A 243793-nucleotide genomic window follows, 5' to 3' on the forward strand; every position below is an offset into this window, starting at 1 on the left:
ACACAGGTTTGTATTGCACAGTGATGACCAGGTCCCAAATTTTACCCTGCCTGCTCTGAAATGAGTATGCATTCAGAGGATGGAATAGTGACTTTCAGTTTAGGAAATAGTAGATCATTAACAGTCTTTCTGGCAGCAAAAACTCATTTGCACTGTTAACCTGCTCTGAGTCTTGTGCTCCTCTGCTTAATAATGTATCATTTTCACAAAGGTTATGAGACATTGGAAAACATAGCTGGTAGGCTATGAGATGTATTAATTAAATTATAGCATTAAAATTAATTATTATGGCCTTTTATACCACCTCTGAGGCATAATATTTAAATGCTTAGTTTAGCATAATAAAAATTCCAGGTTTGTAACAAGGCATACTAAGCTGCATTCTGGTTTTTAATGCTTGTGGTCCTCATTGACCCCTACTGGACTTGCTGCCTATGGAATGAAACTCTAAATGAGCAGCACATGGGAAGGTCAAAGAATGAGTTTATAAAAATCCTTGTTCAAATATGCCAAGAAGCAGGGAGAAGTTGCTGTAGCACTAGCAAAGGAATTTGTAAGAGGTAAGGAAGACTGGCTGTAGCCATATTAGGGCTGTAGAAAAGGCATGATTTTGCTTCTTTCTTATATTTTGTATCTTGATTCTATGTTTTATCTTCCGCAGATACCTATTTACACTGAAAAAGGGGTTTTGTTCCTACCTTAGCTCTGTCTATCCTGCACAATAGCAGCTGCTGAATAAAAACATAGATTTCTTGCTGCTCTGCTCTGTAATTGTTGATGGAATCTTATTCTCATTAAAATGAAAAATCATGGGGCCATGGCAAATTTCCCGTGCTTTAATAGAGCCTTGCTGAGACAGTTGTGTTTGGTTTGTTGTGTTGCGTGGGGGCTTGTTACTCAATACTCTCAGTTTAAGTGAAAGCTCCTTTTGTCCGGGAACAAGAGCTGGAATGCCAACACAGGCACTGTCGTGTCCCACAGGAATAGGTGCTGGGCTGCTCAGCCCCCAGCTTCCCTCTGCTTTAAATCAGGACTTGATGAAATAAACACGCCTCTCTGACATGCTTCATCTCTCTGCGATTTCTGAACAAAACCATTATCAACCTGTCACTTTGCCTTTTGAAAATGCTGTGTCTCTTTCCAAAAATGGAAGAATGGCTTTGTACAGCATCCCAGGACCATAGTCCACCTTATCTTTGATGACAATGTTTCAAGTTTCATCTGCAAAGTGCTCCCAAAAATAAACAAGTACAAATCTGAAATTATTTATTGCACATCCTGCCACTGGACATCCACAGATGCAAAGTTTATGGAGTATTAGAAATAACTTTTGCTTCCACTCGGTGTTGTGATGTCAATTATCTTCCTTTCATAAAAATACTTACGTAGTTTCATTTTCATCAAATTAGTCATTATGAAAAGTGTGCTTTTGCACTTAAAAGTATTCACCCAAATTTTTCTCAGTTCTGGAAATGTCAGTCCATATTTTGATTGTCATTCTTTTACAGCCAAGAAAATGGAGAGCAGGAGAAAAAACTACTACTTTGTCTTCTAAATATCTTTTGTGGTTTTCTACCTTGCCCATGAAGAGAGAAAAATGAATTAGACATACTAGTCTCCTACTTCCTGGATTGCATTTCATCTTTCCCTAGATCTGAGCTATGCTTGTACAGGTTTGTTTACACCAATGGTTTGGTATTTAGTTGATTATCATAATTTTTTTTATTTGATTGTTAAGCTTTTAAAGCAGTATGGATCAAAATGACAGTGAAGCTAAATAAATCAATCAAATGCTAAAACACTATTATTTGGGGTTTAAAGGGATATTTTAGATAGTCTGCATTTTGCAAGATCCCTGCACATGATCATTAATAACAGGGCTTTTTAAGAACACTCTCTGCTTCTTATAAAACCAATGAAATAAGACATGGGAATCTTAAGCATAGTAATGTTATGGTTATAAACAGTTAAAAATATTCCTCCCAATTTTGGTTATTGAGATTTGAGACATTGAACATCTCGTTTTGCTCCATACTTGCAGTTGTACCTAAAATCCACCAATGAGTATAAGAAATTCTCTCTTGATTTCATTGCAATATGGAGGAGATCCTTTAGTATTAAATTATTCTGCAGTTTTGGAGAGAATTAAAATGAAACTACAAACAACTTCTTTAAAAGCTCTCTGCAGTTTTCTTGTTTCCAACAGATTGCTCAGTTACTGCAAGACCTGAGAGTTGTTTATCTTTACCTGAGCATATTGTGTCAGAGATGACTTATATTTTTAAAAGATAAAAAAAAAAATTCTGACCTCTTCATATGCTAACATCAGTGAAGAAGAGTTTCAGCACAAAAAAGCAAGAGATGTGAAGGGTTTTTTTTTTATTTCTGCATAGTTTTACATTTCTGCATTCAAAGGACAGGAGTGGAAATGAAGTGTTTTAACTACTTGGGAAAATAATACTTGAGAATTAACTATTAAACAACTTTAGAGATCATGATGGGGACAGCCTGAGCTATTTCTGAAGTTTTGGAGTTCCCTATTTTCTGTAAAGAGAAAGAGGCTATTGATACTCAAAATAAGCAGATTTCATCGGCCTCAAAGGGTAATAGGTAAAGTCAGAGGGAAACAAAGAAGCTGGCAGACCAGAGGATGGGAGTGCAAGCTACTGCTGTGGAAGGCTCTGTTACCCACCTGGGTTCAGAAGGAGAACACTAAAAACCCCAGCACGGCTGCAACAGCAAGAGAGAAAAACACTGTTAGGAAGGGAGCAGCAGAAAGGCTGTGTCTGTAAGGAGTAACAGGAAATCCTTCTGTAATTGCACTAATGGTAAGAGGAAGGCTGAGAAAGCTTTGGTCTGCTGTGTTGAAGGGAGGAAAGATCTAAACAAATGATGCTGAAAAGGGTAAAGTGTTTAATGCCATTTTGCTGGAGAACCCTCTGCAGAGGACATCTGCTACTAGATGCCTGGCACAAATCACCCAAGTAACAGAAGACTAGGGTAAAGAAAACACAAGCACTTAAGAAAGTTTAAGATTCCCAAATCAGCTAATGAGAATGTCTACCAATAAATTTCATCCTGAACCTTTAGACACAGTAAGTCTAGATCTGTTATGGGGAATTGCCTCATTTAAATGTAGCCAACCAAAAGTTTGGCACCCATTGCAATCCATTTATTTATTTTAGGGGTCCCTGACCCCTTCCCAGGGCTCACCCTGTGCTGCCCACAAGTCAGGATGCCATTTCAAGCCCCTGGGACTACCAGTTCCTGCTCCAGTGACATTGCAGCCGGTCTCCAGCTCCTCAGCCCTTCCTGCAGGAATACTTAAGATTAAAAATGTATTACCATGTGGTCTCACTCTCTTTTCAGTAAATATGTGTAAATAAGGAAGGGAAATATCCACTGACCCCCGTAACAATGCAGATTAAATCTCTTTTCTTGCATGCTCCTTTCCAAAATATCTGTATCTGCCACCTGTTCCCTCTACATCCTGACTTCCATGCAAAATTACTTTGTTTTTCTAGCATGTCATTTCAATAAAGGTATTTGCTCTGCACATATCTGCAATGCTTGTTCTGCTCTTAGGAACTGCAAGTATTCTGCACCTGACAGGTTGCATAATGTGGCTTGGTGAAATATGGTCAGTAAGTGCTTAACATAACCCTTTCATCTCCTTACCAGCAACTTGTCTCTCAGCAGTTTCTTTTTACAGGGTGATTTGGAAGTCCTTTTTGAGTAGCTTACATTTTATCTCTGGACATGAAATAACTCCACACACTGTACTGGAGGGAACACGATGTTCTAATATCACAGGCACAGCTGCTTGGGCAGAGGAGGCTATTAACAATGAGGCATCCTGATAAACTAAGTAGATACCTGCAAAAAAACGTTGCTACCTCATTAGAGATATCTATCTTACAGCACAGTTCTGTTTGAGAACTCATTTGGCTAGTGAAATATGCAATGAAAGGACAAACACACAGATGATCCTTTTTAATCAGTTTAATTAAAAAGGAAGGTTAGTACTTACTTTTACTTCCTTTCCTTTTAATCAAGCAAAAAGTATAATGTAATTTGTCTACCACAGGCAGCCAAAATAGTAGGAAAAGCCTTGCTGCACAGTTTTATCAGCTTAATCTTTTTTCTTCTGAATGTCATTTGGCATTTGCGCTCAGAACTCATATGGACAAAAATCCTTAGAAAAATATCCACTGCCAGATCGGCTGGCTGTGTCCTAGTTAAATTCTCTTTCCACTTTTAGCTTTGTATTGCCAATGAAAGATATCCAAACAAGATTATTCATTGGTGGAAAGCTTGATTACAGGAGTGCCAATTGCTGTGACAATAAGGAGGGAACTGTGATTTGTTTGGGTTTTTTAATGGAAAAGTACCAATCCCTCATCAAATGCTGTTCTTGTTTAGCAAAGGTGACTGCAGTGGTGACTGTAGAAGAACCACTGCAATCTCAGTTTTCTGCTACCCCCAAGGCAGGGAAGAAGCCACTAGTACCAGTTCAGCTGCTTCCCAAGTTCCCTGAGTCTGCAGCTGAGTAAGAAGCCCAAGCTGAAAGGATCGAGGATATTTATATTTCTTCAGCTGCTCTGAAAGGACTTATCTTGCTTCTTTACCATGCTCTTTTCATACGATTTTTGACTAGCAGTCTTTCCCGATCCAGATTGTGGCTGCTCAAAATGTGTCTTTTCTAGATCCTCCTGCCCTCAAAAGAACTCAAAACAATTAGCATTTTACTAACTTCTTTAAGTGTTTTTAAAAGTTGTTTAATACAGGCAGACCTTCTCATTTGAATCCCAAATTAAAGTTAATGTCAGAATCTATTTGCCTTTGAAACCATCCCCAGCATGATGAATAGGCAGCTCTGAGAGAGGGGGAGAGAATAAGTGAGAAAATGTGGCTACCTCACATCTTTGTTTACTAAGAGAAAAAAGAGAAACTTGGAAATTACTAAGAGGAGAAATATGCTAGTCATGAGAAAACAAAATGGAACTGGAACCAGCCCCCATGTGCAGCTATGGTACTGGTGTAGTTGCCCTACCAGGGCTTGTGGAGGGACAGGCCAGTAGAGATGAGGTCCTTCCAGGCAAAAAATGTGAGAATCAAAGGATGGAGCTGCACTGAGGAAACATCTCAGTGCAGCAAATAGTGGATGGCAGCCTTGTAGGGATAAGAGCTGCAAAAATCAAGGCTAAACTGATGAGATGAGATTAAATTGCCTTAATTTTTAAGCAATTAATTATATATTGGGGAGCCTTTTTTGTGGGTCCAGAAATTGTATATGCTCCTATGAACTAAAAATTGCACATATTTAATGAAGTCTCAGTGTGGCTTGCATAGCACCTTAAAATAACAAAGCCTGTGTAGAAAAGAACACTCAGAGAGCCAAGGTGTAAAGCCCATGCGGAAAAAGGAGCTTTGCCTGCTATATTACTTAAATACTGAATCATTTCCAGTATCATGTGCCAGGTAATCATTCCAGTGCATGTAAGTTGTACCAGTATGATCTGATATATCAAGAGGCAAGCAGTTTACATCACTTCTCTTGATCTTATCAGAACACAAAACCCATGTCTTTTTTTTTTTGTGTTCAGTGCATCATTTCCCAATGTACTTTTCTTGTGTTTCCTTCCCACATGAATTTTTCTATTCATTGCCTACTAAATCCTCGATGCAATCTGCATGTCCCAGCATAATTCATTTAGTTGGCTATCTGCTGCCTGAGCATAATTCTCATATGAGAATTTGTTTAGCTCTTGTTCTAGTAGCCTGAAGGCTATTTCAGTCACAGAGAGAGCATTTTAGTTGCCTAACTTGGGAGCCTGATGCTATTTGAGAAGCTCTGGAGTATCTAAGCCACCCATTAGAGCTGATAACACAAAATCCATGGAAGACCTACACTGTATTCAAGTGGCAGGTAGAGAGATGCAGAACTTTTAGTTAATGTCAAGTGATGTTTGGGTAACTGGGTAGATCCTCATAGCTGATCATAAATATATTATTGTGCTGTGGAAGGTTCAGCTTGAATATAAACCAATATTCTCATGCCTTTTAACTTTCCCTGGTGCTGTACATCTCTTCTTGCAGTCTGTTCTGTGAAAAGCAATTAACAAGTAATTATGTTCTCATCTCAAGCTCTTGTAAAGGAAACTCAAATACAGGAAGCTAGAATAATGTTCAGAATTACACTCTTACACGGATATTTAGACTTTAGTTCATTTGCCAAGTTAGACATATGCATCATTCAGTTTCTAAGCTTGGTTTTTAGTAGCCATAGAAACTGGAGAAGAGGGAAAATGGCATGACTTATTTCTTCTTCAGTTTACTGATCTTGAAAAGAATTCCTGAATTTGCAGTGCTGTATTATATTTAATCACAATTTTGTCCAATCTAATTTTATGTCAAGAACTGTATCTAATTTAAGAACATTACCAAGTATCTCATATTTTAGCATCTGGTATTAAAACTGCAGGAAAGGTTCAGTGTGGTACAGTTATTTTGTTTTATTACACTAAAACCCAAAAATTGCTTCCCTCAGTGACAGTCCACCCTATAAGTAGATGTTTTCCTATACTGTGTTCCTACTTTAGAGTTCTGCCATTTCTTACTGCTTGCTACAAACCCTGCTTGGCTTCTGCTGAGAATGATGTGTGCAGGAGGAAACAGATGGTGAAGTACTGATGCTAGAAAAATACTTCGCTCATCTAAGCTGTTCCTGTGGCCACTGGGGCTTATGGAAGTACTGGAATATATATAAAGCCTTACATAGTCTTCAAGCATGACATTTTTGCAAATGATGATCATTATAAAAATACCTTATAAATCACAGAATAAGCTGACTTGGAAGAGACCCACAAGGATCATTAAGTCCGACTCCTGGCTCTGCACAGGACCATCCCCAAGAGTCACACCATGTGTCTGGGAGTATTGTCCAAACCCTTCTTGAGCTCAGTCAGGCTGTGACACTTCTCTGGAGAGTCTGTTCCAGTGCCCAGCCACTCTCTGGGTGAAGAACTTTTCCCCCCCTGACACAACTTCAGGGTCCTGTCACTGATGCCTTTTTTTTTTTTTAATTCTGTTAAGCTTCCTAGATGTACATAAAAATGTGGTCAGTATTTTTAGGAACAGTCTTCTTCTGAAATCACAACTAAGTCGTTACTCAGTTATGGCTTTGGGATGCCAATTGCCATATTCCATTACCCCTGGATTTACAAATTTATATAATATTTAAAAAATGAGATATGAATCATACATATTAAAGTGTATTATCTTAAATAAATTATTTAATTTTTTTAATTAAATTTGGATGCAAGTACCTAGGATTAAAAACCTCCTTTTTAAAAGTAGATTCATATTAGATTTATAAATATATAAATCTAGTTTTAAAAAGAACCTTTTATGTATTTGATGGTGTGAAATGCCTCCACTTTTTGAAAGCCACTGAAATACACTACAAAAGTCCTGTTGTGGCCCAGGGTGATGTGAAACTCGAGGTTTGTCATCGCACCAGGTACAGATGTGCCCTGAGTTCCCCGCTCTGCCCAGGCTGGTCTGGAGCGCTGCCCTGCCCCATGCCAGGGGTGCAGCCTGCTCCCGCTGCTGCATCCGACCCCTGCAGAGGGACAAGGCGGTGCCAGCAGGCCAGCAGCAGCTCTGCTTGACACAGGACAATCCTCCTCCCCTGACACTCCTCCCTGCACACACAGCATGTGAACAGCCGGAAAAATCCCCATGTGACAAACTGGATGAGCCAAGCTAAGGGTGAGCGGCAGCTGGAACCTCGTCAGCAGCACCTGCAGTGCCACCCGTGCGCACCCAGCGCTCCTGGACATGACCCCTGGAGCCTGCACACTTCCAGCCTGCAAGTCCAAGCCTGATTTAACTTGTATGTGTGCAAGAGAATGATAATATGGCCTCATGATCCGGCGTACCATGATCCATCCTGACCCCACTGTCTCACTGTGGCAGCCATCCCAGTGGCATGCTCAAAGAGAGGTCCTTGTCTCAATTTTCCTCATTAATCCATCTCAGAAGTGTGTTTTCCTCTATGCTTTTGTGAGATTCGCAGTTTTCCAGCAAATTTAGCTTTTCTGTGCCCAAGCCTTTAAAATTTCTGCAAATTGAAAAAAAAACATTTTCTTATGCTTCAACTGAGCCCTATCCCAAGTTGTTTCCAGCTCAAGAGCTGACTAATTTAACATCTAAATTCTTCTTCTTGGGAAAGACAGAATTTGAAAAATGTTCCTCAAACTGAAATTTTGAACCTTCAACAACTCATATTTTAGAAAAAGTCTCTTGCATCCAGTAGTCTTTTGGATTTCCTCTTTTTGTGACTTTCTGAAAACTCAGTATAAATCCAGCAACACGTTTATATGAATATTCAATTTCTTTAGTATAAATGGTACTAAATCTGTTTCCTTTTATCCATGTAGCAAACAGAGAGAACTCTGTGTCAGGTGAATGAATTTATTTAAGAAATGGTGAATACCAACATCATGCATTAGCTTAAAACACAGTGATAAGGCAGTGTAGTGCCTTGCCAAGTGAAGGTATTCTGAGTCAGAAACAGGGTCCATCCAGGTCCAAACACAGTGCATCTCCTTTATTCAGTTTTCCAGACAGATATTTCCTTTCATTTTCTTTTTAAACCTTCATCAGTTTGAGTCTCTTCTTTCTCTGAATCCATATAACGTTGTCCCATGTTCTGTCTGTCTTGTTTTGTTTCGTTTTGTTTTACATAGAGATGTGAGGGTGGATGCCTCACATTTTATCTCAAGTTTTCTCTCAATAACTTTAGCCACAGCATTAAGAAAAGGGAAAGCATACCTTCATTGGAGGTTTTACTGTAAAGTGTTAGTCCACTGGAGAGTCTTCATTCTTAAACAACTGATACTTTATTTGAACCATTCATTGAAGTATCCAGCTGCATGAGCACACTGCTCACGTTGTCTTGTGAGTTTCTGGCTGCAATAATGTTATCAGTGTTATTGTTGAAGAGACTTCTTTTACACTGGTTTTCCCATTTTTTCCTCCCAAATATCCCAGAATGCTAATTAACAGGAATAGAAGTAGCAAGAAAATATGATGAAAAGATGTAAAAGCAAAATATGTCAAGCAACAAAAACATTTGCTCTGGTTGGTTTTGTTTGGGACGTGCAAATAAAGAAGAGCACACTTTACCGTGAGACATGTACACAGCTTGGCAGAGGTTTTGTAGCTGAAATTACACTATTCTCTGGCTGTGAAGAAGAGTCCTAAACAAATCTCTTAAAAGTTCTTTTTGTGCCTTTTTGTATCAACATCATTTTCCAGGACTGCATCTAAGAAAGCTATTGTATTAACATTTTTGCCAGTACTTACTGTGATAATTAATTAATTCTACCATACAGTCTGTTTTCCAACATATATAGTGTTTTCCAACTTTTCTTTTTGTAACTATTATTATTTTCTGAGAATATAATTATTCTGGCCTCCAAAAAAGGATTCTGCAATTTTCTCTGTTTAACAGGAATGACGAAATGTTGGAAGTATTTGAAGCTCAAGAAGCTCCTGAAAAGATTTATAGAAGTTAATGCTATAACTGTCCAGCCCTGGAGAGTTGCCACTTGGAAGGGCCCTGCTTAGACTTTGAATTTAATTTGTCAGCATCATGTCTTTAAAAAGGAATCTTCAGCCCTTCAGTTGTCTCCCCAAAACTCTAACACCACTGCACGGGTAAACCAGGGCAGACCTGTGTGAGTCCAGGATGCCAGAGGAGTTTGTCAAAAAGATATTCCCAAAGAACAGGGAGAATCTCCTATGCTATAAGCATCTTCTGTCACTCCCTTGCTGTGTGTTACTGGCACAAGACAGTCAGTGAGCAAGGGCTTTGTGGTTCCTTTATGCCCCAGTAATCCTGGCTTCTAAAATAGCCCTTTTGAGACTCCTGGCACCTACACTAGCCTCTAAACTCTGCTCTACACCAGCCCCAACAGCGTTCCACCACCAGGAGAAAATAAAGTTGGCCTAAAGCCAATTTTGCACAGCCTGGGTGCCCACACTTGGCACCACTTCACCACTCAGATGGTCTGAGCTTGCTTTGGTGCTGAAAAGTTTATGTGGAAATAGCAAGAATGTATTTTCACATAGTGATCTCGTATTATTTTCTTTTTGCCCCAGTTGAAAGCCTAGTGGCAAGGGACATAGCATCTATGAAATACTGTGAATTATTACATAGTACACATAGCCTATAGTATTTTTGGTGTAAGCTGCAGGTTGCTGGGTGAATTAAGGGGTTACTAATCTTCTTCCCTTCAAGAGACAGCTGAATTTCTTCAGCTGAAAAGCACTACTGGTCAGCTGTCACTGAAGCAGCACTCTGCTTTTTAAGAAATCCTTGGCTAATGTATTCATCTGTTTTGTGAGGCAAAACGTCTGCATCCACAAAACCTTATGCACAATGACATGTAACTTGATGTATAACTTTCCAGTACACTTAGAAGGGCTTCTAAGACAACCAGCCTTTGACTTTGGCAGCTTAAGCCATCTACTCTAGACTGATGTATGGTCTAAAATAAATCAGATCTGTGTCATAAGCTAAATATATGGAGTCTGTTTCTCTCTTAGTAAAAGCAAAATCTATTCTAGATGTGAATTGCTGAATTTTTAGAAGCAAGTAAAAGCTGTAACCAGTCTTAATTTAACTGCCTCTGGGTATTGACCAAATAATTTTACATAAAGATAGAAATGAATGCCTTATGTACTTGTAAGCTGAGATTTCTCTCATTTGAATTTTTAACACAGCATTTCAGATCTTACCTAAAAAATACTCATGGAGTAAAATCCTGGTCCCAATTAATGTAATGACAAACCTCCTACTGACATTTGGGGAGCAGAGATTTAACTCATAGCCTGAAAGCTGACAGTGACTTTAACTCACTGGGCTGAAACCTGAGATCCAGAAGGAAGGGCATACATTAAATAGATAATTAGTTTATTTCTAGCCTGTATGCCAACAAGCAAGTAATAATGCATGTTTGTATCATTTCCAATGACACAAGGAAAGCAACTATTCCCTACAAGTAATACAAGATGCAGCAAATATTTTTCCTGCTCAATTTTTTCTATCTTCAGAAAGATAACCAATATTCTAAAATATTTAATTGATTTCCTGAACCAAGATCATAGTCACTGCTTTTAAGAAAAAGAATTCCTTAGATTATACTGTAGATAATGCTCTTCATATGTAATGTGCAGAATTTTAAACCACACAAAATTAAGTAGGAGTTTTGGTTTTATTATATATGTACACACACACACACTACTTTAAAAGATTTGCCTGCATTTGTGAATACTTACAGATTACTCTTTGAGTGCAAAGTTTAGAATAATTGATCTGTTACCAGCTAATAATTAAATGAAAGACAAACCAAGATATTTCTGAACAGATTTAAAATCGACTGTAGATATATTGGGAGCCATTCCATAATATTTTTGAATATTACATGTGTCTTTCTGATGGTATGGTCTGTCAAAGCAGCAAGAAAAATAATTTCAAGAGTCTTCCTAGATTCCCCGAGTGCAATAAGCAGCAAAAAAAGTAGATAGCCAGGCATCTACGAGCACTTAGAGATGAAATTACCTGCAGTGAACTTCAAGGGGAGAGCCTGTGTTGCAGGAAGGCAGAGCTTGGACGCAGCACAGCCAGGCAAGTCGTGTGCATCTGATTTGCCAGCTCAGTGTCCTGGTAAATGAGGTTGTTAAGAAAGAGAGTTCAGTTTTAGAAGCAGGGACTCCTCTTGTGCTGATGGGCAGCATGCAGTACATGAAGCAGGGCGGTCACAGGAATGTTTCCAGTGTCCATTAGTTTCTTCACCAGACGAACTTGGCAAAAGGAGCTCACAAACACACAAAGCAGAGGCATTGCCTTGTTATAAAGATCTCTGCTCTGAAGCTAAGAAAACTGAAGTCCTCCAGAGGTATTTCCATCCAGAAAAGGGAGTCCAAGGAAGTGTTAGGCCTGTAGATCTTTCAGGTGAGACATCAGCTCATCTCACATTAACATTTTTCTCCCCAAGTGCTCTGTCCCTATGTATAAGTCATATTTTACTTGGGAGAAGCCTTTCTCAGTCACTGCTCTTACCTCCGGGGCCCGGCTGCTGAACAGTCTCTGGCAGACATCAGATCCAGTCAGACCTGCTGCAGAATGGTGGCTGAGTTCCAGAGGAGCCAGGGCCAGGGGTGGGAGAATGCCGTGTCTCCACCAGGAGAGGGAAAGAAGGAGGGGTGGAAGGTAATGGGTGTGGGACAGGCTGGCAAGGCAGCATGGGTGGTCTATCTCTGACAGGTACAGAAATAGCTGATTTTGTGTACTGTGCTCCTCTCAAGCCAGGATAGCAGGCAGTGGTCATCCTGAAAGAAAAAAGGTCCAGATTGGTGAGCTGCACCAGACAAACTAACAAATCTCTAATAAATATACACCAGTCTTCAGCTGATAACCATAGTAAACAAGATAGTGAGTGTTTAGATAACCCTGGTCTCTTTCTTACATTATGCTATAAATGAGGTTTTCATGGAAAGGACGTTTTCAAGTAGAACAACACTTCCTTGTTTAATCTTAATATTAAAATTAGCCATAGGATTTTGAGTTATGTCAAAACTTACTCCAACCTTGAATGAAAATGGAAAATTAAGTTTTACCACTATTAAAACATCACAAACAAAATGGCAATCAAAGATGTTCAAAGATCTGTGGTCAAAGATGCTTAAAAAGCAAGTCCCAGTAGATGCTTTAATTATTGTGCATGTCTTGAGCCATGGAAGGTAATAGTAAGATTGTCATTTGCTTGAGTGAAAGAGAAATTCCTCAATTTGCCATGCAATTTCCTGGTCTAGGCATGGAACAAGATCTGTGGGCTAGAGCTATTCAATCTGGCTGCCTTAGCAGATTTGCATTCAATAGGTCTTGTCATGTTGCAGAAGTAAAGATTTACTGGAAGAAGTCACTTTAGGAAACTTCTGAATCTCCTACACCATCTCTCCTTACCTGCCCTACTCACACCTTTCACCTCTTCACAGCTTCACAGCACATACTCCCATGCCTGTTCCTGAGAAGACCCTTTTGAATAAATCTGGCATATATTCAGCCTTGAATGCAAAGGCAGGGCATTGGTTATTGTTTCTCACTGGACAAAATATTTTATCTGAAATTAGGAAGAAAAACAACAAAACTTCCCCCGTAGATACAAGAAACAGTCTCTGCATTTGCTTGTCTTTTCTACGTCTGGAAGCTGATAAACTATCTGCTTTCAGAATCTCCCACAACATGTCTATGTGCTTTTCTGTTCACTTCCAAATGATCTCACCATTTTCTCTCCACCTTATAATTAACCACCAACTTCTAATCATTGTCTTTCTCTGAGAACACAAACATAGTCAATCAGTGATTTAATGTCACAATGGAGCCTCCTGAAAGGACTGCTAGAAAACATCTTCTACTGTGTTGCTTTTTACTTTAACTTTCCAATAACTTCCTCTTAAGGAAGATCTTATGTTCCTTTGCTATTCAGACACAAGCACACATAATGATGTATTTCTATCTTTAGACTATTATGGCTCAGCTACATGTTGCTTTAATACCGCACACATAATTGCTCTCAGTTGGGATCACCAGCCACTGAACTCTCAGGGCTACTGCAAAGTCATTTGTTACACACTTGAAACTGGAGAAGTGAAGTGCACACTCTGGGTATCAGGGATGGTGAGAATATAGGTGTAGTCTTTGGGGCCGAGCAGGAGAGCACCCAGTGGGATTCTGTTTGGGCAACACACATAGAGTGCATTGATTTTCTAACATAGCGCTGGAAAACAGTCCCAGCAGAGCTTGAGATTGTGAACTAAGCTGTAAAAGAAAGAAAAAGCTTTTTGTATATCCTTTACAATATTTAATTGACTCAAACAAATCAGTTAAATGGCATCATAGAGGGGAAAATATCACCTTCATATTTAAGGTGAGTTTCTTCAGCTTGCATTACAATAACGTTTGTGATTTCAAATGAATAGCTGGAGTCATAGGAAAAAAATGTGTCAGACAGAATTTATAGAATGTAAAGCAGATAAGACCTTTATGTTAGCTTTTAAGTAGAAACATGTGATTCCAGCAGTACAGCGGCTGTTAACAGAGTCAAGGTTATGAACAAAGACAGAATGAGTAAAATAGGTTTACGGTGTGAATCACACCATTGAGTTCACATTAAAAGGAAGTAGAGATGATATATTTATCATCATAATGTGCACTTCCTGACTCACCCAAACTCAAAAAAATAAAGTATGTGAATGATTAGGCAATGAAGATAGGTGTTAAGGAAGGAGGGACAATGGAAAATATTATTAAGCTTATAAAAACAACTTGACCTATTCATTAATTTGAAGATAATATGTTGCTCTTCCAATTATCCTAAAAATAAACATAGGGGTAGGTTTTTTCTGTGTGAGGGACAATTCCAGCAATTTGGATGACAGTCAAATATGTTTGAATGACAGGCTGCATAAAATGATTTAAGGCTTTATTTGGCACATACTTTTCATGTGAATCAGTACGCTTATTTTTATTATGATTCCTCACCTTCATGCTTGTAAGGCCATAAATCCCATCTTTATAGTTCAGAAACTGGATGAAGAGTGGCAGCTGTAACATCTAAAGCATCGAGCCTAACTCATAGTGTAAAAGGTTTTTCTACTAGATCATTCTGGGCATTATAGTTTTTGTTGATATATATGTTTTTTTAAACTTTATTTTATGTATAACTTACAAATTTCCATCTTAAAAAGGTCAAATGCTTGAAAACCATGCAACAGTACATAGTTTATTGGTACTTCCAGCTCTAAGTATTTCTTGGTTTTTTTCTGTTTAGAGCTCGAATTGTGGTTTTCACCATCTTCCTATTTCAAATTCCCATTTTCTGACACCGGTCTACATGGGGCAGGACTACTAAAGATCTTTGTGGCCAAATCTAAGTATCCCAAACAGGACTCTCAGTTGTTGAGCTGGTTATCTGGGTTTCCCTTCTAGTCAGAGGAGAGAAAGAAGGTCTTACAAGTAGTTTCATCCAGAGGTAGGCATTTAAAAAGCCTGAGATAAATCATGACTCCAGGCACCTGTTTCTTTCTTCTGTAAGGAAGAAGCATGGGAAGCTGGCTCAGGGTTTCCTGTCTGAAGCCAGGAGAGATGAGTTCCACGCAGAAAGTTTGATCTGACACTGAGTAAGTGGGCAAAAGGAACAGAGGGAGGGCACAGTAAACACACCTCATGGTTACAGGGCAAGGCTATGGATTTGACAGGTCAAATTCACTTGCCTGTTTCTTCCAACATTTAAAAAGTCAGGATAAAGACACTATGAGAGAGACTGTCGGGAAGAAGGAAGTGATACAAACCCACATATGGAAATGCAGACGAGGAGATATATGAAAAGTAGACTGGGAAAAAAGCTGATGGGAGACAGAAAATGTAAGGGAAGATGTTATTTAGTTGTTATATAGGGGCTGATAGTTTCATGGGGTCTTGTCATCCCAGTCACTTAAGGAGGAGTGCAGAGACATAGCTGAAGGAATCACATTGCTAAGTATGAGAAATCAAGGTTGACTGAATCTGTGTAGATAGGATCAGAGTTTCTCTGAACCAAGATTACACCTCTGGCTGTCAGTGTTTCTCACTGGCACATTTCTACTTACTCAGGGGCCCTGAAGGTCCCAAGACTAGTACTGTAGGAAATCTTTTTGATTTCTTCATAACCAAGAGAAATCAGAAATCACTCCTAAATACAGAAACACAGTTTTGGGAGATTTCTGAACCAGTAACACCAAGATAGATGTCTTGGAAATATTTTTATCACTAGCTTGGAGATTGTTTACCATAAGGTTTCCAAATGGCTTTTCAGGACACTTCTCTTTCTTGCACTTAGCTTTGACAATAGGCAGATAGCCATGTCATTAGAACACTTTGCTACATTTTTGAGGATCAGTATTTGCAAGAGTAATCACAGGAGAATAGGGATAAGAATAAATGTAATTTTTAATAAGCAACGATCCGGAATCTTTTTATCTAAAAACCTTACTTGGACAGTATGAAAAAGTCACTATCTTGACATATTAGTCATAAAAAGATTCAAACTGAATTTCTTCTATGAACACTAAACTCTTCTTTGTGTTTCAGTTTCTAAAAGAATTAATTGAAAACAGAAATGGCAACACTTTAGGTCATGAGAGGAAAGGAATCTATTATACATAAAGTTTCACCTAGAGATCTAATTAGCATAAACTACTGCTGAACTCAGCTGAAACCCTTTTATAAACTGCTGGGTTCTCCATTTAATATCACAGTAATTATCTAATTAATAATTAATATCTTTGTATCATGGACTGACTTCTGTTCACTAAAGTAAAAATAATTAATTTGTTGAAAAAATGTTAATGAGCCAGATGAAGAAACAGTAGAGAACAGGGATGAGCTAGACAAAATTACTTTCTATGCTTCTTCTAGGAAAATAATAATACTACTCAGCAGCACTAGCAGGAATGACAATCAGTGTGCTGATTCTCTGGCTTGAGAGCTAAGGGACTGGTTTTAGTCCTGGGCTAAGTGTGCCAGACATCACATGTAATCTGCAAATCTTTGCAAAAGTAGCCTTTTATTCTAATTCCTTGATTTCTGAATAGTTGGCCTGAACTTCAGACCTGCCAGGTGCATACAGATCCTGTTGACTGTAATCAAAGTGCATAGCAGTCTTAAAAATGAGTTTTCAAGGCACGTCAATTTGGTTAATCAGAAGTTAAACAACTCAAAGAAAATGATTGCTTGGAAATGTGGGTTCAGTGATGCTGCCTCCATTTCTTCTTTTGCAAGTTCGTCATAACATTTTTCATTAATTTCTTAGTAAGAAGCTTGTCATAAAATTAATTCTTCCTATATATTTTAATATGGAAATATCAACTAAAAGCATGGCAGGGGAGTGATTTACAAACATCTTAGATAGGCAATTGCACATGGACTGCTGCATATGGAAACTTATTCCTTCCAGATTTTGGTAATAAAAACAAAGTATGTGTGAAAAATTACTGTAGGGCTCTGCTAAATCATTTATCCGCAGTGTTTGAATACCGTTTCCCATAAAGGAACAGCAACATTGTCAGTCTTGTGACTACAGTACTGAGGGAGGTGAAAGATAGCATCTTTGGAATGAAATTGGAGAAATATGACTCATCCTTTTTTGTCGCTAGCCAAGCTTACCTTGACATTTATTTCTTTGCTGGAGTGCAGAACTTGTTTACAGAAGTTTCCCACACGCAAATGCATCTGGATTTCCTCTGAACTGTCATCATCCTGCAGGGATATTCAGTCTACCGCCCCATGGAATTTTCTTTTCTCCTGACTGTAAGTTAAATGGTACTGTGGACCTGAATGTTGCCAGCATTCATGTCAGCCTCATATTTTGAAAACTTCATATCCCATTGGGAACTCTGCTACCTCACCTTGACTTTAGAGGATGAAATCAAACCTTAGATGTGAGCTGGTTCAGGCACGTCTGGGTGTCAGCTTTGCATCTCAGGACGTTCTAAAATGATGAAACACTGCTGAATTGCTGAAAAAACTGTGTTTGTTTAATGTGGTTTATAGGGGTTTATAATTTAAGTCATGTCAGTATGAGAAGGGCTGAAGCCATGTATTCCTGATCCATTTCAATTCAAAGCAAAGTGCATTTATTTAAGCAAATCACTACTGATTTTCTCTGTACAAGAAATACATACGCAGTTAGGGATCACTGCTTTGGAGAAGTAGATGTAATTTTCTTAATTTCTCTTTTACTGCAGTTCATGTGATGGTACAACCAAACCAAGATTTGGTTCAGATTAATGTGGTAATATACTGATACAAGCATAACCAGCTTTAGCATTGTTTATACCTTCTGAACACATGTTCACGAGGGGTTTATATTTCTAACCAGCCAAGCATCTTAAATGTAGGTAGATTTGTGCAGATTTTACAGTCTAGGCAAACTGTCCTGGTGCCATACAAATCAAGGCAATTCTGCTGACCTTCACAGGCACTGTTGTGCAGACACAAAGCAGTCACTATCACAATACTAAGGAAGCGTGTCCATAGTCTAAAGGATATGGATCTCTAAAATGCATTCCATTTAGATATATACCTGTATTCACAGGTATGTTTTTACTTCTTCACCAAGTACTGTTTTCTTGTGATCACACTGACAAACCAAACGCTTTTATATTATTCACATTATCAAATAAATAAAATAAATATTTCTCCCATTAAAACAGGTCACAATTCTCATGACAGAAGCATCTAGTCGTTAAGCAAAATAGTTCACATAATAACCTTTACTTCATAATATGTTATAATGACATCAGAAAAGTAACCCAATTTTTTCCACAGCCTCTTCTTTACTTAGCAAACTATTTACTCCTACCTATTTCACATTTATAAAATGAAAGAGGCAAAAAAGTAAGAACTGTATTATTGCAAGAGTCATCTTCAGTGACAGTATCATCAGAGGCACAGTATGTTTGTAACTAGTTTAAGAAGATCTGAAGCTGCCATAAGATATAATTTAACTGATACAATTGTAGCCTGGATTGTATCTCCGGTTATTTGTTGTGTTTGGCAAAGATGACTATGTATTTTTAATTTCTTTATTTTGTATACATCTGTTTGATTTTAATGTTGTCTGTAATTGACTACATAAGTTACTCTTTATTTAGTACTTTTGCTGTATGGCTGTAAGCCAAACTACACAAATAAGTAAACAAATGAGCCCAGAGGGTTGTGTGAATATATGTTATCTGACAGTCCTCAGGGACCCGTGCTCCAAAAATGAATATGGGGTTTTTTTCATTTTGTTTTGTCTTTGTGAATAGTGATACCAAGTTTCTTCATTTTGAACAGAACCACCCTCTTTGAAGAAAATTATATGCATAATATGGGTTAATTTTTTAATGTTTATCCAATGTTTAACTTTGAGAAAGTTAATGGGGAGTGATAAGGAGCTAGTTTAAGGTGTATTACTTCCTTAGAGTGGAACCCAATAGTTTTTAGGTAAGGTTTTCTCCTCTCTCTTTCTATGCTAAGCCTCTCCCAGAACCTATGGACTATTTCTGATTTTTGTGTGAGAGCCTACTCTCACTTACAGCCACATGATCAGAAAAACCTTTCTGCTATGGATCCAAAGAGATTAAGGACTAATTCTCATTTGCATTTCCTTGCAGCCATGATTAGGTCTCCATCATTGTGGGGCCTTTTCCTTTAAATAAAATGTTCAATGCCAGAAACATGAAACATGTCCAAGTTCTGGCAAGACTCTTTCTACATTACATCATTAAAATTTTCTATTCTGATTAAGCTTTTGGGGTGAAATATTTCACTGTGTGTACTGATGTACCTTAATTTTTGGATATGGGATAAAACCACCACTGTTCCACAAGTCCCTGGGTTTGGTTTGTACTCACTTAGGAAAACAGGAAAAAGCAAAAGGAGCTGGTGCATGCTGTGAGGGGAGACTCTCACATGTGTGTGCCGTGCAGTGCAGTGCTCCCTCCGGGAGTGCCAGCTGCTGGATCCACGGACAGACCTGTCTGTGAGGAATGGTCAGCACCCAGACAAGACAAAGCAATAACAACAACCAAAATATCATTCATGCACATTTGTGCACGCTGTGTTTCTCCTATGCATTAGGTACACGTACCCTTACGGCAAAGAAAAGCTACTGTTTAAAATTATTCCTGTGTACCATGGGAGAGTGAACCAAATCAGATAATGAGGAAAGTTCTTTTCCAGAGAGCATGGCCATGATCTTCTCTGTTGCAAGAGCACTAGACCAGGGTATATATTACATCACACAAGAGATTCCCTAACTTTGACTCAGCCAGTTCTAACAGAAATAAGTCAGAGTACTGTGCAGTAATAATTGCTAGCTGAGGCACTAATTGGAACAAACTATCCTTAGGGGGGGAATTAAAAACAAAGGGACAAGCTTCCCATGATCTTTGCACTGCTGTATCCATTTACTGCAGCAAGTTCTCTGTCACAGTGGGCAGGAGCAGTGGTGGGCTCTGAATCAGCTAAGAAATCTAAAGGGTTGCAGCAGGAGCCATGAGGCCACTCTTCAAGAGGGAGAGAATGAAACTGGCTTAAAGACTTGTGTTGTTCTAGGATTAAATGACAGAAAAAAAAATATTGGAAACCTTGAGGTTTCTCATTCAATACAGAGATGATAAACAGCATGCCATAATAAAAGGACCTTTCTTGTGCAAGGAACGTACTCTAGTAAAGCAAGGAACATTGTTTGGTTTCTTATGTTCCCCGGAGCATCTTGTAAAAAGTATTTTTGCATCTTCTACTCGTATAATTTCCCGCTGCTAAAATACTTAACTGAGACCAAGAAATTGCATCGTCTTCTGACAGGGTCCTAAAACGCAGAAGTACACAGAATATGACTTGTGGGGCTAAAATATACTCTGGGAACTTTAGGCACATTGCCATTATAGCCTGCTACATTTCCATTTTGCTCTTTTTCAAAATCTATTTGAATAATGTCACTGGGTGATTCTAACTCCACTGGATTTCCCGTGGACAATGCATTTTATTTTTTTGGGAACAAGATAATTTTTTGTCTTATTTTCTGGGTTCTTTCTTGAATCCATGCAAGTTTGTAATGACACTACATAGATAATTTAGCCTGTGCTGAGTTCCTGTATGTATGCAGTGATAGTTCCCACCCTTGTTTGTTTACTCTATCCTGAACAGCGAAGAGTCAGTGTGATAACATCTGAGAGTTCAATTTTGAGGTGTTTTTTTTTCCATTCTGAAACCTGTTATCCCAGAGGTGCTACCACTGTTGCTGGTGGGCTCAGCCTTGGCCAGCAGTGGGTCTATCTTAGAGCTGTCTGGAATTGGCTCTGTGGGATATGGGGGAAGCTTCTGGCAGCTTCTCACAGAATCTATCCATTAGCCCCCCCTTCCAAAATCTTGCCATGCAAACCCAATACAAGGCCATACTGATACATGCCTATCACTATGCATTTGCTCTGGCTTTACATTCTTACATAAACAACTGCAGAGACAGGACACTGGGCTGAGTGGACTCTTTGGTCTGACCCAAAATCATTATTCGTCTTCTCCTATATTCTTCTGATGACTAGATTTTCTGCTTCATTGACTCAATCTCTAGTCTGCAGGGTCCATTACATTCTTACAAAGGAAATTAAATAGAAAAAATATTTTTGACAATTCCTCAAGTGCTGCTACTCCTTACTCCTTGCTTTGCTATCCTCTCAGAATGCATAGAGACCGGATGGGATATATCTTATCTACATTTGCTTTTGTCAAATCCTCATTTTTTCCTATGACAAAAGCCAGTAGACTTTTCTTTGCAGTAATTCTTATTGCAATATTTGCAATTATTCTTATATTTATTTTAGATGAAAAGTGCGAGATTATTGCTTGAATAGTTGCTAAATTCAGTAAAGACAGATCTGAGGCCTCAGCATTTAGTGACCTGTTTGGGCTGTTTATCTGAAAATGATGGTGTATGAGTTACACTGGAATGCCTAAATTTTTCCAGTGGAAATGTGAGCAGTGTCTTTGATCATGTTGTATCAGAGCAGACTGTGACATTTGCTTCAAAAGAGAAAGTTACTAATGTTGCTACCATCTTCTAGCCCGTCCTCTGACCTCCGTTTCACAGTTAGTTGCAGCACGCTAAAAAATACTGCTTTCAGCCACTTTCCTAAGTGTTGTGGAAGAGGCAAATCAGGAATCATAAGACATACACAGTACAACAATCATGGACTTAGTTCTGATTGAAGGGTCAGAACATTTCGTTCTGACTGTATGGAGGTGCCAAATCCCACACTGCAAGCACCAGTGGTACAACAAACTACTCCATTCATTGGTTACTGCTGACATGGCCTTCTTGCAACTTTCACAGCTCAAATATATTCCTCATTCCAAGACAATATAAGGTCTTCAAAGTCCTCCTATTGACTGTTGTTTAGATAAATACAAGATTTTTAGACATCTCTTGCTGCTGTTTTAAATAAGCCATCAGTAACATTTTTTATTGGCTGTGTATAACTTGCTACTTTTGTTTCTCTTAATATGGTAATTATGTAGCTTTTAAGAACACCTTTAGAGAAAAGGAATTTCAAATAAGTCATAGTCAATGGGAGCTTATTTTAAATTTTTAAATAGTTCTTAATTCTCTGAAACTCTAGCTAGATCTGTGCAGCTTTCTTACATATTTTCACCAGATCTGTAAGTGGATGAGTATATGACTTGACAAAATACAGGTGAAATGAATGAAATCATGGTGAAAATATGATTTTATTCTAGATCATTAAATTCTTTAAGTGTAATGTATTCCTAAGACTAGGCCCATGAGAGAAATCTCAGGGTGCTTCTGCCAAGAATCACAAATTGAGGTGATTAACATCCCTTGCCACTTTTTTCTTTCGTTATCATTTTTTCCTGTTCTTATCTTGCAAAGTTAAATGCAGAACTTGTCTATATCAACATTGTTACTAACAGCTTGATGGTGCCCTGCAGTGTATTATCATGACATAAATTGTTATACAAATAACAAGAAAACCATGTAATTCTTCAGAATATCCCAGATTCTGAATTGATAATTTTTCATTGTGTAGCTTTAATAAAATTCAAAGTTTAAGTTCTTTTAAATCAAAAGCAAAAATTGGCTGAAGGGGCAAATAATAAATGTTTGTTCTCTAAATTAATGATTAAGTTTGAAACATTGAATTATAAAGTTATATATCTTTAGCATAACTTAATGAATCTCAGATGCTTTTTAAATTAAAAAAAAACAAAACAAAAAACAAAAAAGTAAAAAGCATAAAACACACACGCACACACACACAAAAAAAAAGAGAACCAAACCAAAAAACCAACAAATCAAGAAAAGAAACCAACTTCTGGATTGACCCGGAGTCCCAGTGCCAACTCATTGTTGGGAGGTTGATTAACCAGTTCATTTTAACTTGTTCGTTGCTTTAGTTTTATTCAGTTTACCTGAAACTAGAAGTATACAATATGAAAAGCAGAACTGTCACTCTGTTTCTCTTTTGTTTGCATCTGTTTTCTTTGTTGCTAGACAATGTTATTTTTTAGTTGATTTCCCATAATTAAAAAAATACCACTACAGCAGATAATATGAGAGAGAGTAAAACAACACACTGTCTCTTTTGTCCTAATAATGGGAAGGTATTTGTCTGGATAAGGTCACAGTTGCTTCTAAGTATAAATTACTTAATTGTTTTCAGTAGGGCTGTTGTGTGAGCTCCAGGACGAGGCAGTCTAATCTAAAGCAGAACTCTCTGTCTTCGAAAGAATGTTTCTGGGGATGATCTTCGCAGGACAGACCACTAGGTCACCAGGGACTGGGCAGATTGGGTTTTATTAGTACTTTTTTTTTGTCTTAGAAGAGAATGTGGATAATAAAGAAACACCACTTTACAGACATTCTTTTCTATGACCATATATTTTAAATTAATTGTATTTTTAGGCAGAAAAAAGGCCAATGCCAAAAAAAAGGTAGTCTTCACAACAGCTGAATAGCAGTTGCAGGCATAGCTAGTGAGATTTTTAATAACAGCCTGGGTTTTTTTAGCCATAAAAAACAGATTTTATGCTATTAGTGTAATCCATGAGGTTGTAAATACCAGTAAATTTTTAGGTGTACATTCCAGTGGTGCCTTTTCAATGTAAAAGGGAGAGAGTAGCACCCCATTAGTACCATCTAATGCAGCTGGAATCATGTTGTTGTGTACTCACAGGGCAGCTCCATCCTCCCGGATAAAAATAAATTTCATTCCATCTAAGTTTGTATATGGATGGACAAGCCTGTGCACACAGCTTTGCAGAGAGCTCTCCCTCTGCATAAACACTCTCTCAAAGCCAAAGCTGGAGGCCAGCTCAGTCAAGATACGTACTGGTTTAACAACAAATTGTACTTAAGATATTGTTTTAATTGACATATCTGTGGACAGTCAAACCCCTACTTTAATCTGGCTTGTATCAACCAATAAACACACAGCTTTTGTGGGAAAACAAGCCCTGGCCCTACCCAAATCTTGTTCCTCTGCATGGAGTTTATAGAAAACTATGCAGCAGGCTGCATTAGTTACAGTGCAATCAAGGATTCACTAGGAGGGAAGAAAAGGATTTGGCCTCATGTGAACTCTGCATAAGATGCCTGTAATTCCTTGTGGGGGTTTTCAAGGTGACACAGAGGTTATGTTGGAGATGGAGGCAGAATTATAACATAAATTTATGTAAGTTTTAGGAGCACATTTAAAATTCTTAATTAATTGATTTTTAAAACATCCCTATTAGCCAAATGCTTGCAACAGTCCGAAGATGAGAAAACACCAGTACAGCAAGAGTAAATATAGCATCCACCACTATGCTAAAAAAAGTTATCCAAAACATAAGGACAAGGAAGGGTGATTTTAGGGTTGTTTTGTTGTTAGGGGTGGTTTTTTCAGATTTTGTTCTGGAAAGACAGAATGATCCTCCTGGGGAAAAGAGAAGTCTCACTTAGAAGATTTTTCCAAGCCATACACATGTACAAACCTACACATACAGACACAGAGAGCTATATACCCTGCATTGCCTCAGAGCCATTATGTCTGGCTCCAGTAGAACACGGCCTGTCCAAGGGGTCTTTCACTTAGCATGTAGGGAAAGCAGGAACAGAAATAAATATTTGAATAAACATTCAAAGCCACACTGCTTAACACTGATTTTCAAGTAGCTTACTTCCAAATGCTTGTTGCATGTTTGCGTTACGATGTTTTGCTTTCTTTTCTTGTCTCTGTATTGAATCTTTCTGTCTGTTCTCTTTCCCATTTGCCTCCATTTATTTGGTTCTTACACCCCTCCAGCTTTTTTCTGTAAACACCATAGTAAATTTTAGTGTGGGAGCACCTATGACTTCATTTGATTAAGCTTTTGGTGCCCAGCAATACTACTATAAACATTTCTGGTTTTACATTTTTATCTCAATTGTTTAATCTGCTGTCTGTTTAAACTAGACACCAGCAGGGTTGCAGTCCTTAGCAGGCAATCCCATTTCTCCAGTGAGGATGCCTATTTTGTATGAAGCATGTGATGCTAAAAAGGTTTGTTAGTGTATACAACAGTGGGACAGCTAGGATGCCATCTATGGTTTTTGTTGCAGCCTATTATCTTACAAAGTAGCTACAACCTGATAAGTATCATTTAAATGCCTCAAAGTTCTTCTTTAGTGTGGTGCGAGATATTTTTATATATGCAACTCCTGTTATTATCAGAAGGATGTACATCTGCTCTGTGGCCTACTCCTGGCATGATACATTAACTAGGAATTTAAAGCTGCACTCTAAAAAGCACTGTTGAATACATACTGGGATATCTTCTTTTTACCATGTTCCAGGGAAGAAAAGTTTTGCAAGTTTGAATACCCTGATGTACAGCTTCAAGAGAAATAATGGAATAATGTATAGCTGAAATGCCTCACCATCACTGAAAGGCTCTGAAAAGCTGCTGCAGCACATAAATAAAGAGCAACACACCACTCTGTGCCAACTACGACTTAACTGGGAAACTATGCAATGATTAAACAATGAAATTAAACACATAGGACCTGGTACATTTAAATATTTAAATGCCACTTTTCATAACAAATCATACTAATGCATAACTGTGAGTCTGACCTTGCTTTAGTATGGCTTATGACACTGTAAGCAAGACAGATAATTTGGTGCATTCCTCTGCATCTTCAGTTATGGTCTATGTTCTCCCATAGAGAGTACATAGACCATACCTACCTACATGAGATCTTGATTATGTAATTTCTTTGTTTTTATATATTTGTCAGGGGTATGAAAGTCATTTTTAAGTAAAAGGAATCTGCTTTTATACAAGTATAAATCTCAAGTAAATCCACTGACCTCAGTAATGCTACAGGAAAATCCAAGTCTGGCATCTTGAGGATGCTACTTAAAAGTTTCTTCTTAATATTTTAACTGCTACTCACATTACTTTATTGGACAACTCCATGGCTTTTCTCAGTGGAATTATCTCCTGACTTTATCGGCTATCCAGGTAAACTTTACAGTGGAAAGTTCATTCAGATGTCCTTCAGGAAAGTGGGTTTGCAGGCAGGAGAAAATGTTTGAGCCAGCTGTGTAACAAAGAAAAATGTTGCTATGTGTTTCCAGCAGAAGTTTATACTTCAAAATGGGAAGGAGCATGAGTCGGAGTCTATTCAGGAGCATACAGAGCTGGAGTCCTCAGTCTTTTACTGATTGTTTTTGTGTCAGCAAAGAGCTGGTTATAAGATGTGGACCCTTGTTTCCATGTCAAAACTGTATTAAAAGACGCATGTAAATATATTAAGTGCTTTCCTAAAATTAATTTCCCTTGAAAGCTGTTGCATGACTGCAACAGTATTGTGCAGTCAGTGAGTAACTTGCCACCATCTGTTTATGACACATCTACAGGGGAATTGGTAGCAGCTAAGCTCACTTAAACAAGAGGTTAAAACTCCAAGAAAAACAAGGTAACTTGGGGTCTAACTCTGGATAATAGCTTGAGTTCAGATCAGCATTTGCCACAGATCTCAACTCCAGGTGCCAAGCAGAGCTAAGCCAGACTTGCACTGTCACTGTCTTAGCCAAGGTTTTGTGTAGCAGGAGGGGGTGGGAAAAAGCTCAGGCTGGGACTATGCTGCTCTAAAGGTCACTCTGCCTTGCAAAGGGAGCCTGCAGCAATGTGAATTCCTGAGTCAAGATTGTCAGGAAATGTTTTTAGCTGAAACTACCTTTGAAACTATGTTTAAAAAAAAAAAAATCAGTGAAAATGGATCATTCTCACAGAAGTCCTTTATCGCAGGAGCGTTTTCTCTCAGAGCAAATTTATCTTGATGCAAGTTTTTTAACCAGATTTAAACCGAAAACATGGAATTTGTGAAACAGACATGCAATAGCCCCTGAGGATTATTATTGTAGCCCCACCCTGACACCTGGACATCTTCTGTTGGTTCAGATATTGCCCCAGGGAAAACATTTGCCCCAGCATGCAAGCCCAAGAATTTATAAGGATTTTCTTTCACGTGATATGTCATAGCATGTATGTTCTGTCTCACAATTCCAACTTTTTTTTAAATCTACATAAGTGTAAGCTATGTGTGTGCTAAGGTCTACTGACAATTCCAACATCATTTTCATCCTTCATTCTTTTTCAGTTATTCTTATTGGGTGCTTTTATGTGTGTGTGCAGGCGTATGTGTATCTAGCCTGCCCTCCCTCCCTCCCTCCCTCTCACTGGAACTGCTGGGCAGCAAGGGCAGTGGGGACATGTGTCAGTGTGGCTCAGGCTGTGGCCCTCTCACTCCTAGGCTGAGAGGTCGTGTCCAAATCTCATTTCCTGATGCTGTGGACAGAAGCCTAAACAGTTAGTGGCTTCATTTCTCGAACAAGATATTGACCTGAGGCTTCTGGATGTCAAAGATTTAAGGGAATATTTTGGAAAGAAAGGGGAATAACCCCAATGCCTTGGCCAAAGTCCCAGTTTTCAGCAGAACTAGCATCAAAACAGAGTGTGATTAATGCTAAGTACATAATGTCTGCCACATTTGCCTTTGCAAGCAGAAGGTCTCTTGCAAACAGGCTTTTTATTCTTTCTTTCTGATTCCAGTTAAAAATCAAAAATTTTCTTGAACTGAAGGACAAGCGTAAAATATGTTGGTGCTCTAGTGTTTTACAAAGATTATCTTGACTTATTTATATGTTTTCACTGCCAATTTTAAATTGGAGTAATTTAAATACTTTCAGATTTCCATTCCTCTTAAGTAAGACATCAGCCTGTGGCCTGAACTTACTTTCTTCAAACTCAACACCACTATTCTGATAATCTCTGTAAAGACAGAATGGTACTTACTGTTCAAATGTGGCATTTTGAGTGCAGTAATAAGCTTTTCTCATTCCTATTGCTCTTGAAATTTGATATAGCTAATGCTGGAGAAGCTTAAGTGGCCAAGTTTAGTTGTATTTTCAGAATTATACTCTCTCCCAAACTAAGTGTTTAGAAATTCACTATATTTTTGCTAGCAAGCACATAGGAACTCAGACTGAGGCTCAGACAGTTCTCCTACTGATCACACATGCTTCAGACTTACAACAGAGAGAAACTCCATTAGAAGCAAATGTTACCATAAATGTGTGTCTTAAGCCACACAAAAAATTCACTTTTGCAGGTGGTGACATTGGACTGTGGTAGCCATCTGGGGCAGGCAGCAGCAGCTGACAGCTCCTGAATGGAGAAAGGAATGCTTTCTGAGATCAGAGAATGTCCTGTATTGGAAGGGACCCACAAGGATCATCAAGTCAAACTCCTGGCCCTGAATAGGACTACTCCAAAGGGTCACACCCTGTGCCTGAGAGACTTTTCCAAGTGCTTCTCAGATTTTGGCAGGTTTGAAATCTGTGCCTGCCCCTCTGCTTGCCCCCATACCAAGGCTGTACAATACCCACTAGCTTTGTCCTTGCAGGAGTTGAGTCTAAAGAGTGGGAAATGAATAATTAAAATGGCAGAAACTTGCTCTCCAAAATTGTAGGAAGCAGAGGTGAAATATATGCACTTCTGCGATGCAGCCTTAGTTCTGCCCAGAGGCCAGCGTGGCCAGCTCTGCATCCACCAGCAAGCTGCAGCTCCATCTTGGAGAGAAACTGTATGGGCATTGCAGTAAAATACTTGCTGTAACACCCTCCCTTTGCTGTGGCAGAGCTCAGTTTCTCAGACACAGTGAGCAGGACACACTTGTAGCTGGCTAATCTTCAAGTACTCAGGGTGCTGGCATGAGGTCATTTACCCACTGTGGCTTCTTCTGTCATTGCAGCTTGGCTAGACCAGGTGAACAGGCAGTGCTTTCCCAGGATGACAGGTCCAGCATTCTGCACCATAATGCCTGCACCAGGGGGCTGTCAGTCCAAAATACCTTCTTTAGGTTTGTGATGGGACTCATGGGGAAAATTCTTACATACCTGCTTACACTTTCTATAAACCTCTACCTTGCATTTTCTCTATAAAGTACATAATGCTTCTGATGTCACAGTTCATTCTCTTCATTTATTTTTATAGAAATATAGGTGATATGCAGGTCAACAGATGTTTTGGTATCAGAGATATATAACATCAGGGAGATGTGTTGTTTTGGGCTTTCTTATTATCTGCATCATTTCAACAGGAAAATTTTTGCATTTTCCGCCACGTGACCAGGAGTTGGACTGGATGATGCTGATGGGTCCCTTCCAACTCAGTATATTCTGTGATTCCATGAAAGCATAGAGAATAACTGCAGTGGACAAAAAACTAGTTTCTGAATGTTACTAGCATTTAAGTAACACCTACACTTGGCAAGGCTTCAGCTTGACATCCACTGAATGATGAGAGCTTTGATGAAGATAAAAGAGATGATGCTGATGAAGGCTGTTACCTGGCTTTTCAGTAACTACATAGAAGCTGGAAGACCTAAGGCATTTCTTCTAAGACTGCAAAGCTACCAAGTCTCCACATTGTGACCATGGGGCAATACAGGGTAAGCAACAGAGGAACACAATGAATTTGCTTCCCTTTGCCTCCCTGTGATTTAGAAGGAAATAACATCACAACTTTTCCAGCCACAGCCTCCTCCCTATTTTACCAGTAGTAAAGAAAGAGCTAATTTTCCAGCGTTGGGAAAATGTTATTGAAACAATGGGGACACATCATTACTGTGAACACAGCTGGTTGGGAAGATCCATGATAAGTCTCCAGAACAAAACTTTTTAAAAAACCTTTTTTTAAAAAAAAACTATCCTTTTAAGTTTTTTAAAAGTTTTAGAGGGAACATTTTCCTAGATTAGCCCATACACATTGGTGTTGCTGCCAGACTAACAAATATTTGAGGAACCACCTATTTTTCCTGCTCTTTGTGGAGCCACTGGGATGCAAAGACAGAGGTGAGCATAGCTTGAAGATTTTGCACTGCTTTGCAAAGTGACTGTTTAATGTGTATTTGTAGACTGATGCTGGAAATACTTCATAATTAGTCTGTGTCTAAGTAAGCCAAAATATTTTTGTTGTGATATTTGAATGTTATATTTTACAGATGATTTGTAAAACAAAAAGGAAATGTTACCAAGAAAGAGGGTAGGGACAAAAATATCCCTGCTGATTTTGAACTGCCAGACATAAAGGCAATTACCAGAACAGACTGTGGAGATGTGCACCCAAAGGAGGCCTTAAGGGCATGCTTTGATATTATGTCAGAATCAGAGGAATGTCTGCTTTGTGCTAATTTGTGTCAGTGTGGTTGGCTTGAATATAGACTTTAAATGAACTGCTGATTTTAAATAAACATGCCAGTTTTGAAAGCCTAAGTAAATCATCATCTACATAAGAAATAACAGCAAACACAGACATTTCTATGAAGATTTTATCCATGAAAAAGGGGATTAAAGGTGCTGACCATTCTTACATGGATCACAGATTAGAGAGTATCATTACCTTTAGGGTACAGTGTGGTCAGTATGCTGGGAGTACAAAGTGTACACACAAGTGAGAAGAGCTAGTTTGGCCATAAGATTTTATCATGTGGCAGAAGGCAGCTGTAACCTAGATCATAAAAACATCCACACAGTACCGTAGAGCCTGGCAAGTAAGTTTTAGGTTCTTCTGTGTTTTTACACTTTATTATACAGTCTTTTGGTATTTGAAGGCTGCAAACGTCTTGTATGCTCCCTGAATCAGCTTCTAGTCCTTCTGCCCTCTTTTGAAAAGTCACTGCTTTTACTTCTTAGCTTCTGCACAGTCTTAACCAAGTTCGAGATTGTCCTCCTTTTTTCCTATTTCTGCTTTCTTCCAGCTAAGTTTCTATACTTGTTTTTCAAGCATAGCACAGGAAGGCCACTGAGAAATATCTGACGAGCAAGAAGAAAACCATAAATGAGAAAACTCTTTAAAGTTTTTCCATAAGGATATAATTAGAAGTATTTCATTTGCTTTAGATGTCTCGCTCAGGACAGTTCAGCAAATCCCAGTATTATGAACACATGAAGGACATGACCAAAGGACTGATGGATGTCAACAGTGATGAGATAACTGCCTATACTTGTGATTCTGACAGATACTTGGCTTGTTAGGATGCCAAAGGATCAGTGGAATAAATTGAAATGGATCAAGGACCTGTGCTGTGGGACATTTCAGAGTGATAATAATGACAGAGTTTCATCCTTATTCCTGGGGTTGTTTTGCAGCCAAGCTTACTGATGATTCTTTTCCACATGGACTGAAGAAGTTCAGAACTACTTTCCTGAGAAGGTCAAGGAGATAGACTTCCAATGGGTTTTTGGGAACAAAGCATTTTTAAAACACTGGGAATTCTAATGAAAGGAAAGTAGGGCTTTGAGATGTAATTGCTGTGACTTTGGGCCATAGATTTCAAGTCAATAACATGAACAGTCCTAGTTACAGGAACATAGGCATAGTGTGAGAAGGACGAATCACTGATAATTAATGCAACATCCCAACATGCACTAAAGGAAAAGGATTAAAAGGTAATTCATGTCAGCTAATTTTATTAAATCAGCAAAAATTTGAGATTTTACCAACCAGACTTCCAATTGCAACATGGATGCATAGGATTAGAAGCATATTGAATGAAATACAAGGTTTTTAGATTATTATGATTCAATCTTCACAGTAACTTCTGTCATGTCTTATTTGCTTCCAAAAAAATTAAAGCAAGCTTCTACTTCAGTTCTTTAAAAGTGAATTCCTCCTGAATGTAAGACTTAGGATAGCTGTATATGCTGTACACACTATACACACATGAATGTCACACAGCAAAGTAAAGGGAAAGACTACATTCTCTAACTGCTTTCCATCATTCTAAATGCCAGTTTAAGCAGTGCTGAGACAGTGATATAGTTCATGGCCCAGGTATGCAGAAATATTACATGCACATTAATTAAAGGCAGTGATCCTCATCCTGCTGATGTACAGTGGAGCAGCAACAGCCTCAGTAGGAAATCTTCAGTGTCTAGAAGCTGCATCTCCAGCTGGGTTTTTATTCAGAAAAGTAAAGAAGTTTTAAAGTCCATGCTGTGATCATCCTCACTCACTCTGCATTGGTTTGGTTTGCAGGGTGGATTTGGTGCATACACAAGATACTTTTCTGAGGGAAATGGAACTTTAACTTTCACTCCAAAAGTATACCAGCTGCACTGCCACCATAATTAGAGCAGAAGGATTCTGAACCACATGTATGGGAGGCACCACCCACAATATAAACCTAGAAATAGTTCAAGCATCACAGTAAATCTGATGTAAGGTAACATGCACATATGTGTATCCCAGGGAAGTGATTGAGTCACTATGGAAGTGACAGTTAAGGACATGGTTTACTGGTGGAATTGGCTATGCTGGATTAACGTTCAGACTAAATGATTTTAGAAGTCTTTTCCAGCCTAGATTATTCTATGATTCTATGGTTCTTTAAATGGAGGGATCAGTACCAGCTATTTCCAGCTGCTGATCTACTCCTATTGCATTGAACTGTTGATGCAGATGTGACCAACATACAGTAGCATGCAGCCCACTATGGAATATTGAACCGGGAGTCAGATTCTCTAATGACACACATTTCCAAAACAGATCTATAAAGCATGTGATTGACAGTGAAAGCTGTGGAAATACAAGGGCTGTAACTGAAGCTGCGAATAATAATTTCTTTCAAGTGCTTCTCTGCAAGGTGAGTTTCTGGACTTTGCTTCCTTTACTCATATCAGCTGCAGGCTGACATATAATTGGAAAAGCTTGATTCACTGTCCAGCCATGTACAGGTGTGCATGGGAAATGTAATAGGAATGTTTCAAATAATCCCAGCAGAAGTCAAGACCTTTAATTCCACTTTGGACTTGTATTTTGTTGATCTAAATAAGTGTGAAGTAATGCTGCCTGACTTCAGGCACCCGTCTTAGGGGAGCAGTCTCCTTGGACTGTGTGGTCACTGGAAATAGAAAGACCTTTCTGGATGGCTACTGATTATCTGCCTTTGCTGGCTGAACTCAGATGGCATTAACACTCTCACACAGAGCAACAGCGAATGAAGCCTACTGTCCGTAGAATTAGGATGTCTAGGATGCAAAAAGTGCATTAAAAGAGAGAATTAATGCATTTTAATGCATTAAAAAATACAGAAAAACAATTATTTTTGTAGAGCATGAGATTGCAAATAAACGTGGCTATTTCACAAGAAACTATGTGATTCTTAAATCTGATGCAATAGGTTTTTAGGTTGTAGAACCAGAGGAAAATAATCTTATAACCTTATGATTATTTCCTTTCTAAACTACTTGATAAAAAGCAAACAGGAGAGTCCTTGCTTTAAAAAGAAAATACCTGGCAAAGTGTCCAGCTAGAGTAAGGATAAGACATTATTACAATCTGTTTACTGGAACATGATAAAGTCATCTGAAAAAACAAAAAAGCACTGGAAACCTCGCATTTGCTTTGGATACGTATCCTAAACACGCTGAAAGATATGATATTACCTTTTTCATTTCCCTATTTAATGTGGAAAAAAAACCCAAACAAAAATAATTTGAAATTATTGTTCTTTCTTTTTTTTTTTTAATTTGAGGTAAACAAAAATCACTGTCAATAAATTCAGAAGATGTTACTGTGAGTGCATTTTACCATCTAATGTATGTTAATAAAAGAAAAAAAAAATTGTCTGAAGAAAGTATCTGACAGAAACAAGCAAATGGAGATAATTCAGCATGCAGGCTAGTTCCTTTTACTTGGGCTTTCCCATGTACATTTACAATTATCTAAGAACAATCCATTCTGAAAAACCCATCTCACTGCTGAAAATAACTAGTCTTACTAATACTTTATAAATCCAAAGAAGAGCTGGGGATGAACTGGTCACTGCCTAAATGGCAAAGGCCAAAAGCTTTTTGGTTTTGAAAAGCCAAAAGCTGGCATAGGGTCAAATGGCACTTTGGCAGAAGCCCAGCTTCTGTCATTCATACATATATACATACATACATACATACATATATATATATATATTTGTATATAAAGCTTTGCAGCTTTCCAGCCAGAAGCAGATGTGCCAAGGGAAAAAGCCTTGCATCCAGTTCTGTTACACTTCACAAGAACAATGGATGCTACAGACAGAATTGTAGTTATATGCACTTGGTTGGATTAATACAAATATCATAATTAATCTCCCAGCAGTCGCTTCACAGGCAGTGTGCAGATATGTGCACAACTGCAGCAACAGGTTTTATTATAATGACTAATATACATGCCAGAGAACTAAACCATCTTCTCTCACCACCTTCACCCCTACAGGTACTGGTATGCCCAATTCCAGTTTATTACATCTTTTCATCCCCTTAAAAAGAAAGGTTCCTGCTTATATTGAAGTAGAGGCCTTAATAAGTATATGCTTATTTAATCAGTGTACATGTAAACATATGCATACCTACAAGGCCTTAGAGGTTTCAACGGGACCATTACATGATTGCACCTCATTATAGTGATTTATATTCTGTGAAAACAAATCTTTCACAGATTTCTTTACAGTCCTCTCCTAACTTCACTGAGGTGAATTAATGCATTCCCTTCTAGGTATGACTATGCAATGACTCGCCAAGGAAGATGACTTTTGCCTCATACAGCCAGCCATTAGGTGCTGTGCCCTTGGGAAGTGGACCCAGCTCCCAAAACAGGTGTTACAGCCAGCAGACAGAGGTCATTAGTTGTTGGCAGATAGGGTGTATACAAAAGATGTCCTGAGAACAAGTACAGCGCCTTGAACTCTGCTCTCTGCCTTGCCTCGGGATCTCTGTTGTTTGGCTTCACTGCTCAGGATCCTGCTGGCATTCACCACCTGTTCATTTGTAGTTCTGCCCCAAGCCATCTGTCCTTGCTGTTGCTCTGTCTGCTTCTTCTCCTGGACTCACCTTATCAATTACCCTCCCTGGTGTTGTGGCTCCATCTGAAGCTCAGCTATGCTCTTGTCAAATTGTATACAAGCTTCCTGGTGCCAAACCCTGCATCCAAACATACCCTACCTTACTCTTTTAGGCTAATGAGCATTGTATGTCTCTGGTTCTTGATTTCAGATTGCCTTAATTATATCACCTGGCTCCTGCCTCCACCCAGACTCAAACCCCAGGGCTTCACTGTGAGTCTTGTAACTCCCATGTCCCGTCATAACAGTCTTCATAGACAGGTGCAGACAGACAGTAGCTTGTTTTGCTGGTGCTCCAAGATGGGCAGAAATGAGCCAGCTTTGGTCTTGAAGCTGTACTTGTACGTTACCTGAAAGGGAGAGCTCTTTTATAACCAGACAAGATATGCAGCAACTTGGATCACAAACAGCTGTATCCATCTCTGTCTATACTTGTTCACTTAGACACGCTGCGTAAACCTCTACCAACTTTTAGGGTACAGATTAAATTTAGATACAATGTAGAGACACACTGTTCACATGTCTCAAATGTTCACCCAGATGTTGACCAGCATCCTCTGTGGCACATAGCTAGACAGAAATTTAATTGTCTTGGAGAGGACCAAGGCAGAAAGATGTCTACTAAACTTCCTAAAAACTGGTTATAGTTTATCTGTGAATGTTATCTATGTTGTCCATGCCATTCAGGTGAAGCATAACAATTGCATTTCATTAATTTGGGTATCAAGCACATTCTAGTCTGAAGCACACATTTTGAATGTGGTGGGTTGACCTTGGCTGGATACCAAGCTTGTCTATCACTGTCCCTTCTCTGCTGGACAGGGGAGAGAAAATAAGATGGAAAATGACTCATGGGTTGAGATAAGGCAATTTACTAAAGCAAAAGCGAAAGTTGGTGTGTGTGCAAACAAGAAGAAAAAAATAATTTTATTCTCTACTTCCCACTGGCAAGTGATGTACCAGGGTTTCGGCATGCATAGTGGTTGCTCCAAAAGGCAAATGTTGTAAATAATGAATGGTCTCCTCTTCCTCCTTCTTGTTTCCTTAGCTTTTACATCTGAGCTGACATCATGTGGTATGGAAGATCCTTTTGATCTCTTTAGATCAGCTGGCCTAGTTGTGTCCCAGGCTCTTGCCCACCCCAGCCTGCTGGCGGAGGGCACTGTTGGAGAAACCAGCACTGATGCTGTGCCAGCGCTGCTCAGCAGTAGCCAGAGCAGCGGGGCGTTATCAAGACCTTTCTGACAGCCAATGCAAAGCACAGCTCTGTGAGGGGTGCTATGCGAAAACAAACTCCATCTCAGCCAGACCCAATACTGTGAATTAGGTCTCTCTTTGTTTCATAGACTTAGTCCAGACTTCCTCAAAATGTGTATTTCTACAAGTGGAACACAAATCTTACTTCCAAAGTACTAGAATTTGAAGTTTAGGCCTTTATCCAGGGTAGTTACAGTAAATTTACACCAGCTGATGATTTTATCCCATGTAACTTCCACACCAGCAGATGAAACATCAACAGATATAGAAGATGCCAGAAAGATATGCTTGAGCTACCTTGAAGCTAACTAGTTTGGCTACTGGTAGTAATATAAGCAGAGTTCAAGTGTAAATTAAATTAGGCTAGATTTAATTTAGACTACCGAAATTTTGTGGCTTAAGCTGAGCTCTGTGCTTGCATAACTTGTACCCAACCCAGGCAACACAAACCTAACAAAGCCACTGTACACTAGAATCATTACAGCAAATATTGAATCTAAAGGCTGCCTATTTTATGGCAGCTTTAAAAGCAGATGAAACATTTATCAACTTCATAATTGTTTTTAATACCTGAGTACCTCAATGGGTCTACTCATAAATACTGTACAATGTGAGCAAGGGCACAGTGGCAGGATCTGGCCATAAATGCTTTCAGGCATGTGACAGAGACAGATATTTTTGTACTTTTGTTTCTAGGTAACTGCCTGGATTTTTTAACTATGTTTTGGTTATGGTATGGACTTCATCAAACACTGTATGGGCAAATGGCATGCTTTATATTATATTTAGCTTTATCTCTCTAGTTATGAGGACCGCGTGGGGTAATTGCTTCTTTGAGGGCTGATCCTCATCTCTATTAAAGCTAAAGTGTGAATCTGTGGGAACATTATATAACAGGGGAATGAGATTCCAGCTCTGCTATAATATGTTTAACCTGAATAAATAGGCTGGAAATTGTCTGTGTGTTGTATAACCCCTTCATAAGTCAACACATAATTAAATTACAGATTTTGGAACTTATACTGGAAATTATTTACTTGCATAAGAAGCTCCAGTAGGATTCAGTGGAATATTATTGAGGGCTAATACAAAGTCACTAAAACAAGTAGAAATTTCTTAACTGAGCCTTGACTGATTTAAGTGAGAACAAATTAATACATCTAGACATTCTCTTGACAGAGCAAGTGTCTAATGTGTCATGCATGTATTGCCTATACAGTTACTGTACTTCTAGAGGAAATAGTCATTAAAACTGCTGCACATATTTGGAGTACAGAACAATGCAAAATATATTTTCCTTTGTTCTTGCTGCTGCTGCAGAGATGTGTGAGTGTTATACAATGGTTACGGTACACAGGACACAGTTGCAGGATATTTCTATTGTTTGTGGGGAACTGGATGGCATCTCTTTGAAAATAAGAAACTTTGTAACAAATTTTGAATTTTAATTATGGATTAGCTTTTTTACAAAAAGAAAGTATAAGAATTGTACTTTAGGGCATTATTTTTTTACACTGCTTGTTTTTCTGTAGTAGTTAGACCGCATTTATAATCTTATCTAAATGCAAGTGTTGAGGGGTAGGACCAGATTCTTCTCCTTTTGAAGTAATTGTTTGCCATTTACTTTTATTGGGAGTATCACAGTGATTTTAAAAAGATAGCAAGATTTAATATTATGTACAAATCCAAAATTATTCAAACTCTACCTTTTTAAAATAGGGGAGCCCACAGAATTGTAACACAGATATTTACCACAGGAATCACTTTTGTGTTAGTGCAGGAATGTTTGGGTTTTTTTTCAGAGCACTCTTAGCTCAATCAAAATTTGCACTGCAAAAGAAGATGCAGCAATGGTTGCTGTATCTCTAGTAGACTATTATATCTTTATTAAGGCTTTAAGACTTAATTTTATTAAAGCTTAATTTTATTAAGCCTTTATTAATTTTATTAAGGCTTTATTATAACTTTAGTAAGGTCTAAATATTTTAGGCCTTAAATGTGAATAGTGGGAGTGTAAAGAGTCTAATTAATGTGATCAAAATTCTTCATTCAGCTCCTGAGGTTCAAATACAAATTTAGGTCAGAAATGTAAAATTAAGAATTTTAAGTTATTTATCCTATGCAAAATCAAGATTCAGGTGCACAGCCAGGAATGTTACAAGTTCCTATTTCTTATTCTACTTATCGGCCCACAGTCCTAAATTAGTAATCAAAATGTTAATAACAAAAATAATTAAAACAATTAAATTTTAAAATTTTATCTTCAATCTATAATTGTATACACGAGTAATTAATTTTACTGTTATTAATCTAGTTGAAATGAGGTAATTTCTCATCTATCTATCCACCCATCTGTCATAAAATGAGTATAATGTAGAACTTTTCTAGGACCAGCCTTTACTTTATTGAGCCAGTTCCAATAGAGGGAGAAAGCAATGAAATACATATAACCAGAAATCAAGGAATGCTTAATAAAACCAAGCCAAGTGTCTGATCTCAGGAAAATCAGTGTTTTAGGTCTCAGTGCTTGAAGTAAAAGCATACCAAAACTGTTTCAGTCAAAAGGAAGTATACAGTATATACACTCTACCAGTGTCATGTATACACTGTAGCAGTACTGTAACAGGGAAGTGACCATGGCCCAAACACACCCGGGAGGAAGAGGCAGGTGGGCACAGGAGATGAAGAGCAGCACTGCCTGGCTGGAGGTGAGTTTCTGCTGGAGTCCTGGCTCACTCCCTGCCTCTACTGCTGTACGCTCAGGACTGAGTGTGTGCTAAGTGTGTCCCTTCAAGATTGTCAGGTTTTAAAATTAAGACTGCCAAAAATGAGAAAGTTGTTTTCACTATTTAACATGAAAATTATCTAGACCTCCACTCACTGCCATGTTTGCACAGAATCCTATTTGCTGGCTGCCACATGGAAGCAAAGAGAAAGTCACATGAAGACAGATATGTTACCTCCACAGAGAAGACAATGACAATGCTTGTTTGCCTCGCTCAGGTTAGCTGATTCATTTTCCACATGCCAGAATCCAGGTCCAAAGGACAAAAAATCATTAAAGAAACCTTTTCAGACATGAAAAAAAAAAAAAAATTATATTAATGGTCACAGCTAAGACTACAGGTGAGATTACTTTTGGTGGTTGAGCCTACATAACGTATTCCTGCTTCTGAGAAGAGCGACTCTCTCCTTTCTCAGGCCTGGTTACCTATTCCCAACTCTTTTGTATCCTCCTGTCACCCCTTGATACATCTGGGTTTTTTTGCTAGACCAGCAGAAAACTAGCTGAGCCAAGAAGTAAATAGTCTGCTAGTGTAGCCAACTCATTCAGGTGTCAAATGAACACCGAGGCCTGAGAAAAGATTGGGAAGGGCATCTGTGCATCCAGAGGTAGGGAATGAGCAGTACAATAAAAGGAGGACTTTCCTTTTACAATATTTATTTTACAATAAAAAAAGGACTTTCCTATGTCAGTAACCTGACTGAATGTTTTCATTATCTTGTGAAACCTTAGCCTAGGTCTCCAAGAAAATGCTGGAAGTCATGTCTTTCTCTCAGGCAAAGAGAAAGCTGAGTCATATATCCAAATTATTCAAGGAAATAAAAAAAAATTGGCTAAAATCTAGAGGTTACAGCCTTTTCATCATCTTATACTAAGTAGCTAAATAATATTTTGGTGAAAAGAAGATGGTTTTGAGTTACATGAGCATCTACTAAAAAGGAAATTAATTTTACAGGTCCCTTCTCAAGTGTTCTGAGTTACTGTGATGAATGGGGGAGCTGCAGGCCAGCACACCAATATTGGAATGGTTAGGAAATGTAATTTCAGCAGATGGGGGTTGAAAGTTGCAAGCCTATCAAACCAGAAGTGATTTAAGAAGATTCTAAAGCATACATCTCTGCATTTATGATATAGATGTTCTAGTTTCTGGAGTACCTTAGTGTTACATTAGTGACTGCTGTAATTTTGCCCCAGATTATTGTCTCAGTTAAGTAACTCTTCTCCTGAACTGACAAGATGAAGAAATTCAATTTCTTCATGGCCTTGTGCTAGGGAAGAATAGGAAGCCACCAAAGAAGAAGCCACTTGATGGTTTGGGATGAATTCTGATCAGATGAGCTGTAGTGTGAGAAGTTCCCTACAAAAGTAGCTTTCCATAGCAAACAAAGGGCTTGTAACAAATGGGGGGGAGAGAAAAACAGTAGAAGTGTTTATTAGGACAATGAACTACTAGAAGAAGGTATTTCTGAGCAAGAAAACTGCCTTCAGTTGCTTGTTTCTATTGTATTCAGAGACACAGGTCTTTATGAATATTCTTATAAATAAGCATTGCTGTACACTAACAGCCAGTCCTCTTTCTTACAAAACTCTTCATTTTAGTGGCTGTGTGAACAGACTAAAGGATGACATTATTTTTGCAGTGATGTAGGTGTGTCACTGGTGTTACTACATTGCTAAGACTAATCATGATGTGAGTGTGCAGTTATGTCATATGCTCACAAAAATAGAGCCTGTAGGCACCATGAGCAGCAAGGCATACTCCTAGATGCCCAAAATCCAAGCCAAGCCAATTGTTCAGTCACATACAGATTTTAGTGTTTTTAATTTAGAGAAATAACACATTCATATATCAAAACAAATATTTAAAAGGAAACTCATATACCTTCTGGTAGCAGAAAGACAGAAATATGTCACAGATGTCAATAACCCTTGAGTGTATTTACATTTGCGTTGTGAGTGAGAAGCTAGAATAGGATGTCTTTCATTTCTATTTGTCCAAAATATTCTCCTACAGCCCTGAAAGTATGTTTCCCAGCTGTGATATGTTCAGAATGCAGTTCACAGGGAACAATTTGGATGCATTTCAGAGGAACAGGTCATTCCATTCCCCCTCAGTATTTAAATTGTATTCAATTGTAGTGTACTGTTTCAGCAGTATGCTCCTCGACTTAAGCCACACATGAGTGGGGAAGAAACACTTTACCTACAGAAAGCTGAACAGAGGTTCATAAAAGCTACTGTAAGGTTATGTGGCCTTTAAGACAGTAAAATAAATCAAAGATACTTGTTCTCAATATCAAGAGGACAAATTGGACAACTGTCACAGCAGTGTCTAACACTGTGTCTGCATCCATACATATGCAGTATTCCCAGGACTGCAAATGTTGGATAGAAACAGAGTACCTATATTTCTGTTACACAACATATGGCTCAGTTCTTTTTTTTTTTTCATTACATGACTAGACAAAACTTAAATTTAATTTAAAGTAAGAATGATTTCATAAAGTCAAATTTATAAATAAGTATATTTTCCTATTTCTAAAGAACAAAGTGTTACTTTTTACTAGCAAAGACAACTATTTTTAGCTTAATCCATGTACTGTTGGAATTGTCCATAGAAGAAATGGTAGTTTAACAGATGGGTACACATAAAAATATGTGAGAGCATCTCTGTGTGAATCAAGTTTAAATGTTGGTTTGCATTGCCGTTCAGGAATACAGAGACACAAATCTGTATAAAGCTAATGGAAGATGCTGGGAGAAAAGACCATTGCAAATGAAATGGTTTGGATATGAAACTATGCAGAACTGTACAGTTTATAAATCTGTGCTCTGGTTGCTATGGTAGTTTTAGTTTTGGTGACTCAGGATTATGCAGCATCAAAAAGTAACCCACCTTGAAATGTGGGGTTCCTGTATAAGAATCTTACTGACAACTGACTAAAAAGCAAGAAGTCTGCTTATAATGTAGTTTACTTGAAAATTTTGATAGCAATTTGTGCATAGTCCTCTTACCTCTTTTTTTCTGGATAAGGATTGTACCAGAGATTTCACTGTTACATGTGTGGGTGTGTCACACAATCAGGGTAGAGAGTATACCAGATTTCAAGATAGAAATGAATATGACTATCAAGTAAAACAATGAAAGAAATGCCTTATTCTTGTGATAAATATCTCTGTCATGGTGTTTTGATGTGAAAAGACACTTTTATATTTTGTTATGTTTGCTCCCATTTTACCAACCACAACTCTTTGTAAGAATCTGTTACATTTATTAGAAAGTTTTGTGTCAATATATATATGCAATATTTGTCACTATCCTTCAAATTACCCTTTTTTCTCAGAGCTGGAATTGATGACATTAACTTTGTTATATATATTAGTTTTCCTTCAAAATGCTAAGACAAAATTTTTGGAAGCCACACTGTGTGTAATGCTGTTCAAAATGAGAGACAAGGCAGCAATTTTCCAGTTGGAGGTCAGAAGAAAATTCTGCATCCCAAAAGATGATGATTTTGAGTAGTGCAAAAGCTTCATCTGAGAACTTCTGCTGTCTAGAAGCTTGTGTGAAATAGCTTTGAACAATGCTTGTAATACTTTTAAGATAATGATTTTCAGACAACATGCAAAACCAGAAAGCACACTGATATCAATCTCATTGCTAAATCATTGTATTGACCACTTGAAGTCTGTCGTGAAATTCATGGAAAATATGTATAGACACAGATGCTATCGCTGTAAAATGGTTACCTCTACAGAAAAGCATGGTTAGATGGTTGCATCATTAGCTCTACAGAAAACCACTCCTACCAAATCTCCTACTGAATTCAGTGCTAATATTTGTATGTGGAAAATGACATACTTAATCACCTTTAGCATTGTGTATATACATGCAAGCAAAGGATATAACAGCATACCTACTATGTTGGCTAGTCTGGTAGCAATGCACCAAAAACCTGATAAAACTAGGTCTGACTTAGTGTGTCCTTAAGTTGCACTCATAATATAGCTCAGATGGTTAAGTGTCTCTTGTTAGCATACTGTGATTATTGTAAACACACATGCATACTTATGCAGTTATCTAATTCACTCTTGTGATACTCTCTTGCAGTAGTGACTCTTTTAGAATTAATTTTAGTATGGTCCTCAGAAATAGCCTTAATATATGTTTGCTCTGACCCTCTGCATGAATGAGTTTAACACTCCATGCTTAGACAGATAATGGGAAAAGAATTTCATATTTCTACAGAAATTATTATTGGTATTTACATTTGTTTATGTCAATTAGTATGGAATTAGAAGCTGTAGACAGTCTCATCTTCTCTCAGCTGCACTGATTTTACAATGAAATGGAATGACATTAGACATGGGGTAGAATGGCATTATGGTAGGGTAAAAAATATGGCCCAATATGCCTTTGATACTGAAATTGCAAACATTTATGGGAGATATGAGGTAGGAAAAAATTAGAAATAAAAAATATTATTATTTGTATTATTATTCCCTTCTCGAAGTTGAACACTTGCAGAGATAACTAATTTACATGAATGACAACTCTACTTTTTGCTTAAGGAAGACCATATGCTTTGCTAGATTTAAGAACTACATATAATTTCCAGTAGAGCATACAGCTATCTCTGAAAGATATTTATATTCAATATGTATGGAATATTTGAGTTTCAGCTGACTGTACAAATGAATTATATCTTGCCTGTACTGTCTGCAAAACCCCTCAAATATAGCGTAACTCCCAACCATGAGGTACAATCAAAAAAAATTAAAAAGTCAAGGAAAATAATGTCAAGAATGTGGAACATACAAATAGCTGTAGTGTATGGAAAAATATTTGCTGAAGTTCTCTGAAAAGCTGGAGCTGAATCAGTGAAAAATCTTTCCTGGAAAGAAGAATAAAAGGAAAGTATGAGATCTGGTTTTTAAAACCAAGCTAACTGAATGATACTTAAGAACAAAATTGAGCAATAGACCCTCTGAATTTCACTAACAAGCCAAGAAGAGCAAGTTGGAGTTAAAAGAGGATCCATGACCAGAAAGAAAGAGCTGAGATGGAAAACTGAAGTCAAGGAGAGGGGACTAGAGCTCTGATGAAAACTTAGAAACATGCTCCATGACACTGAACTTCCTGAGAGAGTGCATTTTGAACATGTGCCTATTGATTTGCCTAAACTTACTTTGTTGCTAATAAAGCACTCTATTTAAATATTTTTTGTTGAAATCAAACATTCTTCAGATATGAGATTTCTTGAAGAGTCAAATTTTCAGACAGCCAACTGAGAGAGAAACAGCACAATGGGGAGGTGCCTTGTAAAATATCTGAGACATATGGGACAGGAGAATGCAGCTTATATCTTGCACTACCTTTTTCTGGGTTATAGTTTCCAAGTCCTTAGGAAACGGCACTGGGTTGAGAGTCTGTCCCCAAGGGAGGAGTTTGCCCACAAGGACAAGACCACAGCAGGAGACTGGAGCCTGCGCAAATTCCCTCCTTAGTCATGAGTCGGGTGATGCATCCAAGCTCCCAGCTGGTAACTGTCCATGCCATGCTGATGATAACAGTGCCATGCCAAAGCACAAGTTAGAACACTCGTGTGAGTAATAAACACTGCAAAGACTGGGTTTGAATGGTACTCTGCAGTCAGCCTTATTTTCAAACCCAGGAATCTAAAACGTACCCCTGGCTAGTCACACAGGCTGCCAATGGGAAGGTATAAATTAGGTGCCAGATAATCTTTCATCCACCTACTTAGACTGCAAATCTTTCTGTGGCAAATCTTTCATCTTGACTACCAGATGTTGTCTTTTGTTCTCAATCACATTACGCCTTCAAACTGTCAGTGCATGTATCTCATGCACTGCTGTATGAGTAAGTCTGATGAATATTATGTAAATATCTCCAGATGAAAATCTGCTCTGAAAGACATTAAGAAAAGCACGTTGCTTCAGGTACTTGCAACTATGACTTCTTGTGAAATGTCACTGACATCTTTATCAATAAAGATGGAAATAAGAGCCTGAGCTGGCTGCAAGACTGCCCACCATAAGAAGGAGACGTTCTAATTAGAAAAGCACAAGTCATGTAAAATTTGAAGTGTATGAGGTTTGGTGATCCTCTCAAACTATACTTTGTTTCCTATAATTATTTGAAAATAAAACTTATTTTCCAGTAAATTCAAAACCACATTTTATCCCCAGAGATTATTCCATTTAAAGCAAAATACATACTGCTTTTAGCTAAAGAAAACATGCTGTGCATAGAAAAAACTTTATTATCTGTAATAGCTTGGTTCCTAAAAGTTGCAACTCTGAACAAAAACATTTTAGTCTTCATATCTTCAAATGCTGCGTGGTTTGTAACTACTTGTTTTCTCCCAAGAGAGATGGCTGTGCTGCCCCAGGTTTTGAAGTGAACTGTAAGTGAAATGTAAGTGAATAAGGGCTTTGTCCACTGACATGTAGAATGATAGAATCATAGAATATTATGGGGTTGGAATGGATCTTAAAAATCATCTAATCCCAATCCTGTGCTATGGGCAGTGGCACCTCCCACTAGACCTGGTCAACGATTTATCCAAACTGGCTTTGATCACTGCCAGGACTGGGGCACCCACAACCTCCCTGGGCAATCTGCTCCAGTGTCTCACCACGCTCACAATTAAGAATCTTTTACAAAAATATCTAGTCTAATTTGTACCCATTACTCCTGGTTCTATCGCTACAGTTCTTGACGGGGAGTCCCTCTCCAGCTTCCCTGGAGGTCCCCTAAAAATGTAGAGACAAACGGGACTTGGTGCTTTTGTACATCAAGGTGGTCTGAGATGGTCATGTCTAACCTCCCAAAACAAAGGACCCTCAAGCAAGTTGCTCCATTTATTTATTTGCTTTTTTCCCGTCAAGTGGCTGCAGGCGCCCCGTTTGCCAATGCAGGCAGAAACACCGATGTCACCGCAGGTGACGGAGATCGCGGGCGGGCATGGGCAGCGCCTTTAGCGAAGCTCCCCGACAGAATTGGGGCTGCACTCCCAGTCCCACTCTCCACTTCCAGTCCCACTCTCCACTTCCAGTCCCACTCTCCACTCCCAATCCCAGTCCCACTCTCCACTCCCAGTCCCAGTCCCATTCCCCCTCACACGCACACTCCCACTCCCCCTCCCACTCCCACTCCCCACTGGGCCCCGCCCCGCCCCGCCCCGCTCGCGCACCGCCTCCCTCCCCGCTGCTCGCCCCCGGAAGTCTCGCGGGATTATGCTAACGAGGCCGCCCCGCCTCTCCGCTCCCCGCCCGCCCCGCGCCCTCCCTGGGCGGGTGAGCGCGCGCGGCCGCGGTGCGCTGTGGGATAGTGGCGGTATAAAGTCTACGCTCGGCGCGGCCGGGGCTGAGGGGGCCGGCGCGAGCAGGGCATGAAGATGGCGGACGCCAAGCAGAAGCGGAACGAGCAGCTGAAGCGCTGGATCGGCTCCGAGACCGACCTGGAGCCGCCCGTGGTCAAGCGCAAGAAGACCAAGGTGAAGTTCGACGACGGCGCCGTCTTCTTGGCCGCCTGTTCCAGCGGAGACACCGAGGAGGTGCTGCGACTGCTGGAGCGGGGCGCCGACATCAACTACGCCAATGTGGACGGGCTCACCGCTCTCCACCAGGTCGATGCTGGGCCGATCGAGGGACCCCCAGCCGGACTGGGGCGGGGGCGGGGGTGGGGGTGGGGGGGCGAGGCCGGCCGAGTGGCCCCTCCGAAGGAGGAGGTGGAGGAGGAAGGGGCCGAAGGCGGCTGCGCTCCCTCCGCTGGGGGGTGTCGGGGCGGGGAGGTGGCGGCAGGGTCAGCCTGGGACCGGCCGGGGGCCGCGGGCCGAGCGGCGGGCCGGCGGGGCTGCAGGGGCGGGAGGATGCACCCCCTCCCCGCGGGCAGGGCGTCGGAAGGGGCGGATGGGCCTCTCCTCCGGCGGGAAGGAGGTGCCGCTGACCCTCTTTCGTTTTCCCCTCTTGGCAGCGCCTCCCTCAGAGGGCCGGGGGGAGCGGGCCCTGCCCCGTGTGGGCTGAGGGTGCCCGTTCAGGTGCCCCCCGGCGTGGGAGGGTGACTGCAGGTGAGAGAAGCGGGCTGGCCTCGGGGGCCGCTTCCGCCGCTGCCCCTTGCCCGGGATCCCGGTAGTAGTTCCCTGCTTCCCTCGTCTCCTCGGTTCCGCAGTACTTGAGCCGATTAAAGACCGCTCGTGTGTGCGGGCGGCCGTGTTGAGAGACGGATCATCTATTTCTCTCCGGTTTCTAGGGGAAACCAGTGTTTTGTTCATTATATAGGAACGCGTATCAATAAGGGGCTGTTTGTTTTCATTACCGATGACTCCCATCGCAGTGTGAAAGCTGAACTTCAAGGGGACCAAGGGTCTTAAATTTTTCTTCCGTGCGTTGGAAAGTAGTAAAGCCCAATCCATATCGCTTTGTTCTGGTGTGGGTATGTGGGAGGGGGGTTGGTGCCGAGGGAGATAACTTTCACTTGGGCTGGGGGGGAATGGACGGGAAACTGGCTGTGAAGTTTCCTCAAAATGGATGCTTTGTGCATGTTGAACTTCATAGCAGTCTGATTGGAATCTCAAAACGTTAGCCAAATAAGGAAAGGCTGTGGCAATCGGAGATAATGCGGGTTTGCCTGAATAGATTTTTTTCTCTAGAAGGCCAAAAGCTTTCGCACAATATTAGGTTCACTGAATATCTGGAAAGCAAAAAATGTCTTTGACAGGTTAGCTTCTCGTTCTTAAGTTTAGAAGTTGTTCAGTAGTTTAAGAGAAAAATCTTAATGGTTATGTGTTGTAGGTTGATCAAGTAAAAATCTTCCCAAAATGGTTAGGTAAGGTTGCTACTTACATTAAAAGAAATTAGCTGGTGAATTTTTCTCCATCCTGTATAGGTGTTTCAAGGATGTGAGGCTCTAGAAATAAATAAACCGCCTTGCAGAACTGGATAGAATCCCCTCTTGAACATGGGATATAAAATTCTATGACTCTTTGCTGTGTCTGAGTTGTCACTTGCTCCCCTGTAAAGGGTGTTGGTTCACTTTCAGTTATGAACTGAACTGGAAGAATGAGTGTGTACTGTGGTTAAGCCTGTCAGCATGTTACTGCGGCATGGTTACCTGACTGCAGGCTAGCCTGTCACTTCATTGCAAGGTTTTTTGTATTTATCCTCCTCTAATCAAGTTATGGTAGCTTTATGCTTCTAAGGAGCTCTGTATGGGAAGCCATACCTTAACTGGTTAGATCCTTGGGTCTGCAAGTTGCTGTTCTCCAGCCATTGGTAGGGAAGAATGACGTTTAGTTTCGCTCTATTGTTAGAGATGGTGCTCTATCTTTTTGATGCCCAGATGGCATTTTCAAAATGTTTTTGATACTATATACAAAAAAGCTTTCATCAGGATAATTCTGAGCATATTCTCCCCCCTTTTTTTTTTTTATGTTGTAGTCAGCTTGCAGCTTGGAAGAGCAAAGCCCAAGGTAACAACGGTAAACATTTACATCACTGCCAAAATTCTTGCTTGTGCTCCTCCTTCCCCCTCCCCTCCTTTAGTGATACCAAAGGACCTGTTCTGATTTTATGATATTGAAAGCAAATAAGATCAGTTGTGAAGTTATAATCCTCTTGAGGCAGTACAGTAAGTGAAGGTTACCTGTTGCTATAAAAGAGGCATATAACAAATCCCTGCGACTGACTCTGAATGGTTTCTCTTCATTATTAACACAAGACCTTATTTTCCTCTAATATGCGATATAAAAGGTGCAAATCTCACATGATGCAGTCTGTAACATGAATTAATTTAATCAATTTTGGCTGCAGCATGACTAAAGCTGTATCTGTTCTCAAAGGAAACTCTTCAGAAACTTGTCATTCTTCCAGGCATTTTTGACTGACAGATGGTAATTGTGTTCATGTTGTGTTTAAGACTGCCATGGCATGCTGTTGCTTTGTGGTTAATTGGTTGGTTGGGGTTCTGGTTTTGGGGTTTTTTTTTTTTTGGTTTTTTTGGGGTTTTTTTGCATTGTCTGTCAGGTCCCGTGTAGACATTGCTCCTTCAGAGGAATTAATTTATCTCAGTGAAGATAAAATTACTGTACTTTTTTGGGTTGTGTCTTTCTTGTCTTCCATCAATTTATTTTTTTTTCGGTTATTGAGAGCAAATGCATATGTCTGAAATAGTGATATAATTAAATAGTTAATATTTAGCCTTTGATTTTCCTGCTGCATATGGCAGTTAGAGGAAGAGACTTAAGCTTTGTTTTATTTTTCACAGGTAGTTGGAATTGCTGAGGGGAAAGTACCATTAATCCTGAAATTCTGGTGAACTTCAGGTCTGGTCTTTAATGGAGCACCAAGCTTTGTTGCTGAAGCCATTAGCTAAGCTTTTCCTGAGTGGGATAGAATGCCATCATCATCAGAAAGCTGCATGTAGAATTGTTTCTCTTCATGCATATGGGAAAGAAAACAGTTACTTGACTTGGTAGCTGAGAGGAGGAAAGGGGGGGAGTGTATATATATATATATATATATATATATATATATATATATGGATGTATGTATATAGCTACTTCAGCTCTTGACAGTGACAGTGAGCAGATTTTGTTTTATATCTGCATGTGCACAAATGAAGGGACTTGAGTGCATCATATCTGAGGACAGACAAATTAAATTCTTTGGTATCTTGCAGAAGAGGAAAAATTGTCATTAAGTGGTCGTTATTCCTCTATGTAATTTTGAGTTCAAAGCTTGCTTTAAGAACTTGTTCTGCACAAGTCCTCAGCTTATACCTTCAGTACAGAGGACAAAAGTGTAGTGTGCTATTTTCCTGTCTGAGATATATATACAATGTAGGATATTGCAGCAGGATAATGTGTATTGTGCTGCATAATCTGCATTATATACATATTGTGTGTATGTAAGACCAGAAAACTTTGAAATGAGAACTTAAATTTACCATCAGATGTCAGTGCCATTATTGTAGTGGAGGTGGAAGTTTTGAATGTTATACTCCCAGACGGCTGCTATGCAGGATGAGATCTAATTTAAAGTGCAGCTTTTCTAATCTGCCTTAACAATGGAATGTAAGGGGAACTTGAGAAAAGAAAGAAGCCCAAAGGTGAGGTGTGACCTTGCAGATTATCAGTGTCTCCAGAATGGGGGATGGAAGAGGCATATTCTGAAATAATCTTAAGAAGAGGTTATATAATATTTTCAGTAAAACTTGATCTCTTCTTAGGCAGACATACTTCTTCAGAGTGGAATTCAGTTCTGTCGTACTGAAAGCTTAACACCTATCATTCCTTAGAGTTTGGACTCTCTTCTGTTTTCCTTGGCTTTCATGAAAGAGGATTTAGTTCACTAGCTCTGACTGGAATTTATTGCTTAAATGGCTGAAAGTAGTTTGTCTAGAAGTTACATAGAGCTTTGTACAGGAAAGTGGAGCCCACCCTTTCTGGACAGCACCATGGAAAGGCTGCATGCAGTGGGGAGGGACCACGATGTGGCCAGTTTCCTGGAAGGCTGGATTTCCTGTGCACGTTGCTCCCCTGGGAATATCCAATCTGTAGTATGGAGTACCTGCACACACCTCAGCACTGGCTGAGATTAGGCTGTGGTTAGGTGTCACAATCTATGCAGCCTGCTTTTTGACTGCCCTTTTTCTTCGAGACTACTCAGACTTAGGAGATGGTAACCTTGTTTTTGGCCTCATTTTCTCTGGGTGAGGAAGGTGAGTGCTGTAGCCTGATTCCACCACACAGCATGTTAAGAACATGTCCTATTGTGCTGATCTTGCCTGTTCTGGGGAGGGTACTGCTTTTGAGGTAAGATTAGGGATACTGTCTTGGCTGTTTGTGCATGGGGCATCATTGGGCACCTGCAGTGTGTGTTGGTGAAGGTCCCTACTCCTTGGTGAAGGATTCATGTTACCTTTTTTGTCTGTGACAACTACAGTTTAATTAAGCAAAATTCCTCAAAGGCTGTCTCTCTGTATCAAATAGTGTTTTTCTGCAACTTTTTAGGTGCTCAATTGAATGTGAAGGTGAGACTGTTCTAGCAATATTATAATTATATACTAGTTTGCAGATAGAGCAGTATGCAGTGTTAAATAGAAATTTTGATTTGCTGCCACTGTTGTAGGACTCTGCTGTGTTTATCCCTGAATACTAATTAAGATTGTGTGTTTCACAGAATGCTTGCTTACCCTTTCTGAGTAAGGACAGTTATTGCTGTCTTAGTATTTCCTTTGGATTCTATGAAATCTATTTCTTAGATAAGAAGTACCTTCCTTTGCAGGAGTTTTTGCAACTGCTTATGTGAAAACTTCTGTCAGGGCTTCTGGTGGCATATTCTTAGTACCTGATGTGGTAACGGGTATAGATACCTTTGGCACCAGCTGTTTCCTTGTTACGACACCCTTTTAAACTGCAACCAGTGATGCAAAAGGGACACAGAATCTACCAGCACTGGATCCCTTTGCCTTAGAATTCAGTAGAGGGCATTATGGCTGCACTGTCCGGGCTCCTGATGAATGATAACACAGGTCAAGTACTTGAGCTGGGGCTGCAGCACGTGCAGCACATCAAGCTGTAAGAGCAAAAAGCAGGTTGCCAGAGTCTTGCATCTCTACAGTGTTTGCATCATAGCAGCAGCACCCAACAACCAGGGTAAGGAAGGTATGGAAATAGCTCAAAGCTAACCTAGTAACCTCCTAGCTAAGACTTCTACCATGACTCTCTTGGAGAATGAGAATACTCATTGCATATGATATACTTGTTAACTTTTCAAAACTGTCAAGTAGGAGGACTTCATTTTGTACAGAAAGGTTTGTACTAACAAAACTGATGTTGAAGTCTCACTGTTTGGAGGGGAACCAACCTACTAATCACCAAACCTCCTAATGCTCTCATTGTGGATCTTCTACCACTGAGAATTTTTGAGTAATTTGCTCAACTTGTTTTATTATTCTTCTATCATGGCTTTTCTTTTTCACATATTTTTTATCTGTGCAACAGAGCAGAGAGAAAATAAGCCCAGAAATAAATGTAATGCTGACGTCACTCAGTGATCAGACTACAGAGGCATATTTGTTGAAATTGCCTTTTGTAATTGGTTCTTGTGTGGCCCACAGATCTTTCTCTCTGTAGTTACAGTAGCTAGGTTCAGGTGGTACAGTTAGTACTCGTTAACTTCCTACTGATCTTGTCATCTAAGTTTCTTTTCTTTTACTCTTTGAAATGGAGGCGAGAGGAAAAAGGCGTGATTTTTCATAATATACTGTGAGTATAATAGTGGAAGTTTAAATACTATATTCAAAAATTTGTGTTCTCTTTGGTGTTTTATGAAAGAAACAAGTAACAATCTCTTCAGCTTGTTAGATTTATTATTTCTAAGTGGTCTGTCAAGTCTGAACCTGGGATTTCTGTGTATTTTCATTGCTGTGGATATTTCTTGTGCACAAACAGAATAACCCAAGTGAATTCTAGGATATAGAAATGACTTTAAGTATTTAAAGCCAGTTTTCATGTTAGTGTAACTGACAGCTTTCTTTAACTTCCTAGTCATAGAGGTAGAGTTCTGCATTCCAGTGTAAGGATGAATTCAGCTGGTAGGGCTTTAGTATTTACTGAAGCTATAAGGGACAATATCTGCTGGTCTCTTGATATAAATTTCACTGTAGCATTAATGCAGCTTTTACAGTACAGCTTTGTCTGTAGTTTTCTATGTGTTCTCTATTTTTGGTATTGTTAGAACACGTTCTCAGGAAAGGTCATCAAAAAGCACTTTGTAAGAGTAGATGAGATGTGCTTTTGTATGTATGAATAAAATTGATAAAATTGATATTAAGGCCTTTCTGATTTTGACATTGTAGTAGCAAGAATGCTGTTTTACCAAACTACTGAATTTCAGTTGTTAGCTAAATCTGAGGCTAGGAGACAGAAGCAGTCAGTGTAAATCACTAGCAGATATACCACTCTGTAGGCTGAACAAAATATGCTACGTTTTAGTTGGAACAGATGGTTTGACAGGCTCTTGTCCAGTTCTTTACTTGTTTATCCCTTTGCTCATGCTCTCAGTTGCTCCCTTTCTCAAAGTTATTACCTCGGTTAGTAAGACACTTAGTGCAATCCTCTCAAAAACTGAGAACCCAGCAAATTGGTAGTCTCTGTCAGTGTAATTGTGTTGCCTGAGGCTGGGCTCACACCATGTGAAGTTGAGGAACGTGCATGTGTTCTAGGAAATACTAGAATTTTATCCAAGGATATGTTCAGATGGGTTAGACTTACACAAACTAATCTGCTCTGAAAGCAATGTAGAGGTAGTTTTGATCAAGTGTAGCATGAGTACACCTTTATCATACCAAGTAAGACATGCAGCATATGAGGACATTTGCCTAACAAATGTTTTGTCAGTGCCCAACAATATATTTTTCTTCATTGATCTTGACAGCTGTATAATGCAAACTGGAATGCAGCTGTAAGGCAGTGGAGCCATCCCTAAGCTGGTCAGCCTCTGATGCTGCTGGATGGGTGGAGACATTCCAAGCTATATGCATTCCTGAAATGACAGTCAATGGAAAGCATGGCATAAGAGTAGCAGCATTCCTCAGCTGTTTCCTTTCTAGTAATTTAAAGTCTGTAAGATAGAATACAAGAAGCCAAAAGATGATCACGGTACTTGGTGGAGGGGAGCATTGTTGAATTATTAAATTATTGTTTTTATGCATTGTTTTGACAAGACTTGGTACCCAACTCTTTCAGTTATTGACCACACTGAATCAGGCACTGTGCTTATCCTGGAAACACTAAATCTTTGCCGGCTCATTGACAAAACCAAAATTAGAGCAATATGATGAAGTCTTTGAACAAGATTGTTTCCCCATTTATGTCTGAGTGGTGTTAGCACTTACCCCATTAAAAATAAATTTGTTACACTAATGGTGTTAAACAGAGTGACGTGTGGAGTTGGCTTTAAGAAGAGGGTGAAGCCCCTGAGAATTAAATGTAGCCTCATTTTGGGCTTGCATACAGAAGTAGGTTTATCTTCAAGATGGCAAATAATACAGTATAGTTCCTATACTACTGTAGTTTCTGAATGCTTCAGTTTGGTTTATAACTAGCACATGACCATTGACTCTGATACTGAATTATCTGTAAGCTATGGTTGTTAGAAATGGTTCTAGCCCTAAAACATTCAAAAGGGCCAAGTCTCACTGACATTTTTTTAGAATTATTTTTAGTTCAGTCTGAAATTTGCTTTGATTGATTTTCCTATGTTATGATTGTAGTTCAGGGTTTTGAGTTGGAACTATGACAGCTTGCTTTGATATGATCAGTTAGCAAGCCAGTGGTGATTATTATACAAATTTTAGTTCTGGGATGATTATTTAGTTTTGGAGTTTGTTTTACCACCCTGACCGTGAAGCTAGAAGAGTAACCGGAATCTTATATATCTATATATATAGAGAGAGATATACCTATATTTATCTATATACTTCTTGAATATTTGAGGTTTAGTGTACATCAGGGAATTACTTTCAAGTGTTACCTTTGTATTGTGGATCTAATATCTATCTGTCTATCTCTTGTTTTTTCAGTTTCCTAGGTTTTTGGGGGTTTTTTTTGTTTTGTTTTTTTTGTTCCTTCACAGAAGGAAGATGAATGTTAACATGAAACCAGTTTGTTAGTAATTCTAACAAATGTCCAAACTTAAAGGATTTATAGGATGAACTTACCTTACTAGTTTTCTTAAAATTTCACAGCTGAAGCGAGTATTTTTCTAGGGCAAAATAACACTATCTTCATCTGGTAACCAAGGTGAACACATCTGACAAGCATGTACACTGTATGTGTGTGGTCAGTGCTGCTTTCTAAAACAATTAACTTAGATGAAGCTTTCACTGAGGAGCTGCATTCCTCTGTCAAAGCCGGGATCCTTGTGGGCCCCTTTAGAAACTGGAATACCATCTCAGACTTACGGCTTTGTAACTTTCAGCTTACAGATATCTTGAAAATTGCTTTAGTGTTCTTGACTGAAAACCTACACTTGCTGAAGTGGACAAGTTGTTATTTTGAGGCTGCAAAGCATGTTGTCTCAAGTTTTAACAAAAGCGTTGTTGCTTGCAGGGGGTTTGCAAATAGATGCAACTATACTGGAATAAGTAGTCTTAATTAAATGAATAATTTTATAAAAATAAATCAGTTTTCCAAAAGTATCCCTTCATATCCCAGAGATGAAACAATCTTAAACTACTTGTATTATTTCCTCAGTCAGTGTGAATTATGACTGCTAGTTCTGTATTTTAGAAAGTGTAGGTAATCCTGCTTATTGTTGCAGCATTATTTTTTTAGGGGGTGAGTTGTGCTAGCACTGGGACTGTCAGTGGGTTTTTGTTTATGAACTTCTCTGGACATGACTTTCTGGTCACTCAGTGCCTACTTCCTTGCACACAGCCTAGCCAAATGCTTGGCACTGTAGCTGTGTTTGTATGTGTTTAATAGTGGTAGTGAATGCTAATGCTTGTATGTCACAGTGCTTATCAGGTGTTTGTACACTTAAGAAGAGAAACAGCTTTCCTACATCTCTGCAGAGAAGTGACTTAACAGGTCTGTTATTGTCTCTTGTACTTAACATTTCTAATAGACTTACTAAATGTTGAAGGTGGGCTTTGGCTGGATCTATCAATCATGACTCCTAAGAAAGCTCATGAAGTTACTGTAGAAACAATTTTTATCTATAGCTCCAGGTAAATACAGCAGTGGTGATTTAAAAACTACAGTTTTTAAGGAAAATAGGGAACAACTTGGTGCAAATGACAAAAGATACGTTATATATTTTGTAAAGTGTTTTATCACTTACCCACTGGGATCTGGGGATGGGAGAGCTCTTTCTCAGTTGTTTTCTCAGCAATTGAAAAGGTTGGTGTACTCTGTAATAATAAAAAATGTAAATTGTAATTATAGCAAATAGCATTTGCAAGCTCAAGTGTCTGTTAAGATGTGATTGCTGGAGATAAGTACTATTAGATTTTTTTTGCTGCAAGAAGCCTAACCTTGTGAGAATCACTGTACCTGTGAACAAAGTGTCATAGCTTTCTGGAGCCTAATCGTTAGTAAGTTCTATGGCACGAGGAACATGGAAACAGTAGGTTTTCTGGATGTGTATGGAGCAGTTCCCAAGGGCAGATCAGTAGCTTCAGTTTGGCTTACAAAAACTTTACAAAAGCCAGGAAAGCCTACTAAAACAAAATGTGTGATTATTAAGATGGTGGATTTCAAAAGCTGTTGCTGCAATCATGGTTTGGCATCCTTTTTTTTTTTTAGAATAAGACATCTGCCATGTCAAGTGCATATACTGGATTAAAGCATAAAACCAAGAAAGCGCTGGCAAAGAAAAGCTTGCATGATAGTAGTCCTATTAAAGAAAATACTTTTTATTTGAAGTCGGTTTTTAGGATTTTTGTGTTGGTTTTCTTCTGCGTTTGGTGGGGTTTTTTTTGCTTCCAAAGCACAGCATATAAATAAAAGCATCACTGGTAGTTGAAAGCAGGCAAACAGTGGGGATTCAAATAGAAGACCAAACAGCACTTAAAAGTAACTTTCTATGAAGAAACCTTGGCATCAAAACAATATCTTCTTCAGTGACATCATTTATCATGACACAGAGATATGATTGAAGTGCTCTAAGAGCTGATGTGTAATTTCCCCCTTTTGGGAGATCCTCCAAGGGCTTTATCTTGATAGCTGCTTACCTGCACATATTGTAACAAGTTATTTGTCTTTTCAAGACAAACTCTCATGACAGCATTTGGAAGACTTTGTTCTTTAATTTCTTGTAGGATTTGGAGCTCTTTTAATTTCTTCTCTGTAATTATCTAATTTTATTTTATATTACCAAGTTAAGTGACTTAAATAAGGGAGTATTTTCTTGGTGCTTTTTTCCCCTGTTCATTTTGCTTTGTCGTGTTTCACTGCTGATAATGTATTTGATAAGATGCTTTGAATTCTTTTAATACTTGGAGGGTGCTTATGTAGAATTTAAACAATTAACAGCCTGCATCTACTGATTTGGACTGCTTCATTGCAGCTTAAACTGCAAATATTACTTGGGTTTTAAACTTCAAGTCATAACCTTCACTTTTTAAAACAAAAGTGGTTTAAAATGTGGCTTCAGCTGTTCTGCAGTTGAGTTCATGATAGGCTGTAAAGCTGAGGAGCGTCACTTAACTAGCACTGACATCACTAACTTTTTATCAATACACTTCTCTACTTATCTTTTGGTAGCTGTGATTCACGAGACTCATTTTACACCATAGAGTTGCATAAGTTTCTCTTTTTAACAAGTTCTGTGACCTAGATGAAGGTGGGCATTGGGAAACCCAGGGTAAAAAAAGTAATCTTCTGATCCTAGGAACAGTGACAGAGAAAGCAATTTTTTTAAATCCAGATAAATTGCTCCCCTTTCTCTTCTTCTGTCCTCCTGTCTCCTTGCTCTACTCATGTTACAGAAACTGGATTTTTGACAGTCAAATCCATCTCCCCTGAAGCTCTTAATAAATAAGCAGCACTGGTTGGTTATTGGTGCTTTTAGAGTTATAAAAGCAGTCTCCATATTCAAGTCTTTATCTGTAGAGACCTTAACAAAGTGCTGGTGTTTATAGAAACTCGGCATGTGCCCCACTTTGATTTCTTTCTCCAAGAAAGGTCTGATGAGGGCTGGTTTCTTTAGTACTATCAGCAACCATTGAGACACATGATGTTTACATGTCTACTTTTCTTTCTCCCTGTTAGGATACCTAAAATGACTCTCTCCATGCCCCCAAACCCATGAGTACACTATAAATTTCTCTCTGGAATGTTTTAGCTTTGCTTAATGCAAGGAATTGCAGAATACAAGGAATTACTCCTGTAAAGCCAAATATGTAGACTAAAGATTTCCATATACTTTAGTTTTTGTCAGCCTCAGAATATAGATTGTGAAATACTTCTGGCTCTTGATTCACTGAAAATATTATGACTCTTAAGATACTTGTCTCCCTAATCCCAGTTATTTTTCATATAATCGTAGAATGTTAATAGTTGGAAGGGACCTTAAAGATCATCTAATCCCAACCAAACCCCTGCCATGAGCACTGACACCTGCCAGATCAGGATGGTCAAAGCATTATCATGACTGGCTTTGAACACTGTCGGGGCTGGGTCATTCACAACCTCTCTGGGCAGCCTGTTGCAGTGTCCCACCACACTCACAGTAAAAAATTTCTTTTAATATCTAGTCTAAATTTCCCCTCTTTCTATTTGTACTCATTACTCCTGGTTCTATCACTACAGTTCCTGACAACAAGTCCTTCTCCAGCTTCCTGGTAGGTCCCCTTCAGGTACTGGAAGATTGCTATGAGGTCTCCATGAAGCCTTTTCTTCTCTGGTCTGATTCTCTCAGCCTGGCTCTGCAGAGGATGTGTTCCAGTCCCCTTATCAACTTTGTGGCCCTCTTCTGGGCTTGCTCCAACAATTTACTGCCCTTATATTGGGAACATCAGAACTGTACACACCACTCCAGGTGGGGTCTCACAAGAGCAAAGGAGAGGGGAGAAATCTGCTCTCTGGACATGCTGGTCACACTCCTTTTGTTGCTGCCCAGGGTATGGCTTGCCTTCTGGGCTGTGGTTGCATGCTGACAACCCAATGTTGAGTTTTTCATCAAACATCACCCCCAGTTCCTTTTCCACAGAGCTGTTCTCAGTTATTTCTCTGCCCAACCTGTAGATGAAGTCCCGTTCTAATAATGCTCTGGCTGCATATAAGAATCTTTCTTAAAATCTTAGGTTGAGATGCAGATAGTACATCCAGTATGGTTGTGTGCTGGGGGGTTCTTCAATCTTCTGGCTTTCTTTGAAGTTCTAGGCACTGCAGTGGCTTGAATTTTAACAGTTGGTGGAACCTGACTCTATGATAACAAATGTTTGGAAAGAAGTTATTAACCACTCAAATACTAGTCAGTATTGCAGAAAGTTGTCCATTTCTTAGAGGATGATTCCCTTCTTGCCTGAAACACTATATTCATACAACAGCAATACTGTTGCCAGTTTAGCAGAGAATGAGGAGTGGAGGGAAGTTCTTCCTAATACACCACCACAGAATCAATTATGTTGGAAAAGACCTTCGAGGTCCAGTCCAACCTATGACCTTAAACCCTCTTGTCAGCTAGACTGTGGTACTAAGTGCCACATCCAGCCTTTCCTTAAACACTTCCAGGGACAGTGACTCCACCACCTCTGTGGGCAGCCCATTCCAATGCCCAGTGACCCTTTCTGTGAGGAGTTTGTTCCTAACAGCCAACCTAAACCTTCAGTGGTGCAGCTGAAGTCTGTGTGCTCTTGTCCTATGGCTGGTTGTCTGGGAGAAGAGACCGACCCCCACCTGGCCACAGCCCGCTTTGAGGGAGGTGTAGAGAGTGATGGGGTCTGCCCTGAGCCTTTTCTCCAGACTAAACATCCCCAGCTCCTTCAGCCGCTCCTCACTGGACTGGTGTTCCACACCCTTCACCAGCCTTGTTGCCCTTCTCTGGACATGCTCCAGCATCTCAACATCTTTCCTAAAGTGAGGAGCTCAGCCCTGGACACAGCACTCAATGTGCAGGCTCACCAGTGCTGAGTACCAGGGAACAATCACTGCCCTGCTCCTGCTGGCCACGCTATTTCAGATGCAGGCCAGGATGTTGTTGGCCGCCTGGGCACAGCTGCTGGTTCATGTTCAGCTGCTGTTAACCAATACCCCCAGGTCCCTTTCTGCCTGGCTGGTGTCCAGCCACTCTGTCCTCATTCTCTGGTGCTGCATGGGGTTGTTGTGGCCAAAGTGGGGGACCCGGCACCTTGTCTTGTTGAGCCTCATGTCATTAAATTCAGCCCATGGATCCAGCCTGTCCTTCAGCAGAGCCCTCCTACCCTCCAGCAGATCAGCACGCACATCACACCACAGCTTGGTGTCATCTGCGAATTTCCTAATGGCAGACTCAATCCCTTCAATCCCAATCATCAGTATTAAATTTAAAGATCTTAAACAGGGCTGGGCCCGAAGCTGATCCGTGGGAGACGCCACCAGGGACCATCCACCAACTGGATTCAGCACCGTTCACCACCACTCACTGGGCCCAGCCACCCAGGCAGTTCTTAACCCAGTGAAGGGTGCACTTGTCCAAGGCATGGGCTGCCAGCTTTTCCAGGAGTATGGTGTGGGAGATGGTGTCAAAGGCTGGTGAGTGGCAGAGTGATGGGGTCTTCTGGAATAATTAGGGAAAGGTAATGTGTCTGCCCCATTCTCTGGAGGGGGGATGGAGAGTAGCCTTAAATTTGAAAATTGCACTGGGCACAGTGTCCAAACTGAAAAATACAGCAGGGCTCTAATATACTGGCTAAATGGACTGGTCTGTCATAAGAGAATGTTCCCTTTAGGCAGCAAGGGGTGAGTTTCTGCAGTTGAGTCAGTGGCATGGCTACTTCGCTGTCTTGGATTTGAATGTGTACTCTGAGGCTTGTTTAATGTGAGATTTTTGACTTGACATCAAGTGCCATCTTTGCCACAGATAATGTCCAGAAAAACAGGAATCAAAGGGAAGTGCTGCGTTTCATCAAAATAATGCAAAAAGTCTGATTGAACTGGTAAAAGCTGTAGGACTTGCAATATTGGGGAAAGTTTACTGGAAACCTCTTGGTGAAGATGCTATAGTGACAAGCAGCTGTGGTCAAGAAAAGTTGCAGCTTTTCAACAGGAATAGGTATCTTTTATATGCAAATCTTGGAAGGTTATAGATTAGAGCAAACTCATAACAGTTTTGTTTGTTTACTTAGCTTTAGAAGTATTTGGAGATGTGTGCCTTTCTGATCTATTTCACTTAAGCAACTTTTCATTTCTACCCCAAAGAGCGGTAGCCTGTTTCTAAAACAGGCTGCTATGATAGCTGTGGTCTAAACGGGTATACTTTTTTCCCTCCCACTTCAACTGTAAGTTACATTGTATGGTTAATAATTCTTAACATTGAGTGGATTTTCTTTGCAGCTATTAAGAGCTATTTTAATGTCATACAGTTTTTTATTGACTCTTGCGATGTCCCCTGTGTTCAGGGTTGAATAGGCAGGTGTGCTCTAGAACTTTAAGATGTATAGTAGTGATGTAGTTAATCTATAATATCACCATATCTTCATACTGTTTTTACTAGTTTACAGTTACTACAGTTACTGTATGGGTAGAAGAGGTGCTTGGCTGATTGACAGTGCTGTTCAGCCATAAAACAACAAGCTAAAATATTGGTTTTAAGTCTCTGAATCCTTGAAGCAATAAACTTTTGCGGCTTTGTTTTTGAGCATGGCAGTTGAAGCCACTGTCAGTAGTTTTTTTTTTATTATTTTTTTTTTTTTGGACGAATGTTCAAACTGACAAGCTTTAACTTTCAAGTCTCTAGTGTTCGTGTTGAGTTTGACCTGTGGTTTCAACATACATGTCACACACAATTAAATAATTCTGAATTTTCTGTATTGCCATAATTCTTTCCTGTATTTTGCCAGTAGTTGTAACAATTTGATTTGTACTTCCACCAAGTGGCATAAATCACAAATCCTTTTTTTCCCTGAGTTCTTGCAAAGGACTGTGGGTAAGGAGAAGAGTGGATGTTCTGCATTTGCTTATTGGTAAATATATGAATTGTATGTGCCACTGAATTTGGAGGTAGGGAACTCTTTAAATGCATGAAGCCAAAATCCTGGCTCTCCATCACTGTGATATAGGATAATTTAAATTGTAATTTTATCCATCATTTGAGCTAAAACTGCTAGAAGTAGATATTAACTTCTCCAGTAGCAGCTGAATCTCAGGAGTAAAGTTCAATGCAACTTTTGCCTCAGTTGATGAAGTCCTAGTAAACTTGCTTTGATGAACTTAGATTTTTATTTTGTGCATGTACTGGCACAGGCAGCTCCTTCAGCTTGTAACCAGCTATGATGTGTAATCAAGTATAGCCAGATTGCTCTGACCTCCTGCAAGCTGGTCTCCTAAAATGGAAATTATTCATTTTGCAGATGGAAGTTGGAGCCAAGCAGCTGTGAATTCCAGGAGACAAATACTGAAGCAAACTCATAACTTTGTTCTTCTGTTCAAAAATCAAGTGACAGTTGAGTGTTGCATTTGCCACTTGCTTTCAGTCTGTGATTTTTTTCCAAAAAGTCAGCAAGTATTTGTTTGAAGGCACTGCTTACTCCCAAAAATTTGTTTCTTTTTTCAAATAAGTATTTTCTTCATAATTCTTACTTTCCCTGTCTTCCTCTCCTAAAGTAACAAACTCATGCTATTCTCCAGCTTTTACTTCTGTGGCTGTTGTTTTAGGGAGTTAGTGTTAATTTGCTCTGAATCAGCTTTTACTGATTGAATGTCAGGAAACCAGGATAGGTTGATAAATACGTACATTTTCATGCAGCAGTGATACTGATCACCTGCAGTTGTAGAGGTTGGTGTGGAATTGCTCAGCTAAAAAGTCAATTGAATGTAGAAGTGACAAATTATATGCTTAAAAGGACACTTCCATGAATCTGTGGCTCAGAATTAAATGTACTGCCTAGATGAAAGATTTAATGCTTTGTCCTTAGTTTAGCTTTGGAGATTGAAGGCAAAAACTGTGTGAAATTGTATTAGTTGCGAGTGTTCTGTGCTTTTCCCAGGGGACTACTTGTTTAAACTTATAAAATCATCATTTAACTGTTGTAGGAATCTTTGGTCTGTGTGAAAGCTTGTTTCATATTTTAGGTTTTCATGGAGGCTTGGAACTAGCACTAATTCAGGTTTAGTTTTTGACAAAAATCTGTCTTGTAGGCAGAAGTAAAGCTGGAAATATATGAAGGCAAACCACCAAACAGTTCTGCTAACATGTTCCCAAGGGTCCTACATAAACTGGAAGAAAAATTATGCAGCCTCCTTAATCTGTGTTCCTGGTAGCCATACTGAAACTTTGTCTTTAAAGAGAAAAAGCTTTTGTGGTTGTACCCTAAGGCTGCAAAAAAAATCCCAGCTAATGCAGTGAAAGGTGCAAAATTGTAATGATCTTTCCCAATATCCAGATCACACAAAGAATTATTTCTAGTGGAAAGTGCTTTTTGGGTGACTATTAAGAAGGTGAAAGACAAAATAGAGCTCTGATTTGCTAAAAATTATGTAAAAGAGAAAAAAAAAAATCCCAAAACACAACCAAAATTGTCTTCTGGTCCTTGAAGAGAAAAAAAACAACTGCTGTTGCACTGGTTTTGCAACCTTTCTGATTTAGCTCTTAAGTGGTGGACACTGTGAGCATGGTACTACTTTCTGTTATGAGGTGAGCTGTATTTGCTGGCTGTTGAGTGGCTGGTGGAAGGCGATACTACTTCTGCCACTGAACTATCTGGAGGATATTTGCTTAGCCTTTGTCTGCTTTTAGGTGAAATGAAAATGAGGGTGTTTTCTTCTACTTTAAAGACTTTTTTTTTTTAATCTGGATTATGAGGCTTTTGATTTTTAGGGTCTGAGAATTCTGACTTCCTTAAATCTCTTTGGCCATGGAAGGCAACTACGTAACTAGAGGTGGGATGCTTACTGCAGTTGTCTACCAGTTTTCTTTTTCTTGCTGTATTCTCATGCCTTATTTTTTTTCCTTCCCCAGGTGACCAGAAGGGATACAATGATTTTTTCTTTGCACATCTTTTTACTATGTGCATTTAGCCAGCAGTTTTAGAATGCTGTTTGATATTATATTGACCTTGATAGGATGTAGTGTGGCCTTTCCTGTTTGGACTTGGTCAGTCCGAGCAAGGAGTTTCTCTCCATTCTAAATGCAAGCATACTGGCTTCAGTCTGCTGAACAGGGATGTCTTTGCTCAATCTATTCCTGGATCTCAGAGCTTACTTTTTTTGGCAGGTAGGTAGGCATGTGTTGTAATCTTTCCACCTACTGCAAAGTTGGTCTGGACAGATGTTGTGTGGTCTTAATTCCTGAAAAGCATGACATAGGAAGCAGAGAAATGAGTGGAGAGGAGGAATTGTTGTATCATACCAAGCAGAAAAGGTTTGTTATAAAAAGAGAGTATCAAGTTTTATTACAGCAAAGCATTCTTTGTTCCATAAAGCAGAAATGTAAAATGTGGTTGTTAACTTTAGTGCTGTGTAAGTAAGCAAATGTTTATTTAATACAGGGGTTATCTTGCTTTACTTTCCTAGAGTATGGAGCAATCTTGCCTTACACTGTCTTTTGACTTTTTTTTTTTTTTAAATATTATATGAACAGGTGACTGAGAGGTGCCAGGGAGCACTGGCTTGAGAAATGAGTTTCAACAGAAGGTATTTTTGGGTGTGGCTTTTTTTTTTTTAATGAAAGTATGGTTTAGATTGTCTGCTTTGACTAATGATTCTTTGAATTGGATACAGAAACATAGATGCCCAATATAGTTCTTCAGGAGTGTATTATTTGGGGAGATCAGGACTTTTGCTGATGTGCTAACTAATGCTTGTCTGTCTGGTTTTCTTGTTTTGTTTTTAGCTGTTTTTTCCTTTTTTGGAGATGCTGCTGGTTTTTTTTTCTACATTCCGGTAGCTTTTTGGCTACTGAAGCAGAAATTTTCTCCAGAAAATCTGATCTGCTCCACAGATGTGGATATAGATCTTTCCCGAGATTCTGCTCCGGTGTTTAGAGCTCTTAAGTTGTTACAGTAATATGGGAACTCACACAGTAAATGCTGTATTCAATGGCCTTTCTCTCATGATGGGCCTGGCATACAACACTGCAGAAATTCCTAATGAAGCAGTGGCTTCACTTGTGGCTAGGCTTTGCGTAGACCTCTGGAGACATCGTTCCTGCTCTACAGTGCATCATAGTGGAAGATGTGTATGAAGTTTGGGGAGGAAGAACACAAGAAATACATGAAATATGCCTGCTTGCGTTTTAATGTTTGATTCTTTTGAAGAAATAATTTTTTTTAAATTATTATACCAATGTGTCAAACATAGATTATACTGCATTTGTATTTGTAACTGGTGAATGGAGGAGCACTGTTGTAGTACTGGGGGGCTGGAATTTTTCACAGTTCCCGGGCTGTTTGGTGTTTGCTTTGTGGTGTTTTGCTTGTTTTTTATGTTAACTGATTAATTTAAATAGTTGGGTAGACACAATTATTCAGCTTCTTTGGGGTAACTTTAACCTGTAAACATTTTGGCATTTTTCTGGAAACAGGAATGCTGTCATGTGAAATTATCTTATCTTGCAAAATGTAATTATATTTTTTTGTAATAGTGTCTTCACACATTTAATGTAATAGCTATTAAAGAAACAAAATGCAATCCTGCTGTTCAAGGACTTTATTTCTAATGTGACAAAAAAGATCTTTCAATAGTGTCTGATTTTTACTAAGTTTTCATTTATATAAAGCCACGGTTCCTAAAGTAATAAATTAAAGCTACACAGTTGGTTAACTTCTTGCATATGAGATGGTATAAAGTCCCTGGTGGTAAAAAGATCTAAAAATAGGGTCTCTAAAATCCATCTAAGAATTGATAAAACTGTTGCCAGGTGTTTCTTGAGTGCAAAGAAGGAATGGGTTAAATTTTGTATATTGATATTAAAGTATTCTAAAGTTGTTTTTTTTTTAAGTAGATGGGCTGTAAATCTTGCTTTAAGCTCATTTTAATTGTTAATTTCAGCAAATTTTATCTTGCTTTAACTATAGTTCTGTAGTTGTGATGTTCTGAACATGCTTAGACTTAAAGCATCCAATAAAAACAAAGTAGCCTGCTTGCAGTAATGGAAAAAATGACTCAGTCCAAGTTGAGAACAAAAATTAGCTAAAAGGCAAACAGTAATTCTTAAAACAGAAGCTAAGTTTAAGCACTTCATAAACGAGGTTGAAGATCATTCTGTACTTCTGATTTTCCAGTTATGAGTGCTTCAGTCATAGTGTTCATGTCGTTTTTAGTAGAATTTCCCAGTTTTGCCAAATAAGTTTCATACTTTGGTGTTCTAGGATTGGTCTACTATTACCTCTAGTTCGAGAACCATAAGCCAACACAATAGTGTCATCTGAGATTAAGGTGCAGTTTAACTGAGGAAACTCATGCTGCACGCTTACAAATGACACCTGAAGCATAAGTGTGGTTCCGGTTTTCTTGTCTTCTGCCAGTAGCTGTGTGCTTCTTTGAAGTCACAAGGAGGTTTCCAGTAACAAGGGCCATCAACTGTTCAGCTTCTCTGGTACTAGTCTGCCTGCCAGAGTTCTGAGATGTAGGTCAATTCTCAGATGAAAGAAACAAGCAATTTCCTTATGAACAAGACAAATCATGTATTGCAGTTCTACATTTAACCTTCATTTAGACCTCATATCTTCAGTTCAAGACCTTAAGTACAGGGTAATTTTGAATATTAAGCATTAATAGGGAAGATTGCTGTAATTAGGGACTCATTACTTCATAGCTGAATGAGGCTAGCTCATAGATGTCTCATACAAAGAATGATATTAATCAAATCAACAATAAGGTGCTTCTTTCCTTGAATTCTTGTTTAATTCAAGCTATTCTAACTATACCTTTGGCCAAGCTAAAACTAGTAAATAGAATGTTCTTTCTAAACTACATAGTCATATTCTGCAGTGTTATATTCTTGCTGGGCCTGTTGCTAGACATGTAGAGGGTACCTACCAAACCAATACTTGGAGCTTGTGTTGTAACGCACATTGCAACTGGGTAGACATTTATTTTATAGATGCTGCTTTTGTAACCTCAGTGCTCTCTAAATGTGCTTATAAATAACATGGCAGGAATTAACTTCTGATTTTATGACATCCAAATGAACTCCAAATTATGGAAAACTGGCTTTGTCATCAGGTTTCTCAAGAGGAAGTGAAAATTAAAAACTTTTTTTTCACGTGATGATTCTCAGTTTTTACACTTTTTACCTTCTCATATCCAATCGTTGCTGTTGGCTCCTGCATGAATGCTGTCTCCATTACGCAGATGGCTTAAGGCACAAGCATGCGTCAACTTCTTCCCTAGATAGTGTTAGCTTCCCAAATATGAACGGGGAAGTTCTGGAGCAAAGGCTTTGGTATACCTTTATAGGCACTGGCCACATTTCAGCCCAACACTTCTCTAATCTCATTGTTAGACTCCCCAGGCACCTGAATACAGCAGTTTAAAGCTTGGGGAAAATTAACACAGTGAGCCCTTTTTTTGTTATTTATGATAACATCAAATATTGCAGTTGATAACTTCTTTACCAGCTGTTGTTGGTCACTTTTAAGAACATTATTAATCAATGCCTGACACCTTCATCTGAAAAACCTCAGTTTTCAATGCTTGTGTAAGAAACAATAATTAATTTCTTTATAAGTCTTAATAGGGCTCTACCATAGATGGTAGTGAGCAACAGACTCAAGAACTGGCTCTTGCTTCTACTCCTGGAAACACACTTCTGTAAATACCAGGACTTCAGTAGAATTATCTGTGAGGCTTGCAGATTTGTAGCCATACTCTACAGCCCTTGGTATACTTGGAGCAACTTTTTTCAGTCCTCAAGTTTAAAATTATATCTTCTAGGTTCTCTAGAACTATAGCTATAACTTTAACACATCTTTCTAGGTTTTCCCTTCTCTGTAACAATAAACAACTCATATCCAAGCACAGTGTTTGCATCTGTTTTAGCTAAATGAGTTGCTTAGTAAAAGGAGGAACTATCTATGGTAATACCCAAACCTGTTTTACTGCAGTACTTATCAAAGTACTTTTTCTGGTCTGTTAGATAATTACATGCTCTGCTTTTGGAATAGTGTGGTTAAGTGCAAACCCTAGAGCAGCAAGATGGTGTAAGTGCATTTTGTGTCACCATTGTTTTTGCTTGCCATCTTTGTGCGGAGCAGCTCAGCTCAGTTTTATTCAGCTTAGTTAATGACCTTATCCATTCATAAATGTGTGGGTGTCCTGTTGCTTTTCGTTAAGGCTGTGGGAATTGAATCTCATAACCATCTTAAACCTTTTTCTTCTGAAACTGAACATGTATATTGATTTTACTGCAAGTATAAACATATTCTATTGAGGAATATATCAGTAAAATGTTGTATAAAGATACAAAGAACAGCTGCAAAGTTACTGGATCTTACTAGGCTTAAAATTTCAAAATCACATATCTTAACTTCTGATTTTCCCCGACCTGAATTTCCATTCTTTTCCTTAATGATCATAAAGACTGGTAGGCTGAATTTTGTTGATAATCAGTTGCTGTCTCTTCTCACTATTCCTGGGCAGCAGGAGTGGAATGAGGAAAGGGGAAGATATGAACTGATTCTAAATTTTTTAGCTAATGACTGCTGGTGACTGGATCAGAAGGCCTAGTGTGACTGTGCAGCATCAACTCCTGAAGTATGTATGTTTTAGCAACCTGTTCTGTCTCAGACATTAATGATTTCCATGGGAAGAAAGTAAACTATAGCCCAGACTAACTTGGAAAGGCAAAAACTCACCTGCCATCTCATTTCCTTCTTCCTCTTGCTCAGTAGCGTATTACAGAGGAGTGCTTGTGATATTCATATGTCTGCAGCATGCTACAGTTGCGTCATCTTTTGCCTAACCTAATTCGGTCTAATGAGTAAGTCCTCAGTAAAGCAGTAGCAGGTATTTTCTGTGCCATTCCTAAAGCCCGGAGTGTTATTGCTATATTTATTGCTTCAGTTGTAGTCTGTGCTTTATGTTTAGTGCTGGACTGATAGGTAGTGACTTTGAATCTAGAAGTGTATCAATATTCCTTTCAAACAAAAGTTCAGTATCCCAGCTGAGGCATCCCACAGAGGCAATCTCTTCCCTTAAAGTTTTCTTCTAAGGAGAGCCCATATATGTGGCTTTTTGAGTCGAAGACCTTGTAAAATATGCTTTTAGCAAGTTGATACCCTGCAGAGCAAAAATATAGTTGCAGCTACTCTAAAGTTACCTGAAGTAGCTTGGTATAATGGTACATTTTTCTGAACTAAGAATGCATTTACTTTAGGTGGGGGTATATACTGTGAACTGTGGTGCTGTTGTTATTATAGACTAGATGCCTACTTAAGCACAAGTAGCTCCTGTGCATTCCCATGCCCTGTTGACAGCTCTGGTACATTTCCATGCCCATTCACCTTTGTGTAGGGAAGTTTAACTTGTTCACTTGGCAAGTCATGTGGTAGATGAGCTTGCAGTTGGAGTTCAGTAACTTCTAAAATACTGTTATAAGAACTAATTGAACAGTCCATTAAATTACAACTTAGGTCCATCCAGTGACATGATGTTGAGAACTAGTCTTAGCTCTCCTCTGTGGATAAAATTACATGAATTTACAGCTTCTTAAGGAATGCTTTTAATTTGGATGAATGTTAGCCAAATGAATGTTCGCCAGACTTAAATAGAGATGGCTCCTGATTCACACTCTGACATATAGGTTTCAAATGTGTTTAGCCTCAGGGTCAAATTTAAGATCAGACTAAAGTTCCACCTTTTACACAAAGGTAGCTGTAATTTTTTTGTGTTTTTACCGTGGTCACATATGTACTCAGTTTTTATTAAAAAACTAGTTCTGGGTTCTGTTTGGCTACACTGCTTTGTTTTTCTACATTGTTTTTTGTTAGTGTCTTTGTTAGATGTAGTTTATTTGCTGAGGTGCAAAACGGCAGCTAGGTCTGGCAGCAGCTGACATTTATTGGAAGAAATAGTTCTGTTCAGATTGTGTTAATCTACAAACACTTCTTTTTGTTCTTAGGAGTCAATAGACTATGTGTTGATTGAAGAATTACATTCTAGCCCTGCCTAAAGTAGGTGCAAAATGTCCTGTTTGATTCAACAGATCTGGTAGTCTGGTATACAGAATACTGGGAGGTTTGGATATCTGTTTGAAGAGGAAAGCCAGTATGGACTAAACTATGCATTGTATTGGCAAAATTGACATTTTGTAAAGGTCAGTTTTGAAATTCTTATCTAAAAAGATTAATGCAGATATTAAGAGGAGGTTCCATATGAAAGGTATAGCAGAGTTCTCTAGGAATTTTGATGCTGTGTTAGAAATGTTGCTTCCCAGTGTTTAAGTGCTTGATTCCTCCTGATAAATGAACCCTAGAGCTAAGCAGATACTGTTGTCATGCTGGCACATAGCTCTGACTGCAGCTTTTTGTATTCCTGTGTTTATCTGTCTAATCCTGAAGTTCATACTCGTTTCTTTCTTGCCCCTTCTTCTAGACTGATGTTTTCTTCCATTGTCTTGAAAGCTCCCTTGCCCTTCTAAAGTGGAAGCCGTGCAGTCCTCTGTATTTTACACCCCCATCTGTTCAAGAATGTTGCTTTCTTCAGTTCTCCCTGTCCTTTCCCTGTGGACTGTGTATTACCATCTCCTTATAAGCACTTGCTTGTTAGAGTTATTCTTGCTGGAATCTAGGCTACAAATAATCTTTCCGTGCAGCAAGTTGCTGCCTCTGATAAATGCAGGCTGCAGCCAGTGGCTGGCAGGGAGATTCATTTGCTGTCAGACCTCTCAATTAGGGTTTTCTGATACATTTCAGTTGCACCAAAATCAAGGATGTTGTATTTATGAATGCTGCCTGAAGTTTTGAAAGTGATCTGGTCATAATATTTTGTAAAGAAATGCATTCAGTTGAATTTTAAGCTGTAGATTCTTCTGGAAGGCTACTTACATGAGCTTAGTTAAGGCAAAAGTAATGCTGAATCTGTGTAAGATTTAATTTTAAAGTGTCTTAAAAATGTACTGTAAATGTTCGTCTTAACTGTTGTATATAAACTAAATAGACTACATGGATAGATTTGTGTAAGCATTTTCCATGGGAATCCCAGTGCCTTATATGGTCAACTTGCTTTGTAGTGTTCCAGTGAAACGAAGGCAGCCATCCAACAACAGGGGAAAAAAACCAGCCCAGCTGTCTTTGGCTTTGTCTGTAATACCCTCCTTCTTGGCCTGCTTCAGTAGCACAGTAGCTAATTATTAAAACTGAAAATGTGGCAAGAGCCTGTGTAGCTAGTAGAAGAAATTTCTTTTGTGGCAATGACTTTATACTAAGGATTTAATTAATTTATTGGAGGCTAATAGCATATTGATAATACTGGCTTATTGCATAATGCTCTTTTGCTGTCATGTAAGCTGATGTGCCTCTACCCGAGCTTGTTGTAAACTGGTCATAATTCCAGTAGCTGTTACAGCCAGAGCAGGGTAGAGGGGGAGAATCCCCTCCTTTGGCCTGCTGGCCATGCTCCTTTTGGTGCATCCCAGGATTGGCTTTCTGAGCTGTGAACTGATGGCTCATGTAGAGTTTTCATCAACCATCACCCCAAATCTTTCTCTACACGGCTGCTCTCAATCACTTTTTTGCCCATCCCTGTGGGTGTGCCTGGGATTGCCATGACCCAGGTGTAGGACCTAGCACTTTGCTATGTTGAGCTTCACGAGGCTTGCATTGGCCCGTTTCTCAAATGTGTCCAGGTCCCCTGGATGGAATCGCTTCACGCAGCATGGTGTCATCAGCGAATGTGCTGAGGGTGCGCTTGGTCCCACAGTCAGTGCTGCTGATGAAGATGTTGAGCAGTACCTGCCCCAACTCCTGAGGGGTTCCGTTTGTTCCTGGTCTCCACATGGACAATGAGACATTGTCTGCTACTCTTACATGCAGCCATTCAGTTATTTCTTTATCCTCCAAGTGATCCGTTCATCAAATCCGTGTCTTTCCAGTTTATAGGGAAGGACGTCATGTGGAACAGTGTCAAAATTTGCGTAAGTCCAGGTAGATCGTGTCAGTTGCTCTGCCCCATCAACCAGTGTTGTAGCCTCATCATATGCTAAGAGTTTAAATAAGCGCCTTTTGAGGCTTGCATATTAAGGGGTTGCTTCAGAGGGATCTGGTTCATCTGGGTATAGTAGCACCAGTGAGGTAAACTACCCTGTACTTACTCTCAAGTAGTAGGATCCACAGAAGCTTTACTGTAATTCTCCATGTGGTAATTTATATACCTATACTTTAAAAACCCTCCTGAATGAGAGAGTAGATTGTTAAACTTAGTCTCTTTATTCAGATACACAGAATCTTGTCAAATGCAAGAAAGTCATTACCTTTACTTGCAGTCCTAATAAAAAAACCACAACATATTGCAGAAAAGAAAAAAAACAAAGCACTTCATCACTTACCTACTGTGATGAGAGAAGTATCAGTAAAAAGGCTATAGTATTATTTTAAATTGTAATTAAGAGGGTTTTTGCTCTATATAGGTGTCTGATACCTTTAGTATTCATTCAGTTAATCATAGAGCTTCAGTGCCTGATTTGTGTGAAGAGGCCAGTCTACTGAGACCAGTGATAAGTCATCTTTGCTTCTGCTGATACAGAGCATTCCAAACAGTTCTCAGAAAAGCAGCTTTTATTTTTTTTAAGTCTTGGTTGCAGCTTCTGCTATCTTTGTGTAATGACTTGAACTCATTGTTTTAGCAGAAATGGTGAACAGATTTCTCTTACTAATGATTTTTAGTCTTGTCTTACGTGGTTGTCAGTGTCATTTTGTTCTAGGCTGAAGAGTTCTGTCTGTTGAGTTCTTTTTCTGGGAGATAGTCTTTGAATAAGACTGGATCTCTACAAAGTCTGTTTTCTTACTGTTTTCAGCTATGAAGCTGTAAAGGAGGATGGAAATTTTTTAATACTGAATCAGATTGGCAGAAGCAAAATCTCCTTGGATGGATCTATGTTTTAATATTCTAGCATTTTGCAGCACGATAGGATTTCTCAGAAGAAAACCTTTTTTCAAATATTTTCAGATTTACCAGAAGAATGCTTCAGGGAAAAGCTGATATCCAACAGAGTATACCAAGACCTAAAACACCCTACAGTACCATACAGTAATATACTTATGTTAATTTTGAGTATGATAATTCAGAATACAGAGGTTGTACAGATGTCAGGGTGCTGTGAATTTGTAAAATTCATTTAGACTTAGGCTGTACTATCTGTGCTGTGACCTCTTTGCCTCTACTAGCACAGAGGAGGAAGCTGTAAGATGCAAAAATAGAGTAGGGACGTAGGAGTGAGTCAGAAGAGTGGAGGCAAAAGCAAGCTGTCAGATGTGGGTTGGCTGTCAGGGTGAAACAGAGTTAAGAAAATTAAGTGATAGTGTGGAAAAGAAAGACTGATATTGGGAATACTGAAGCAATGGAACTCGGTTGTTGGTATATTAGATATGAGGTAATTATCCTATACTTGGACATAACATGTATTAATCTTAATACTCTATTATGTCATCATACCTAGATTATAGGGCCTCATAGAGGATTTGCACTTGGGATAGTTCAGGACATCTGAAAAAAGATGCTCTTGCTCATTGAACTTTTGCTTTATCAGTGAGGGGGAAAAGAAGATAATGGTGTATGGGGTAGGAGACAGCATGCTTGTGCTTGTAAATGTAATGAAGGGGGAAGGAAGCTTTCCTTTAGCGATATGAAGTAGTGGATAGTCTAAAACCTCAGTTCCATGGTATTTCAAATTTATTTTAAGTCGGAGGATATGGCTTATGATGACCTTTTTGTTTGTTTAATGATCTGTAAAGCAATAACTTCTGGGGTGGAGGCTTTACAAATCCTGCTTAGGTACCTAAATAGTTGTCAAGTGGCAAGTAAGAGCACATAAGAGAGCGAGTTCTACTTGGAACAAGGTATAAGTAGTGCAGGCTGAACACTGAACTGTAAAGAAAAATCCATCATTTTGAATAGCCACACATTATGGAAGTACTGATCATCTCACAGATTGAATAAAACAAGTTCCTTTAGCCATAGGGAGGTAGAGATCATGTAGGACTGTACATGGGTCATAGGTTTGTGAAGCCAATCACGTTAGCTTAGGCAGTGTTAATCAATGCATTTCCTAGGCCTGGAATATTTGGCTGTTCAGCCTTATTGCTTATATATACGTGCATAAATGAATATTTAATGTCAAAGTAGAGTCTTAGAAAAGCATAAAGCTCTAGCACATTTTGCCTAATTTAATAGTGAAAATTAGGCTGGCAGAACAGTTTTCCCCTACAGAAGTTTTTTTTTGTAGAGGTGCGCACTGTAGAGGAGAAAAAGCAAGCTCAAGGCATCTTTTGGAATGTCAGGAAGTTGGTTTCTCTTTTCTGTACAACATGGAGTCAGTTTCTCAGCATGCACTCTGAGGTATTGGGAGTGTAGCCCGCAGCCTGATGGATAGAACTTTCATGCAAATAAATTGAGAACCAGTTTACAAAACAGTTTGCATTGCAGGAGCTTTCATTTTGCAGCATGAGCAGTGGATGATTGAATAGTAGAGGGTCATGTGGCCCTTTGTCCATTTGTCTTGAATGTGAAATCTTGGAAGTGTTCCCTGTCAAACCCTATCCCTTGCTACTGCTCCTCCCCTTCCAGGGATGGTGAGTGGTTACCCACCAAAACTCTGCAGCGCTTAGACTTTCTCCATGCTCAGGCAGTGTGTGTACTTTCTCCATGAAGTCAAAGCTATTTCATTTTTTGTAGCTTTTTTTTTGTTGGTTTTTTTTTTTTTTTTCACTTGTTCAGCATTTGTTCGTAGGTATTTTGGGGGGAATGCAGTCAGTAAAGCCAGTGTGCATTCGTATGACTGACCTTGGAGCCAGGTGTGCTTCTCAGCCAGGTTTTCATTTTTGTGCTGTTTAATAATAATAATCATCTTTAACTGGAAGTCTGATGTACAAGAAGCAAACTTTAGAACATTTGTGATTGATTTTGTGATGACATGCATACTGCTAAGGTCAGGTAAACAGCAGACTTCTGGGCTTTTCTTATTTCTTTCAAGCTGACACAATCCTGATAAAGAGAAGGTCAGAGTGTTTTCTGTCCTGATGCAATTAGAAGATGTCAGCAGTCTCTCAGAAGTCAACACAGATGAGTTACTGCATAATTAGCAATTTAAGCTTTTGTCCTTTTCTCTAGAATCCTTTTTAAACTGAAACTCTGAAGTGGCTGCAGCTCCAGGTACAACTGAGGCAACTCTACTTTGCTGCCTTGAAAGGGTGTGCTCTTCCTCCCACCATGCTGTTTTCTTTCCCTCCTCCTGTTTTGTTTGTTTCAGTGGGTGGGGAGGAAGAAAAGATTGTTTCTGCCGTTCTGGTTAGTGAATTGGCTAATGGAGATTCTGACAAATGCTTTTGGGAGTGTGCAGTTGAGAATGAGGAGGGAGACTGGGACCTCCCTGTTTGTCAACAGTGAGCTCGTGTAGAATCATGCCCTGAATGATTATGATTAGTGTATGTTAGTTCAAAGGAATTAGGGTTTTCTGGTTTTATAACACTACCTCCTGCAGGGAACAGATTATTGCTTAAAACTGATCTTGAAACATAGGCAAATTATCGGATAGGGATGGTATTTGTAAGTTCTTTGAAACATTGTCATCATCTGAATGTCATAAAAAAAGCAAAATATTCAGATGAGAGTAATTGCTATCAACTGGGATATGGTTTTTGTATAACTGCCTAAAATCAAGTGTAGCAGGGAAAGATGGTCATAAAAGCTCACTTTAAATGCTTTCCTAAAGTCTGTTTTTATCAGCATTCAACTACAAGAACTTTTATCAAAGGTATATCCTCCTAATCTCTTGAAAGTGGTATTGTGTGCAGCTAAAGACAGTGAAAAAAATACATAAGTGGCAAGTTTCTTCAGTGCTTTTTTTTCTTGGAACTCATTTCTGAGCTTCCAAAATTTGACATGCAGGACTGAGAAGCTAGAGAGAGCTGCTGCAGCATATGTATGAATGTCTGAATTCCTTGTTCTCTGGCAAAAGTGCAGAGGGCACCATGATTTTGTCAGGCTGATTTTGGCATGTATGCTGTGGGTGACGGTTGCTCATCTAGTTACAGTATTTTTCTCTTGCTTGTTTTCTTGGATAAAATTGCTCTTAAGTAGGTTAGCAAGAACTAGAAAATTCAGAGTTTACTAGCTTATGGGTTTGCCTTTACACACAGAGATAACTTGATTTGTGAGGATTAAAGGCTCTGTAGAAGATGGGGAAAATACAGCTGTATGTTTGCCCTATCTGTAAGCTTTGCCCTAGAACTTGTAGAGACTTAGAGGATAGCGGGCATGACCTCTTGAGGTGCCGCAAGTTGTGCCACACAGAATACGCGTGAGCACAGCTGTGACTTGGAGGGTTGTAAACTCTTGCCACGTGAAATGCTTCAGATCTACTGTCTTAGGAGTTTGGTGGCAGTGGTGAAGGTGGTACAGCATGACTCAGAGCATACAAATAAATAAATCCAGCAGAATAAGGCTTGAGATGGTGTTAGTACTGGAGCACACACAGCAGTTTTAAAAAGAAGCTGCTTTTGTAATATACCGATGAAGAGTATAACATTTTTAGTATACTGATGCTTCTAATATGGTGATGAAAAGTTAGCATATATCATTCTTGACCTCTGTATCAGAGTGAATATCTGAGACTCCGTGTCAGAGTCTGGTTTGCTTTTTAATGCCATGAGAACAACAGTAACACTGGTTGCAGATGGAGTCTAGAGAACTGCTTCTCAAAAATACTCAGTTTGTGCTGGGTTTTCATGCATTGTGTGCCAAAACAGCAGAGTTTGATAATTGATGTGGTCAGAGTATACTGTGAACAAAAAAAAAATCTGTTTTAACTCAGGTTTGGGGAGACATACTTTAAGGTGTCCTCTCCTGAGAAAGCCTATTCAGGTTCTGCACCAAAGGTGTCTCTGCTAGTAAGCTTTCATGAACATTTATGGAGAGTTGTTCTGAGCGGAGTAAGCTTTCATCTGGCAAGGCTGCAAGCTTAAAAAGCCTTGTTAGACCTATGTTGTTTCAAAACTGTTTGCTAGTGCCCCAGATTGTAGGAGTGAGTGTCAGCTGCATTCCATGTTCATCAGATCTGCCTCCATGGTGCAAAAAAAAACAGTGGTGCTGTTGGTGATGCTCAGTAAAGATTTTGGGGCAGTATAACTGTGTTGACATGCTGATAAGCCTAATGAACCTCAGTTATCTTAGAATCTTTTACATGGATTATTTTTTGTTTGTTTGTTTGTTTGTCAGTTTTTTATTTATTTTATCCAGGATGGCTGACAAGGTAACAATTCCAGGCATTTCTGTTGCTGCTTTGCAGTGCTGGTATCAGTCGTTTGCTGTTTTTCAGGTATTTCACAATCTGTTTAGAAGACAAGCATTGGCAAACTTGAAGCTGCATTAGTTCTTGAGTAGTGGCTAGAGAGCTGCCCAAGCACACCTGTGATTTGTATTACCAAGATCTACTAAGTTAAAACAGTGATCAATGGGGTTTTAATGTTCTTCCTTACTACTAGTAGGCTAGAAGGTATATCAGCCTCATTATGCAAGGCAAAACTGTCTGATTCTTTCAAAACACACAATAGAAGTATTTGTTGATCAATTTTATTTATTTATTTATTTATTTATTTTTATATGCCCTATATATTGTTTCTGGTGTTTTTTCCATTAACATATCTTAAAAAATGCTTCATTATTCCTGCCTGTGACAGCTGTGTTTTTTCATTGATGTTTGTAACTTTCCTTTCCAAATTTCTACTCTGATACTCTAAGTTTATACTAATTATACCCATTTTAACTTTGGGTTTTATCTTGATTGTCTCCGTTTTATTTGTTAAAAGATTATTTTTAATTGCTGCCATACTTTTGCTTTATTTCTTTACTACTGTAACTTCCTGATAAAATTGTGTTTAAGAGTAATGGCTTCTGGTCCATGTGATACCCGTTAAGAGGATTTTAAAAACTTGAAAATTCCCTCTTTTAAAAATGTATTGTGTATATATAGTGATACTTTTTGTTGTGGATGGGTCTAAATAAACTTAGATTATTTTACTTGTTGGCTGTTGTCTTCCTGACCATTTTTCAATGTAATTTGGGTGTAAGTGCTTTCTTAGGAACTTGTGATTACTTGCAGTTTCTTTGTTAATCTGTCATAATGAGTTTCTAATGGGACAACAGTACCAAAGAATTTCCTGTTTATATAGACCAGAGGGAATCCGATGTCCAAGCTGGTACTTCTGTCGTGCTCTTTTGGGAGAGGGTTCCAAAGTGGATGTTGTTAATTTTGTGGCTCAAGAGAAATCCTAGATGTCTGTCCCTGTTAGGAAGTACTCACGGCTCTTTTCTTGTGCTAGTGAAAAATTTGGATACAGTCAAAAGATAGTTATTGGAGATGGGACTGGAGTTGCTGCTGGGACAAAGGAAGCACCTACGTGGGAACACAGGTTTCATCTTCCCTCGGACCAGTGAGGGTGTGCGCAGCAAGTTCACAATGTAGCAAGCCTATTGAAGAGGGTGTTAAGTTTCACTGTGGCAAAAACGCCTTTTTTAGAAGTTGCAAACTCTGTCTGTGCAGATGAACAGCTGCATAGCTGGCCTTTGATAGAGAGGGAGTTTGGTCTTGAATACTTCTTTTTATTCTTTATACTTGACAGAGGTTTGTGGTGTGTTTGATTATTATCTTTTTATTTGTTTGAACAAACAGTTTTGTTAACTATTCTGAAGCGTGCATGTAAATTATTTTAGAAGATTTTTTAACAAAGGGACATCATGAATACACTCTTTTTAACTTCCAAAGCTTTCTTTAAGTGACTTGGCTGCCTTGAATTTTGGCTTTAGGTATATCCTGATACCATCTTTCACTTGCAGATAATTTGAGTCATGGTGATCTTCGTCTTTTGCAAGAACCTTACATTTTGGAGTCCACGGGGACATTTTTTGTGCAGATTAAATGAGAAAAAAGGCTTTGGACAGATTGTTCCAAGTGATGCTCTGTGTGTTCCTACAATGTGGAATATGAAAATGTGTATGGAAACTACCTGATACAGAGTTTTTTAGCATTGTCTATGCCTTATGCCACTCCCCTGAGTAATTCCTTCAAACTTACAACAGAAGAGAAAGCAAATCAGGTCCCAGTTTCTTCTGGTTTTGTTCTGAATGTATTTCTGAAAGCAGAAATTAATTGAGTGATTGTAAAATGAAGTTATGAATATGTGTGTTCCACAGCCACTGGGGAAAAATTGGAGAGCTGCTTCCTGGTTTTGTTTTTTTTTTTTTTTGTTAAAAGTTAAGGTAAAATTCATAGACATCACTGTTATGTGTAAAAGACGCTGCACTGTGATGATTATTCTGAAGGTTTCTCAACAGTTCTGTGTTGCCCTGCCTTCAGAGCAAGGCCAGTCCTGAGGAGTATTGAGGTGTTACTGCTGATACACCTGGCAAAGGTGTTGTCTGACACCTGCAGAGTTGCAGGGACTGGAAGCTGGAGGTTTCTCACCTTACTACAATCTGGATAGACAAAATCTATATTAAAAATACCATTTTGAAAAAAACCAGGTGTTTGATTTTTACTGTAACAAGTTTGGCTGATTTGCTTTTTGATAATTTCACTTGAAATCTGTTCAAGTGTCGTTTTTTAGAAAAGCCTTGGTTTTCTGCTAAAATATTAGTGATCCTGTCAAAATAATTTCATCCTGAACCTTCTGATTCATAACCTAAGTCAGCTTCAAGACTTCATAGCATTTTTGAAAAGCTGGAAATTATTTCCAATTTATCTAGTCAATTCAATGAATTATAAGTTTGATCACAAATTGAATTTCTGGCATTTACATTAGAGAAGAATAGCTTTTGTTTTTCCAGTCTAGGAACAGAAAGTAGCAGAGGCAAGATATCTTTCCTTAAAAATGGAAAACTGAGAAACAATTTGTTTCCTTGTTTACATGTAGTCCTACCTTTGTTTAAGTGGCTTTGTGCACAGAATGTACTTTTGATAAATGAATATATTTATCATATTTAAGATTATCTGATTAATGCTTAAGCAATTTGAAATGTCAGTGTTACTTCTTATTTTATTATTGATTCCATCCATGTATGAGGTTTTTCATTCAATGTGATTATACTTACTTTCTATGTGTAAAATGCGTATAAATCTAACTGATGTATTATTCATACTTCACGTGTACTTTTTAATCCTATGTTAAATTGAGCTATACAAATTAGTCATTTATTTGCATAGATTCCTCTGCTTAGGGAGTAAAAGAATTCTGACTGATACCAGGCTTATCAGCTTACTATATCTGCTTTTACTACAATATGCTGTATAATGCTAAGGATAAAACCACACATGGCAAGTGCTAATTGAATTAGTGTCTTACTGCCTTTTTGTACCTGTCATCTTGGTTTCCTCTGTTAAAGGTGCTTTTTATTGTCAGCAGTAAGGTGTAGTAGGAAAGTGAGCACACAGAAAGTCTGTCTTGATTACTCTAGGATGCTCTATCAGCATGTAAATTTTTTCCCCTTGATGGGGTGAAGCTTTATCATTGAAGTTATCATTGCTCTTCTTAAATTCAATGTTATTGCTTTTATTCTACTCAGTTCTGCCACTTCACTTCCTAAAATTAGAAAGCAGTGAAACTTCCTGTAGATCCTGCTAATGCAGAAGATTAAACGTCAGCTGATGACTAGAATACAAACATAGCCTGTGAGTTCACAGAGAAGGGCTGATAGATATGGTCAGGTTTACTTTCTTCCAAGGCGCTGCAGTCTTTCACTATGAAGAACTCAGAACACTGTATAGAGATGATAGTCAGAAGCAGAGTTAAAAAAGAAAACTTGGCACACATGGTTTAAATTCAATAGAATATAGAAATTAATAAACCTACTTGTTTATGTAAACAGGTTCCCTTACAAAGTTTTATTTATGCCTTTTTGTTTTGCTAGATTATTTTGGCTAAGAAAGTGCATTAGGGGCTATCAGGAGGTTAAGTATTTTAAATTGAAAAGCTGCTTTGGCTCAAGAACTTGATTAGTCACCCATATGCTAAAAGCAGGTTATGTTTTCTCACACAAAAAAAACCAAACTATTTGAAATGCAGTTGGCTACTGTTTAATTTGACTGGGACAAAAATATGTGTCCTATATGACATTGCTTTCTCCTCCTCAAATATATTATCTATACATTGTATAACCCTGCAAACTAATCACTGTCTGCTGAAGTTGTAGCAATAAATGCCGAATGAAAGCATAACTGTATAATGGCACTATATTTTTACAGTATGCCAATTTTGTTTACTCCTGAATCTTGTTTCTTTTCCATACTTGTCGCAAGGTAGATGTGGAGGGTTGTATGGCTCTGTCCCACTGAGTATGGTGCATCAGCCACAGGGCCTGTTCAGCCTTGAGAAAAGGCGACTTAGGGGGGACCTCGTCACTTATATATGAGTATCTGAAGGGAGCATGTCAGAGGATGTTTCCAGGCTCTTCTTCATGGTGCTAAGCAATAGGACTAGAGACAGTGGGCAGAAACTGATACACAGGAAGTTCTACCAGAGTATGAGGAGGAACTTATTTACCATGCCCTGGAACAGATTGTCCAGAGAGGCTGTGGAGTCTCTGGAGATACTCAAGATTGTCTGGACACAGTCCTGTGCCATGTGCTTTTAGGATGACCCTGCTTGAGCAGGGGGGTTAGGCTGGATGACCACTGTAGTCTCTTACCACCTGACCCATTCTGTGATTCTCTGATCTGCTGAAATTGCCTCAGAAAGCAAGCTGTGAAGGCAGAGGCCAGAAAACAGAGAAAGCCACTTGTGAAACAAATGAGCCTGAAATTCAGTTCTGGATGCAAGTCCCAAATTCACTGATTTTTGATACGTTTCAACAACATGTAGCTAAAATGAGAATCCATCATATATAATTTACACATACTTACCTGCCTAAAGCCTTCAGGGTTCAAGACAGCTTGTGAATTTGCACATCGTACCAGCTGTAATACCATGGTGTCTGTCAGATCTTCATTTCTCCATTTTGCCTGCTAAACTCATGTTCTTTCACTTGGCATGTGGTTAAAAAGCTGCCTAAGAAACCTGAAAATATGTTTATAAGCAAGTTCCACAAAAAGTACTAGTGTTCTTTTTAAATTTAAAGAAATCAGAAGGAAAAGCAGAAGTTGTTTCTCAGGCACTGAATACCACAAGTTTAAGAAAGGGCCTCATTTGTGTGAACTTAAGACAGAGATTGCTTCATAGAGTCCAGTCTCTTCACCAACTTTGTCAATATGAGCCAGGAGAAAAAAGGCCATTCAGGTAAATAGATATACACCAGCATCAATAACTTGATGACCAAATGGTTTGATCTCTTCCAAAATAATTTCTTTTGGTGACATCTCATTTTCCAAGGGTTATTTGAAGAGATTAAGCAAATGTTTTTGGTAGATTGTCTTGAGATTTTTCTTTGAGTTGCAGTAGATGAATACCATTAAATTTTAATACTACACATTTAGTGTGGTGGTTTTAATTAAGAGATAACTTCTGGTATGGGAATTTCAAGTGTTCCTAAAAATAGATTTTCACAGAGCTAAAAATGAAAACAAATATCATTTTGGGAGCACATTTGCATGTAGGTAGCCTGGAATAGAATAGCTGGGATTATTTCAGCAAGAACAGGAAAGCAGACATTAGATTGGGTTGTTATGTCCCTGTAATGTCTGTCAGAATGAGTCTTGATCCATGACTGGGATTGGTAACACTGAGAGTCACATCTCTGGTTAGAGTAAATAATGTTGCAGCAGCCAACTCTCCTCCTCATTTACCTTGGCAGGAGGTTTGAGGGCAAGAATAATTCTATCTTGAAACACTCTGAAACTACTCAAATACATGTATCCTATTGCAGTCCTGATCAAGATCTATGAATAAGCATTCATTAAGATTTAAATTGTGGGAAATCCCTATAAGATTGATTTTTTAATAAATAGATTATATCAGTCTCAACAGCAATAGATTTTAGTACTTTTCATGAATTGTGTCCACAGGTAAATTTGCAGATTCAACTTTAAGTTACAAACTAGCAAAGTTTAAGGGCATGTAGTTAATTTCGTAATTCAGCGTAGCAAAGAAAACAAGATTGAATGGTAGGATAGAAATTACATTGTGCTCTTACTGCATATTTGAGCTAAACATCTATTGATTTCATATAGCTCCTGGTTGTGTCGAAGCTGAAAGAAAACATTAAGTGAACTTTTGTTGAGATATACTTATGTATAACTCAGAAAACTTAGACAAGTTGTTTACATGAAGTGGAAATAATAACTAGAGAAGTTTGAGTTCTGGAATGATTTGTCTATTTTTGTCAATGTTTGACAGTTCTGCAGGATTTGAATTAAGTAACGATGGTTAATGGATGCTCAGTTTCAATAACCTCTGCATGCCTTCCCCATGAGACTTGAATGGACATGAAAGGTTGCATCATCCTCAAGTAGTGTTTTTTCCTTAGGAGAAAGTGCCTTTCTCACCTGCTTTTGCAGGTGTCTAAAATGATTCTCATTTTCTGTGCTTAAAAGTGAAGTGTTTCCAAGAAATTTCTCTAGAGAAGAGTTTGCTGTAACTTGCAGAAGCCATGAGGTACTCTTGAAATGCTTTGGTAGTTTGAATTATTTGATATGGTGATAATAATTTTAACTATTTTTTATGGGCCAATTCTCCAGGATTTAAAATAGTAGGCCATTCTTACCAAAAAATAACACACAAGTGTATCATACACATAGATAGTATTTACAGGCAAGTTAAACAAAGTAACACTAGTCTAGCAAAAGGCTAATATTACTAGTTTAGCAAGGATATTTGCATTGTAAACCATACCATTTTAACTAGAAAGCATGCTTTAATAAAGTAAAATATTCAAACTTAAAACTGTATTTTGTCAGTAGGCAAGGTATCCTGTATTACCCCAGCTCAGTGAAAAATAGAAGCTGTGACTTTTGGGTTGGCTAAAGGAACGCTTAATTTCATAACTGAGCAACATTTGTCATCCGTAACACTAGTTTGATGCCTAAAGTTCTTTTACGACACCAAAAGTCTTCTGTTTCTTAATGTAAACATGAACATCAACAGCAGCCTCTCCACCCCATATGTACTGTATTAAACGGAGTACTTGGCACATGTAAAATACCTACTTTCATAGTGATTGCTTGAATAGTAAGTAAGTGTAGTAATCACTAGTATTTCATAACCTCATTTGTTGGTCATTCTTATTACCCTTTGTCCTGAAAGTGTTCCAGAATATTCAGTGATTCTTAGGACATAGTCATTATGAATATTAGAACCTTATAACATGCTATACTTTGTATGAAAACATTGAATTAATGACCAAGTAACAAATTTGATGGGGAAAAAAAAAATTCCTCCTTTGTTCTGGTGGCTGTAACTCCCAGATTACTTTGACTCTGTAGCTTGAAAGTTAGATAAGGCTCATGTTCCATTTCATACTTCTTACTGCCATTTCACTTGTTGGTGCTTCATTATTAATTATGGGGCAGCATAAATATGTAAGTTGTTGAAAGTGGAAAGTGTTGCTCAAATTTAGTTTCGTTCTTTTGACCAAATTTCTTTTTAGACCTTCTCAGTTAGTGGTTTATTGAAAGAAAAAAATCCTCTAAGAGTTGCAATATGTAAACTTACTTTTTTTTTCCCAGTGTTGGTGAAGATGAACAAAAGATGTGATTAGTGAACTAATGTGCTCCCTCCTAAGAAAGCCTTTCCTCATGAAGGCAAAAATCATTGCAGAATGAGACCAGTGTTCAAACTGTGGGGATTATCTCGTGGTGCTCACTTGGAGGTCAGCACAAGGATTTGGATAGGAACAGTAATTGTTGAGTTCACATTGTGAACTGCTCTGTGGGGCCATTATTTCAGAGGACTCATGGTAGACCACCTTTTCATGCCAACTGATGAATTTAATTCTCTTCAGCCTCTGTTTCTGTCTCAGTTTCAGTTGAAACTTCTCGGCAAAGAAGGGAGGACAGTGAAGTAGACAGAGTGAGTAATGTGATTTCCGTAGGAAGGCTGTGCAAGACCAGGTTGGATGGGGCTCTTAGCAACCTGATGTTCCTGCCCATGACAGGGATTTGGGATTAGATGAGTCCCTTCCAACCCAAAATATTTTATGATTCTGTGAAATCTTACAAACAAGAAACAAGGCTTAAATGTGTTGTGAATTTTAAAGTGAGAGTGGTAGAAGTGGTTGCTAATTTAAAGATACATCTTTAAAAAAGTGTCAGTTTGAAACAAGAAGCTTTAACACAGGCTTTGTAATGGGTGAAAAATCAGAGTGAAACTAAATTCTGTTTCTCTGATAGTGGAACTAGGACATGAAGATTAATTTCAGAACAATGCTACTTCTCTGAACACAAAACCCATTTTAATATAACCAAAGCAAATAATTCTGCTTTAATCTGATAAATATATTTTTCTATCTTAATTTTTTTAATTTTAAATTAGAATTTCCTTTCTGATCCAGTTTAGATTCAATTTAGCACAATGTGTCAGCATAGCTGTAAGGGAGGGAGTGTGGGTATGTGATGGCAGAGAGACTAGGCAACCCAAGGCGAAGAGAATGGGAACCACTTTAAACCAGCTCTACTGCTTTAATTTGATTCTCAGGTACATTAGCAAAGATGTTCATGTTCTGCTAAGTCCTGTTGAATCCACTGGAAGTACTTCACTCGAAAAATCAAAAAGGGGGATAAACTATTCTAGACCCACTGTGTGAGGTCTTCCTCCTGTTTCTGGTATTCACATGGCAATTCAGAATGACTGTTTGACTTGTTTTATCCCTTTAATATATTCTTCTGTGTTCATATTTTTGACTCTCTTCTGTACCAAGAGTAAAAAGGAAAGAGAGTTAAAAAGGAGAAAATGAAATGTGATGGCAGAGGTGAAATACATGTTTGTTTTCCTAATAAATGCAAAATAATTTATGGAATAGATCAGAATACTAATCTAATCAGTAAAAGGGTAGGTTTTAATCTTATTGTGGAGAATGGAGATGAATTTTGCCAAAACTTATTTTAAAAAATGTAATTTCTAAACAGTACATGGTTAGTAGTACATAGTTACTTCATTAGATATTAATGAAAATCGGTAAAATTTGTAGCCCCATGTAAGGTGCATGGTGTATGGCTCTGCTTCATGTGTATGGGACAGTGGTCTTACAGATTCATTGCTTCTTTCCCTACAAGATTTCTGACTTTTAAAAAATAATTACAATAATTAATTGTTTTTCCTGTCTTTTGGGGAAGAGTGCTGTCTGCTGAATTCTTTGGGTGGTTACTCACTAATGAACCAAGCACTTCTGATGCTTCTTTTAAAACTATCTCTTTTAAGGCTACTGACTAACTTAGTTCCCCGTCACCTGTGTTCTTAACATGTGGTAGTATCAAGAGCCAGCTTTATCACCTGCTACTTGCACTGGAATACAAAGTCATGGCAAATACAGTTAAAAGTCTCCCATGTTCAGCATGGTATCTGGTTATCCCCTTTTGAGTATTTATGGGAAAAGGTTAAAATACTGTTTCCGGCACAAACTAGACCTACCTAGGACGGGTCTGTGTGGGAGCCAGGTGCTGTTGATTTTTGCTGGCCTTCGCAGTCTAAGTTTCAAGTTGTTGTACAAATGGAAAGTGGTCCTCTTTACTGGACTTGTGTGTACTTCCTTTTTCTTATCAGAAAAGGTAACCAGACTTTGTATTCTCAACTTTGCTTTGACTTTATGACTAATTAGCCTGGTTTCTAAATTGGTCCTCAAAGGAAACAAGGTTTATATGATTGCACTGGTAGCTGTTGTTCTGTTTGAGGCCCACTGGCTAACTTAGATCAAATTTGGCAGGATAATGAGTGCTTCATGCGGAAATGCCTTTCTACCCGTTGGTGAGGCTGGGGTTGAAAAAGAGAGAAACCAGTTCATGGGATGAAGGGAATCTTGTGTGTGAGTCCCCATGTTCTTCTTGCCCTAGGAGCTGGCTAGTGTGTGTGCTCTACAGATGTGTTTTGCAAGCGCTTGGGAAGGGCTTTAGGATGACCTGTGCTTTCACTAAGTGGTAACTGATGCTTCGGGTGGGAACTGTGGGTCATGATGGGAGAGACTGGGGCTAGGGGCATATGAGTGTGAAGAACTGAAATGAATCTTGAAAGGGCTGTAAGAGAGGTGGAAAAGGAGGACCTGCAGCTGTGTCCTCTGTTCAGATTCTGGGACAGAATTAATTGTGAGAATTTATCTTTCTGAGTTACTGCAGCATCAGTGGAACTCTGGTTATTTACATCTTCATGTACGTTGCCTTTTCCTTTGTAATAACTTGCAGGCTGGGATCTAGAAGGGCAGTCTGTTCAGAAGCTATTGCTTTAAGTTTATCATGCTGCTCCAACAAGCTTTCCTTTTGTGGTTGAGATGTCAGTCTTTAACAATGGAGGCACTTCTGACACTTGATAAATACTGCATTTAGAAGTGAGCAGTGCAGTAGAAATGAAAAAACATGTAGATAAAATTTCTTTTATAACATTTGTTCCTTGGCTTTCTGTCTTAAGGTACCTGATGACAGTGACAAGTGCCTTTCCTGTGGAAAGTGCTGAGAGTGTTAGGATCTATCCAACACCTGCCTATACTTCTGTTAAGAAGAAAAAAAGGACATGGAGACATAGGATGCAGTAGATTCGTGTTTTTCAGCAGTAGAATCAATTGCAATTTGTTTTATTAGACTTAAGATAGGTATTACCTTTTTGAGGACCGCAGTGAGTTTTAATAAAATATTTTTGGTTGTTATGAATATGCAATCTCTGATTAATACCTGATAAGTGTATTGAAGCTCTCCTGATTCTTGCCATGTATGGCACAATGAACTGCCCAAATTTGGTCAAATATTTTTAGGCACTTAGTCATATGTCTTTTAATGTGCTGCATATGTAAGCTTTTGGTTCACTTAGCAACAGCATTTTCTTGAGTATGTCTTGCCAGGTTTTCTCATGTGTACTTGAAAAATAAGCAAGGATTGTTCTATGTTGGGTTGTGTCACAACCAGATGGTTGGGGTTTTGTTTTTTGGTGTTGGTTTATGGGGTTTTTTTTTGTTAATAGTGCTAATCAATTTGAAGATAGCCTTTTTTTCCACAAATGATGAATTTTAGGGAACTTTAAGATAAGCATGCAGCATATTAATATTTAATATTAAAATACCTACATTTGAAAAATATTTCTGATATAAATTTATTTTCCTTATAATTAGGTGGTGAATAATATTACAGACATAAAATATCAGTAGTTTGACAAATTGAATATCCAGAAAAACTGGATGTATGACTGTATATAGTTGATGTTTCTGTTATATGTAAACATCTGAGTTTCTTGAATTTGTTTTCCTCCTAAACTGATTAACCATGTCTTGCACTTGATTACTTCCTTAAGTTATAAAATGTCTTACAAAAAGAAGTGATTCTCTTCTTTCAGAGCTTATTATGAGTGTATAATCATTGTACACTGTTGATAAGTGGGAGAGACTGAAGACAAATATGCTTGACAAACTTTTAGTGTTTATTGCTGGAGTATGTTAAGAAACTAATTTATTAAAAGGACTGCTGATTTTAGGGATGAATATGACTATAAAGTTTTCAAGTTAGTTTTCAAGAATTCAAGAATGGGGTTTTGTTTTTAACTGTAAACCAAATAATGTAAGCACTGTATTGCAGTCTAGTTGCAGTCTAGCTGTACCTAACTAAAGCAAATGGACTCAGAGAAGGATAATTTGTGGCTGGTTTTGTTTGGCTGATTACACTGGGCAGCAACATTCTCCTCATGGTGTAGCTGTTGCCTCAGCATTGCTGAGTGGAGGAAAGCTTCAGGATTCATCTTGGAACGTGCAATTGCTTAACCAGGGATATCCAAGTTGTTTTCTTTCCATAGTAAAACATGGTGTAATTTGGGGTTTTTTTTCAGAAGTATTCTGCAAAGTAAAATTTATACCTTAATTGCATTTCATTAGAGGCATAATTCCCTAGTAGGATTTAGGAGCCCAGGAGCAGAGGTTCTCATTTCAGCCTTGTGGCTAAGTAGTATTGTTGATTTATTAAGCTAAAAAATTAATACCAGTCTTGTGGGGTCTAGCTGCTTGGAGTTCTTGCTGCCCTGAAATGCAGAGGGACTTTTCTCTCAGTTGCTCTGCCCTTTTAAGGGTAGCAGGATAGAAGTTGGCAAAGAAAACTTACCGAACACCCTGTGAGAAAAATACTTGAACACGGAGAAGAAAGGCAAAGTAGGAGTCAGTCAATATGGAGGTCTGGAGAATGGCAGTAGTTCTGAATCTAAGCAATGCTGTTTAAGAGATGCGGGCAGATGATAATATTTTTGCAATTGCCAAAATGATACTCAAGTAAGTTTATAAACAAAATTGATTAATAGACTGTTAAAAGATTTATGGTGGTGTAGAAGATACTGCAGTAGAAAACAGTAGGGGGATCTTGAAATACTATGTAGCACCCCTTTATACTCTGTAGTCTCATCTACATTACAGGAAAAACAACATTATGGTATTGTTTTCAAAGTGCTTCCCTAGCTCTTAGTCACATTTCTACTTCATGGTGTAGCTGTTTATTCAATTTTAATATCCACTCAAGTGTCTGAGCTGGGCCTGGGATAAAGTGAGGACCTGAGGAACCACTTTGTACTGGAGAATAAGGTTTCAGTGAGGGTTGTAAAGGGCTTCTCAGAAAACCAGAATGCATTTACCTGAGAAAATAATATTTTTTTGCTTTTTTAAACTGTTTAAATTTTAAAAGTTTATAAATGTGAAACACTTGTTGTTTATCTCTCAGATTCTTTCTGTCTGGCTGTCAGACCACAACAAAGAAAGTCCACCTCCTCATCAGAACTGAAAATACTTACCTTTTCTCCTGAGGGTTTTGCTTAAAGATGCACAGGATTGTAGAACAGCTTTGATATTAACTTCTTAACTCTTTCTTTCTTTCTTTCTTTCTTTGTAGGCTTGTATAGATGATAACGTAGATATGGTGAAATTTCTGGTGGAAAATGGAGCAAATATTAATCAACCAGATAATGAAGGCTGGATACCTCTACATGCAGCTGCTTCCTGTGGATATCTTGATATAGCAGAGTAAGACTTTTTCCTCTATTTTTAAAATCTATGTATTTTGCTAATACATTGCTAAAGAGACAGTAGAAGCAGATGGTATTCATAAATTGTGTTTTTAGTTACCTCTGGGATGTGTAGTGAGGATGAATGCTTTTATGTTGTCTATTGATTGTGAAGTGTGTTGCATTTTCTCTTCCTAGTTTTTTTACATTGCATATTAGGTAGATACAAACATAAGACTGCCTATGACTGTCAGATTATTTCTTTATATTATTATTTTCTGTAGAAAGGTTTTTATAGGGGAAGGCACAGGGACAATGTTCCAAATTACATTGATTACTAGTCTGAAACATTATCTTGGGATGTCTATGTGTAGGAGGTAAGTTTTACAGTTGTATTTGTAGTCTTGAACCATTTGTTTTTCAGCTATGGTGTAGGACAGTTGACTAGTTATTTTGGCTGTGGAGCAAAAGCCTACAGTAGAAGCTAGATGTCTGTTTCAGTATTAGTTAAAACTTACTCACTGAGTTCCAGAAGTGGTTTTGTTATTTTTGGTCTGTTGAAGGCCACTGAAGGTGTGCTAAAATCAAATTTTTTGAGAGGTTGTTTGAGCCTGAAATTATTCTTCTGAGAAAATGTGCTGCATATGTTGTTCAGCACACTGTTGTTGCAGTTAAGCAGGTAATAAAGTATTTTTTAAAACCCTTTGAGTAAACACAAAATTAATTAATTTCACCAAACTCATTGTGACATCTGATCCAGTATAAGATTTGGATAAAATAGAAAGTAGTATTTTATCGTGTAATTATGTACTAATTGCAGCAGTGAAGAATGAAAATTGTGAGTGTTTTGTGAGTTTGAGTTTTTCTTGCTGCAGTCTAAAGGGAAGTGAAAAATTCTGGGTACTCTAGTATACCATTTTCCCTGGGATTTTTTTTTTTTTTTTTGAGGCGTTCACCGGGTGATGTGCTTCATATATCCTTGGTATACCCGGGGCACTGTGTGTCCACTAACTTTGCAATCTACCTATGCAGGTGTTTGATGCTGTAATCCCCCTTTCATGAGTATTGGAAGTGTTTATACTTCTTGACTGTACTATAACAAGAATTTCCCTGCAAAATGAGATAATATAAGCCTTTCTTCAGTTTAGTGGAGGCAAAACACCTGTATTTATTCAACAATAGGAAAAAGTTTAGTTAAGTGATCTTGATGTGTCGTTGCAGCCAAACATAGGCACTTGTTCAGGAAAGAGACAGCAATGTCCCTTGTCCTCTGAACAGTTTTTCACTATTGACTTAGATATCTGTTATCTAGCTGGTTCCTATTCTCTCAGATTGGAGCAGAACCTCTCTATGTATTTTCTATGGGTAGCTTTTAGAGAAATGGGATTATTGAACTGTAGTCCTTTGGGATGTGAGACATCTAAGATGTTGGAAGAACAGTGTTTCTAAGGTGCATGGAGTTTTGAAGATCAACTGTTGAAACAAACTTCCATATACAGCTGAGACTTGAGTGTAGCAATATTTATATCTGATGAGGCACATGGAGCTTAGATCTTTAGACTGCTTCTTCAGGATCTCAGCTTCAAATAATTTACAAAAATGAATTCTATAAACCACAATTTGCAGCTGAAGCAAAACTGGGGGAAGGTGAAAGGAAGATACAACAAACTACAAGAGATTAGAAATTTCATTTTTATTTGGTCCATAGTATGTGCTGGATCCGTCATCTGCTTTAGTGAGGATGCATTCCTGGGAAGTGTGAGAATATGTGTTTGTGCACATCTGTGACTGAATCCCATATATTTTACTTATAGCACCTATTTTTGTGCAAGAGAGAACACAGAGAATGAGTTCCGTTGTTTTCTAAGTTTGTTAATAAAAGGCTGGGGGGAGAGTCTCACCTGTGCTTCCCTTTCTCACTCTCCTGTGGAACTGCTTGTTGCACAGCTTTGTAGTGCTTCTCAAACTGGGGACTTGGTAATCTTGTTTCTGCTTCTTCTGTTTCCATCTTAAGTTTTCTTAGGGCTTCCTTCCTTCCTTCCAACTACTTAGTTGGAATTTACTTACTAAATAGCACAACTCTTTTAAATCGTCCAAATTTGTAATCTGACATTTTGTATTTTTAAATTCGTAAGAAAAATATTACATGATAGCATGCTTTGATTAGTTCAGGCTTGCATGTCTCAAAAATCTGAAGTTATGTTTAAGAAAGGAACTGAACTAGGAGAATGTAATTCTAATCTTAAAATTGTAGAGTATTTGAGTTGGCAGGGACCTTTCATAGGACATCTAGTCCAACCCCTCCGCAATGAGTAGGGGCATCTATGACTAGATTGGGTTATTCAGAGCTATGTTCAACTTGGCCTCGAATTCCAGGAATGGGGCATCTGTGACTTCTATGGGCAACCTTTTTGGGCGTTTCACCGTAAAATCATTTGCATTGGAAAACACTTCAAAGGTCATGGAGTCCTATGTTTGTCTGAACACCACCATGACAACTAAACCATAGTAATCGAAACATTCCCTCTTTCAGTTTGAAGCCATTTCCCCTTTTCCTGTTGCTACATGCCCTTGTTAAAAGTTCCTCTCCAGCTCTTCTGTAGGCTCCTTCAGGCTGCTATAAAATATATATATATGTGCTCTAATGTACACATTACTCTTAAGTAGTCCCTGCTGCTACTCAGATGGTCCTGAGTGAGTGCACCCATGTGCTGGAGATCTGCGAGAAGTACAGAATATGGAGGTGGTAATGAGCTTTTCTGAAAAAAACTGGATATCTCAGGGAGCCACCACTTCAGCAATGTTTTTGCCTTGGTCCCATGCTAGTTGTTAGTGGGCTGAATTTGTGGCATGGCCTCCCACTTGTTGGGATTTTATTTTGCTCTGTACTGTCTGGTCTGTGGGCTTGTCATTGCAGGTGTAATCCCTGTCCCTGTTATCCTGCACTGTGTTCACCACTCTGTGACAGCTTCTCCCAGCAGTACCTCCTGTGTCATTTCGGTTTTCTGCTCCTTCAGAATATTCTCTTGAATATGCTTCCTGTCTCTTCTAAAAAAATGCATCTTCCACTTTAAGAAATGTTTGTCTTACAGAAGGCCACTTCAAGTGAAATGCAGTAGGGAACATAGTTTGATGTGTAACAAAGTGTCAGCTGCTTGCAAAGGGGGAGGTGTGCTGTAAAAGTAAAATTTCTGGTATGGAAGACAACTGCTCCTGTTGTTTCTGACATCTGTAAATGCTGGGAGTGTTTCAGCTTACTGGAAATTCTTGGAACACTTTAATTTTAGAATTGTCAAATTAGTTCGCTGTTCATCTAGTTTATGATTATGTAAGTCAACTTACAAGCAATTGTAATATAAATACATTTTAAATCAAAATTCTTCAACATTGCCATAACAGGTGGATGTTGTATAGTATGTTCTCTTTTCTGTTCTCCATTATTTTTAAAGCTTTGGAAAACTTTATCCAAATAAGCTTTTTTTTCACTAATTTGTTAGTGTGAATTAAGATGTCAACATGAACTGCTTTGTAAAATTATAGTTATGTGAAAAGAAACTTGAGGAAAGGAGGACTTGAACAGAAATTTTGTGTGCGTTCTTTAAGATGGTATTTAATGGGTAGGACCCTTAAATTCACCTTTGTACGACTCTTTCCTTATGTATAATTATTTTATCTGATCGATATCTTCTACAGTAGAAAGGTTTCTATAATATTTCAGTATCAGAGAATACACAAATAACTTTTTGAATGCAAAAAAAAGTAGTGGGGGAGGGGAAAATAGTGCAAAGTGGCATTTAAGAAATACTTTTTAAATGCTTACTTTTTTTATTTCTCTCTGCTGTGTATTGCATCAGATTGGAATAAATCTGAAGTAGTAGAAGTTTCTCTTTTGTTCAATAATTAAAATTTGTGTTAAAAATTATTTTCTTGTGGGCTTTGTAGGATGCTTAGTTGTGAGTGTGTAGTTGATGTATTTTGAACCTTGTTTGCAACTGTTCAGAGGCTACTGTACAGTCATACTACTTAAATAGGAATGCTTTTCAATTCTACCCAGAATGAAAGTTGCATCTTCCAAGAAGTGTAAGAAAAGTGTTTTTCAAAACTAACATAAAGTCAGTGGCAGTTACAGTTTTGTTGCAAAAAAATCCCAAAAACCAAAGCAGGAGAGAGATGTCTGCTGAAGGACGAATAGCATTTTCATACCTTTATGTAGTAGATATTACAACAGTTTGACAAACGTTGCTGTAGATACTAAAATTCCTCTTGGGTTCAAGGGACGATAAATCCATGGAGGGAGAATACATTAAAAAAATACTAATGCGGAATACACGCATATAAATGGAGTCTGATTGAGAAAGTCCATGGAGGTAGTTGGAAAGATATTATATGAGAAGTAGTATGTATTTGCTCTACTTTTAGTCTCCTTGGAGATCATATGTCTCGAGACGGGCTAGGTGTCAACTGGATACTGACTCTGTATAGTAGCTTTTATGTTTGAGAAGCATGTTTGATACCTGTAGTTTGATACCCATACAAATCCTAAGACTTAACACAGTTTCAAAGTACACCTCCTTTATTTAAGAGGTTTTAAAGGCTGAAGCATATGATTACAGTCATAAACAGAAAAACATCTCAAGTTCAGAGTCTCCTCAATCAATTTATTTAAGAAGAGAATAGTAGTTTGACCAACTCTGCTGCTGTAAAACACAGCTCACTCACTTTTCCTTTCTGCCCAAAGCTTCCTATATTGTATATCCCCTCCTTCCCCTAATATTTAAAGCAGACTTTGAAAGGCTTGTATGTAACCACAGGCTTGCTGCTGACGCCCATCTGTTTTTCCAGACTCCAGACACCTGAAAGTGAACCCAGCCAAACTTGTTTGCTGAAGCCTTTTCAAACCACTGTCCCAGGATCTCCCTATTTTAGTAACAGTCCATTATGCTAAATGAGTGATCCTTGTCTGATAGACAGAAGACTCTGAGACAATCCTGCAAACCTGTAGTTGGATATCTAGATGTTCTGTCTGAGACAATCCTGCAAACATGTAGTTGGATATCTGGATGTTCAGTGATAAGTGGTTTTCTTACAGCTCTAATTGCCGTGGGGGGACTGCTGTGGGTGCTGCCTGGTTGTGATTCCTTCCTGTGGTACAGGACCAGTGCTCACCTGGCAGCAGCTAGTCAAAAGAATTCAGTGGAGTTGACAACATGATTAGAGTGATCTAACTTGAGACTATTGCAGAAACAGACAGATACTCACTTCCACCCTTGGTTTTACCTCCTCCACCTTCCCTCTTGCGTTATCTAATGATCGTACAACAGTGTGGGAACTATAGGCATAAGAATAGCCTTCAGGGGCTTTGGAGGCTTTATACTCTTTTGGATCACTGAGCTGACCTGGCTTGCCAGCAGCACTTGGCATAGATATACAGGTAAAAAAAAAAAAAAAAGTCTAAGCTGCTTTTCAGACATATCTTGTACTTCTGATCAGAAGCCTGGCTGAGTAGGGCTGCCTGTTCAGTAGTGGAGTCCCATGCTTCATCTCACACCTCGTGAGCCTGAACCACTTGGTACTGTTCAGTGGTCTTTCATGATATCTGAGGATGTTGGTGCCGCAAAGTATGTTTCAAAGCAGTAGTTTTTAATCCGTTTTCTCTCAAGGTATCAATAATTTGATCATCTGAAGCTATTTCTTACTAATGAGTTTTTAATCAAAACTCTTTTGCTGTAACCCATTTTAATCCTAAAGAGCAAAACATTACTTAGGCAAAGCACAGTAATAAAAATGTCAGGGATGGCTCCTATCTCCTTCAGCTTGGTTCCAAGTTACGGTTTTATTTAAGTGAGTAGGAAGTGATATTACTAGTGATACATTCAGAAATGTATGTTCAGAGAATAATCAGAAATTTGTGTTTTTGTATGACAAGGTAAAGCTTGTGGTCTGAAGTGCACCCCAGGCAAACTGATGATACAAACTTGTATGGGGTTTGGTCATAAAGAGATGCTACAAGGTAAAGGGATGTTTTGGTCAGGATCCAAAATGTTTATTTGAATACTAGGAAATGTTAACTGGAGGTGTAGAATTAAAAGGAAAAGCAAGCAAAGATGAAATATCATACAACCCACTCAAGAAAATGAGGACTTCAGAAGGATAAAACATACCATGTGACAGAATAAAGACAGGGAAAGATATATTCCCAGCCAAGGAAAAACAGCTCTTCTAGAAGGATGACTGACTATTACAAGTTGATACTGGTAAAGTTGCAGTGTTTGTTTTAAGAGCTGTGAAAAGGTCACTGCAGACTTCAGAAGATTGTTTTACTTAATTTCCATTTTCTGCCTTCTTTCTGGAAAAACAGATTGGGAAAAAACATGTCCCCTAGTCTCCTCTCCCCCCAGTGAAAAGTATGGTGCTCTGTGCAACATAAAAGTTCTTCCTTCTCCAGACTTGTATCGGTTATCTGCAGGGATAAAGCTAAATTCTGTTAGATAAAATAGTGGACAGACTGGGAGAAGATCAGTGAGATAGTATCAGTTGGCATTTCCTTTTATGAAGATGTACTGTGGCAGTGTCCTGTTTCCAGCATGTTTTTGCTGCGTATACATATGTCCTAAGAATAATGAAACACTAATGTAATTGCTAAGGTTGATGGTGAAGTTCCCTTTTTGAAATCATGTCATTATATGGTAGAGTTTAATCTTTTCTACTGTGTAGCTGTGATCTGATGTGTAGGTAAAACCCAGCTGACAGAAATACACAGTAAAATATGGTTGATGGGTTAGAGGAAACTATAGGATTTAAACGATTTTCATATATATTTGTTCAAGTGTGGGAGTCAAGGAGAGCTGGTCACTGTATAATACATGAAGTATGTGCTCTATAGCTGCCTTCTTTCAGACTGGATTACTGTGTGCATCTCTACTTGTGACTAAATATTTTTAGTTAGTGTATTAGTATTTACTAAGTGTTCTTGTTCTTCTAAGGGTAAATGTAGTAGAAATTAAGTTCAGAGATACCTTCATCAGGAAAACTATTTCATGGAAAATATCTTTTTTTCTTTTAATACAGTTTAGCAGTTAATTCAGTCTAATGAAAGGTTAAGGGACTGATGCCTGTTGTAATGCTCAGAACCCTCTTAGTTTTTGGCTGAAAAAGAATTTGAAAATGGAGATGTTGTCTAAAAAAAATCCTGTTTTGAGAAGTGAAATAGGAGAGGTCTTACTTGTTTCTCACAAAACTTTGGTTTTGTTGGAATCCTGAGAACAATTTAGAGTAGAATTCTTACATCTGAATTCTGAAGTTGAAGGTGATACATATGGAAAACATACAGAAGTGTGATAAATACGGAAACTTGAGAGCTTGGATAGACTCACAAGAAACAACACTCAGGTCCTTGCTGTCTGATAGCTTGTAACTGCCCATTAAGTTCCTATTTTCTATTTAGGGCTAGAACATAGGAGAACAGCTCTAGGTAGATACAAGAGCAACCAAGTTCTGAATTGCACAAAGGCTTGGTGAGTATGGCATACTGTCACACATGGAACCCTCATCAACCAGTTCAAAATTGCTATATAACAGAGGTGGTGATAGATTCTCTGTAGACTGTGGAATCTATGGAATTATTAGTGCTGTTGACCACTGAATATAGTATTCATTGAGTTATCTGATAGAAGAATAATTTAATTTGCGCTAAAGTTGGTTTTGAGGATTGTTTTCTAGGAGAAAACAAGGTTGTGGTATAGATTGTCATCTCTGTCCATCTCAGTTTTTATTTTCTTCCAGCTTTTACTTGAGCGGTTTTCTCTGTTGTGAGTTTGACGCTATTCTAGCACATACAGTGGACTTTCTAGTGACACTAAAGCAATTTATGACCTACTTATCCTGTCTTAAAGCCATGTCTTTTGTTGGCTAGCCTAAACTACGTCATTTCAGTGCAAATGATCCTAATCTGCATCTGCTTTTCTAGTCTTATCCCTGACTGAGGCAGGATAAAAGATATTTGAATTCCTCTAAAATGCATGTAGATGTAGCCATGATATCTCTAGACACATAAGGGTTGCTGTGCATTGATGAAAGTGAGTTATTTGGGTACAATTCAGATACTACGTCACAGAAATGTGAGGGTTTTCTATAAACAGTGGATATGACAGGAAAAAAGTATAAAAATTGAATTATTTGAAACCTCTATTTCAGAAAAGATACTACTTATCAAATTTGAATGAAGAGTAGGACTTTAGTTTGGAAGAGGAGTGATTTCAAGGAAATTCAAAGAGGACTGAACATGTAAACAATTGCTATGTAGTGCAGATTGCTGGTATCTAAGAAGGGGTCAGACTAAGTTCAGTACTACAGAGTGATGCTAGAAACTGCCCTGTGATAGTAATGTTGCTTTACAGAGAGGTCTGCTTACTATATTATTATGTCATGTAATTACAAATAAGTTCTGTAATGTAATATGCTAAGATCTGTTTAGCACAGGAAAAGAATTGATCTCGGTTTGATTTTTTCTGATATAAATGCGAGCATGTGGCTTTTGGAGAAAAACAAGCCTGTGAGGTCCATACTCGTAACTTCTGCTGAAATAGAAATCAACATGTTAAATCATTATTTTTGATGCTACTGTACCCAAATATAGCAATGCTGCTTCTGGCAGAAGGCAGGAGGGATAGTGAGCTTCAGGAAGGATCAACTCGTGTTAGCTGAGGAAAGCAGGAAGCAGCATGGTCTTCCTTCTCCTTTCTCCTCTTCTGCCTCCATGCCGCCTTTTCTTCTCAACCAGTGTAACTCAATCCCAATTGTTCATCTTGATGACAGTTCTGTAAATCGCCACAAATGCTTGGAAACTTGCTATGGGAAAACATTGCAAGCATAGTGTTGTCAGCTGGAGTTACAGTATGACCTCTGCAGCTGTATGAGACATTTTTCACACTCGGCCTTCACTTTTGCACAATATGCTGCAAACTTCAAAATTAACACTTGTTCAGGAAATGACATTGTTCATTAAAATAACATTTGATACGCACTTTAAAAATACTTCTTTTGCTTAATTTCATTCCTGCAGAAATTTTTGCCCTATATTCCTTCTGGCAATGCCAGGCTCCACTTCTGTTTTTTCTTGCGTGCTGGTTTGTTTGGGGTTTTTTTGTGGTTGGTTGGTTTTTGGTTTGTTGTTTGGGTTTTTTTAAATAAATATGCCGTAGGTTTCCCTGTATGGCTTTCTCTGTGTTTTCTACTTTACTTTCTTCATTCAGTGTTTCTTTTCACCTAAATGTTGCTCTGCCACCTCTTTCCCTCTATGTGTAGAAGATAAAATATGAAGGCTTAGTTGCTTTTCAGAGGCTGCAAGTAGGAATTTTTTCTGTTACATCTTTGCAGTATGTAGCTGGCCACCTACGTATAAATATTTCTAGAGCTGGCTTCTTTCAGAGGTTTCTTGGAACACAAGAGGACTAAAACTAAGCACATACTGTTATCTACAGTTTCTTTTATGCTCCTGCGTACCAAGAAGAAAGACAGATGGGATTCTACTTAGTGTGCTTCCTTGTGCATGCAAGTTGCAGTGGAGGCTGGGAACAGCCAACTATGCAAAATTCAGTGGTGTGTTGCTATGTTTTGGAATGTTGGCTTCATAATCATAAATATGTGTTTTTATATAGGTACAATATTTTAGAAGTGATTGAAAGTACTATTTACATAGGAAGACTTTTTGTTTGTTTTTTTCACTACTTTGATAGCTTTGGGAATATTTGACAATTTTGAAGCAAAGATGTGTGTCAGAGATGCCTTCATGAGAGCTTCACGAGAGAGAATCAGAAGTTGGATTTGATGCTGTCTGCAAGACCTGTTGCATATTGAGGGACATAAAAAAGTCTTTGCAGACTGCTTAATTATTTGGAAAAAATGATACATGCTTTAGTCTGGATTATCCTGATGAAAATTGAAAATAAATGTCTCCTTCTATTTGCTTAAAATCTTTCGGCCATTTTTTTCTCAACTATTTTTTGTTACTTTTTTTTAAGCATCTCTAGCTATCAGAAATTCTTGGATTGTACAAGAGGAAATCATAAATTTACCTCCGGTGTCTTGCTGATATTAGCTGTCTTAAAATCGTCACTCACGTATTTCAGGATAAATAATTGTCTAGTTATGCCAAATAACCCTAATTGGTCTGATTTAACTTGGTGTCTTGCATAGCTACTGTTCATAGGGGGAGCATTCCTTTTTAGAATGCGCTGCAGCATTCTTTTTTCAGAAGAGGAATATGTGAGTGAAAGTCTTCCGGATTTTGGAAAGCAGCATAACCTTAAAAATGCCTGAATTTTTTCATGATTTGATTTAAATTTAAATGCCATCACAGAAGCCTGTCTTTCTTGTGCCAGTCTCTGTTCAGTTTTAAATGTTCAGAGACAGAATGTTGAAGCACAGCAGTGACTGACAGTGTGGGATGGCATTTTGTAGAGTGCCTGAATAAGACATCCCTGTGGGTTTGCCTTTGTTTTTCATGTCATTTGATTTGTTCTCCTTTGGTCTTAAAATCATGCAGGAGAAAGGATTCTAGGGCCACTTAAATGGCTACAGCTTCGGTTCCAATGGTGAATTTGGAACCTTTGTTTTCTTTTATAAATCATAGATTCAGAAGAGAGAGCCGCACTAGTACCTGAGGTGTGGAGAAAGGAGGTTGAGGAAAGTTACCTGTAGGATGTCTCTTAAAAGGGAGAGGAGAGTCCCCCGTGGTGCAGAGCGGGTGCTGTGTGAGGGGTCCCTGCCCATGAAGACAGGACTCCTCCGCACCTGGCGAGACCTGCCATCACCTGCGCCGCCTTGCACACATTGTAACACTCTCCACAGAATGCTTATAGGGATTACAACATCGGTTTCCAAAACCGTGAAGTTGTGGCTTTTTATCATTACATTTATCTGGGGTGTGAATTACATGTTCAAAAGTGAGTATAACATTGTGAGGGTGCATGAGGGACTGACTGAGGGGTGGCTGTACACTGGCTGTTCATACCTATTCAGCCAACTATGTGTTTTCTGTGGCACTTGCCCACTGCCAAAAGGGCATATTTATAGAGTGTACCACAGTATTTAGCATAATGGTACTCTATTGCTACTGGATTTGCTTCATGTTAAGACATTCAAGAAAAATAAAAAGACCAGTCCTTTCTTCAATACCTTGTTTTGAAAAGTGTATCCTTATAATTCAAGAATCACATAGAAGCTATAATCCTATCTCTCAATATGTTGTCCATACAGGTATGTACACCTTTGCTTACCAGGACTTTAAGTGTTATTTTTTGCTGACAGTTAAATACCAAAAAAACCCAAACGGATAAAACCAGACCAAAGTAAAACTACATTTGGAAATGACATGTAATCTTGAGGTAGCATTTCTACCTTGTCTGACGTAATAACAACATTGTTAGGAAATCAGAGTGGAACTCTTTTACAGTTAGAAAATATTTTAAGAAATATTCCCAGACATTTAAAGCAATAGAAGGTCAGAGAATGATCAGGTTTTACAGTTTCAGTGTACTTCAGCTTTAACAAAAATTGGAAATAGCAATGTTAAAATTTTATATTTTTTATTTGTTAAATGTCTCTTGACAGTCTGCCAGAGTTATAAATGTATTTTTATCAGTTATATGAATGTTTTACAAAGATGTACTTTTAAAAGTGCTTCGGTGCTTTTTATTTTTAAAAAGGCAATTAAAGTACGTATTCCAAAAACATCAGTTTTTAATTTTTTCATTGTTTGTTTCTTCAAATGAGGGTTTACACAGCTGCATGAATACAGTGATACTTTTTCAGTCTCTGGCTCCCTGTTATCATTCAGTTAAGATATTCATGGAATGAATTTAAACTCCACCATGTATGGATTTTATTTTAAACCAGCTGGGTTTAGCTGAAATCTTAAATGTTAGCTAATTAGTTAAAACTCCTTGGCAGACCAATTGTGCTGTTAGCTGGGGCCCCCACTAGCAGTTAGGACATGTTTCCCAGGAAGGACACACTGAGCATGTTTATTTAAAATATATATGTAACTTTTTTTTTAGGCAGGACCCTCTCATCATTTTAGGAGTCAGAAGCTGCTGTCCAGTCTTGTGAGCAGTCTGATGGGACCACTTGTTTGTACTAGTGAGTCTCCAATGAGCTCTGTAAGCACTTTGTAATGAACTGAATCAGTTCAAGGGACGCTTCTCTGCCCTTCCCTCCGCTTGCCACCCTTCTGGTGACCTTCAGGTTCAGCCAGTACTTCAAGTTAATTATATCTGTAATAACTTTGCAAACTTGTTTCCAGGTACTGTGAACTGGGCCAAGGTTCCAATGTAAACATATGCCCCTCTTTCTGGTGCTGAGATAAGTAATATGAAAATGCTATCTGCAGTATATGCTGTTACCCAAGTTGTAGCATCTTCCAGATTCTTAAGTTCTAAAGTCAGAGATATGACTCTGTATACAAAGTGTCTTCAGAGAGAGGTGTTTTCCTGTCTTTTTGTCTATATATGCATTTTATTAACAGATGTATGCACACACACAATTCAGTTGTAAGGGTTTTTTATTGGTTTGGGATTTTTGGGGGGGATTTTTCAGAATGTAGGCCATGTTGCTAGTTAAAATTTTTTATTTCCAGTTCCTGGGATTGGTTTTGGTGTGGACTGTTTGGCTTTTGTAGAGTAATCTCAGAAGGTTAGTTTGTATTGTCTCAGATATACTGAGATTCCAGCCCTTTATTTGTGATATAAAAATGTATTTTTTCTGAAAGGGTGGGAGAGTATCTATGTTTCATAATAATTCTAGAAAAAGAAATGTCTGCAGTTTTTTTCAAGTAGTTAATTTCAGTTTTCAACAGCTATTGAGGAATATACAGCAGTGACTCCTAATAGGAAAATATCTCAATTAGAGGTATTTTTGCCTTCATAAAACAATGGTATTGAAAAGCAAACTTGTTCTTCCAGTCTTACCCAGGCTGCATAATCCTTGTCATGGAAATACCAGGACAAAAGTATCAGGAATTATTTTATTTTCTTTTCCTGCTTTTGTCTCTCCTAATATTCCTAGGATACTTATAGTTCTCTATATTTAGACCACAAGAGTCTAAAAGCTGTACCTTTAGCTTCAGTGTTAACACTTGAAAGCTTTAACTCGATAAAAGAGCGTGGTTTGAATCAAACTACTGTTTCTTTGTCATCTATTTAGATTTAGAATGAACACCTTCCATTACATTATATAGATTATCACTAGATTTTCTGAATTATTCTTCTGTAGCTGTCTGTTGGACATGACCATTTTTGAGCAGGTGAATTTCAAAAGATGCAAACTCAATTGCTATACCAAAAGGTTTAGTAGGAGATGGTGGAAATCTTTCATGTTTTCACTTTTTTACTGCTTCCAAAATTACATAAAGGACCCTTTTTCTAGACATGGTGTCAAAAGGCATGGTTCTGGACTTTTTATTACACTACTTCAATTTTCTTTTCAGTGCATACATGTAGGTGTATAAATTAAATATCTGTCAAGGTAATGAAGTTAGATTATGTTTGCTTGCTTTAGAAAGATGAAATTTCAAGATGAAGGTAACATCTGCTTTAAAAATGTAAAATACAAGCTGTTGTTTGTATACATTGTTTGAGTTTTTTCCCCAAAATATAGAAGTCTTAATATATGCATACATGCCTACACATAATAATGCACTGCTGCATGTGAAGATTTTAGTATATGGTACCAGGATAACTGAAATGTCAAATACACTCCTATTTGAAGTCATGCTTTAAGTTTTAATTAGTTTGCAATACAATTCATTTGAGAAATAATTCTTATGTAAACAGCAAAATCTTCTCATATTTCTCAATGTTCTTTCACTTAATTTATTCAAGGAGGTCACTGTTAATTTTTTGAGAGGGATGGCAGCAGAGAGGCCTAGTTGGAGTGGCTGAAGGAAGGTTGGAAAAGTGTTGTCACTTCTTTGGCAAGGTGTGTGCTGCCTTTCATCTTTGTTGTGTGACTTCCATCCCTTTAAATCCTGTGAACTCGGAGCAAGTTCACCTATCCTTCCTTTGCTGACCCAGGAAAACCAAAGCCCTGTAAGCACCTGCAAAAGGAAAATCAGATAACTCTACTTCTCCAACCCTACTAATCCCCTAGCACTGCTGATCTGATTTTGATCTGTAAGCAGCTTCATTTTGAAGTCTGCTTTAAAGGATCAATTGATTGTGAAGTTGTCCATCTATAGCAATAAGTCTTTAAAATGCTATGCTGGCCTTTTATTCATTACCTACACTTTTTTATGCATTCCTTCTTTTATCATAATTATAAATTATTGACCCAGTTGACCAAATACAACTGCTTCAGTGAGATATGTATTTTCCTTACAGAAGTGGTTTAATTTTCTGCTAGAGGTACTATGTGTAAATACATAAAAAAATAGGTTTTTTCTGTATTAGAATGTAAACATTGAAAGAACATGAATATTCAGTTGGATTCTTTTAATAAACATATTTTTGTAAGTGGTTGATTTTGACTTTGTGAAAAATTTGATTTCCCCACTGCTGTTTCTGCCTGTTTAGCAAACACCTGCATAGCAATTAACTGATCTTTGACCTGGGGGCTGTTTCACTGTTAATACAACTAGTATTGTTGAGAAACATTGTTCCTCTGTACTAATTTTTCATTCCTGCTGAAGTTCAGTCCTTTAAAATGAGAGAGGTCAGAGTGAGAGCGCAGCACCCTTTCAAGAAGAACAGTATACAACCAACATGATATACCAGCATCAAAGTTGTTGTTGGCAACTGATGATGCATATGCCAGGAGATAATGCTTGCATTTCTGGGAGTTTTCATTTTGTGATATACTTGTTCTTACCACTTCTTGATGTAATTATAGAGATATAGTAATAAGTGCTATTTAAAAGTCATACATTAAAAAAAAAAACCTGATATATAAGAGTATTTGATTCTGAGTTACTGATTAAAGAGAACAGATTCCAGCTATCTAGGACGATAATTAATCAGCAGAAGTTAAGCAGTAATAAAGTATTTCAAAGCACTTGTATTAGTGTTGGGTTAATTTTGTGATTGTCTTCTGCATAATTTGGCATTCCGTAATAGTGAAGGTAGGAAAGCACTTTTTATTTCATACATGTGTTATGATGGATGATGGATTCTTCAGTATATCCTGACTTTTTAATTTATTTTTTTTTTGCTCAGATATATGGAAAATATGAATTAAGCTGGGCAAGGCAGGAGGTGTGTTTGCAGCTTTTTGCTTGTCTTGACTCCTGTCATGGCTCAAAGTAGTGAATTTTTTAGATAAATGGAAATATTATGTGAGAAACTGCAAGACTGTTGACCAATTTTAATTGTTCATTAACTGTAGCTTGAAAATAACTTCATAGGCTTCTTCTAGCTAAATAATATAATACTTTTGTGACCTATTTTTGGAATTGATCCTTTGATGTAATTAGGAATTGAGAATTTTGGGGTCTTGACTCCTGAGACAGTAACACATTAAATAAGAAAATACAGTGGGATTGAAATGTGTAAAGTACGGTTTTCTTTCTCCCCTTTGCCTCCTTACCCACCACCAAAAGCTGACTTTACGAATACTTAGAAGAAGACATGGTTTTGTTTTTATTAATTTAAGAAGCTGCCAAAGAGATCAGGAGTTATCATTTCGGCAAATTGTGGGAACATTATGTGCCACTGAATTTGTGAGTTATAGGAAAAGTGGCTGAGTAAGAGGAGGTCATGAGAATTGGTGGTTCCATCCCTGTTCACCTTGTCATCACTTTTGGTCATTATCTGGCCATTTTCTTCTTTCAGTTCTTCCAGCTATGTCAGTAGTCTTTGTGTCAAACGGCAGACCAGAAGGCTATTTGTATTACTGCGCATTAGGATGAAAAGGCATAGGGGTATTCATAGGTTGCAGACAGTCAAAAGGGTTTGTACTTACATGCAATATAAATGTTTCTGTTAATTGTATGTGTGCATATATCCTAGTGGCTGCTATTTATTTTATTTTTTTTTTTAATCAGCTTTGTTGTGTTATTTACAGGCTTTTTTTCTTTGTCTATTGGCAGGTATTTAATTAGTCAAGGAGCACATGTAGGAGCTGTAAATAGTGAAGGAGACACTCCATTAGATATTGCTGAAGAAGAGGCAATGGAAGAGCTGCTTCAGAATGAAGTAAATAGACAAGGTAATTTTTGATGCAGTAGGTTGTTGTATTTATGGACACTAAATGTAGTATGAAAACTTGGGCTAAACTGTGGCTGTTAAAGTGAATTTGTTTTCTAAAGAGAGTTGGTTAATACAGAATGCACAGTGTTTAAGTGTCTATCTCTTAAAATGGATTTACATCATTTAACAGTAAACTAGTAATTGTTTCAGGCTTAGCCCAGTTTTAATTTATATGCTTAAACCCATTTAATGCCCAAAAGAAATGGTAAAAAGAAACTGGAAGACATGATCTGCAGACATGACATGACACCTACTGATACACAGGAGCTGACAGTTGCAAAGGGTTTGAATCAGTTAATTGGTAGTGTTAACAGAAATTTGATTAGCAGTTTTTACAGTTAACACAAAACATCAGATTAGACAATTGTGTGTATTTTTTGTCTGTATTACCATTTCTCTATTTTACTTAGTTGTTCTCTTTTCTAACAGTACTGTCAGTCTTTGCTTGAGAGTTGCTTCTGGAATGCACCTCAGCCTAGATTTTTTTATGGTTGTTCTTGAAATGCTTGGTTATACTGATGTGCAATACTAAATGACTGCAGTAGCTTCTTATGAAACTGAAATTACTTGGGGAATGAACTCTTCCAAAATCTCTCTTTTATATGTTATTGCTTTTTTAAAAAGAAATATTTTGTTATATGGGATTTTACATATATTTTTATGGTGCAGATATTCAACAATACACGGTAATTTTTAGTCCTTTGCAAGTTTAATTAAATTATTTTGAACAGCCCAATTATAAAATTAGCATAATGCCACAGCACTGAAAATTTCAGTGAGGTTTATGTATTTCACAATTGAAGCTTGCTGTAAAGCATTTATGGTGCTGTCTTTATAAGTTTCTTCTGTCTGAGAAGAAGGTATGTGTTTACACACTGTAGCTATTAACTTCTAAAGCAATAATTTAGGTTGTTCTGAAATACTAAATTTCACTTGATATGGACAGCCTATTTTCCTTCGTCTTGCATTTTTATGGCAGTTGGTTTGCTTGCTTGTTTCATGGAAGGAGGGAAGAAGGCATGCATTATACCTCCTTCTAAATTTATGTTTGAAGACATAAGAACTGAGGATTTTTGTGTGCAGAGATAAAATCAAAGGAAGTATTCCATGATTGTGGATGAGAATGGAATAGAAAGGATATGAATCTGGATGTGAACTTAGAGTGCATGTCCTACTAAATCATGAGATAGTTGTCTCAGCAATAAGGTTTTAATTACGCTCCTTTGATGGCATCCTTAGCTTGAATATATAGATACTACATAAATTTGTGTGTTTATGTTACATAAAAAAAAAGATTATTTAGTCATTATCAGAATCACTTAGAAAGTGCTTAATTGTGTGTGTTGTGGCTAGAGAAGTTAATAGCTCTAAAATAGGAACCTAATTGTTTCTCGCAACGTGGAATTAACAGCGAGGCATTGTGACACTTTAATCTTCGGCTCTGTAGCTCTCCGGCAGTGAGATAATTCACATTTCTTCCATATTATATGCTCCTTCATTTCAAATAAAGCAGTGCCACAGTTTTGATAATGCAAGTTAACAGTGGGGTCTGTGGAATGACCAGTCCTGGCTCAGTGTTAAGGGTAGTGGAAGACCAGCCTTTTTATTCTGAAAAGAAACAATCCTGGGTGACAAAATATCCTATCTCTGTGTAGGTAAAATGTGCAGTGTGAAAATTAAGTAGATATTTTCCATAACATTTTTGCCTTGCAACCCTTTCATGTGTTTATTCCTCTGTTCGTTTTAGTTTCATTTTTGTGTTGCAGTGTTAATGCTGTAAATTTGGCTTCCTACATATTGTCAGTCAGCGTTGTTTTGTGCCAAAAAATTGCTTGGAAAGATTGGTCAGGTTCATTGTGATTTCAGATTTAAGTGATGACATTTGATGTTTTTTTCTGTTAGGTATCTGAGAAGAATCACTTGTTACATCTCTTTTTTTACTGCTTCTTCAGACCTTATGTCTTTATAGGAAGTGTTGAAACATACTACTCAGCTACTCAGCATTCTATTAATCATCAGTTTGTACTTATGCCAAATTTTGGCAAGTGTCAAGCTGCATTTTAAGGACACGTCTTATTACAGGACAAAATGTGGGACCCTCTAGAGACACTAAATGCACAAAAATAAATCATAGAATACAATTCAGTTCTGTGTGACATTACAGGCTTAATAAAAGGAAGGATCTGTAGTGTTTCCTCAACCTATTTTAGCATTCAGGCTCCAAGGTCTGATCTGACTAGAGAGGAGATGGTCAGTTATCTTGTTATACAAGTTCTGTTGTAAGGAGTGTTGGTCATTAAAGAAGAAAGATTTTCTAGTATTTTTATCCAGTGTCTGTTTTTCTTCAGTCATTCAGATCCCATGCTACATCTCTAAATTGCACAAAGGGTCAGGTGCCTTTTCATGTGTCCTCTTGTGTCCTGCTGAGCAAATAGTATGACTTGATATAATGAACTGTGCAGGAATCGTGAGCTAAGGGAGTAGCTATCCTGTAACTGAAGCTGTACCACTCTGATAGTTAGCAAAATATTTTTCTACCCTAATATTCAGTGGGGAGTTACTGAGTTAGTTATTTTTTAAGATTAAAACCTGGCTTAGTTTTGTAATTTGTGAGAAGGTAAATTCTATGCTCGAATATGGTGTAAAGATTTTTTTTGACCCAATTACAAACACTTCACAGATAACAAAATCAGGTGTTTTATGGAAATTATACCTAAGTAGTGCTGAACAGCTGTTCTGTTTGCACTCCATATAGTTAAACTATTTTGTGTGCTATAAAAAACCCTTCTTCTAGGACTTGTTTTATTGTTTCTCCAAATGACTAATTCCTTTTGCATTGGTCAGTCCGGTGTGTATATAGAGGCCATTGCAATCCTCAAAATCATTTAGCTTCATCAAAAATATTATTTTTGACCTGTTGTGTTTCTACTTGGCAGTGTTTCAACAGGGAGTTGTGGAAGTTGTCTTTTTCCAGTAAAGTTTTTATTTGCACTGGTGAAAACCAGCAGTCTTGAAAGAGATGTGGCTTTAGTCCTGGCGAGCCCTGGCCAGTTTTAAATGTTGTATCTCCTCAGGGCTCGAGTGGGGTTAAGTATAATGGTTTGAAGTGATTTTTTTAGCTGTTGATCATCAGATGTCCTCTTAAAATTATTTTTAACTGCTTGAGCAGTTATTTTGAATTATAGGAGACATTCTCAGGAGGTGAGTTAGTGGGGAGAGGTGATGTGAGGTGAATCAGGGGGTTCAGTGTGGTAGCTGTTTATTCAGTAACTGTCAGAGTGGTCACTCATTCTGTTCCAAAGAGAAACACGTGTTCCTCATTCTTAATTATAGGTAATGTAACAAGACTCTCCCAGATGTATTGCTTAACTCAGATTTGTTTATGTGGATAAAATGTGAACTATTACATTTGTATATAAACATTCACTTCATGAAGTAAAAAGTGGGTTGATCTTCCCTGCAGTATCTATAAAACATGCCTTTATATGGCTGAGTCGTCCTGAAACAATGATTCAGCATTTCAATTTATGCTGAATTTTCATTAAATGCTCACTGAACGGCACACTGTTTTCAAACCTGTTTGGGGCTATTGAGTAACACTTGTTGATCAGAAAAAAAAGTGAAAGCATTTTGTAATAAATTATTAATGATTTAAGTTGTTAGGCTGCCAGGGGTTAAGCACACTGCTGGTGTGAACGAGGGCTGAGGCTGAGCTGGGAGGCAGCGCATTGCCATCTATGGGCCGTTGGGAGAAAGGGTTGGAAACGTGATGAGCATTTTCTTTTCCCCTGGTATCTTAGTAGAGTCTGGAAAACAAAAGGAAGGAGAAAGGCCCATACAAGGTATAACAAAGGCTGTTTACATTCCATTTTCTGTAGTTAATAATGGGAATTGTATTTATCTCAGGGTACAGCTTTTTTTCTGTGACGCAGAGTTTAATTCCCCTTTTCACGAGTTATTAATGTGAAGAGTTAATTTAGATTGGCAAGATTCAGGTGCTTTCTTCTGTTGAAATATGACCAGAAATTTGCTGTCTTGTAAAATAATGTATTGATACAGCCATTAAACCTCTGCAACTATTATATTTTGTTTGGGCTTCAGAAATGCAATAGTTCATGATATTAATGGAAGTCTGTATTGAGTATTTTTCCTGCTAAGGCATTACTATTTTGACATAACTTGGCTCTTTGGGCATGTCTGGAAAGTAAGCTTAGATATGACCCATTAGAAGCTCACAAGATCAGGGTGTGGAATGAGTTTTTTCTCTGTTCTTCCTTTATACAAAAGTGCCTCAGAACAAACAGCTATGTTCATGAACAGTTTTACACTGGTAGGAATTTTTTCAGATTCTTCAGGTGGAGAAGGTTACTCATGCTGATAAGGATTCACTGTTGGACTTTGAGCATACAAAAAGGGAATGGACATAAATGTGACTAAGAGATGATCAAATATACACTATTTATTTACACAGTAGTGTTTTGCAGGCAACACTGACGTGTAAATGACTGTACTCTTGAGTATTGTCCCAGGATCTGCTGATCACTGCTGTGTCATTCTGAAAGGCAAGCAGATGCTGAGGCCTGTGAAGTTACAGTTTTCGATAATTCACATATCAACATGTAGGAGCTTCCTGAAGAATGAGAATATATGACTAACAATGTGTTATTGGTTCAGAGTTCTTGGTCTTCACTCTTAATATGTTATACTTAGAAAGTTTTTCAGCTTTTTCCTCTGCTGAGTCTTTCAACAGCCTTGTATGTCTTCATGCATCTTGGAGACTCAACATCCGGATTATGGTTTTTGTCAGTTTCTGATAAAATGTAATTCTGTTCATTTTTTGCCTAAATTGTCAAGTTTAAAATGGTTTCTGCTGGTCAATTAGTTGAATGAGTCAAGGAGTTCAGTCAAGTCCTCAGAACACTGACTGTTTAACTTGCTTCAATTTCTTTATGGTATTTAAGGAAGTTTTATCTTTCGATTGTCTTTAGCATAAAGTTTTACAGTATATATCTCCCAAGTCCCTGCATACCAGTGTGTAAGATTAGAAAAATCATACACTTAAAACATTTTCTTGAAGGTCGGGCCACTGATATTCTGATAGAGGTCAACCCAGATGCAGTTTGTGTTCTTGATGATCACAGTTTCTAAGTTGTTTTTCCTTATGAGCTAAGGGCTACACAGAAGTCTTAAAGTAAGTGTGGTTTAACTTTTTCATATTTTATTGTCGTGATGTAATGCTGCTTGGAATTGGGCACTTCTGACTTTTAGGAAGTGTATCTTGAAAATCCCAGATAAAATTTGTGTTCTTGATGATCACAGTTTCTAAGTTGTTTTTCCTTATGAGTTGTCACCATTCAGCCATCATAGATGGAATTATGCTCTTGCGTAGTTCTTTTCAAGATCTCTTTTTCTGCTCTGTTCTTAAGTAGCAATTACAAAAATGCTTGCAAATAATGTGCTTGCATAACCCATTCAGGGTCTGGAATTTGTTTAACCTGATGCATATACTTGTAGGTGTTATGATGGTAGACTGTGTTTCTCCCTTTCCATCAGTGTATGTTTTGTTTTGTTTTTTTTTTTAGTGAGACATACTGTAAAAAGTTTTCAGTGTTTTTGGTGGTTTTTTAGTAGAGCTATGAGCTGCAATATCCAGTGTTGTCTATATGTGTATAAGGTTTGTGATTCACAGTGATAGGAGACAAACCAGAAATGCTTTAACAAGTATAAAAGATACAGCTTCATCTTGTCATCATTGTAAAGACACAGGATTGTTTCTCTTCCCATAGGGATCTGTTTATAAAACGACTTCAGCCATTTTCTATTGTATACAGAAACATCAACATGGACTTATCTTTTCATGCTTAGAAAATTAAAATACAATTTTTCTCTTTTTTTTTAAACAGGTTACTTCAGTGGTTATTAGGTGATTCTTAAAAGAATAAGTTTGAAGAGTTTTAGTAGACTGATTTTTATTATTATTTATTTATAATCCTTTTTCTACCCATCCCCTCCTTTTGTTAAAAAAGGCATTATGCAAGCTGTCTTACAAAACTGGATGTTTTCATAACCTTGGAATTCATCTTCCAAAAAATATTCATATCAAACTCTGAACATTATTCAAATTGTTTCGTTTTTATTTTCCTATATCACATAAATTTGTCATAAAATTCGTTATATAATTGAATTGAAGTATTTGAACTAAAGTATTTTGTGTCTTCTCTTCCCCTCTCCTCCTCCCTGTCTGAATTAGGGGTTGATATAGAATCGGCTCGAAAAGAAGAAGAACGAATAATGCTAAGAGACGCAAGACAGTGGCTCAACAGTGGCCATATAAATGATGTCAGGCATGCAAAATCTGGTGGTACAGCACTTCATGTAGCTGCTGCTAAGGGCTACACAGAAGTCTTAAAGTAAGTGTCGTTTAACTTTTTCATATTTTATTGTCATGATGTAATGCTGCTTGGAATTGGGCACTTACAACTTTTAGGAAGTGTATCTTGAAAATCCCAGTCTCTCTGGAACAGTCTCTTTTCAGACCTTGATTTTATGTTTTCAAGCACTCATAAATCATGATGTTGTTGACTTTCTATTCTACGTCATTCAAAATACGAATAGCAGTATACATGTTGAGCCTGAATATTACTCAGGAGAGGAAAGTTGCCCTGTTTTAAAAGCCAGCTATGTAAACAAGCTTAAGATCTTTTTATAATGCCAGTTAACGTCCTGGTTGGTGCATATTTTCAGGACACCATATTTATTTCCATATGTAAAGCAGAGTTCATAATCCAGGCTAAAAATTTTTGCACTTCAGAACCAGATAATATAATTTTGTGTTCATTTTTTTAAAAATCGTTACTCTTGATGTCTTCCCTGGAAAGCTTTAGGCTTCAGGTGTCCCCTAATTCACAGCTTTTCATTAATGTTATAGCAATACATATTGTAACATATTTAATCTCTTTTTCATCAAAGTTCTACTTTTATTCTAGTAAAGCATAATTAGTAATACATGGCTTTAACATGATTGTAAATTTATTTGACTGCTTTAGCAGTGTTAGGAGCACTTACAAACTGTAACATGAGTGAAAATAAGCATACATCCTGACTGTGAGTATTGGTGCCTTTAAGGTCTGCAGAGCAATTTACTGAATGGGAGTTCTGTTTCAAAAAAATCCTGATGCTCAAACATGAAGAAGGCACATTATTCTGTTGGAAAAGAGTGATTTTTGTTTTAGAGTAGCAGGTATCTGTAAGGGAGTTGTATCTGTAACTGTTTGGGTGTTTTTTTAGCTCCCTCAGTTTTTATCTTTTTTGTAGTCCAGTCTATATACTTCTCCTAGGAGAGGCAAAACATATTTGCAGGCAATTTTTGTGATTGCTTCAAATTATCAAAAATGTGTGCTCTGTATTGGATGCAAGACTGCAAGATTTGCTCATTGGAGGATATTACTGTAAGTATATTGGCTCTTGAGAAACAGATTTTTTTTTAAAAGAATATTTTGTTCTTATGTGATTTGTAACAATTATAGACAGTGGTTCAGACAGCTCTTAGCTCTTCACGTAAAAACACTTGTTAGTTTAAGTATCCTTTGTCACTTTGATGCTTGCCTGAGAACCATGATGAATGTGAGTACTGAATACAGGCAGAACAGCAGGTCGTCTCTTTGAGGAACTCTGCTCCCTCTCAGAGAACAGTTGAAGCATTTAAACACTAGATTTTTGCAAAAAGTTAATGACAGGAAATGAAAGTTTCAAGCAGCTAATTTTAGAATGGAAGGGGGTTTTAATAGTTTACTAATAAGACTAATAAGAACACTGTATCTAACAATTTTTTTTATCTTACAACTTTTTTCCTTAGTTATTCTTAGTTTTTTCTTAGTTCCTTAGAAATAGGCCTTTTGCCTATTTCTGCATGTACAGAGAAGAATATCTAATTATAGATACAATGGTCTTTGGAAAGGAAGTTAACAGAGAAGAAAATGGAAAAGGCTGGTTTCTTGAATTTTCCTTAAAATATATATACACACCTGCTAAATAATGAAAAGGCAGGTGTTTCTATGGGAAGCAGAATTAATCAACTGTCAGTAGCCCAACTAAAATACCTATGAGAAAAAAGGAGGAAGATATCACCATAGAGCAGTTTCATAATTTTTACTAAAACTTATTTATCCCTGTCGGCAGTGTCAAGATCAATTTCTTTTAATTTCTTCAGGCTTTTAATACAGGCTCACTACGATGTAAATATTAAAGATTATGATGGCTGGACACCACTTCATGCTGCTGCTCACTGGGGTAAAGAAGAAGCATGTCGCATTTTAGTGGAAAACCTATGTGATATGGAGGCTGTCAACAAAGTGGTAGGATTTTTATGTAATCCTTGTCAAGATACAAAGTTCTGGTCTCTAAAGTGACTTTAGAAGCCAGGGTAAGAAAAGTGATGATAAACTGCTGTTTACTGTACGTGGAGCTTTATATAATGCATGTGTTGTCAAACCAGCATGGTTGTGTTCAGCACTAAATTCTCTGATTGTCTAAATTAATTTCTAGGCCAGCTTTATGATTTTTTCTTTATTAAATGATCCATTCAATCTTTGACATGGAAATTCACAATTGAAAAAGTTCGTTGACATTTCAGAGGTACAAAATTAGTGACTTGATGGATTGCGTTCAGGCTTTTGTTTGATCTCTCAAGATGATGATGATGCCTTTGGGTAGTGTTTTAACTCCTAAAATCAGTTTGTGTTAGTATATTAAAGAGTTGTCACTATATTATGCTGATTTGGGTGTTTTGGAAGAAACTTGTAGGTAACTCTGGACCCCCTGGACATAACCTGAATGCTTCCTAAGCTCTATTTTTTTGGCTTTTATGCAATGGCCTGTGTAGCTTGCTGATCTTTTTCCCAATAGACACAAATATGTTCATGAGTTCACTTAACCATCAAAAGGATCCAGACCTTTTCATTCAGCCATGTAAGTGCTGAGCTCTCATTCTTTTCCTCATAGTGTGTTTTACAGATAGATTCTGTTCAGCTTCCAATTTATGTTAGATTTTTTACTGGGGTTGTGAAAATGTGGATGTTACACACTAGAGAGCACTCCCATAACCGTATGTTCAAGTCCACTGGATGAGAATAAGAAAAAAGGAGGCATAGAGAGATGTCAGTGGAGTCTTTTTTTGGTTTATGGACTTGTCTCTGCAAGCTAGGAAAGTCTTGCCTGTTTTTAAGTAAGCTAGTAAGCATTTTTGCTTTTGGAGAAGGATTGAAACCTCTGGATTTGGTTTTGGTTGTATGTGCTTAGCGTCTCAGAGAACTCGGCCACCTGACTGCAGTATCAGCTGTTGCAGATTTGGGTGTAAGATGTAACCTTCCAGCTGCTACAGTTTTCTGCAAAGTGACTTTTTGTGGTTACAGTGGATCTAATTACCATGTAATAGCTACCTAAAAATAGAAGGCCACATTAAAAACTGTAGTTATAATGCAAATATAAGCTTGTGGTAATAGTTCGTATGGCAGAAGACCTCAAGTTGTTTTGGCTAATGCTTGTTAAAAGGTGTACATGCTTCTGCTGTATGATCAGAATTAGCAGTTTAAAGGTTCATCCTTTCTTACCAGTTACAAGTCTTCGCAGCGTAATTAGGAGGAAGTTTGCCTTTAGTTTTAGCCTAGAAGCTGAAATCAGCACAGACAAACAAGAATACCTTTCATGATTTTTATAAGCTGCTGTGGCCACTTTTAAATGACAGCTCTTTTTTTATTACTGGTTATTGTACAGAAGTACTTCTAGTTTGATCTTGTCCTGATCTCCCAGCATCTCAGTAAGTCCACCCAGCATGTTGATGCAGCTGCATTTATGCCAGTGAATATGGGACTTTGCCTAGATTCCAGCCTTCAAGTATATGTCCCATGAAAATCATACACTAAGGAGAAATAACAAGTGGTCATAGCAGATCTTCTATAAAGTAAAGTGTAAACTGTAAATAGTTTTGCTGTAAAATGTGAATGTGTGACTACTTAAATTTATTATCATTAACTCCCTTAAATAATTTAAACTTAAAAAAATCAAGCTGTATGTGATAGTCTAAGATGAGCAGGATACTGAACTGCTCAGGATCCATCCATTCAACTCCCATTGTGAACAGTTATTTGGCACTAATACTGTGAGATTATATTAATCAAACTGCTTTTCATTCATAGTGTTCTTTTTTTCCCTCAAACAGCAGTAAAATTTTATTGTCATATCTTTATCACTTAAAAATATGTTTACTCATCAGGTATAAATATTTTTGTTTGAATCCCCCCTGTCCCCCCCCACCCCCCCAAAAAAAGGAGTATTGCAAAATTGTTTTCAAGTACTGACAGACTAACAGTTTGCAGTAGAGCTTGATTCATATTTTCCAAATTGTCTATCTAAATGTTTTGCTTAACCTGCATCATCATGTGATGAGAAGACATCGTAGTCTGATACATTTAAATTCTGTTGTACAATTATGGTGTTTTACTTCTTCTCCAGGGTCAGACAGCATTTGATGTGGCAGATGAAGATATTCTAGGATATTTAGAAGAGTTACAAAAGAAGCAGAATCTGGTAGGCCTTGTTCATATATATATATATATATATACACATACACACACATACATATGTACGTACATACATACAATATATGTTAAATTTTATTGTACATATGATTATGGTATCCAACTCAGGGCAGCATATAGATTAAAAACAAATTTTAAATTGAGGGCATCAATTCAGGTGATGCCACAGTCATCTCAAAAGGTTTTTTATGCCCTTACTTGGTCACCTATGGTGACCAAAAAAGCCTTGAAGAAAAAAGGCGATCTATGTCTTGTCTTGTCCGGTGGGCATTTTATGATCTGAAGTATCAACAATAAGCATCTTACTTGGAATAACAGTTTCTAAGACTTTTAGGGCTTTGAACATTCATACTTTGAAAGTTTGTACACATTCTAGTGTTTGTAATATTTAGAGATTCCTCTCCATTTGTAATTTTGTCATACTGCTGCCATTCTAACAATTAAACTGCACCATTCTGTGTTTTGAAGCTTCATAGTGAAAAACGTGAAAAGAAGTCTCCCCTAATTGAATCCACAGCCAACATGGATAATAATCAGACACAGAAAACATTTAAAAAGTAAGTAAAAATAGGAAAAATTACGAAGTCTTTATAAAGATGACTTTACAAGCTGTCACAAAGTCCTACTTAACAGGCTTTAGTAAACTCTTCAGTACTTAAATACTTCTCTTTTCAAACTCAGTAAGGAGACACTGATTATGGAGCAAGAAAAGAATGCATCTAGCATAGAGTCTCTGGAGCAAGAGAAAGCAGACGAAGAAGAAGAAGGAAAAAAGGATGAGTCCAGTTGTTCTAGTGAGGAGGAAGAGGATGATGACTCAGAATCTGAAGCAGAGACAGGTATGTTATTTGGAGCATTGGCTTTCATTAAATATTTACTTTATAATTTTACTTAGTTAATATCACACGATACAGAGTTAAGTATGTTACATTTCACTTATTTTTCTGTATTTCACTAAGTGTCTCCTGTTATTTTGAAGTAAAGTAAGTTTATATATGTCTAAAGTCAAGTCATAACAGACATTTCAAATGGCTCTCTTTACTGGTAGCTACTTAGGTTAAAGCTATTAACCAGCTTACTTGATTGGCTGCTTAACAAATTGATGCTTTTAATTAGATAGATAAAATAATATAAGCCTGAAGTAGCATGTTAGAAACATTGAAAAAGTTAGAAGATCAAATTAGAGAGGAAGACTCCTTAGCAGTATTTGCTTGTGAAACTGGTATAGAGATTGGATCAGCAAAATTGCAGACATTCTCATTTGTTCTTATCATCTTGAAGTAATTACTAATTAATCTGGTTCAGCTATTCATTAAGTAGTCATGCATATATTTTCTGTGTGTACTGGGATAAACTTTTAGAGGTATTATTTTAATAATAACTGTTGCTTCATATGTAACTTAAGTTCAAGAGACTTATTCTTTGAAAAGTTTTGCATTGTGTGCAAAGTTGTATGCATATTACTCTCTATTTCTCTCTTGAGAAATGGAATTAGTGGGTTGTTTTTTTCTTGAACGATTATCAGAGTAGCAAGTACCAATTCAAGAACATCGTATTATCTTTTCCTTTCAAACCAGAAAACAAGCGTCTTGCAATAAGTGTTTAAAGATGTATGTTCAATCCTAGTAAAGAATATTAGAATTGCAGTGCAGCAGTACAACACATAGATATGGATGACATTAGAAATAGCTTGTTAATATTTTGTACTTAAACTTTTTAAAATAAGTAACACTTTTTGGTGAGCTGTCAGTTTTCATTTTAATAGATTCTAATTTCTTCACCTGGAAAAATAAGACTATGAAGGTATTTTAAAGCTAGCCAATCTATCATAAGCATTTAATGTAGATAGAAGTAAAAATAACTTGCAAAACCAAACTTTCTATTATGGTTTAATTTGTTGGGGTTTTTTTTTGTCATTTGAAACAATCCAGCATTTCAGTATTATGCTAAAAAAAAAGTGTCTGGCAATCTTTGTCATTAGTCTTTTACCTTAGAGTACTTGCATCCATAATTTCCTGAGCTTTGCTAAACTCAAACTACTTATAATATATAACATGTAGTAATTTCTCTGTCTCTGAGCTGACTGTAATGTCTGCTGAACTTTATGACTCTGGTAACTGTGTTCTCTTCATTGCCAGTAGTTTGTGCCAGGAAAATTTGACTGTGACACAAGAATTAATTTATGTAAACTTTGGGGGTTTTAATATCAACAAGGCTTTATCATACTTTATTTGGCAAGATACACTTTAAGCTTTTCCCTGCAGAGATACATCTCTTTAAGTTCCAAGATTATACTTTCCCTTTTTTTACCATTATTCAGCTTAAGGTAGTGAAAGATTTTTCTAGTGAAAAATCCTATTGTAAGGAGCATTCTGGTTGTGAAATATTTTAATGCTGTTCAGTATTCTGAAGCACTGGAAATGGTGATTTCTAATATTTTAGGATAATTAAAATGTTTTCCTATATTTTTGTTTCATTGGTTATGTGTGAATATGGGTTAAAAATAAATACACTTCTGTCTGTAAGACCAAGAAGGGAAATATGAATAGGAAAGTAGCTTCTTGCAAAGGACAGGGAAACAAGATAAAAAATAAAATTTTCATCAGTTCAGGTTTTGTAACTTACTTTTTTTGACATACTTATTTTTTTAATTAGTATCAGCTCAGTCATGCATACAACTAAGTTCTTATAATTCTAGAAATAATTTAAGAATACACTTGTGAAAAAATCCATTCTTCTCCCTCCTGATAACTTTTTCTGTATATTTTAAAGATGTATTACCTAAAAATTTCTATCAGATCTGCCTGTGCATCATCTCAAATCATACTGTCAGTCCTACATTGCCTTGTTCAGCTTTTTGTCACCAAGAATTTTACCACCACTTTTTTTCACTTGTGTTTAAAAAGAACTTTCTATTAAGTGCCATTGGTCATGTAAGCTGTTTATATTTGTATTTGTTTACTGCATAACTAACATTCAAAACACCTATTCAGCTATGTCCATAACTAAAACAAGTGTGTAACAGCAATACCATGGATTACACAATTTCTAATTGTAGATTAGTACTTTGTTGAATTTAAATATTAGTTGTGAGAGCACTTCATGAAATCCTTGCATACTTTCTAATTTAATTACTTTTAGGCTGTATGGGTCACGTAGATGGAAAGATGTATTTACAGTAGGGCCAAAACCAGTAGGGATTGAACCCCTCGTTGCTTCATACTGCACGAATAAATAGGAGGCAACATCTGAGCCCAAAGAATGTGCAGTTTGAATATGTGAAACAGAAGCAAGGTGTAACATTATGAAGCTCAAGCAAAAGCAGTGACAGCAGTTGTTGTATATCAATCATGGCATTTTCTGTGTAAGAAGGGTTGAGGGTCATAAACTGTGGACAGAGGAAAGAATTTGAACAAAGCAGGAGAGAGTAGATAGGTAGACAGTGAAATGTAGATAAGAAAAACAAGGGACAAAGAAGGAATGAAGCAAATAGAAAATTGATGTTCTGGAAGGGCAAGTCCCTGCCACAGCTCATTCTGGTGACTAGAATTCCTCATGGAGTTCTCTGCACAGTTAAATATTTCTTTGAACTCAAACACGCATAGTTATCAAGAGAATAAATGTTTCACTTTGAATTGGCACCTGTCTTCTGTAATTTGGATTAACTATTACAGAATCAAAAGATAGTCAGGGTAGGAAGGGAGCTCTGGAAATCATCAAGTCCAACTTCCCCTGCCAAGGCAAGGTGACCTAGAGCAGGTTGCATGCGAAAGCATCCAGGTGGGTTTTGGATGTCTCCAGAGAGGGAGATTCCACAACCTCTCTGGATGGCCTCTTCTGGTGGTCTGCCACCCTTGGTGTTCTTCCTCATGTTGAGGTGGAATTTCCTGTATTTTAGTTTATGATATTGCTCCTTCTCCTGTTGCTGGACACCACCAAAAAGAGTCTGGCACCATCCTCAACACCTACCTTTGAGATATTTATATGCATTGATGAGATCAGATGAGATGCTAACATATCTCCTACTGTTACAGTTTTTGTAGTCATTAGCCAGCTTCTAAAATACAGGCTGTGTGTGGAGACTGAAATCTATCTCCAGAGGTTTCCAAGATGTGACTCATCAAAGCCTGAGCAGCCTGATTCATAGGCAGTATTGACCCTCTTTTGAGCAAAAGGTTCAATTAGGTGATCTCCTGAGTCACTTGGACCCGAATAGTTCGGTAGTTCTGTCTCTGGATCTCTAAGTGGTAACACTTGATCAATACAAAAAAATTGTTACATGCACAACCTTTTAGAAAAAGAAGGTGGACCTAGCTAAGATACAAATTTGGAGTAAGGGAGAGAACACTGAGGAATAAATGGTAAAATACTGCTCATAAAGTTAACTGTCAAATTTGTTGGATAGAAATCCAGCTTGGTGTTGTAAAGGTGATGAAATTGTGAATGAAGAATTAAGATTAAAATCTTGTAAATATTTTGCAGATAAGACCAAAACCTTGGCAGCTAATAATGCAAATACCACAAGTACACAATCAACATCAGTAGCTGTGATGGCGCCTTCAGTAGCTGGTGGCCAAGGGGCACCTACATCACCTGTTAAGAAGGTAAAAGAAAATAGCTTTTTATTTTCTATGATATGGTATTCTTATGGTTTTCTATTTCTTTTTTTCCATGTAAGTATATATTTTTTGATTCTACTGTTAGATTTGGTTAACTGGTGAATTGATAAAAATATGCATAGATTCTTAAAATATTTTCTGATCTTCCCCAGAAACTGTTAATTTTTAAAAAAATTTTCAATGGCTTTAATTCTGAACAGGGACCTAAAATACAGAACTATGAAATAGCTGAATGTAAAATCCTTCTAAAAAAAAAAAAATTCTGTTGCACAGTGTATGGAGTTCTTGTTTTTTCTGAAGCTAAACTTCATCTTTTGAAAGTCTTTTCTATGTCAGACTCCTCCAGAATTTCTAGAAACTACAGTTCTAGTGTCTCTCTGTGCCTGTATTTCTGATGCACTTAATTCAAGGGAAGCAGGCATGACTATGTGACTTTCAGGAGTCCCTTGAAGTATTCAGCTAGTGCTTTGGCACAGAAATCAGAAATGATACCTGAAAAACAAAGTAGAAAGTTATGTGGGTCTCATCCCTGTTTTAATATGGTTAAGACCTCATGGAAGAGCTAAATAATAGGGACTTATGATTTATTCAATGCACAGCTCAAATCCACACCTAGCAAAGCCATATTGCATGCTGGAAGCTTTCGCAGCTTGTAACTTTACAGGAACAGTTAGTTTGGATGAACTTTAGTTTTACTTGGCAAGATAGATATGCTTGGGGAAAAAAATTACAGTAGATAATAATGCATAGCCAGACTTATAGAATATCAGAGCAAACTGGATAGTAAGCCAGTAAATCTTCATTTGTCATTCATTACAGCTTTTCTATATACATCTTCATCAAAATGTAACCATCTACTGATGCATCTGAAAAGCATGTTCAGGAGAAATGGTAACCATGATAAATTGCAGCCACAGTAGAGAGAGAAGACAAAGTACTAGGAGTATAAAGTGTATTTTGCTCCTGGGTGCTTACTGAGGTTGGACTTTCACATTCACAGTAGAATCTAATAGTGATATATCTTACAAAGCATACTTTAATGTAACGGGTGCAGGTTTAATTTAATTTAATTGATCAGATTTAATTATATGGGGATATGTTTTCATAAGAGAGGAAATAAGCTTGATTTTAAGCTAAATTACAAGCTTTTACAAATCATCAATACACTTCTAATTTTGTTATGCAAAAATTAATGTTTTATATTTTGGTCTTCTATGTAAAAAGTGCAGGCTAAAAGTAAACTAGTTATTTTCCTATTATGTGAACAGGGCCTTCTGTAGCTACAAAATAAATGCACATTATATCAAAATTATTATTTTGTAACATAGCAGGTAGCTGTGATCTAAAGGAGCAGTTACAGGTTCTATCAGTAAACAAAAACGCTTTAAACTGTTTTTACCAGTAAAGGTAAAGCAGCACCCTGTGTGTGATCTTGGACCTATGCTTGCACCTGCCTTTTTAGGTGTGCAGCATGTGATCAGCTGTAGCTGCACTTCTGCTTTTACATCATAGATGGCAAAACCAAGGGGTGCAGATGCAGTATTCTAAGCTAGAAGTCAGGTTTCCTTCAGTCTGCACTGCTTTCAGTAATGCTGCTCTCTGGCTGCAGGTACTGAAGGTAAGGCAAGTTTGGGAGGGATAGCTACACTAGCATGGGATGTGATGGAGGGATGTGAATGATCCATGGTAAGTAGATAAGGGGTGTGTATGTCAGTGTGAATCTTCCATTATTATCAACAGTGTGAGGATTTAGGCCATGGACCTTGTAAGGTCAAAGGCTTTGTTGTTCTTTTCTATGCAAGCTGTAATACTGTCTCTGAATGAGCTAAACATGCTGTGTTATGTTTGGTTGTAATCTGTTGCTAAGGCTTTAAGTGTCTTACTGCTTTTTTGGTATTTTGTGTTGTAATGAAGAGTTACTTATGGCAAACCTAGGAACAAACTGTATGGTGTTAAAACAACCTTTTGTTTCTGTTTTCCTTCCTTTCAATCTTCATCTTTGTCTTGTCTTAATTGGCTTTAGTATGATTTCATTCCTCCTATCATGCCTGTCGTGGAATCAGTAGATCCTGCATCATGGAGGCAGGGCTTGCGCAAAACTGGCATTGTTCTTGTGCCCAATAAGGGTGAAAAATCTATGGTGAGGTTCTTGTGTGCACAGGTTTATGTACAGGTTGCGAAATAACATATTTAATCAAAATGTTAATACCGGATTTGCATGTTTCTAAGTTATTATCTCAAGTTCACAGCGTGTATTACAAAGTGTGGGTTTTTGTAAGCTAACTTTATAGCAGCGGTATTCCTTGACCAGTCTTACATTTCTGATCTCATTGACTAATTCAAGAGAAAAGTGCATAGGTTGCCTCTCACTACAACTTCCCTATGAGTTCAGCACTTACGATTATTAAAAACAGTTCTCAAATCTTTGCAAAGAGCATGAATTACCACGGATAACATAAGTTAATAAAGTAAATTCATTTTCATGTGTTTTATAGTTTCCAACATCTACAACCAAGGTTTCTCCCAAAGATGAAGAGAGGAAAGATGAATCTCCTGCTTCATGGAGGTTGGGTCTTAGAAAAACTGGTAGTTATGGTGCACTTGCAGAGATTACTGCTTCTAAAGAAGCTCAGAAAGAAAAAGACTCTGCAGGTGTTATGCGTTCTGCATCAAGTCCTAGACTTTCCTCTTCACTGGACAACAAAGAAAAGGTAATCATTTACAAGATGAAACAACATTTTGAGGAATTCATATACATTTCTTAGTATAGATGTTAATGATGTATTATAGAAGTCAGATTGTAGTACACATCTGTTCTTTACTATTACTGTTAAATTACAGAGCTTCTTTGTAGTATCTCTCAAAGTGTAATATACTCCTTCAGTGTCTGGTAATTATTCAGTGTCTGGTAATAATTAAATGCTGGCATTTAATTTCTTTTTAGGACTTGCAAAGGTAGTAGTCATTTTTACAGTTTGAGGACATCAGAGATTTGATAGCTTTTGCATCACTTGGAGAGTGATACTAAAAGAATCTTCTAAATTATAGAAGTCTCTTTTGTATTCATTTTCATTTTGTAGTGATTTTTATTTTCAAAAATTAGTTCTGTAACCTATGGCTAAACTAAACCAAGTGTTGTTCAGGTAGCTGAACAAAATAGAACTTGTGGTTGCATAGAATGAAATACAAATGTTTATACAATTTAAATATTAAGAATGGTAATGTACTGTATTATATAAAAATATTGAACCAGTTGCTTTCAGGAATCACTTTTTGAATTGTATTTCAGCAAAGCAGGAAAAAGAGAAATAAGTCATTATCATCACTAGAATGGAAACATTCGCAGTTTCCTTTTCATGTTGTGGTCTTTTATGATATTTAACTAAAGCTTAAAACTCATTTGTGTAATCAGGTCACAATAAATATGGCTGGAGTTGGCATAATGATGATTTTCCAGACAAGATAATCAATAATAGTAACAATTAACAAAAAACTGATGTCTTTCAGGAGAAAGATGGAAAAGGAACTCGACTTGCATATGTTGCACCTACAATACCAAGACGGCTGGCCAGTACCTCTGACATTGATGAAAAAGAAAACAGGTGACTCTGAAGTTATATTTTTTTTTAATATAAAATTTAAATAAGATTTTAAAGTGACTGACAAAGTTACATGTTTTAAAACAGTGCTAATTTATAGCACTATCTGGCTGTTCAGCTTGTGCTAATTCATATGCCAGTCCACTTCCTGAAGGTTTTTGATCTTGTAAATTATAATAAGCTTTTCTAGAGTCCAAATTATTCTAAGACAAGAGCAGAACTCAGTGAAGAGTGTTGTCTTCTTTAGAAAGAAAATAAATAAAATCCAAAATATGAAGTCCTAAACTTCTAAGCTGCTGAAGGGTGCTAAAATTTTACTCTGCTTTGTCTTGAGTGATGAAGTGCTGCTACTGGGCTACATTATTACTTTGATAAAATGTGTGTTTATTATGGACTTCACTAAAAATGATATTGTGCAGCAGCAGTACAGGAATCATAGGTTAGATAAGCTTTTCCTGTTTACATGTTGATCTTTCGTTATCTTTCAGAGATTTTTATTTTATTTGCTGCTATTGCTTCTGTAGCTTTCAGAATAAAAGAAACAAATAGTTAGGTGAATAGGCTTGATACCTGTTAGGATTTGGGGTACTTTCATAGCATATTTACACAGTCAGAACCTTCCTATTTTTCACTTCTCCTTTCTTGAGGTTCTACAGGGATGTTTTCTGCAGTTACTGTAGAATGCATAGTACAAAATGTAGAGGTCTCCATAATGCCTTGGTTTTGTTTGGATCATATCTAGACAGATGAATGCTGGATGACCTGAACTGTCATCCATGAAAGTCCTTTGATTGCTCAAAATGTGCTGTTGTAATCCTTGTCTGTGAGATTGATAGTCTCTTTATACCTGAAGAGGAATGTCTTTGTTGCTGTTCTTGGGAACTGTTTGTTTCAATGCAAACACAAGATAAATATTTTTTTTTCTCACACTTGCAGGAAGTTGCATAAGTTTAGTCTCTAGGTGACAAATTCTGTTTCAAAACAGAATTTCAGATATTTCAGGGATATTTCAGATCTCATACTTCCCTAAAGCTCAGTGTAATTTGTTAGCATTTCTCATTTTACATGGCCAGATAGTTTTTAATCTGTGTTTCTGTAAGAGGGAAATTTTGAGTTTCTGTTTGTGCTATCATATCTTGACTGCTATATTCTTTGAGACCGAATTTGTCAGTTTTGGTTTGTTTATAGAGGGATTATTATTGTTTCATTTTTGGGTTTTTTTTTTAATACTTCTTCTAAAAAGCTCTTGTTCTCCAAAAGTGTCTTAACTAGATGATACCTTAAGATTGGAATAAATATTTCATTCAGTTTTATTCCTTAGAAACTGTTATTGCTTGCAACAAAGAGATTAAGTCTTTCTTAAGCGTTGAAGTCTATTTGTGTCCTTGATGTGCCAGTCTTGATTTATTCACAGACACAGTTCTAAAAGTGGTTATCAGCAATAGTATAGTTTTTCTTATAGGCATGGGATTAACTGCAGTCACCAGTCTTGTTAGTCCTAGTGCTCATCAGTATAACTGATCTTGTGAGAACTTCTTGTACACCTTGTTGTACCAGAGATGAAGCCTGCTTTTAGACATCAATACTTTGCCTACTGTATGATATGGCAAGACAATCCAGCCTATCTAAAGCCATAAGAGGTTTTTGACATTTATTCTGATCTTGTTTGCATGAAGAATTTAACCATCTGCCCCACAGGTACCTTAATAAATTATTAGGGTCTCTGCCTTTGTCAAAGGTCTTTGTCCTTGTTGCTTAGCTTAATGCCCTGTTCTTGTTCTACATAACACCTACTTGCCTTGTGAATCAGTGCTGTAGCATAATCCTAGCTAACATCCTGTGTGAGTGATGGAAGTGACTTCAAGATGAATCCCAGCTGGGCTTTTAGACTAACAAATCTCAGACATCCAGCCTCAGTTGAGTAGCCAGTGCTACAGCAAAAGTACTGTAGTGTCTTGGCAAAGTGAAACCTTGAGCTTATGAGAAATTGTCATGCCGCAGGACCTTTCTGTAGTAGATGATATCTCAGAATTTGTGTTTCTCTCAGCTGGTAAAAACAGCACTACATTTTATGGTCTATGTTTTACCATTTTCTAATGTTTCCAGCTGCAGAGTGCCAACATAGATGCAAAAAGGGGTATATTATGATGGCCAAAGGTATCTGAACATAAAATATATCTTTTCAAAGTTTTATTTTATTTTGCCTTGTACGCCTGATTGTCTTATATATAATTTTATGGAAGACGTGTTTTATTCTTCCTACTGGCTGAACTTCAGATCTTGAGCTGACATTTTTATTAGAAATTCAGTTTTTGCGTGTCAGTTTTAGGGATAGTTTTTATAAGCAGATTTTTGCAAGGTTATTCCTTGCTTCTATAAACTGCAACAGCAGTCTGGAAATTCCTTATGACTGAAGTCATGTCAGCTAGTGATACATGTCAGACCCCTCAGGAATGGCTACTGCAAGCCTAGTTACACTGGTCTTACAGTATCATGAGTTCTAAAGGCTTGTCAGCTTTTAAACTTCTTGTAAAAACAAAGAATGAAAAATTCCATCAAATCAGCTATTAAAAACCCCAAGTAGACTGGATAATCTCAGGAGCAAACAGAAAAACATCTTGTTGCTTTTTTGAGAAAAACAAAGCCAGCGATGACCACAGATAAAAGCCAACAATTGATTTCATGTTGATTAAATCCTCCTTAGCAGTTTTCTTTTGATGATGCTTTCTTTTTATGTTTCTAATTATGTTAGTATGAATGTAGTATCTTTCCACAGAGGCTTGAAAGTGATTGTCCATAAATGAATTTTATTCCTTATTCAGTTACGTTTATTTTAAGCATGTTATCCAAGATTTTAATTCAAAGCTCACATCAAGAACAGCCTTCTTTAATGTGAGTTTGCTAACCCAAAATCTCTTTTACAGGGATTCATCTGCTAGTTCAATACGTGGTGGCAGTTCCTACACCAGGAGAAAATGGGAAGAAGATGTCAAGAAAAACAGTTTGAATGAAGGTCCTACATCATTAAACACAAGTTATCAAAGAAGGTGTGGGATTGTTTTTTTGGTTTTTTTTTTTAATTTTTAAATCAAAATAGGCTTAAAAGTTAACAAGTACTGAATCATTTTGTAAGGACAGTATAAAATTGAATGCTGACAGATCGCTGTGTTCATAATAATTGCAAAGTATATATTGCAATAGTTGTGCTGGTTTTAAACATGCAGTTGTACGCTGATGCAGTGGTTGTGCTGATTTTGAACTATGTAATTAAAGTTAGATGCTTTCTTTTTCCTATTGTTTTTTTCAGTTTGGGGTTCATTTGACTCTTTCCAGATGAGTTCAGTAGCCAAAGATAATTATTTTAAATGTTGCAATAGAAATAATTCTGCTTGGTATATGAAAAGGGGGAAAACACTATCTCTTGAATTCTGATTATTGCATGACAGTCTTGAGGTATTGGACTGCTGTCTTTAATTGTAAATTATAGCCATGCCTATGTTGAGTATCAGCAGCATAGAATACATAAAATTCACTTGAATGCAAAGTAAATTATGAAAATACGAGAGTAGGTCTCAGGTGTGCTAGTTCCTAACTTGCAGAATTTTCTCAGGAGGAATCCTATGCTGCACATATATATGTGATTAACTTTGTTGCATTGTGTAGGTTCAATGTAGCTATTTGAATCAAATTCTTCCTTGTAATCAGTGGGGCAATAAATAGCTGAAATTAATAGATCAAAGGAAAGAGTCTAATAACTAAGCTGCATATTGGTACACATACTTAGCATTATTTTGAGTCTTGACATTGATATTATCAATAACCAGGCTGCCTAATACAGCATCATGCATATTTATTTCTTGTAAACCACTGGTCTGCTTTATAGCTTGAAGAGCAAGGGAAAAAACTGAGTGGGAGGTTATTCTTCCTGGGAATAATTAAAGATTTTTTTAAAATGGGGCAGTGTATTTAATTGCTTTCAAATTATAAGAGGAGTGATATTGATGACATTTTCTTTCCTGACAAGCTGTTCAGTAAGGTTCTGCATTTTCTGAGGTATTCAGTGTGGGTGAAACAGCAGTTTAAAAATGGGACATTGGGGGCCCTATATGAATACTTTAGTAGATGTGATCAAGACATTCTTACATAAACGAGTGAGATTCCATTCTTTATCCTCTTTGGTGAAGAAATGGTCAGGACTAAGGGACACTTCTGCCCTCCGAAGTCGTAAATTAAAAGTCCTAGCCAAGGAAACAATGAAAAAAAATGCATCTTTTGCACCAGAAGTTTCCAAGACTCAACTGAGGCACAGAATACATGGGCAGAAATTCAATAGAGCATTCACAGCTTGGTGATATTTTAATGAGTAAATATAAGTAATAAATGCAGCCATTGTACATGTCTCTCCTGCAGTGGCTCCTTTGGTAGAAGACAAGATGATTTGCTAAGTTCTAATGTTCCAAGTACTGCATCAACGGTTACCTCTTCTGCTGGTCTTCAGAAAACACTGCCTGCCAGCACAAACACTACTACGAAGAGTACAACGGGTTCTACTTCAGCAGGTGTACAAAGCAGGTAATGGCACCAGGACATTTTCTTCCTTTATTTTTTTTGTCAGGTCTACTGTGTGCTTATGTATGTGCATGCGTTCTTGTTTAGTAGATCCTGGGGCTCTGGATTTTTTCACTTTCCTGTTAAATTTGTTTTGATTTTATACAATTTGGCTCAAAAATTGTGAATGGCTTTCTACTGTAAAAAGAAAGCCATGTTGGTACAAAAGAATAAATAAAATGTTAGAAGGGTCTGAAGAATAAAAGTTCAATTATTGTAAACTGCTAATTCTTAATTTATTCAATTTAATAGCTCAAGCTGAGCTTTCATAGTAGAGACATTTCTCAGTTTGCTTCTTAAAAAAAAATCCATCCCTCAATTTACATGTTATTAGTTGTTTAGTAAAGTGCTTTCATTGTTTAGCTGTTTCCTTTTCTCTTTTTTTGTGTTGCTGCTTGTTATGCTGTAGTACCTCAAATCGTTTGTGGGCTGAGGATAGTACTGAGAAAGAAAAGGACAGTGTTCCTACAGCAGTGACCGTTCCTGTTGCACCATCTGTTGTAAATGCTGCAGCCACTACCACAGCCATGACTACAGCTACTTCTGGCACTGTGTCCTCAACATCAGAGGTCAGGGAGAGACGGAGGTGTGTAAAGGTCCTAAGAGTAACGTTGCTCTTACACAAAAGTTATACTTTTTTTTTATTATTTAAAGGAATGTGTTGGTACCGGAGAATCAAAAAGTACAGTGTGTAAAGCAGTGTTGTTTTCTTGCTAAGTATTGAAACAACTGATACCTCATTTTATCTAAGGGCTTAGTACTAGTAGAGACTATTAATGAAATTTCAACTTCAGTGTTGTGCGTTTTTGACTGGCTTTGGGTTCTCATATGGTATATGGTATTTTCAAATTTGTATTTCTCTTAACAGATTAAATGAGTCCTCTTCAAAATACCGATAATGGAACTCTGTAAAAACACTGAATTCAAAATAATAAAATGAGTAATTAATTAGTTAATTAATTACTACAACTACATTGCTGCTGATTGAGATCGTGTGCCATTGGCAGTATGCTAATAAGTCACAGCATAGCATTTTTTCAACCATTTTGTATGCCTGACGTTATAGAGAAGAGAGTATTGAACCCAACACATTCTGTTTATTTCATTGCATGATTTAGGATCTCTTCTACTTGAAAGTCATACAATTTTAAATGCAATGCTCTAAGAGATACTCAATACGAAGAATGAGTAAGAAGCTGATGTAAATCTTATTTTAAGAATATGGTGTTTTTTTCTGTTTACAGTTACATGAAGCATGGGTTAAGATTGGTGCATATTTATTTCCATGAAGGGTTGTTTCCTTCTATTTATGGAAGCAAAAATAAGATTTCAAAATATTGTTAATTCCTCTTAGCTTTCCCTTGTTCTTCTTTTTCTGGATATTTATAAATGTTTATCCTTCAACTCTCCTGCTAAAATGCAAGTTCAGATTTCTGTGTTGCTCCTGTAGTAGTTTCAAAATGTACTTTGTGTATCAGTGCCAGATATGTGTATCTCTGTATGTTCAGAGTTAATGAAGCTGTTCCTTATTGCAGAAGAAAATTGCATTCTTTTGGTTCACTTAAGGCAGCAGCATTTTAAGATTCCTTATAGTGGCCTAATTAGAGTACACTATTTTCTGTAGTCTTCCTTCCTACCCAAATGAGATTAAAAAACTTCTGTGATATGTAGATTATGTTTTTATTATTCCCCACCATGATTCAGGAAGGGTCCACATATGCTAACAATCCATTTCAATAACTACTGTAGTCAGATCAGAACCTGCATTTTCCATAGTGAAATTTGAACTAAATCCCACAAAATGCCCTTTTTCTCAAAAGTAATTCAGAGTAGTTCAAATTCTAAAATTCAAATGCTATTTCAGTCTTATATCAGCTAGAAATGCAAGGAAAATTCGGCTTTTGCTATCTCGTTTGCTCTCACTAGTGTGTTTCTACTAATGTGCATATACTACATATGTTAAAGATACGTGCATTTGGCCTGAAATTCTGTGGTTTTCTCTGACCGGGCTGATTGTATAGTATACTGTTGCAGATACTTTCTTGATGGCATATTAGTTTATCATTGAATCTTAGAAATCAAAATTTGAATAATTGCTGCATGCATTTGAGAATGTAGTGTGCTAAATATGAGCACAAGCATATCTATCTGTATATATACAGATAGATATATGTATGTGTATGTGTATCTACATATGTTTCTATGCACATGAAAAAATAAATGTATATGAACTACTACATGCTATATATTTTCTTAAGTAATGAAGTTGGTTAATCTGTGTTCATAGACTAAACTATGTTTAGAAAGTGGAAGAGTATTTCAAAGATAGTTGAAAAGTAAAGGTATTATGAAGTACTTTATTGTTGAAGCATGTAATGATGCAGTCTTTTAGAGTAGCTGAAGAAACTATATTCTTTATTTAATTTTTAGGATTGGTTTAGAGAAACAGGGAAGGAAATTACAAACTTGAGTCTCTAAGTCTTTGTATCATGAATAATACAGCATAGGTAGCTGTGTGTGGTGCATACAAGGGATGCTAGGGAAGAGTACTTTCTACTCTTGACTATAGCTGCAGTGTTCACCTGAAAAGTTGAGACTTTTTGTTTTCTCTCAGTGCAATTTAAACTATTTCAGAATTACTGGAAGGTTAGGTGTAGGTTCAGCAGTTACTAAAAAGCAAGTTATGGGAAACAATTTGTAGCAATTTTAAGTCCTAAAGATGACACCAGGTCTGCAGTCAAGCCCTCCTTAGTCAGTGGTGGTTCAGGTCAAGTTAACTAAAGCAGCCTAACAGGCACCCTTTTCCTTACGTGGATACAGACTAAAGTTTTTGGGAAATGGAAAGTCAATCAAAGTCAATCAAAAATGCTGTTGCAAGAGATCCAGATAAGGAAATCAAATTTACACAGTGCAGGTTTTTAAATATGCACTATAAGATTGGAGTTCTTTCAACATTTTTAAGTATAGCAGTTAGTTGTTAGTATTTTAATGGGGTAGAGCATAGGTTGTAACCTCTAGGTCTGTTTTTTAACTCTTACGACTGTTTCTGAACTCTTTAGTATTGCTAAGGCCTACCAAATATATTAGGTGAGCAAACTGCTCTTCCCATACATAAATTATTTAGGTGTTAAAAGCTGATGGCATAATCCCTAGATAATTACTGAATCTATAGCCAGTGATTCTTAACTGTTCTTAACTAATGATATATAAAAAGAGACAATCAGAAAATATTAGAGAATCTAATCTAAAGGAGCTCAGAGAAGTTTTAAGCAGCCTTTTAGCTACCTTTTGATTTCACTTTTTTAAAATCTTTTTTTCACTTTCTTCCTAATTTTTAGCCAATCCAGGGATTTAAAAACTGTGTGAAATTATAGCAGCTTCCCAGAATATTCTGCCATAGAAAATCAACAAATGCATTAAAAACCTTTAAGTTCTTTTATTATGGGTTTACATACAAATATATGCATTTGTGCATGCATGTATCTCCTGTTGGTTTTTTTCTAATCCTGTTACTTGGATTAGAGAATTTCTTAAAAAGAGTCCAGACCTTGTATGTCTACTCTAGTAGCCTTTTGTCTTTGATTACAATTACCTGCTTGTTCTGCAGGACTTCTGTGGGTTTCATGAAGATTTATTTTTAAGCTCATTTTTTTCAAAGGGACTTGGATTACTCAAAGTGTGGATGATTCATGTGAAAATATGGTAACCACCTTCTCAGGGATTCTTAATTTCTGATTAAATGGATGATACAATTAGATTTTTTGCATTAACAGTACATTTGGTTTTTTCTAAAAGCTTACAAGTTATGTTAAAAATTAATACACACACATATTTGATGTATAAAGGTCTAACTGGCTGAATCTCTGAGGTCTCCTCCCCCTGTGTTAGTGAAATACTAAAAGAGCTGAAGTTATATTTATAGAAAATGGTAAAAAGAAATCTAAATTAAGTAGGAAAATTGTGTATATTTTAATTGAGTTCTAAGGCTGCTGTCTTGATGAATAAGTAGATCAGTATGATACGGATGAAATGTCTAAAATGTAGTCTGTCCTATATAGTTAAATATTTTCTTCTGACAGCCTTGGTTTCCTGTGCAAAAATTATCATGTGCTAATTTTGTTTGTAATTAACTCTTTAGATCATACCTCACTCCAGTACGGGATGAAGAGTCCGAGTCCCAAAGAAAAGCTAGGTCCAGGCAAGCAAGACAGTCTAGAAGATCTACACAGGTATAGTATTACTAAAGCGTCTAGATTTTTGAAAACATACCCATAACATCATTCTTGAGAAACAGGCATAGCATACTGCATTTGCATCCATTTCTAATTTTTTTTTTCTGTGCATGAACAATTGTAGATAATATAATTGAGCTGATCAACATATGGATGGCTAATAAGATTAATGACAAAGGAAAAATACTTTTAATCTAGTTTCTCTGGAGAGAGAAAAATACTAAAAGAGAGATTTTTATTACATACTAATAATCAAGTATCTAACTGCATGTCTCCTTGCCGCATTTCTCTCTCTTAGTTTACACACTGATATATTTGGAAGTTCTTCCCAGTTTTTATCCATGTTTTGTCAGCAACTAGCACAATCCTATCGCAGGGACCAATGTGGAAATAGCAAAACAGAGTATCTCTAATGGTAGTTGAATGCTCTTTGGCAGTGGAGCAACTGCCAACCACTGTCTGCTGGCAAACTGAGAATAATCAGCAAATAGTCCCTGAATAAAACAGCACTACCCTCTATAGACTGTATGCTAGAGAAATACTCTAGCCATTGTCCTTACCTGTTTTTAGGCTGAGTCTGTAGCTACATTGCTTACCAATGTCGCATTCAAATCTTTTCAGTTTTAAACCCCTCAAATACTTCTGGTTAGCTTTCCTAAAGAGAAATCTGTGCTGCTTGATACAACTTCATCATAAAGGAGTTATTTTTACTTCGTAGTACTAATTCAGAGCCCTGAAAGATAGTCAGAATACAGGCTAACTATTGCTGAATCTTTACAGTGAAGAAGCTACTAGGAATTACTGGATTAAACTTTATCAACACTAAAAGCACTTAATTAACTGATCAGATGGAAAGCTGGCTTTGAGGAGTAGATTACAAAGTGTTTCAAGCAATATCTCACTAAGATACATAGCTGAAAAGCATAGTAGAGAAAACCTGTCTTCATAAAACGGTTTGCTTTCTGAACTTATTTCAAAACTAGTTTTTAGCCTAAAAACAACAAGGGACTTTTTAATGTTGCTGACCTAAAAATCCAGTTGTAAGGAATTAATTTTTAAAGTCTCAACATTTCTGAAAATATTAGTATTAAATTTTTAGGGTTCTTTCAGAATGTTTAGTATGCTTACGATCATATTAAAAGCATCTGTTGGATTCTTAAATTATTTCTATAGGATCTTCTATGCAATCTGTATCTACTAGTTCAGCTAAAAATTGGCTTGCTGGAGAGTCTGTGGCAGATCACATTACAGCAAACACTTGCCACATATCAGAGGGACGTTTGGTTCCAAGATTCAAGAGGAAAGCTTTATAGATAGAATATATAGGTAACATTTATTTCTTAATAGATAGATTTAACTTTCTTAAGTTGAATGTTTTCTTCAAAATACATGATTATCTACATTAATGTTAATGTTGTATTTAAGTGGTGTTTGCTGACTGCTGTTTTCACAGGGCGTAACACTGACAGATCTCCAAGAAGCTGAAAAAACTATAGGAAGAAGTCGTCCCACACGAACCAGAGAACAGGAAAATGAAGAAAAAGAAAAGGAAGAGAAAGAAAAACAGGACAAAGAAAAACAAGAAGAAAAGAAAGAATCTGAAACTAAAGACGATGATTATAGACAAAGATATTCCCGAACTGTTGAAGAGGTATTTTCATGATGAGTCTCTTTAGGTAGAGAAATTATATGAATCTTTATTCCAACAATATTATTTTAATTTTGGCACTACTGTAAGAATTATTTATATAGTTAAATATTTTCATATCCCATGGTTTGTATTTGTTTATCTTGGTAAATTAATTCTGACATTTTTCTGTTGAATAGCCGTATCATCGCTATAGACCAACTTCAACTTCAACTTCTTCATCATCCACCTCTTCACTCTCCACATCCACTAGCTCTCTATCAAGTTCAAGTCAGCTAAACAGACCAAACAGCCTTATAGGTATAACTTCTGCCTATTCTCGGAGTGGAACAAAGGAAAGTGAGAGAGGTAGGAGTACTGTTTATGAAGGGGGTTTTTGTTTTAGTTGACAAAGGGCAGCTTACATTTCTAGAGGCATTTCAAAATAGGATGAGATACATAAGACCATTGGGGATGTACCTTGCTCAAATCTTCTGTAAGAAATTTTGGAACTTTCAAATAGAGAAGAAAAAAGATTTTCTGTATTTGGTGGTGTTTTGCCTGCCATTTGGGTTTTTTTTCCAGTGTTGGGTCACAGATATTTCAAATATACCCCCATAAATTTTTCTTTAATTTCTGGTTTAACACAGCAGCTATAATAAAATACCATATTTCAGGGCCTAAATACTTGCAGGTATTAAGAAGGCATTTTACTTGATTAAGTAATTGCTAAATAACTAGGGGTTCGTTTCACTCCTTTCACACTGAAGGACTGAAATGACCCTTTATTTCTTTAAGGACCTCTCTGGGTTGCATGAGCAACTGGAAAAGGAAAGGGGATGTTTCCCATCCTAGTTCAGATGTAACCATAGTTCTGCATACTTTAGCTGGTTTATATAATCTTAAATTGATTATTAGATGCATGATTCAAAGATCACAAAAAAGTTTTTCTCTGATGTCACCAAGATTTTGCCCTCATTTCAACTTCTGTAATTCTGAGAGATGTGTCTGATTCTTTGCCTGTCAAAGGAAGAGCCTGTTAACATACAGTGTGATCTCTGCTCTTGGACTTGCCACAGTTGACTTGAGAGAAATACTTTAATTCCAGTTATTGATCAGTAACTTCAGTAGGGTTACTGATGGAAATTGATAATTTTGTTCTACAGAGGGTCAGATAAAATGATCCACTGATGAAATCTCCATGAACTATATAGCAGTATAGCCATGTTTTCTGAGGAAGTTACTGGAGCTAGGCTTCATGGATATGCTTTCTGATTTTTTTCTCTTTGTCCTAAAATGAACTGAAATTTGGATTACAGTTCTTTCATAATGCCTGCTTTCTCTAGGAAATCACTCTAGATTGATCTAGGGAAAAGATTTTCACTGGTAAATATTAGCTACCACAGGTTCTATTTTTTTTCAAGTTATGATTTTTGGAGGAGAAATACACTACCGTCTGAAAAGCCAGAGGTAAAATTCTAGTTTATTAAATTAGAAAAGGTGTATGTTCACCACAGATGTACTTTGCTTCTTTCCTATTTAATTCTTGCTTCACTCTTAAGTGTTTATTTACCTCTGAGGACTAATGTTGGTAGTTACTCATGATTAGTGATTCTTCTATCTGAACTCAGTTCTGTGGTTTCTTTATTTAATAAAAGAACATCAGGCTGAACAGACTGCATGATAATAAGTAAAGAACTTAGGTTTTAGCAGGTTTATTTAATTTGTTTTCGCACAAATTACTTGTAAACAAATAGGGAGCAAGCACAATCCTGAGTTGTTACATCTGTTTTGAATTGCAATTGCATTTGTTTTAAAGAAAAATAACATCTGTAATAATCTAATATGGTGTAGGAGGTCCCAAATTTTTTTCCTTAGAGCAGAAATGGAGAGGACTGTGATGAAAAGGAGGACTTCTAAAACTTGGGGTTTTTTTTCAGTACTGCATTCTAGGTGTATGCTGAAAACAGCTTGTTTGATGAAAAATGATAAAGACTTTTTTTTTACTTTCATACATCTGCTGACACTGATGTTTCAATTATTACATGACAGTTTTGAAAACTGAATTATAAGTCCAAGTTATATTGTATTACTGTTACATTAACACATTTTATTTTGGTGACTGAGGTGAAATTAGTATTTACAGAATTTTAGAGCTGTGTGTTCTGGGGAGTGTATATTACAGCAAACACTGTATGTGGTAAGAAGCTGTTCAGTGAATTTATTTCAGGTAAAAGGAATTTATTGTGAGCATTTTTAACACTGAGAAAAGAAGTATTTCAGAAAATTAGATTGTGCCATAATTCAGTGAATGAGAAAGTTGTTATTAACAGAAGGGGGCAAAAAAGAAGAGGAAAAGGAAGAAGATAAGTCACAGCCTAAGTCTATAAGGGAAAGAAGGAGACCAAGAGAAAAACGACGATCTACAGGAGTTTCTTTTTGGACTCAGGATGTAAGTAAACCTCACTTGTGGCAAAATGAAATGGGTATAGTGTACTCTTAAAATAGAGAATTGTTTAGAGTAATACAATATGTAACTAATTGTTCTAGAAAACGTTATGCTTTTCAATTAAAATATTTTTTGGTTTGATGTTTTCAGAAGCAAAATCAAAATTAAGTTTTTTTCTGTTGATACTGACAACAAAAATTCTAGAACACTGTAGTAACAGTAACTTAATAGGAATTAATCGTAATTAAAGAAAATAAATAAATTCTTGAACAAATATTTTCTATTGCATGCATACCAAAGCTATAAAAAATGAGACACTTTATTTGACACATTGCAGGTAGCTATGTACTTAGCAACTTAAAGAACTGCTGTCAGATTAGAAAGGCTATAGTTGATGTTTCAGACTATTCCTTTTCCCTTTTATTTGTGACGGGATCCATATATAATGTAAAAGTCAGATTTTCATGTATCAAATGCAAAATTGTTTCATGTCTTTCTGGTACTGAAAACATGTACCTATTTGAGAATTTTCTTCGTATATCCTGTGTATTCTCTGTGGAGTATTCTGCTGCTCTTACATTTTCCTACTCCAAGTGTAGAATGCATTAAAATCTTACCGAGCTTTCAACAGTTTAATTATTTGTCCTCTCCCCTCTTTCACCAGAGTGATGAAAATGAACAGGATCATCAATCTGATTCAGAAGAAGGAACAAATAAGAAAGAAACTCAGGTAATTCAAGAAAGATAATTTGTTCATTAACTTTTAACAGATACATTTTGATTGTAAAATTTTTCTTACACTTGAATTTATGTGGCTATAACTGATCATTTTGTCTTCCATTCTGATTATGTAGAATTAGCATCCAGAAAATGTAGATTAGATTTTTGCCACATAGGTCAGGGACATGATGGAGCAGGTTACTGGAGCAAGCATTCAGTTTGTACCCAGCAAAATCTTCATTTCACCCACATTGTTATTTTCAGATAAATTAGGTCTAATTACTTATACACACTAATTAAAACCTTTGGAAATTAAACCCAGTGCTGTCATTATTATAATTAAAAAATAGTATGAGAAGTTAATTTAAGGAAACACAGAAAGTTGAAGAGCACAATGTATGTAATTTTTTCAGTGAACAAAATGGTGTTCTGAATATCCTAAATGAGTATTATTATTCTGGATAAAAAGTCAGTGGAAAACAGTATAATAGACTTGATTTGTCCTTAAAAATAGAAAAGTGTAAAAACAGAATGGTGTTTGACAGTGGGATGAAGAGGTATTAAAACGGAATTAGTTACAAAAGTGGGGCTATAAGAAGAATGTATTTTTTGTACTTAAACTCTGGAGTAACATACTACAGAATCAGATTCATTACTTAGGAATAAAACTCAAGTGATATTTTTTTCCTTTTTTGTAAAAGCTTCCAGTACACATCTGTTAAACATTTTAGTTAAAAGACTCATTCTGTGCCATTTTGATTCGCTGTACTTTTTATTTCTGTGCCACATTAACATAACTGCATAGTCATGTTTCGTTTCCTCCCAGTAGTACATATCATTATCCTTAGATCTGTAATTACTTCATATTCTCTTCTGTAGAGATTAATTTCGGTAGACCATGCTGCATGGTACTTCTGATAGAATTAATAACATTACAGTGAAATAGTGCTAAACCAGCCCCAAAATTATGAATATTATTAGAAGGATGAGTGTGCTGGGCTGGACTGGTGGAGAAGTGTAGAATTGACTGACCAAGAGTTCTTGGACAGGTGCGCTTTTTGCTGTGTGCCCAGGCCCAGAGAGTAGTGATGAATGAAATTCCAGCTGGCACCTGCTCATGAGTGGAGCTCTCCAGGGTCAGTTTTGGGGCCAGTCCTGTTTACTATTTTAATCCATGACCTGGCTGAGGGGATCTTGAGTACCCTCAGTCACTTCACGAATGACAGAAAGCTGGGCAGGCGTGTTGATCTGCTGGAGGTCAGGAAGGCCCTGCAGAGGGATCTGGACAGGCTGGATCAATGGACCGAGGCCAACTGGATGAGGTTCAACAAGGCCGAGTGCTGGGTCCTGCACTTGGGTCACAACAACCCCATGCAGTGCTACAGGCTGGGGACACAGTGCCTGGAAACTGCCCAAGGGATAAAGGAGCTGGGGGTGCTGGTGACAGTGGCTGAACATGAGCCAGCAGTGCCCAGGTGGCCCAGAAGGCCAATGGCATCCTGGCCTGGGTCAGCAATGGTGTGGCCAGCAGGAGTAGGGCAGGGATTGTCCCCTTGTATTTGGCACTGGTGAGGCCACACCTTGATTCCTGTCTGGTTCTGGTCCCATGACTGCAAGAAAGACATTGAGGGGCTGAAAAATGCCCAGAGAAGGGCAACAAGGCTGGAGAGGGGTCTGGAGCACAAGTCCTACAAGGAGTGGCTTAGAGAGCTGGGGTTGTTTAGCCTGGAGAAAAGGAGGCTCAGGAGAGACCTCTCTCCAAGTCTCTGAAAGGAGGCTGTAGTCAGGTGGGAGGTCAGCCTCTTCTCCCAGGCAACAGGGACAGGACAAAAGGAAATGGCCTCAAGCTGAGCCAGGGATGCTCAGGTTGGACATGAGGAAGAATTCTCTCACTGAGGAGTGTACTTAAGCATTAGAACAGGCTGCCCAGAGAGGCTGTGGAGTCACTGTCACTAGAAGCATTCAAGAAACAATGACATGACGTTTAGCAGTATGGTTTAGTTATCATGGTGGTGTTCAGTCAAAGGTTGGACTCCGTGATCTTGGAAGTGTTTTCCAAAGCAAAAGATTTTATGGTGAAACACCCAAACAGGTTGCCCAGAGAAGTTATGGATGTGATTTGGTTGCATGCTACAGAGAAAATTAGAAGACAATGACAAGAATTGATTTCTACCCTGAAAATGTTAAGGAATCAGAAAAAATCATTATCTTATTCGTGTCAGGGGTTTTTGAAAGAACTGTCTCAAAAACACATTTCAGTTTGTGCTTGTTCTTCAGAACGCTTTTGACTCCTTAGATGATCATTTGCCCTTAAAGGAATGCTATTAAAGAGAAGTAAGATTTTGCTAAGCACTTTGGACAGTTTTTTTGAGGTTGTTTTCTAATTTTGTTTTGGCTTTTTAATATTAAGGGCATAGGATTTCTTGAATTGGCAGAAAAAAATGCCATGTTGTTACTTAAGGGAAATTGGTTTTCCTGCTAGAGTAGTCTTTACAACTAAGTTGTAGGATAGCCACTTAAAAGTAAGGAAATTGGTAGATTTCTTTGGTAGATCTGTGAAGCAAATTTTTAAGTATGATGCATTGCAAAAAAACCCTAGTAATTTGAATAAATACTACAACCTTGGTTAGCTTATAATTTATTAACTAACTGTGGCATATTTTACAAAATCTCTTAATTTGCAGCATTAGTCATGCTCTTGACAGAAAACAGTGATGTTTTATTAGGAATGGTTAGGCGATAGCATGTACCTTTGATATCCTCTGCAGTAAGTGCACTTCAAGGTGTCAAAGAGGAAATTGAGTGTATTGTGGAGAATGCTGCTGGTTACCCATGTACTTTGAAAAAATACAGTTTCTTTCTGTAAAAGGAAACCAAGCAAGCCACATCAGCCCCCCAAGAAAACCACCTATTGGGAAGGCTTCAGCCACTGCTAGGTGAATAATATGGGAAGATGTCCAGGTGATGGTACATCAGTGTAGTTTCTTGACTGAAATATCTTCACATTGGAGTACTAATTGGAAGAAATTATAAATTTGTATTGATCATCCAGAAAGGAAAAAGGTTTGTATGACTGATATAATGCTTAGAGGACACTCCCTCACTCTTAAATCATCACTTTTAATTAAGTTTCACTTCTCAACTAAAGAGTTTAATTTTTTGTGTTTCATTCATTCATTCATTCCAGGTAAATCCACACGTACAGTATTTACTCCCATTTAAATTAAGTCTAATAAGTACTGCCTTATGTTGTTGGTCTAGTAACTTGTTTGCAGTCACGCTATGTTGAAACAGTGATCCTGTATCTTAATTTATTGTTTTGACCTGAAGTCGTTATGTTCAAAACATCATAGCTAATGTTAAAGAAGAGAAAGAAGGAACAGTGAATTTGAGGAACACTGTTCTATTGCCTTTGATAACAGAGAAGCAAACCTAGAATGCACCAATTGCTGAAATAACTCCACTGCTTAGGGCACTCCAGACTTTTTGAGTGTTATGTTAATGTCCTTGTAAATCATATTTTGTCAAGTGCATTCTAGCACATATTTCTTTTCTTTTCCAGACATAACAAAATTGAAGCTTGGCACAGTTCAGATAATACATACTGGTAGATGGCATGTGCATTTGACATAACTGTTTGGTTGTATCTGTTCACAGATTGTTATATATTTTAATTAAATTATTGACCAATCCATTCTTTTTCTCTCTTTTTACCTCTCCCCACCTCAGAGTGAGAGCCTTTCAAGGTATGTGCAATTTAAATAAATTAGAGTTGTTACGTTTTCTGTCTGCATGTAGTCATTTTAAATTCTTTATGTACAAATTCAGCTTAAGTCCAGTATTTAGGCTGAACTTTAAAAAGGCTGTGATGATACTTATATTTTGCATAAAGTATGATTGTAAAGCTACAGTCCTGCCATGTGTGAGCGCAGTACTCCATGTTGGGGAATATGTTGAACTCCGTATTTGCAGTGCTCTGAAGGCAGGCTGGGCATTTCATAGAGCATAGTGGACATAGTTCTATGCCCTACAGATTTCTCAGCATGGACCCAGCTTTTACAAAGAAGATAAAGAGGTTCTTATTGCTTCTCTTTTAGACTATCCTACTGAAAATTTTCTGTGTAACCTCAAGAACAATACACCCTCTGAAAAACATATTTCCTTAAGATCTCTTAAAAAGTAAATACTAAAATACTGATAATTTTTTAAAAAGTAATTAATTTCTTTTTGGACCATTAGCTTTAATTGTCAGATTTTATAATGTTCTGACTGGTGAAAATCTCTTAAATTAAACTGCTCTAACACATGATTAGTGAAGAGTGAACAGTGTGAAATTACCCTTAACTTTATTAATATGGTTGCTATTGAGTTATTAGGATAAAGACTACTAAAAATTTGTTTCATCATCTGCTTCTGTTGAAACACTAGAATTCACCGCAAATAGTTTTGAAATCTTGGTTTCTGTAATAAAACTTAAAATTCATCTAGGCCATTCATCTAGTGTTTTTTAAAACTCTTCAATTAAACTAATGCACTTTTAAAAATATATATGTTCTTTATAAATAAAGAATTAAGCTATCTAAGCCAGTTTTAAAGTATTTTAAGACATGTAAATACTTGCTTGCATTAAATAATTTAATTATATTTTAAATATTTCTTTGCGTGCATTACTGTGCAGACTGAGTAATTTGAAAACATTTTCACCCAGAATCTTAAAGTACTGGAGAATATAAAAATGAAATTTGAAAGTGAAAACTATTTGTTTAATTTGTTTTTCGTTTGAAAATGAAAGTAGAAGACGGTAGTTTAACTAAAATACATAATTTCATTTGGTTGTTTTCAGCTGGTAATAGCAAACTGAAAATGTTTGATACAGTCAGGGGTCTCAGTTTGGCAGCAAAGGCAAAGAAAAATGAGGACTTTTCTTTTACAGATACGATACGGGATCACTCAGCATGTCTGCAGGTGATCGTTACGATTCAGCGCAGGGGCGATCGGGGTCACAGAGTTATCTTGAAGATCGAAAACCATACTGCAGTAGACTAGAAAAAGATGATAGCCCTGATTTTAAGAAGGTATCTGATCCAATAAGCTTGGTGCAAAAATAGAACTTCATTACTGTTTTTCTTAAATTGTGTAAAAGTAATTTCACATTGCATCAGAAATGCTACTTAAAGTAACTTAACTGAATGGCAAAGCACAGCAACCACTACAGTGGGGAAAAATACACATTATGAAACAGCTTCTGGCTTTTGTACTTTGCAAGGCAGGGAGGAAATCCGGAGGAGCCAAGATACAGTCAAATAAAAAAAAATAATATGATAGTATTTATCATAAGAAAAACATAATTAAAACTGATGTACACATATGTGAAGCCTTTTATTGTATGTTTGCCGGCTTACATACATATAAGGTAAAAATACGTTTAGATCTTGTTTTAAAATAGAGGAGAAGTTTGTTGAAAAGTTTACTGTGGTGGGGTAATCTGTGAAGTCTGAAGAAAAAAAGGTGGCTTAATTATGTGTAAGGTAAGTTGTGTGCTCCCTATACAAAGCTGCTTGTTTCTGGAAATTTTTAGTGACAATTCCTTACGGTGCTTGCTAATTTTAAACATCTTTATTTTACTTTTTAGATTGTTAGTGTATTTGTTAACGTATGGTTCGATCCTACTTTTGAAGTTTTTTGCCTAATCTCACTATTATCTGATATTTTTTAACAAATATTTTCTCTTAGCTTTATGAACAGATTCTAGCTGAAAATGAAAAACTGAAAGCACAGTTACATGACACCAACATGGAACTTACAGATCTTAAGCTACAGTTGGAGAAGACCACTCAGGTTTGTATAAAACAAAAAAGCATGTGCTTAACCAACAGTGTAGGTAATAAACCAGAAGCACCCCAGGCTATGGGCTACTCTTTACTAGGCATCAGCTTTGCTTTTTATCCGAAGATGGGGATGGAGAAGAGTATTTCTCTCTTTCTAAATAGAAAATAGTCACTATTCTGGTCTTCAGCTGTGAACAAAATGGGCTGCTTCTTGCTTACTTAAGTAGTGTTTCTTGCCAGCATGTATCTGCATGCAACCTTTTTGTAGGGTAGGAGTAAACATTTTCTACACTGTTAAGCTTATATTCAAACTGACAGTTGGTATTGATTGATTGATTAGTTCATAAACCTGCTGGTAAATTGGCACAACCTGCCAGTCCTTCCTGGCTGGTTAGATAGCTTTATCTTGGAAATGAAGAGCAAACAGTGCACTCCTGTTACCAATAACTGCTGTCACATAACAGAGCTGCATACAGTTATACAAGACACATACACTGGAGTTAGATTTGTCTTAATTTGTCTACTCTTGCTGTAGAATGTTTCATGTTGGATCACATTTGGTACAATTTATCTGTACTTAATTGTCTTTGATGTGTACCCTGCAAATGTTAGTGAAGAACATTTAAAAGATGTCTGTTTTGTAATGCTTTTAGATAGAAATATTATGTTACTCCTGTTAGCCAAAGGCTTTGTAGTGATTAAATAACAGGGATGGTCACTGAAGTGCATGATAAATCCAGCTTATTCTTTATTTCAGTGTTACTTCCCTGAACACACTTTAAAATGTTTTTTTTTTTATTACATACTTCAGACAGAATATTAAAATACCTAGTTGGTTTGTTCCTCAGTTCTGTGTTGTTTTAAAGCACATATCAATGTCTTCATCAATTTTGTGTTTCAGAGACAAGAAAGATTTGCTGACAGATCACTCTTGGAAATGGAGAAAAGGGTGAGTTTCTACCAAAGAACTTTTAAATGCTCCAATTCAAGCTTTGTTTTATTTTATTTATTTTGCAACCTGTTTTAGATATATTTTAGTAGGAATAGAAGCCTTTCTTATAACTTGAATTTTTTAGAGGATTTGGGGATTTTAGGTTTCAAAGTGGCAATGAATGTAAGAAGGGAATTGCTCTTAAAATTGCCTTTAGTTTGCTTGTTCATTCGTGATAACCAGTTTCTAAACTCTACTGCTCTCCATGGATCTGCCACTTATTCCATCTCATCTCCATGTTGGCATTCCCAACTATGTTGGGTTAAGCAGATTCATTGTGTCTCATTTTTTAACACATTTCCAAGATACAGAGAAGTTAATTTCTTCAGAGCTTTCCAGAGGCACCAATTATTGTTGTTAATGAAACAGCTGTTTCTGCCTCACAGACATGAGACCTGAAAATTGCTAATGATATAAAATTATCTTTATCCACCTCCTTCCTTACACTGTAACTTTTTCCAGAGGAATATGATAATGGGGTAGGTGGAGAAAGTGGAAGTATGAGTAAGCAGCGCAGGAAGACGGGCATCAAAGTCAGAGACAACTTTAAATTGAATGGGAAAGGAGTCATGCTGTAAATTCATATGTGAGACAGACCACAGGAATTATTTCAGAAGTTGGACACGTGTTAATTTTAGGCTGTAGTTTCATACTAATTTAAAATGCAACCCTGTAAAAGTTTAGTTTCACAGCAGTGTAAAGCAAACTACCTTGATTTTATAGTGGTCTTGGCTTCTTTCATGACTCTGAACACCACGTATTCTATTCTATTCCCTTGATCCTGGAGTGACACATTAGAGACAATCTGGAAAAAAAAATTAGGCTTTGACAATAAGAAGTGATGTGGTAAACATTTATTTATCCCCAGTAAATGTCATATTCATTAGGCTTTTGTATTGATTTCCCAGTATTTTAGGTTCCAAAACCAAGTTTAAGTTATACAAAACTCTCCAATATATAAACAAACAGATTTTATAGGAGCACATGGAGATCTAGAAGTACTTTCAGGCACTTCCTGAAGTTTCATTATCTTTGTCTTAATAGTCTCTGCAGTTAATTGCTGCCGTTTAGCACCTATTTCTCTCCTTAATTTTTTGGCATCCTAGTGTGGGCAGTGATTTCATCGGTAGAAAGGTTTCAGCAGCAGATAATTGGTTCCTTGCTTGCTAGCATGGGCACACAAGTGGACATTTAATTATTTAATAGATGTAGCTGCATCCATTACTGTGTGGGTTCATAGGTAATACACGGAGTACTGCATAGATAGACATTATTTCAGTTTTGAATTACTGCTTTCTCCCAAAACAGGCCATTGCATTAAAACAACTGGCTTTTTCAGGAATTCTTGCACTTTTTTAAGACATTCAGTCCAACAGCAAAATGTCTTTCTGAAGTGTTATTTTCCCTAAATGTATTAGTATTAGAGCTAGTGGATAAAATAATGAACTTAGTGATGTATGTACGTAACCTAGGGTACTGTATGGCTGAAACAGGATTTACACAAAATTTGTACATCTGAATCTTGTTTGTAATTACACACTTCTTTTCAGACAGGAATTTAAATGAGGAATATGTTTATGATTGTATTTTCTGTGTTGTTTAAATCTGAAGTTTCATTTCAAATGTGACTGAAGTAGGGGGTTCTCAGCTGCTAGTCATGAACAGCTGATCTCTAGAAATAAGCGTATCAAATTTAGCATTTAAAAATAATTTAAGGACACCATTTTAATGTGTAATGTAATAACAAAAAAGCAAAAATTAAAAGAAATTGTAGAGCTTTTCTCAGTATGCTTCTCCAAGTATACTAAAATAAAATATGAAACTAAAGATTTTATATAAATTACATAACGAGGAGAGGGCAAAAGTAAAGTAGTGAGGAAAAATTGTAAGAAATAAAAGGCCGACAGAAAAAGAGCTGGAGGCATCTTCATTCTATGATATTTTCAAGCTGAAACCTACCTTTTCAGTGAAGAAAATATGTATTAAGCCTAGATATTCACTCTAATAAAATTCAAAAGATATTGGCTTTGAATTTTATTTAAATTCACCCTTCAGAAGTGGGTTTCCATGATGTGACTTGGTGATGCAGTGTGAATATTGTTCATTTGAAAACTGTTTACCAGAAAGGGACGATTTCCATGGGAATGGGGGTACAGATCAAACCACACATGCAAGGTCCAAGCAATACATGGGAAAAAATAAGGGTTTCTTTAACAACCTCTCACTCTTCCAAATATGCTAACACCCCTTTGCAGAATGTTGTATGATGTGATAATAAAACCAAAACTTAAACTTACAGGTTTCAGTCTGGATTAGAATTCAGAAAACTGTAGGTACCTTGAAACAAATTTTTCCCAAGTTCAGAATTCTTCAGCTGGGAATTTGAATTGTGGAGAGGTGCATTTCTTTGTATTATCAAATATACAAATATATGTAGGCATATACATCTGGTTTCACTTCTTAAAAATTGTATAGCTCTGGGGGGGATCAGTTTTTCATATATATATAGGTATATATATATAATTGTGTACCTCAGTCTTACTGCACAATCCTGTGGCTCCTAATTGCTTTGATAAATACAAATGAGCTACTACATTTTCTAAGATGAGAGATTAGCATGTATTTTTTTTCTTTTTTTGTGAGTTACGAATGTTCCTTGGTATACCTTACAGAGTTGAGGCAGTATATCATAAAATTTTAGACCTCATAGATTTCAAATACTTTCTTTGAGTCCTGGAAATAATCAAATAATACTGGCAAATCATCTCAATGAAACTGCAGCGTATTATTCCACTGGCATCCCTTAAGCTAGTTCCCAAAAGAGTAAGCAATTCAAGAGAAAGAGGAGCATAGCTTCATCTAATAGGAACCAAACAGTTTTCCCAAGATTATATCTAGACCAATCTATTTGTTTCTTTCGTATAATGGGAAGTATAAAAAACTCAATTAAAGATTTTCCTGAATTGGTTTTTATTGCTAATAAACAAGCTCAACATACTAGTTAAGCAAATGCTTATTATTAACACGTAGTGTATGTTATTCTGTAAAACTAGTAGGTAACAGATAAAATTCTATGTATTGTAAGACAGTGTGAGATTTTTGTTATTTACATCCGTTAACTCTCTGGTACTTATGCTCATTGTTACTATAAAAAAACTTAACTTGAAGGAGTTAAGTACATTAATTAGTAACATCTGCAGTAATATATTATTACTTTGATAAAAATTAAAGTTGTTTGTTATAATGGGAAAATGTTGGTGTGTAATTGCACTGTGATTAAACTAAATTCAAATGATTTATATCTGAAAGGTGTCCGGCAAGAGTCAGTATCTACTGGGCGGTATGATCTAACCAAAGTTTTACACACCTCAGCCAATGCTGCTTGCTGTTTGCATAACACCATTGTATGCAGATGCATATGTCCACTTTGCAATAATCTGTTGCTTTTGCCTCACCCTCTGGAAAAAAATCTGAATGTAGAGTACTGATAACTGCAGCTGCTTTCAAGTGAGATACACTGCATTGTCTGACACAGGAAAGCAAGCATCAAGCTATAAGCCCCAAAGTCTATTGCATTAGCTACTCATCTGTCAGATGTGTTGAAAAATAGGTTTAAACAAAATCAAAACGTATCTGCACTGCAGACTGCAGTGTAGTATAGAAAATCCTAAGCTAACTTTCCATAAGCTGGCTTGGTTATATAATCAGTGCAATCAAATTCATATACAAAGGATAATTTCTTCTGCTTCTCAGGTAAAAAGGGAAATAAAGGGAAAATTAAACTATATGAGAAATGCAGAAAATCTTCAGGAAACATTTTCTCAAAAAGCAGGTGATCTCATGTAACTAGATTTCTTTGGTACTGAACTAAGTCCTGTAATGTCAGTTGTATCAACATCAGGTTGCAGTTTGGAGTGTGGACAGATCCCACTGAGCTGAGATAGATGTTTCAGCTACCTTTGTCTGTGAAAGCGTATGCTTTTGTGCTTGTATCTTTTAATATTCTTGGTTTTTTCTGATAATTTTCTGCATTTCTTGGATATTAAGGTCTTAAAAAAAGCCTAGCTCATGAAAAATAAATCCAAACAAGTTGTACTTAAAAACTTCTTAAATTAGTGAAAAGGAGGGGGTATATTTTGTAGGACTTGATATGAATTTCTATATCTCTTCCTCTTTGGATATTAAAATTCCATATTGACCAAATTTCTATATATCACTGCCATCACAAGTTTTCTCTCCACACTATGCTTTTGGTTGTATGATCTTTGAAACTTGAAGTATTTCACTGTTACCACAGTATTTACAAGCTGTAATTTTTAAAACATTGTATTGTTCAGCATTAACACACATCTTCTGATTTAGGAAAGAAGAGCACTAGAAAGAAGGATATCTGAAATGGAAGAGGAACTGAAAGTAAGTAAATTAGTACGCCATTAATAACAAAGTGTATTATTATGTCAGTGAGACTTGCAGTCTGGCAGTAGTACTGGTCTCCAGTTTCACTAGAAAACAGCTAAGTTACAACATGTCAGAGTCACTCCTGTCACACAGCTTGTAGTGGAGCTGCAGTGCTGGCATAAGCAGCCGTACATGTACAGTTGTGGAGAAGCTGCTGAGTTCTAGGATTCTATAACATGGCTAACAAGAAACTTTCAGGGGTGGTTAGGGTGAAACATATCTTAAGCTAATCAAGATGGAATTGCGGTCTACAATTTTGATGTGATACTCGTAAGTTTTCTTTACTAATTACTATTATTAAAACCCATTATTATTAAATAGTGGTAGTAAATAACTGTATAGATATTTAATCATTAAATGTTGTTTCAATCTTTATCTCATGTTCTTTGTTAATTAGATGGCACGTAACAATATCAAAAGAAAAATTTCTGTTTGTATAGTGTGAATCAGGTTTTAATTAACAAAATGCAGTAGGTAGACTTGAGCTGTTGACAAATGAATAAGATTTACCATATTGATTTCTGCTTTTTTCAACTATGTATAAAGTGAATCTCAGAAGCAATATTCTCTTTAAAATAAATTCCATTTCTGTTTTGTTTGGATTCTTTAACTACTCCTTATCAATGTTAAACCCTCTGATATGATTAAAAAGGGTGAGAATTTGAGTGAGATTATTTTCTACTATGTGCTTTCATATATATGTTGGACATGGCCAACCAAACTCATAGAATTTAAGTGGAATATTAAAGTACCATTATTTTGACATTTGATATTTGTCACTGATGAATAAGAAGTTTCCTTTTAAGTTCATTTTTGAGCTCCCTCTGGTGCTTGAAAATGGCATTAACCTCCAAATACTTTTCATTAAAATACATGCACCAAGTTCTGTTGTAGTAATTGAAGCTGACAGGCAGAAGAGCAACTGTGATGCCTCTGGCTCCCTTGGATTTAGACCAAGATAGTTTGCTGTAAGGGAGGACACAAGGTCTGTGATTCCTTGAGGGGTCTTCAGAAGTGAAATATAGAAAAAACAAACTATGGTAGAGTTTGCCTGCCCAAGAGTAGAAGACAGGATGTAAGCTATGGAAAGCTTGGGGTCTGATAAAAATAGAGAATGCAAATATATTGTCTTTTCCAAACGTTTGCTTTCAGTAAGCAATAAGTGAAAATTCTGAATTAAGCATTAAATATTCTTCCCATAGTTTGTTGCACAGTTGTTAAAAAGTATATGTTAAATGTATCATTATGTACAGGGTTTTGAACAGGAGATTTAGTTTGTGCAATTAGGATGTTAAGTGAAGAATTCCAGGAATAGCTCTCATTGTTAATGCATCCTGAACTGTTTTGGAAAGCTGTGACTAATCACTACTGGTACTTAGATTGCTTTTCAAGAATGTGCCACTTGTTTGATACTTTCCTTTCACAGCAGCTTATTTACTTTAAACAGGACTGTCTCTTCTAAGTTTTCCTTCAATTCTGCTCTATCTAATATACATGTAGGGTTTTTTTCTTGTTTTCACTCCTATTTCTTTGATTCCTGCAGAACCTGCAACAAATAAAGCAGATTCAATCTTTGAAACACATAAATGAGCGGCTGGTGACTGAGAATAGGGCCTTGACCCGAGTGCTTGCCAAGTTGTCAGGGTCCTGTAGGCAACTGCGCTCTGTGGACTTGTAATCTCTTCCTTCTCCTTTGTTTAGCCAGGCAGGTGTTGACATTCAGTTTGTGCTTGGGCAGAATTTTACCATTAACACTTGTGTGTCAGAAACTGACTCAGTGCTGCTCGGTTCTGGAGGTGTGGCTAAAGCTAAAGCATGGTGCCTAGTGTACAAGCTAGAGGTGTTGCAGATGTGCTGGTATGGTGTGGTATTGTCCCTGCTAGCACTGAAGCTTGTCCTTGAAGATAAATTGACAAGGGTCCAGGAGACCTTTGACATGTTAAAACCTTGGCTACAACTGAAAGGATTTGGATTTGCATGAGGATACACTGAAGTCTCTTGTTTTGATGTTTGTGTAAATGCTCAACTAGATTTGCTTCTAGTTTTCTAACAAATTTAAATTAAGATTTGAGCTTTCTTACTGCAGTTTGGTTTAAGTGCATAGAGTTGATAAAAGTTTAGTCACAACAAAAGAGTGTTTGAGAACTGGGGTCAGTACTGTGCATTTCTGAATGGTTGCATTAGCAACCATTTTTCTTACATTTGTGTGTTTCAGAGGGGACCAAAGTATTGTTTTTTCAGAAATTAATTGGGATTTCAAGTTGATTGCTGTTTTCATGTATTAACTTCCCATTTGGGTCTTGCTAATCCTTATTCTTACCTAGACAATTTAAAACATCCAGTTCTAGTGCAGAGTTAAGATTATTGATTTATATTGCTATAAAAATAGGCCATGTGGATGAGAGTCTACAATGCATGGACTGTAAAATCACAGACACAAAAAACCTCTGCCTAGTGTGTCAGATTGGTTCAGACCCCTTCTGATAAAGGTATGAACTGCTTTGAGTTTCATCTTGGAAAACAATTCTAGTCTGTTGTTCTTAGTGTTATTGCAGGGTTGTTTCAGAAACCCATGGAAGGTTCAAAACTTAAATGTGGTTTCATTCTCTGACAAATCTATATGCCTTTCTTCCTCTTAAATATAACAAGTGTCTAGGCTGGAGGTTACAGTGAGCTTTTAAGATGTGTAGTTGAAAAAAATAAACAGCCTTCTGCAGGGTGACTCCCACTAAACTGCTTCATCTACCCCTCCTACCAGCTTAGAAAGGAACATGATGCGTGTGCATTCTGCACAGAATCTGATCTCAGGTTTTCCCCACTGAGAGGCCTGAAATGAAGAGGTTTATCCTTTTGCTCGGTGTCTTTCTGGAATTGGACTAACATTAGGATGTAGTGTTCCTGATCCAGACCCTGCATTCCTCAATGCTCCCTAGTGTTAGCCCTTACTGGACAAGTGGAAGTCAGCTCACTGACCTGGCTGAAAACAAATCCCTTTATTCATAATAGTACTTGATCCATCTCACCACAGTATTGTTGGATCACTAAATTAACTGTGCAGAAAGCAGCTGGAGCACACTGCTACCTAAGGAGGGAGAGCTGTCCCTTTAGGGCAGTTGTCTTACATCAGCCTCAGCAAAACAATGTGTTTTTTCAACACAGCTGAGCTAATCTAATGACTGCTGACCACAGCTACACATCCATAATGTCTTTTTTTTTTTTCTAGCCATTGGTATTACTTTAAGCATGGTAAGCCATTTGGGGTGCTAATCACAGAAAACCATTCAGTATTCCTCATCATAGCAGGAGTTTAAAATGGCAGGTCATTGTGGAGGTTGAGTATCCTGACCAGCAAAAAAGCAGTGGAAACACAGCAGGGAGCCTTGACAGTGTGATGGTAGGTTAACAATAGCAGTATGCCTGAGTAATCTGAACAGGTACTTCAGCAGTTCATGAGCTTTTTGTAATCTTTATTACTCAAGTTGTTTCATACGTACAAACTGGTAAATCCTTCAGCAAAAACAGACATGATTATTACTGTACAGATCTGAGATGGCTCCACATATGCCAGATCATATTGAATCATTATTTGCTGAATGGTAACACTGCAAAGTTACTGGCTAGTCATGATACAGACAGACAAAACAGTGCATTTTTAATCTTATGCTAGAATCTCATCACAGGAAGATACTTGGCTGTTTTAGTGAGAAGCAAATTGGAATTCCAAGTGCAGTATGTTACTGTAATTTTACTGCATTTACTGCAAAGGCATCTTTTTCCTCCCTGTTGACAAGATGTATGGTATCACTGCATGAAAAGTTTGAGTGCCCACAGAAATATACTGCTCCAAGAGAATTGTTTAAAGTATATGGGGATTAGTATAGATGAGAAGTGTAAGTATTTTAGGTTATTTGTGCTTACCCTTCCTGATGAATCTCCTGCTATTCACAGAATCAAAGAATTATTTAGATTGGAAAAGACCTCCAAGATCAAGTCTGACCAGTACCCCAGAACAACCATCCCTAAACTATGTCTCTGCAAGCCACATCTAAACATCCTTTAAATACTTTTAGGGATAGCGACTCCACCGCTTCCCTGGGCAGTCTTGCGTGACAACCATCTTGGTGAAGAATTTTTCCTTTATGCAATATAAACCTCTCCTAGTGCAACTGGATGCCATTTTATCTTGTCACATAACCCTTTTGTCTCTAATCAGTCTTCCTCTATTCTCTAGCAAACTCACAGCAAAAAATAAAATATTTTCTTATGACCTGTTCTGCCTATTAATTGAATCAGGTTTAAAATCTGCCTACAGATTTGCAGATATATAATGGTACTGGATTATGTTAAAGCTCTAATTTCGAACAGTGGATTTTGTTAAAGTAGTTCACCAGAAAATCTACCTCTCTGTGGGTCTGTCTCTATGTAATTAACCATTATGGGCTGCAGCTCCCTCCCTGCTCAGTAGGTTGAAAGAGGACTGTGACATTCCTGGCTTTACTTTGAGGTTTCATTGGAATGCACACACAACACTACTTTTCAAAGTACCGATTTAACCAGTACAAAACCAGACTCCCTTGATTCCCTGTGCATGGCTAGATAAGGGCTGTTGTGGTTTCACCCAGTACCTTTGGTATGAAACTTGTAGCAGAATGGAAAAGAGAAAGAAGAGGTTTTGGTTGGTTTGCCTGAACATATTGTTCCATTGTTTGCAGACACATGCATATTATATGGATATGATCCCTATCTTGGACAACAGTAGTTATTTTTTACCGATTTTTACAGTTATTTTTTACAGTTATTTTTTTTAGATTTAAACAATTATGATTGAAAATTGCAAAAAGATCGCTCATGTTGTCCTATTTCAAACATATTGACATGGTTTTTGAAAGTAATCAGCATTTTACAGCTCATTTTGTTCAGAGCACAGCTCTCACTTGACTATAATTGAAGCTTCTCTGTGACTCTGAAGAGCTCAACTTAGGTGGCTTCCCCTAAACTCCACCATAAAACAGAGTTGAAATCAAGGACATCAGAATGATTTTTGCCTATTCTAATTTTAGAGACCACCTTTTTTCTGATTATTATATCCTGTCAACTTCCTTTCACATATTTTGGTATTTACAGGGAAAGAAACTAGAGATGTACAACCTCAGTCATTTTCAGTTCACCACTCTGTTTTCCTGTGAAGGGGTCTGCAGTTCAGTGCAGTGAGTGTGGACAGAAGGAGATGTAGAAATGAAGCCTCTAGTGCACAGTTAATTAACCCTGTATTTTTAAACTTCTCAGTTCTTACTATTCCATTATAATATTCTGAATATAATGGGATTGAAAGTATGATTTTGTTTGGATAAAATGAAAACAAACTAGTGCCAAGAAAATAACAAAGAATAGGGTACCAGGTGTTACATAGGTTGGTTGGTAGCTGAACTTAGACTTCCTGCATACACTTGCACTTGAGGTTACTGAGCAACCACTGTGCAAGAATAGGCTGTTACCTCCTGTATAAAACCCCTACTTGAATTCATAGGTGTAATAGCCATGAGTGTGATAGGTGGTTTGTTATCAGTGTGTGAATGTAGATGCACAGAACTGCTGAGATAATTTCTGGTTTCTCTGGCAAGCTGAATTCTTCCAGTACCAATCTCTGTGCCCTGACTTGTCTTTCTTTCCTATCTGATGCAGTCCAACTCTCACCTCATTTGGCTTCTGCCTTGCAGCTTTTGTGCTTGTGTGTCACCCATCTCCTTTGGCAGCCGTAACTTGCCGTTCCCTAACCTGTCTGCCTGAGTGTGTAGCCTGGTGTTGCTATGATCTCTTTCAGTGATCTGATCTTGTGTGAGCTATGCTATTCAGGGACATGATCTCAAATTACAGGATGTGTGCTTCAACATGACTTTGGAAGTGGTTGGAGGATTAATGCTATGAGCTAACAAGCTGAATCACACTGTATCTGATCGGGATGAAATCATCCAAGAGCACAGTGGTAGAGATGCTTAGCCACAGCATGTTTTTTTGAAACTCTGCAAGTGCAGTATAGACAATCCTCTTTAAATTGTTGGTAGTTAATTTTCCGCCCACCCCCCTTCCTCCTCGCTGGAATTTGAAGTATTTCATTACTTTCCTCATGCTACTATAAATGCTTTTGTCAGAGGCTGGTCATCTGCACCACTGAGTTTTACTGCATCTAGTCCAAGCAAATAAAAACTTCTAATCTCTAACCCTTAAATGTATCATGATAAAAGGGGAGATTTTTCTGAACTGCTGATATGAAGTGTGAGAACTGCCAAGATACTTAAGCTGAATAAAGATTTTTACTCACAGTCCTTGCCTAGTCTTGCTGCTTTTACTTGGGGTGTAACAGCAAATAACCATCGTGTTTCATTTTTCATAGATGCTACCAGACCTGAAGGCAGACAACCAGAGGCTAAAAGATGAAAATGGGGCCTTGATCAGAGTTATAAGCAAACTTTCCAAATAAAGGGTTTACTACAGCAGCAAGTAACGGTATTGCACATCACAAGTAACTCCAGTGGACCATGGTATGGCAGTCACTGGAAGTGTGGGAAGATCCTTCGGAGACTGTCATTTTCAGATATCCTGCCAAACACCCTCTTACCTGTGTGTTTTTTGTATCAAGATCATTGTTTCTGTTATAATGCAGCTGCTGAGAAGATAAAATGACTGAGAAATCTTGTTTACAGCCACAGCATAATAAGGAAAGTATTCAAGGCCAGATACGCCTCAGATATTTAACCAGTAAGCCTTAGTTGTACATAAACACTTTTACATCAACAAAAGCTTTCAGCTCTCACAGACGACAGTTACTCAATAATGTTTTTGTTGTGCCACAATTCCCATTTTTTTCCTATACTCAGTTTTTCTTTAAGATTTAAGTTTGGATTTTTTTTTCCCTTCTAATTTTTCATGTACCAGATTTTCTTGTACAGTGTTTTCACAGCTTTACCATTTGCAGAGACCACACACCCTTTTAAATTACATAATTTGTGTAGCTAACTAGAGTTGTATTGTCCAACCACCTGGAACAGAGATGTTTGGTGGAACATTTGCTTTCACTGTTTGTGCAATATGCATTTATTTCCTATACAAAATGCTTTAAAAGTCAGTTGAAACTAGAAATATTTTAAGAGTCCTGTTTTCTGCCTTTATTGGTCACTTTAAAAAAAAAAAAAAGAAAAAAAAAGGAGTTTGTAGTGAAAGACGTTAGATCCTGTAATCGTCACATTCATTTGAGCAGGTACTGAGTGATGCTGTATATATAAATGTGTACTGGTTTGATTTTTCAGACCACCACGTGGCATGCTTGAATATATTTCCCTATTGCAAATGTCTGTTAATGCAAATTAGGCTATCCAGAATAGTGTGTTTAACAAAGTTCGTTAATTTTTATGGTATAAAGAATTTAGACATTGTACATTGTATGGAGCCCTATCTTTACAAAAGGTCTAAACTATATAAAAACTTTATTATCTTTTTGTCCCTTTTTTTTCATTTGATAGTGTTCACCATAATAAAAAAGAGCATAAATATAACTGCTTCACTACATTTCACATACCTGTATTTATCTGAGTGCTGTCCAAAACTGTTGTGCTAGCCAAAGTAATGTACTAAATCATTTGAAAAGCATAACCCATTACACTCACAATAATGTTTATATGCACTGTTGTTGCCCTGTGAGAAGGCATCCAATTTGATAACACCATGTCAGACCATTTTATACATTTCAGTGGCCTTTAAAAACAAAAAAAAGTACTTAAGTGAAGATCGTTTTTGTTAGAAACAGCTTTTATATATTCACTAAACCATTCAAAATATGACATCCTATTGGCACATAGTTTATTGCCTAAAACCACTGAACAGATCAGCCATTAAAACAAATTGTACATTGTAAAGCTTGTAGTAGCTATTGTATTATTGATTATATTGTATACTATATTAAATGTGAATTTGTACCCCTTCATTTAAAAAGGTCATTGTGTTCTACTGCCTACTTGGGGGGTGGGAGGGTTAGCTTTACAGGGGTGGGATATGTTTTGGTAAGGAAGACATGATGTCCTCTCTCTGTTGATTGGTTTTTTGAAGATGTAAGGTTATGCTCTTACTACCAAGCTCAGGATTTTTGATTTTAAAGGTACACGGATAGTTTGAGATATTGTAATTGATCTGTATGAGAGGTGGGTCTGAACCATAGGGACTTCCATTGTCTTATGCTAACATAAAATAAAGAATTGAATGGCTGCAACATATTGAGTTCTGTTACAAGACAGTTAGGCATATTCTGGATTATATTTGGTAAAGTTTGGGTGCCTGTGAATGATTAAATACGTGTTTCTAATATTTTAGTGTTTTATATTTAGGTTATTTATTCTTTATATCTAAAAAAATGAATGGCTACTGTGCTATATTGATTTTATTGGTAGTACTGAGCAGACCTTGTATCTGCATGAAACTAGTTGCAAAACCCACTATTTTGGAAAAAAAAATGTATTTTGACATATACAAATAAAATGAATACAAAATATTTTAAATGTGTGAAAGTTTTACTGATAAGACATTGAAATTTGTTATGAATTTAAACCATGTTATAAGTTTGCTATTTAAATTCTTTGGTGGGCATTTTTCATTCATTGTGTTACTTGGATGCAAGGTTCAAGTACCTTTCAAAGATTGTAATCAGATTGTGATTATTTGCACATCATTGTACATGCACATCTGTAAATGCAACAGTAAAAAAATGCCATATTTATGCAATCTGTAACAACTTGGACAAATGTTTATATATTTTACATAAACCTGTCTGTGTGCAGAATCTGAGAACCATTTTTTACGTGATATTAACCTAATCTCACAAAGCAATTGCTAAACTTGTGTCATTGTCTTATTGTTCCTGATTGTGTTGAAGATCTATTACATCCCCAGAAAATCCAGCTATAACAGAGAAAAATGGGTCGTGGAAGACTTTTATTGTTTAGGAGACTGTTTGCATGGAAGAAGTGTATTATTGCTGGCTGGTGACTCTGACAAGCTTCTTTAAATTACTAATGCCTTAAATGGTAATTCAAACCAGCAACTTAGATTTTCAGGGGACTTGTGACAGTGTGGAAAGGGATCTATGTGTCCAGAATTAACATCAGATACAGAGGCATGGAAGTAGCTGGTATGGAGAGTGAAGAGGCAAAGGGCCTGCCCAGAACCAGCTCCAGCCGTGGAGGGAGCCATAACCTGGGGAGGAGGAATGAATACAGGACACTCAAGTGGGAGGAGAGTGCAGGAAGCATGGCTTCATAAGGGCTGCCTGACTTTTAAGGCTCCAAACAATAGCAGTTACCTAGAAGAAAAAACACAGGAGCTGGAATTTCTTTTTTTGCCCACCTTGTCTTCCTTATAATCAATTTCCTCTGAGTATTCCTAATTCTTACTGCCATACTGGTTTACTGCTCTTTCTTTGCCAGATCCCCAAAAGCACCTTTACAATTCATAATGTGCAAGTCAGTGCATTTCTTTACTCAGCACCAAGTACAAAATGTGAATCTCAGAATTCTTTCATTTAGAAGTACTGTCCCAGCTAAACTTGAGTTGTGCTACGTGAACATTAAGCTGGTATTAATCTTACTTGTCCAGTATTCCTGGCCACTACTCATCTGCTGCCATAGGAGCAAATGGGTTGCCATACAAGGGTCCTCTCATTTCTGTTTTAGGAAGAGTAGTTACATATGTTTTAGACAAGGAAAAAGGCATACTTTTGGGTTTCTGAAGATATGTGCCTTAGGAGATGTGTGCTGAGGGAAAATTTTTAATTATTTCACCTCTATCAGACACAAATCATCTGAGAAGGCTCCTACCCCTGCTAGCTGGCATAACCATGAGGTTTATAGCCCAGAGTGATGGCATAATGGCAAAATACGATGGTAGACAGGAAACCTACACCAAAAAAAGAGCAGGGGGTGAGGAAGAAGTACGCCATGATGTCAGACTAGGAAAGGCAAGACCATGTCAGAAAATGAATGGTTTGCATGATGGCATCAGAACAAAATTGGCCCCAAGTCAAGAGTTCCAAGGCCCCATCTCATCCAAGCTCCTGAACAGAGAAATGTCCAGTGCAGCCAACACTATGAGTTATGGCTGGATGCTGGCTCATAACACTGTTCAAAGGAGGAATTAATTTATTTCTAAATTGAGTATGAAATAATCATTACACTGACTTGTACTTCATCTGGTGATCCTGGAAGTGTCTTGACTTCCCACAGCTGACACTTTTTGTTCCTTTATGGCCATCTTGAGGTATTACTCATCTCAGTAGCACATCAGCTCCTCAAGAAAGGAACATGGACCCTTTTGTCTCTGCGGTGTTGCTTGTGGTCTTGTGACAGAAGTGTAAATGGAGGCGGCCAAATCTGCCATGCTGAAATGTGGTGCAGCTATGGGTCCTGAGAAGCTCCAGGCTGGGCCTCCCTGGAAGAAAAAGTGGGCAAGGGCTCTTGGCAGCTGAGGCCTGTGCAGTATGAAAAGTGTAAGCAGTCTCATTTTTAGTTACTCTTAAAGTCACTTTTCACCTCATAGTAGTAGCTTCAGTTTCTCTAACTTGACATGGTACAGTGTAGCCAGTAGATAACGATGGAACTTTAATTGTGCAGCAGGGATTAATAATGTTTTATTATGTTTATTATGTTTTATAGATGAAACTTTTCAGTTACAATCCAGAGGACTGTCATAGCAAAGCCATGACACAAATTCACTATGTAATATACATTTAAAAAACCCAAGAAAACAAACTCCACAGCCATTACACAGTTTTTGGGGGAGAGTGTTTTGAAATAGACAGAAGAAGCAGTTGTCACTGCATTGTAGGGGGTTGCTTTCCCACTTACTTTAAAGGTTCTGTTGAACAGTTCTGTTGCAGCTCTGCTGATCACCTCTGTGGAATTACAGGTTTTTTTTCCACATAGGGATAGCCAGTCTGTCTGCTGGGGAACAGAAGAAATGCTCTGAAGTTTTTCAGAAGAAGCTCTTGCTGTTGATGTTTATGTACACACATTTAGCTGTGTAATGTCTGATTCAGCTTCCTCAAGTTCTTAAAGCCACCTATAATGAATGAAAAAATGCTGGCAACTGGAGTTACAAAAAAAGACTTGTTTTGTTTGCAGGAGCAGCAGTGGAGCTGTTTAGAGAGTAGTAGGAAATAATACTATGCTCAGCCTCAATATAGGTGTAAAATAAGACTAGAACAGTCCTAAAGGTGACTGGAGGTTCATGCACTGGAGACAGAATTAAAAACCAAAACAAAACCTCCCAAACTCACAATTAATTTCTTACTTTAAAGGGACAGCTGCTGCCATACTGATGAGGTAATGAGCTATTCCTGCTTGTGTCAGCACCTCCCCATTTTGTATCACTGATTAGATAGGAAAAGTATGTAGCCTTTTGAGAAAGGAGGAGCTGTTCAGTTCTTTCATCTGAAAACATCACCTGTTGGATGTCTAATGTTTCTCATCTGGCCCAGGGACAATTACAGCAGGGACAAAAGCCCCACATTCCAACTCTAATTATTTTTCCCTTCTTGCTTGAGTTCTACATGTCTGTTTTGCAAACCTATTCAAGCTTAGCAGAAATAGTTAGCCAAGACAGTGCAATTCATCTTCTGGTGTGGTCTTTTCCCTTTGCTTTATTTGCTGGAGAAGAAAGGAAAAAAAAAAAAAAAACAACAAAACAAACACAATCAAGTATGGTGGATGCTGGGAAAGAGCCTATTTATTTATTTGGTACCGTCTTCCTGTGCTGCCCGCATTACTCTACAGTGTCCTTGGAGCAGAGACTCACTGGGCTGAGTTGCTCTTTGAGCAAACCAGCGCCTGCCGCACTGCCTTGGGTGGGACCTCAGCAGGGCTGGCTGCTACACCTCCCACGGACCTTCATCTTTCCCCAGACAGAAAACAGTCCTGTTGCCCTTGTCTGTGGCTTCGTATATGCACGTTTTAATGATGCCTCTGTTTGCAGAAAAGACAGACCTGATCTAAGGGAATTGCTATTTCGCAGCTAAAATGAAGCTACTGCTCTCTGCATGTGGTTACTTGGGCCTATACCCCAAATCTGCCAAGGAAAAGAGCGTAGGTTTTACATCAGCTGGTACAAACTACACATCTACACAAAATTACACAGTCTACACATCTTGCCACACAGTCTGGTCACTGCCCAGAAAGAAGAGTTAATGAAAAAGTTTGTTTAAAAATACAAATCTGCATTTACATCAACCGCAGGTAGTGTCGGTGATTCTTCAGCTGTTAGCAGCTCACCTCTCTGGTTTTAGCTGTATGAAAAGCACCAAATTAGACTAAGTTCTTTCCTCCCACTTAACCCATGGCTATTGGCGATGCATTGTGGTAAGTAATTGCCCAGTAATGCAGCCTCATAATAAAGCACTCGTCGTGCTTTATGAAAAAAAGAGAGCTTTCACTACAGGCTTTTGCTTCTTTAGTTCGGTGCATAAAAAAGGCACAACTCAGAAGCATAAGGGGGAAGGAGCGGAAACGATACTAGAGAAGCGCTAATATTACTTCACCAGTTTCTGCCTAGGAATAATGGCACCGAGATCAGTTTCCAGCCCTGGGAGGAGCTCCGAGCGCGGACGGGCCGCTGGCGGGCGGCGTAGCCGGGAGGTGGCACCAGACGGCTTCGCTGCTCCGGGGCTGCTCCGGGGCTGCTCCTCTGGGCTCCCCTGGGGCTCCTCCCGGGCTCCCGCAGCTTCCCCGCGGGACAGCTGGTGCCGGCCAACTCTGGCCAGGCAGCGAGGGCACGGCGCCTGAGCCACTCCCTGTGGGGCTGGGAGCGCAGCACGGCTTCTTCTCCTGTCCTGTCCCCCGCCACACCGGGAGTAGGAGCAGTGCCTGGAGGAAACTCTGCCTCTGATGTAAACGGAGCCAGCTCTAGTATGACCGATGAAGCGTGGCAGAGAACAGCAATCTCAAATTCATCGACAGAAGGAAGGCTCTGGGTTTGTTTGAAGGCGGCAAGGACTACTTTTAAATATCTTATACTGAAAGCCTGCGAAAGGAGCTTGACGCCCTGGGAAAGGCAGAGTGTGCTTGGCTCGGCTGGTGAGCTGAAATCCATCCTGTCAGGAGGCAGAAGTGTAACCCAAGGAGGGCTGGCCAGTGGCTGTGGCGGGACGGACCCGTGTGAGTGCGGGCTGGCACAGGGAGCGCTCCCGTACTGAGGGAGGAGACAGACCAGGGATACGCACCGGGCACCACAGGACAGCTCTGCTACAGAGAACAGGCACAGCAAAAAAAGTAATCCTCCATATCAGAAGTTGCCAAATCAGCGGTTCATAGCAGCACTGCGCTTGGCTGAAATGCCGAAACTGGTTAACTCCTTCTTGCTCAGCCCCTTTTCAGTATCATCTGTGTGTTGCTTCACTGTGTGACCAGAGTGCTCTGTAAACTGTGAGGTCCTTGGAGTTCTCCCTTCAGCCCCTTCTCTGGTGCAGTACGCCGTGGGCACTCGCATCTTTCTGGTCTCCTCAGCCTGTTCTCCTCAGCTCTGCATGGATGGGGTTCTGCCCTATTTCCAAGCCACCATATATAATTATTTTCTGTGCAAGAGAGGGCTTTGAAATCTAATTACGTTCCCTGTTATCCCTGGAGATAAACATGAAAGACCCCAGAAGTCACTTTCTTCTTTTTGAGCAGTGTCTAAATTTCCCTTTCTGTGAGGAGTGGCACTCAGGATTGCTACATGCAGGCACTGAATGCAAGAACTCCTTCATATTTTACCAACAAGTCACTACAAGCTTATCGACATGCCACAGCTGCTGGAAAGAGCAGCCTCTCCTCCATCTCCTCCTCTCCCCAGCGGTCGGTTTTCTCAGTTGCTCCCGAGTGTCACCCTGACCATCGAAACTCCCCTTTGGACACTCAGATCCCAGCCCTCACATTCAGTTCTTCTTGTACCTGCTGCCGATTTGCAGCCCCTCAGACCACCTCCTGTCCTTCTGCTTGCTTCTTGCATTTTCTACTCATTTGCCCCTTCTCTCTCCTGTTTCACCCTGCAGATCTCATCACTGGTTACTTCTTCCAGAGCTCACTGCTCCACAGTTCTGTCATTGGTTGAATTCTCTGCTGTCCACAATACCTCGCTCTGCAAGCGCAGCAGCCTCAACACTGCATGCTCTCCCTCAGCCTCTGTTCCTCACCTCCCACTCCCCTTTCCTCGCACAGCCTTATCCTGAGCTTTTTAGATCCCTAATGGTTTCAAAGACCCCATTAATCTTTTACTGACCACTGGATCTTTTTTGTTTTTTTCACTGATAATCTAATCTTTGCCCAGCAGGAATGTCTCTACCCAGCCAATGAGTTCCCACCTACTCTTGGTTATCTGTAAGGGTAAGTTTTTTACCATAAACTAAGCCCACTCCTAAGAGTCACCTGTTCCCACTCAATGCAGTTATTCCCCTCCTCAGGAATCGGCACTATTTTTCATAGGCTCCATACCTCAAAAAAGTTTGAAGAGTGAAAGGTCTTACACTTATTTTTAACTCATCAAGGTGTTTGCAGGCATAATTCACTATTTCCTAGTTTTCCTTCTTCTAATTTTGAGTGTCTTACAATAAAGCAAACCAATAAGGGGTCCTAATGCTAGAGAATATATAAATTGAGCCTTGGATGTGGGTTTGCTGAAATATGTAGCTTGTCCTCTCTCAAGTAACTTCTGAACTTTAAACTTAAATATGTATTTAAAGCCTGCCATCTTGAAAGGTGCATCATTGAAATAAATTTTGTAATATAAAATATCAACAAAATTTTAACAATAGGATGCATACTTTATTTATGTTCTTTAAACTATTTGCTTCCTTTGTAGTCTGTTTGGTTTCATACACACTCACTCTAAACTCCCTCCTCTGCTTACACTCACTGACACGTTACTGCCATTGATTGATTGTTGTTTGTGTTTGCTTTGGACACTTCCAGATGATTGCTACTAATAACCAGTACTAAATTCCTGAAATATCTGCCTGATTCCTTTTCCAAGGCAACTTCATTATGGTGTCATATGAAGCACAGTAGGCCCTAGAAATACTGTGCTGCAGGAGAAAAATTATCTCCAATTGAAGGGATAGCTCAAACAAAGCATTGTAAAAAGCCATCACACTAAATTCTGCATGCATCATCTACTGCATTTCAGCAAAGGCCAAGCTTCTTAGTCAGCTCTCTGAGGAGATCCCTCAGTCTTAATTATGATATTTTTGGGGCATAGTTTTGTGCTCACTGGACTTTCCTACTGCGTGCAACTCATCACCTGAACAAGGTTAGATCAAAAGGATGAGGTATAACAGTTTAACCAGGAAGTACACAGTAACAATCAAGAGGCCTAATTAATTTTTACTGACTTTGTATTGGTTTTTCAAACAATCAAAATAATTCTTCTGAGTTAGAGTGCCATTAATTAAAAAATTGAAAAAATCTAAAACCACAACACAACAGCCCTGAAGGATTATGAATTGTAACCAGTACCAACAAGACACAGACTGACAGAGAGCCAGGAACCACTGGATTTGGTTTCTAATTATTCATTTGCCTGCTTACATTTGGAGATACAGAAAGACAGGAACAGAATTGTCTTTAGTGCAGACAAAAAATCCTTTTGACAATGTTTTAAACTCATGAGCTAGATGCATAGAGGTCACAGAAGTACCTTGAGTTGGAAGGGACTCATAGGATCATTGCGTCCAACTTCCTGTTTCTTGCAGAACTAAATCTAAAACTTTAGAACTAATCTAAAACTAAAGCAGACATATGGTCAGAGGCTGCTGTCTTTAAAAAGAATGAGTAGGCTCCATAGGTGCTGGAAACATCATAGAAAGGAATAAAGGTGGTGTTATTCAGATAACTTGAGGTTATCTTATAAGGAAGTTTACACCTATGTTATTATTTCTGTCACATGTAGAGGCACAGCCAGCTCTTTATCGCCAAGGTGATAGTATCTGAGATGGCACAGCAGTGGGGTAGCCTGACAGCCTCCCCACTAATGAAGGTGGCAGCAGGCCAGCTGCCCATTTAGGTAAGAACTCAGGACTCTAGAGGAGAACATGGCACAAAGGCCCTAGAAAACACCCAAGGCATGCTTACATCCATAAGACTAGAGAGCTCTGTTGTGAAGGAATATAAAGAGAGCAAAGCATCTCTATTTGTTCTCAAAAGGGCAGGTCTGGAGCTGGACTAATAAACCAGCATATGGCCAAATCCAATGCCTCTGAGTTATGCTCCCTGGTATTCATATGGCAAGGAAGTACAGGCATTCTGAAGGAGCATTTTAGTTCAACTGTGCTGCTCAACTATCTCCAGGTGGTATTGTGTCTTAGAAAATTTGTTCCAACACAAGTCTATGTCTACTTTATATCTACCTACACTGAATTCCATCTGCTACTTTATCACTGTCACTCACTTTGGCAATTTGTTATTTTTCACTTTCTTGATTTGTTGTGTTTCTTTACAATTCTTTAATTTTGATGGATCCATCATAGTGAAGAGCTCTGCTGCAAGATGCTCCCTAGGCTCCTTCATAGTAGGGAAAAATGGTTTTTAAAAGTTCTCCTTTTGTATTGTGATCATATCCTGGCCCTACTGATCTCCCTTCAGGGGAATTCTATGCCGTTTGAAAATGGGTCCCCAAGCATACTTACAGCCTGCCTTACAGCATCCACCTTTTCCTCCCTTCTTTCCCAAGCGCTGTGAGGCTCATCAGCATCAGCTTTTTCTCTACCTCCTTATACCTTGCTGATTAACATTTTAATCTGTGTCTGTTTTTACCTATTCCTCAACAAGTTGCTCTAGGGCATACTCACCTGGTTCACTGTTCAAATCTGGCCCTCCAGAGTACCTGTTTGGATGAAAAAAAGAGGTACCACAGTTGCTCAATAAACTCTGTCAAAACTACCCTGGCTGAACCTCACCACAAATAGCAAGGAGGTAAGACAAGCCAAGTCATTGCTCCATACCCCCATGGTGCAGAACATGAGCAGCAGCAACAGACCCTCTGACAGAGTCAGACTGGGAACTGTGGCAGAAAACACTCTCATCACACTTTTGAAGTCATCTGCACAGATACAGAATCCATTTAATAAAGTGTGAGTGATAAAGCAGGTGGAACAAGTATGTGACTGAAAAAGTTTGGATTGGGAGAAGAAAGATGAAGAATGCTGAGTGAATGACCTTCAAAGGGGATCCATATGGGAAGCGGTAGACAGGTGCACTAAGTGGAAGAGTTTCATGGAAATGCAGGTAATAGGCAGACGCAAAGTAAAGTCTGGAGCAGAAGGAAGAGCATGTGTGTTTGAGAATCAGACAGGTGAACACAGTAAAGTCAACAGAGACTTTGGGGAGAGATGCTGAAAATGGTGAGATGGAGGGAGTGTTTCAGTGAAGAACATACAGGCATGAGTGTATATGACAAATGTTTGCTAAGCTCATGCATGATGGTAACAAGTAAATGGACATTGGGCAAGAATTTGGATGTTGTCCTTAATTTCCTCAGCCATTAATACGTTATTATGTTCTCTATTTTATTTTCCAGCCCTTGAAAATTGCCACTTCAGAAAAGATCATGGCTCAGATAAACCTGAATTCAGAACCTTAATAAGGCTGGATAATTTGGTTGAATCTCTAGAAGAAATTATAAGGCTCTCAAGCAGCTTGCAACCCTTTACAAAGGAGGCAGCTTTGAAGTGCCCAACCCCAAAAGGCACTTAATTTCCTTCAGAATTTAAGAATGAATTATGGGTTTTACTCTAAATTGAAAAATGAAGTATTTCTTCCATGGCAAAGGAGATCAAGATCATCCTAGCCAATCCTGGTGGTAATTTTACCTCTAGGGAAGAATCTCATTCCAGGATATATAAAAACCAATATCTTAAGGCTTAAGGACCCTTATCATTACGCCAGTTTAAAATGTAGCTAATAAAATGAATTGTATTTCTAGGACTTAAGAATATCCTGAAGATTTCTTTTTCTTTGTAAAAACAGAGAAAAGTGTTGTTTTAAAATGTTTGCAAGCTATTTAGCTGCTCTCCCTTGTGGCAGAGGGAAACATGCAGTGTGATACTTAAACTATTTGGGACTTTATCCCTGAAAGCTCTCCAGCACAGACAACCTTATTGAGATGCAAACATCTGACAGTCAGCATTTTTGTATTGGGCACTTAAGCCCAACCTCACTCACCACAACATAACTTCTGTTAATTTATAACAGACTATAAGGCAAACAAACCTTTTTGGCACAAAAAACCCACCCAAAACCAAAAACAACAAAAAAAAAAAAATAAAAAAAATAAAATCAAGCTCACAATGTTTTTTATAGTAAAGAGATAAAAATCCAGCAGCAATGGTAGATGCAGCTAAAGCCTGGACATGTCAGCTCCTACACATAAGAAAAGTGGGCACAAGGGACGTGAAGCAGTGCAGGCACATGTAATCCTTGCTAGCTTCTACAGATTGCCACAGAGAGAGGGCTCAGGGAACAGCTGGCATGACCTGGGGTAACAGAGAACCAAGGGTGTCCTAAGAAATAAAACACATTGTTACATTTCTCAATGTACACAACATGCTGTAAGTAACAACTTTCTAATATGATTTTTTTTCCTAATATTTGGCCAGCTGTGCTGCTCAAGGTGTGTAATTATGAGGGTGAAACACTGTTATTGTCACAGTTACATGATTCTCTAAAGAAAAGCTCTTCATTGTATAAATGGAAAAAATTTTCCTGACAGGAAAGACAATAAATCATATAAGGAATCCGTTTTCTAGATTACATTTTCTAGAAATACAATTGAGTACTTGTCTAATTTAAAAGTTCTACAGATAAGAGTGCAGGTAAGAGTTTTTTCTTCAGGAGAGTGCTTACTCAAAACTTTTGTTAGGACCAACTTTACTAATTTTGTACTGCTGAGTATTAAAGAGTAGCATTAGTGCAGACCTATGTTTTTACCATCTATTTTTCTGCCTATTTACAGCTTTCCAAACCAACACTGAACTAAGCTGGTTTTGTTTGGGGATTTTCCCTTGGCCTGAAAGACAAGAGTTTTGTCTGCAGTGATGAAACTGCACCTTAAATTCCACATATACAAACATTTAAACACCCCTTCAATACCAACCACCACACCAAAAACACCCCTAAATCCAAACCAGAGCAGAAATCAGGTATGAGTTCAGTGAAAAGTCCAAGTAAATGAATGATCACCAGAAGGGCAGAGAAGGTTGGCAGGGTGAGATTGTGTCCACTGCTTTGAAAGAGAACGGAGCTGAGACTTACTTGAGGCACAAGTGGCTACATGGACTAATCCTATTATTTACATTGTGCACAGAGCCTAGCAGCAGATATTTGGAGCTCCATTTTGCTAGATATTTTTTACCCCATCACCTTTTTTTTTTTTTCTGTATAAAGGAACCAAAAACCCTTGCAAAGTTTATATTCTGAAGTATTACTGAATTTTATTAACTAGGTGGACAAATTTAGGACTGAAAAGAGTCTGAAAAAGGGAGAAGAGGTGATGGAAAGGTGATCATGTGCTCTCAGTTAGTTAAACCAGGCTATATGGATTTCCTCTGACCGATATAAGCCTGTATCTTGTCCTGAGCCAGGTGGAAGCGTGGCACCGATGCACTCCTTTCCCCAGCATACCACTAACAAAGCAGGATTAAGCAAACCACAAATCTGTTGAAAGCCGTGATTTTCAAAAGTACCACGATCAGTTTTCAGGGCGCTACTAAGCCACAGTGAATTCGGGCAAACCAAAAGAAGCTTCAGTTTTGCGTGCAGATTTACCCATCTTATCACCTACACAAGCTGTTCAACAGATAGCACGTGCTCCCACCACGGTCCTTGCATTTTCGTTTTTCCTAACATTTAACCCAGTCAGGTTTCCCCACCGAGGGCTGTTATTATTTATAAACGAGACATCTGTCAAGTCTTTGCAGCGTGACTGGCGGAAACCCCTTGAATCCTGGCTTCGTCAGGCAAACACAGGATCTTTCCCAACCTTCCGCCCGCGGGAGTGACTTCCACCAGGCTAGCAGCAGCCTGCCCAGCACCGGCGCGGCCCAGAGGAAGTCATTCTGCTGCGGGAGTCACTGACCTCGGGCTCTTTCCCACCGTGCCCCGACCCCGCTGCACAGCGCAGCGGCGGCACCACGCTTCGAGCCCAAGCCGGCTCTGCCGTCCCTGCTGCCAGCGGAGCGGCGGGCTGCCAGCGCCGGGCTCCGCACGGGCTGCTCGGCTCGGCTCGGCTTGCCCCGGGGGCAGCGCCGCTCCGCCCCGGGGCCGCGCCCGGCACCTGCCCCGCGGGAAGCGGCCGCACGTCGGGGCCCTTCAGCCGAGGCTTTGCGGCAGGTGCGGGCGGGTTTGGCGAAGCCCCCGCGGAGGGGAGTGACACCAGACCGCCTTCTCCGGCCCCTCCTGGCGGGGCTCCGACAGCCCCCGCCCGCCGTTCGTTAAAGCCGCCGGGGAAGCGGAGCGCGGCCGGGGCCGGCGGCGTCCCGGCCCGCTCATCCCACTCCGCTGCTGCCGCGGCGCCCCTCGCCCTCTCCAGCCCTCGCCGCCGCTGCTCGGGAGCGCCGAGGTCCGTGTCCGTTCCCGCGCCGGTGCTGCCCGGGGCAGGTGCCAGGGCACTAGCGGTGGGGTCGCGGCCCGCACCGGGCCGGGCGGGGCCTCCCCGCCCTCACCCCATTGTCGAGGCTATCTCGGCAGTTTCCGCCCTGGCTTCGGCTGTGTCCGCGCCGCGATGGGGAAAGGGGAGGGAGCTGGGGAAGGCTCGGGGCCGCGGCGCTCCTTCCGGGACGGCGGGAGGCGGTGCCGCTCACCTGGTGCCGCCGGCGCTGTGCAGCGCCCGAGCCGCGGCCCCGCCGGGCGGGAGGTGAGCGCCGGCCGCGCTCGCCCCGCCCTGCTGCGAGCGGGAACGCGGCTCCCCGGGCAGGCGAGCTGGTGGCGGGGGGATGGCACCGGCTTCGGGGGGATGGCACCCGATGGCCCGGGGCGAGGGACGGCGCTGCGCGGCCGTCGTGGCCGCAGCGGGCGGGCGGAGGAGGAGGAGGCGGGTGCCGCCGGGCTGCCCCGCGCTGAGGGGAGCCCCGGGGAGCGAGGGGCGCCGTGCCGGGGCCGGGCGGCGCGGTCCGAGCCGTGGGAGCCGAGCGTGCGAGGGCGGGCGGTGATGGAGACCCGTCTCCTGGGGCTTCCCGGGGAGTTCGCGGGGCGGCGGGACGGGGATGGGCAGCGCGGCGGGTCGGCTCATGTCCCCCCCCCCCCCCCTTTGTTTCTCTCCAGGGTGTTTGTGCTTCTCCGAGCCTCTCTCCCCGCCCCCGTCTCTCCCGCCCGACCCGCCGGGACCTCTCCTCTCCGGGCGGCAGCAGAGCCGCCTCGGGGCGGGCGGCGGCAGCGGTGCTGGTGGGGCGCTCTCGCCGTCCAGCCCGCCGGGAACATGGCGACCGGCGGCTACCGCAGCGCCGGGGGCAGCACCACGGACTTTCTGGAGGAATGGAAAGCCAAGCGGGAGAAGATGCGGGCGAAGCAGGCACCGCCAGCCCCGGGCGCCCCGGGCGGGGGGGAGCCCCGTCCTGCGGGGGGCGGCCCCTCGGCCGAGCTGAACAACAACAGCACCAGCCTGCCCCCCGAGCGCGCTGTGCCCCCCGCCGGCGGGGCGCTGAACTGCCTCGGCCTCGCCAGCGCCAGCCTGGGCCGCGCCGCCCCCGCCAAGGAGCCGCCGCCGGCACTCGCCGGGAGCCGCGGGGCCGAGCCCGCCGTCGCACCGGGCTCCCCCGAGGGCGAGGAGAAACTGGCCGCCAAGGGAAAGAGCTCGGGCCCCAGCTCCAGGAAGGGGAAGGGGCAGATCGAGAAGAGGAAGCTGAGGGAGAAGAGGAGGTCGACAGGTGTGGTGAACATCCCGGCCGCCGAGGTGAGCGGGGACGAGGGGGCGGCCGCCGAGGGGGCGAAGCGCTCTCCCCGCACTGCGGGCGGCAGCAGCAGCGCCGGCCGCGCCTGGCGGACGGGCCGTGCGGGGGTCGCGGCAGGGCGGCATCCCAAGCGACCGACAGATGAGGTGTCATTTATCCTAAATAAGTAAGACCTGTCATAACTTGCGGCTTTTTCCTTTTTTTTTTTTTTTTTTTTTTTTTTAAGTAGCTTCTTGTCGAAAGAGAGTAATCTCGAAGCTTTTGGAGCTGAGACACATGCCTGTTACAATATGGTCAAAACAGTAGTAATGAGAGAAAATTGATTTATCAGCTTGGAATAGATGTTCAGGTGTAAATATTATTCAGTTTGGAACACAGAAGAATTTCCTGCACTGGAAAAAATGTAGTGGTTTACAGAGCATTTTTTTGAGGCAGAGGAAGATATTTTTATCAGCCAGCACAACTGTCCTCTGTGGTTTGCTACTAGTATAAAAATCTGGCATTGATTTGTAATACTCCTAGAGGAATTCAGAAGAATGATAACTAAGCTTTTAGCTTGTTTTGCAGTTAAGAAGAAAGGCCACAGGAAACTTTGAACAGAGTTGGATTTCTGTCTACAGTTTTGCACTAGTATTTCTGATCACTATATTTTTGTAGAAAAAAACCTTGTGTTTCTTTTGGTTAATATTGATTATCAAAGTAACTTGAGACAATTGAAGATCTTTCTGAAGCAGCAGGAGAAGGTTAAATTGTGTTCTTCACACCTGAAGTTACTAACCCTTGCTTCTGACATCCTAGGCAGTTTCACAGCGCACACTTTCATGTGAGGTGGTCTTAGAAGGCTGAGAAATGAGTTTCAGGAAGAATAGAAATCTTTATAACTGTGGGTTTTGAGAACAATTGCAAACTCTTTAGTTTTAGGTAAAGGGTTTTGGCATAGGTCTTCAGTATCATTGTTTTGTAAAGTGGTGAATACAAGTGAGTTCTTTTTAGGGTTTTTTTTCAGAGTGTGCAAGCCTCATAGACTGCACCTTGTTTGTTTTACATGGACTTCCCCCTGAAATACTTGCCTTTTGTGCCTTTTATAGGAACCTTAAAATGCTGCATCTTTACTTCTCTAATTGAACTCCTCCTAGCCCAGCCAATAATGGTTTTGCACATTGCAGCAGGGGTTGTATGACGTGATGTTTTAGGGGTCTCTGTTGTGTACCCTGTCCCTAGTTGTACTCTCTTTGGTTGCTTGGTTTTGAGCGGTGGGTTTCTTTTTGCACTTTGAGGCTAATGTCCTAATTCTTTGAACTAGTTTTTTGAACTACTGTTCCTGTGGTAGTTTTTGGGTGGTGTGGTTTGGAGTTTGCTAGTTTGGTGGTGGTTGGGGTTTCTGTTTGTTTTGTTAAAGTATTACTCAAAATCTGTCTTGCTTTCCAGGAAAACACATTCCTTGCTCAGCAGCCATTAGAATCCTGTGTTTGAATTTGCTGCATTTTTAAGGGTATCTTTGTTTATTAAGGGCAACATATTTAGGCATTGAGAAACAAGTTCTCACCTGCTCCCTAAACTTTTGAGGGCCTAAACTTTGCTGAGTGTCACCCCGTGTTGGCGCTTCTTGGAAACTTCTTGTACCTTTATACTTAACTAGCAATTAAGCATTTCATCACATTTTTGGAGTCAAATTTTAATAACTGTAGATAACAGTTGTACAAGGTGTCATTGGGGAAGCTTGCTACTAGTAAGTGTTACGTTTTTTTACCAGCATATACTTATGCAGAGCTATCTCTTTTCATTATTTAACCTTTCTTAAATGTTTTTATTCATTGCCGCATGCATTCCTAAGAATTGTTTAGCTAGGGAACACTAGACCATTCCTGGTAGGGAACAGCTTCAAAAACAGTCTCCAGTGTCAAATGTGAGTACCTACTTACCAGTTAATGCTTTGCAGACTGTTTGCTTGTCATGTCTTTCATACAACTACAGAGAGTCATGAGAAAATGTTTTAAAGTATTGATTCAACCTGGTCAGCTGAAGTTCTCAGACAAAAGAAGGCTGTGATGTAGATGATGGCTTGTTGGAGAACACTCCAGTTTCTTGCTGTCTTTCTCACCAGGTGCTAGGTGTAGTTTACTGTCCAGTACATAGTGACTTGGTAGTAGTACACACTGAGTTTTACCACTTACAGCTCTTCATGGTGTATGTTTAAAAATTATTTCTCAGGAGATGTTATTTTAGAGCTTTCCTGGGTGTTTCATTGTCTTGCTTTTCAAGAAAATAATTTTTGTAATTTTTTTCTACAAAGTAGGCATTTTAGGCTGAATATCTCCCTCTGATGATTATCATGCCACTGTGGTGGAGACCAGTAAGATCCTCTGAAATTGAAATAGGTACCTGTTGAAAAAAATGCACTCTAAGAAGATACAAAGTGCCTAAAAGCTTTTCTGCCCAAAATCGAATACAAAAATAGGTTTTGCCCCAAAGAATTAGGATTTAATTTCATTTGCAATGCAGCTGTAGAATTTATTGATAGGAAAGGTGGCAGAATATGAAGAGTTTGTGTTGTCTCAGTTATCTTGAAACTGGCATGAAAAATGTTAGGAGATTACTCATTAATGATTAATTCCTCTCCTGTTCAATGGGAAGGTAATAGGGCCAGTTCTTAAAGAGTTCTGTCTCTTCAGTGTATTTTGTATAAACGTTGATAGAGGGCAGAAACTACAGTGGAAGCTGTGAAAACAGATGGTGACAGGTTGGCAGTTGACAATGCTTAGTATTTAGAGACCACCTTGATAAAAGTAAAGGCCGGTTTTTACCTTCTCAGCACTAGTGCTTATCTGAGTAATGGTGACTTTTGAAAGTGGCTTTGGAGACACTGTTCTTCTTTTCAGCAGTCGTGAAGTAGTTTCTTGAAAGTTGGATTTGCTCTAAATAGTAAGTGCTATGGGATTTGGGTTTTGTTGATTCATAACAATTCTTCAGGTTGTAAAAGGTAACTGAATTATATGCAATTATCATTACTATGTATGTTTCCTTCCTTAAATATTAAATTTTATAACCATTTTTAGTTATGTTTAGAATGTGTTTCTCTGTTTGCAGGTGCTCACTTGATGCAGGTGTTGAGTTTACTTGCAGCTTTTTTCTCATATACAGTTGTGCTAGTGCCTATTTAAGAAACACACAGTTCCCATTATTCACTCACAGTGCTTTGTGAGGATCCATATATAGGGTGAGACTTAGGTTTTGTATTATAATAATTATGTCTGGCTCCAATCAGATCAGACTGCACTGGTGAAACTGCAGCTTTAGTTCCTGTAACTTTACATTTGAGGATTATGCAGGTATAGCTATGTGAGTAAGGTGTTTTGTTTTTTTCCATGAACTCCAGAAAGGAGAATAACAAGTATTTTTATGGTTACTTTTTTAAAATGGTATATGTGTAATCAAATTCTTGTCTCATTTAGGAAGGACAGTTATCTAGCTGGGTTTTATGTAATGCATGCAGTATAGATGAAGTTTACATTTTTACTTAACCAGATGGAAGTCATCTAAGTTGGGAAGTGTTCTTTTGTTAATAACAGGGTGATGAATGATTTTACAAGGTGTAAGGAACAGTGCTCTGTGTATTTTGTACCTGAGGCTGCCAGACCCAAAACACAACAGTCTCCTGACCTGTTTGTGGGAAATACTGGAGTGAAAGGTGGAAGTGATTAAAATACGGACTCTACAAAGGATGTTCAGCCAGTCTGTGCTCATCTCTTGTCTCATGAACAGCAGTAAGGATATAACTTCTTGTAACCTCACTGATTGCTTCCTGTCAGGAGTCTGCCTGTGTGTTCAGAAGGCACTGCATACGTGGTGCTTGATAGTGTTGTACTGAACAACAGCCTTGGGAGTAGGCAGAGCAGGGCGTGCTTTCTGTGGGGAAAGAGAGTTCCTGCTACTAGAGAAGTCCAGTGTGCTCAGCTGAGGAGACTAAGTGCTACATGTGTCAGGCATAGCAATTACTCTGTGTGTTGTAAAGGAATTGAAATCCTTCTCTGAATGGCTGGAAACTAGAGAGAGGAGTGGAATCCTGTACTAGCTGTTGAGCTCTTTTGATTAGAAGTTTGCCTTCAGCATTATCTTTCTTAGTGATTCCATACCTGAGGATTAAAGTGCCTTCATGTTATATCTTGAGATCAATGAGGTAGTGTCTTTCCATTGTCTAACATCTGTTGTATTGTAAAACAACTTGTTTCTTTTTGTACGTGTTGGGGGAAAAAAGAGCCTGAATAAGTGGTTGTTCAAAGTACTAGAAAAACACCTGCATGACACCCATACCATTCAGGCATATGTAGCAGTGTTATAATGGAAGTCTGAAATACATTTATTTGACCTGGACAATCATTCATGATAGGTTAGACCATTCTCCTGATGGCTTTGTCTAGTGAACACCTCTTACTAGGATTCTATTTATGGTTCTTCCTTCAGATGTGTCACGGTGAATACAAGCATTTTCAGGTTCCATAAAAGAATTGTATTGAGATTGTTTGTATCCAGTTTGTTTTGCAGTTAATACCTTTGTGAACTCTGATTTTACCAAGTCTCTTGACAATACCTGTTCAAAAGGCATCTTTTCTTCTTTCCATCTTCTTTTAGCACATGGTAAGCTTATCTTTATTTTTTTAAGCTTTATTTTGTTTAAGAGTATGCTTTAATATCCTGACATAGCTAGTTACTGGAAGTTATTTGGCCAAAAAATCAATCACAACTAAGTTTTTAATAAACTTAAAAGTCTGGAAAACTTTCAATCCCAGAATCCATGTAGCAGCTTCTAAATCACTATGTGTGTACCTTCCAAGCCTGGTGTGCCCATCCTGTTGCTTATCACTGGCAAGCCTGGGGGAAAACCAGGAACTGCATGGCAAAATTTGATGGGCTGCATGCTCATAAGGTCCTCCAGTCATCCCCAGGAGGTGCTGCTACAATGAGCTGCACTTGAAACGTTCCTACACTGATGCACACAGCAAGAGGAGCTTTTGTAGTCCCAGAGATGTGGCATCAGGGCCATAAGTGAAACCTGGTGGGATGAGTCCTGTGACTGCTGTGTTACAATGGACAATTACAGGCTCCGCAGGAGAGATAGGCAGGGAAGGTGATGTGGGTAATAGAGGGGCTGGAATGTATGGAGCTTGGAATTAGCAATGGCACAGTTAGAGCTACTAAGGCTTAAGGGACAAACTTAATTGTGGAAATCTTCTGTAGGCAGCCCAGCCAGGACAGCACTGATGAATTATCCTTTAAGGAGCTAAAGGAGATCTATAAATCAGCCACCCTTGTTCTAATGGGATTACCTCAGTTTGCCAAATGTTAACTGGGAGCACCACACAGCTGGTACAAACAGGTTCAGAAGATTTTTAGAGTACCTGGATGGTAACTTCTTGAGATAGATGCTAAGGGAGTTGTCTAGGAAAGGTGTCCTTCTTGATTTGTTGCCTTTCTCAGAGAGGGCTTGTGAGTGGAGTGGAGTGACTGGTGGCTGTCTTGGCCATAGTGACCATGAAGTTTAAAATGGACATGAGGAGAGCAGACTTCAGGCTGCTCAGGGAAGTACTGGTGAGTAAGGTCCCTTGAGAAGGTGCTTTTGGAGGTCCTGTGGTCTATCAGTACTGGTACTTAAGTACCACCTTCTAAGAGTACAGGAGCAGGTAATTTGGAAATGTTGGAAGTCAAGCATGTGAGATAAAAGGCTGACTTGTCTGAGCAGGGATCTTCTGCAGCTAAGGCAAAAAGGAAAGTGTATGCCCAGTGGAAGCAATGTTCATTGATATGGGAGGATCATAAAGATGCTGTTTCACCTCTGTGAGGAGAAAATTTGTGTAGCTAAATCTCAGTCAGAATTGAAGCTGGTCAGAACTGTGTGAGACAGTAAAAAGGGCTATTTAAAATATGTTAATAGCAGAAGTCAGTGCAGAAATAATATATATGATGAGGATGGTCACCTCACACACTGGAATGTAGACAGAGCAGAGACATTTAATGGTTTCTTCACTTCAGTCTTCGACAGTGGTGGTGGCCTCTTGGAGTCCCAGTACCCTGAGCTGGAGAACCACGACTGTGAGAATGGGATTCACTGGGAGTTTACCAATCTTGTACAGGATTTGCTTCTTCAGCTGAATCCCTCAGAATCTATCAAACCTGATGGAGTTCATCCAAGGCATCAAGAGCTGGCTGATGTCATCACAAGACCTCTCTTGATGATTCTTGAATGACCTCAGGAATCTGAAAAGGTCCAAATCAACTGGAACTTGACAAATGCCCCAATTTTCCAGAAGGACCAGAAAGATAACCACAGGTCTCTCAGTCTCAGTTCAGTTCCTGGTAAAATTATGGAGAGGATTATGTTGGGAGTTATTGAGAAACATCTGAAGGACAATGCAGTCATTGATCACAGCACAGGTTCATGAGAGGCAAGTCCTGCTTTTCAAACTTAATTTCCTTTTTTGACAAGGCGACTCCCCAGTTGGTCAGTGGATGCCAGTTGTTATCTTTTTGGATTTCAATAAAGCTTTCCATAATGTCACAGGATCCTCTGGACAAAATGTCCAGCACACAGCTGGATAAACATGTCATGCAGTGGGTGAGCAGCTGTGAGCAAAGGGTTTTGTGGGTTAGGCTGGTGACCTGTCACTAGTGAGGCTCTGCAGGGCTCTGTCCTCAGCCCTGTGCTCTTCAGCATCTTCATAAATGACTTGGACACAGGACTTGAAGGAATGCTAAGTCAGTTTGCTGAAGGCACTGAGTTAGGAGGAGCTGTTGATTGCCATGAAGGCAGAACGACTTTGACAAATATAGGGGCTGGGCAATCACCAACCCTGTGAAGTTTGAAAATGACAAGTGCTGGATTCTGCACATGGGGTGGGACAGCCTTGGATGTACAGACAGACTGTGTAACACTGGAGAGCAGCCCTGTGGAAAAGGACCTGGGATCCTGGTCAAGGACAAGTCGGAAGAGCCACTGTTGATTAGTTCCATACAAATTTGTACTGAGTTCTTCAAACTATATATCGTTTACATTCATTACATGTATGTAAATTCATGTGTGGTTTTCTCTGCAACTTTTTTTCCCTCCAAGCTGGAGTTAGGTATTTAAAGAATTTAGATTGAAAGACTAAGTGGATGACTTATTTTCTGTTCTACACAAGGTCATGGGAAATGAAAATAAAAACCACAACCTTGATGTTTTATTTCAGGATTTTACTGTATTTGATCTGCTTGCATGTTGCTATGAAGAGCTGAATGGAACATTTAGGTCTCTTAGGTCTCTCCATTCAACTCTGTTGTATAGTCTTACCATGTAATTATCACATCATCTTAGATGGAGCTGTTTTTGATACAAAATAAAAGAACATCATCCTGACTTAAGGTAAGCTTAAAAAAAGGAATTAACCAAAAAAACCCACCCCAAAACTTCAGAGAAACAAAAGTAATACCATGCCATCTGCAATTTTTACCTATCTTAACTCTCAACAGGTACTCACCTTGAAACAAAAATACAAAAAGCCAAAACAAATCAACCCCAAAAAACCAACCAACCAAAAAACAGTGGTAGGTATGGGCTTCATACAGTGTGTTATGCAGGATTTCATTGATTTTCTTGATCTGAAACCTAAGTAAGTGAATCTCTTAAGTCAGAAGTTTTTAGATGAGAGACTCGTGGAAGTGTAGTCCAGGGCAGTGCTGGGTATTTTCTTTGTGTAGGTATTGAATCTAAGTGTAATTAAGGTTGAAAGGAACCCCTGGGTGTCTTTAATTCAACCTTGTTGCATCCAGTCAGATCTTGAAAATCTCCAAGGATTCACAGCTTCTTTGGGCAATGCTACCAGGACATGACTGTCCTTGAGATGAAAGTGTTTTCCTTTCTTTCAGTCTGTCCTTCAAGTTTACATCCATTGTCTCCTGCCGTGCACTGCTGCAAAAAGCTTAGGCCTATACTTGGTGTCTGCCTAGGACAGTTGGAAAAAAGATGGATTTGTTGTTCTGGAAGAGCAACAATCTAGACAGTCTTTAGCTGGCAGAAATAGGTCGTATAACAAGATTTCTTATTAGCTATTTCAAAAGAGCTCTAGGAACTCTTAGTCTGCTCTTAGAACAAATTTAATCTGAATACTTCTTCCAAGATGCAATGAACAGAGTAATCAGTGATACAAAGTATAATTTCAATTTCTTCCATACACTTTGTCTTTACAGGTTGAACTAGAAGTTATTATTAATATTTATCAATTAAGCAGTGCTTTGCCCAGCCAGAACTCTGCCAGTGCCTTATTAACCTTAGTTGTTTGAAGTTTGGCAGCAGTTGTGCTTGTAGTCTGTGTCCCAGACTGTTACTCTGAGATTGAGATGGAGAGTGTGTAGTTTTTATTCACGGTGATGAGGCTTATTAACTTTTATAGACTGCATCCAATCTGAAGTAGGACCATGACTTCATATTTTCAGCAAGCCTGATATGAAAAGTCATATTGATCTCTGGTCAGAAAACAGTACTTAGCAGTACCTTACTCATACCTCTGTTAACTGATCAACTCTCCTCATTTTGTCTTGTATAATATGCATTCTTCACAATGTAGAACCCAACAAAGATTCCATACATGACTGCTCTGTTCTTTGTACTGGTTTAGTAACTATTATTTTTTCACAGTTACTATTTAATGATTTGTATTTTTTCCTGAAGCTGGTAGCTGCTACAGGTGCCTCTAGAACACAAAGTCAAAAGCTTGTCTTTGTAGTTTGTTTCCTTCTGAGGAGTAGTTTTGAGTAAGATGTGTTTTGAGTAAAGATCTAGGTTTTCTGAAATGTGGAAATTGGAGTGGAGCATGGAAGTACTTGGTCCTGTAGAAAATTATATTTTTGACCTGTGCTAAATGAGTTGTTTAACTTCTGTCTTTTAGACAGCCATACTTAAGGTTACCATTTTTTCCTTCCTATAAAAGATCTGAGGTCTTTTTGTAAAAAGTTCTCTTTAAATTAATGTACCAACTCCAAGATGAAAGATTTTGTGTGTGGGTCTGTAATGTGGTACTTCAAAGGACGATTGTATGACATTGTCATTTCAATTAGACAAAAGCTAAAAATGTCTGAAAAATGCTTAGAAATGCTGAAATATTTAAAAACTGAATGTAGAGCCATTTGACAGAGCAGTCCTTTGGTTTTATTCTTTTAGAAAAATTGAGATGGTCCACGTTATTTTTTTTTTTTTTCACATTTTAAATTGCATTAATTTATGCTGTATTATGCTGGGAAGAGGTAAAAAATCTGTTTGGAGCTTAAATTATTAGTTAATGATTTGTCATTAATATTGTCATTTGTTTTTCAAGATGTTTGAGCTAGAAAATGGTCACATTTCTTTCACAAAGGTAGTAAAGACTAGTAATCTCAAAAATGTGGTAGTTTGCAGATTTGGAATTCTGCAACCAAATGTTTAAAAAGCATATATTTGGTGTGTTAAGTACTCTGATAAAGCATTCCAATGAAGTATATTGGAATTGGGCACTTTGAGCATTCTTAGCAATTAAATTAGGGACCTGCACTTGACAACCAAATATTTAGGTACCTGCATTCAGACACTCCTGAATGGCATAACTAGAATTTTGTTGGTCCTAACACATCTGTCAAAGAATTTCCCATTCAGCCTATTTCTCTACTCTTTTGATCCATTACTAATAGAATTGAAAAAGGACAAAGTCTGTAGTACTTCTTAATGGCTAGAAAGACATAGAAACACTAAAGGTAATTTTGTGAAAATAGAAATAAGCTAAAAATTAATGAAACTTGTACAGTGAGTGCACATAAAGCTACCTTGTATTCTCTTGAAGATGATGTGCATTGTAATTACCTTGTGTAAAATACTGCACCTCAGGCAGGTGACTTCTGCAGCAAAATACAGGAGCTATTTTTAGCCTAAGGCAGAAACTGAGGAGCATCTCCTTATCTGACAATCTTCTTTAGTCTAAAACATAAATAGGTGTTTTAATATATCCCATTTCATTCTAAAAAAAATGGAGCTTGTCAGATGTCAAATCAGTTTTTGTCAAAGTTACCCAGAGGCTATTTGAATGCAGGTGTTGCTAAGCAGCTCAATACAAAAAATGCACTTCTCATAGCATATTAAATTTTTTATGAGATACAAGAATATTTCAGAATCAAACCAAGAATTTGGAAATGGGAATATTGTGGTCTATTTATTTAGAATGATCTGGATGTTGTTTGCATGTTTTTATGTTCTAAAGCTTTCATCACTTACTGCTGGCCTGAGCAGAGACCGGAAAATGAGATCTGAAGCCTGGATTACCTACATTGTACAAGTTATCAGTTAATATGTATTCCTTTGTGATGAGTGTAAGCATCCCTACAGCTCTGTATTTAGGTGCTGCAGTTTATTAATTGAGGTTGAGAATAGCTGTTCTGTTTTGAGATCGTCCTTGGATCAATGTGGAAGGACCTGGATGGTGCTTGTGCACGGCTTAACTTATGGTTAATAAATCATGCTGACCTTACCTGACTCCATCTGGAAATAATGTAAAATGTTGATGTGCAAATGGGATACAGTGATGTTCAAGCTGACTCTCAGACCTTTGGATGTCAGTGTTGCTTCCCACTTCTAAGAGTGCTTGGTGGGCTTGCCACTACATTGCATAAATACAGTTGTTTTTAAATCAGTGCAGATTGTGCAATGGTGCATGTGCTTGAGGTCTATCAAATCTCTGGAAGGAGCAATATTAAAAAGAACAGCTTTTGTACCACTTTGGCAAACTGGAATGGTTTCTGTCCCTTTAAAATACGCCTGTAAAAATCTTTCTTTAAATATGCTTGGGTTTTTTTAGCCTGAGGCAGAAAGTGAGGAGCAATTTAGTAGATTTACTGAAGTCATAGTAAATAACAAAAAAAGGCTAAACTGAAGGATAAAATCAAGATGTGTCTATCCTGTAATATGTTACAGAACTTCAACAAAGATGACAAATGTCCTGATATTCTAAAAAATAGATATAAGGAAAGATAGCTAACTATAGATACAGTTTAGAAGAGACAGTTTTGTTGGTGTGTCTGGGGAGAATTGATGATCATGATAAACAAAAAGCAGGCCACTAAACAGAGGTGATTTTCTATTGTGCTGTTGATTGGTTTGTTTTTATCTTAATTTTGTTTTAATTATTTGGTCTCTTGGATGCATTTCATATCCAGTGCTTGCATATGAGGTGGTATTTATAAAACTTTTTGCATTTCTTCATAATCTGGGGACTGAGATAAACTTTTTTGGAGAATACTGGGAAAAACCAGGCAGGGTTGCATAAGTTCTAAATCTGCAGTGACTGTGTGGATTCTCTCTTCATTTTCCACAACACTGCCAAAATGAGTATGGGATAGACAAAACTTGTATTGGAAAACAGAGGTGAGCACATGACAAAGAGAAAATAGAGCAGCAGGATTTGAGTGTCAGAAGGAAGAAAGAAAAGTATGTTCCAGCCCTTCCAAAGAGGACTATAATGTCTTCTGTCTGCTCCTTTTTTATTTTACATATAGAGAAAGCTTGTTTGAAAACAAAGGTTTTGCAGTTTACTTGGTTTGTAGTTATGGAAATACATTTCTTGAAATATTTTAGAGTTGAGAAAATAATGAATTTTCTAGGTCAGTGTTTTCATGTGTTAGCAACTACTGATACACGTTGATTTGAAAGGTGCAACTGTAACTGAAAATGAAAATTTCTGAAGAACAAATGAAATCACTTTTTTTTTCTCGCTTTTTTACTTCTAAGAACTTGACTAAGTTTTGACTTAACAACTTGGCTAAAATTTTAGGTGGCATACATCATGTCTGTAAGAGGACATTCCATTTATCAGTGGTAGCCACAGGTTTTATTTAACAAGAACAGTCTCAGAATGGCATGTTCGGTCATGCCTTAACTGTATGACAAACAAAATGCCTGAAGCAGATAGAGATAACAGAAAATGGGGACTGTATTCTAGCAAAGAGACACTGGCTCATGAAACAATCATGTTTGTATTCCAACCTGGTATTCCAACCCTTGCTTTTCTTTCTTCCCTCAAAATTCTGGCACCGCCAGATACTGGCGGTAGTGTACTCCAGCAATTAAGAGGTGAAAGGATGTGAAGCCTATATGCCTGATAAGTTCATTTGAGGTAAAAACGTGTTATACCAATGCAACATTTCTTACTGATCACTGAGAGTATTTAATTTGTAGCAAATCCATTTCCCAAAGTACAACAATGAAAAACCTCACTAAAAGTACACCCATTTAAAGCATAGTAACGATCTTCACAAGTCCTTTTGTGTGAGTGTATAATGAAGGAAAGTAGGATGGTGGATAAAAGCTAGAATAATCTTTTAGAGTTCAGTTTTAAAACTTCATCTTAAAGATGAAAAAAGAAAGGTGTAGAGGCATTTGAGCCTTTGTTTGGCTTCATTTAGAGCACAGGTTGATCTTCTATTTTGCAAAATACCTGGTTGCTTTATTTCTGGTTTGTTTTGTAGCCTTATCCTCCATTTTTCTTAGTCATTTGTTTCTGACTAATTTTTTGAATAGCCTGTTATGTACCATGTCCACTTCTGTAATCAATATATGGTTTATTGTTGTTCATTCTCTAGTTCAGTATCCAGTTTAATTAAATGAGACTGTTTTCATTAGTTGTGTTATCTGTTTAATTCTTAATTTCACCATAACTCTTGGGTATATACTTCTAATCTTATTTATTTCTTCATGTTTTTATTCTTGGTACAAGTTTGTAATGTTTATGCAAAGGTCTGTGCTTGTAGGGAAATTTTTTATTAAATTATCTTTTGGAGTTTTAATGGATTGGTGTTTTTTAAAGATTCTTTGCTGAGAACTTTAAAATAAAACATCCTTTCAGGCTGTGAATGCACATTGCATGCCTTGGACTTTTTTTTGTGTCTCCAGGTATGTCTGAGGTAGAGCAAAGGTCAAATGTTAACCACCTCCTCAAGTTACGTTTCAGATTAAGAAGACATGAATGTCAGGAATTTGCAGGATTGAGTTTAGTGAGGCCAGTAATGTCAAAGTATTAGTTGAAAAAGTGAGGAGGGGAAGAAGGGAATGTGGCAAGAGGGAGGGGGGTAATTTGCAGATACTTAAATATACTTCACCCAGGGCAGACCATGTGTTACACGGGATCTCAGAACTGGTGGTGTTGGGATGAAAAAGTGTGATGTGTGTATTTTGCTTTTCAATTTAAAAACAATTTTACTAGTTGTGGAATGGTATGGTTTTGAACAAAATTAGCATTTGCTGCTGCTTGAATGATTTTTTTGTTTGTTCTTACTATTTGTCAAGTGTTTTAACACCCTTGAAAGTCTGCGGAAATGTGATCATGGATGTTTAGTTTTTTGTACTTTTTTTAAATTGGGAAGCTTTGCAAGAATGTGCTTATTTTCTGCTTAAATGCATTTGCTGCTTATAATTTAAATGAGTTCATAGATGAGTGCTTTTTACTTTCAAGACCAATCCTCTTCAAAAGATGGAGCTGTCCTTGAAAGGTGGATTTGTAAAAAGCCATCTATCTCCAGAAGGCTCTTTTTATTGTTCAGAACATAATCCTGTCCTCTAAATATTTAATCTAGTAGTCAGAGTGTTTTATACACAGTTGGATTGAATCCCTTGATTTTTAGGGGGTGTTGAACTTGAAGATGATGGTTGAGTCAGTTCTTGTTGAAATATAAGTAGATATCTGCTGTTGTAATCAACTGACCCAGGATTCAAAGAACTTGCCAGGAATTCAGTCCATACAGTCGTGTTGCTACTGTGTTGGAGCAGTTTACTTGTTGTGTGTATGTCATGATTCGACAGAGCCAAAACCTGGACCAAAGATAACAAGAGGGAACGATTTCCACTCAACTGTTTTAAAGGATTTGGAAAGAGAACCATAGAGCTAAGTGAAGACTTGTGAATTTTTGTTTTAAGTGCCTTTTGCTGCAAGGTACTTAAATGGGCCTGTGATGAGGCAGAAGGAATTGTTTTGCCTGCTTACGCATTTCAGACATTTGGCAGCTGCCTGTTTAGTCCCCATAGAAACTACTTGATTGTTGTCTCTTGACAGTAAAGAGCTAGAGGAAAAGGTGTGAAGTTTATACACTGCAATCTCTGTGCTATATCTGCTGGTACAGTACAGTACCAGAAATGGGTGCATCACTTCCAGATGTGAGGGGAGGAGGACCAAGTGTGGTTTGTTTTGAGAACTGAATAAAATTAAAATATACTCAAGGGTGTGCTTTTTTCACTTGAGCTTAATTTGAAGGCAGCCTTAATTTCCAAGTCAAACTTTACTGATTTTATTTTTACACTGCTATGAACTGGTTAGAAAATTTCATTATTTTTGTCTTTGGTTTCTAATTTTGCTCAAATACTGATTTCCAGCATAGCCTTTATCAGTACAGCCACTGCTTACTGTAGTTATTTATTGTAAGTTTACTTGCTTTCATCAAATAGCCCTTTCATATCGAAGGGGGAAGGTTGGGGAATCCTCTTGAGATTTCGTCTTCTCCTTAAATCTGAGAAAGTTGCCGCTCTCAGTAATTATTATTACTATTATATAATTATTATTATAGCTACAGATTGCATAACAAAAGGCCAAAAAATGAGATGATCCAACTGATACGCACCAGAAGGAAATGCAGTGTAAGTGAATGCACCAAGAGAAAGGAGCAGAAAATAATTCATGGCAGGGAGAGAGATTTCTGATCTTGGCAATTTTGATTTGATTTCAGTGAACTATCAGATCACAAAGCTGACCTTTATTGGATTTGATGCATTTGGAATGCCTTTGCGTTCCAAATAATATATAATTATTTTTATATATAATATATATATAATCCATATATATATATATATATATATAAAATCTTTGTCATATAGTGTGTGGTGTGAGTTGTGACTTTACTATATATCTGTTTATGTAGCCAGTAGAGTAAGAGTTAGAACAGTGAAGCAGTAAAAGTACATTTGGATAGGGAAGCTCACTTTTTGGACATGGGTAACTTTAGGAAATGTTGCAGGAAGAAGTATACTTCTATCCAGAAAAATGTGTGCAATTTAAACAGTCCATCTTTCTTCTTTCCCCTAATGAATAATAGAGAATCAATTGGCTGTTTCAAAACCATAAACTTTGGATTTTAAAAGATTTTCCTTTGGATATTTTAGGAGAACTTTTCAAATGCATCTGATTATTTGTTTGTGTGGACTTCTTTTTTCCAAATTGTTTGCTTCTGCACATTTTTTTAGATGCATCTTTGGACTTGTGCCTGAATGCCTCTTTACACAGAGCTTTGAATTACAGAACATTTTGCCTCAATCATCTCAAAAAGGCAGTATTGATCTCATTGTTGCCCAAATGTAAGAAAAATAAAATCCAAGTGGTCCCTGAGATTTCCACTTTGGGGGAAAGTGGGTGACAGCATATCAAAAATAAATAAAGCAGCCCTCCTGGCTCTGTAAATGCATGGAAATATTGAATGGAGGAGGCCTTTGGAAGTCTCAGAGCAGTACTTTGAGCAGCCCTGGATCTGGTCAGCCTTGACTTTGTCTTCCTGAAGCTTGAAAACCTTTAAGGATGTTTCTCCAACTATCTCTGAGTAACCTGACCCAGTGCTGTGCTGCTGCTCTCTTACTGAAATATTGTTCCTAGTATCCAGTTGGTGCATTTTGTACGCTTTGCTTTATCATCTGCTGTTTCTGCGAACAGCCTGGCTCCCATCATCTTTGTAACTAACCTTCAGATCGAGCTTGCTATTAAATTGCTCCTTGACTTCCTCTTTAGCAGGCTGAACAAGCCCTTCTTCTTCATGTGCTCTTGCTCTAAAAACCCTCTAGCTTCTTTTCCCGCTGTTTACTTCATTTCCTAGTTTCAGAAATTACTCTGATTCGGTACTTCAATCATGTTCAAATAGGAGTAAATGGAGTATAAAACATTGCTTATTATTTTTGTTGGTTTTCTTAGTTGCTGTTGTAAGTGAGCTGCAGCATATCTGAGAGAAGTGTCTTTTTGTTGGTTCTCCTTAGTTACTGGTCATCAGACACAGATCAGAGAGTGTGTGTTGTTTTTTTATTAAGGACTAAGAAACAAAGGAAGAGTTACCTATTTCTCAAGGTAACTTCTTCAGAAGCTAGTAAAAGCTTACATTTTTCTCAGATCCTTTTCTTTCCAAATATTTCAGGGACTTAGGGACCTTAATTCAGCTGTTTTTTCAAAAAATGAAATCAATATGAATCCACAAATGATACCCCTAATGCAGTAATTCTAAGTAGGAAATATTTTTTAGGTTGTTCCTTATTCTTTAACCTGAAGCATTTTAGTTGAAACAGAAGTATTTTTAGTAATAAAAATACTCAGTGCTTATTTGGATAGATATGTATTCTCATATTTGTATTATTTTAAAGAATTCAGGTACTGCTTACAAGAGCTTTCTAGGAGATTCATAGTCTTGGTGAATTATGGAATACACATACAAATGTATCTGTTCTGCAGTTACAGATAGATTAATTTTCAATGTGAAAACAGCATTAAATTTATTTTTAATATTTAAGTTTATTTATTTAAAATTTAAGTTTATTCTGACTAATAGAAAAATTTAATAATTTTTCAAGTTGATTCCAATATCTTAATCATCTGATAGTGCTTGCTTTTATAAAAAACTATGTGCTGCCTTTGTGCTCATAAGAAAGTCCTTACCTCGCTATTGTAAGAAGAATATATATGTTCTTTTTAAGATACGTTTAGTGATAGAGTGCTTTGCATGGTGTTTTTCTTTGCAGGATGGTTCTGAAAGCTGAATGATACTACTGTTTGTGAATAACTTGGCTTAACTTGGCATACTTTTCAAGTATGTTATTTTATTTCCTTGGTTTCCATTCAGAAAGCCAAATTCTAAATTGTATGTCCAATGAAATTTATTGGGTTTTTGAAGCTTCCCTTAATGGGCAATGTGAATCCTCAGATATGTACTTTTTGGTGATGCTCTTCTTAGTTTCTAGGTTGAAAAATGGGTTTCTTCCTTTGATTTTGATTTGACTCTTTAGTCATGCTGTTATTAAACTTGTTTATGGATAATGCGAAAATAAACTCTCTCTTTGCTTTGCTAATCAGAATGGTGCGGAACAGCTGGTTTGTGAATAAAGTGCTTGATTTAGTTGTGGAGCCCAAATCTGAGTAAGTCTGAGGAAAGCTCAAAATAATTTTGTCATTTTAATACTGGTTTATATTATGCTTTTATTTGTCTATAAAATGCTCCAGGGAACAAGAGCTGTCTATTGAGATGCTGAAAAGCCTTTTCTTTTGACAGTTTTTCAAGGGAATTTTTCAAGGAACACATTAAAATTGTCTCTGTCTTCCAGTACTGAATGACTGTGATGTCCTTAATTTAAAATTTACAGATGGGATAAAGCTCAATAATAATCATAATGTTAGAGTGGTCATAAAGTCCACTTGATTTTATTCTTGCCTCAAGTAAGGCTAAATAGCCTGTTCTTTCCCCCTCAACTCTTTTTCTTTCTTCATGACTTGTATGTAAGATATGTCGTTTGTTTCTAAGGTATTTTGCTATTAAACTAAAGGTTGTGTGGGAATCCCCGGGAATCGGCTGTTTCCCAAGAATGTGACTCCTGAAAGATGGTCTGTTGTAACATACTGCTTCTGCAGCCATGATGTGCTGCATGTCAGAGCAAATTAGAGCACAGCTTATTCATTCTCCTGCTACATCACAGGAGTTGGGATTTTGAATACCCATTACTCCTTATTCTTCAGACTTCATTAATAGTTTTGGACCATAAGTAAAGTTCTAGGTCACTGGCCCTTTCCCCGTTAGTGTTAATGGACCCCTTTTTAAGTCTACTGGAATGTGAAGAATGAAGTTTTACTTCCCTTTTTGGGAACTCCTAATTTTTGCCAGTTGTACGATTACTTCAAGCTTCTGCATTGCTTAAAGGAATAAAAGAGTATCACTAATTTATTTACTATGAATAATTAGAATTTACAACACAAAGAAATGACATTTAAGCCTTAGCCTTTGAGGAAGCTAATTATCATGTATATGAAGATTCCCTAAAAGATGGGAACTGAATGCTGAGAAGCCTTGTTTTAATGAGACTGGTTTAAATTTCTTTTTTTATGTTAAGGCCTGTCTTTATTCTGATGCCTGACTCATAAGCTGAACAGGAAAGTGAGTTTTGAGTGACCAACTAAGAAATTATTTTAAGCAAGCATGTCTCAAATCATATTAAAAAAATCAGGAGTTGAATTTCAAATTGAGATGTACAATTCTACTCTTTAATGTTAAATGTCTTTTCAAATGTCAGTTTAAAAGTTGCAGCTCCAAATGTAGGATTTTACAAAGTTGCATTCCATAGTAGTTTTGAGAAGTATAAACAGGTTTAACTTGGTGTAGAAACTGTATTGCAATCAGTATTTTTTTGCTTCCCCAAAACCCCCTCACATTATCTTATTAAAACGGACTTTGCATGTTGATGGTTGTGGTTTTTCAAGGAAAAAGATCAGGAGGAGTGAGAATGTTCTCTTTTGTGTGTGTGTGTGACTGTATCCAAGTTACTATCCGTAACCCAGGTTTTGTTCTGCAGCAAACTAATTTAAATCCTCCTAGGAATGCACAATATCCTTGCCAAAGGGTTTCACCAAGCAATTGAATGCTGTGTTTCAAAATAGGCATTCTTTACAAATACTTCTATTAAAATTTTTGTCTTTAAGAATAGACTGTAGCAGTGCATGTGCTTTGTGGCAAATAGAGGTAAATGTTTAGTCTGTGCTGTTGAATAATTAAAAGTTCAGCATGAATAGCTTTGCCAGAAGTGTTGCACACTGGAGGGTGAGCATATGCAGAAAACCACAAATCAAAGCACTGTAGAAGTGTAATAAATAAATCCATTGGATTGATTAAAAAGAAAAACAAAAAATTACAATTCTGGTCTGGTTTTTTTTAAGAGTTTATAAATAAGTTATGTATCAAAGCCAGTGGAGACAGATAAATCCTCAGTGTTTCCAACACTTGGCTCCATACACAGATAAACTTCTCGACCAGCAATTTTCAGATCTTTCCTCTGGAAGTGTACAGCAGCATCTCTTACTGAGAACTGTGACCACTGCAGTTTGGGTCGGACCTGTCCTGCTTTCAGTAGAACCTGCATTTATCTGCCAGGCAAGATCCTCAAGGGTCCAGCTGCTTTAGACTTGGGGTTATGGTCAGTTGTCAGCTGTGATGGTGTTAGTACTGGGCTCTGTGCCTCTTGTGTGCCCATCTCACTTCAGGCAGAGCTACTAATGTGTGCTGTTAGCCCATTACAATGGGAAATAAGGGGGTTGTTTCAAACGGTAGGTTTGGATACTTTAAATGAATGTTTTCTGTTACAAGGTCTGGTAGCATGGGCATGGCCAAGTGTTATGTTTCATTTGTAGGAGCCATCTGACTTAAAAGTGCAATTCTTGTCTTCAAACAATTATTCAGTCATAATGTAAGTCATGTTGTTGTCTTTCTGGTTAGATTTGGATTACTATGCTACATTGATGAGCACTTGCCATTAGGAGTACGTGTTGAAGAAATATTTCTGTTTTCTGTCCAGTGGAAACAAGTGTAAGTATTCACATTAAAAAGGTTTTTCTAGGGAGCTGGTTCATCTCCAGTAGGGATAAACATTTGAAAATGATCATGTCCAGATAACTTGCTCTCAATGCAAGTGTCCAGCAGTACCAGTGGTAGTCTCTGGTCTATATACTGAAATACTTAGAATATACTTAGAAATACTGATTTCTAAGAAACCTTGGAATACTGGAGAAGTTTTCAGAGAATTTGAATATAAAATTATGATTATAATTACAAAAGCAATTCTAGGTTCATAAATCTAGATCAGCAGATGTTATCTAGACAGGAGTCAGTTGCAAGTAAATTAGTGGGAGATGTATTTTACATAATTTTCTTGACTAATGAACAGGCAGTGTAATTTAGCTGATCTTTTTTTCATAGTATTTTAACTGAGACCATCACAGAAGTCAATTGTAATTATCTTGTAAATACCTTGTGTTAGCAGGAAGGCAGAGGTTGTAAGAAAGGTAGTAATTTTGATTAAGCTAACAGGGAAAGTAGGTGTGAACTAGTTTCTTCAGTAGGTGTGATAGACTAATAGTAGTTGAAGTTAATACACTGGTGCAGTCAGTTGGATAAGGTCAAGAAGGGAAGAATATAATTTAGGAACTGATACTCTGTGCTTGAAAACACTCCAGAAACAAGCCAACATCCTTCCTTGGCAGGGATGAGTGGGAATGTATTTGAAAGCAAAGCAGGTGTGGAACAACTTTTTTTATTTCCCCCCCCCTTTTTTTTTTTTGACTGTTACCTTCTCAGATTTGAACTATATTCAGCTTAGAGGAATTCTTGTTCTGTACCTATGTCTTCTGATGAAGAGCCAGCATTGATTGAGCCAGCCCCATCGTATATGTGTGAGAGCAAAATTGCCCTGCTGCTCACGCTTGTTCCTCCTAGTTTACTGTCCAGCTGCAGGTGGTTTCTGTGGGATAGATGCATGAAGGTTGGTGAGGATAAATGTGTTCTTGGTGCAGTTTGTTATTCTTATTTGTTGTTTCTGTTGCCATCACAACTCTTCCTGCAAAGAGTGTACTGTTAAAAACTCCTAGAAAATAAGGCTGTAGGGAGTCTTGAAGAACTGTCTGGTTTGTCATCTTGTCCCAACAGCATTCTTACACCTGTGTTATTCCTGATATTTATCTTCCGTTGATGTGGACTTTAAAATTTCCAGTGATGAAGATTGCTTTTCTAGGCAAACTGCTCTATGCCCCTTTTTTGGATGTGGCTTTTTGTATGTTGTTGGGTTTTTTTCTGTAATCTATTCTTGTTCTTGCAACAAAATCTTATTAGGTTGAGTGAAATGCATAAGTGAATCAGTCTGCATCCTATTTGCAAGGTATGTTTTTGTTTTCAACAACCCAGTTGGTTGTTTACAATGTGAGCTGAGATTTTGGGAGAAAACCTTTCTTACAGCATTTTGTGTCAGTAGTGAATGACTGTGAAAGCCTTTGTGGGTGCTTGGTATGAGAATGCATAGATGTACCTGTGTCTTGCTTCCCTCTCCACAGTTCAGAAACAGTCTTCAAACACAAACCATAAATAGAAAAGGAGCAACAGAAGAAAGTCAGAGCCTTTCATTATCCTAACTCCATTTAATAAGATAGCCAGAAAAATCCTAGGCCCCACTTATATTCCAGGTATAAACTACTGCAGCGAAATTATCAATACCTTCTTTATATCTTTACAATTGTTGTCATAAGTACAGTTAAAAAAAAAGGCATAGAAGTGTGTATGTGTACAAAGCTCTACTTATAAAAAGGGGTTCCCTGTTAAAAGATGTGGAAAATTTTTCTTAAAGCAGAAATAGGAGAATACTAAAATCCTAGCAGCATAGGGCATAGTGCAGTGCCTGTGTTATGATCCTTTGTGGTCATGTTTTTAATGGATATTTTTTCCTAAAATGATTTGCATATGTTAGCAGGAGAGGTCACGAACGTGAGGTATGCTATGTACACAAGGTATACATATTTGAATGTGTTTTTGTATATTGTGCCAAGAGAGGGGGTAATTCATTACAAATTTCACATGGAGTTTGGCCAGGTCCTTGTCTCTCAGCTGTGTTTGTGCACCTGTTTTAATAATAGGGCAAGTGGCAGGTCTGAAAATTAACATTTTTGGGATTAATTGAATTAATTTTTTGGTGCTATCAGTTCCTGTACAGGTAAATGTGCCAAGACAGAAGGATGGGCAGTGCAGGTGTCAGGATGAACAGGAGGTGAGGCTGGGCTGTTTGACCAGACTATAGGCATTTCTGACTTCATGCTGTTTATGTTGGACAAGGCAGGTTAAACTCAGCTTGTTCCTGTCTCTCTATTCTGCTCATTTATATTTGTGTTGCAGTTTTCTTTCAGTTGCAATGGCCCTGCTGCATATGGAGCCAAGAAGAACATGTGGGAAGAAGCGTGTTAATCCAGTCTTTGACTCTTGATGGGCTTTTTACCTAAGGAATGTTAACACAGGGCTATACTGTGATGTGGAATGGTGGTGAAACTTCCAGTGGTTGGATGGATGAGCTCTGCAGCCCTGTAGTAGTCCTCTTTTCTCAACTTAGAGTAATAGCAGCTGTGCAGGTTACAAGGGGGAAAGTGCTCTGTAGCACAAACAGCCTGCAGGTTCAAGAAGTCACCTGGGCCTTGTGTTGGAGCTCTGAAGTCTGAATGAGTAGTTTTTCCCTCTAAAAACAGTGTTTATTAGTGTTATCAGGCATACTATTTATATCCCAAAATAGTTAGTAATGTTAAATGTTAGTACGTGCTTTTAGATGAATTTCTGTTGAACCCCTGTTTCTCTGGTTTGAATTGCTGAGGTTTTAATTTTGTGAGATTTTATCCTTTTCTGTGTCCAGACAGTTTTAGATCCTTGCTTTTACCTGGCTTGCTTGTGCTGGTCCTGGCACCCATTTGATCCTGTAGTTAGCTAGACCAAGGTGTACAAAATATTGTTCAATTTTCATAGAGGTACCTTTTTGCTAGGAAATTCCCTTTCATGATTTGCCAGTGTCAGTGGAGGGGTGTGGAGGACTGGTAGATGCCCTTGTGCCAGAGCAGGAAAGAGGAAGAGTTGGAGTATAGCTAAATGGACACTTGCTGATTCTAGCTGTTGTGGAACCTCAGCCCTTGTCCATTACATTGTTAAATTTCTTAGGAATCTTGGGGGAGGGAGAAGTCTTGTTTTCTTGGCTGGAAAAAGCAGTTGCAGGGGGACATGAAAATAAAAAATAGGAAGTAGAAATAAAATCAAAGCAATGCAGAGTTATTTTAGTGTTGAAATAAAGTTTGGCTCAACTTTAGGGTGACGGTTCAGTTCTGATTGTATCTAGAGTAGTTTCCTTTCTTTAAATTGTCTAGTGCCCTCTCACAATTAGTCATAGATATGCAAAAAACTTTGTGTTTCCACATTATTTTAATATAGTTTGTGAGACTTTAGGATTCCTTGCTCTTCCAGATCCACAGCCAAGAATCATGTGGCAGGGAAGGGAAAGAGTTTTAAATATTTACTGAACAGAAAGCTGTATATATAAAGCTTTCTGCTAATTTTTATTTCATTCAGTGCAGGTGCTGAAAGGTTAATAGCTACCCTATCACATCTATTGTATCAAGACATTCTTTTCTAACCTAATGCAATGTTAATTTCCATTTAAGGAAGAATGTCTGCAGGAGCCAGTGGTATTTACTAACTGCGCCTGTAAAAACATTCCTTTTCACCCTCAGATGCTCACTCAGCCTTCTGTTTTCCAACGACGTTATTACAGGCTTTAGCTTGTAGTCTGAGAAATTAAAAGCATGTTTTAATAACGTGAACATCAGAATCCTCATTCCTGACTCCTCCTCTGATACTTCTTTGCTTGCTTTCCTCTGGTTTGGACTATAAGTGTAGCAGTGGCTGAGGGGGGGATTTATTTTGTTGTTTTTGCATGTGTGTGTCTTCCCATTAACAACATGAAGATCCCTACTGGAGCATCAATTTATATTTGAAAGGGGTTTTTTTTTTTTGGTCATTAAGATTCTTTAAATCAAGGGAAAAAAGTCTGGTATTAACTATTATTTGGCTTTGATAGGTAATTATACAAGACAAATTGAATGGAATCCCATTTCCAGTGTTGCTAACTCATGTGAATTCCTCTCCTTGTCTTCTGGTCAGAGTGACAGGCTGTTGGGCTGGACACAGCAATGGCTCAGGGCTGCTCCATGGTAACAGAGTGAATGCTGTGGTACCTACAGGATGCATGTAGTTGTTTACCTTTCTTTCACTGAGGAATGGTAAAGCTTGAATTACCTTATGTTTACCACAGTTTGGTCTACAGAAAACAACGCATGTGAACAGTTACCATGGCGAACGTGATGCATGTTAATTTTGCATCAGTCTTAACCTTAACCTCATGCTTTCATTACACTCAGGAGGAGGGGGGAAGGGGTGTAGCCCTTCTATTCTGTGCCTCAGCAAGGGAGACCCTTGCCAGTGCCTTGGGTCTGGAGCACAGAGCAAATCCATGTCACCTTGTAGCAAAGTTTTCCAGTCACCAGTAATGGGCAGATTTGTGAGTATTTCAGAAGAGAGGACTTTACCCAGTATTCCTATTTTGAAGCTGAGAAATGCATGTTACAGTTGATGTTACAAATCAAGATAATAAATGCTTTATAAGCTGAAATCTTAGTGATTTGCTTGAGCTGTCTGGTCTCAGGCTCTTTGCTTGAGCTGCCATTTATGTCTAGATGGGGTGACGTACAAGTAATTGATTGCTGAATACCTGGCCAAGGCTTATGCTATATTGTATGCAAGTAACTCTAGCTGAAAAAACCCCAAAACTTTTTCAGTCACTCAACAGTTAAAATAACAGTAATGGAAAATTGTCTTTTTTTATAAATTCTGCAATTGTGAATATAAACTTTTATTTATTCAGCATTTTCCATGTTTTATTTATTCATGTTTTCTTCTGGTTTGCTTTCTTGTAGAAATAGCATTGCTGTCTTATGGAATGAGTTACAGTAGTGTAAGGTTCCAGTGAGTGAAGTTGTTTTGAACCAACTGTGTGACGTGACTCATTCCTCCCATTATGATCCTATACTGGGATTTCCTCACACCTGGATGGATTTGGTTTTGTGTCTATGCATGTTGTTCTCTGTTCTGAGGTCGTCATATTCAAATGCTACTTTTGTACTAAGGTACTTGAACTTGCTGGTACTGTTTAGTGTGCACATGAAATACTCTTCAGTGGCAAAGTCTTGTCTATTTGCATGTTCTCTCCCTGAAGTCATAGTTTTTCTTACCTGCTGGAAGTGGAGTGTGCCCAGCTCTGTCTTAGACCTGGTAATGAAAATATGAAAATTTTTGGATGCATGTTGCAGGGAAAATTAGGCAGCCACTCTGACAGTGACATAAAGATGATAAAAAGTAAGTACCTTGTGTAGTTTTTCTTCTCAGACCATTGAAACAGATGTATCCTTTGCTTGCTTGCTTATTTTTGCTGCTGTAATATCTGTTTACTTGAGTAGCTGCCTCTCACCAGGCATCAGCTACATGTTCTTTCTGTGAGCCTTTCCCACAGCTCTTTCTGTCTCCCACGCTTTCTCCTCCTCACTCCCAAGTCAATACCGTAGTTCCCTTAGTTCCTCACAGAGCTTTTGAATGGGAAGAGTCAAACACCTGCTGAGCTGGCTCAGGGCTGTATACAGTGCTGACTGCTTAGGTGGAAGGGGAGCTGCCTGTTTTGTCTAGTCCTTGAATTACTGTGGCAACTAATCTGCATATTTCACTTGTAACCAACTGGAGTTAACCCCCTCACACTTCTTGTGCAACTTTCATGTCTTAAAGAATCTATTGCTAAGTATTAATTACAGTCTGGAACACCACACACACACACACCTGCCAGCACTAGTGACTTCAAAAAGATCCAGGTACACAAGAGGTGTGGTTTCTGATCGCAGTTTCCATAAGAAGCAAGGATACAAGTGGAGGTAACAGAAGGCTCTTAGGCTGTTAGCATGTGAGATTGCACAATGAGAACCTGGACTGGATTTACATCAAGATCCTTGGACATTGATATAATCATTTAAAAAGTACTGGCAATGCTCCCAAGGAAAAGGACGTCCCTCCAAATACAGAACTAAAGAGTGATTTTGGAACTCTAGGTTGGGAAACAACTTCATAGAATCAGGAGGATTAATTAGTAGGATTAATTTGTAGGTGTAAGGTGTTCTCCCAAGAGATAGTTGATGTTGACTTCAACAACTTTAAATTTTTTTGATCTTTTCTGGTTATATCTGTCCTAGGGAGGCTTCAGTACCACAGATATGCTTTTTCTGCCTACACAGTTTTGGTCAGTGCTGTCTATTCCTGACAACAGTGCTGAGTCCATCAAAAGTGCTTATTTATTGCCTTGGAAATCAAATTCAAACTTTTTTTTTTTCATCCAGGTAAGTGCCCATCCTATTTGAAGTGCTTATTCAGTACTACTTTTCCCTTTCCTGTCCCACAGCTGAATGTAGAGTCCATCTCTGTCTGGTTAGTACATTTGTATTAAGACTCAAAAGAAACATCTGGGAGTGCAGAAAATCTGATTAATATTTTTATCAGTTTTTGTAGATTGAGAAGATCTCACTCCTAAATGAGAAGTGTAGTACAACTCTCAAAATTAAGTATAGTGCCAAAGTTTTCTTTATCCCTTTGGGATTGGTTCTGAGTCTGTTGTCCTGGCTTGCCTGTGCTCAGTTGGTTTTCATCAGCCTTTTTGCCTGTTTGGTTTGACTAATCCCACACCCACTGTATGTAAACATTGAATGAGATTCAGTGAGTAGAATAAGAAAAATGACAACTAGCCCATTAGGCAAGAGAGCAGAATTCTATGAAGGCACTGCATTAAAAAAAAAAAAAAGAATTAAATGCAACTTGAAATTCAGACATTATAAATGGCTACAAACTGCATGCTTCAGGGGACAGGACAGTTAGAAATACAGTTCCACTGATTAACCTGTTTGGTCTCCTTTTAGAACATTCTTCAAGTACTGATCTCATCTTTATTTCTCTTCAGAAGCACCATAGATGTACTGGGGGAGAGAACATTCTGTGTTATATGGTCATATTAAAAGGAATAATTCTGTTTTGAAATTAGCATGCTAATCTTCTCCAAGATGTTTTTCTCTCCCTGTTTCTGTGGCTTTAAAGAGAAGGGTGCTCAAGACCATATGATTTTTTGCTGCATGACAATATATAATTCTCTCATTTGGAGCATTGTTTCTGTTTGCTAAGTTTTGTCAGAAATACGTGGCAGTGAAAGTCAAAGTGATGGTGATTTTTTACCATTTTTACTCCATTAGCTGTTGTTTAAGTGGCTTTTGTTCAGCCATTAAGTGCCCTCTAATACCAACATCTAAAATCTTACCTAATACAGGAGCAAGTTTAACAGAAAAAATAGCACAGGTGGGCATCAGGTGTGTAAATGATCACTTGTTTTCTATACATCCCGGAAGAATTCTCATTTCTGCTCATGCAGTCTGTGATTGTTGTTTCCTAACATCTGTGGCATGATGCAAACTGATAAATATTTCTTCTGTGAACAGTGGAAATATTTTTAACAGATCTCTCTTTTTTCCCCTGGTTGAACCAGGCAAACTTGGTTCTACCATATTTCTTCTGCTCAACCACTGGTTTGCTATCCTTGTTTCAGATAGGATGCATCATTTTGGAATGTTAATTAGGAGGTTAATGAGACTAGTTTGGTGACTGACTCCACTTCTCAAGTGTGTGTGATTTTTGGGACCATTGCTGTAACTTCTAGATTTGTATGTTCAACACTATTAGTGATTTCTGTGTAGAGATGTCCACCATCAGCAGAGGAGGGAAAAGACATGTTACTATCAAAATAGAAGTAAGGAGCAGTGTGCAAAATTTGAATTAGGAGCAGGATGTTTATTTTCACTCTTAGCACACAGAGATGTGCTATATAAGGACCCTATAACTCTGAAAGTAAGATCATACCAACAGCATTAGGAGGATTTGGCTGCTTTTTTCTTAGACCCTTTATTTGATGTTGATTTACATTTTCTTTTTAAGAGCATGGATTGGGATTTCTTCTGGATGAGTCATAATTCTATTCATATAATAATTTCTCCATGGAACAGGTGTAAGCAGTTGGATGTCATTGCACAAGGATCCTCAGTCATTGTTGCTGCTTGATACTTTTGTTCTTAGGTGTTGATCAGTCAGAAGGGCTCTAAAATGTTAACTGTGAGTTCAGCATTAAATAGTTCGGTGCTTAATTCTGATAGTTTGCTAATCCATAGTTTTTATGATGTCTCTCTTTTCTAGAAAGATTTTGGTGGTACTAGATAGCTTGTCTTCTGCAAGACAAGTTTTGTTGTATCCCTGGAATTTTACTCTGTGACTTTTAATATCATGTACTAAGTAGTTAAATTAAGCATATCCACCAATCATTCTTGACAAGATTTGTGATAAAGGATTTTTTGGCAATTAGTTTAAGTTAAACATTTGACTTTTGAACTCATTCTTGTGGTATGTTTGAAAACACTGGTGACCAAACAGTGTATTTTGATGAATAACAAACTGCAAACATTGCTGCTTTTTGTTATTATAATGAGGGATAATTGACATTCTAATGTTGATGCAGTTGATGTTTTACATAAAGCTTTAAAAGAATTCAAAATACTTTGTTATTTTGCTCTTAATACAGACAAATATGCTGGTTTGTTGTTTTTTGTTTTTTTTTTTTTCCAGAAACATTTCTAAGAGGATTTTGAGACTTTAAATTGTATTTGCTGTGGAATATAATTGAATGTACAAAGTAGGTACTTATAAATTCTTACTATGGGTGAGAAAAGGATAGAGTTAAAAAAAATGTAAACGTGACTTATAATCAGGAATGCTGTGAATTTTGTAGAGCAAGATGTGCATTTCACTGATCTCTATGTGATGCTCGTCTTTTAGGGTTGCTTTGTTGGCAGCATGGTCAAGGATGAGTGAATCCTATGGCTGCGGTCAGCTGTGCTCTGGCCCACCTGCTGGGCACTGACCCATTGTTGTGCAGGGTCTCTTTTGATCTCAGATACCAAAGATTCCTGCTTTTACTCTTCTTCTACATTAAAAATCCATGTTTGTGATTATACTAATGATTGATACTGGACTGCTCTGGTTAGAGATGCAGAGTATTAAAAGTGCACAAAAATCATGCAGATTAAGGTGTTGGAGTTCAGTATCCTTTTCTGGACTCTCTTAATGTGAGAATTGAAGTCTTAAAAAAATAAATCTTTAGCTGGGTAATTGATAAAACTGTTTGTAGGTTTTAGTTCCTAGGAATAACATTATCTCTTTTCACCTCTGTAAGAACAGAGGTGAACATTTTCAACTTGTAAAGAAAAGAACTTCAGCAAGTGAATTGTGATGAAAGGCTTGTAGAGTGAAAAAGATGCAATTTTTCCAATTATACTGTCATTCCAATAAAAACATTTTATTACTCTAAACCTGTTTTACTGAAATATTTTGGGTGCTGTCTAGACAGTGTAATAAAAGTGTGTTACAAACATGATTAAAATTAGTGTTTCAGAGGGGAAAAGTTCTTTAATCTTAAATTGTAGAGGTTTGGGATTTTTGCTTGCTTTTGATGGGAGGCACTGACAGAAGGATTTGATACTCTGCAAAGAGGTAGGAAGATGGTACTTAGCTGATATCAAAGTTGTGAAGGGTAAAGCAAGGAAGCGTCTGGTACTCAGTGTTGCAGTAAGAAGAGTGATCATATAGAATCATGTGTAGAATAGGTATCTTTTATTTGCAGTTAATTTTCCAGGTTTTTCTGAATGGTCAACCAAGGGAAAGATAATGTTGAATCCTAAATTGTATGTTGCAGTAGTTAATTACCTGAATAAGTTTTTTTTTTCAGAGTAAAAAGCAATTCTTATATCTTGTCTTGTATTTCTACTGTGGAAGCTTTTAGAAAATATTTACATTTAATAAAAACCTTAGCAATTTTACAGTGTCTTGAGATGAAGTTTTGATAGTGCTCTTCGAACTTTTTCTCAGCATGGGAAATACCCTTGTGGTAAAATTGGTTTTTTAAAATTTTAAATTAAATTAAAAATTTTTAAAAGTGCCATTTTTAATTGTTCCTAGTTATTTCAGGAAATTGGAAGATGCCTAGATTTGTTTCCTGTCCTACATGGTTAAGCCAAGAAAGCCCACTGAGATAACCAATGGTGCTTGTGATGTAGAGCTTCTATTTATTGCCCAATATGGAACTGAACACAGGGTTTTACTGAGAGTACAGTATCTGCTTGCACATCTTGCTGTACTGGTTCAATATGGTATTATCTCAAGTGCTCATCATTTTCAAAAAGCTGATGTAGCACTTCCATTCCTGGAGTTCTGCGAAATAAATAGTTTGAATGGGCTTGTATCTGGTCCAGGCAAAATCAATTGAGCTAATTAAAACTGCTGAAACTAACCTGACTGACCTTTCATGAAATGAACTGGAAAGCCCTCAGTTATGTGCTTGGTCAGCAGAACTCCAAGGCAGAAGCAGGTTGGTGCAGGAAGGGGGGTGGGAATGGGGACGTTTTGACTCGGCATGGTTTCTTGTGGTGAGAGCAGCTTGTGAGTGCTCATAAACTGATCTGCACAGGATAGGAATATTGCTTCTTTCCTGGGAAGAGACAGGCCCTTCCCCAGCTCTTGCTTATTCTTAGCAATGCACAAATATTTATAGGAAGCAAACCAGTGAATCATTAGAAATGTTCTTTGTACAATGTCTCCTTACTGGAGGGATGGTGTGCTGGAATGTGGGGATATCTTTGTGGAAGTTTCTTTCCTCAGTCTGAGTCTTTTGAAAGCATCTTATTCTGCTTGTATTTTCCATACTAGAGGTTTACAGAAAAATGTTTATACTACAGCTTCAAACATTTACTGAAATCCTAGAAAACCTAAAGAATTTCTGTGGATTCCTTATATTAAGATCAGATGTGGGAATGTCACATTGAATATCTGCTACACAAAACTCGGATGACTTTAATGGAAAATAAGAATCTGAAATGGTATGTGCCTGGTGGCAAAATAAAAAAGCAGAGGAAAGGGAATGGATGGAGAGAATTATATAATGGGTCAGAATTACACCTCGGTGGTTACAAGTCCATTTCTCTGCTGTGCTGACAGAGAAAGTAATTGCTGTACTTAATGTCTTTTTCAATGATATGAAACTAGTTTTTACCTCAAAGTGCAGTGTTTGAGAGAGCCTGCAATGTGAGCAACACAGTAATCCAGCTGATTGAAATATCTTGTGGGCTGAGGCAGTTTCAGCTGCAGGGCAGTTTGAAAAAACACAGTTTTTGAAGTGTCTAACAACACTTTTAAATATTTTTAATTTTTTCAATAATAATGTATCAACCCTCACTCACAAACCAAAATGTGGTTTTATTGATTTTTATTACTCTAAAAGTTAGCTAAGAACATAATGCTAACAATGAATAACTGAAGATGAGTGCATAGGCAGGATATTTTCAATAGAGAGGCTTATTTTGTCATGAGTCAAAACAAGTGGATTTCCTTTTTAAGGCTAATGGTTATCAAAGCAAAACTTAATAACTTGCTAAAAGGCAGTAAAAGGTTTAAATTATGTAGTTGTTACCCTGTTGGTTTTTGCTCAGCCTACATTTTGTACACATTGTGTAAATTTGTGTGTCTGCATGTTTGGAAGGGGAACGTATACTTCGTGTTTGGGAAACCACAGCCTCTGACAGTGACTAGGAAACTGCTTTAGGGCAGGAGGGCATTGGGAGCCCTGGCCAGATGTGCCGTGTCAGCTGTGGATGGTGACTGTCGACCTGTGCTTGTGACTCTGCCTCCTCATCTCTTACAAGTAATAAAAACCTGGTGCTGCTGTGGTTCTAACCACTCAAACTTGTGCTGTGACACCTGCTGCAATGAGCTGGAGTGGGGAGCAAGCCCCCAGAGCCTTTACAACAGAGCCTGTGCACTCTGAATTAGATTTACATGAACTGTTCAACCAGCTGTCCTATGCTTGGGAAGAAGGCCTTTAGCCTGGGGGAAGTATGGATTATTTGGGGTGGTTTTGATGGTACTGATTTGCAGACTTTGGTGATCTTGGACCTTCCTGAGAAGAAAGGAAAGTGTAGGAATGGACATTACAGGCAAATCCTAACTGAAAATATCTAAAGTTATGTGGCTAGAACTTTCATACCAGATTTTGTTCCTGTTCAAAATTGCTAAAAGAATAGTTAGTAGCAGGTGGTTTTCTATTAAAAGAGAGAACATTCTTCATTACAGATGTAATTGTATTCAGAGAAAAATATTTCTATGGAACTCTCGTTGTCTTTGGAAAGCTTACGAGAAGCATGTATCAGAAGGAGAGAATTTGTGGAGAAGGGTACACTTATCTACTTAGTCACTACTAAGACTTTTTTTCCTACAATATTTATATTTGAGTTTCATTTTTCTCCTTAAAGAAGGTTTTTCCTTTGAAATGCAAAGTTGTTTCCATTCTCTGTTGTGATAGCTCAGAGACCGGAATACCAATCTGAAAATGTTTCTGTTTTTCTAACACAGTATCATTCTTCATCTGCATGACACTAGTTAAAATTTACATTATATCTTCTGTGTGGCTTCTAGTTCTTTCTGAACAAGGCTGGCTTTGTAAAGAGGCAAAGATCACTCCATTTCTTGTTGCAGTAGGGACTTAATATTTCTTATTGTGTCACTTCATAATGGATTAATATGATAATGGGATAAATTAGGACCTAAGTTTATGTTATCAAAATTTTTAAGCTTTACAGTTTATAAAAGGTAGAGGATGTTGATTTAAAGAACATTTCCTAGAATGTGCCATTACAGTGTTTTTTAAATGTTTTTTTTATAAATGGGCCCAAAAGAATTACATTAAATATTTGTAATTATTTTTTTTTACAGAAGAATCAATGGAAGTGTTTTTGAATGTGTAATGATTTAGCCATAGTAACCTTCTTTAGTGATAGGAGTAGGTCTGCATCAGTTGCATTGAAAGGTTGGTTAGAAGTAGACTGGTAAAATTGCATTAGTGTTGCTGTAATGAGGCCTGCTGTGGAGAGTTTAAATGGCTTTTATTCAGGTTCACTTGTGGAAAAATATCCCTTTCTGGTTTGCCAGTTTTCTAGCACTTGTATCACCATAGTGTTTGCTTTGGAGGAGCTGGAGTTAGTTTTTGATATACTAGTGCTATTTTCAGCTAGCAAATAACACTGGTTTTGTTTTTAAAGATACTGTATTTTCCAGCATTCTCATGATATCCTTTTGACTAGTTTTGTGTCCTCTGTGTAAGATGGTGAGAGATTGTCAGTATCTCAGCCTCAGAATATTGACTTTGTTTTATCTGCATTAGAAATTTCAACTGAAATAATTTGACATTCATCTTTGTTCTCTGCTAGTCCTGTTCTATGTTTCTCAAGGTACTGGACATTCAGCTAGAAGCTTTTCCTGATGTCTTAAACTGATTATTTCCCTGTGTTTCGGTAACAAGGTTTCATGCATCTCTTGTTCTAATGTGGAATGCTGGCAAACAGCTTGTGATGTCATCATCAGATTTTTTTTTTTAATTTTTTTTGTTTGTTTGTTGTTTTTTTTTTTTAGTTTTGTCTACTTTAAGTTGGTCTTCTAACCATAAGATTGTGGGGTTTTCTTTCCCTCTGTTCAATGTCTACATTGAATTAATAGACTGACCTAGACACAGTTGACTCAGCTGAAAGCTGGTTTACTGCTCACATTTCTACCCTGGCCTTAACGTGGCTTTGAGCTAGAACAGAGGCAGTAAAACGAATTATTTATTTTTTTATTTACTTGCCTACTTTTCCTGTCTCTGGCCTGACAGCAGTCAGTGCTTTAGAAGCTTAATCCTCCTAAAGCAAATATTTCAGCAAATCTAGTATGAAACATTTGTGTTGAAGAGTCAAAATGTTTCATATAAGTGTAAACTGTAATTAATGACTGTCCATATAATTGAAAAAATACTGATTTTCAATGGTAAATTTTCAAAGAAAAAATGAAAACCAAGGGAGCCAAAATTAAAATGAGTAACTGAGACTGGGACTTCAACATCAGCAGGTGCCACTATGTCAAAAAAGATCAGCTATTGAGTGAAGAGTACAATTAACTTATTTTTCTTTTCTGGATTTCCTGAAGATCTCTTATCTGTAAAGGTAATACAATTGCATATGGCAAACAGGTTTGTAGAATCATTCCAAAGGAAGGAACTTCAGGTATAGTCCAAGCTCCTGCTCACAGCAGGATTAGCACTGAACTCGCACAGCATTGCCTAAAGCTTTATCAAATTGGATTTTAATTTGATTATTTCTTACTTTTGTGATGAAGAAAAAGCTGTTAGGTGGAAAGAAAAGCATTTAAACATTAATTAAACTTCCTGAAATATGAAATTAATATTTCACCAGTGCCTGAATTTTGTGAAATATGGGAAGTATGTAAAGCAACATACAAAGACTGTAACTGATAACTAAATATTTTCCATTTTAGAGCCTTGATGAGTATGAAGATGATGAAGCAGGGCAGAAGGAACGGAAGAAAGAGGATGCTATTACTCAACAGAATACGATACAAAATGAGAGTTCCAGTGCAGATACCTCTTGCTCATACTTACTCCAGGTGAGATCTTAACATTGTTCCTTTTTGGTATTTTACTCAGATTAAAACTTGTGCTACTTTCTTCTTTGTATTTAATAGTAGATTATACCCTATGTGAAGAAAAAGTTCAGGAGTTGACACATTACTGAAAACAGAGTATGAAAACAAACAACGCTACTGAGACAAAGATTCTGACAACAGAATCTTGTGTGTCTGTAGAGGTCTTGAAGGTAATAGTTTTGATGTTCATCACATAATTACTATTTAGTGAGGAGAGAGAAATTGGGAGATTCAAGTGAAAACTACTGACAGGTTTAAAATATTTGGTTAATTGGAGGTAGACTTCTAGATCAGGACACATTTTCCCAATTTCTTTTGTCTGTTGACTTTTAATTACTGATTCTAGGATTGAAACCAATACACAAACCCCTAGGGTAAACAGCCCTTGCCTCTGTGAAGCCTTTTCTTCCTTTTTATCGCTCTCCTATCCCCTGACCACACTCATTCCTGTAGTCCCCTCCTTGACATCAAAACATTGCCAATTATGCTCAGTACACCACTCCTTCATACTATACCACCTGTGGCAAATGTTCTGTCTCTTTCCTGAGTGCCTCAAGTCTCTTTAACCAGTCTTGTTTCTACTTCTCTTACCCAAGAGCATGTACAAACCCAGCTGTACAAACTGAGGCCATCCAGCTCTGCCTGTTGACTCCAACAGAGGCAACAGCACGTGCTTAGGGAGAAAAATATGCAAACAAACCAAGCATGTGACACTCATTGGTAGTTTTCTAACCATCCATAACTAGAAGTGGCATGGCTGGATTGGTGGGTCTGGATGCACTTCTAAAATTTCACCATCTTTTATATGCTCATGGATGCCTTTAATGTTGAGAAGAGCCTGGGCAGAGAAGTCTACAGAGAAGTCTGGAATGTCAAGATCGGTCTCCTTTTGTAAAAGCTGAATCTGTCATTTTCCATGTTTCCATGTGATTTCAGTAAGGTGTCCCAGTGGAAGACATGGGGAACTTCCTCTTTATGTGCCTGATTGCTGCAGAGAGAGGATGGCTTCTCTCAGTTGCCTGTTCTCTAAGCTGAAGAATTCTATTTTATTTGGTTGTTCCTCATACAGGAGTTACTCAATAACATTCTCTGCTTTCCAGTTTGACTCTGTTTTGTTTGCTACCCAAAAACAGAACCAATGGAACATTCAGTACAACATGCATTCATAGAGTGGTTTAGTGGTGGAGTTTGTTCTGTTCTCTGTTTCTTTCCTAACGATTCCTGGTACCTATTTTTCTCCTGGGCAGTGAATTTACTGTTTATGTTCTGTATGCCTAATCTAACTTAACATTTTGGAGTTATCTGTGAGTGAAAATAACAAGATCAGAGGTCAATGACTGTGTATTTAGAAATGTGTTCACTTTTGTTTCACTTATGTACACTATACTTACGCCCATTAAATTTAATCTCCTGTTCCACCTCCCAGTCACTCCCAGTAAAGGAGTCCAGCATGTTTTTATAGTTGATCTGTATCTTTTCTGTTCTGAATAGCATCTCTGGACATCTCCTCCCCAAATACGTTGAAAAGCACAGGTTCCTGTTCATTATTCACTATTCTAGTTGTTCTGTCCACTGTGAAAGCTGACCATCGGGGCCCACCATTATTTCCTGCCTTTTCACCAGTGATTTATTCACAGGACATTTTCTTTTATAGTAAGAAGAGATTATTTTCTTTTATAATAAGAAGAGATTACTTTCTTTAGGAGGCTTTGGAGAGTGCCTTTGAAATGCACTATGCTGTCAATCAAATTTCTGTCCTGGACATGTTTTTATGACTTAAAAAAGCTGTATTAGATTTGTGAGGTGTAACTATTCTACAAATGCCCCAGTGACTCTTCCACATGGTATCATATTTACTTACTTATTCCTTAATTTTTCTAGACTTACTAGCAACACTATCCGGTATAAATATTGAGTTTACTCCTCTACAATTCTGTGTTTGTTTAAGAATCTTCATGAGGATGATGTTTATGTTACCCTGTGGTAGTAGGGCAGTTTTAAATGAGAAGTTCCATTTGATCTCGAGTAGTTCAGCGATTACATTTTTCAGTAATATCAATACTTTCTTCAAAGCTCAAGGAGTAAGTAGCTGCCTCATTCTGGCAGATAAGATTTTAAAATTTTTTTCTCCAGAGGGAATGCTCTGATACGACACTCTTACCATTCTTTTCCATGGTGAACATCAACAAAAATTTTTCTGTAAAGCGACTGGCTCTTCTAAGTATGCCTCATATAACCAATCTGATGTCTTTGCAGATTCGTCAGGAGCCACCATGCTGAAAGGATTTTATGCTTTTTTTCCAAGTTGTTTGTAAGACTATTTCTTATAGTGTTCACTCTGTTTTCACTTCTCCAACAGATACTGGAGAAGTTGTAATTTTTAGTTTCCCCTTGTGGTATTATATAATGCTTTAGCTATATTCCCGTGGCCTCTTTCTTTATCCAAATTTTCTATTCTTCTTGACCAGTAATCTCAGTTTTTATTTACCAAACTGTCTGTATTAATTGTATCCTACATTTCCAACTATGTCACCTCTGTGTTCCAACAGGCACTACTTATTTGTTGACAGAGCACAGCAGGAGTGTCCTGTTACCAACAATACAGAAGGGAGTCCCAGGTCTTGCATCTGGCAAAGGCCCAGGGTGGCACATGTACAGAACAGATGGAACCTTAGAAAGTTGTAGCTATTAAGACTTAATCAGTTTACTACTGGCTCTGTCAATTCGCTTTTTATTAGAAGACTTAGAACTTGCCCATTTTGAACAGAATTTGACAGCAGCGTTATTTCAGCTTTGATGACTTAATTTCCTTTTGATTCTACTCTGTGCAGTACTGTGAAGTAGAGCCTGTGTTGTGGATATAAGAACTAATTTTAAGTTGCCAAAATAATATATATTTTACTTCCACGTACTAAGCAGAATAAATACATTTCTTTAGTTATGGATATTTCCCCCCATTTGTCCATTCTTATTATCATTTAATGAAATCTGTAAATACATAATTATTGTAAATATGGTAAATAAGATGGTATTGACTTGATATTTGATGAGGAAATACGTTGCTGAATAAGGTTTTTTCTAGTCCTTAATCTGATTTTTCAGTTCCATTTTAATATTGTCAGAGGTTGGAGTTTTCATTTTCTTAGGCAATATGTACATTTTTTGAAACTCTGGCTGAATTTGAAGTTCTTGATCCAAAAGCACAGGCATACCAGGTTTGTTTAAGAATAGATCTAAAAACACAGCATAGTTAAATATTTTCCCTGAAGCAGAAGTATTCAGAAATTATCTTCTGAATTTTATATTGGCAATATAGAAGATGGTAGATCTGTCAATGTTACAAGCACTGAAAAACTATTACAATCAAATAATTTGTTATTTAACTTTAGCAAAAGGTAATGTGGAAAGCCACACCTCACCAGGTGAATCAACATTAAATCTGCTCCCAGACACAAGTGTTATATCTGACTCTTGACTTTGTTGCTTGATTTTCCTCCTGTTATTAATAGGAATAAAATCCTATTCTTCAGTTGTTCTGATCTTGTGAGTTACAGTACCATGGGCTACTCCAGTGATGTGTATGGGGATGCAGACTAGGGTGATAAGTCATGTATCAGTTAGCTTAGAACTCTTACAAATGAGCTAAAAACCTGTAATGCTAAGGACAAGCATAGTTAAAACTACTACTTAAAAGTTATTAAAGTTTCTGCTTTAACTAGGAATCTTCAGCATCTGGTTCTTATCTGGCTCTTGTTTAGCAGAGATGACAAAACTGAAAATCATGCAAAACTATTTGATAGCAGCATCTTTCTTGCAGGTGGATAGAAATGATACGCTCAAAGTAGCAAAGATGTCTTAATTGAAAATGGTGTTAGTATTTATTAGTGTTAGTGTTGTGCTGCACTACACAGTATAGAAAGCTTGCATCAAAAAACCTACAAGATTTGTCTGGAAAAAACAATTTGTTTAATGAAGATTTATTTTTAGATCTTTTAGAAGACCTTCTGAATTCTAGAATGTGGAAAAGATGTTACTATTAGCTAATACTCAAAAGAATTCTGCCAAAAAACATCATATGCAAGGCGTTTGTATAAAAATTCAGGTTTGCTGATACCATGGTCATGTGCCTCTTGGAATTCAGCTGTTTGTGCATTTGACCTCCTAAAATACGCCCCAAATATGTGCCCTTGTTTATGTAATCCTGTGGCAGTAGGGTTAACATAACCTCAGTGTCATTACAAAAGTGATATTTGAGTATGGTAATATGTTGTGATGTGTATGTCACCTTCTAGTGTTCTTGGAAAATTGGAGAGCCAGTTGGGAAGGCTGAGAAGGTAATTCAAAGCTAATATAAAGCCTTGCAGTGGGAGACATGTATAGGTCCTCCATCCATTAAAACCTTCAAATTACAACTGGCTGGTTTTTGGCAGTTACGCTGTAATAATACAGAAGTATCATTCTCAATACCTTGGGAAGGGTTTGAAGCCCTGTTTTACGTTATCTTTGGTTCCTTTCAGCTTCCATTTTATTTCAAGTGTTGTAGTGTCTGTGAATGCTAGTTGTGCTGTGCACTGAATGGGTACATTGCAAAAAAATTATCAGCTGTAAATAATTGACATTTAAGATATGGGAGTTGAGTAATATGTATTGTCAAAAGCATCAAGAGACAAAAAGGTGTTGGAGAACTTTAAAATTATTTTTGTCATGAGGGTGGGGGTTATTGAGTTCTAGATGTGTGTTTTTCTCTGCACTGAGGACAAAAAGGGTCTTGCTGGATGAGCTGAATCCTGTCCTCTCCCTGGAAAACTTGGCCCAAACACATCAGGATGATTTTTTGCTTCTAACATAACATGGAAATAGTAATCAATTAGAGTGAGAGATACTGATTTTTGTGCCTGTGGGCATGGAAAGAGGAAATTCTGAATCACTTAGATACTGAACTTCAACCTTTGTGAAACTAATACTCTGAATCCTTCAACTGAAAGGTAATTATTTATAAATACTAGAATGATTTAGAGTATCTTACTGTAGAAAGGGAATGCTGATCTTTATTATTGTCACACAGAGGCAAAATTTGTCTAGTATATTTCTTAATCCCATATTAAGAAATTGAAGATCATAATATCACAGTTACCAATATCTTTTGCATCTGTACTGATTGCCAGAGAGCTCTCTGCAGTTGTCTGCTAGAAACTTGCCTTGATATTTGTAATGCTGGTATGAAACTGGTAGGAGAATTTTGCCTCTCAAGCATTATGAAGCCTGGGACCCCAGTATCAGATGAGTCACCCATTTTTTTTAAGCCGTGACAGCTGTTTTGCTGTACCTAATTGCATGTATATGTATTGCTGCAAAGCCCAGGGCCTCATTCAATACCCTTGCACTTCAGTTGGAATTAGCAGTCATTTTGTTCCAACCATTAATTTGCTTTGTGTATGCAATTGTAATGCACATTTTTTGCTCTCTCTGTATTGGTCTTAGCATGTACGTGAACAAGAAATTCAAGAAATTAAGATGTTGAATCTTACAAAACTACTTTTTACAACTTTGTGAGGTACATTTTATACAGTTAAACATCCACACTGAATTGCAGTCACAAACACAGAATGGATTTTCAAGACAAAAGAATGTCACTTCACTAGTAACACTTAACCTTGTTAGACTGTAAGTTGTATTATATTCTTGCAGTACAAATTATGTGCATTAGCAGACAGACTAAAGCTTGATCCTAGTACAGAATTCCTGTGGAGCTGTTAATCCAAGACAACGGAAGGCAAAGCTGCCCTAGTTTTCAGTCAGAGCACTGACATACACAATAGTATTGCCTTGTCTTGAATTGCTCTCGCTCCTCTCTGTAGCAGCAATGCAGGTTTTTGTTCTCTGCAAGAGATTAGCTTGTGATAGATGCTTGGATAATCATTCAATTTAGTGTAGAAATTACCCAGTAGCTTTGAAAGAATCCTTGTTGATTTGAGGTGAGGATAGGATGAAATGTCTACATAATTAGCATTAACAGTACAGTTATGAAATTGTGTCACAGTAGGTCGGGTTCATTGTAGTAACTTCAGTATGAATAGGTCAGATGGCTGGTGAAGTAATCTAAAGTTGATTTATTAACATGACTCCTTAGTTATGTCTTGTGCATTTAGTTGTAAGTCATTCAAAAGCCTTTGAAAATTGAAGGAAAACATCTGATCTTTTTTAACCTTTTGTTATAAAAAAGTTTAGTGTTTCACCAAAACATTGCAGACAGTGTCTAAAAGAAATGTGGTCCAAAGATATTTCTACGGAAGTGTAGTTCTGTTTGCTTAAATGCCATTATTTTCTTTAAATGTGACCTAACATACTGAAATTTTTGGAAGTAAGGGTATATATCAGTGTTGCAAAACTATGAATGTTTAATAGAGGCACCTTAAAAGCTTTGCTGAAAGCAATAAATAAAGGTAAGAAATAAAATTCCTTCTTAGCTTTGTGGCAGACTGTGAGAAATTCAGGGATCTGAATTTGTTACATGCATGTCCTTTCAGAACATTGCAGCTGAAAACCTGCTTGACATCAGCTTCCCCAGAGTTTTGTACTTGAATCTTGTGCTGAGAATATACTGCCAAATAAGCCAGTCAACTCAAGTTGCATTTTTTGATTATTTTGCCTTTTCTGGCTTTTCATTTTGCAGTGTAATGTCATACATAATTTTACAATTGCTTTCATTATCCAAAGTATGTGGTAATAATATTCATACCTATTCATACATGATGATGGCTTTTCAAAGGTGTCTAGCATCTAGGTTCCATGTAGTTCTTGCAAAGAATTGCGTGCATACATTCAAGAGTATTACATATCAAGATAGTAATTAATCTTTGGCAAGTATTTTGCCATGATATTGCTTGATGTTAATTTCTGTTCATAGAGAAAATGTGGTTGTGCTACACTAGGCGTACCTACATGTATTAAACATGTTTTCTTTTCAGCACTACATTTTTTAGGTGCTAGGCCCAGAAATATTTTGCATTGTAACATGATTATAATATCGGTATTGTTTTTAAAAGTAAGGCAGTAAATGTGATTAACAGAAATATATTAATTATGGTGACGTATGTTTGAGTATTGAAGTCATAAGTAATTCTGCCAAATCAGGTTATATGACTCTAATATTTGACAGTTAATTACCAGATAAAGTTCATCTTGGGATTTCTATTTGTATGTGTAGCGTGATGCACTTCACAGAGACGGTATGAAAGCAGTCATTAGTATCCACAAAGCACTTAAACAATAATAGTGACTGTGGTAGAAAACTCATGAGGAAATCTATGTCTAAAAGTGTTTGCATAAAAATTAGTTAAAACATATTCAGATTCAATGTTAAGTATTAAAAGATCACAAATTCTTAAAATAAAAATTACCTTAACTCAGTTTTGTGCATGTGCAGTGTTTTTAAAGTGACGTTAATTGGAGGGAATTCGCTACCCTGTGCAGGTCATGACATGAACCAGGTGCTTCAGTTACTATCTGGCATGGTTCCCATGGCTTGGGAGACCCAGATGATTTCTGTGGTCTATGTAAGGAAAACAGGAACACAAGAATTTCATGTTTTCATGGTCACACATGATCAGGCAATCACGCAGGTAGTTTCTAGCAATATGGGCCTATATTCAGAGTATGTTAATAACTAAGTAATTAAGGCATGTGTCCACTTTGTGAAGAGCTAGCAAATGCAAAATATTGAACATTACTCACTGAGTACTGTTCTTTGTGTTCCACTTAAGAGATGTTGTGGAAAAATACATCATGATATCAGGAAGGGCAGTGTCATGAGTTAGAATGAAAGTTGCATAGGTCTAGGATGTTCTGACCTGTTCTGAATTGGTTGACTTTGCAGTCTTGATTTGCTTTAATTGCTATTTTCTGTATGTATTATTGCAGGTTGGAAGAAACTCCACTTATAGTAACTTTTAAATTAATCTTCAGTTATATAGTAACTTTTAAATTAATCTTCAAGGTAACTTCTGAGTTTAAGAGCGATAATGTTGCATGGTGTTCTTGTCTGGTATAACTGGAGGCTTTAACTACACTCAAGGATTTGTTTTGATAAAAATGAGATTGCTAGTTTTTAGTAGAATGGCAGTTTTAAAACAGTGGAGTCTGAATTTCTCATCAGAATGGGCTATGTCATAAGATGTTGTGCTCTCCTGCCATTTGAGCAAATTCAGTATATGTGTGTTTGTTGGTATAGTACTGCTGATCCATGTGTGTTCCGTGGGTTTTACTTTGCCAAAGGATCTGCACATGCAAATCTGATTCAGCTGTACTGCATGTGCACTGTCCAATACTGCTGCTTTGGGAAAGTGCTTTCAAGTGAAATCATGGTCTTTTTTGCCCCTAAGAAATCAGGAAGCTGAGAGCTAGCAGCTACTGATGTGATACCGAAGGAAAGAGGGTGGCTGTAAATTGCCTATGAGCCAGATAAAGTTGCTTGGCTAAGCAACATGGAGCCTTGAGGATGCAGCTTGGGCATCCCTACTTTGAGTTGCTTGAGTTCTGCTCTTGGAGGGAAGTACTGATACTGACTATCAAGATTTGTTTTCCTGAAAGCTAACCAAGAAGAGAGATCTTCCAATTTTTTTGTGGAAGGCATTATTTGTGTTCAGTGCTTGATCACTGTCAGCATAAATTTGATTACCTTTGATGGCAAACTTCTCTTTTTTTAGAAAAAAACACAGAGTTATTAACATATTTAACATCTGTGCTCAGTAAAGTTTAGTTTAGTGGATAAGTGGTTTAAGCTTAAAATTTTGTTTGATGGATGCATTTCACGCCAGTAAATAGAATTAAATGTACACATGAAGTGGCTTAAAATTGAATATTTGATTTTGTGGCCTGTGTATGTGTGCACAACCGTTTGTCACAAGACCTGCATGAAAACTAAAGCTGAATCAAGCCTGTATCTGTGAAGACAAGGCATTGTAAAGGATTCCTGTTCTTACTTTAGGTTCAAAGTTGTGCCTAGGAACCTGCAGGGTTTTCAGCACAGCGTGTTCGTCAGGTACTTTTCTAGATCCCTATGCACAACAAGTGTGAAGCAAAGTGTAAGTTATGATTTCTTCCTTGTAGTTTTGCTTAAGTTTGGTTGTGATCCTTTCACTAAGGTTTAATTTTCTGGGGGCTTTGTTTACTTTTATTCTAATTTTTTTCCTTGTCTTCAGATGCTGCTGCTATGTACTCAGCCTGTATGAACAGATATTTGGTTTGTTGTCACCCTGTTCTTTTCTTTCACTATGGAGTTCATGTACCTGTGCTCTAGAATTGCACCAGCACTAGCTTCTGTTACACTGGTCTGGAGCCTTTTTTGGAACCTTTATACAGATGTAAGGAGTAGGAAGCAGTTTCTCAAATTCCCAGCTGATGTTCTGAGCAGCCTAAAGGGGCCTCATGTAAAGGAATTTACTTTTTTCCCCACATGCTTTCTGTTTTGGACTGGCTTTTTGAGTCAGCTGGGTTAAATGGGTATCTCCTCCCAGTCTGATTTTTCTTTTGTGTGGGGGAACAAGGAAAGTGATCCTGAAAGTATAACAATAATGAACTGTAGCTGAGGTTGCTTTGGCAAGAAAAATCTTTGAGTACATACAAATTTATTGAAAAAGAGGGTCTTCCTGATGTATCTACTTTTACAAATAGATTACACAGCCTGACTGATCTCAAAAGCTTCTGTAAGGTATGGTAATACTCTTGATTCCTGCTCTTTCCTGTGCTCCTACTCTAGAGAAAGAATTTTAATTAATACTGCTTTCATGCCAGGAACAAGTCTGAAGGCTGGGTCACAGTTATGAGTACCTGCTGGGTGTGTACAGAGAGGGAGGAGGTTCTTTTCTGCAAGAACCATACATGGACCCTGCTGCGAGGTGGAGAGAGGAGACAGCTGGCTCAGTACTGCTGAAAGATGAGCAGAAACGTATACTCTGCACAAATATGCAGAGCAATAGTTGTCAGACATTTTGTAACATGTATCATATATTCATGTTACTAATAGCAAGTTAGAGAATATCATAGCAGCAGTAACTCAGATGTGCTGGTGCATTTGGAAGCTACATATTCCAGTTCCATGGTGGTGGGAGGATGGCTGGGGCAGGATAGCTTGCTTCTGCATCTCTACATCCTTGCAGTCTGCTGTAATTAATGTGATGGCTCAGGAGGGAGGAGGACATAGTTATTTGGTGGAGACAGTCTGTTTATACTGTGAAAAAGTGCAAGACCTGGGTGTGAGCTCAACTGCTGCACTGCTGATAGAGCCTGTGGCTTAATTATTAGCAACATTTTCTGGCATGGTTTTGGTTCATGCTACCTAATGCTCCTTTATGTCATACCTGAGGACTGTTTGAGGAATAATGTACCAGGAGCCAATCCTCTTGTATAGTATGAGCATCACAACACCAGTTTTGGCTGCCAGTGTAGTGCTACAAGGACATTACTAGCCTTTGCTAGCTCAGAAACAACTGTGTATCTTTAGTCAACACTCAGGGGTATGCAAGGCAGATGTAGGTTTCCTGCTCTGAAAACACTGCTTTGAGTTGTAGTTCAGCCCTTGTGTGATTTCAAATACTTTTGTCTGAGGGGAGCCGACAGATTCTTGTTTTTTAGGGATACCACGCTGTCTTTCTGGTCATTTTTCCTGCTCTGCTTTTTCTGTGAGTCACCTGAGATGTAGTCAGGGTTTTTCAGCCTTATCTTATCAGCCCCTTCACAGCTTTTGTTATGAGTGTCTGCTTGTCTTGAACTTTCTTCTGACACTTCACAATAGTGAATATTGCTTGAATATAGAAATAGAGAATAACAAGTAAAAGAATAACTCTGTTTATTTGTTTAAATGTATGTTTCTGGTTTCCTTATTTCTGGGAGCTGTTTTTTTCTGGAAGATGACTGACTTACCTGGTAGTTTCTTGTGTTACCTGCAGGTATTTCTTTAATTATTTTTTCTCACCTTATGTCCTTAATAGATTTCTTTATAGGTACAAATTGAGGATACTTACCTTTCTGCTAAAACTCTGATTCCCTAGGTGTTCTTGCAGTGTTTCTCCATGGCTCCCTGGCTCTGTGTAAACAGGCAGACAAGTCATAACTCCCTTGGCTTTGCAGGAGTAATATCTATCACTTGAACCCAGGCTTTTTAGCACATCTGTTCTTGTTTGAAGTCATATTAATTACATCTTAATTAAAGATAATAGATGAGGCTGTAAAAAATAAAAGTTAAGGTTCACAGAGTTGTGTTGCATTTCCATTAAAAACCTCTAGATGTTTTCAAAGGGGTGACAACGATTGAGAGGAACTGTCAGCTCCCTCCCAGGCAGAGGGGCCCTGTAGATAGACCATGACAAATTAGAGAATTGGGCAATCACCAACTGTATGAAATTCAACAAGGGCAGGTGCCAAATCCTGCACCTGGAATGGGGCAGTCCTGGTTGTGAGCATAGACTGGGGAGCAGGAAAGGACACCAGGGTGTCCTGGTGGATGGAAAGTTGAACATGAGCCAGCAGTGCCCTGGCAGCCAGGAGGGCCAACCCTGTCCTGGGGGCATCAGGCACAGCATGGCCAGCTGGGCAAGGGAGGGGATTGTCCTGCTCTGCTCTGAGCTGGGGCAGCCTCACCTCGAGTGCCGGGGGCAGCTTTGGGTGCCATGATGTGTAAAAGACATTAAAAAAATGAAGCTATTAGAGAGCATCAAGAGGAGAGCCACAAGGATGATGGAGGGTATGGAGTGGGAGCCATATGAGGAACACTTTTTCTGTTCAGCCGGGAGGAGACTGAAGGGAGACCTCATTGTGGTCTTCATCCTCACAAGGGGAGGAGAAGGGGCAGGTACGGATCTCGTCACTCTTGTGACGAGTGACAGGACCAGAGGAAATGGCATAAAGCTGAGTCAGGAGAGGTTTAGGTTGGATATCAGGAAAAAAACTCTTCACCTCATGAGTGGCTGGGCACTGGAACAAGCTCCCCAGGGCAGTGATCACAGCACCAAGCTTGACAGAGTTCAAAAAGCATTTGGACAGCAATCTCAGGCACACGGTGTGAACCTTGGAGTATCCTATTTAGGATATCCTATTTAGGACCAGGAATTGGACTTGATGATCCTGATGGGTCCTTTCCAACTCAGCATATTCATTGATTCTGTGATTTAGGAATGGAGGGTAAATGGTATCTCTTGACTCCTGAGGGAAAATTGCTTTTGGGAAATTTTGATGGGAGGAGGAAGGTATTTAATCTTCTCGTCTTTTTTTTTCTGTTTTCCATATCTGCAGTCATTCCTGGTTTATATTAGTGTCAGATTGCCTTTCAGTTGTTGAGCATTTAGATGTTATCCCACTTTAAGAGCTGAATGAAACCCTGTCTGTATTGCAGAAGATATGTAATTGCCATTTCCAAACAAATCTCAGCGCACAGTTGTACTGAATGTGAGAAGTGGCTGTAGTTAATCAAGATGTGATTTAAGGTAGGGGAGTTAATTTGATTTGCTGGATGGAGATAGAATCTACCTTGGTATGTAAAAAGGCAAGAAACCTGAGCAGTAGACCTCTTTCTTCCATGTAGTGAAGTTGTATTTGCTCACATCTTGAAGAATGTACAAAAATTTTTTAGGAAGCCCATATTTACGTTACATATGAAAAGAAAATTGTTTTGATAGCCTAATTTCAGTCAAAATTTAACCTTGCATGTTGCATGAATATCATTATGTAGTAATAATCTGCACTAGTGTATAGTTATATTTCAAAACTGTGTGCATATTCTTCATGTGAGTATATATATACCAGTGAGCCCTAACAGCCTGATTTGATCCAGGGGATTTGCTTTAACTGTTTGCAAAACTTTTAAGCAGTGTTTCAAGGGATTCCAGTGAACCTAGTCCAGCTAACTCCAGAGTCTGTACTTATTTAAAAACAATGTTTGTTAGTGCATTTTAACTCGCAAATTTGTAATAGTAGGGTTGGTTTAACATCTGGAAAACTTTGTCAGACACTTGTAAATACAGACAATCCTATTTATTTAAAGCCTGATGACCAGCTTGTTTATGTAATCTCTCTGTTGGCCAGATGAAATGCCAAGATGAGCCAGGAGCAAAGAGGAGAGTTAGCCAAGTTCCTTGCATCCTAGTTTGACAGAGATTTAATTGGCAGTAAATGGTTTCATTAATTGAAATGGTCTCAGCTGCTTTTTCTGTCCTTACATCTCTTCTGCAGCAGGTGCATGTCTGTGTGTTAGTCTGTGCAGTGAATCAGATGAAGGAGCTCATGTGGAATGAGAGAAATGTTTTCTTTTTCCTTGGGTTTTTCACGTAGATCACACCCTGTCCTGCAGTAATAGCATCCACACAGTCACTTTTGTAGACCAAACAAAAACGGAACATGACCAATTTTCTGGAGCAATGCTGATGTATGTCACTCTGCAATAGTTTGCAGTGTTCACTAGTAATGTGGTTTATTAGTGAAGTATATACTGTTGAAAGGTAATGCTAGCTGCCTGAGATCATGTGCAAAAAGTAAAAGTAATTTTAAAGTTGTGTTTGGAATACTGCATTGAAGTGTTTGATTTCAGGCTTGGACAAAGAACTGATGTTAGTAGATGTCTTTGGCAGCAGTATTTTTTCACCAGTATGAAAGAAACCATTAGCATTGTTATGAATTCCTTCTTTATGTACTGTTTTTCTACTCAGGATTTCCAGAGACTATAAAAAGAATTCCTCTTTTAGAGGGAGACATTCAAATAAACTGATTCCTTTGTTACTCGTGACAAATCATTCACTTTTATAGTGATGATTAGATATTTTAAATGTGGGTTAAAACTCAAAGTTAAAAAATATTAAGGAATATAAGCCAGATTTGTAAATAAGTATTTATGTACAAGAATAATAATCTGCTTTTAAGTGAACTCTTTGTCAGAACAAGCATATCCCTCCTTTTTTCATTCCCTTTCTTCATTTTCTGCCAACCTTCAGTTCTCCAAAAGGAGACAAGATCTTGAGTTATAGATGCTTGCCTCATTTTAAGATCTTCTGAATAATTTGAAATTTTAGATTAATTTTTGATTTATAGGCACATAAGGTTACTTACAGTGTGACTACTTATATTCATGTTGCCAGAGACTTTTGGATGCACACAAAATAAATTCTGTAAGATGAGAACAGAGGTAAATAATACATTTTCTTAGTGCTTTCATCATCACTTCAGAGAATGATTGGTTTACATTTCCATTAGAGATTTCAAAGTAATAAAAGTAATAATTTACTAAATCTGCAATATTAAATTTGTGTTCAGAGGAGTATTTTTACACATCACAGGTGCATTTTTAACTTTTTGTTCATAGCTAGTTTTAACTACAGAAATAAAAACCACTGATAGTTACTGTAGAAACATCTGTTACAAAGAGCTTGTTAATTGACTCAAGGTTTTTTTTGTTTGTTTGTTTTAACAGCTGTCATTTGTAGCAACTGAGAGTATTTGCTGTGCACTTTGAGTATTTGTTTGCTTTCCCAGCTTTTTCTGAAGACCTGGCTTTTCTGAATAGTACTACCAAAGTTCTAAGTGTCCTGTTGAATTAAATGTGCAAGTCTATGTGGTTGCTTTACAGCTTATATTTTCATTTAGTATATAGAAATATTTTAGCAAATATGAGGGTCTACAGTGCATCCATTGTATCCTTTTAGTGTCTAGAGTACAAAACAAGCACCTTAAGATTTCTTTGTACAAGGGTATGTGAGCTTCCCTAGACTGAAATTTCAGGTGCAATTTCTTTCTTTCTCATGATTTCTGCATTTTATTGCAAACAGAGGCTTATATTCATCAGGAAGCATTTTCCTGAAAAAAAAAAAAGCTGTTAAAAAAAATAAGAACAGAGGAAGATTAGAGCCCAGAGTTCCTACTTTATTGTATCTAGAAGCAGTTAGGCAAAATTTAGACTCAATGTAACTCTCCATCCAAGCCTAAAAGGACAATTGAACCACTTGCCCATAGCTAATGGGGCAGCTGGGATGATTCTGATACCATCATCATTAGGAGCTGTGTCTGATGTTACTGATGTGGTGTTTCAGTTCTCAGGTACAGGGAACGTGTATCTTAATGTATTAGATGAAACAATTTGAATCTCTTCAGGTACCTCAGAGACAAATCACCTCATCAGTCATTGTTGACTGTCTTAAAGCTAAAAAATCTTTAAGGCTTGAAGGGATCTTGGGAAATCCCCAGTCCAAGTCTTGCAGTCAAAGCAGGATACCTATAGCAAATGGCTCAGGACCTGTAGCCAGTTGGGTTTTTTGGTATCACCATGGATAGAAATATGATTCCATTATCTTTACCCCACCAGGAATTTGTATCCATTGGCAAGATACCTCCTGAGCATCCTATTCTCCTGGCTGAACATTTCCAGCACTTTCAGCTTCTCCTCATGTATCAGATGCTCCAGACCTTTAATCATATGTCCAGCTTTGCTGGAGTCTCTCCAGGATATTGTTCTCATACTGAGAAGCCCAGAACTGGACCCAGCATGCCAGCTGTGATCTCACCAGGGCTGAAGCAGAGGGCAATTAGAGAATATGCTTAGTTGGAAGGGACCCACGAGTCCAGCTCCTGTCCCTGAACAGGACACCTCAAGAGTCACACCATGTGCCTGAGAGTATTGTCCAAATGCTTCTTGAAGTCTCTCAGGTTTGGTGCTGTGACTGAGCACTTCTGTGCAGAGCCTGTTCAAGTGCCCAACAACCCTGAGATGTGAAGAACTTTTTCCTAATATCCAAATTAAGCCTCTGCTGACGCAGCTTCAGGCCGTTCCCTTGGGTCCTGTCACTGGGCACCCCAGAGAAGAGAGCAGTGCCTGACTGTCCTTTCCCTTCATGAGGAAATTGTAACTGCATTGAGGTCTCCCCTCAGTCTTCTCCAGGCTGAACAAGCCAAATGACCTCAGTAAATCCTTGTGTACTCACTCTTTTCTAGTCCCTTCACTGTCTTTATAGCTCTCCTCAGGATGCTGTCATTCATCCTGCTGGCAGTGCATCCTGAGGATCCATGGGCCTTCTTTCATGATGCAAGGGCACAGTGGTGGCTTATGTTCAACTTGATGTCCACCAGAACACCTGGATTCTTTTCTGCACAGCAGCTTTCCACAGCCTGTACTCATGCTTGGGATTATTCATCCTCAGACTCAGGTGCAGGACTTTGCTTTTTCCTTTTTTTTTGGACTTCATGGGGTCTCTGTAAGCCTGTTTTCTAGCCTGTGTCGCTCTAGATGGCAACACAGCCACCTGATGTATTGTTAACCTCTCATTCAAGTTGTTTGTAGTGTGCAAACTTGCTGTACTTTTTCTCATCATTCAGGTCATTAATGAAGTCATTAAACAGTACTGGCCCCTGTATCAGCCCTGCAAAGTGGCTGATGTCCACTTAGTGCTTGGACTTAATGCTGTAGTTCATAACCCTTTGGACCCAGCAGTCACTGCATCTTGTGCTCTACTTATCTGGCCTCTATTTCCAGATAATAACGTTATGTGGGAAGGTGTTGAAAGCGTTGCTACCAGCTAGATAAACATTATCTGCTTTGCCTTCATCCACCAAGTCCTCCCACCATAGAAGGCTGTCAGGTCAGGCATAGTTTCCCCTTCATATATCCATGCTGATTTCACTTTCTTGTCCTTGAGGATTTGTTCCAATTCCTTCCTGCTCAGGGACTGAGCTAAGGACTGTCCTGTATTTCCTTGCATGATCCTTCTTGAAGAGAGGAATGACATTTACTTAATTGTAGTCCTCAGAAACCTCTCCCTGCTTCCATAACCTTTCAAAGATAACCTATCCCTTAAGTAAACTTTAAAAATAGCATTGGTACTGTTTAAAGTTATGTTTCTCTGCCCTTTTAGAGGTAAACTTAGGTTCTGTTTCACAGCTGTGAATCACTAATTTTCAGATGCTGTCATCAATGATAAAAATAGTTATCTGTGTTAAACTAGCAATTTTGCCAAGTTTGTGGGTTTCTTTAAATAGTTCCCATAAATTTGTTGAATTTTGTTTTTCTGCTTACCTTAGGGATAAAGTGTAGCACATATGACAGAAATTGAAAATGTTTCATAAATTATACTTTCAGATCAAGTTTTTTTCTATCTATTTTCTATAGTAAAATAATATTCTTTTTTTCCTATTTTTTAGCTTGTTTATTTACTTAAAAAGTCACTAATGTGCTGATCAGTGAAGGCAGTGTAATGTAGAATTTTCAGAGTGGATGGAATTTCTCTTGCATTTTGTTTTAAGAACTCATTTACTTCTTTGCCTGCAGTAAGTGTTGTAAGTAGACAGAATTTCATACTTTGCCTTTTTTTTCGTTTCTCGTAAAGGCAATTATCCTTTAACTCCTTAAATATTCTTTCCTGAGTTTTTACCTGTTATTTGCTGAGGGGTGTTTTGCCTATGACTAAGAAAATAATTGGTTCATGTTCTTACAACATCCTAAAAAATATTTATGGACTTAGTCTGTCAAATCTGAGCCATTGTTTACCAGTTGAAACATGTCTTAATTTTTGTACTTGACAGCTTCAGTTTTTGTTCCTATCCAGAAGGACAGCTGTGGTGCTGAGGAATTGAAACAGTTTTGCTCTGCTGCTCTTGGATAAGTTGATGACCAGCTATCAAAGTGCACGTGTTTCCATACTAAGTAGTGGTAGTGGAGGTGTGCTGGTGGCAGGGTGTGAGCTGTTTCATGTGTTGTCCATGCAGAGGGAGGGAATAACTGCATCCAGTTTTAGGATGTAATCAGAGACAAACTCTTAAGGTTTCTGAGGTGGTGTTCAGAAGCAGTAATATGATGACAATACTCCTGGTATTGTCTATACCTGACAACAAAATAATGCAAAACTGAGTTGTACAGTGGCATGGGACTGCTCTTGCTGCAGACTTAGTTTTCTGTGGAGTGATAAGGTAATTTGGCAGTATAGATACAAGAAAAATATTAATTGGTTTTTCCTTTTTTTTTCTTTTAGGATTCCTCCAGGATGGTTTCAAGCAGGTATAAAAGGTATGAGATCTTTGTACACAACATTTTTTTTATATTTCTGCCAGAAATAATGCTGATTAAATGGCTATTTGTAGTAGAAGCCATCATACTGCTACTGTAGATACATAGCCTGATATCGGGCAAAGGACCTGAGAGATGCACCAAGCTTATCCAAAGCCCTCTATTATTTTACTATTTTAAAATAAATTCAGCTAGTGTTTTACTGGATCTAACTAGGGCAGAATAGTTTCCCAATCAAATGTCAAACACAGGGCATAAGAACCAGTATTTTCATAGTTTCATTTATGAACCACTGTATTCCGAAGTTTAATAAATGAAGATTATTTTATTGCTCTCCACAGTAGTACTGAAAGATGGTTTTGTCATACTACTGTCTCAGTTGTAGCAGGTATTTCTCATATATAGCATGTCCTGTTTGTTGTTTGAGTCAGGTATTACCCTGGTCATTACTCCAGCTTTTTAATCAGAGAAATTCTTCAGAAGCTCTTGATGCACCTGACCAGTGTGTGAAATTTTTGTCCACGTGGGATTAATAGTGACACAATTATCAGAACTATTAGGAAATGTTATGGTAACATGGTGTCTGAAATACTTCAGCTGAAGCAAGGCAATTGTGTAGGAATGTATTTTATTTGGTATATGAATGCATTCTCTTTTAGGTATCCTTTACTTGGGTAAAGTATGTAGGCGGATAATTCATCTGTGTATATCTGCAAAGAGCATCAACAATTATCTAGTCTTCACTGCTGTATTTTCTACCCCTCAAAATTGTTCACCTATAGAATCATAGAATGGTTTGGGTTGAAAGAGACCTTGAAGATCGCCTAGTCCAGCCCCCCTGCCTTGGGCAGGGACATTTTCCAGTGAACTGGATTGCTTAGTGCCCCATCCAACGTGGCCTTGAGCACTTAGAGGGAGGGAACACCCATAGCTTCTCTGGGCAACCTGTTCCAGAGTCTCACCTCCCACACTGTAAAAAATAATAGCCTATCCTGTTATTCTTTAGCTTTCCTAGCATGTTGTCTTTTATATTTCTATTCTCAGGTTCTCGTAAACCCTCTGAGTGATGCTTTTTATTGCTGTCAGGTTATTTTTTTTTAAAATCACTTTGTCATTGCAGAATGGGTGGGCTTATTGCCACAAGTTTAATAACTATGTAATTTCATGATTCGTTTCTCATTAATCAAGCACATCTTAGTTCAGTCTTTACTTCCTCTTCAGTCCCAGTGCAGAATTTTATTGCTGTTTGTATCTGCCAAATACTTAGTGGTATGTGTCATACTTTTGTGGCTTTTCATAAACCTTATCTCTGCTTGCATGCTGTATGTACTCACATACTTGCAAAAATTTGGTTGTGCGTGGGGTGGTAATAAATAAAAGTTTGCACAACCACATTCGTAACTTAGTTGAAAATAATCTAATTCTTCTGATTAGCATTGCAAAAGTAGGAAATGCCAAGGCTAGCAAATGCTACATAAGACTTGGTCGTGCAGTCTTCCCTCAGTCAGCTTTAGTTATGTGTGGGATGTAGAGTTTGTCATAGAACTGGCGTCACGTTCAAGGAGGAATCTGACTTGCTGTGAGCTTCCATTCAGTATTTTATGGATGCTGCCATCTTATCTTATTCATTGCATAGTCTTGAAACTTTATGTTGAAGGATTATTGACCACTGTCAGCACAGTGCCCAGTGCTCACAAATACTCAGTGGGTTTTATTCTCCTTGAAATATACAATGCCCACTGTGATTTGAGTTAATAGGATCTATTAGTTTTCTGCTGTATTTGAAAATTTCTACCTCCCTGAACTAATTTTTCCTGTGAGGATGCTTAAGGTATGACTCCCAGTGGTTTTGCATTCTGGTTTGAATGCTAAAGGAGTCAGAACCAGAATTGTTCTGGGCTTGTTTGCTTCTTCCAACATGTGCAGTAGGTTAGGATCTTACAGAAAGCAGCCATCTCTACAGTAATTCTTACTCAGATCACTCAGATCTCACTGAAGTCCCGCAGCAGGAGTCCCTTGGAAAGTCAATTGGTTAGAGTTGGTTAGAGAGATTATTGGTAGACTTTATAGACATATGATAGCAAAAAGGAAAGTATATTTTCCTGAAATGTTGGATTCTATAATAGATTCTCTTTCCCATTGAAACATTTAATTATTTGCTAGAAATAGACAGATTGCTTTCTTCCATCTTTACTACTTCTGTCTTTTGTCTTTTGCCTTCTCTCTCTTCCCCAGTTATTCCTTATCAAACATGACATCTTGTTCATCTCAGCATTTTTCTTCACTTCACTGGTTTTCATTTTCTAGCACAGTTAGGCACCCTTTCCTTTCTCTTCCCCACTTCTCTTACATCCTTATATTTAATCAGTGGGGTCCTAGTCTTCTCTTTATTGTCTGATTTCTTGTGGGGTTTATTTTGTTTTATTGGGTTTTCTTGGTTTTTTGTATTTTTTTTTCTTCTTCCTGTTTCCATTTTCTATTCTTTCTGACTTCTAGTCCTGGATTACTGATACTATTCTGGACTTCCAGTATCTTTCCTTTTTGTTTAACTGTTTTCGTATTTTGTTATGATCTTAGAGAGTCTTTTACAACTTCAAGAATTCTTTTATTCTGCCTATACACTGAGATACCCATCCTCCTGTACCTGACAAGAGAAAGGAGATTTAAAAGCAGAGAAGATCAGTTATGTGTGTTCTTACAGAATCATTGTGTTCTTGGTGTGTTCCAGGACTCAAGGAATTACACAGATTTTACACTGTGAATTACGCTGCCTACTTTCCCTTATATGGATGCAACAATCCTTGACTAAACATTTATATGACATTTCTGGGAAACCTGTTTTACTGAGTGTCCATTGACTGGAAAACATGTTTACAAATGAATTCTGATGGCTGCTGTGTCTTTCTGTGTGCTTAGTGACTTGTACAAACAGCTTGTCTCTTTGTGCTGTAAAGTAAATAAAAGTTTGTGATGAGGATCTTAGTCTATAGTTGTAGTCTGTCTTCTGAATTTACTTCAGAAATTTTCACACCTCCCAGAAGTTTGTGGAGGGGTTGTTTTGTAGTTGCATGATTAAATGCGTAAAATATTTTTGAGAGAAAGGGAGTTTTGTTGTGATCTGGAGTGGTACTGTGTGATCTGTTAAAAGCAGGACCAGAATCTGCAAGGTCATGCTGACCTGAAGGCCACAGGACATGCAGGAGAGTATTTGGGAGCTGTGGTCAGTCATGTGTCCTAACTGTGAGCTTCATGTGCTTTAAATGTGCAGGTATACTTAAGATGTAAGGCCAGAGGCAGGAAGTGCAAGTAGTTCAGTAAGTTCAAGTTGAAGGCCAGAAAAGTGGAGGAGCCTAGAGAAGTGCAGCTGTAGAGAAGATGAAACTGCCTTTCCTTGGCTCAACTCTGAAAGCCACAAATTTGGCTTAAGCAGTCTGAAGTAACAGAAATCTGAGGTGCCCTATTTAGAAATAATTGTCCTTTGCTTCTAGAGAAGCTGTTAGCAACTTACTGGATTGCAGTGACATAAATAACTGGGAGTTTCCAAATTAGGTATAAGATTCTGGCATCAAAATAAGCCTGCTGTAGTTGAAATAGAGTTTTGACAAGGGTGATTTTCAATGGGTGAAATGGCAATTTGGAGAGTGCCTTAGAAAGACATTGTGAGAATCAAAGAAGCATTGGAAAGAGCAAGAGATATTTCACTTTGCTGTAATAATGCTATTAAACCTGTCCATTTATGAATAACTGATTTAATTGTTAAAAAAATAACTAGGAACTTCATTCCAAACCAAAATTTCTGTCTTTCTGTAGGAGTAGTCAAACTGATTTTGCTCAATCAAACTGATTGTGGAAAGGGTTCTTGGGGGGCATCAGGCACAGCATGGCCAGCCAAGAAAGGGAGGGGATTGTCCTGCTCTGCTCTGCAGTGGGGCGGCCTCACCTCGAGTGCTGGGGGCAGTTCTGGGTGCCACAATATAAAACCGACATGAAGCTCTTAGAGAACATCCAGAAGAGAGCAACAAGGATGGTGAAGGGACTGGAGTAGAAGCCCTAGGAGGAATGGCTGAGGTCACTTGGTCTGTTCAGCCTGGAGAAGGGGAGACCGAGGGAAAGCCTACAGCTTCCTCGTGGGGGAAAGAGGAGGGTCAGGTACAGACAGATACCTTGACAGAACTCGGGGGAATGGCAGGAGTCAGCAGAGGTTTAGGCTGGATATCAAGAAGTTTTCCAGCCAGAGGGTGGTTGGGTACTAGCAAAGGTTTCCCAGGGCAGTGGTCACAGCACCAAGCCTATCTTGAGTTCAAGAAGTGTTTGGACAATGCTCTCAGGCACATGTAACTCTAGGGGTTCCAGGGCCAACAGTTGGACTCAATGATCCTGATGGGCCCTTTCCAACTCAGCATATTCTGATTCTGCGATTCTTTCTCATTTAACACTCATGAAGTGATGTTGCACCTAGAGACTTAAGTTCCATTCTTTGTGAAAGATGTTTCTGATGTGTCATGGATAGTACATTTTTGCCGTTGCTCTGTACTAGCCATTGGTTTTAACAACCAAAATAATGAACTTTAAATCTGTCACATTCTTTGTGTTAGGTTATGGACTGATGCCTCCTTAAATGTTTTTTTTAAATCCCATTTCCTAAAGCCTCCATGATAGGTTCTTTTTACTTTCCTATAATGAAAAGGAATGTGTTCAGTAGGGTCTGCTGCCCAGTGGAATAGATGAGGAAATTCTTGAGTGTGAGTTTTAGGAGAAAAACCCCTGAAAATTAAAGCATTTTCTTTATTAATGAAACCCTTCCTGTCCAGGTATTCTTTCTTCTAATCTGATCTTTGTTTAGGGGCTTCTGCCAATATCACTCACTCGAGCTGAGCTAAATTACTCCAGTATGCTGGCAAAAGTAATCATTTTTAAATGATGAAAAGTTGAGACTTTTTTTTGTGTGATTTTCTCCTTGAGACATTAACAGCGTGAAACTGCATGTCTTTTGGGAAGCTCAATAATCTAGAATTTATAGAGTTAAGTTAAAATATTTCTCTTATGTTGTGTTGTAACATGCGTATCCGGTCCTAGAAATGTTTTTTAAAAAATCTTCTGGATGAGGAATAAACAGTGCTAAATATGGTAATAACATTAAGCTACAAAATTCCTTACAATTGTGTCAGTGTGTCTTGGAAACTTCACACATACTGGAGCAAAAGCATATTTATATCCATGAAAAGACATCCCTTTGCCAGATACTCCTGCTTTTGATTTGCATTGTATCCCTCTAAATCTGCACGTTGTAAGCAGGGGTTTCCTAGAGTTATGAAATGCAAAATTGTTAAATGAACACATTAATCACACACTCGTCTCTGTTTTAAAGGAAATGTAGGGATGCTCGTAGTGCTTTTCATTCTTTTCCTAAGTGGTCTAGAGCACCAGTGCATACATACTTCAGCTGTGTGATTTTGCAGAATCACAGGCTAGTTGATGTTGGAAGGGACCTGTGGGAGGAATCTTGTCCAGACCCCTGCTCAAGCAGGCCCAGCTAGAGCTGATTGAGAAGCATCTCCAGGTGGCTTCTGAGTATCTCCACCGTTTGTTTTTGTCTTGGCAGTTTGTCTGTGTATTTTAAGTCTGAGAAGTATAACTTTGGTGGATTGTAGAGGAAAAGTCTCTTTGCCTGCTCCCAGGGCACTCTGTTCTGTTGTTCTTAGTTATTCATTAGAATCTTCATTGAAGGTAAATAACATTATTAGGAAGAAAATAGCTATGGGGAGGACACTGTTAGTTTTGTGACTGAAAATGCTTGGCTTGTCTTACATATATATAAATTAGTACTGGTTTTGTACATACCAGTAGTAATGGAGACCCTGCATGCTTTTTTAAAAACTAGCTTATGTGCACTTGCAGTGCTTATCTATTGATTCCATTACAGTGATTTTAATAAATAGATACATAATCTAAACCAAAAAAACCCATGGAACCACTTAAGGAATGAGTGTCTATCAACAGACTTCTGCAAAACTCCTCTGTATCAAAGTTCTGAAGTAAAATATCTGCAGATGGCATAAAATTAGTTTGTTGGGTCACATCACCTTCTCAGTTCAGTTTACTTTACATTCCCTTATAGGCCAAATCCATAGTTCCTGAAAAGTTAATCAATATTCTTCTTATGTTTTGGACATGTACTTGTTTTTTCATCCCTTGCGTTTTCATCTAGTTAAAAAGATGCTTGGTTTAAACTAGTGGCACTTTAGTTCTTGGAATAAAGTTACTTACCGTGAAACTTGAAAAATAGGATAAGTATGTGTTTTCACTGTATTACCCATGTGATGAAAGCTGCATTATCCAAGTATTTGAATCCGTGAGGCAGTGAATTTATTGAGTTTTCAGCCACACAAGAGCTGTGAAATACATTCTCTGCAGTTTATTAGACTGACCTATTGACTGCTTTGGAAAGCACTTCTGTGACTACTCTCATTTCTATTTTGCTAAATGTGTAACTAGGTGTCTGCTTTGCTCTGCCTTTCACAGTACAGCTAATGCACCAGAAGACGATGCTCCAAATAGATATTCCCGAACAGAGAGGACAGCTTACAGCAGATATAGCAGAGATGCAAATTCTTCTGGTAGTTCTCTACCAAGTAACACTTTGGAAAAGAGGATTGAGGAACTTGAAAGGGTAAGTACCAACTAACCTTTCCATGGCATACATCTGAAATAAAGTACTTTTGAAACTCCAGGGGGAGATTTGCAGGTAAATACATAGAAATGATGCAAAATGCTTGAAGTACAGATAGTTAAGTCCACAAAATAAAGAGTCAGACTGGCTGAGAAGAATGTGAACTTTCGAATCACAGATGTTTAGTTTTCATTTAGTGTATAAGTGAGAAATAGTTAAGGTAAAGATAATGCACTTAGCCAGCCAGCAGTGCTCTGTGTGCTTCTTATGTACCTTGTGACACACTAACACAGAGCAAATATCTTGGGGGAAGAAGGAGCTCACTGGCTATTCACAAGGTTACAAGCCAGTTTCTGATCTAGTTGTTGGCTTGTATTTTTTTAGTATATCAAAATATTGTAAAATTTAATTGGTATCCAGTTGCTTTTTAGAGCCATAAACATTTAAAATGCATATTAAAAAATTATTTTCATTGTTTCACACTGAATAGAAACAGTTTTGGGAAAATGTAATGTTAAAACTGAGCTTTTCATCGAAGCAAATATTTTGCTAAATAATGTCATCTGTGTAATCTATTACTGACTTCTCTGTCTTCTTCTGAAGTGGTGTTTTTGTGGTTAACTTACCAAATATTCTCGAATGTAGGGGTGAAAGTTATTAAATAAACAGAATTTGTATGGGTCTTTTTTTTTAAAGGGGGAAAATAACATGTATTTTGTAGAAATTACTATTTTTGATTTAAGACTTGAGAAACCTTCATTTGAGTAAAGTACACCATAAATCCTCCCTTCTAAATCAGCTTCTTTTGAAACACCTTACTTGCCAGTAACAAAAAATAGATTTAAGCACCTTCTTTCCTAATGAACATTTTCATTCTTTCTCACATTCAGGCCTACAGATTTCAAAGTGAGTCTTCATTTCTTCTTAGTGCTATTATAAAAACCAACAACAGAAAATCCAACCAAAAACAATTGAGTTGGTACTTTACAGTTACTTCTGTTTTGGGCCCCTATCCAATTCTGTGTCCATGCTGAAGTTAAATATAAATTAAAACATTATCACTTGAATCAGACAGCAAACAGATTTGCTGTTGGTAAAATATTCTTAGATGTGGCTCTTTAGCTCCTTGAAATGTAAAAGGACTTGAAGATGTGGGTTTGACTTGCTGTAGGAAAGGAATTATAGAGAAGTGTGTGTGTGTGTGTTCTTTCTTTGTTTTAGATGGTATTAACTTAAAACTGTCTCTTAAAACAAGAATTTACATTTCCAACTTCATTCTGTATTCTGGTTATAGGAACTTGCAAAAGAAAGACAGGAAAATGCAAGATTAATGAAGATGGCGCAGGACAAAGAGGAACTAATTGGAAAGCTGAAAGAAGAAATTGATTTATTAAACAGAGTAAGCAAATACTTTCTTACATGGCTCTATAAAGAGGAAATAAGTGTCTGCATTCTCTGTTGTATTCTTCAGGCACCACATCCATTGGGCAAGGCCAAAAAAGAATTAATTGAGGGGTTTTTGTACTTGTGTAGCTTTTCAAGAGGTATGTCAGTAAGTTATATTTTCTTTCTAACGTGACTTGTATTTATCATGATTAACTTTGTTAAGTCTGGTGTTATTGGAGTGCCTCAATTCTTTGTTGTTCTAAGTCTTCATAGAGCAAGGTTATAAAAGTAAAAGCTCTTTATATTTTTACAGATATTCTCTTTATTGTTGATCCCAAGTAAAGGCAGAATGAGACAGATGGCAGGAAACATGAGGTAGCCTCACCAGGCAAGGATGTGAAGGCAGGAGAAGAGGGGTAGAAGAGTGAGACATGCTTGGAAATGGAACAGGATGAGAAGTTTTAAAGTTGATAGAAAAAGGTTGCACCAGTTTTAAGGACAAACAGGAATCCTTTCATAGACTGGATTATTGACTTCATCCTGCACTTCCTGGCTGAGGTGTGACATCCCGATGTACTAGAGATATATGCTTCTCTTCCAGTCCAGTGCAGATAAGGCTCTGGTTAACCGATCAGTGAAGGGAGGCAATGAAGAGTGTCAGACCTACGTTTTGCAGCTTCATTAGTAGCAAAGGAGGACAGCATTCAGAAGTTTGCAAACTAACCTAGAAAGTTAAAAGATTATTCTGAAACACACATTTTGGTTTTTATATGGAGAAAGTTGGAAGTTAATCCCTAGGATAAATGAGGTATTGTCTGGTTTGGAGATATTTCTATTTCAACTGAGGCATTGCTTTTCATGCAGCTCTTTCATTCTGCAAAGAATCCTTCACATCTAAGCTGATGGTCTTATTACAGTTGGGGCAGGTGTTGATTCCTTCTGCATAATGAATGGCAAAGCTATTTAATACTGTTGGTCACGTCTGACTTCCTGACTCAAAGGTTGGAAAGAGCAGATCAAAAGAACCTAAATGACTGAAATCTTGGGGTTTAGGACCACAACTTTTTGAGAGGTTTGATGGTCCAGAAGTGATTATTTTTTTTGGCTATATTTGAAGTATGATGTCCTAAATGAAATCCATCAAGTGTCTTAACTAGAAACTGTCTTTGAACATCCATAGTAAAGTCAGGCACTGTCTGTGCATTGCCTGTGTTAAGTACGAGGGCAATTTCTTTCCATTGCATGGAAGAAAACATAAACTGAACAAAGTAATTTCAAAACCAACTTTGTTATGTATTGACTAAAATTTTACCGTTCCATGAGATCTACAAGGCCATCTTGTTGGTGCTCCCTAGGTAGATACTTTCAAACACAGAAGAGAAGGGATTTTTTTGGTCCAGCAGGTCAGCATTTTTCATACCTTTAACATTATCTGTGTGCTCAATAGAGTGTAAATTATTTATGTCTGTGTCTCTTGGGCTTTTCTTAATAATGAAATAGCTGCCTTTTGATTTTATGACCAGCATAATTATTTGTCTTCTAAAACTCATGTCTCAAGTGATGCTTCCATTAAAACAAATACAGTTTTCTTTCCTGTTTATTAACTCTTGAATTTATGTTTGCTTCTGTATTGGTGATCCATGTGAATTTAGAAATAGAAAAGGTTTAAAAAAATTAAGAAAAGCTGCAGAAATATCACATCATTCTCATGATAGAAGGTTATGGAAGTTAATATGGCAGTTGTATTTGCTTCAGGTTTATTATCATAACTGAGAACATGAGAGCCAGCGCTTGGACCTCCATCTGTTCTTTATGGAGTGTCCCTCTGTAGGCCTAGCACCAGGGTTGGATCCTTTTCATGGAAGAACAGTTGCAACCTTCAGCCTTCTGTTCAGAGAAAAGGATTAGCCCTGCGGGCTGAACTTTATTTAGTGAGTAACTCTATGCAGAGGTCTTCTTAAAAAATTTTGCTGGTAGGCAGCCTAAATAGGGGTCTCTAAATTTGACCATTTTCACATTCATGGTTTTTCTCCAACTTTTCTGTTCACCAGAGTATACAGTTTTTGGATGTTAAGATGCACTGGTATGGAAAGTATGTCACATTAGACACACTAGATAACTTCTTAAAAAGCTATTTTATCGTGTATCTTTCTGACTGCTCAGTCCATATTTAGTGAAATGCTCTTTCTAGAAGTTTTAGTCAGTTCATAACCACAGATGCATCCCTGATCGTCAGAGACCTTTTGTTGCATTTGAAAAACTTTTTCCAAGAATCATGAAAACTTGGTAGAATTTTTCTCATTTTAAGTGGGTATATTTATTTAATGTGACAATATCATTTTACTGAGACCATTCAGTACATCACAGGGATACATAACAAATATGAGCTGCATTTATATTGAGGAAGAGAAAAGGCTTTCTCCTACAAATGACATTCTCTCATTCCAGTATATTAGACATTAAAAGTATGTCTGCCGTGTTCTTTGTAAGAAAAGGCAATTGCTTCATAAAAACCTTAAATGTCTGAAAGGAAAGGCATCTCAAAATATTTAAATACTTTGTAGGCAAAGTTCAACTGTCACTTAGTTTACACTTAGTCGTCTGTGACCTCACTAAGATGTCATTGTAGTTAAGTGTGTTTGGAGAGTCTGTCAGTGAGGATTTACAGTCCAATCAGTGTCAATTGTGTAGTTAGCAGTCCTTTTGGTATGTGAACTTCAAGCTTTCCTGCTATTGCATCTTTTTTTGCTAATTAGCATAATTTTGTGTTGTAGTTTTGAATAAGAAACTTTAAATTTTAGAGTGGCAGAATCCCCTCCATCTGTAGATAATTAAACTGCAGCAGTTATTTTTCCTGGCTTATATTTAAGAAACTTTAATGTGTATTAATTTTTTGAATGTTCATTTTTGCAGCATAAACATTTCACGAACTTTTAATATTTTATTTTTAGTCAATTATACTAGAACTTTAAACAGGAGGTTTTTAGGTAAGCTTTAATTGAGGTATCTGCTGGCTAGATCAACACGTTTGAGCATTATAATACAAGTTTTATGTATACCAAACTAAAAAGAAATAATTTTATTGAAAATGTGTTGTCCCTTCCATCTGATTATTGATCTGAATTGCACAAAAGAGAATGTAAAGTGTATTTGTTTACAGTAGATTGTATTTGTACTATCCACCCACCAAAACTTTCCCTGTTTAGATGTTTAAGTCACTTGTATCCATTAGGTTGGAGTGGTCAAATGCTTGATTCATACTGACGCAACTTTACTTCTGTGAGGCAGAGAGGAATTTCTGCTAGTGATTTCTTGATTCCACTCTAGAAAACAATAAAGGGATTGCAAAGGTATTGAGGTATGGATTTCAGCTTGGCTGAAACTGAAGAGGCTTTTAAAAATCATTTTACCAGTTTTACAGATGGTCTCTATTGTGCACTTCTGGAATGACCTCATTGAGAAAGAGATAAGAAACTGGTCTCTGTATGTCAAACACTGCATAACAACTTAAAGGGCCAAGAGAGAGAAAAATCTCTTTACTACTTAAGGCAAGAGGACAGTTTGGCAGACCGCAATAAAAAAAACACATAGGATCTCCAGTGAAAATTCTGGTTCTTTTCCTTTGTCCACCTTTCCTTTTTCTCCTTAAAATCTAGTACTTGACATTACTTTCCTGTTTCTTCATTATTTTCTAGTTGACATTCTGTTTCTTGCATATGATTTTTTGTACAGAAAAATTATTTTTATTGAATTAATGTTTGTATTAAGCAGTCATTATTGCTGGTTTTCACTTTAAGGGCTTGAGAAAACTTGTTAGGAGTGAAGAATTGAAATGGGAACTGGGCAAAAATGGTAATTAGAGGAAAAGACACAAATATTTGGGGTGAAAGCAATCTATTTTACTTTACACCCATTACTACTGTGTGTGCGCTGTCTGTTCTTCTGGTAGCACTTCAGACAGAAGGTATGAGGTCCATTTTTATTTTTTTTCCACAGAAAACAGAAAAAAAGTGGACTGACATATCTTTTTCTCAAAATGTTGATACTTAATACACAAAACAGGTCTTCTTGCAGTAATAAGCAATGATCTGTGTATATGAGAGCTGTAGTTGAAGACAAGCAGTGGGGGAAGCAGGAACAGTAGCTGACTAATGCACTTTCTGCGTATGCCAGAAAAATAATCACCCCCATTCTCTTTTGGTTTCTTTATGCATTAATTCCTGCTTTAGCTTTGATTTGACCATGTTTCTGTTTAGGGTGCTTGGGAATATAATATTAATGTTTTGTAATTACAGTAACACTTGGAAACAGGCTGGTTTAACAGTCCTGAGGGTACCTACTGTGGCACTAATTCTTCCCTATCCCAACTTCCTCGTTTCAAAGCTAAGATGGTAAATTCCTGCTGCTACTAATCGAGAATTTGTATTTCCATCCTGAAAAGTGTTTACTTTTCTTTTTTCTTGTGCAGGATCTAGATGATATAGAAGATGAAAATGAACAATTGAAGCAAGAAAATAAAACACTCTTAAAAGTTGTTGGACAGCTGACAAGGTAGAAGATTCAGGCGTCAATAAGGAAAGATTTTAAAAACTACTGATTGAACATTAAGGTCAATATAGTAATATTTCCTGTGTTGCAGTATGTTAGAATAACTGTCTTTGTATTTATTGTTAGGAAACCAGATGAATGTTTATTTTCATAGTGCTTTCTCCTTTGTTCAATGAAATGGCATAAAATTTGGGGTGTATTTTTAGCTTTCTTTTCACATAAACATAGCTAAAAATTTTGACATGTTTCAAATGTTAAGTTCAAAAATATTTGGATTTTGTATCTTCAGATTACAGCTGCATGAATTACAGTAATCTAAAATTCACAGCACCAAGATCACTTTCAGTCCATGTGGGTGTATATTTTTGAAATGAATGGAAGCAATACATATAAGCTTTGTTTACACAGATTCAAAATATATATTTTGGGAAATGCTTCCTTTTTTTGTTCAAACAGCTGTAAAGTGGATGCCTTATTACTGATGTATAACATTTGCAGATTGATGACTTTCTCTAGAATTCTCGTATGTTGAGTTTTTTTACTGTGTCTGAAAGATTGACAATAGTAGAGAGTAGCAATTTTTTTTCCTGTGTTTAACAGTATTCTGTCAGAAGGGGAAGGTTTTACTAAAAACCAACAAAACAAACAAGTGCAAAACAACACAAAGCCAAATAAATCACCTCTGCTATCAGCATTAATAAGTTGTTAGAATCACATTGAAGTTGTGCACTGCAGTTTATTTTATGGCTTTTGCTTTAGCAATGAAAAGCAAGTTTGCAATCAGACAGTTAGTTTGCTGTGTTGAGAATTCAAACAAAGCCTGGATCTTTCATTTTAGCAGACACTTCTTGTCATCTTACAATTTGTAGTGATCATAACCTGTACAAGTTCTTGGATTTTTTTTTTTAAGCTGAGTGAGAATTTTTTTATACATGACGAAGTAGGGGGGAATACTAGTGATTTGTGCCTTTTTGAAAAATCAAATGGTATACAAACCCCATTTTTGTCCTTGATTTTAAGCTAACAAGTTTAAAAAGTGCCTGGTTAGATGTTAAAATATGACTCTGTGTGGATTATTCTATAACATGATAGCTGACAAAATTTTCCTTATACTTTAACCACAGACCTCAGTTAACATTTAGACTGAAAATTATTTGTACTTTATTTCAACTTAATACAGCACATTTTTCATTCTTGGTCAGATTAAATGTACATGTCCTTTGAGGAAAGATTAGAAATTACAACATTTCAAAGAGTCCAAGCTTTTTCTGGACTATTTTGAAGTTTGGTGTCAGAGAGTTACATGCATATATTTTTTGTTACCTTAAAGGCAACTTTAATATAACAATATAACAGTATTGTTATATTAATATATATGTGAAATATATATAACAATTACTTTTTCAGATTTGCCAGTTGTTTTCATAATGTGCATTTAATGACAGTGTTTCTTAAATTTAAAATCCAGCTATTATTGTTATACTTTGGATTGTTTTGGATATAGGATAGGCTATTTTGCATTTGTGCATTCTGATGAGGAAAAACTTTTCAAAGCTTTAAAGTGTTTTTCAACACACTTATAGTCCTGGATGCCTCACTGTTTTCCTTCATAGTGGATGAGATCCCATGGAACACCATTTAAAACCTTTACTCAGGGGGTTAAATGGTATAGGGGGTTTGTATAAGCCCTTTGAACTACAATATACACCAATGAGTGTTGCTTGTAATATTGTTAAAACAGTAAGAGGTCCCTTAATTTATAAGTTCCAGGAAATTAAGCATTTAAAGACATAATAAAGTCACTTGAAATGTATGCCTTTTGAATAAATATGAAACTTTCTCTGGAAGAAGATGTGATTTCCTTCTCTGTGTACTCGGTAGGAAATACATGTGCCCTTGTGCTGCATGGGATGTCAAACGTATTGGAGCATGGCTAAGGACGTACTGCAGTACACACAGATCTCAATATGAAGTTGCAAATGAGATGTTTCATAAAATGTGTTTCATGTACATTTTAAACCAAAGAAAAATAGCAACAAAGAACATAAACAAGAGTTACTTATCTTCATATTACCTCTTCTTGGCAGCAGTAATGCCAGAATTATTTTTTTTTAACTTGTACATAAAACTGACAGAAGTATTTGGCAGAATTTGTGGATTTCCAATGTAACTGTTCTTGTTCAGGGCTAGTTGTGATTTTTCTACCCTGGAAAAGTTGTAGTAGTTGAGTTTTCCTCTGAAAACAGTCTCATAATCATTATGCAGAGTGATTTTTTAAAAATATCCATTTTATGTGTTAAAAAATTTAAACATCGTTAACCTATGAGTAACTGAATATACATTTTAGTTTTGAACATTGACTAGTTGGGGTGATACTTGTTATCAGATTAAAAAAATTATTTTGAGATTCTTCTACTGCAGGTAAAAGATATGTGTTTAATAATAAAGATTGTTTGCCTTTGTTCAAATAAAACAAAATTCTTTTTCATCCAGGCTGAGTACTTACTGTCTTTAAAGGAAAATTGATACTGTCTGTCTAAAATTCTAACTGGATTTTTCCTCTGTAGTGTGAAGTTCCCAATCTGAACTGCTAAAATTAGTTTTGCATTCACATTGGAGTTTTCAAGTGTGTATGCATATGCAGACACACAAGAGAGGAATCTGTATACTTACATGATACTTATTTTTTGCTTCAGGTATGTAGTGAGTATCCTTCCATCAATTAGATAGAGATGATCCTTTCTTCTACTGCAGTGTAGGAGTATAACCCTTCCCAGTAAAAGGAAGAATGTTACAGTGCTGCTTCTACAGAATGTGAATTGATTTAACTTGATTTAACTTCTGAAAGCTCTATATAAATACACATTCTCTTCTCCTGCACAAGCAGAATCATTAAAGGCAATCTCCTTTTCACTCATAGCTGCAGACTACACGTAAAGAGAACAAGTGGATAATCAGTAAATATCAGGGACATAATAAATATATCAGAATTTATCATAAAGTTTGTAATGTTGTTGTTTTAAAAGAATGTAAACATAAATACCACAAGCAACCATACATTCAACACCATGGTTACTCTATGGATAAGACATCATCCATTAAGAGCAGTTGCACTTGGTAAATTTAAAATGTTAGGTGAATTTGGTTAAGGATGACTGCCTTTGTGAAATCATGGTGGCTTTTAGATTTGTTTTAAAATATAAAATTATGTCCTTCCTCAGTTGTTGCCTTTGGCCTTTTAGGTTCCTCAGTCTTGGTGGGAAATCTTAGCTCCAAGTACACAATTGCTTTTTCTGTGCTCCTCCTTTAATCACTGGATTTTCCATACAATAGCTACCTGATCTTAGTACTTGGTATGTATTCCCATGGATATTTTATTTGTTCTTTCATAACTTAACTTTTTGTATCTTTTGGTGTATTCTTCTTTCCCTTATTCTTCTAGAAACTTAAGTGGTATCTGTGAAGTGTAACAACATCCATAAACCTATTTGGTGGATTTTCTGCTTTCGTAAGCAGACCTCAAATATTTATATGAAGAATTTTTCTCATACACTGAGGAATGTAGTGCTGCTGGAAGTTGGTTTGGGACACTTAAGAGCTTATGAAGGTTTTGAGAGGAATTGAATATTGATAAGGATATTGAGACAATCTAATGTTCTAGTTCTACTGTAAAAAGTTCTGATAGTGTCCAACTATTAAAAGTGAAACCTCGTGAGAATATCACATGTAAGAGTAATGGTAATGTATGGAAAGCATTTGGACAGGAGCCAACAACAGGACACACGTCTGTCTAATGTGTCCCAAAATAACCCAGATCTCTATGCAGGTCTAGTGATTTCCACCTAAACCTACAGGTTTGCAGCTGAACCCTCCCTGTCTAGCAGCTGGCAGCCCTTCAGGTATGGAAATGGATGCATATGTTCCACTTGGCATTCCTTGAGCAGGGAGCAGGGAGGCCTCATTCACACCCAGTCTCTCTTGCTGGTGTCTCAGGAGGGATTTTGATTTAAACAAAATTGACCTTCAATTTCTGGATTCACCGGAGACATTTGATGCAATATTAAGCAATTGGCATATTTTAATAATTGATTAGGAAATCATTAGGAAATTGATTAGGTACATCTTCTATACCACATAAAAAGAGAATGTTTCATTTTCTCAGGCAATGTCCAGTCCATTAGGCCTTTTCTTGAAGTGAACGTTGCTGCCCCTGGAAAAGACTCTTTCAACACCTTTAAGTTGGGCTCGTTTTATAGTCTTACCTCAATAAACCCAAACTACCAGGCCTTCTTTTAACAGCACTAGAAGTTAAAATGTCTTTGGAAGAATTCCAGGGGCAGATTTGAGGGTAATGTCTTAAGACTGTAAGTCCTTGTTTTCTTTTGGGCTTTGGGCAGCCTGGTCTAGTGAAAGGCATTCTTCTGCATGGCAAGGGAGGGGGGAACTAGATCATCTTTGAGGTCCCTTCTAACCCAAACCATTCTGATTCTTCATTGAAGAAAATCTGGCTAAAAAGACAACATCCAGCATTGTTTCTGAGTGACTACCTTGGTAGTCATTGTTGGGCTTCTTGGGGAACACAACTGCTTTACACTGAAGTCCTGCAAGTACTGCAGCATAGCAGGGAATAGCAGCAACATTCTAGAAATGTCTTAACGTGGATTTTCTACTGGTTCAGGCCAAACTATGTAAAACATGGTTAGTAATTAGTGGTGGAATTGTAGTGGATGTTGCTAATGAAGGAGCTGGAAAAATCTTACTTTTGTAGCTGTGTTTTATAATTGCTTCAGGAAATCTTTCTGTAGTTATAATTATTGAGAGGTTAAACAGTGAACTTTGGCAACAGTTGTGCAAGTTTTAGAAAGAAACTTTGAGGTAAGAAGGGCTGTCTTTGGTATCTTTAATTGATGCCTTTGATGCTTAGGTATTTTTGTGTTAAAGCGCTTTGTTATCTACAGAAAACAAAAGATAAAAGCCTTATCTGTACTGCAAAGATAGTCCAAGTCTACCTTGTTTTTTTAATTATTGTGTTGTAAATGTTAAAAAATATTAAATAACGTAAGAATCCAACTTTGTTTTCAGATTTGGAATTCCATTAATAGAGGAGGTAATGAAAATGTATGCATATTTTGTGATACTGCTCTGCCTCATTTTCTGGTAAACAACTACTGTTGAACAGGTTTTGTAATTAATTGTCTCATTGTTGACCTCTAGGTGTTACAGCTAATGAAATTCATGCTTTCTGGAATAGCAAAAAGATGCACTTAAAAAGTGGCAGCAGCAAAAATGAGAACTCGGTCTCCTCTTAGTCTTTTAGGATGGGAACTCAAGCAATTTTTATGGATTGTCCTTGATTAAATGACCTGAAGATATTTAGGTATTACAGGCTCATTCAATGAGCTATTGTGTAATCTGCAACAAAGTAGCATTAACTGTTGTCCTTTCTGTGTATCAGTATTTTCTAAGAACACTAGGCATAATTTAAAAGAAAGACTGTGTTTTTCTGTTACACAAGATTATGTTTTAGAAATCTGGAGGTTGATAATTGGCATCTTGATATACTCTCCATTAGTATTTCTCCCTGGAAATCAGGTTTTGTGGACGGGTAGTGAAATGAAATCTTTGTTTTTCTCTCTCAGAAATGTTAATCTCTGCTTTTGCTTGAAGGCTCATTATAACAATGATGCAGTTTAGAGAGTTTAAAAATTTGATTGCAACAGTGTATGTGTGTTTACAGCCAGCTACCAAATATATTTAATGGGTGGGGACAGTAAAACTGCTGAATTTTGCAAGTTGAGACTCTCTAGAAATAACTCCCATATTTCTCTGTGAAGCAATTATAGAAAAAATGCTAATTGTTCCCAGCTGAATCACTCCTTCTCATTTAATTGCTTCAGCTCACTATGGTATGTAATAAAATATCACTTAAACCCTCCTGTAATTCTGTTGCTTTGGCTTTCTATGAGAAGTGACATCTAAAAAAGAGTGGCCACTTTCAATTTTCACTCTCCAGATTCTAATATTTACAAGGCTGCTTTAACTCAGGGTGAAAATGAGGAGAAAATGTGTGGGTTGAGACTACACAGGATTGAATGTTCGGGAGAGGATATCTGTGAAAGAATGAAAAAAACCTAGTGTCCTCCAGCATTTTTTTCACCTAGTTTTCAACAAGGAAAGAATGACAAACTGGATTTTTTATAGACATCTAAAAGTGGTTTCAGTTATCACTGCAGTATAGTTAAGTGTTTTTATGAGAGAAATGTAATCTCCAGCTTTTCATTCTCTCATCTTTGCACAGACACTTAAAAAGGAGAATATGACTTTCTACTCTTGAAGAAATGCAAATGACCGTCTGTGCCCAGAGCTTTGGTCATATCTTTCCTAGACTGTGCTAGGCTGTAGATGAGTGGTCAGAAATGTCTGACACTGATTTTCAAATATTGCATAATTTGTATTATGCTATGGTAATGTTGATTAGTATGGTTGATGTCTTGGGGAATGGCTAGCTCTAAGCATTTACATCTCTAGCAGAAGTGTAACAGAGCTGGTTCTCAGGATAAGATGGGAACCACTTGCTAAAGTACCAGGAGTGTGTGGAAGACTTCTGATTTCCCTGTACCTGAGAGCCTTCCTGCTGCACTTTGCACATTTAAATATAGAAAATTCTTCCTTAACAACTGCTGAGATATTTATGAAAAAGAAACACTCCCCCAAACAAAATACTCCCTGCTTATGTAGTGTGCCAGATAGCTGTATGCAAGTGTGGAACAAAATATTTTAAAAGTATTTTGAAAAGCACATTGAATATGT

General features: G+C 37.8%; 2 protein-coding genes and 1 long non-coding RNA gene across 8 annotated transcripts; all 3 read left to right on the top strand.

Moving 5' to 3' along the window:
* The first annotated feature begins 46417 nt into the window (after window positions 1-46417).
* On the top strand, window positions 46418-158616 carry LOC131591677 (protein phosphatase 1 regulatory subunit 12A-like). 3 transcript variants are annotated; one of them, XM_058862607.1, is made up of 26 exons: window positions 46418-46778; window positions 89995-90125; window positions 106185-106303; window positions 112595-112754; window positions 114554-114698; window positions 116854-116928; window positions 117408-117496; window positions 117621-117778; window positions 121422-121543; window positions 124054-124269; window positions 125066-125160; window positions 128082-128204; window positions 129568-129729; window positions 130175-130351; window positions 133904-133994; window positions 135451-135648; window positions 135825-135993; window positions 137958-138076; window positions 138738-138803; window positions 142523-142539; window positions 143727-143868; window positions 144527-144631; window positions 145523-145570; window positions 149975-150025; window positions 151614-151775; window positions 156462-158616. In XM_058862607.1, exons 1-25 carry the CDS (start codon window positions 46542-46544, stop codon window positions 151746-151748), a joined length of 3150 nt encoding a protein of 1049 aa, XP_058718590.1. In that variant the 5' UTR covers window positions 46418-46541; the 3' UTR covers window positions 151749-151775; window positions 156462-158616. The 3 variants fall into 3 exon arrangements, with proteins under 3 accessions (XP_058718590.1, XP_058718591.1, XP_058718589.1); XM_058862608.1 differs by lacking the exon at window positions 151614-151775; XM_058862606.1 differs by lacking the exons at window positions 142523-142539; window positions 143727-143868; window positions 144527-144631; ... (2 more) ...; window positions 151614-151775; window positions 156462-158616 and adding an exon at window positions 123582-123698 and having other exon boundaries at window positions 138738-138879.
* A 4571-nt stretch (window positions 158617-163187) lies between these two features.
* Window positions 163188-168030, top strand: LOC131592027 (uncharacterized). Of its 2 annotated transcripts, none has more exons than XR_009280503.1 (3): window positions 163188-163374; window positions 164414-164466; window positions 166906-168030. It is a non-coding gene; the product is annotated as an uncharacterized LOC131592027 (long non-coding RNA). The 2 variants fall into 2 exon arrangements; XR_009280504.1 differs by having other exon boundaries at window positions 167654-168030.
* Window positions 168031-170869: 2839 nt separating this feature from the next.
* Window positions 170870-239469, top strand: LOC131592410 (PRKC apoptosis WT1 regulator protein-like). Of its 3 annotated transcripts, none has more exons than XM_058863902.1 (7): window positions 170870-170986; window positions 171394-172021; window positions 206178-206306; window positions 224345-224379; window positions 230902-231049; window positions 232344-232448; window positions 236904-239469. In XM_058863902.1, exons 2-7 carry the CDS (start codon window positions 171548-171550, stop codon window positions 236988-236990), a joined length of 978 nt encoding a protein of 325 aa, XP_058719885.1. In that variant the 5' UTR covers window positions 170870-170986; window positions 171394-171547; the 3' UTR covers window positions 236991-239469. The 3 variants fall into 3 exon arrangements, with proteins under 3 accessions (XP_058719885.1, XP_058719886.1, XP_058719884.1); XM_058863903.1 differs by lacking the exon at window positions 170870-170986 and adding an exon at window positions 170997-171046; XM_058863901.1 differs by lacking the exon at window positions 170870-170986 and adding an exon at window positions 171057-171240.
* The last annotated feature ends 4324 nt before the right edge of the window (window positions 239470-243793 follow it).

The sequence above is a fragment of the Poecile atricapillus genome, chromosome W, assembly GCF_030490865.1.
Source record: "Poecile atricapillus isolate bPoeAtr1 chromosome W, bPoeAtr1.hap1, whole genome shotgun sequence".
Lineage (NCBI taxonomy): Eukaryota > Metazoa > Chordata > Aves > Passeriformes > Paridae > Poecile > Poecile atricapillus.

Coding starts and splice junctions, on each gene's coding strand:
- LOC131591677 (XM_058862607.1), top strand. CDS start 46,542: ATGAAGATGGCGGACGCCAAGCAGAAGCGGAACGAGCAGCTGAAGCGC. Junction 116,929..117,407: donor TACAAAAGAAGCAGAATCTG/GTAGGCCTTGTT, acceptor TGTGTTTTGAAG/CTTCATAGTGAAAAACGTGA. Junction 144,632..145,522: donor AGTTGGAGAAGACCACTCAG/GTTTGTATAAAA, acceptor TTTGTGTTTCAG/AGACAAGAAAGATTTGCTGA.
- LOC131592410 (XM_058863901.1), top strand. CDS start 171,086: ATGGCACCCGATGGCCCGGGGCGAGGGACGGCGCTGCGCGGCCGTCGT. Junction 172,022..206,177: donor TGAACATCCCGGCCGCCGAG/GTGAGCGGGGAC, acceptor TTTCCATTTTAG/AGCCTTGATGAGTATGAAGA. Junction 224,380..230,901: donor GTTTCAAGCAGGTATAAAAG/GTATGAGATCTT, acceptor TGCCTTTCACAG/TACAGCTAATGCACCAGAAG.